Source organism: Dermacentor variabilis, chromosome 11, assembly GCF_050947875.1.
Source record: "Dermacentor variabilis isolate Ectoservices chromosome 11, ASM5094787v1, whole genome shotgun sequence".
In the NCBI taxonomy this organism is placed as follows: domain Eukaryota; kingdom Metazoa; phylum Arthropoda; class Arachnida; order Ixodida; family Ixodidae; genus Dermacentor; species Dermacentor variabilis.
In genome coordinates this window covers 6333332-6621689 of record NC_134578.1, presented here as the reverse complement: position 1 = coordinate 6621689, position 288358 = coordinate 6333332, and the positions used below count along the sequence as shown (strand labels likewise).

General features: G+C 44.9%; 7 protein-coding genes across 7 annotated transcripts; 5 read left to right on the top strand and 2 right to left on the bottom strand.

Annotated features, from left to right (window-relative positions):
* Window positions 1-50956: 50956 nt before the first annotated feature.
* On the top strand, window positions 50957-88267 carry BBS1 (Bardet-Biedl syndrome 1). The gene is made up of 13 exons (XM_075675447.1): window positions 50957-50982; window positions 53316-53554; window positions 54166-54314; window positions 54901-54947; window positions 56268-56309; window positions 56393-56471; window positions 68154-68285; window positions 70392-70616; window positions 73117-73348; window positions 76181-76351; window positions 79063-79337; window positions 81525-81634; window positions 88114-88267. The coding sequence occupies exons 1-13, from the start codon at window positions 50957-50959 to the stop codon at window positions 88232-88234; spliced, it is 1848 nt and encodes a 615-aa protein (XP_075531562.1). The 3' UTR covers window positions 88235-88267.
* Window positions 88268-90304: 2037 nt separating this feature from the next.
* LOC142563083 (putative N-acetylated-alpha-linked acidic dipeptidase) lies at window positions 90305-141345 on the bottom strand. Its single transcript, XM_075673602.1, has 13 exons — window positions 140715-141345; window positions 135755-136001; window positions 132475-132799; window positions 127496-127586; window positions 123052-123338; window positions 121957-122039; window positions 120956-121087; window positions 119482-119705; window positions 115818-115917; window positions 108384-108615; window positions 106406-106487; window positions 102122-102214; window positions 90305-100780 (listed from the first exon to the last, which is right to left on the bottom strand). The coding sequence occupies exons 1-13, from the start codon at window positions 141053-141055 to the stop codon at window positions 100573-100575; spliced, it is 2445 nt and encodes an 814-aa protein (XP_075529717.1). The 5' UTR covers window positions 141056-141345; the 3' UTR covers window positions 90305-100572.
* Window positions 141346-141650: 305 nt separating this feature from the next.
* Window positions 141651-145709, top strand: bai (Transmembrane emp24 domain-containing protein bai). Its single transcript, XM_075675086.1, has 3 exons — window positions 141651-141926; window positions 142813-143037; window positions 143784-145709. Exons 1-3 carry the CDS (start codon window positions 141747-141749, stop codon window positions 143997-143999), a joined length of 621 nt encoding a protein of 206 aa, XP_075531201.1. The 5' UTR covers window positions 141651-141746; the 3' UTR covers window positions 144000-145709.
* A 7775-nt stretch (window positions 145710-153484) lies between these two features.
* LOC142564335 (uncharacterized) lies at window positions 153485-217601 on the bottom strand. Its single transcript, XM_075675308.1, has 7 exons — window positions 217518-217601; window positions 156189-156425; window positions 155472-155765; window positions 154880-155002; window positions 154622-154770; window positions 154194-154350; window positions 153485-153977 (listed from the first exon to the last, which is right to left on the bottom strand). Exons 1-7 carry the CDS (start codon window positions 217567-217569, stop codon window positions 153577-153579), a joined length of 1413 nt encoding a protein of 470 aa, XP_075531423.1. The 5' UTR covers window positions 217570-217601; the 3' UTR covers window positions 153485-153576.
* LOC142564385 (uncharacterized) lies at window positions 169692-173415 on the top strand. Its single transcript, XM_075675374.1, has 8 exons — window positions 169692-169769; window positions 170506-170826; window positions 171231-171527; window positions 171845-171967; window positions 172064-172212; window positions 172377-172554; window positions 172699-172985; window positions 173143-173415. Exons 1-8 carry the CDS (start codon window positions 169718-169720, stop codon window positions 173308-173310), a joined length of 1575 nt encoding a protein of 524 aa, XP_075531489.1. The 5' UTR covers window positions 169692-169717; the 3' UTR covers window positions 173311-173415.
* LOC142564334 (protein arginine N-methyltransferase 3-like) lies at window positions 189536-226741 on the top strand. The gene is made up of 9 exons (XM_075675307.1): window positions 189536-189852; window positions 194075-194180; window positions 195830-195929; window positions 196571-196873; window positions 200366-200589; window positions 207256-207398; window positions 217544-217678; window positions 221732-221819; window positions 224918-226741. The coding sequence occupies exons 1-9, from the start codon at window positions 189619-189621 to the stop codon at window positions 225022-225024; spliced, it is 1440 nt and encodes a 479-aa protein (XP_075531422.1). The 5' UTR covers window positions 189536-189618; the 3' UTR covers window positions 225025-226741.
* Window positions 226742-244783: 18042 nt separating this feature from the next.
* Window positions 244784-287976, top strand: ple (tyrosine hydroxylase ple). Its single transcript, XM_075676077.1, has 13 exons — window positions 244784-244856; window positions 260552-260665; window positions 264313-264414; window positions 265596-265782; window positions 266633-266721; window positions 267462-267529; window positions 268631-268681; window positions 272260-272405; window positions 274265-274400; window positions 276476-276602; window positions 277914-278009; window positions 280375-280508; window positions 286446-287976. Exons 1-13 carry the CDS (start codon window positions 244791-244793, stop codon window positions 286606-286608), a joined length of 1479 nt encoding a protein of 492 aa, XP_075532192.1. The 5' UTR covers window positions 244784-244790; the 3' UTR covers window positions 286609-287976.
* The last annotated feature ends 382 nt before the right edge of the window (window positions 287977-288358 follow it).

The window sequence follows — 288358 nt, the reverse complement described above, 5'->3', positions numbered from 1 at the left end:
CCCGCCGCCTGTCTCCGGGACGGCTTACACACACACACACACACACACACACACACACACACACACACAAACACACACACACACACACACACACACGCACGCGCACACACACACACACACACACACACACACACACACACACACACACACACACACACACACACACACACACACACACACACACACACACACACACACACACACGCACACACACCCGCACGCACTCACGCGCACGCACACACGCACACGCACACACGCACACACACAGGTTCACGGTCCGGTCCGGAACCGACTTCACACGGATTTCGCTGCGTCTTGGTCGGCGCGTGGGAAGGGGTCCCCGACGATGTTCCCGCAGCAACTCCCCCGCTCGCGACCGACCCGGTTAGCGATGTCGGGTTGCGGCACAAAGCCGGCTTCGTCGAACTCATTCAGTCGCAACGGCGGCGAGGCTAGAGCGTAACGGTGGCGTTCCTTGAAAATTGACGCCACCGTCGTCGCAACTGGCTGGCAACACTTGCACCTCAGCTGGGCCGTTCTTAACAATGGGAATTGACCTGCACACGAGCCGCTACGGCTAACACCCGCTGGCAAACGATGGGTCATTACCGCGGTTCATCGTCTGACACGGTATGCTGCAACCACCGCTTTACATGCAGCCAGCGCCAGTGACGTCGCACCCTTTATGCTCCACGCTTCAATCTCCATCATGGCCCACCTCGGGAACTGCGAAACCCTGCTTGCTGAATGACGCGTTGTTCACCGAACCATCACAGCGTACCATGTTCAAAGTATATAATGGGCTTACAGAACGTTTTAAACGAACCCTTGGTGACAACATGCTCCTCATGTACATTTCATCGTATCATACGAATTGGGACATCATTCTCCCGTACGCGTATAATACGGCTACGCTAATGTTCCTCCTACTTTCTCCTTTACGATCGCAATCCTTTCGGTGCCATCGATGCTGTTTTACCTTATCCACCAGACTCGTCACAATGTGATCCCGGTTCGGCTGTAGCCAGATAAGCCGAGGAATACCATAATCTAGCGCGTAACTCCACCTCCGACAATCAACAACGGCAGAAATACATTTCTGATACCGACAATGTCATCCCGAACTTCGCTCCCGACACACTTGTCTGGTTGTCCGTGCCTATTTTTTATTATATGGTACTTAGGAGATGGCGCTTTTAGCTGGCGCCGGCTACTCCTTTTCACGTGGAGATTACAAAAAATAATAAAGTTAAACACATTATAACTAAAATTCAACTCCAAATTATAATAACACAAAGTCCAGTCACATAAGTACACTGATTTCACACTAAAACTGAAAGTCAACTCAGAAACACAGCAACGCGAAGTCCAGTCACATATAGGTGCACTAAAGTAAACACAAAGTCCGGTCACGTAACTTGACTAAAATCAGGGCACAGAAGAAACAAGGATTAGATTCAAATGAAGGTATATCAAGGCATTGAATTGACCGAAGTCGGGTGAGAAAAAAACCCATAGAATGAGATTATCCCATTTAAACACTCTACTCAATAGTTTTCGAGAACATTATAATTTATTCGCTTCAGAGATGTTTGAACGGGAAGTAACGCTTGTCTTTGCTACGAGTATGTTCGCCACGGACCTAAGACCTTCCTGAGGCTGAATGGCCTGCGGTCTAATGTCACTAAATCATGTGCTGAGCGTTGTCTTTGTGTGTCGTGTCGCGGACATTCTATCAGAATATGCTGCACATCCTCATCCGCGTGGCCACAAGTGCATTAAGGATTATTAGCTGAAATAATTGTACGTAACACGCCTGGACGTTCCACAAAACTTAATTCTCTAAAGGTATGACAGACCGTGCATACTGCATCATCGAACGCATATATATATATATATATATATATATATATATATATATATATATATATATATATATATATATATATATATATATATATCATCATCATCATCAGCCTAGTTACGCCCACTGCAGGGCAAAGGCCTCTCCCATACTTCTCCAACTACCCCGGTCATGTACTAATTGTGGCCATGTTGTCCCTGCAAACGTCTTAATGTCATCCGCCAACCTAACTTTCTGCCGCCCCCTGCTACGCATCCCTTCCCTTGGAATCCAGTCCGTAACCCTTAGTGACCATCGGTTATCTTCCCTCCTCATTACATGTCCGGCCCATGCCCATTTCTTTTTCTTGATTTCAACTAAGATGTCGTTTACCCGCGTTTGTTGCCTCACCCAATCTGCTCTTTTCTTATCCCTTAATGTCACACCCATCATTCTTCTTTCCATAGCTCGTTGCGTCGTCCTCAATTTCAGCAGAACCCTTTTCGTAAGTCTCCAGGTTTCTGCCCCATATGTGAGTACTGGTAACACACAGCTGTTATACACTTTCCTTTTGAGGGATAGTGGCATCCTGCTGTTCATGATTTGAGAATGCCTGCCAAACGCACCCCAGCCCATTCTTATTCTTCTGGTTATTTCAGTCTCATTATCCGGATCCGTGGCCACTACCTGCCCTAAGTAGATGTAGTCCCTTACCCCTTCCAGTGCTTCGCTACCTATCGTAAACTGCTGTTCTCTTCCGAGCCTGTTAAACATTACTTTAGTTTTCTGCAGATTAATTTTCAGACCCACCCTTCTGCTTTGCCTCTCCAAGTCAGTGAGCATGCATTGCAATTGGTCTCCTGAGTTACTAAGCAAGGCAATATCATCAGCGAATCGCAAGTTGCTAAGGTATTCTCCATCAACTTTTATCCCCAATTCTTCCCACTCCAGGCCTCTGAATACCTCCTGTAAACATGCTGTGAATAGCATTGGAGATATCGTATCTCCCTGTCTGACGCCTTTCTTTATAGGGATTTTGTTGCTTTCTTTGTGGAGGACTACGGTGGCTGTGGAGCCGCTATAGATATCTTCCAGTATCTTTACATATGGCTCATCTACACCCTGATTCCGTAATGCCTCCATGACTGCTGAGGTTTCGACTGAATCAAACGCTTTCTCGTAATCAATGAAAGCTATATATAACGGTTGGTTACATTCTGCACATTTCTCTATCACTTGATTGATAGTGTGAATATGGTCTATTGTTGAGTAGCCTTTACGGAATCCTGCCTGGTCCTTTGGTTGACAGAAGTCTAAGGTGTTCCTGATTCTATTTGCGATTACCTTAGTAAATACTTTGTAGGCAACGGACAGTAAGCTGATCAGTCTATAATTTTTCAAGTCTTTGGCGTCGCCTTTCTTATGGATTAGGATTATGTTAGCGTTCTTCCAAGATTCCGGTACGCTCGAAGTTATGAGGCATTGCGTATACAGGGTGGCCAGTTTCTCTAGAACAATCTGACCACCATCCTTCAACAAATCTGCTGTTACCTGATCCTCCCCAGCTGCCTTCCCCCTTTGCATAGCTCCTAAGGCTTTCTTTACTTCTTCTGGCGTTACCTGTGGGATGTCGAATTCCTCTAGGCTATTCTCTCTTCCACTATCGTCGTGGGTGCCACTGGTACTATATAAATCTCTATAGAACTCCTCAGCCACTTGAACTATCTCATCCATATTAGTAACGATATTGCCGGCTTTGTCTCTTAACGCACACATCTGATTCTTGCCTATTCCTAGTTTCTTCTTCACTGTTTTTAGGCTTCCTCCGTTCCTGAGAGCCTGTTCAATTCTATCCATATTATAGTTCCTGATGTCCGCTGTCTTACGCTTGTTGATTAACTTAGAAAGTTCTGCCAGTTCTATTCTAGCTGTAGGGTTAGAGGCTTTCATACATTGGCGTTTCTTGATCAGATCTTTCGTCTCCTGCGATAGCTTACTGGTTTCCTGTCTAACGGAGTTACCACCGACTTCTATTCATCATCATCATCATCATCAGCCTGGTTACGCCCACTGCAGGGCAAAGGCCTCTCCCATACTTCTCCAACAACCCCGGTCATGTACTAATTGTGGCCATGCCGTCCCTGCAAACTTCTTAATCTCATCCGCCCACCTGACTTTCTGTCGCCCCCTGCTACGCTTCCCTTCCCTTGGGATCCAGTCCGTAACCCTTAATGACCATCGGTTATCTTTCCTCCTCATTACATGTCCTGCCCATGCCCATTTCTTTTTCTTGATTTCAACTAAGATGTCATTAACTCCCGTTTGTTCCCTCACCCAATCTGCTCTTTTCTTATCCCTTAACGTTACACCTATCATTCTTCTTTCCATAGCTCGTTGTGTCGTCCTCAATTTGAGTAGAACCCTTTTCGTAAGCCTCCAGGTTTCTGCCCCGTAGGTGAGTACTGGTAAGACACAGCTATTATATACTTTTCTCTTGAGGGATAACGGCAACCTGCTGTTCATGATTTGGGAATGCCTGCCAAACGCACTCCAGCCCATTCTTATTCTTCTGATTATTTCCGTCTCATGATCCGGATCCGCCGTCACTACCTGCCCTAAGTAGATGTATTCCCTTACGACTTCCAGTGCCTCGCTGCCTATTGTTAATTGCTGTTCTCTCCCGAGACTGTTAAGCATTACTTTAGTTTTCTGCATATTAATTTTTAGACCCACTCTTCTGCTTTGCCTCTCCAGGTCAGTGAGCATGCATTGCAACTGGTCCCCTGAGTTACTAAGCAAGGCAATATCATCAGCGAATCGCAAGTTACTAAGGTATTCTCCATTAACTTTTATCCCCAATTCTTCCCAATCCAGGTCTCTGAATACCTCCTGTAAACACGCTGTGAATAGCATTGGAGATATCGTATCTCCCTGCCTGACGCCTTTCTTTATTGGGATTTTGTTGCTTGCTTTATGGAGGACTACGGTGGCTGTGGAGCCGCTATAGATATCTTCCAGTATTTTTACATATGGCTCATCTACACCCTGATTCCGTAATGCCTCCATGACTGCTGAGGTTTCGACTGAATCAAACGCTTTCTCGTAATCAATGAAAGCTATATATAAGGGTTGGTTATATTCTGCACATTTCTCTATCACTTGATTGATAGTGTGAATATGGTCTATTGTTGAGTAGCCTTTACGGAATCCTGCCTGGTCCTTTGGTTGACAGAAGTCTAAGGTGTTCCTGATTCTATTTGCAATTACCTTAGTAAATACTTTGTAGGCAACGGACAGTAAGCTGATCGGTCTATAATTTTTCAAGTCTTTGGCGTCCCCTTTCTTATGGATTCGACTTCTATTGCGCACTCCTTAATGGTTCCCATGAGATAGTCGTTCATTGCTTCAACACTAAGGTCCTCTTCCTGAGTTAAAGCCGAATACCTGTTCTGTAGCTTGATCCGGAATTCCTCTAGTTTCCCTCTTACCGCTAACTCATTGATTGGCTTCTTGTGTACCAGTTTCTTCCGTTCCCTCCTCAAGTCTAGGCTAATTCGAGTTCTTACCATCCTATGGTCACTGCAGCGTACCTTGCCGAGTACGTCTACATCTTGTATGATGCCAGGGTTCGCGCAGAGTATGAAGTCGATTTCATTTCTAGTCTCACCATTCGGGCTCCTCCACGTCCATTTTCGACTAACCCGCTTGCGGAAAAAGGTGTTCATTATCCGCATATTATTCTGTTCTGCAAACTCTACTAATAATTCTCCTCTGCTATTCCTAGAGCCTATGCCATATTCCCCCACTGACTTGTCTCCAGCCTGCTTCTTGCCTACCCTGGCATTGAAGTCGCCCATCAGTATAGTGTATTTTGTTTTGACTTTACCCATCGCCGATTCCACGTCTTCATAAAAGCTTTCGACTTCCTGGTCATCATGACTGCATGTAGGGGCATAGACTTGTACCACCTTCAATTTGTACCTCTTATTAAGTTTCACAACAAGACCTGCCACCCTCTCGTTAATGCTATAGAATTCCTGTATGTTCCCAGCTATTTCCTTATTAATCAGGAATCCGACTCCTAGTTCTCGTCTCTCCGCTAAGCCCCTGTAACACAGTACATGCCCGCTTTTTAGCACTGTATATGCTTCTTCTGTCCTCCTAACCTCACTGAGCCCTATTATATCCCATTTACTACCCTCTAATTCCTCCAATAACACTGCTAGACTCGCCTCACTAGATAGCGTTCTAACGTTAAACGTTGCCAGGTTCAGATTCCAATGGCGGCCTGTCCGGACAGGCCGCCATATATATATATATATATATATATATATATATATATATATATATATATATATATATATATATATATATATATATATATATATATATATATATATATATATATATATATATATATATATATATATATATATATATATATCATAGAGTTTCTCACTACATTACCTAGAGGGAAATCTGGCGCTGCTGCGCTGTGATATGCATGGGAATGCCGGTATATTGTGACTTCGGATTGGCATCGTTCTCGTAGAGGCAGGACACCTTGAAGACGCGCTTGGCAAGTACCGTTGCGTCTGTCACAATAATTTATTTTCTACTAAAACAGCGCGTAAAAAGCTGTTTTAGCTTTATTATTACCCGAAAACATGTTTTGTTTAACTATGAGAACTTGTTATTGTGTGTGCGACTACATGTTACGTAAAAAGTATCAGCGGGCCGCTAAAGTTGGAGGACAGACGACAAGGTTCGCGCTCGCTTTGAAACAGTTGGTCGTCTGGTCTTGCTTTTCTTCGCTTGGTCATGCATTGTGGGTGAGTAAAGATGTAATATGGGTGAATAGAAACATTTTATGAAGATTTTACTTTGAGAAAGCGTTATTTGCGTAGCCATATCCACGTTTTAGACGAAGCCTCTTACAACACCAGCCAACACGAGCCTCGCAGACACATATACCGTCATTCCCATGACGGCATGGTGCCCCCTTAAGAAACTCCCATGGACGGTGGCGCCAGATTACCCTCTAGGTGTTATAGTGAGAAACTCTCTCTCTCTCTCTCTCTCTCTCTCTCTCTCTCTCTCTCTCTCTATATATATATATATATATATATATATATATATATATATATATATATATATATATATATATATATATATATATATATATATATATATGTGTGTGTGTGTGTGTGTGTGTGTGTGTGTGTGTGTGTGTGTGTGTGTGTGTGTGTGTGTGTGTGTGTGTGTGTGTGTGTGTGTGTTGTACACGACCGCCGCCTGGAATGGTAATATTGACCCGCACGTCTCCACGTCATAAGTCATGATTATAATGAAGGAGATGAGCGCACAGACAAGGTCAACCAAAGTGTCGATTCGATGCCTGCACTGCAGCCACTGAGCCAGCCAATGCGTGGAGCGATTGTGAGCCGCTTGGGCTTCCAGCTGTTCTTGCTTTGCTTCGCTTGACAGTTTGCTTACTCTTCACGGTACACCTGCTGAACTGTTGAATGCGTCCCTTGACAAACGCTATATTTTGTTGAACTTTCGCACAGTCAAAAAAGCCGTTTGAAGCCCAGCGGGGTGAAGCTTAGGTAGATCCGGGTACTAACCATCGTTGCCACCATAGTTGCCGTTATGGTGGCGAGACAACATAGTTACCATGCTAGCTGAACCGCCATGCATGCTTGCGACGCCCATAGACACTAGCGCCAGAGTTTCTCCTGGTGATCATTGTAGGAAACTATTTTGCACTTCGTTGCACTATATATGTGTTTAGTCACCGTGCACTCTGCCCACAGTATGGCTTCCGGCTTATGGCTTACGCCGGAAGTCGGCAAAGTGCAAGATGGCTAAATGCTTATAGTGCAGCGCAGTGTAAAACAGCGTGTATGCGCACAGCTCAGTAACCGCGCGCATGTCAAGACTACAATGGCCGGTCTCCTCCACCGCCCCATGTGCGCCTGTCGATTATCCTCAAGGTCAAACCTGCCGAGCGGTGTCGAGTAACAGGGGCTGCCAGTCCCCGCTCGGATACCGCGCCCCCCTCTTCTCCCAACATTTCCTATGCTATATAATTTTACTGTCCCATATAAAAGCACCTATACGAGGACATCGAAATAACAACAAAGCTAAGCAAAGAGAACCGGTCAGGCAACAACGACCCCCTCTAACGTTATAAGGAAAGAGGGCCTCAAAAGTCACCTCCAACACGGGAGAGGGACGGTGCATGTTTTCTTTCTTCTCGTTGAGACCATTGCCCGAGCGCTACTTTCCAGGGGAAAGAAAGAAAGAAAGAAAGAAATCATGTTTAGTTTTTGTTCTGTAACTTTTTTTCTACATGCGTGTTTGGCAGGGCTTTGGGATTTCTTCCTTCGCAGGGTGTCGTCGGGGCTTCAGCGCTGACCCCGCGAGATATGCCATGTGCAGATCTGGGAGTCTGTGAGCGGAGGTACAGAGCCCATTTTTATACTTAGCTATTTACTTTTTTATTTCTTTACCTGCATGTAATGCTCCCTGCTTGCCGATGCGTTTAGAAAGACGTGTCAGCACCCTCCGCACAAGCGCTTTTAGCGTGGGGTAATGTCCCATTGGAACCACTGGCTGCAAACGAGAGTGTCTGATGCGTATATATTTAAAGTCATGGAAGCGTCACACGTTGGCTTGTCCACCAACAGTTCAGCTTTTCAATGCTGCACACTCGTTTCGTGCGGTTTGTCGCATCGCACCGCGAACCTTATAAGAGCTCTCTACCTCGATCTCTTGTATTTGCTTGCGCTACCACAGATAAATGAAACGTGAACGGTAAAATTCATTCACGCACAAGGAATCTACACAAGTCGATTAGATATCTGAACCAGAGTATATATGGAACATTGATGTTGCACCCGTCGAACTTTGGGGGAGTACCGGGGTAAGTTCGAGTGCACGCCATGAAAAAAAAAGCAAATATTCATCATCATTAACCAATTTTATGCATACACTGCAGGATGAAGACCTGTACCAGTGATCTCAAATTAAAAAGGCCCTGTGTATAACTTCATCCTGTGCCTGCAAATTTTCTCGCTTATATCCCACCCCCTAATTCTCTGCCGTCCACGACTGCGCTTCGCTTCTCTTGGCAGCCATTCTGTAACTCTATATAATGGACCTCCGGTTATCTGCCCTACGCATTACGTGGTCTGTCCATGGTTCCACTTTTCCCTCTTAAGGTTAACTATAGAATACCGACCATCCCCGTTAGCTCGCTAATCCACACGCCGTTTTCTAACTCTTGACGTCACGCCTACGGTTTTTTCATCCATCGCTATTCGCACGGGACTTTCGAACACACGCTTTCTGGCGGCCGCTTTCAGTCCTCTTAAGTTTCTTACGTAAATGTTATCACAGGTACACAGGGTGTTTTCACAGTGAATCTTTCTTTGCCTAATTTCCCGGGTTTGGTGTGGCTATATCTATATATATATATATATATATATATATATATATATATATATATATATATACTGTCCCGGCTAACTTGGACCAAGATATTGAAAAAACCTATGCGTTCTACAGAACAGAAATCGCGTGGATGTTGTTAGCGTTTATCTAAACTTACAGTACCATTTCATGGCTCGTCTTTCTTTTGAGTAATTAGCGGAGATGAAATAATTAACTTTTTTAAATATAGCTTGAAACGTTCAGGCGTCAATAGGAAAGTTGTGCAGCTCCACAAATATTGCCCAACTTTCAACGAGATAGACTTAGCGCAGCCGTTTTTATTCGGGAAAAACGAAAGCCGGCGGAGTTGAAAAAATACCACGTGATAGCACGCTGAACAGGGGGACGATAGCATGCACCGATAATAATTTGTAGGTACGAAGAACTGCACAATACGCATAATCAAGTGATGTCAACGATGGATCAATATAGGCTGTGATGGACAGCTATATATCAGGACACCTCCACCGCGTTTGCCTGCACGATCCTACCTAAAGCTGTCAAAATCACGGAATTAATTAAATACTGTGTTATCGACGGTTGAATGCAGCCATGTTTGTCTTGCTTGCGCCCGGAGGAACCAATGAGGCTACAAAGTGCATCGCGTTTGGGCAGCAAGCTTCTTATGCTAGTGTAAGCAAATGATACACACGGATGCTTCTTGGTTTTGCAGCAGCAAGTGATGGTATAACTATGTGAAGTTGATAAGGACCTACGTGAGCGTTATCGTACTTGTAAGTTCTGTTCTCCATTATTAGTTTATCGTATGGAAGTTTAAAAGATTTCTGTTGGGCCTTGCCGAACTCGATTTGTTGTTTACTGCATGCCGAGTGTTAGTTGAGTAGTCTTCTGATATGCTGTGGTTGGACCATCTTAGTTGTTTAGCATTTGAAAGAATATGTTGTTTCACCTTGAAATGTCCTAATCTGAAAATTATAGGTCTGCTCCCATTTGTGCACTGTTTGCCAATTCTATCAACGCCTTTAATATCTAAGGGGCCTAACTTGATGTTAAGTTTAGAATTATAAAGTGCCACAATTTTGTTTTCTGATTCATGCCACGTTTCCCGCTCAGTGTCGGCTATGACAAAAAAGACAAGACTATAACGGCGAGCTCTATCTTCTATATGTCAGAAATCGCTTTTGTGTTCTCATCAACAACCGTCTTGACGCAACTCACTTCGGTGTTCAGCGCAGTTGTGGAGGAAACGCCGTCTTCAATTTTTGTCAGTCGTCTCTTTACGTCGTCAGAAATTTTATCGTTCACGATAGTTTGGTTTGAATTGATTTCATCTCGTTTAGGAGAGACTCCTGACCTGATCTTATTTCCTCCAGGGCTGCAACTATGTCGCAGAATGTCTGAATTTAATTGGAACGGGTGTTGGGGTCGGGATTTGATTATACATCGCCATAGAATGCGAAAAGTTGCACGATGATCAACTTGCAGTCGCGACCAATGGTAACGCAGCAGCCGGGACTTGGAAGCGCTCTCAAAGCGTCACAGCGGGAATGACGCGCATAAATATATCGTAATGGGTTGTTACCTGCAAGGCTGAATGGCGTCAAAGAGTGCCGCCAAGCCCACTGATGGGAGCGAGGGGTTGACGTGGTCGTGCGTGAGGGCTTCCTTCCTCCACGCGTGAGGATCAATTGGTGTGTGTGCTGACGCGTCGGCTGGTGCAGGGAAGCAGCGAAACGATAAACTCGGTGGGTTCAAGAGCGGTGCGGCGCAGTAGCCATCGGCGCTTGTTTCAGTTTCGGGGCACTGGACGGTAGACGAGGTTGGCCCGCCTACTAGCGCGGTGAAAGTAGGGCCAGCCTATATCTCGAGCGTCTGTCCAGCTCCATTTTTGTTCTCTTCATGTCACTTAGAATATTGGCTGTCTCAGTTTGTTATCTCATCCACACCGCTCTCGTCCTGTCTCTTAACGTTACGCCTAATATTTTTCGTTCCATCGCTCTTTGCGCGGTCGTTAACTGGTTCTCGAGCTTATTTGTCCACCTCCATGTAATGCGTACGATGGATAAGCGGTGGACCATTAGAGTTACAGAATGGGTGCCAAGAGAAGGGCAGCGCAGTCGAGAACGGCAGGGAACTAGGTCGGGTGACGAAATTGGGAAATTTGCAGGCACAAGTTGGAATCAGTTGGCGCAGGAGAGGGGTAATTGGAGATCGCAGGGAGAAGCCTTTGTCCTGCAGTGGACATAAAAATAGGTTGCTGCTGCTGCTGATGAAACTTCGAGCGACGGCATACAGCAGGCTGCACGCGTGCGGGGATGGATAGCGTTGTATCAGGAATGGTATCTTTTGGCACACGATTCAGGAGACTCCGCCAGGCAGATGCATCCCGCAAGCCAACACATCGTAACGCGGGCATGCCTGCTGTGTTCATGGTAGGTCCGGTAGAACATCAGGATGGAACGGGATATTTTAAGTGCTTACATACTATACTACACTACGCTATACTATACTATACTACACTACGCTATACTATACTATACTATACTATACTATACTATACTATACTATACTATACTATACTATACTATAAGTACTTACATTATAACAATAAATATTGTACAATTGTACAACAATTACTTAGGCATGCGCAGCTCAGAACAAATACCTCAATATATAGTGCCGTTTGTACGAGGTCACTCGCACTTCTTTCGCAGGAACACAGGGGCTGCCTTTCAGCCGGCTCATCAAGTGCCGCCATTGCTGTGCACCTACATTCACCAGCATTCGTTCAAAGCTTGGCTCATGCCCTACAAAACAGTGTGTGGCCAGGTCACAAGCCGAGCCACATTCGCAACAGTTTGTTTCTGTTACGTGGCTGCGTTGTCCCACACCCCGCGTCGTGTCTATATCTGGCAAAGATCATCCGCGCAGAGCGTCTCTGTACACATACCGCCGCACAAGTGTCAAGGCGCGCAGCGCGGAACGTTGACGAAAGCCAAAAGAAGTCGTCGCCCTCCTGTCTGACTTCTTGGCGCCTTTGCCTGCATGCGGCGGCAAACTTTGCGCCCCGCCACCCACCCCTCTCCATCTGTGTCGTCTCCGTCTATATATATGTTCGGTAATAGACGCATGTGGCGCACTCCACAATATAACACGCACACACAACCAGTCATTCGTCAGCGATATGCGGTTACCAAATGAAAACACGCGGGCATTTCTCGAGGGCACCGCCTGCAACCTTCCTGTCGACCATCGAGGAGCGGCGCAAGGACGGCGGCGACTCAAGAATTGTGGCGCCATTGGGAGGAGCCTGTCGGGAGATATGTACAGCGTGGTCTGTTCCTCTATTGTGTCACTGTCCTCGATTTGGCATAGAACGACAATCAATGTCCAGTGCACTGAGGCGACTATAGACGATTGTACACTGATCGTGTACAGACGCTGGAGAGAGAGAGAGAGAGAGCTTCTTATTTAAAACCAGAGAGGCTTGCCGACGCAGAAGTATCCGCCTACATGCTACTCAGCAAGAAAGGTATATAGAGGGGAGAGAAAGGCTTAGAAGGAGGGCAGAACAAAGTGAAAAAATAAATAGGATAACACACTTGAAATCTTCATTTCGCTTTTGAGCGCTGTATACTTGTCCGAATATATGAGTCGTTCTGACTTTATTGCTGGTTTTTTGTGCGACGTATGCATAGTGCGAATAACAACTAGTGTTTTGAAAGGAAGCCAACTGATAGAACGTAATCAAACTAGAAGTCTAGTGCCTGGTGCTGCATTGATATGGAGAGTGCTATAGGGGCCTAGTATGCGCCTTAGTGTCAGAGGGCCTACACGGATTGTTGCCATATTTATCCTGTGTATGTCTCTGTTATCACTCTATGCTCTACAGTCTAATCAAATATGTGCGAACGATTCCACAGAACCACAGTTGTCGCAGGGGGGGGTTGTAGTCTGTCCACGGCGATAAAAGAGACTGTTTGTATGTATATATACGCCACGTTAAATTGTACGTGTACAGCCGATGGTACAGTGTGCCTAAGTGCCGTCTTGGAAGCCTCCATTGCTGTTCAGGGTCCATATAACACAACAATTGATAGTCTCCAGGGGAAGAAGACCAGGCTTTATTCCGCTCCTTAAGAATATACCGCTTTGCAATAGCCGATTTCTCGGTTACTGCGAAAAATACCTTCCCTGAATTATTGTGGTTATGGCCCTGATACGAGTCACCTCATGCACTTTTTCATTGCCTGATATGCCGCAGTGCGACGGAATTCCCTGGAAGGTTATGCGATGGCCGTGCTTAGTGGTGTTAGTACGTATTGTCGTTAACGGCCAGGAGATTGTTCGAGTTAGCTTGTGTGCAGACTTTGCTCAGGTACCTCCGAGTCCGTAAAGATGATCCAATGTCGCGGAAGCTAAATGCGGCAATACGTATACCAGATCACTTCTTTGATCGCACAAAACTTGGCTAATGTCGACGTTATTTCACGTCGATTAGGTACTATTTTTGTCTGTGTATGGTATACAAACAAACCGCAAGATGAGTTTTGAGTCACTCATGAGCCATCAGCGAAGGTATGTGTCGTGTTCGAGTATTCCTGCCTTACAACATAACCCAATGCTGCTTGTAGAATAGCTGCTCTGCTGGCCAAACTTTTTTGGGACCTATATAGATAAGCTGTCGTATATATATGCGTAGAGACGACATCGTCCATGGAATACATCCATCTTAGGCACATACTTCACGTAAAAGAAAGCACCGCCGCAACAATAAATTCAGGATTTGGTCATGGCGTTGGCAGCATTCAGCTCGCAATCCCCACGCAAACATGAGAAATAATACCCCCACCAGCGCTACTGGAACACCGCCCCGCGGATATTCGGCCCAGAAGGTAATTAATTGAGGCACTGTCGTGTTCTCTGAAAACGACTCCATGGCTGTTGTGCTGGCGCCTTTGACCGCGCGGTGCTGTTTGCGCGCGCGCGCATGTTTACACCTTTGAGGGTGCTTGCTTGCCGCCCCATGGGTAACACCCCTTCTGTTAGGGCCTTTAAAATTTATAGAGGACGACAATGGAGCTCTAGCTAGGCGTACGAAGATAAAAGACGCAGTTGAAAACGATGTAATCATTCTGGCATGCAGGCTTGGGCGCACAGACATATCCGACAGGAGAATTTGACAGCGATAGATTTGAAACTTTATTTAATGCACTTTTTATGTCGCCTGTCACAGCTGTCATCATTTTTACTACCAAGAAAAAGTCGGCAAACGGGATACCATCATTCGTTCCCTCCGACAATTTGATTTAACCCCTTAAACGTGAGGGTGTTAGCCATGGGATAACCGAACACTCTTTATACACTCGTAAAGGTGTAAAAATACTTAGAGTGTACACATCCACCGCCTTATTCTCTGTTTCACAGTATTTCTATTCGCCCTTCGATCCCCCAGCGTAGCGTAGCCGACTAGACACTTTTCTGGTCTCTCAATGCTGCCTCAAAGATGCGCCTGTCGTCTTTCTTGTGCCTGTCGTTTTGCGCTAAACAAAGTATTCATGGATGCGACCTCTCACTTTGCTGCAGCGCTCTAGCTGCAAGTGCAGACTTTGTCAGTGCGCTGCGTATAGGTGTACGGAAAGGTGGCACCGGCAAGTTGTGTGCACGATCACATGCGCGACACAGAGGCACAACCTCTTATCCGGTATGCTCACATTATATGTCAGGAGTGTTTGAAAGTGCTATTAATACTAGATGACAAAACTTTTTCAATAAATACACTATCCTAAATGGTGCCCAGTTTGGCTTTCAAAAGGGCAGAACCACCCAGCTTGCATTACTCGACATAAAATGAGATAGTAAATAATTTCGAGGGAAAATTATACACGCTCGGGCTGTTTGTAGATTTCTGTAAAGCATTCGACACCGTGTGTCATAGCGTTCTTCTAGAAAAACTTAGTAATTACGGCGTCCGCGTTACAGCCAATAAAGCTCGGTAAAGTGTAGTCTTCCTGTATTTTCATGTTATGTAAGTCTCTTTCTTGGTTGTTATGAATACATTACTAGATTTTTCATATCTCTTTTGTTCCCTGCACTGTGAATTCCTAGAACTAATCCTGTATTTTTTACTCTTGGAATGTATTATCGCACCTCCCCTCTGCGATGTACAACTACGCACCTTGAGGGTATCATAAATAAATAAATAAATAAATAAATAAATAAATAAATAAATAAATAAATAAATAAGTTGCTACAAAACTACTTGACAGACCGTTACCAACATGTATTTATTAATCAAGAGACATCCTCGCGTGCTAAGGTTAACAGAGGTGTCCATCAAGGATCTATACTTGGTCCATTGTTATTCATAATTTACGTAAATGATCTGTGCCACATTCCGGATTCTCCTAAATTAATTATGCATGCCGATGACACTAATATTTTTTTCGTTGGCGCGTTAATTTCTGACCTTGAAGGGAGTGTAAACATATATCTAAGTAAGCTGTCTTGTTGGCTTAAAATATACATGTTGCAGCTAAACGTGAGTAAAACTAAATACATAATGTTTGCACCTGTTGATAAGCCACGGAATGTAAGCTTAAAGGTTTCCTTCGAGGTCCTCACGTTGCAAAAAGTTAAGGTTCAGAAGTTCCTGGGCGTGTGGTTCCAGGAAGACCTGTCCTGGAATGAACATATAAATAAATAAGCTGTCGAATTAAGTAAATGTGCAGGATGTACGTACAGATTAAGTCCGTTAATTATTACCACTTTGGCTCAAGAAAGCGTTATATTATACACTATTCTACTCCCGGGTCAGTTACTGCGCGTTGATCTGGGGCACAACGACAGCACATAATTATACCACATTGCTCACTTCACAAAAAAGAAGGTACTGCGAATATTTCAAGGATATCATGGTCACCCACAAGATCTCAGTACACGACCGCTTCTTTCAAAAGATTTCATATTGCAAGCTAATCAAGTCTAATATCATAAATCGTTGTTGTATATCCGAAACGATAACCTATACCGCATGTACAGTTCTGCTCAATGTGTTCAATACTGCCTCCGTACACAAAGTATAAGAACACCCAAAATTAAAACTACCCATGGTCGGCAGCACATTCAACACCAAATCATAGCCTGCTCAATAAACTTCACTACATTTTAGACCTAAATAGGAAAAAATATTCTAAAAATAGGTTTAAACAAGTTCTTCTAGAAAACTGCATTGAATATGTTTAAAGTGCAGTTTCAGTGTCGATTAAAACCTCCATGTCTTTGAAAGTTTCATCTTGCTCAATATTCACAGTGCGCTTTATTTTATTTGTTTATTTTTGTTGCTGCTTGCGATGATATATGTAGTCGATTTGCTTCTCTTCTTCGCTCTGTGTTAATATTACTGTTAATATTGTTCTTTATATCTATAAAGACAATTTAAATTGTAAAATGATTACCTGATTTCAAACATTGTATATTGCTCCTGTGTTCCTATTTGCATTATATATCTGTGCCCCACTGTATCCCGGAGCAAAAGCCTCCGTCATGCTGTATAGCCTTTTGCTTTTGCTTCGATTTCTGACGATGTACAGAAAAAAAATCAAATCAAATAAAAATCAAATCAAATGTACTAATTGTATCAGCAGTACTTCCACGTGCATACAGATGGTTCATGTCAAAAATTCCTCGACTTCAGCACTCATCATTCCACATTTGGCGCTAGAGAAAACATTCAAATTATTCCGAGAGACATTTTTCACCATGGCAGAACCTTTTGCAATGCTGTGCGCTTCGCGTATATAAAATCAGTAAAAAAATTCGCAAGAATTGTTATTTTTAACGAGTCGCAAGCCTCTCTCGTGTTACTGAAAAGCAATCAGAAAAATTCAAAGCTTCGAACACTTTACTATTGTATGAGACGCTCGAATAACACACATGAATCACGTAATTGCATTTCAGTGGATACCCGGGATACCCGGGCACTGCAATATTCGTGGTAACACTGCAACGGACGCAGCTGCAAATCGCGTGCACAACATAGAGGCAATTAATCTCCCTCTTTTGCGTATTCAGATCAGTGTGTTCCTGAGACAGATACCCTGTCGTCTCAGCACCACTACCTGGCTTGATCAGCATTCTAAACACTCGGAGTTATACTTTATAGAGCCATGTATAAGTGGCTCTATAAAGCGGGCACGTCCTGTGCTACCGGGGCTTAGCGGAGAGACGAGAACTAGTAGTCGGATTCCTGATTAATAAGGATATAGCTGGTAACATACAGGAATTCTATAGCTTTAACGAGAGAGTGGCAGGTCTTGTTGTGAAACTTAATAAGAGGTACAAATTGAAGGTCGTACAGGTCTACGCCCCTACATCCAGTCATGATGACCAGGAAGTCGAAAGCTTCTATGAAGACGTGAAATCGGCGATGAGTAAAGTCAGAACAAGATACACTATACTGATGGGCGACTGCAATGCGAAGGTGGGCAAGAAGCAGGCTGGACAACGGTCAGTGGGGGAATATGGCATAGGCTGTAGAAATAGCAGGGTAGAATTATTAGTAGAGTTTGCAGAACAGAATAATATGCGCAAGCGGGATAGCCGAAAGTGGACGTGGAGGAGCCCGAATGGCGAGACTAGAGATGAAATAGACTATATACTCTGCATCCCTAGCATCATACAGCTCCCTGGCATCATGCAAGATGTGGATGTGGTCGACAAGGTCCACTGCAGTGACCATAGGATGGTAAGAACTCGAATTAGCCTAGACTTGAGGAGGGAACGAAAGAAATTGGTACACAAGAAGCCGATCAATGAGTTAGTGGTAAGAGGGAAACTAGAGGAATTCCGGATCAAGCTACAGAACAGGTATTCGGCCTTAACTCAGGAAGAGGACCTTAGTGTGGAAGATATGAACGACAATCTTATAGGCATCATTAAGGAATGTGCAATAGAAGTCGGTGGTAACTCCGTTAGACAGAATACCAGTAAGCTATCGCAGGAGACGAAAGATCTGATCAAGAAACGCCGTATGAAAGCCTCTAACCCTACAGCTATAACAGAACTGGCAGAACTTTCCAAGTTAATCAACAAGCGTAAGACAGCTGACATAAGGAAGTATAATATGGATAGAATTGAACATGCTCTCAGGAACGGAGGAAGCCTAAAAGCAGTGAAGAAAAAACTAGGAATAGGCAAGAATCAGATGTATGCGTTAAGAGACAAAGCCGGCAATATCATTATTAATATGGATGAGATTGTTCAAGTGGCTGAGGAGTTCTATAGAGATTTATACACTACAAGTGGCACTCACGACGATAATGGAAGAGAGAATAGTCTAGAGGAATTTGAAATCCCAAAAGTAACGCCGGAAGAAGTAAAGAAAGCCTTGGTAGTTATGCAAAGGGGGAAAGCAGCTGGGGACGATCAGGTAACAGCAGATTTGTTGAAGGATGGTGGGCAGATTGTTCTAGAGAAACTGGCCACCCTGTATACGCAATGCCTCATGACTTCGAGCGTACCGGAATCTTGGAAGAACGCTAACATAATCCTAATCCATAAGAAAGGGGACGCCAAAGACTTGAGAAATTATAGACCGATCAGCTTACTGTCCGTTGCCTACAAAGTATTTACTAAGGTAATCGCAAATAGAATCAAGAACACCTTAGACTTCCGCCAACCAAAAAACCAGGCAGGATTCCGTAAAGGCTACTCAACAATAGACCACATTCACACTATCAATCAGGGGATAGAGAAATGGGCGGAATATAATCAACCCTTATATATAGCTTTCGTTGATTACGAGAATGCGTTTGATTCAGTCGAAACGTCAGCAGTCATGGAGGCATTACGGAATCAGGGTGTAGACGAGCCGTATGTAAAAATACTGAAAGATATATATAGCGGCTCCACAGCCACCGTCGTCCTCCATAAAGAAAGCAACAAAATCCCAATAAAGAAAGGCGTCATGCAGGGAGATACGATCTCTCCAATGCTATTCACAGAGTGTTTACAGGAGGTATTCAGAGACCTGGATTGGGAAGAATTGGGGATAAGAGTTAATGGAGAATACCTTAGTAACTTGCGATTCCGTGGTGATATTGCCTTGCTTGGTAACTCAGGGGACCAATTGCAATGCATGCTCACTGACCTGGAGAGGCAAAGCAGAAGAGTGGGTCTAAAAATTAATATGCAGAAAACTAAAGTAATGCTTAACAGTCTCGGGAGAGAACAGCAATTTACAATAGGCAGCGAGGCACTGGAAGACGTAAGGGAATACATCTACTTAGGGCAGGTAGTGACGGCGGATCCGGATCATGAGACGGAAATAATCAGAAGAATAAGAATGGGCTGGAGTGCGTTTGGCAGGCATTCCCAAATCATGAACAGCAGGTTGCCGTTATCCCTCAAGAGAAAAGTATATAATAGCTGTGTCTTACCAGTACTCACCTACGGGGCAGAAACCTGGAGGCTTGCGAAAAGGGTCCTACTTAAATTGAGGACGACGCAACGAGCTATGGAAAGAAGAATGATGGGTGTAACGTTAAGGGATAAGAAAAGAACAGATTGGGTGAGGGAACAAACGCGAGTTAATGACACTTTAGTTGAAATCAAGAAAAGGAAATGGGGGGCATGTGTAGGACATGTAATGAGGAGGGAAGATAACCGATGGTCATTAAGGGTTACGGACTGGATTCCAAGGGAAGGGAAGCGTAGCACGGGGCGGCAGAAAGTTAGGTGGGCGGATGAGATTAAGAAGTTTGCAGGGACGATGATGATGATGATGATGATGATGATGATGATGTATAAGTCTCTCAATTCCGTCAAATATGAGAGAAAACAGAAAAGTCAAAACATTACTGCACCGCCTGCGTCTTGGTACTGCAGATTCGCGCCATATATAGAGGATATAACACGCTTCTGCTCCGCACTGTTCTTTTGGCCATTTAGAGGAATATGTGCATCATGTCCTCTTCGAGTGCACTATATATGATCCCGCACACGAAGGGCACTGCAAGTAGACTTGTTGCTTTTAAAGGAAGACAATTCACTCTAACATATATATATATATATATATATATATATATATATATATATATATATATATATATATATATATATATATATATATATATATATATATATATATATATATATATATATATATATATATATTAGAGGGAATGGTCTTCTTTTAAAAGCAACAAGTCTACTTGCAGTGCCCTTCGTGTGCGGGATCATATATAGTGCACTCGAAGAGGACATGATGCACATCTTCCTCTAAGCCCGCTGTCGGCCACGGACCAAATATATATATATATATATATATATATACTTGGTCCATGGCCAACAGCGGGCTTTCAGAAAAGAGCACTTGCTTTGAAAAAGTTTTTCGAAGACACAAAGATTTTGGGGAAATATTAAATTTCAGTCTATCCGAATAAGCTATATGAGTGTTATAAATGTGTTCAAAGTTGATTTATGTGATGTTCGTGTTTCTTGCGCTATGTGCAATTACATGTGTTCTGTGTTTTGGGCATTCAAAGCATTTGACTTTATATATGCGTATGTCTACTGAAATAATGTAAAAAGATGGGCGAGTTGGAAAGGATGCATACTTATTAAGCAGCGCCACCACGCGCTCATCCTATGTCGTTCTAACTGTGTATGTATTCCATTGTTTTCGCGCTGACTAATAAGTACGGGTACTGAGCTCACGCACGAAATTTTGTGATTCAAGTACTGTTGGACTGTATAGCTTTTATATACCTAGTGTTCTACTGAATGCCCTGTTTTGTGGCATTATTCACTCTTTTTGTGCATGTTTGCTTCCTTTGCTAAGTGACAAGGAGTAGCCGGCGCCGCCATAAAGGCGCCAACCTATCGTATCAATCATTTCATTAATAATAAACAAAGGAGGACAGCTTTTTACGGCTGCAAGGGAATTTGTGGCAGTAATACCTTTCCACGAGCAGGTATAGGCGCATTTCGGTGACACGCAAGCAGGACGGCAAACGTGGGACACACAAAGAACGAAAAACATACGACACCACAGACAAAGTGCTCGTTGACCTCTGCGTGGGCAATTATTGCAATTACAAATATTTGATGTGCGATTAACATTGAAAATTTGCGGTTAGAGTCGCAGCTAGCTACAGTCAGTATGCGCTTGATATTAGATATGCGCATCTTTGCCGCCGTGGCCAATGGGCGCAGGACTTGACCGACGTATTCACACTGTCCAATCGAGACTGTTGTCGAGCAAGGAAAGGACTTTGAGAGCCGACACATAGACATATAGCCAAAGGCCGTACCCATTTACGGTAGTCATTAGCCAAGGAGGCTATTATGGAGGAGTCACAAAAGTGATGAGTTGCAATATTTGGAAAGCGCTGCAGATAATGTGCATAGACTAAAACAGCACAATAAGTAATTGTCAAGTCTTAATAAACGTCCTCTGCTATAGAGGACTACCAGATAAGAAGCAGTTCGGAGTGGAATTCCTTATCCATAAGGGCATACTGGACAACATTGACGAATTCCACAGCATTAATGGGAAGGCAGCAGTAGTAGTAATAGAGCTGATCAGGAGGTATAGAGTAAAGCTAGTACAAACCTTCGCTCCAACCACCAGTCACGACGATGAAAAAATAGAACAGTTTTATGAAGACATGAAGAATGTTGAATTAGCGATACGAAATGGGCACGCTCACTATATTGTAGTCATGGGCGACTTCAATGCAAAAGAGGGGGAAAAGCAGGCTGGTGAACACGCGCATGCCAACTACGGCGTCGATTCTAGAAACACTCGAGGAGAGATGTTGGAATAATTCACGGAAATGAATAAGCTGCGAGTCAAGAACGCCTTCTTCAGGAACCGTAGGAGCAAAAAGTTGACCTGGAAAAGCCCTAATGGTGAAACAATAAATGAAATTGATTTCATACTTTCTGCCTATACAAGCATAATACAGGATGTAGAAGTGTTAGTTAGGGTAAGTTCAGTGACCATAGGTTTGTGAGGGCTAGGACTAACCTCAATTTGAAGGGAGAAAGATTAAACTTGATCAGGAAGGAATAGGCCAACCTAGACGCAGTAAGGGTAAAAGCAAACCAATTCAGGCTGGCACTTGCAAACAGATATGCAGCCTCGCAACAGAGAGATCAGGATGACATAGGGTCAATGAAGGACACTGCAACTAGGCTCGCTTGCAGAAGCAGCAATTGAAGTAGGAGGCAAGGCACCAAGGCCATCAGTAGGTAAGGAGAAGGATGAGAAAAAGACGGAAAGATAAGGAGGCTGGCTCAGACCGGCTGGCTACCCTGTGCTGGGGAAAGGAAGTAAAATAAAAGATAACAGAAAAGAGATATTACAGAAAAAGTAACAAAGGACCTAATAAAGAAACGACAAAGAATGAAAGAGTCCAACTCAAGAGATCAGATTTTAGTTCATTAGCTGGTCTACTCGAAGAGGCGGACATTACTTTCACAAAGAAATGAAATGCGTAATTGACTAATGAACAAAAAATTACTAAGTTTTAGCTAATCACTTTATATTATATATTGCAATTTACAAATTCAAGCGGGTGAGACTGCGAGGCATATCCATTTGAAAATAATTGTTGTGGATAACACCATTTAAGAGATATGCGCCGTCAAAATGGGTTAATCCCTTCGCATTCCGTTAGGATTTGCTGAGGGGTCTCCGGATTTTTGCTACAGCATACACATGCCTCATCTTGCTGCGAATATTTGCTCGAATATGTTTTTGTGCTCAGGCAACCGCAGCTCGAGCCTCAAGTAGCAAGGCACTGCCTTTTGTGTTACCGTATGCCGATTTTGCCTTCCAGGTTCTTTCCTCTCATCCTTGTAAATCTCCATGGTCCTTTTTGTTTCCATTCTTTGCATCCAATTAACTGTCCCTGTTTCTCTTACTTTCTCTCTGATGACTCCTGGTTGTATATTCACACTTTCAATTACCATGTACGTGCTTGCCAACTTTCTTGGCCTCTTCCCCAATTCTGTGCCCACGCTTTTCAGGTACAGATACTTGTGCACTTCAGCCACTCATTTATTTTGATTGGTGTTTCTGAGTCTTTCTTCAAAACTAATTTTGCGATGCGCTTCTCTGACTTAAGACGAGCGCCCCATCCGATGTCACCCTGCACTGCCACATTTGTGGTGATTCCAAAGCCATCCGGCCTACCCATCTTTGGCTAACTTCTGCCCCGACGAGAAATCCGATTTTGAACACAGAATGGGATTTGCGAAGGTTAGTGCTGGCACCATTACTCCTCTCTACACTCCATGCCCCACCTTATATTTACTGTGGCCGTAAAGAGCTATATATTTCATTATTGCTGCCTTCCACTTCCCCTTTGTATTCAGATTATCTTGGTGGGTGCTTGAGTAAGTTTTTCATTTGTCTACGTATACGCTGAGGTACTTATATTGTATGACTATGGGTATGACTTGCTGTTGAATTGACACCGCGTAATTACTCGTCTCTTCATTGAAGATCATAACTCCCGATTTCTCTGGGCTAAACTTAATGCCTAGATTTGTCGCTGCGCTGCCACACTTATTCACAAGTGTCTGTAAATCCCTTTTATTGTCCGCTGGTAGCAATATGTCGTCCGCATACATCACTCCAGTGAGCTTCTGTTGCATCATTTGTCTATTATACGCGTGTAGGATAAATCAAACCCTAATTCGCAGTTTTCCAGTCGTTTTTCTACGCCCTTAACATAAAGCGTGAACAACAATAAAGACAGAGAACATCCTTGCTTCCTCTGTGAAGCATCATCTGCATCCATCAGTCCTTTGTGAATTCCCACCACTTCATTACCATTTCGACTTTCTCGTACAACTTGTACTCGCTTGCCTCCATATATCTCCCGCAGCATCGCCACGAAATCGTCCTCTATGCCTTCGTACTTAAGAATATTCCGTAATAATTCCCTGTTTACGTTGTCATGGGCTCCTTTATTATCTAGAAATGCCATCGATAATGGTCTATTCTACTGGCTACTGAAATGTCTATGCACCGAGTTAGAACAAACATATCGCCCTCTAATCGTCTGCCTGACTCGAATCCATTCTGCAGTTGCACCAGTGCATAATTTTTCTCCACGGCGGGACAGGTGCAACGCGCACGACAGAGTATACCAGCAAGCCCAACGACAACGTTAGTTGCACAACCGGAGCTTGGTAGCACTTCACCCTTCAAGAGAGTTCAACGCCTGATTGGAGTACGCACGTTATTATCTCGGTTTTTGCCTGCGCGTAACTGGCGGCAGGGGGTGTCGAACCCACCACCTCCCGCAGCCCACGGGCGCGCGCTCAACTACGAGGCGTCGGACGCGTCGCGCTGTCGCCTAGAGGGCCGGCGGCGCAGACCTTGTAATACACCGACGAAGAGGATAAACATCGAAGGGTTCCTCTGCGACCTCGGCGCACACGGTGAGAGGGAGAGCTCCGCAGCACAAGCGGCGGAACAACGGATTCGCTCCAACGTCGGCTCCGAAAGTGCATCTCGCTCCGACCGCCGCCGAAGTCGCTCCGTGTCGAAACACGTCCTCGCCGCCGCCGCAGCAGCCCGGGCGGCGGCGCTTTCCCGCCGGCGGCTCAATTGGCGAACAAAGCGGGGCGGCCGGAATTAGCGATGTCGGCCGCTCTTTTCACGCGGGGCCGCCTTTGTGGCGCGCGTCGGGCCGCCGCCGTCGCCGCCATGTTGGGGGTCCGCTCTCGCTGCCGATGGGCTGACGCGTCGTTTGTCTCTTTCGCTCCGCGCGACACGGTAATTGGGCCGCGAGGGCGTGACTGGAGCCGTTAGAGATGGGCCCCCCACCCGCACGGGTACGGCGAGCTACGGCGAACCACCGCTGGCTCGCTGCAGCGCAGCGAAACCTTCACTGCTCACTCCACAGTGTGCTGCAGTTGTACGTCGCAGTAGTTGTCGTCATCCCTGGGGTCACGCGCGCGTGCCGGCAGGTATAGCGGCGATTGTTACGGTCCCAATCGACTCTGTGGGCGTGAAAGCCAGTACTACACACGTACCGCCTATTTACGCACGTTTCTTACTCAATTTAGAAAGATTAAAGAAAAAAAGAATTGATCGCATGTGACAGGAAGCGCTCCACCACTTTTTCCAGGCACGTTTCCGGAAGAGGTGGCAATCACATGCATAATAAATTTCAGCGTCCAGTGGGATATGTAAAAATATCCACTAATTGATTCGTTAATTATTCACATTAGGACACGTGTAGCAATTGCGAAATTGAGGCCGAGTCGTGTTCGCTTAGCACAAGTTGTAATACTAACACCACTTTCAAGATATTTTTTTTATTTAGGAAATACTGCGGTCATTAAAGACCAGGTAGGAGGGGAGGGGAAACAGGTAACCATTATGCACACATCAAAAGCTATAATTAAATATGCAAGAATGTACAATAAGCGATCAATACACAAAAGATGAAAGGGAATGGACAGTAAAATAACGAGTGTGCAATGAAGTACATTGGCTTTCCAGTTTCCCCAAAAGCACGCGTCAAGCCGTTCAGGACGATCATAACTGTAACGCCAATGCAGGCATGTTTTAGCACATTTTGGAGACAGATATTTTAGGACTGCTGCTAAAGAGGCGTTATTTCCTTACCGTTTGGCTTCAACTTCGCAATTGGAACGTAAAATGAATACAGCATAGACTACATACAAGAATGCAAGGTTGGGCTATAGTTGGTAGAGGCGCATTCTGAGAAAAACAGCGCAGCGTTTCTGTGGTCTGTTTTTTTTTTGTTTTCGAGAGAGTACGTCTTGCTAAGACGAACTTGTTCAAGTTGAATTTTTGATGTGAGGAAGTTCGATATAAATATTTAAAAACAAACGGTGTGTGGACATTTTGTTGGTTCCGAATAAGTCCAACTTAAGACGAGCCGGTAATTCAGTTAAGCCTTTCGCGGCTGCCGAAAACTTAGAGAGATCCGGATCGGTAGACTTGGAGGTGACTACATGAGACACTACAGCTACACGAAAAGCAAGTGGCATGGTTGAATCAAGGAAGTGTTTGCCTGTAATGTGGTAACACGTGGTATCCTTATTTTCATTCATTAAGCTCTTTCGATAAACTTATTTGTATTTTCTACTGTTCAGATTTTTTAATATATTTTTATTGATTTGATGTGCCAGACCTTGTTTATCTAATGTAAAATTTTAATGCAATAACCTACTTGCCTCATGAATGCAACATTTTCGTACATTGTCCTCTCCTTATGCAATACTCCACAAGGGGCCTTTAAGGGTATAATAAATTATTTTTATTATTATCCACTAGCCCTTTTGCCTGTACGAAATTGTAATCTATAGTGTGTGCCTTCCACAACTACAGTATGCCTCTGAAGTTTGGGGCGGAACGTGCAAATCTCATTTTCTCACCTCATTGAACGCGTGTAAAATAAATTGATATCTATTTTCAAGCACCGCTTTTGCCATTCTGGCGACCATTCTTGTTGCTCTATAAGGTGGTCCGTGGCGTTGTATATTGCCCAAAGCTTCTAAATCATGTGCAATTTTCCGCACCGCAAAGGTATATCAGGCAACATTCTGTATTTCCTGCTCAGCGTTGTTGCATTAAAGACTGTATTATGGCCCGACTTCAGAAAACATGCAATAAATATTCTGCCTGTTTGACATATCTTAGTTTATTTCCTTTGTTTTGTATAAATGTAAATAATCAGGTTGCATGATTAAATCGCTTTTACGGTCGCATCCTCCTTTTCTGTTTCCCTATTTATTTCTCCATGTCGAATTGTTCTGTCTACCATATATGTCTTCTTTGTACATTTTCTCTCTCGCATTACTTTTTAAGTGCATCAGTACGAAGGCTCCATAGTTGTTCCTGGGCACCATAATGAACTATAAATAAAATTATATACTAGAATAAACATTTGATCAACTTATTGATCAATACTCAATCAACCAACGAATCAATCACGTTTCTTTAACGTGTCAAGAACAAACCTTACACATTAAAACATTAAAATACAAAAGCATTAAATCCAAAACATTAAGATGTAAAAACAAAAGCACTGCAGGGGAATATAACTGAAAAAGTAATGAATAAATACAATAATTGTGGAAAGAGAGTAGATACAACAAAGCGCAATGTATGTGCAAAACGAAAAGGAGGAAAAGGGCAGTTTAACAATGCATGAAACTATGACAGAACAAGGCAAAGCTCGGAAAAGAACGATGACAACGAGTTATGAAAAATATCAAGATCAAGAAAATAAGCGTCATAAGGACACTGCATTCTGTGGGCGGTTTCCTGTTGTTGATGATAGGCAGGGGCATGAAAAGTTTCATGTTCTCTGGTGATCTTGCGCCGAATACGAAGCATGATACAACTGAGGAGTTCTGGACACATGAGGATGCCCTGAAGGAGTTTGAAGGAAGGGCAATAATAATAATAATAATAATAATAATAATAATAATAATAATAATAATAATAATAATAATAATAATAATAATAATAATAATAATAATAATAATAATAATAATAATATAATAATATTTATTGCCACTTTGTAGAGGATACAGAAAGGTTCAGGCCCGTCAAAGCCAACAGGAGGCTTGAAGGCTTATGAAAGCTTGGAGGCTTATTAGAATAATAATAATAATAATAATAAAATGTGTTTATTAAAGTGCCCAGGAATAACTTCAAGGATCTTGGTGCTGATGCACTCGGCAAAACAGTGCACAGCACAAATAATGCAAACTCACACACACATACACACGAGCGCACACATAAAAAATAATAATTTCGCGAATACAGATCTTAACAGAGCATAAAATGTGTACACGAAGAGAATGCAAAGCAAAAGTGGAGAAACAGAAAAAGGATTACAGAATGACAGAACACACGACAGATATGAGAGTTTTTGTTCAGTTATTGAAATTCCTCTGCAACCCCTTTCAGGAAAATATTAAATTTAGGCATGAAGATATCCAGGCAATCTGAATGGGCGTTATATGTCACCTGCACTCTAGATAGAGGGTCACAAAAATCGGAAGGCTGAAAGGCGCGCTGCTTCCTTATGCCTTTCTGCGGAATGTAAAAGAGTACATTAGAAAGCAAGATGGGGCAGAAGTTTTTTCCATGTATTAATTTGTGGAGAAAAAGAACATCCGATTTGTTGAATCTATACAGGTGAGGCTAGGTTACGCGAGCGTCTGTGTTAGCTCTATGGAGATGGAAGGCTTTTGACAGAATCGATGTTTAAATATACACGTCAACTTTTTTGCACATTTTCGAGAAATTCACAATTTGACCTACAAGTGCCACCCCAAACGACAGAGACATACTAAAGAACTGGAAGGCATACATACAAATGGCCCACGTTGTTTGACACCAGTTTTACCCTGCATGGGAGGAGGTTTAATTAGGAGCACCGATCACGTGGTAGCTTCTTATTAGCGCTGTGGCAGAGTGGTGCAGATCAAGCTGTGTCAACTTTTGAAGGAGTATTTTGTGGCATACAGCATGAAACGCCTTACTGGGGTCAAAATAAATGACATCCAGCTGTCGTTTCCTATACACTGCTTGAGAGGCATGCAACATGAAGCTAACGAGGTTGGTAGTAGTGAAGCGTCCCGATATAAATTCATGCTGCTGAGGAGTGATAGCATCTTTAATAAAGGATTAAATTATTGAGTGCAGATTTAACTCGAATAATTAGATGCTGCGCATAGGACAGAAATAGGCCTTCCGTTACTCGGAGCAGCTTTTACCCCTGACTTAAAGATGGGAACGACCTGCGCTGTTTTCCAAGCCTTCGGGAATGTGTTCCTCTTCAAAGCAGAATTAAAAATAACAGTAAGCACTGGAACAAGCAAGGACCCGTACGTCTTAATCAAAGCAGGTGGAATATCATCAGGACCACACGAAAAAGACAGTTTTGAGCGTTTGATGCTCTTAGAGACAACTTCCTCTTCTACACCGATAGACGTGCGACTGGTCGCTCGAGGTACTCTGCGTGTATCCGTGGGCTTTTTTTCATGCTCGCAAAAACGCTTTTATGTAACACGTATTGCGCAACAGAAAGCTGTATCAGGAGTTTTTCATGTCGCTCTACAATTTTATCAGTGACTCTTTTAAGCTAATTATAATATTTGAGAAGTTGATTGATTAATTAAGACTAATTATGCAATTAGGCGGAATGCAAGAAATAATCTAAGTATCTATAAGCGACGGCAAACAACATTACCTTGGTTCTGTCCAGCTACGTGTGATTTGGATATGCATATCTTCAAGTCTAGTGCACAATAATTGCGGCACCCTGTATATTTCAAGAAAACTATGCCCATGAGCAGCTATATTACAAACAGCATACATGATTATATCAGGGCTGAATACGTGAATATAACACATACCTTCCCTGATGGCTCCTCAGTAACTCAAAACTCATTTTGAGGCTTGTCTGTGCCCTCCAAAGGAAAAATATTATTTGCCTTGAAAGAACATATCTACGTTAGATGAGCTTTGTGCGAGCAAAGAAGCGATCATATACCTATTACCTCATCTTGCACAACATTGGAACGTCTCTACAGACTCTAAAGCAGCTCTGCAATGTCTTTACATGAGAAAATCCAATACGAACTGTCGCCTGGCCATCAGTTACATTACATACTTGCACCACTTGCATGTAACGCTGGTCATCTCGTAACCGCGGTTATCCCATCGCTCTGCGGCATATTGGTCAATGAAACATCAGATGACGCGGCTTGTAAGGGCCATAACCATAAAAACTTACGAAATATATATTTTCACGAAAACTGAGGCACCCGCATTGGCAAAGCAAATGTTCAAGAGAGCAAAAAAAAATATATAAATAAAATAAAGACTCCGGTTTTTTTCACTCGGGCACTACGCATTTCTATACTGTATTGACCCGGAATTTATACCAAGGCTTGCAAGACGACTACCCTGGGAACTATATAGACACTCTACCTATAACTAAACGTGGCGTACTGAAACAGCCTTCTCTATACCGCTTTGGTCAAACTATAAGCCCTGCTGCGACAAGTGTGGCTCTGTGGAAACAATCGGACATATTCTATTAGGCTGTAGAGTGTGCAGTGATGTAAGGGCATATACAGGATAAATATGGTAACAACCCATCAAGGCCCTATGGCACTCTACTTCTTATTTGATTACCTTCAATGAATCGGCGTTCTCTCAAAACTGAATAGCTGTTATTCGAACTATTAAATCGTATATAAAGCCAGCAGTGAAGTCAATACGACTCATACTCTGAGAAGCAGGAGCCAAAGCGAAATGAAGATATCCCCCCCCCCCCCGCCCTCCATTTTATTTCCTTCCTTCTCATACATGGCCTTTCTCTCCCTTATCCTCTTCCTTTGCAGAGTAGTATCTAAGCGAACATTTCTACGCCAGCAAACCTCTTTGCTCTCAAATAAAGAGCTATCTGTCTCTCTATCTATGCTCCAAGAGACAGCCTGTTTATTTAATTAACACTTTCGGAGGCGTATACCGGAGGCACACTTCGACATGGGTTTCAGATATATTCTTAAAAGTTTACAGCCTGTGGTTTTGGACAATTCTGAGTGCGGACTTAACGTTATACTTTCACTCTATAGGGTGAGCGGCATTCTGTGCGTGTCGGGTGAATAAGAACTTACGAAGCGGTGGCCATGAAGCGCGCAACGTGTGGTGCTTTAACGACTGCAGAAAGAAACTTGTCGGTCGCGGCAAGGAGATAATGAGCCTCTTTATTTCTGGACTCCACTGGACATTCGTGATTTTAGAAGATTGCGACGTTCTCGGGGATGTCACTTTTTTCTCGGCGCGAGCTCGCACGCAGTTGGAGAGGCGGCGGGTGCAGCCACGCGGTAGCGCGCGCACCAAGGATTCCTCGCTCAGCGAAGACAGGTGCCGACTCTCGGCAGCTCGTCCCCGACCCGCACGCGTCTTTCGCCAGCGCATTAGTGCCGTCGTCCCTGGCGCACGCACCCCCTCCAGCTCGACAGGCGTCTCCAGTCGTTCGCGCCGTCGCCAAAGCCTCGGGGACCCCGACACGAGAGCAGCAACAACAGCAGCAGGCGGCTGCCGCCGTGGCCGATTGATGGTCGCATTAGCCGCCATTACCGATGTGCCGGAGACCGACGGACCGGCGCGGGAGGCGACGCAATTACGTGGCCTCCCCGAGAAGAATCTCCGTGCGGTGTCATCGCGGGGCGTGATTAAAAGTTTCTCTCCGGAACACCCCGGGATAGAACAAAGATGCGCAGCACGGCGGCGCCGCTGTTGACGCTAACGAAGCGAGCGCCGCCGCCGGCGAGGAACACGACGCCGTGGTAGGGGGAGGAACGTGTTTCCCCGCTTATTGGCGCAATCCGCCGCCGCGCTATGACATTTGAGGTCCCCGTAACAAGGGCCGCGCCGCACGTCACGTACTGCCTGGCAGCCCCCCTCGCCACCCCACCGCCACTGCGCAGACGCTGGCCCCCGCGTTGTCGACGACGCCGTGATGGATGCGGCAGCGACAGCGATGGCAGGGGAGAGCAAGCGCCGCGTCGAGAACTGTATTCCGAAGCGCGACGGTATACCGTATACTACACATACGACGACGACGGGGTGGCGGGTGGGTCGCTTACATACATGTTCCCGTCCGACGGTACATACACGCGGCGCGTGCAACGGCGCAGGTATAACGACGCCAAATGGCAACCCTTGCGTCCCGCGCACTCCATCCATCAGGGTGGGCGCGCTATTTGCATGCGCGCGGGGTGGGCCCCGGGTCGGGCTGTCTCGCTGCAGAACAACCGCTGCCTCTCCCTCCGCTTCTTAACCCCGGGGCCCCGGGTTGTGATCGCGAGCGAGCGCTGCACTTTGGTGCGCCCATTAATGGCTTCCTTGTCTGACGCGTGATTAATGGCCGGGGCGGGGCGGGCGCGTCTTGAGGGCCCCGGAAAAGAGAGCGAGGCGCGGCGGTGCCCTGTGATTAGGCGCGCGCTTGGAGGCGGGACTGCAGCCTTGGCTCGGCTGCTGCCGGCTCGGCTTGGCCGCCGCCGCTGCTGCTCCCGGCGCGCACCAGCAGAGCAGGTGACGCGCTCCGTTTCGGCGCTGTCGCGAAGCGCATGGCCGCGACTCGCTTGCCCGGCGCGCTTCCTCATCGGCGGCTTTCCTCTCCCGGGCCAATTGGTCCGCTTCCGCTCGGCTGACGTCAGCCGGGCGCGAGTAGTGTGTGCGGCCCGCGAGGCAGACCGCCGAGTCTCACTCGTGATCATCCGCTCATTCTATCCCCTCCACTTCACCGCCGCCCCCGCAGCCGGCATTTGTGTGTGTGCGCGCGCGGGCCGATCGATGGGGGGATGCTTTCGGCGGCTCGCTCAACGCCCCGAAAACAGCGCTTCCTCTTCTTCGGGCCCGGAGAGACTCGCTGACGGACGCGAGGGGGCGAGCAGCCCGGCCTAGGCAGGAGATGCGTGCTGTTTAAGTCCACTCGACGACTCGAAGCAAACATCGTCAAAACGTGGAAAACGCCGCGGAGCAACCCCGTCACGGTGCCTCGCGCGCACCTCGTATGTCAAAAGCGAACGACGCATTCCCCTTTTGTTATGATAAATAAACGAACCTGGCGCAGTGGCAAAAGCGGCACCTACTACGCTGCTGTCGACCCAACAAGCGCGCAGAGGCAGCATGTTTCGGTACAACGCAAGAATAGCGCGGCCTCTCGTTCATAAACTATGCCGGCGCTACGAGCGCACAAGGGCCAGACGCGTGCTGCTGCTCGTTGCGGGAGGTTTTACGGGGACGACAAGAACGTCCGTGCGTTGTCCGACGGGCTGCCGTCTACGGGGGGGCCTTCACTTCTACAAAGGAGCATTTCCGTGTTTACTATGGAGTTTTCCAGTAGGTGGTACACATAACCTAATTAATTTTGAGCACGTACTGCAACCCGAGCTTGCGATGGTTCGGCTTCACATATGAGGAGTTTCAACGAGAACATAGCAACGCTGCAGATTTTAAAGTCTCGCAGGTCCACATCAACACTCCTAAACGTGCTATCCTACACGCATTCGATAGGGGATGCCTCAACCATACGAAAAGCACGAACATACACTTTACTGATACCTCATTATATAAATTACAAAATATAGGGCGTAGCATCCCGATCTTGTAAACAGTGTGGAGCCTACCCTTCGAATAAACACACCTTGTGGGAGTGCCCCGCCAACTTTACTGCCAAAATTTTAATACAGTTGACTCCCGTCAGTTGACCTCGGTTAACTCGACATTTCGCTTAATTCGAACGCTCTGAAAACTCCCGACGAAAAAGTATACATAACTATGAAATAAAAAGTTAATTTAGTTCGAACTCTAAAAGGGTCCGCTTCGGGTAATCCGATCCCCACCGACCCGTACCATCACCCCCTCACGCGCGCAGCGGTTACCATAAGATAGAAAACACCAGAAATTCAGCAGGCGATGCTACTGCTTCCGTAGGCGCAAAGCCTGTGTTATAGAAATTTGATTTTTTTTATCTCTTAGTTGCCGACGCCCCTTCCTCCCGTGAAGCAATTCGTTGCCGCTTATTTTAGTGTCGCGAGTCACGCCGAGCCGGTGTTTAAAAACGTATCAGCGCTCTTCGTCTCACACTGGTTGAGTCGCACTTCGAAGCAAGAAACAAAAAGTCATTGCAGATTACGTCAAGCGAAAAAAAGAGAGAGAGATTTGCATTCGTTCATTCTGCTGCCATTCGTTAATTCGATCTTTCGGATAATTCGACCAACTCTTGCGGTTTCGCAAGGGTCGAATTAATTTGAGTCGATTGTACTTGCCAAACGATCGTCCGGGCGGCGGGGTGTAGCGAACCCGTCTCCCACGAAAGATGGAAAAAAATATCGTGGCCGCTTTTGGAGCAGCGCATCAAAAATGCGCTGGGCCAGCGTTACTGAACCTATCAAAGATGCCCCGGCCAGGGCCCTTAGTTTCTACGGGGCAAATAAAAGTGAATTCCTCCTCCTTTGGAACGCTGGAGGAAACTGTTCGCTAGCACACAATTGCTGCATTGTAGCACACTTTAAGGCCTGATATCTCGAAAGTAGTGCTATATAATAAGGAGATAATAAGGCATCCACCAAATCGTATACCAATTGCTACAAACGAAACCCATACGGGTTTCTTGCAAGGAAACACGTTGTGGGGTTAGTTGGTGCATATCTTTCAAAATATCAAGCGCCAACAGTGGCAGCACACTAAGAAGGAACAAAGACAGGACAAGGCGGGTTTCTTACCGGACCACGATGAATTTTTCTTTAACTGCGAGGCCTTTCTTTCGAGGACCCGCGTGGTTTCCTTTGAAGCAATTGCTACGATTGGGTGGACGTCTAATTTTCCCTTTATTAATTACTTCTCTCCACCTTGCGGATTTTCACAGAACTATTACATCAAACCCAGTGGTGCTATATAGTCTTGGGATTTCTATTCTAAGCAGAGATGGCTTCACTGTACTGTTGGGCTTCAATACCCCAGCTGCAACATTTGCCCCAAGGGGAATTATTAAGTAGTTATTTAATAATCATCATCATCAGCCTAGTTACGCCCACTGCAGGACAAAGGCCTCTCCCATACTTCTCCAACTACCCCGGTCATGTACTAATTGTGGCCATGTTGTCCCTGCAAACGTCTTAATGTCATCCGCCCACCTAACTTTCTGCCGCCCCCTGCTACGCATCCCTTCCCTTGGAATCCAGTCCGTAACCCTTAGTGACCATCGGTTATCTTCCCTCCTCATTACATGTCCGGCCCATTCCCATTTCTTTTTCTTGATTTCAACTAAGATGTCGTTTACCCGCGTTTGTTGCCTCACCCAATCTGCTCTTTTCTTATCCCTTAATGTCACACCCATCATTCTTCTTTCCATAGCTCGTTGCGTCGTCCTCAATTTCAGCAGAACCCTTTTCGTAAGTCTCCAGGTTTCTGCCCCATATGTGAGTACTGGTAACACACAGCTGTTATACACTTTCTTTTTGAGGGATAGTGGCATCCTGCTGTTCATGATTTGAGAATGCCTGCCAAACGCACCCCAGCCCATTCTTATTCTTCTGGTTATTTCAGTCTCATGATCCGGATCCGTGGTCACTACCTGCCCTAAGTAGATGTAGTCCCTTACCCCTTCCAGTGCTTCGCTACCTATCGTAAACTGCTGTTCTCTTCCGAGCCTGTTAAACATTACTTTAGTTTTCTGCAGATTAATTTTCAGACCCACCCTTCTGCTTTGCCTCTCCAGGTCAGTGAGCATGCATTGCAATTGGTCTCCTGAGTTACTAAGCAAGGCAATATCATCAGCGAATCGCAAGTTGCTAAGGTATTCTCCATCAACTTTTATCCCCAATTCTTCCCACTCCAGGCCTCTGAATACCTCCTGTAAACATGCTGTGAATAGCATTGGAGATATCGTATCTCCCTGTCTGACGCCTTTCTTTATAGGGATTTTGTTGCTTTCTTTGTGGAGGACTACGGTGGCTGTGGAGCCGCTATAGATATCTTCCAGTATCTTTACATATGGCTCATCTACACCCTGATTCCGTAATGCCTCCATGACTGCTGAGGTTTCGACTGAATCAAACGCTTTCTCGTAATCAATGAAAGCTATATATAACGGTTGGTTATATTCTGCACATTTCTCTATCACTTGATTGATAGTGTGAATATGGTCTATTGTTGAGTAGCCTTTACGGAATCCTGCCTGGTCCTTTGGTTGACAGAAGCCTAAGGTGTTCCTGATTCTATTTGCGATTACCTTAGTAAATACTTTGTAGGCAACGGACAGTAAGCTGATCGGTCTATAATTTTTCAAGTCTTTTGCGTCCCCTTTCTTATGGATTAGGATTATGTTAGCGTTCTTCCAAGATTCCGGTACGCTCGAGGTTATGAGGCATTGCGTATACAGGGTGGCCAGTTTCTCTAGAACAATCTGACCACCATCCTTCAACAAATCTGCTGTTACCTGATCCTCCCCAGCTGCCTTCCCCCTTTGCATAGCTCCTAAGGCTTTCTTTACTTCTTCTGGCGTTACCTGTGGGATTTCGAATTCCTCTAGGCTATTCTCTCTTCCACTATCGTCGTGGGTGCCACTGGTACTGTATAAATCTCTATAGAACTCCTCAGCCACTTGAACTATCTCATCCATATTAGTAACGATATTGCCGGCTTTGTCTCTTAACGCACACATCTGATTCTTGCCTATTCCTAGTTTCTTCTTCACTGTTTTTAGGCTTCCTCCGTTCCTGAGAGCCTGTTCAATTCTATCCATATTATAGTTCCTGATGTCCGCTGTCTTACGCTTGTTGATTAACTTAGAAAGTTCTGCCAGTTCTATTCTAGCTGTAGGGCTAGAGGCTTTCATACATTGGCGTTTCTTGATCAGATCTTTCGTCTCCTGCGATAGCTTACTGGTTTCCTGTCTAACGGAGTTACCACCGACTTCTATTGCGCACTCCTTAATGGTTCCCATGAGATAGTCGTTCATTGCTTCAACACTAAGGTCCTCTTCCTGAGCTAAAGCCGAATACCTGTTCTGTAGCTTGATCCGGAATTCCTCTAGTTTCCCTCTTACCGCTAACTCATTGATTGGCTTCTTGTGTACCAGTTTCTTTCGTTCCCTCCTCAAGTCTAGGCTAATTCGAGTTCTTACCATCCTATGGTCACTGCAGCGTACCTTGCCGAGTACGTCTACATCTTGTATGATGCCAGGGTTCGCGCAGAGTATGAAGTCGATTTCATTTCTAGTCTCACCATTCGGGCTCCTCCACGTCCACTTTCGACTATCCCGCTTGCGGAAAAAGGTGTTCATTATCCGCATATTATTCTGTTCTGCAAACTCTACTAATAATTCTCCTCTGCTATTCCTAGAGCCTATGCCATATTCCCCCACTGACTTGTCTCCAGCCTGCTTCTTGCCTACCCTGGCATTGAAGTCGCCCATCAGTATAGTGTATTTTGTTTTGACTTTACCCATCGCCGATTCCACGTCTTCATAAAAGCTTTCGACTTCCTGGTCATCATGACTGCATGTAGGGGCATAGACTTGTACCACCTTCAATTTGTACCTCTTATTAAGTTTCACAACAAGACCTGCCACCCTCTCGTTAATGCTATAGAATTCCTGTATGTTACCAGCTATTTCCTTATTAATCAGGAATCCGACTCCTAGTCCTCGTCTCTCTGCTAAGCCCCGGTAACACAGTACATGCCCGCTTTTTAGCACTGTATATGCTTCTTTTGTCCTCCTAACCTCACTGAGCCCTATTATATCCCATTTACTACCCTCTAATTCCTCCAATAACACTGCTAGACTCGCCTCACTAGATAGCGTTCTAACGTTAAACGTTGCCAGGTTCAGATTCCAATGGCGGCCTGTCCGGAGCCAGGTATTCTTAGCACCCTCTGCAGCGTTACAGATCTGACCGCCGCCGTGGTCAGTTGCTTCGCGGCTGCTGGGGACTGAGGGCCGGGGTTTGATTGTTGTATTCATATAGGAGGTTGTGGCCAAGTACTGCACCAGGGTGGCCAATCCTGCTCTGGTGAGAGAGTGCGTTACCGTTCTTTAAATCGTTCTTTAAATCAGCTATGTGGACACTGTGCTTTCTCGTGCTGGCAGTTTTCCACTCCTCGACAAATCGACCTGAAAAGGCGGGACAGCGCTATCTGTGACTGGCTATATATGAGGTTCAAGGCAACCTCTCGTCTACTATAGAAAGTTTGTTTGTCCTAATGTCGTGATGAATACATTTGAATGCTTTCGAATAGTTAACGAATATTACCCAAGGTGAGTTGTTCTTGCTTCTATATTTCGCAGTATTAGTTCTTTTCGGTGAAGTATCACTGACTCTGTTGACTTGCCTAATATAAACCCATACTGCGAAGTTGTGATTACAGCATTGGTCTCGAGGAATAGGGGCATTCGTGTGGAAATGTACTTCCCAAGTGATTTGGAAAATATAGCTAAAATGTATGTGGGTGTTCAATTCCTAAGCTTGTTTCTGTCACTACTCTTGTACAAGCTAGGAAATATACCAGTAACCATAACAAGATTGTAAATGTGAGTTAGCGCCGATAGAATATGTCAATAACAGAGCCGATTGGTTTGATTTTTAATCAATCAATGTATTACGACTTGTTATTTTTTAGAGTCGCAAACACATTGAGCACCTCACATTTGTCTGACACACACTCTCCCATCTCATCTGACTCTATCTCACTATCAGCCACTTTTCCTCACATCAGCCTGTAATCTCTGTCCCGAACCTCGCGCTTCTGCTCTCCACCTCCTCTCTCATTGCCCGGCGGATCCTCCCCCGCGGGTCCTCGAGCGCCTGAAGACCTGGGAGGACTGGGAGACCCTGCTGCCCTCTGGAGACCCGGTCGTGCAGACCATGGCTACTGATCGGGCTGCCAGCGTTACGGAGTGAAGCAACATAAACGCTTGAGTGCCGTGGGGTCGTGCGGGGGCCCGGGAGCCTGCGTGCCCCAAACTCCTCAGTCTGACAATAAAGTTTTTATGATGATGATAATGATGTGGGATTAAGAAAAATAGTATGCTTTAAGGACTTTTGTAGATATTGCAGAGCTTTGACATACGCGCTCTCAAAAAGTGAAGTATTGAATAGCATTTTAAGCGGGCTCCTTTTCTTTATAAATTTGGGTCTCCTATCTTTATTTCATTAGTACTTGATGTACGTGAATTGGACGGTCAAAGTGAACGCAATTTTTGCCATATGTGCTTGGCATATGTAATTACCTTAAACAAATATACACAGTATAGTTCCGTTTTGCGTGTTTAAACTGCTTTATTTATTTATTTATTTATTTATTTATTTATTTATTTATTTATTTATTTATTTATTTATTTATTTATTTACAATACCCCTAAAGGTCCTCGAAGGAGGGTATTACATGGGGGGGGGGGGCGCTACGAGAAAAAACACAAGTGTACATTCAGGTACAGCATACATAAAAAGAAAAACATTTACAAGAGATTTCTTTTCCGCTCAACAAGGCAGTGTAGTTATCATATTGAACCAAGAAACCCCCCAAAAAAAGCAACGTACATAAAAACATCAGGAGCGAGCAACAACTCACAAAGCATCCAAAATATCAGGAAAACACACTTAATAAGAAAACACAACATTTTTAATAGCACGTCACAGTAGTGCAAATTGTTTCTTAAATTTGGCTATATATGTCAGTTTCCATGGCTATGTATGAGAGTAAATCGTTCCAATCGATGATAGTGCGTGGTACGAAGGATTGAGAGAAAGTTTGATGCTTATTCCAGATATTACGATATTTTTTTAAAGAGCTGAGTAGTTCTGTGTTCCGACTGCTTAAAAAATATCGACAGAGTGAATTCTTTTTGGCTCGACTACTTTGAGTAGCTTTTTGGTTATCCACGACGTTCGCACGCGTTTTAGTTTGTGTGCTCTCTTATATGGGAAGTGCTTTTGATACACTTCGCAAAATAAAGCCCATGTTCCAATGGGTGGGCAGCGCAACCCGGACGAAAGACAAGGGGAAGTACACGATACGAGCGTATCGTGTCGCTTGTAGCTCTCATCGTGTACTTCCTCTTGTCTTACGTCCGGGTTGCGCTGCCCACCCTCTGGAACATCTTCAATCACCAATTCGCCCATCTAGCCGTGTTAATTCAATGAAGCCCTCATATACCTTATTTGATGAAGAGAAAGACAAGAGGTAGAACCATTTTATGGTTGCAATTTCACTTCTAAACTGAGCTAGGTTTTGTGGTGTGATGTACTGAATAATAAAGATTTTCAGGCATTTCTTTCACAAGCTTAATATCATCTTCAATAATTAAAAATGTTGGAACGTGGTCACTAACCGCGGCACTTATTGCTCCATTCAATAAATACTCATACGGCAAATTTATTATGAACAGGCAGGCCAATAGCAGTTTTGCAATTTAAGTATTGCGCGTAGGAGTTTTAACGGCGTTGTAAATAAAATTAGACTTAACTAATATTAACAGATCGTTTTGCTTGGCAGGGTTAGACAGGGTATCAATATTTATATTGCCACCGAATACGACGTGCGGTATAAGTGTCCTGATTTGCAAAAAAAAAGTAGATGTAAAAAAAAGCCCCAGATGACCATCAGGGAGTGTGCAAAATATAAAAAGCAAAGTTCTTACACTTAATGCACATACCATGTCAAAATGCGGCGTAGGTAATGTCATAACTTCATAATCAATTTAACACTTCACGTATAAAGAAACGCCTCCTCCTCGTTCACATTCCATTTATTTATTTATTTATTTATTTTACAATACTGCCGCTCTCAGCCGAGAGCCTAGCAGACGGGCATGAACATTTCTTTTCCCGACATAAATACATGTGCGAGTTACACAAAGAATGAAAAAGTAACAATATTCAACAAAAATACAAAGGATAAGGTAGATAAGCTATACAACAGAACACTAAAAAGAGGAGAATAAAATGAACAACAACCGGGGCATATAGTCAAAGCAAAAACGTGAAGTATTTGGAAAAAAACAAGTGTATACATATTTTTTTTTTCTAAGCACTGTTAGTTGTTAGATGAGAAATCGTTAATAATCTCTTGTGATAAGCTCCAGTTGTGAAACGAACAGGGATAAAGAATTTGTCGCTGTTAATGACGAGTTAAGTTCATTCCATTCTCTGATTACTCGAGGAAAGAATGAGTACCTGAATGAGTCATTAGAAAAGGAATACTCGGTTAGCGTATGTTCGTGTTGATGCCGTGTTATCCTAGATTGCGAATATGAAATGTACCGGGTGATATCAATTTTATAGTGACGGTGCAGCATTTGAAACAGAAATTTTAGTCGACCTTGTTTCGCTCTCGTGGATAATGTGTTGAGGCCTGAGGAAGCTAAGAGACGTGAAGGTGAGTCAGTAGAACGATATTTGCTATGAATGAACCTTGCGGCTTTTCTTTGTACAGCTTCAAGTTTAGCTATGTTAGTTGCTGTGTAAGGAAACCAAATTGTGTTAGCGTATTCTAAAATAGGTCTCACAAATGTTTTGTAGGCCAGAAGCTTAATGTTCGTTGGAGCGATCTTTAGGCGTCTTTTTAGATAAAATAGCTTTCGTAGTGCAGTAGTTGTAATATTAGTAATGTGTGTTTCCCAATTGAGGTTTGATGTCAGCGTTATCCCTAAATATTTCTGTTGCTCAACCATGGAAAGAGGCGTGCCATTAACGATATAGGTGAAATGAGAGGGTTGCTTTTTTCTTGTTATTGTCATTGCCACTGATTTATTGACGTTAATAGACATTTGCCACTGGGAACACCACTCGGTCAGCGTGTTAAGGGAATCAGAAAGATCGAGATGGTCGTTATAGCTGTTAATTTCTTTGTATATTACGCAGTCATCCGCGAAGAGTTTGATTTTGCATCCTATATTATTGGTAATATCGTTAATAAAGATCAGAAATAACAGCGGCCCGAGTACCGAGCCTTGTGGTACTCCAGATGTGACAGGAACGACATTAGATGGCATGTGGTCAAACATAACAAATTGTGAGCGGTGTGTTAGAAAAGCTGCTATCCAAGCAGAAACCTCTCCTTTCCCGATGGCATGCTCCACTTTTGCAATTAGCTTAGTATGACTCACGCAATCAAAAGCTTTAGATAAGTCAAGTAAAATCATGTCAATTTGAGAACGATTATTAATACTAAGAGCAAGGTCATGAACTACCTCTGTTAGTTGAGTGATGGTTGATAAGCCAGATCGAAAACCATGCTGGTGAGGCGATAGGATGTTTTCACGTTCTAGAAATACTGTCATGTGTTTTAGAATGATGTGTTCTAGTATTTTGCATGAAGTGCTGGTGAGAGATATGGGTCTGAAATTGGCAACATTATTTTTGTCTCCTTTCTTGTGGATCGGTATTATTTTAGCCTTTTTCCAGTCATGTGGTAGATTAGAAGTTGCTAGTGATTTACGAAAAATGTGTCCCAGATATCTACTGCACCACTCAGCATATTTTTTTAGGAATTCGTTTGGAATTTCGTCAGGCCCGATTGATTTCTTAGGGTCAATGTTGAGGAGAAGATTGTGGATTCCGGCGTCCGTTATTATTAACCGATCAAGCACTGACGTACAGGATGGTGGAAGAGGGGGGAGTGTACCATTGTCTTCCGTGAAGACTGATTTGAAGAAATTGTTATATTTGTTTGCCGTTGCACTTTTTTCTTCTTCAGTTAGTTTGGTTGTTGTCTGCTCGGTACTGCGCAGATGTTTCCAGAATCTTTGTGGGTTATCTTTTAGGAAGTTAGCAAGAGTGACACTGTAGTAATATTGTTTCGAATCTTTTAGTTTCTGCTTGAGATGCATAACTGCAGATTTTAACTTCAAGGTTGTAGATGGTTTTGGGTTATCCTTGTTCGCCTTACGAAGCCGATTTGCGCGCCGTTTAGCATGGATGATTTCGCGTGTGATCCATGGATTCTTAAGGTGCTGTTTTTTCTTTTGCATAGGAATATAATTAGTTATACAGTGCAGGACAATGCTCTTAAAATGTAGCCACAATGCATCTACATCAGTAGATTCCCGAGATGCTTTTTCTGAAAAGGAATCGAATTCATGCGACAGATAAGTTAGTATGCTGGCGTCATCTGCTTTATGAAAGTTAAAAAAGCTTTTTAGTGTAGACTGGGTAGTAATACAATGATCAAGCTGGAATGTACACATAGGTATACTGTGATCAGATATTCCTTCAATAATGTCTATTTGTGCTTGACTTGTAGTAAAATGGTTGCTAAGAAATATGAGGTCGAGGATATTTTTCGTTGAGCCTTGAACGCGGGTAGGACGAGTGACAAGTTGATGTAGGTTAAAATTTAGCATTAAGTCTATTAGCACTTCGGAGGCTTCTGACGCATGATGCATTGTGGACCAGTCTATGTCAGCTAGGTTAAAGTCGCCCGCAAGAATAATCCTGGATTGATGGACATGACGCTGCATATATTTTTGTATTGCTGAAAGGCATGCACTGTCAGAGGAAGGGCTCCGATAAACGCAACCGGTTACGATTGACGTCCCGTCGCACAAAAGTTTGCAGAAAACGGCTTCAGCGTTGTTTACCTCGGGAAGAAGGACAAAGCGAAGACAGTTTTTTATCAGTAATGCCACTCCTCCACCTCGTGAAGGTCGGTCTTTTCGGATGATTGTGTAGTTTGGCGGGGCAATCTCGTGGTCGAATATAGCGGGTGATAGCCATGTTTCCGTGATGGCCACAATATCGGGCTCGTAATCGACTAGAATTCCATGCTTACATAGAAAGGTGTATAGCACGCAAATCGCATGCCATTGTCCCTGCTAGTGAACCACGTTTTTGGTGGGGGCGAAATGCAAGAATGTCCGTGTACCGCGTATTGGGGGCATGCTAAAGAACGCCAGACGGTCAATATTAACCCTGAGACTACCGGTATGGCGTGCCTCGTAATTATAACATGGTTCTGGCGCATAAAGCCCCAGAATTTAATTTTTATTAGTTTACCTTGTAATTAATTAAAATAAAATAGAACAGGAATTGTTCAATGATTGCAACAAAGTCCTCAGCTTCTTTTCCAAGCAGACTGCATGTTGAGGTGCAAGGTTGCGAGGGGTGATGCTAATCGGTCTTTAATAAGTGGATACAAATAACATGGTTTCAAACATTCATGATCCATTAATAAAGAATAATAATATGATAAAGCATATAATTCCTCGATTACATTGCGCTAGTATAGTGACAGTATAGGGGGTTCCAGCAAGTACAGACGTGAACACAAGAAACAAAAATGCACAGGACGATCCAGCGTTGTCCCGTGCATTTCTGTTGTGCTCGCGTCTGTAGTTGCTGGAACCCCCTATACTGTCATCATGCACCAAATGGCCCAGCAAACCAAACAACTAAACATTACGCTAGTTTTGCAAGATCCTCTACCGTGCTTAAAATGAATAATGAGTCATATGCCTTGGGGAGCAGGACTTCGCCATCCTTATATACCATGCATATTTAAACCCACTATACCAAGCCCATCGTTTAGCTGCGAACAACTCTATGTTTGTCTTAGTCAGATTTTTTGGAATAAACACAGAACTTCATTTCTTAGGAGCTTGCTCAGTGAAAGCCATTGGTCCCACTCTTTTTGGTGAGGGAAACGTACAATTATTCCAGGTTGCTTACCGCGGAGAGCCTATACATAACCGCCGACTGTACGATTGAGTACTCGATCAACGACTCTACAATCGAGAGTCGACTGTGAGATCGAATACTTTCATTCTGCGAGCGACCTCATTTACGGTAGCCAAAACGTTTCCATGGTCTCTTCTTGGGAGCCCATGAATTTCATAGTTGAGGCGTCTGCTTCGTCACTAGAGATCGTTTACAGCCAGTCTGATCTTTGCGACTTCCTCGTTGCCTTCATTCTTTTCAAGCATCCCAAAGCGTTCGTCCCGTCTTTTCACTGCCTCCAAGATTTCATCATGCTTTGACGACGTCCCAACCTATAGCAGACTCAGTCCCATCTACATTTCTTGATAAGGGGCCCAAGGATTTGAGCTTCGTATTGATGCTGGCCAGTGCTTCCAGGCATCAACATCTATAGACTATATAGGCTTCGTGGCTTTCGCTCCTTTGAGCTCCGCAGTTGAGCAAGTGGGACATTTACATGCGGTCTTCAGGAACTCTGTATTCGCCTTGAATGATGGTGCATTCACTTCTGAGCATTTACCTTCGCGTCATTCATTTTCGCATTCGACACATTTAAGGAAACTGGAGATAGGTGAAGATTCGAGACAAGCTAAGCACTTATATTGAGAACTTTCTACATGCGAGACACAAAGAATAATTCGGAGCCCTCAAATCAACAGAAATGGCATGCAGCGAGGCAGCGACGGACGCGTGCCCAACAAGGTGAATACCGAAAAAAAAAGCATTTAACATGCCAGGTTGCAGAAAATTGAGCTATTATCTGCAGGTCGTGGCCACCGCAGCTGCCAAAGTTTTTGAATGTTTCCACACTTGCTACTTTGGCCAGAATTATTAGTTTTACAAGCTACTGCAGTGGATAAGTGGAAATAGACGACGTCCTACTGCCGAGTGCCCGATGACGCGGGTTTGATATCTGGCCCTGGTGGCAACATTCCTGTGGGAGTGGAATGCAAAAACGTTTGCGTTACTTTGTATTTAGCTGCACGTTAAGGAGCCCCATCTTAATAAACGAATCCATGAGTCATGCTTGGGAACTCTCTTATACATAATGTTCTGCTTTCGGACATCGAGCACAATCAATCAATCAATCAATCAATCAATCAATCAATCAATCAATCAATCAATCAATCAATCAATCCTCCCATGACAATATGCACCTGTTCGTTTCTGATGGCAGCTTCTTCAGAACAGTGTATACCGCTTTATATACATACTACAGGAGATCTTTTTCTTTGTAATTTAAAGGCAAAATAAGGCTTATGGGTCTGGCCAGTCTAGCTCTTGCGTTTGGAGAGTGAGGTGTTAGAGGCTTGTTGGGTTTTGCGACGACGCTTCAAATTCGTTGCAATTTTGGTATGTCTGCCATTTATGAGAATTAGACTACCATTCACCATCGCTGTCTTAAAGACAATTATCTTTTATTGCGTATCTTACATCCCCTCAGACAAACCAAAACATTGTCCACGGTGTGAGTGATATTTCAAAAAAATTAATAGAAATCCGAGGGACCAATAGCAGCAAAACAGAACACATTCCGCAGAGTGTCCCACCGCGGCCGCCACCGGTTCTTTTGCGGACTTCATTGGCCTTGCGCTGAACCGCGCCACAAGCGACGCACTGGACCGAGGGCACGGCGCCTTCTTTGTTTAATTTTCGTAAAATAAAGTGATTTCTCTCCTTCTCTATTCTCGTGCGTTATACGATTGCTCATATTATAGCACGTTCTAGCACGCCATATAGCACGTTATAGCACGTTACAGCACGCGCGCCTCAACGGAGCAGGTACGGCGGCGCGACGGCGTGTGCGGCGTTAGCACCGCAGGCTGCTTGCTGCCTGGTGGCTCGGGCAGCACGTATACCGGTATGTGGCACACTACTCGCAGCGCAAAACTTGAACGACCGCTCAGCGGCCTTAGTGCTTTTGCATTCACAACTCACAAGAAGTGCTTAGGTGTCCTCGGTTTTTTTTTAACTATATTAACTATATTAACTATTTTAACTATATTAACTATTATTTAACTATATTATTAGGGAAGGGAAGCGTAGCAGGGGGCGGCAGAAAGTCAGGTGGGCGGATGAGATTAAGAAGTTTGCAGGGACGGCATGGCCACAATTAGTACATGACCGGGGTTGTTGGAGAAGTATGGGAGAGGCCTTTGCCCTGCAGTGGGCGTAACCAGGCTGATGATGATGATGATGATGATGATGATATTATTAAATATAAACAGAGCCCTCGCTTCTCGGGCTTTATATTTTTTGGAATGCCGGGGGTAAAATTCGGGTGTGATTTCTAAATAGGAAAACTGCGGGGAAATCGTTTTTTTTAATATCTCTGTTTATATTATTATGCCCACCGTTGACCCTCACCCCTGCTTAAGCCACAGCCATCCCATTCATTAAAGCCCATTCTCCTTTCTTGCCTGGTAGCATAAAGTTTGGCATTTTGTGATACGTTTCACAAACGATTAACACAGGCAATGATCTCTGTTTTAGACGTGAGCGTTTTAGAGACAAAGTGCACAGTCGGTAAATGAGGGACGTCGTATCGGAGGGCTCCGGAATAATCTAGGTTCCCTGACTTTTTTTAACGTGCATATAATATCTACAGTACTACGTAAGTGTTTCAAACTGTAGACTTGCCTGATAAAGGCCTTTCGAGTGGCTTCTTGGTCGATCGCTACTCTGGGATGCTCGGGCACACAAAGCACAGAATTTTGACCGACAAAGTATAATGCCAGAGAACGCCCCCATCTCTCTTCCACTTAATCTAATAAATCACGATATAAAACCTGCACATATAATGTCTCATAGGTGTATCTATGCGCGAAATCATCGGCTAATATATTATTCATTTCCAGGCAGAAACGGCTCCGGACGAGCACGAAGCGAGAGTGCATAGAAATATGACGCGCTGCGCTTACAAATGGTTCACTTTTGCGACAGACAAACATCTATGTACACTGTAATATAACACACCCTTAAGTGCGCAAAATTATGTAAATCCGTCTATTACCCACACGTTATCGACAGATTTACAAAATTTTTCGCTTTTAAGCGGTGTAAACTATTTTGCAGTGTACGCTAGGAAGATTCGTCAAAGGCAGGAAATGAGCATGCGAGTAGAAAGAAAAATCCCGAAAAGTAGTAATTAATTCTAAAGCGATACCGTACTCGCAATATCATGAATTTTTCTCACAGTTTTACGCGGATATGCCACAGTGTGAATGTTAGAGTTGTTCTCACGACGCCGAACAAGTTCTCGAGGCACGTAACAAATTTAACAACCTATCAACGCATGGATTCACATGCAGTAATAAACCAATCATAAACTTTGACTGGTTTGTCCATTTTGTCGGCAACATGGTTTATGCTATTCCTTTATCATGTGAAAATGTATACGTGGACCAAACGGAGAGGCTTCGCTAACGCCACCGGACAATGTGACAGGAGCACCGAATGTCTATCTCGGTTTTCAATGTAAGGAGGGCGGTTACCGGCCAATACTTGACAAGTGCGATGTGCTAGTGAAAACAGAATCCATGTGACCCGGGAAGTAATCGAAGTCTACCGTGTATCAAAACTAAAAGAAGAATGTTTCAATGCACCATTTGTTTTATTAAATGACAAGAGAGTGCCGTATACCTACATGTCTTTAAACCTGCCAACACGCGCACTTCCCACGCGCATCCGTCGTTGGGTCTGACATCCTCATGCCTGTGCTTTTATGTCATTAACGAAGCTTCTTAGCGTATATAAACGTTTGTTGCATTCATTCATTCACATTCATTCACAAAACTTTATTAGTGTCCTGAAGCCCGGTCTTTTCAGACCGAGGCGGGCCGCGTCCACGTCGGCACCGCCACGTTTGTTGCAAAGCTAAATAATTTTTCAGCCAGCGCAGCGTCCTAATTCTTAGTGATGTTCTTTTCTGAAAAGTATCTCTGAAGCATGCGCACCTCTTAATGGAATAGTGCATGTTATTCGACGGTATTGAGCTACTTGAATTTCGTATACCTGGGCTATATGAGCATTATTTTTGGCCCACTGGGTAAATGCGCTCCTCCTTGGCAATCCTCTAGAATGTGTATGCGTCACTGTCACACAAGATGTATAACACGGTCACCGTTAAACGTAACTGCAGCATATGTGCCGCGTACTTCTCCGTGCATACACCTGTCATCGCCATTCTTCTCTCGACAAGAAGCATCATTCATCGCTTTCGACCTCGTGACATCGCTGCGCTGACGTCTCACTCGGTACGTCCGCCGCACTTGATGTTTGCATTTCAGCATAGTCTGTTAGTAGCGTATTGCATAAACATAAATTCTGCATGAGTACAAAAGTTGGGACCTTTGCGGTGCATAAACATAAACGTTGCATAATATTACACGTTGCATATAATAAAACGAATACAATTGTTAGCATCGCTTGTAATTACATAGCATTTAATTACCCGCTTCGCTTCACATATACATTCCGTCATCTACGTTGGACTTCAATAGATGTTTTTTTTTTCGTTTTTCGTCTGAGCAAGAGCTATTGTACTTTGTAGTACTTATTGTTATTTTTTTTTCTAGTTTTGCTAAATCACCACTGGGAAAGCTCTTATATGATATCGCAGTATAAACAAACAAACAAACAAACAAACAAACAAACAAACAAACAAACAAATAAAGCGATTGTTTGTGGGCTTGACATGTTTGTCAATATGTTTTATCAACTCGGCGAAATGCCCGTCTTAATCTGAACTCTCTCGCGATTAGCTGCGTGTTCCCGCCGGCAAACTTACGGCGAAGTGCATTGGCATTCCAGAAGCCTTCCGTAACAGTCGTATACCTTAAGCGCTTCGGGACAAATCGTGAATTGGCATGCGTTTCATGGCGCCGCGTGGAGACGAAAATATATTGAAACTGGTGCTAGCTCCAGGATTTCTACGATATGCAGATGCGTGAACCCTAACCGACATTTACTCCACAATTGCAACACGCACTCTAAAGTGAATGTGGCAAGAGATAATCAGCGGGAATTTGTTAACACCTTTAGACCCGCAGGCAGTTCAGGGACATAAGCGCTATTGAAGTCGGTTGCTGTTACCGATTGGTATGTTACGAACATGAAAAACCATCTTGTTTAAAAATATCTATCTATCTATCTATCTATCTATCTATCTATCTATCTATCTATCTATCTATCTATCTATCTATCTATCTATCTATCTATCTATCTATCTATCTATCTATCTATCTATCTATCTATCTATCTATCTATCTATCTATCTATCTAGCCATGCATCCATCTATCTATCTATCCATCCATCCATCCATCCATCCTAAACACACATTTGAAAGTGTAACATAGCGTGGCAGATCGGCATGTTGATTAATTAATTAAGTTAATTAAATTCTGCGGGTTTTACGTGCCACAACCACGATCTAATAATGATGCCCGCCGTAGTGAGGGACTACGGATTAATTTTGGCCACCTGAGGTTCTTTAACGTGCACCCAATGCACGGTACATACGAGTGTTTTTGCATTTCGCCACCATGGAAGGGCGAAAACGTTCGTGTACCGTGCATTTGGTGCACGTTAAAGAATCGAAATGAGGCCGCCGTGGCCGGGATTTGATCCCGCGACCTCGTGCTTAGCAGCGCGACACCATAGCCACTAGGCCATTAGGGTGGGTATTTGGCATGTTGACGCTGCATCCTGAATTTTCATGTTGACTCGCAGCATTCGCATCGCCCTTCGCGAGTTATTTTCGCTGTCTTTGAGGACAAAACGGTATAAATCGAATTGGTGCCAGTTTTCACGAAACCTGACAGCAAGACTCATGCACGCGATTTCAAATATGGGATGAATACTTTCGTAGTCGCTTCCTACTTTATTTCGAAAAGTAGAATTTAATTAGCTTGTAGCGTTTAAGTTTCCGAAACTGCACAGTGGTTTAAATTTTGAGAAGGCCTGAAGGAAATATGCTGTATACTGTACAAGGGATCGCCCGAGCCTAATTGTCTAAATGAACATTGCAGTTCGTCATGTAAGCAATGTTCGCTGCCACGAGTAGGCCACTGTAAGAAGCGGAATGGTGTTACCGATACAGAAGACAAGCTCACATAAAAGGGGCGCCTCGTTATGCTACGTTTCGCTCGTGAAGCTCGCAAACAAAAGCGGTTTCAAAAATGATGCCTTCGCGCCTTTCTCGGGTCAGCGCTGCGTGTGCTGCGGAGGGGCCTCCGTAAGGCATCGATGCAGCTGCCGCCATCTTCCGGGGCACAAACGCGACGGCTGTTGCCACGGCGACGCGCGTGTATGTGTTTGCTCTCCGCCGCTCACTGCTTTCGAGGTAGCGGCGTCAGAAGTGGATGGACATGAGCAGCAACGCGTCAGCGTCGAGGTGAGAAGTCGACGAGGGTGCATTTCTTGATCGCTGCAGGTGACACGCGAAATACAACGTCGAAGGGAATGCGCAAGTGACAAATTCGCGCTGCGTTACGAGCGTGTGCCCATCATGCGCATTGCAGAGAGACTCTGCTTATCCAAAAAACGGTTTTCGAAAAAAGAAAAAAAAAATAGATATGTGACCTTCTTGCGGCGGAACCGAAGGTTGGACGAATTGGATTCCACTAGTCGCAGTTTACCTGCGCGACAGACGAAGGGCGCTCAACGTGATTTGTCCGACTGCCTTCGTATGTAGTCTGTCGCGCTGTCTAAGCACGATGACCTCGTTCCAACATTACCTCGAATACTTGAAATGTATTGCCATCGGTCCTCGCGGCGCCGTGCGTCAACCTTTATGCCGTACATAACGCTCGCACTTCACAAAGTGTTACTTAAAGAGAAATAAGAAAGAAAATCAGCGCGTGGCAGATTTGACACATGTTACGTGACACGATAGCTTCGAGGAGACGTATAAGAATACGTAAAGACGACGATTCCACAAAGCGCTACGTCTCTGTTTTATGCGAAACCAAAGAGCGAGGTTGAATTGAAAAGACGTAACATGTACAAAAAACTGAGGAATCAAATAAAAGAAGGGAAAAGCACCATTTTATCTCACAATAAAAAATAATATAAACAGAAATAAAGCGGTAAGAACTGAGTAGAAATGGCTAAGTACCTCGCAAGCACTGTTGTCGGTTAATGTCAAGGAAACTTCATTGGCCTTCGGCGAGTGTGTCCCTCCGAGTACTGCGGGGCGGAAACCTTATCGTATTCCCTGCTGTTAGGATACGGTAACACACTAGGGCTCTCTAACGTACTGGGCTTGATGGTAATGGTGAGTCCATTTGCTTTGATCGTATTGTGTGCTTGACGTGAGTGGTGGACTCCATTAGCGGCGACTCGAACAAAGAGTCGTTATGAAATAAAGTTTATCGTTCTCTCTCTCTATAACGTTCGGATAGCGCTGCGCACAATTCTGTGTAGCTAATTTCTCGAGCCACCGGTTATCTAATGATAACCAATGAAAGCTGTTCCAGGCATTATACCGAACTTACATCACGGTACCTGCGACTTGCGCTAAAAAGATTTGCCAATGTCCGTGGCTGCCCGGAATGCGTCCTTGAAAGCTGGCTTTTTCACAATAAAACATCTATTGTGGAGAAGCCCAGTTCTGTAAATATGAGTATGTTGCATAAAATTATTCGGTTGAGTGAGTGTAACTAATAGAACTAACAAAGTAACTGCAAACTTCGTTATAGACAAGCACCTAAATAAATACAACCACATCAATCAGTAGAACATGGGCCCTGTAAATCCAGAAACAACGCCATCAGGTCAGGGGGCACCCGATTCCATTGATTGAATTCATACGTATATGTAACACCAGCTAAACGAAGTTTTATTAAGCCTTCTGCGCCTTCTTATTCCCATGCTACTGACACGCAGATAAGGCTTCTTCTTTTTAGCTCTGAAACATTACTCACCGCGCTTACCCTGTTGGTCTGTGGTCGTGCTAGGACAAGGACACGCTGTCACAGCCCATTGCGACTTTCTGAATAGAGTGACCTTATGCAGGCTCCTTAAAACACAAACGATCGGTCTTAGGGCGCAGTCATGCAAACTTGTACCAATGTTTTCAGCGTTCTTTGGATATATGTGCTGTGAATGTCTTAGATGTAATATTTGTATTGACGTAGTTTAATCTTCGCTTGGTGCAATATATATATATATATATATATATATATATATATATTGTTACGGAGCATTTGGACAGGATATTTGCTTATCGTATAGTGAGTCTACAGATAGCGACTGTTACGGTAACACGTTTTGTGACTGGACGCTGTCGTGCTGCCGACAAATCACGCGCTGATATACGTAGCCTCCATGTAGTACAGCAGGCTGTGCCGGAGTTATGCGACGCTTTGTTCAACGGCTATTTTTCATTTCCGCCTTCGTTTCTTTCTGAAATTTCTTAGCGGCGAGAGTTTATTGTTGCGGTTAGGAACAGTCTGCTCTTCAGTGGCCTATGCGTCCAGAATTTCATGATATAGTAAACCACCACTGCATGACCGCGAGACACATACCAGGGGAAAGCGCGGAAACAACCGACGAAGAGCTTGCATGCAACGACGTGGGACTGACTTATGACTAACAATTTATCGTACCTCGTTCACTGTTTCGTGCTACCTTCCGTAAAACTGTCGGGTGTCAGCCATTGTACGCCTGTTGTTTGCGCTGTACCCATAAGTGTCTGAACACTAGCTCACCCTGGCGGGCTCGCAGTGGCGGCGGAAGCAACGGCGGCGCCTGGCTGCGCGCCCACCACGACCCGTACGCGTCGCTGTACGCCCTTCCGGGAGGCCTGTGCACGGCTGACGTGCTGGCCGACGGCGATCAGAGGCTTCTGGTGGCCGACCTGCGCAACGGAGGACGCCTGCGCCTTTTCCGTGGGGGACGCCAGCAGCAGCAAGGCGAGCAGGCCCTAGCCGCGCTGCCATGCGGACTGGCTGCCTTTCGAACGGGTGCGTCGACGTCTTGGACTGTCACAAACGGCACATATTGAGCCAAGTTGCCCTCCCACCACTGCTATGACAACCAGAATGTTACGAAGGGGTCGTGCAGGTGCGTTCCGTGAATTCGTGGTCAGGGGCATAGACGACTGAAGAACAAAGACAAACCATTTCTGTGTTGTCCAGTAGTCTCGCCAACCAACTCGCCCAGTTCGCCATTTTGTTGATTTGCCTTCCGTGAGAACATCATACTCATAACCGTTAATTATAGCAGTAATTGAGGTCCACGGCCTCAGGGTTAGATATCGAAACTACGAAGGTCACATTGAGATCGCTCATTTGTTACTACGCCAGACTCACCGCTGTACTCAACGGTGGTGACAACTTGCATCTTGATTCGATCGGTTTAGTACACTGCTTTCCCCACGGAAGGCAACACCGAGGATGAAAAGGACGAGCAGCTGTATATGAAGTGTCATTGAACTTGTGTCCCTATATATCGTGTCTCATCCTCTCTCACCCATCGTTGCGCCCCTTATAACGCGGCGCACACATATATAGTACACACATGACATACACCAAGTGGCCCAATCTCACTAGAGACTGGCCTGGACACCGTGCAGAGTCCGCCCCACCGGGGCAGCCTCCGTCCGTTGCCGTGGCAGCGGGCTCCTGCCTGTACGTGTACCGCAACCTGCGGCCCTTCTACAAGTTCAGCCTGCCCCACACGGCCGCGGACGAGGAAGAAAAGGAGGCCTGGTCCAAGCACCAGGTACACAACTAGACCAACATATACCTTGACCCCACGGCATTAAACTGGGATAGTCGGTGTTCCCTGGTACTACAAATCACAGCGTGCAACCGGACAAGAAAAAAGGAAGAGAAACGCTTGCCTTCGTGCCTCAATTCTTGTCCGGTTGCGCGCTGTTATTTGTAGCACCATGTACTGTCCGCTCATACTCGAGTACCAGTACATGCCCAGTGAATCAAGTTGGAATCAAAGATGTTCATTGAATATCAGCACCAATCGAGTGGAATATACCTAGTGCTCCAAGTCGGTGTGAAAGAGTTTCATTGAACAGCGGTACATACCCTATCCCGCCTCTACAGTGACCCATATCTGTGGGAAAGGAGTTCATTGAGGAGTGGCACATATATACACATCGCCACATACTCAGCCACCCAAGTTGGTCCGACTGTGTGTTTCGAACCCTGTTCCCTCGTCACATCAACCCCATGCGCTACCCATTTGACCACGGATGACCCAGTGACTGTTTTCTTCGCCATGCCGAATTCGGAAGCGCTCGATCTAAACCCACGCACCCTCGTTACTCAGTGACTTCCTCGCTGTCGCGCAGGATCCGGCCGATCCGGACGCCCTCAGGGACGCCCTCGAGGCTCTGCGGTGAGTGTCTGCGTCGTTGGCGACGAGTTCCTTCTTGTCCTCTTTGTGCGGCCGCAGTGAATTAACGCACCGAAGCTCGCCCAGTCTGCCGCTAGAGTAGCCGTCGCATCGCTTACGTGCTAAAACCTGCCCAATGCTTCGCTCAGCCATTCGGAGCGATGGCACTGACACACAACGTTTTACGCATGTGTCAGCCACGTAAGCAGACTTCGCTAGTGCAGCCCACTTTCTTTCCATAGACCATAGTATGCCAGCCTCGCAGGTTTCCTACAGCAAAGCTTTCTTTGCAAACTCTCCCGAATTTTCCTGACAGTGGCTGCTGGGTGCTGCTGTCTTGCAAAATAGCTCACACTTGAAAAAAAAAAAAAAAGAAAAGTTACGTGCCCGATGGTACCTCTGTCTTCCAGCACAGCAGCCCGATGCTCTGACCATTAGGCCGCCATTGCACAACTCTCGTGCCAAACCCGACTGGCCCTTTGAGGTTGCCGCCGCATGTGTCACACTGCGCATAGCACGGGTGCGCGAGAGCACATATGCGCTCCCCAGTTTCCTTTACGCCAAACAGGCAGGAATGAAATGGGCAGCTTCATAGCATTTCCTTAACCGCTTCATGCAAATTCAAAGATGTGCGTTGGATCTGAATAATTAGTTATTAACTGTATTTAAGTATATTTCGCTGCCTGTAGGTGGCGCCGGACACTCCTCTTCTCTGACATAAAGGTTGTGCTCGAAACAATGATAATAACAGAAGCAAACATCACAAAACAAAAGTAGTGACATCATTTATAAATTTCACCGACAAAACAAATGTTCCTGGGAGTTGACAAAATATAAGTTCTAGGATTGTGGCAAATGACTTCCCTCTTGCGTGCCGTATTCTAACACTTGCGATCGCAGATAGAAGAAGCATAGAAACACGAAGACTCCAGGGATCATGGAAACTCAATAAAGAATGAAAGAACCGCTCTGTCGAAAGAATTCTCGCAGTTCAGACTTTGATTTCGCACAGTGTATACCAACAGCTTCTTATATAAAATAAAAATAAATAAATCCGATCTTTCAAAGCTTGCACAGTGAAGATTTCATGAAATTCGATTTTTTTATAGGCTCGAGCTCAGGGAGAGACCCAAGTGAACGAACGCAAAAGAAAAATACAGGAAATGAGAAGCCACAACCCGTGGCCACTTTTTAATTTTTATTTTTATTTTTTATATTTTTTGCGTCTCACTTTTCATTAAATGGCTATGCAATTGTTAAAAGGCAAACTCCCGTCGAGAAGAAGGAGGAGCATTTTCTCAACGTCATCTATTAAATGTGCAGATCCCAAGGCGGGATGGGCAGATTGACGGCGCGTTCTCAGAGGTAAGTGCGCACGCTTCACCCGTACGCCTAAGTGCCATGCGGCAAACGCATGCTTACGGAGGTACGGCTGTATATGCTTTCAGGTTCCTGCTATTGGAGCCGGATGAGGCAAAGGCGTTCATCGAGGCCAACAGGGAATTCCCGCTCAAGCGACATACGCAGGTCAGGCCTATTTTCCTGCGCAGGCCCGATGCGTCGCTACATCAGTTGGATGGAAATGGGATAATTTTGCAAATTCTACGAAGCGCCGATCACGTGTAAGCAACGTAAGGCTTAGCACGGCTTTTCCCACACAATGACAGCTTCGGCAGCTTCAACATACGGGCCAATTTCCGTAAAGACGAGAAAACAGCAGGTACATTGTACCCATAAAACAAGTTCGTCGGGTTCTTGTGATTGACATAAGGCGCAACCTTAGTTATAAAGCGAATAGCTTTGTTCTGATATTTCGCACGTTTTCGTGGTCGGTGGCTGGCGGTCGGAATTTTGCCGCCAACACAAAAGGCGCGTTGGTAGCTATCACTAAAGATAAAAAAACAAAACACCTTCGATGCGAACGTGGTTCTCGCAATGTTGTGAGTTCTAAGATTAGTCAAATGATATTGCGCAACAAAAAACGACACGGACGTAACAGAGGACGACACACCAAGCGCAAACTTTCAACCAAGCTTATTGTACCACTGAAACCAATTTTATACATGTGAAGCAGTGTAGACCGCGCATCCGCTTAGATGAAAATGAACTGCGCATTCATGTAACATAGTTACGAGTCATGTGATGCCGCCTCCAAGAAACTTAGTTCTTTTTCTGTGAGAGCCAGAGAATGGAAGCTAACACACTTATCACGCAGTTTTGTGATAATCTGCGCTTAAGATTTTTCAGGGATCAGCTGCGTGCTGCCACGGGAAACAATCGTGCAGTGGGTCCTCAAGAGGTTTGCAGCTATGATCGCAACAATGAATCGCCAAGAAACCACCGGAGCCATTTTTTACATTGTTGCTGTGTTCGCGGAGCGGATCATTGAGGCAACGCCCAGTTTTTCCGATATATTGCTTCCCACATGAAAGCGGGAGGTTGTAAACCACCCGGTGGACACACCCGACGAACTTATCCGGTGGACACACCCGACGAACTTATTGCGGTGATGCTTTCTGCACTTATCGGAAGGGACGGCATTTGGATCTGTCAACCTGCAAAGCCTGCCGAGCTTGTTGGGAGCAGAAAAAAACAACTCTTACATTCGCACTTTGGGCCATCTTTTTCAAGTTATGGGATATCCCGTGCATGTAAGGTATAACACTTACTTTATGGCGTATGCCGGGAGGGGCATCGGCAACTGACTTCTGCGTGCTGGAACATGAATATGTTACATGAATGCGCAGTTCATTTTCATGTAAGCGCATGCGCGGTCTACACTGCTTCACATGTATAAAATCGGTTTCAGTGGTACAATAAATTTAGTTGAAAGTTTGCGCTTGGGTGTGTCGTCCTCTCTTACGTCCGTGTCGCTTTTGTTGCGCAATATCATTCGAGTAATGGATTACCAATTTGCCCGGAATGTTGATCTCATTAAGTTCTAAGATATGACATTTCAACGGTAAAATTACTTTTTTTTCAAATTTTATTGAACTTCCGGGGTTATTCAAGAGGCCACGAAAATTAAAAATGGGGGGCAATGGGAAGATAAGACTTCACTTTGTTGAAGACGTGCCTTCATAACATCGTCGTGCGTGTGAGTGAATAACCAGGCCCCTCGGCACATGCTCTCGAAGCTTCGGAGACGTCTGAAGGTTTAGCAGCTTTGGGAGAGCGTTCGGGAAGCATTACCTCCCTCTTCTCCTGCCACCCTCTCTCCCTGTGGCGACGGCAGGGAAGAGATCCAGCACTTCTCCAGAAGTACTGATTAACAACTCTGTTCTCTGCGGAATTACGCAATGAAACAACAAACGTTACCCAAATGTCCTTACTGCAACAAATATAGGCCTTGTTACATTGAAAATCATTGTCGATAGTCTCAGCTCAATTTCTTTCTTTTCAATAAATACTTGACGTTCGGCGACCTTTCATTGTCTGCATTTCAAACTTAGTTTTAGCCTATAATATCAACGGCGGCAGCTCTGGTGCTGTGATCGCTCAGTTACCACAAGAATTATGGGTGACACCTAACCTTCGTTCTTGTGATTTCAGACGTTCTTGTAGTGTTGTTTGCTGCGGTTGATTTTTAAAAATTTTCAAACACTCACATGTCTACTAACACGTGAAGCGAATAATTCCCTGTCCACAACTGCAATCAGTGCAAATTGTTGCCCCACTAACACGCAACCCTTCTTTAAAATAACTTTTCAAAGCCACCAAAGTAATTCGAAGCTTCAAAACTGGACGAAGTTAGGCAAATCCATGCATTACCGATAATTCCTGTGCTGGTTGAGCCATAGCTCCCGTAGACACTAGCGCCAGATTTCTCCTAGTAACTTTTGTAGGAAACTCTATGGCTTCAGAACCATAAACCATGGCAGAGCAAGAAAGCCCGGCAGAGCGTGGCAGGGTGTACAATAAAGCATTCCTGGTATCATGTGACATCTTGTGACTTTAAGTGCAGATATAAGTTGAAAAATAGTAATTTTCTTTTATAAAATATTTTCCCCAGACTTAGGTTGCAATAACATGCTTAAAAAATCTATCTTAATTTTCAAAAAGAAAAATCAAGGCTCAACACAAGAGGCTGTGAAAAACGATTGTAAATTAGGCATGGTATCTGTAGGGGCTTCAGTTTTCCAGTCATGCTAGACCGGCATCAAAACCGCGAGTTTTGACTAAATGGTGAGTTTTCCTGGTGTAAGTAAAAGCAAGCACTAGCAGCTAAGCCGGCACCAGCTCATTGTGTATTTTTCATCAGTGCTCAGGGATTGGCCGAGAACGCCTCGTGTGATGACTGTGGTAGCGAGGAGATACTTCAACACGTTCTCTGTGACTGTCCTCGCTACAATTTTAAAAGACGATCACTCGAAATCGCGATAGCGCGATTCGACCAAACACCTCTAACAGAGGAACTTATTTTAGAATGCCGAGATCACAAACCATCTCAGCGGAGGGCGACGAGGGCGCTGTTGCCCTTTTTAAGGGCAACAGTGCTCAGGCGAAGGCCATATGTTTTACCTATGAGAGGCTGACAGATGAAAAGCTAGTCTAGCTGAGCTCAAAGCAAAACCAAAAATGGATTTAAGTCTCCCAACAACAAGATTTGGTTGCTGTGCCCAAAACTAGATTTGCTCTTCCAACAGCATGATTTGGTTGCTGTGCCCAACAACAACATTTCCTCCCCCATAACAAGATTTGGTTGCTCTGCCCAAAAACATTTGCTCTCCGAACAGCATGATGTGGTTGTTGTGCCCAAAAACAGGATTTGCTCTCCCAACAGCATAATTTGGTTGCTGTGCCCAAAAACAAGATTTGCCCTCCCATAACAAGATTTCGTTGCTGTGCCCGAAAACAGGATTTGCTCTCCCAAAAGCATGATTTGGTTGCTGTGCCCAAAAACAAAATTTTCTCTCCCGTAACAAGACTTGGTCGCTGTGCCCAAACACAGGATTTGCTCTCACATAACAAGATTTGGTTCCTGTGCCCAAAAACTAGATTTGCTCTTCCAACAGCATGATTGGGTTGCTGTGCCCAAAAACAACATTTGCTCCCCCATAACAAGATTTGGTTGCTGTCCCCAAAAACAGGATTTGCTCTCCCAACAGCATGATTTGGTTGCTGTACCCAAAAACAAGGTTTGCTCCTCCAACAGCATGATTTAGTTGCTGTGCTCGAAAACAAGATTTGGTTGCTGTGCCCAAAGACAGGATTTGCTCTCCCAACAGCATGATATGGTTGCTGTGCCCAAAAACAGCATTTGCTCTCCCAACAGCATGATGTGGTTGCTGTGTCCGAAAACAAGATTTGCTCTCCCATAACAAGATTTGGTTGCTGTGCGCTAAAACAGCATTTGCTCTCCCAAAAGCATGATGTGGTTGCTCTGCCCAGAAAAATTTGCTCTCCCATAACAAGATTTGGTTGATGTGCCCAAAAACAAGATTTGCTCTCCCATAACAAGATTCGGTTGCTGTGCCCAAAAACAGGATTTGCTCTCCAAACAGCATGATGTGGTTGCTGTGCCCAAAAAGATTTTCTCTCCCGTAACAAGGTTTGGTTGCTGTGCCCAAACAGAAAATTTGGCCTTCCAACAGCATGATTTGGTTGCTCTGCCCAAAAACAACATTTGCTCTCCCAACAGCATGATGTGGTTGTTGTGCCCAAAAACAGGATTTGCTCTCCCAACAGCATGATTTGGTTGCTGTGCCCCAAAACAAGATTTGCTCTCCCGTAACAAGACTTGGTCGCTTTGCCCAAAACAGGATTTGCTCTCACATAACACGATTTGGTTGCTGTGCCCAAAACAAGTTTTGCTCTCACATAACAAGATTTGATTGCTGTACCCAAAAACAAGATTTACTGTCTGAACAGCATGATTTGGTTGCTGTGCCCAAAACAAGATTTGTACTCGCAGCGGCAAGATTTGGTTGCTGTGCCCAAAAACAAGATTTGCACTCCCAGCGATTCCCAACAGCAAAATTTGGTTGCTGTACCCAAAAGAAAGATTTGCTCTCCCAACAGAATGATTTGGTTGCTGCTCCCAAAAACATTTTCTCTCCCAGCAACAATATTTAGTTGCTGTGCGCCAAAACAGGATTTGTTTTCCATGCAGCAAGATGTGGTTGCTGTGCCTAAAACAAGATTTGCTCTCCGAGCAAGAAGATCTGATTGCTCTGCCCATATACTAGACTTGCTCTCCAACAGCATGATTTGGTTGCTGTCACCAAGAACGAGATTTGCTCTGCCAACAGCATGATTTGGTTGCTGTGACCAAAAACAAGATTTGCTCTCCTAACAGCAGGATTGGGTTGCGATGCAGCAAGATTTGGTTGCTATGCTCAAAACAAGGTTTGCTCTCCCGGTAGCAAGGTTTGGTTTCTGTGCCCCAAAAGAATATTTGCTCGCCCAACAGCAAGATTTGGTTGCTGTGCCTCCCCCCAAAAAAGTCGCAGTTTCGCCCAAAAGGCGAAACATCGATTGCGATAGCAAATTAGGGGACAGCTACATGAAGTAAGGATAATAGTTGTATTGTCCGTATAGACTTGTAAACATAGGCATACCAATTAAACTAACAAACATGGTGTGAATTAAGTACGAGAAAACATGAACAAATCTCATCAGGTGGCCGCGGAAACTCGCTATCAAAATGCTGGAGTGAGGAAGCGCGGCAGCAGCAGTGAGCGAATGGACCTTCATGCTGCGAGAACATAGCGCGCGGCGGATTTTGTCCCCGTCGCAGATAGCTTTCAAGTTACAGCGGCGCGGGCGGGCGCGTGCGGCTGCCCGGAATCGAACGCGGCCCCCTTCCTTTCTACCCTTCCCCCATGATTCGCGCGCAACGAAAAATGGCGCGCTGAACCTCCCCGCTTTCCTCTCTTGCGTGCGCGAGATTGAGCCGCGATCGCCGGCGCACTCTCGCACGCTTTCATCGCACATAGAGAATAAAGCTCGCGACGACGATTTCATCGTCCTTGGACTTTATACGGAACCTCAAGGCGACGGCGACGGAAGAGATGCGCCTGGTGTGTCCATATAATTGCTATCGCAATAAAACAAGACTTGCTCTCCCAACAGCAAGATTTCATGTTATGAAATAAACGCTACAGAAATTTAGGGAGTTGTCTCCTAATGTGCAGCATTCTTGGGCTCGGCTGTTACTTAGCTTTTACTTTTGTTTCCCGAATTTCAGTTGACCCACCCCGAAATATAAGTCGGCCCACCTCCAAATTTCAAGTTGACCCACCACCATATCACCCCAAATTCAGGTTAGCTCGACCCATAGCACCCCCAAATTTAGGATGGTCCACCCCCATATCACCCTGAAATTTACGTTGTCCCATTCCCAATCACCCCCAAACCTATGCTGGCCCACCCCATATCACCTCCAAATTTAGGTTGACCCACTCCCACATTCAAGTTGGCCCGCGCAAGCCTATGCATTTTCTGTGGAGCCCTATGTATTCCTATGGGAAAAGTGTCACGCTTTTGCTACCAAAGTTGACAGCCTATCGGTCAAATAATGCTCCGCATTAAAACAAGATTCCCAACAGCAATATTTTTTTTGCTGTGCTCAAGAACAATATTTGCATCACACACTGTTCTGGAGGTTTGGCCCTTTATAGAGCACTCCTGTGGTTCAACAAGGGCCCCAAAGTCTTCGACGAAGTACTACAGGAAGCTCGCGGGAGATCTGAGGTTATCACGCATGCAGAAGGAAAAGTGGGAAGCTTTTTTTTCCTGGGAAAGCTAGTCCACCTTCTGGGCAGATGCAAATTTATCATCTGCAATAGTAATAAAAATGCGTAGAATCTTTCAATTCTTTTTTTCTCTTTTTTTCAATGTTACACTGTTTTTGCTACTTGTGCACATTCTTAATGTAACTCAATCTCGGCCAAATCTTGATGAACAAGGACTTGCAGAATGCAATTACCAAGGTTTTTCTGTAATATGCAGCAATTTTTGTCACACGCAATCATCAATGTTTTCAATAACTATAATTAAGATTAAGAATTATTTTTGTGAAATATTAGCGCGAAAATAAAATAAATTTCGAGCTTACTTACACTGAATCGTTTATACCGTTTTCGTAGGCCTAAAGCTAAGCCCCAACCTTGCACCAGAGAACCTACTTTTCCCACTTCTTGGGGAAGCAGAAAAATACCCAGATAAAATATTGAGAAACTAAGAACATATTCGAAAATAGGAAATTAAGCTCTGTATTCTGCACACGTGTCTTTCAGTTAGCATTATTATTTACAAAAGTGGATCTTTGAGGCTCACTAAGGTGACTGTTTGGGCATGTTGGTAGGACATGAATGCAGCTTTTTGCGCACAAGACGAGGCCGAATTGGAGAGGCTGAGACGTACGAGCGCAGACTTACAACATTGTTTCTGCGGGCGGCGGTATTTTCTGCGGACGGCGCACGCGTGATGTGTCAGATTCCGCCATATGTGTGGATAAAACAATAGTGTAAGTCTGCGCTCGTGTGTCTCAGCCTCTTCTTCGTCCTCGTCTTCTTCTGCGCAAAAAGCTGCATTAACCTCTGAGGTGCATCTCACCTTAAGGTAACGCGGTGTTATAGGAACATAGAAGCTACAGGCACCTTGCACCGGCCAAATAGCAGTGCGAATCTCATTCATCACCGTCGCCGCTACAAAGCGTACAAAATAAGACGACATTCAAAACGACGACCCCTGCTTAATCCTTCGTCTGTGCCATTGCGTTTCCTGCTAAAATTACTGGCAGAAATTATGTTGCTACAATAATTCTGAGCTATCATGGGAATGATGGTTTCTTTTCCTTCTCCACTATTTTCATGTTTGTGCGCTCTTTTTCTTCTCTTTAATGATCTTTCCGTCTCCCCTTACCCTTTCCCCAGTGCAGGGTAGCAAACTAGACATTTATCTACCGGTTAACCTCTCTGCCTTTCTCATCTCTTTTATCTCTCTCTATCTCTACATGGATTTGTCTGATCTTCGTGCTTGTGGCTTCAGACGTTCTTGCATATTTATAAGCTTTTATTGGCTGAAGTTTCCAAGCAATCATATTTTTTCTAAACGTATGAAGGCAATAGTACTCTACCGTATGCGCATGCAACATGCTTCGATATCATCTATGGCGCCATATATATTTTTATGATAACTTTGGAAAGCGACAAAGTCGTTGGGACAAAATTTAGGCAAATCTATGCATCCATGATTCCCACGCTGACTGAATCGCCGGGCAGAACCGCCATACTTGTAGATACCGTAGACAATAGACAGATTTAGTTCAGCGTGTTTAGCGGGTTCGAAATGCGCATGCGCCAACTATTACTTCATTAAGTTTTGTATGGCCTGCATGTTACGCGAGGAGCTTGAGATTTGGGTGCACGTGTTACTTACGCACTCAAATTAGACAGTGGCGTCACGCAGAACCACGTGCATTTGGACACTTGCAGATATCGAGCATGCAGTCCGCGATAAGCAGTCACAGATGTCAGCACGAACATGCCTCATGTTCCTTTCATTCTGATTCCACCGCTCTGTGTAAGTCTGGCGCATCTGCCACCGTGTACACCGTAAGAGCCAAGTACATTTGGTCACAAAGGTTTGCGGGACACGGGATTTGTGAAAAAGCGGAATTGCCGCGAGGCATAGGCAAATGAATAACGTCGAATTGAAAGTTTCAACCTGCAGTAGTCTTTTTCCGGTATGCAAATTAATCGGACTAGAAGCGACACGCATTAGCACAGAATAAATTTACATATGTCTTGGAGCCCGCTTCCCGCAAAATTTTCCGGCTGACTGTAACTGTATAGCCCTCCTGGCAAGTTGCGTGTTGTTTGAGCGAAACTGTATCAGCTCCGAGACATAACTGCCGCTAAAAGAACGCGCTTAAATATACAAGACCCATAGGAAAACAATAACGACGGCACGGGTCGTCGTCATTGCTTTCCTTCTTGTTTTTGTGTTTTCGTCTGCGTCCTTTTAGCGGCGATTAGGTCTGAGAGCACGTGCCAACTGTGTCAAGAAGTTATTCTGAAGCGGCTACTTCTTGCGTAATCGCGGACTATACGTAGCACGTGTGTCGCTCAGGAAAGGTCAGGCTTATATCTAAAATTTGCTAGGTGTTTCTATTAGGAAGCTGTAGAAGAAAACATTTTGTCATGCCCAAACAACGCTAAAACTTTTTCCGCTCTATCGCTGGGCGTCGTAGAGGGGTTAGTTCTTTATGTTATTAGAATATGGTCAACATATCTAAATACTCTAAGCACCCTTGGATCGTACAAGGGCATCTCTTGCGTGTAAGTGCGGCGACACATGAACCGAGGCCGAAGACCCCAAGTTACACGTAAAATTGATCGTAGTATCATTGAGAAGAGATAAAATTCTAGCATGTCCATGAAATGATGAACTCAGCGCTCTATACAGACCTCCCGAAAGTGAGAACACCATTTTGCTCAATGGATGAACTAACAGTAGACAAGGGTTCCGACACACACACACACACACACACACACACACACACACACACACACACACACACACACACACACACACACACACACACACACACACACACACACACACACACACGCACACACACACACACGCACACACGCACACACGCACACACGCACACACGCGCACACACGCACACACACACACACACGCACACACACACACACGCACACACGCACACACACACACACGCACACACACACACACGCACACACACACACACACACACACACGCGCACACACACACACACACACACGCACACACACACACACACACACACACACACACACACACACACACACACACACACACACACACACACACACACACACACACACATAATATTCACCATTAGCTAAAGAAGCAGAACCAGCTGTGTGATAACTTTGCAGTAAATCGGTTGCAACTGTCGAGTTGCAACAAACGGAACGTCCAACACGAGTGCGTTATAATTGAGTCTTAGTAGAAAATGGATAACGTTCCGCAGGCAGGAATCCAGCTTACTTGTAATACATTTCAAAGGCGTATCTGTAGCTAATAGGTATTTTATCCGAAAAAGAAAAGCACCGACAGATAGGCATGCTCAGTGGCATTAACGACTTTGCGCAATTTTGCAAGTTCAAGTTCTACACACAGTGAGACTGCTTTGGCTTTTACCTTGTTCACGTAGGCCTTGACTGCATGGGAGGAAATTCTTGGCGATAACTCGCGCTTTTTTTTTCACCGAGCGCATGGGAGGCAACACAACAAAGCCAGCTGGCTGCAGCTTGGCTTCTATCTACGCATTTGAAAACTGCAAAAGCTGTTACTGGAAAAGAAAAAAACCGTACGAGGCCGTATGCTGCTCACACCGCTGTAACCGGGTTTATGGAATTCCACTCGTACGCGATCGTTTTTATATGACCTATACAGGTCGGTGCCTCGTGGCAGCTGGCGATTTAAGACGCTGTGTGATGTTGTACTACCTTCGGTATCGGCCCAGGCCGTAACAGGACCGGTGGTAACGTTTCTTTCTCGGAATACAATAAATCACTCGTCATGCCATCCCCTTCACCGGCTTTGTTGTCTTGCTGCTGTCATCAGACAAGCATGCGTCACACACACAATGGCTCGCTTGCACAAAATGATCCATCATGCTGGGAATTAACGCTTAGCAGGATCCCGAACGACGCTGGACAGCGTCGTCGTGCCTCATAGTTAGATCGTGTTTTCGGCACGTAAAACTCCAAAAATTATTTTCCATTAATTAATTGTGTTCCACACACGGAAGTCAAGCCTTTGTGAAATCCAAATACTTGATAAAGATAAATATACGTAGGCGCGTTAGTTGAGGCAGGTGGTGCTCTTTCTTGATTTCCGGGCCATTTTACGCCACTAAAAAGTACATTTTTACACCTTCTGGAACTTGTCCTGTCCCCCAACAATAATCGCCACCTTTCTGCGTACCCTTTCGTAATTTAACACTCTACACTGTCTACTTGCCCGTCAGGAGCGAGCCTCTTGTGTTATATCCGGAAAAGTAATCTCGGACACCTAATTTAACCTTACTTTACGCATCTTGCCTTTTACCTTTCGTCCATACGACTTCGGTCAAAGGTAAAGGTAAAGAGAAGGTAAAGATTTTGCCACCCCCACCGTCCGGAGCACCATGTCGCGCTGATACGCGCATGCCGTTCGTGACATGCATGGGGGAAAGAAAAAGATAGGAGGAAGCATACCACAACACGATTGAAGCCAAACCTGTCAGCCCAACATGTGATCGCACGTCAAAGTGCGCGGTGGTTTTGGTGTTCCCGTTCTGCAGGCAGAGCCACGGCAGGGCAGCCAAACGAGCGCGCACCGAATAAAATTGGCAAAATGGCTTAGCTCGGCTATGCCAGGATATACGCAGCGAAAGCTGAGGCATAGAATGGTTAGCCTTGGTTAATCTTGATTGCAAGTCCAGCTTACTCTGGTTGTCTAGCTATGTTGCGGCGTTTACCCAGTCGTTCGGCGCGCAGTTCGTCTGTTTCCTGGGCGATTCGTTTCGTTTTCATCTCGTTCCGATGTCGATTCCAGGCCTCCTCCTGCTTAATCAGAATTGTCGCCGCCCATACTGCCGCCTCAGCTGTGACTGCGGCGCATGCGAGCTCTCCTTTTCAGTCCTCCTATACATGTTATCAGGTATGCGACGCAGCTGGCGAAGCGAGCGGAGGCGAGCGCAACGACGAGGAACGCGGTATGACGTCATGTGCCACCTCGGAGCCCGGCCAAGGCGAAATCGCAAGTTCGCGGCCAGTAAAGCTTTCACTTTAAAAACTACTGGCATAGCTACTGGAAACCAAACGTCTCAGCAAATCTCGGTTCTTGCTCCGTGATCTCGACGCAAGAGGTCGCGTGCTGGGCCACCACTGTGGCTTCACGGAGCGCTCGCTTGCCAAAGCTGGCTGCGTGACGTAGTGCTCCCTCCTATATTTTTCCTTCCTCCATGGTGACATGGAATAACTGGTAGCTCAGCGTTAAAGTAAGGAAGTGCACGCAAGGTGCACGATTATTGTGGTCGTACAGAACAAGCCCCAGAGGGTGAATGCTTTTCTTGAGAGTGTACACGCACCAATGAGCTTATCAACAAACAGCAATAAGCTCTATGTGTCGAAGCGTTTCCGCGACGGAAAGTCACGTGCAGTTCGAGGTGCACAGTCAAGGCGCGGGATGACTTCTGGCAGGTGACCGCCCTGGGCGTGCTTAAGAAGAGCCTGGCGGACGAGGACGCCGCCAGCTGCCTGCTGCTCGCCACCGAGGACGGACGCCTGTTCGTGCTCGAGCCGGACGCATTCACGCTGCTCGCCGCCGTGCAGGCAAGCGCCGGCTCTATACAATCAATCAATCAATCAATCAATCAATCAATCAATCAATCAATCAATCAATCAATCAATCAATCAATCAATCAATCAATCAATCAATCAATTGTTTATTTAACGTGCCCAAGAACAGCTCTAATGTCTGCGTGCTGGCGCACAGGGAAAAATACAAATACAGGAAAAAGACATGAAACATCAAATAGCAAACGACAATTCTGAAAAGGAACAGTTTACAACCAACAAAAGACAACGTGAATTTACAACCGAAAGACGGATAATAAGAACAATAATAATCATTCATTTAATCATTCATTTACCACGCCCAGGGACAACCTTGCGGTATGAATTCTGGCGTAACATTAAAAAACAAAAGATAACAAAAAAATCTGCAGGGGAATATAAGTTTAAAAAGAACAGTGAATAAGAAGAACAATTTCGAAAAGAAGAGCGTATATACAACAAAGCGCAAAGTAAATATAAAAGAAAAAGGAGGAGAAGGGCAGTTTAACAATGTGTGAAACTACAACGCAACAATGCAACGCTCGGAAAAGAACAATGACAGTGAGTTATGAAAACATCGAGATCGCAAGGTAAATACTGCTGCTGCTACTACTACTACTACTACTACTACTACTACTACTACTACTACTACTACTAATAATAATAATAATAATAATAATAATAATAACAATAACGATAATAATAATAATGTAGTTTTTATCAGTAAATATTGATGGAGGGGTACGAACAAAAACCGTCAGTCCTCTTGAGTAGGTTCCTGCCTCGTCTACAAAACGCAGTAACAAGAGACGACAGACAAACGACAGCGAAATCAATGCATGGTTCCATAATGAGGCCATGTTTCTCACAAGGCATCAAGAAAGCAAATTCAGCATAAGTATTAAAGGAATAAAGACAGCGCACACTTTAAATTCATATTAGATGATGTTATCCTCAAATAATAAAGGAAGACTTCGCGACTGGGTTTATTAACTAACATTGGGAAGCCAAAGCCACAATCAATAATGTGTAAAGTTAATAAGGTGTTTTCGAACACCTGACAAAGTAATCTGAGGAATGCCGATGTCGGAAGCGATTAGTTTGTTTATTATATATGTGGTAACTGGTAACTAATAGGTAATTTTTGTGCACTTTTGATTAAAGCATGTCAATTGACCGCACGCCCAGTAGGAGCAGTGGGAGTCCATCGCGCATAGGAATCACCGGGCAGCGCCATCACGGCGCTCCCGGAGGCCGCGAGACAACGGCGATCGTCGCATATGCCGCGATCAACAAAGCACGCACAGTGACTCGACCTAACGGTGCCGGTGTGCGGGGCCGGGTGACATACCCGCTCGAAGACTTGTTCTCCTGTATACTGTGTCACTGCACTTTTACGCCCTCCCTCATGCACAGCTGAGCGCGGTTCGGGTGTCAGCAGAATGCACTAGACAGTTACTGCGGTCAGTAGCAATTTTCCTTCCTCTCCTTTGGCATTATTTATCTAGTTATTTAAAATGAACAACCAACTGCTGCTACGGGCAGTGGCGCGCGCCGCGTGTGCCGGGAGCATATGCTTCCGGCAAGAGCTGCTCGCCGCTCATAAATGGTTGCTGCAAGCGCAAGTTACCATAGCGTCGACCGCTGAAAAGAAGCGCTCCTTCGCGTGAGCTTACGATAAGGCAGTGGTCGAAAGCGTATCGCACGGTCACCGTGGATCTCTCTCTCTCTCTCTCTTTCTCTCTCTCACTCTCTCCTTTCGTGCTCTGGAGACGCGCTGAACGCACGCGGTGATGGAGTTGGGCCTCCGCTCGCGTGCTCCGTTTATTTTCTGGGGCAACTGTACATGTGCATGCTTACTGCTACAAAACGTCAGCAAGTATTTGTGTCAGGACGTCACGATGATATTGACGGCACCAGGACTGTCATTTAGAGACCAAATTTTGCATTAAATTAAAATAGTTATTCAACTGTTTCCCAAATTCGTGCCTGCCGAGTGTCATTCTTTTACGCGCGAAAACCAAATGGTAGAGTTTTTCGAATTTCGAAAACAGTCGTCAGCGTGCTCCCTCGCACACGCGTGCGTGGCTCTGCCCGCTGCAGGTTCCGGGCGCCGTGTGCTGCCTGGACGCGCAGGGCGCCTTCGACGTGGACTTCCACGTGGCGCTGGCCACTCGCGACGACCGGCTGCACCTCGTCAAGCGGGGCCACAAGGCGTCGCGCGTGCTCGCCCAGCCGGGGGCGCCCGCCGTGGGGCTCTGCCACCTGGAGCCCGGACAGCTGGTGGCCGCGTGCGCCGACCGGCGCCTGCGCGCTTACTCCGTCAAGGTATGCGGCCGCCCTTGTTCGCGGGCGTCGTTTATTGCACTTCGTCTCGTCGAATTTCCGAGAAACCACAGTTTTTCTAAACGCACGAAGGCAACGAGTTACCGCACACATGCATAATCACTGCGTCGTTGGATTTATAGCGCATTATTTTGTTAAATATACTCTACTGTGCTCTACCCATCATTCCCGTGCCCGTTGGACCGCCATAATTGTAGCGCCCGTAGATACTAGAGCGAAAGCGTTCTCTGGTAAGGGAGAGATTATATTGATACGAAAGACAGAGAGGTCAAACAATTACTTAGAAGACTATATGATCCGAAATAAAGTTATACGATCATCATCATCTAAAAAACTATATATGGGCTTCTATACGTGCCAAAACCACGATCTGATCAGGAGGCACGCCGTAGTGTGGGACTCCGGAATTTGACCACCTGAGGTTATTTAACGTGTACCTAAATCTAAGTACATTATTACATGACCGGGGTAGTTGGAGAAATATGGGAGAGGCCTTTGCCCTGCAGTGGGCGTAACCAGGCTGATGATGATGATGATGAAATCTAAGTACACGGGTGTTTTCGCATTTCGTCCCCATCGAAATGTGGCCGCCTTGGTCGGCATTCGATCCCGCGACCTCGTGACTAACAGCCCAACACCATAGCCTCTAAACAACCGCGGCAGGTATCATCATTTGCTTCTTCTTGCGTCATACTAGTTGCAAATATCACTATGTATGTCCCATGTTTCAAAACCCGGACACAGTGGTTGGCGAAGAGCGTGTGGGTCCATTGATTATTCTATAGACAACAAAATTTTCAGCACCAACGACAAAATAAGATCTAGGCGCGGACTGTAAGCAAAGCCAAATAAATACTATTTTCAATCAGCTCCATTTTTAAGCAACGTCAGCCACGGTTACACCTTCTTAGTGGGCTATGACTAACGACGAGTTTCATATTGTCGCCCACTAGTGGCGCGCCAATCAATTACCTCCCTCCCTCCTTCCGGTGCATTGCTTTCGAGGCACTATGTAAGGAACCCCTGAGCTGCCACAACGCGCACGGTCTGCCAGCTGACAACGCCGAGGTGCCATTATAACCCGACGGTCTCCCACTCGCACGCGGGAGGCGGCTCACAAAACACTGCCCGACTTTTTCACTGGCCTCGCCGCCCGGTTGCTCTACGTGACCTAATAGCGCCGGTGTGCGGGGCTAAGTGTCACTTAAACTCCCTCGATGGAGTCACTCGACAGGAGAACCGTGGATACCCTTTACCTATAGACGCTCTGCTGTACATGTGTCAATGGTTTTCTCCACTAGCTCAGGCCAACCTCATGGCCTTCCCTCCAGTAAATTATCCTCCTCTTTACTCTATACTTTCTCCCTGTCCTTTTACAACTTTAACGGCCCCCTTACTGCTGATTTCTGCTTGGGCGTGAGCAAACTGTGCTAGACAGTTACTCCGGTAAGCAGTAATTTTCTTTCCTTATATTTCCTTCATTCATTTATCTATTTATTTAAATACACAACCAGTTACTACTACCAGGGATAAATGATGCATATAGAGGCAGGGAGGTTAACCAGAGATAGTTCCGGTTGGCTACTACTACCAGGGTTCCTTCAATACTTTAGGACCCTATTACTACTATAGTAGCGGGCACCTCTAATGCTAGCTTCTTTGCAATAATAGTCTGTGTGCGGTGAAGCCCTATTTCGACCTTCCCGCGTAAGCTAGTACATTGGCAGTATCCACGCGCGCGTGTAAATCGGAACGTTTGAATTGTGACGGTAAATGCCGTTCGAAGTAAATAAATAAATGATTCATTGCAAGCAGAGCGTGAACTGACGAGGACGACTGAGAGAGAACAAGTACACGATCGACGAGCGGTGACGCGTTTTCTGCTTATGTCGCCCATTTGCGCGCTGTTTACAATGGGTAACTTGCAAGTTGCCTGCTTCGCCATCCTTTTAATGGCACATTCGACAGGTTACTAGTGTGATCCAACTCGCTTTGCTACGCGTAGGCCTTTCGAGATTGGAAAAAGAGAAAGCCTCTCCCAGCCTAACGTGCTAGCTCCTCCCAGAGCAACCGGAGTAGCGACGCGATCGAGTTTCTACACGCGAGTTACACTGTAATTTTCCTAACACTGCGCAAATTAGACAACTACATCGAGAAACCACGCTAGCAACGATACGAGCGCCGACTAACAGCGTGTCGTTCATTCAGGAAACAGCCATTATACGAGCACAAGCCTGCACTTTACGCACGCGCCAAGCACAGCATCTCATCGTGCATGACGTGCTCTTTAAGTGCTTTATTAGTTAGGGGAGATCTTTGGCGAACGTGCATATAAGCATCGCCGTCACCTAAGCTATCCTATCGGCTGGGAAGCCGCCATGCAAGAGTACTCAATAGTGCACTGAATCCTTTCTAAGATGTCCCTGTAAAAGCGTTGCGCGAGTTCTCGTGCAGCGGTGACGCGGAAGCGCATGCCGCGCAGGGCCAGTGCGTGTGGAACGTGCCGCTGGGGGCCCAGCCGCTGGCGGTGGCAGCGGTGTGCCGGCCGGGCGTGTGCCAGGCCGCGGCCGTGGCGCTCTCGGACCGCCGCGTGGTGCTGCACGGCGCGGCCGACGGGGCGCCGACGCACGTGCTCCACACGAGGGACGCCGTGTCCGCCGTCCACTTTGGCCGCCTCGGGAGGGAGGACAACGCCCTGGCCATGGTTGGCACCGGTCAGCAGTGGCCATGCCGCTCCCTTTTGCGAATTCTCGGCCCCGAAAAAAAGAACTGCATAAAATTGAGGGGACAGCCCGCACATCTACGCTGAAATTGCGGACGTAAAGCCAATTAAAAATCAATAATAATGGCATTTCAAGTCAACCTAAAGTGCCAATTTCGATAAAAAGCCAATTGGAAATTTGAAATTTTGGGCGCGGTTTGCTTTAGGCCTTGAGGCTCGGTCAGTGAAGGCAGAATGTCGATTAAGGTTTGCGTTGGAGCTAGTTAGAATATGAGACTTGTGTTCAAAAAGCAGCGCTGCAAAGTTGATTTGTTTGTTTTAAAAGTGTTCTGTTTTAATAAACAGCTGATAGATGCGCTTCGAATATGCAGTTCTCGTTTCAGTGGTTCAACCTTGCAGCGCTGCTTTTTAAACACACGCAGAATGTCCTCGCATAGACGTTTATTCAATTAATACACAGCGTTGATGTCTCGCTTCATCACGTTGTACATGATGTGCCTCCTATTTTGTTGATTCTTCGTGAGATTACTGAACAATGCTCCGCTTGCCTGAAGTGCTCTCACGTGTGCCTTGGGGAAGTGATACCAACCTTCAGAGAAGCTTTGCGTAGCCGAGCTGTATTAGCTTAAAAAGAGAGAAAAAGCTTATATAAAAGATCAATGATGAGTTGACTTTGTGCAATCTTACTTGTGTCGGTGATTGTGTCGCTGAAGCAATGAAGCACACAGACAGGGAAGACGGTGCTCTGTGGTTCGTATAAGGTTCAACAGCACGTGCAGGGACGGTGCAGCAATGGCTTTTACTACACTTGTTTAAGGGAATATACCTATATTTGCACAGCCTCGAAGACTTCACAGATATTTTTTTTTAAATACGGTAAAGCATGACCGTGACTTGTGGTAGATTTCATGCAATGATTGCATAATGTTATATGCAGGAGACGGCACCCCCCCCCCCCCCCCCATCTTCATAAGATCTCTATATGAAACTTTATGATTTGTTGTTCTCGGTTGCACGCTGAAAGGGAAGGCCGGCGAAAAAAGGAGACGTGGCGGATGATCATGCAAAGGAAGCGATATTATTTCACATCACCATTAGAGCGCGAATTAGGACTCCGGTTACTCAAGAAATAGAATTGAGTACACACAGTGCCCCTTTCGAAGTGGCACTGCAGTTGAGTGTCACCATAGTGGCGCATCTATAACGTCCTGGTCCTACCTAATCCTTTGATATTACGCGAGAAAGCCAAGTTAACACCCCAGCGCGCAAACGTTGGAGACAAATCTTACTGCAACAGTGCGTGTTTTTGGCGCTATTCCGTGCAGTCACGGACCGAAGCTAATAATGTTCATAGACTTGTGCTGTGTCGCTCCGTCAGCAGCTCCATCTCGAAATCGCCGAGCCTGGAGGAGGCTACGCGTGTTGAAGGCCACGCCGCGCATTACTAGAGTGTGCTAACCGCTCACTATTGGAGAATACCGAGGGGAAGCAAGGATTACATGAAAAAGTAGGAACAAGCTCTCAAAGCGACAGGGAAAATAAATGCAACCATGATGAGACATAGAGCGCTGTGGCACACGAAAAATATGAAAACGAGAAGAAAGGGGGTTAACCGAGGGGCCCGATGTTTATTAATCATATCATGAGAAGCCAAAAACAAGGACACCAAGGAAAACATAGACGAAAATTACTTGTACTTACTAATTGAATTAAAGAAATTATAAATTAATGGCAATGAAAGTGAATGAAAAAACAACTTGCTGCAGGTGGGGAACGATCCCACGTCTTCGCATTACGCGTGCGATGCTCTAACCAGCAGAAGTTAGATAAGCAGGAACAGCATAGTGGATTGGCGCGCGATGGAGCAGAAGTCAGCGATGGAAATTTATCAAACAGGGAAAAATCTAATCAATGCATAAAATTTTTACGATAATTCAAAGGGCGGCGCACTACTGTTCAAAGCGAAGTCGGGATGTTTGAGAAGAAAGTGTGACAGAAGAAGTAATGTCAATGAGGACAATACTGGCGTAGCTAGTGGGGGTATTGCGGAAACAATAAGGCACCTTTTATTTAGCGTGTCACAGTGTACATCCAGAGGTTAATGAGGACGCGGTGACCCTAGCTGCCCGAGGTAATGGGATTTAGGGATACTAAATGGCAGCTTAATGAGTCTGCGGTGAAGAATAGCAAAGGACGAGTAGAGTATTGGTGGCGCAAAGCAGGGAACCTAAGGAAAAATTTTAGGGCAATGAATTTCTTTCAGGATCAATGACTCGTTAACAAAAAGCATGGTTACTAAATACCGAAAATAGGTGGAGATGAAAGGCAAATGCGACGAGCGTAGTGGCGTACCTGCCACCAACCCATTTCAAAGGGAACGCTCTAATATTCATCCATCGGTAGCAGCCACGCGCTCCCGTGTTCACGGTCGTAAGGATTGTGACTGACATCGAGCGTATGACGGAAGCCCGCTGGTCGGTATGATACATAGTAAAAATGGAGGGGCCAGGGCACCGACCAAAAGGATTTAAAGGCGTTTTAACATTTCGGTTGTCTGCAGTAGCCTTGATCACAATCTTTTGTGAACAAGGCTCCCGTGAGGAGCCGACACGTTAAAATGCTTTTAAACTTTTTTGGTCGGTGTCCTGGCCCCTACATTTTTACAAAGATTGTTACTGTACGCCTTCCTTTGCGTTTTGCAAGCCGGCCACAAACGCTGCGCCTAGGCCACCAGGCCACTTCGTGCCCGAGCGTGGCAGTCCTATCTTCCTGCGATATCGCTCGTGGGCGCGACGCAAGCGCTACAAGTCCTTGTCGAACGCAGGAGGCAGCCTGACGGTGCTGATCCTGCGGCGCAACGCCCAGCTGCTGCAGTCGCCGTCCTCGACCCGCGAGGCGCCCGGAGGTGGCGCGGTGGGCGCTCCCCGCTGGAGCCTTCCCAAGAAGACCAAGCTGTTCGTCGACCAGACGATGCGCGAGAGGGAGCACTCCGTCGGTGCGTGGTCACGTGCGCGAGCGCTAGACTAGTCGCGTTCTTCCCGTTCCATCATTAAGTATTCACTGGGATGCTCAGGAGGCACAACGCAAAACGTCCCGACATCTCGCGAGCCAGGTTAGCGCGCTGGTCACTCGTCGCCGTGGTCAGCCACGCTGCAAGCGATCGTCACGCCGCCACAGCACCACGCTGCTCTTGTGAACCTAGCCTCTCCTGACAGCCACCGTTCGAATAGCGCGGCTTTCCCCAGGCTCAATAACGCCCGACAACCACTGGTCGCGCGTGTCGGGCGGAACAGAAATTAGCCTCTCGAGCTACGAAAGAGAAGAAACACGCTGGACCATGCAGTATACATATCTGTCCCGCAATGTTCGTGTTCATTGTATTGTAATAATAATAATAATAATAATAATAATAATAATAATAATAATAATAATAATAATAATAATAATAATAATAATAATAATAATAATAATAATAATAATAATAATAATAATAATAATAATAATAATAATAATAATAATAATAAATTATTCATTTCCCATCAGTCTGATGGAGGAGGCTGAGGATAAAAGCAGCTTGACTGAAGCTCACAACCCCCTACTGACTGCCCTTTACAAGGCAGTCAGCAAAATCAAACAAGCTGCTTTCTGTTGCCCTTTTAGCGCTAATGCTCCGGACAAGAACTCTTGTCCATTTATGGTGTCGTGTCTGTGGTCGCGCTTTGTTTATCTTAAGCATGTACATACCTGCTGTATGGTGGTCATCGCTTGAAACACGAAGGAAAACCAGAAGCGGGCTTTTTTGCATAAAGACGTATAAAGTGGCAAAGCCGCCTTTCAAGGCACCTGCCATAAGTGTTAAACATTTCAACATGTTATACATGGTGAAGGTGCGCTTTGCTAAAGGAACATTTTGTCCTCTCTGTTCCTTTCTTCTCCTTCATTATTAAGCGTATATTTCTCTGTTAGCACTAGTACGTATTCCCTAGCATTCAATCAGCACGCCTTAACCCGCCGTGGTGGCATACAGCGGATATGGCGCTGTGCTGCTAAGCGCGATGACGCAGGCTCGGCCGCGGCGACCGCCTTCCGTTGGGAGAGAAATGCAAAAACGCTCGTTTACCGTGAATTGGGTGCAAGGTAAAGATCACCAGGTGGTCAAAGTTTCCGGAGTCTCCGCCACTACGGCGTGTCTCATAATCAGATCGTGGTTTCGGCAAGTAAAACCCCAGAGTTTAATTTTTTTTTAGACCAACTCACCCAGCAACACAGCAACACACAGCAACAACACTGATACAGTTGAGCTGTATCAGTAAACCACTGTTTTGCAATACAATGTCACTCGTGAGAGGAGGCTTCATAAGCCAGAGAAGAGGCAACAGTGAAAGACGGGTGACGACGCGGCCTTGAAGTTCCCCCACCAGATAGCCGTGACGTCGTGAATTTTACGGCGTCTGCATCGGCCTAGTTATCATTTTGCCGGTAAATATGGACCGCATTATATTCTAAACAGTCAAAGACTGAACTTGGCAAGTTTCGAGAATTTTTACTGAGCCGCAATGCTGCAGCAGGGCTGGTCCGCGAGTTTGTTGCGCGTGATGCAACCCTTTCGATGTTTATAAACATAGGCACTGGACGGCTTCCAGTTTTGCCCACTGACGTAGCCTGCTAAATTTAGCGGGCAGAAAAGGTAATCGCAAGCAGCAGGTGTGCGTTACAACAGAAGCTCGGCGACTTTCAACTTTTTCCCTGCACATAACAATTTTACGAGTCAACCTTTCCGTAACTTATGCGAAAAATTATAAGTGCTAGTCTAGAGGCATTATGCGCCTTTATCTTACCCGAAAACGTAAAAAGAGACTTTTAGTACATTGAAAGAACTTAAAGACACGCATCTTGTTCCAGTGTAGTAGACTGATAAGGCACGTGACCGAAAGTATACTGGGACCGCATACTCACTGCCGTTACCGCGCGAGCGAAACAAATAAGCGGAGGGGCGACGTAGCAGGAGAGACAGCTGCTGTTGTGCACCAGGAGCAGCGCCCCAGCAGAATGTCACGGCCCTGGGCGCGATGTGAGGAACAGCGGCGTTACGGGAGTCGCGGCTCGATGGCACGCACGAGACGAGGTTGACGAAAGACTCGTCAGCAGCGCCACACGAAGATAGATTTAGCTTGCCCTTTACTGTCCGGTGTACGCGCCACGGTGTCTCTGAATAATAAATGCGCGCTCAGCTGATGCACTGATGATGAGGAGAGGATTAATTAATTAATTATGGGGTTTTACGTGCCAAAACCACTTTCTGATTGAGGCACGCCGTAGTGGAGGACTCCGGAAATTTCGACCACCTGGGGTTCTTTAACGTGCACCTAAATCTAAGCACACGGGTGCTGAGGAGAGGAGTGAGTGAAAGGAAGAAAACACAAAAACAGTCCACAATAGCACAGCTGGCACAGCGGGAACGCGAATGCGTGTTCGCACAACGCTAGGTTCGTAAACGCTAGCCTAGTTGCGCCAGAGCCGACTGAGCGGACTACGACGGTGCGTCCACTTAGCTTCGCCGCTTTTTGGCGCCGAACGCACACTGCGTGTCTTCGGACGCAACGCGACACTCGACGTGCCGTGCATGCGCCGTCGATACCGTGACATCACGACGGCGCGAACGTCCGCACAAGTGCACGACGGGAGCGCGCTCCGCCTGCCTCGCAGCCATGCACCGGGGCTTCCTGCGCGACCTGCAGCGCCTGCGGCTGACGGCAGCGCGCCACTACCACCGCGCCGTGCTGGGAGGGGCGGCGCCCGCACGAGCCGCCGACGGCACCGGAGAAACGGGCCCCGCGCTCGTCGAGCTGTCGGCGCAGGTGCAGGGTCTGGGGCCCCGACTTGCCGTCCACGTGCGTCTGCAGTCGTCGCGACCGCTCAGCCGGCTCACCATGGTCGTGCACGGAGACGACCAGTACCGACTGCGCAAGCCCGTCATGCAGGTAGGCGTCTTTGCCAACAAGTTTCGAAGCTTGACCTACAAGACCTGTTGTAGGGCCCCTACGCTCGCACAACTCGAAATTTCAAACGACGTTTATTACAATTGGCGGCGAGGAGTTACGGAGTCGCCATCTATCGGAAGCGCCTCGCTGGCGTATTATGAGGGATCACGTGACGCGCTCCTCATAGGTTTTGCTGTCAGCGCTCACTGAAAACACCACGCGCGAGCTCTCCCGGACATTTCTGTGAGTACTTTCGAAGCTAGAGAAGTTTCATACTTTCTAAACAATAATCTTGGGCAAACTGAAAGCACACAATCGTTTATAGACGCTATCTCTTTACCGTATACGTACAGTGAACGCCACTGCGCGCGGTCGCCGCGATGGAGTCTCCCGAACCGGCTTCTTGCGTGAAAGGTAGGTAAACGCTGAGAGCAAACTATCTGAAATATGTTTTTATAGTGTTTGTATCACTAAATGGATCGTAATAGAATGAAGCTTCAATGCAGCGATCGCGCAGATTCGCAGCGACCGACTGCGCGTCTGCATGCTTGTCCGCGCACTGTTTCGCTTTCTCCGCGCGCACGTTCTCGCACCGCGTCATGAACTTTAGGCCGCAGAATATGAGCATTTGACAGTATACAAGCAACCATTGTTGCGTGGGCGCTATCAGAGCTGTTCAAAAATAATTTCATTGTAGAGACTTCGACGCCTACGGGGACTGTGATGTGCCGTCGCGACGATTCAATCTTTTATTTCTTCTAAATTCTTTGACCTTTCAATACTATTTCTCGAGTTGCGTCGCACTGTATGTTTATCGGTGTTCTCAGCGTGCAATTCCCCGCTGCTCTTTTTTTGTAATCCAGTGTATTAATTCATAACACAAACATGACCATATGCCATGCTTTTTTTAAATGTGCTTCTTACCGCTGCCTTTCCACTCCACTGAACTTGCCAGTTTCTATAGCATCGACAAGTTCATAGACCAAACCGTCATGACATTAGTCGGGCAGCGGACTCGGGCGAGCGTCTCAGTGCACATTTTCAGAACATAGCAGACTGGGCGCCGTAGCAGAAATCTTCCTCGCGTCTGTGCTTGCTGCATACCCGAGTTGTAGCCGATGACTGTTTGCCGGTTTTATGTTTCGCGAGCCAAGCTTCACACAGCTTATTGTCCTGCGGCTACGTGTGAATAAGGCTGACACCGTGCTCCGTTGCGTGCGTCCGGCATTGTGGCACCGAGCAGTAGCCTACCATGTTGTGCGCCTTCGAAGGCAGCCACTACCTATTGTAGTGCTTTCAAGCGTTGTAAAGGAGACACTCGAAGCGGGAAAATCTCGCCACTAAATGAGGACCGCAGCGTACGAGGGAATTTAAACTCTCGTTTTCAGCTCGCTTCAGCGCGCCCGAAGCAGCCGACGCGGCCGCTATGTCCACGTGATCCCTCCTAGCACGTCACGCCGACGGTGGCGCCAGCTTTTCCAGTGGTGGAGCTCGAGGCCAATAGCAATTGTCCGGAAACCAGAGGCGCGTTCGTGCAGCCGCCATGCTGTCCCGGGTGAGACTGCGCATGCGCGGCCCGGCCGCACACCCTGTGCTGGAGGCACTCCGTGGCTGGAGGTTACGTTATCTGCTGCAGGTACCGAGACAGCCGGGGGCTTGAACTTCCCGTCACGTGCTTCCCGTGCGCCCAATTTCGGAGGTCCCGTGATATGCCAAGTTTCGGCGGCGCGGCACAGTTGGAGCGGCAACAGGGAGCGTTCGCTTTGGGAGAGGCACGCCCGGCCGCTCCCCGCCGCCGGTGTTTCTCATCACGGTTGGGTTTTGAGCGCGAATGTCCGCGGTCGTGATCGATTGCTCTTTGTACTAACCAAAAACCATGCGTCTTTTTTACTATTATATTTGCTTACTATCATAAGCACGCGTGACACCACGCATATTTAGGTTTGTAAGCGAATTTGTGCTGCAATTCAAACAGCTCGGCATAACACTATCAGCCTTACTTCGAGTAGTATATAGTCTCATACTTTGATATCGCTATCGATGCTTCACATTCCGGGAGAAACTGTGACTTTCTTCGTTTCTTCTTGAGGAGGTACGGGGGGGGGGGGGGCTTTGATAAATCACCTAATTAACCGTTTCACAAGCCTGCAGCTAGGCACTTTTTCCAACAGTCCTTTGGTCTCACAGCACGTGTGCTGTGTTCCACCACGCTGCAGGTGGCATACCTGGTTCCAGGCCTTGCTTACCGCTACACCGCAATGGTCACGGCGGATTCCGGCGTGCCCGGAGTACTCAAGGTAAAGTGTAGTCCCTCATTAAGCTAGAGCCGGTGTCTTTGCCGTTTTGCCCAGGCAGTCAGTTGATTACCTCGAATGGGCCTGCTTACTCCACAAATTCGGAACGTCATTTCATATCTAGGAAAATTAGAACTGGTGTTAAACAAGTTCTACTTGAGTAACTAAAAGGTTCAACTACATTCCTTAATTGATTATTGGTTTGCTGAAATATATCAACAACTGAAAACTCGCTGTAGTGTATCAAAAGCGCTACTATGAATTTTTCACTGTATCCCGTGCTTAAATCAGAATTTTGGGTATCACACTTGTCATAGCAAAAGTAAGTCTGACTTTCAAGTTCTATACATGCCGTTTCTTCAGCACAACCACTATATCTAGTGGTTTCGCGTTTCCTCCTGCTTCTGCAACCAAAAGCGCAGCACCGCATCAGTAATTCCGTGCAACTAAAGAAGAAAAAGAAAACACGGCCGGCCGCGTCAGCCAATCCGGAACAGGCATGCATATACAGGGGAAAGGAGGCTGTTTGACCAATATACATCGCTTTGAAACAGAGATCTAAGGCTCTCTCTTAATAAGCCACACGCAGAGGGATGTGCCACAAGCAATACTAGATCAGATGTACAAAGTAAAGCATCTCATCACGTTGCAGAAAAATTGTCTATGTATAGAACTCGCCCCAAAGCTTCTTTTACATCAGTACACCCAGTTCGTACGGCTTGAAGAAAAACCAACCTCCTTATAAACGTTACCTTCAGCACTATCGATGCTGTTATCAGCTTTTCTCAAAGTTTTCAACACTGGTGTGCGCAACTGGCCCAAAATAACGCGCCTTCATAGAATGCTGTGGCCCGTCCGCAGGAGCACAGGAGAAAAAGCGTGCCGTGCGCAGCACGAGCAGCCGGCGGGCGAGGAGAATCGAGGAGGAAAGCACCACGGGGAGGAGAGTGTCGTTACTTTCAAATTATCAAGGGGTTATAAGACCCGCTATTCGCCTAATGCATCCGCCTCGCAAGGCGGATGCATTACTCCTTCTCGCAAGGTCTGTTCTTCTGATTCCCTCGGCACTCGCCCTTTCCTTCTCGCAGTTTGCTATTTCGCTCCATGGCGCGCGTATTCCCTATTCGTGTTCGCATTCGCCAGCCGCAAGTACACGTGTCGGTTTAATTTGTACCACTAACACACTTTCCGCTTGCAGTTTTGTCGTGTATTCACCATTTATTTTGTGAATAGCTCCTGGCGCAGTATCTTAGGCCTTGTTAGGCGGGCGAGAAGTGCAAAAATTATTCGATTAGAACACTGAAGATTAAGGCAAATAAAGCATTGAATATCCTGAAAGTTTTATCTCATAAGCACTGGGGTTCCGACCGAATGCGTCTTTTACTTATTTACCGGTCTCTTGTTCGTAGCCTTTTAGACTACGGCTCCATTGTTTACGGCTCAGCCAGACAGTCCTACATCCAATGACTTGATCCAGTACATAACCTTGGACTGCAACTGGCAAGTGGTGCCTACAGAACTTCACCTATTCAAAGTTTATACGTCGAGTGTAATGAACCCTCTTTGCAGCAGCGCAGAGCATTACTTACTTTTTCCTACGTACTCAGAATTCAGTCATCACCGCGACACATATGCTACAACATCTTCACACGATGCAACTCACGCTTACACTATACAAATAAACCGAACCTGATTAGGCCACTTGTCCTGCGGTATGAGCAATACTGTCGGGATTATGACATTCACCACGAAGTCCCCCAGGTTGCCAAGAAACCACAACGGTCGGCCCCGTGGTACGATTTTGAACCGTTATGTGACTGGACATTGACACATTTAAAGAAGAAAGGCACCCGACGCGAACACATTATACAAGAATTCCATGCCCTTCAGGACAAATATCAAAATCACATGGAATTCTACACTGATGGCTCTAAAGCAAAAGAACACGTAGGTGTGGAGGTCGTAACGGAAAATTGGGAAAAAAAGTACAGTATTAGATTGCCACAACACGCCTCTGTTTTCACGGCCGAAGTTTTCGCTATATGGGTTGCTAAAAAGATTATCGCTGATAAATACAAAAATGCAGTCATATACACAGATTCTTTAAGCACACTGAAGGCTCTACATCTGAAATATGAGTGTGAACCCCTGATAGGAGGCATTTTAAACATGGTGGCGCTTAACAAATACGGGAGGTGTATTCGTTTCTGCTGGCTCTCAAGCCATGTTCGGATGCCGAGTAACGAAGCAGCTGATAGATATGCATCGATGGCAATGTACAAAGACATTACAAACACAACACTCCCATATAAAGATAGTATCTGTGCGATTAGAAAAGCCTTAACGGTAAAATGGCAATGCGAATAGGACCGTTGTGCCGACAACAAGCTACATCTCACGAAACCTATAGTTGGCGAGTGGAAGACATGTTATCATCAGGAATGGTTCTTCGAAGTAGTTTTATGCCGATTACGCATTGGGCACACACCACCTCAAACACAATTACTTACGAAAGAAGACACACCAACATGCGAGAAATGTCAACAGCCACTAACAGTTATGCACATATTACTCACATGTACGCAGACTGAAACACACAGACAAACACTTTAGCACAAATTATATCAACTACACATACCTTTACACCCTGCTCTAATTTTAGGTGATGATCCGCTAGTCCTATTATGTGACGTCCGTAAATTTCTAGACACTTGATTTTTACATAAGATATAGATTACTAACACAGCCTTTTCCTTCATAAACTGGATTTTAAAAGACCTCGTGTTAGGCACAGCACAGCCTTAGCTGCTTTTGCGCCATTAAACCCCTTTTAACTAACTATTCCATTTTTTCGGTAGTGTCAGAAATACGCTGTTGCATTGAAGCAGGCGAACAGAAAGCTCTAGTGTTTCCATCTAAAAAACATTTCGTGCTCACAGTATTCGTGACTATAACTACGCAGGCCCTACGTTATGCGGCGCTCACTCGCACCGGTCCTAAATGTAACACCATCATCATATGAATTGTTTGGGGCTCACTTGGTGGTTTCAAACCTTTATTACTTTGTGCTGTATTTCTACGCCAAGCAAGAACGAAGAACATCACAGAAAGGCTTGCTAGCGCACATGCTTGTAACCTGTGTATACTACGTGGCTCTCGTTTGGTGCTAAACGATAAAAATAGCGCTGCAATAAAAAAAAAAAAAAGAAACGCTTAAAAGAGAACGCTTCGATTGCAAGCGCACTCCTGCTTTTTTCATTAACTTGCTCGACAAAAATGCTGTTGTTTATTGTGTTCGTGCACTTTTCAGAACATGTTTTCGAATGGCAGAACAAATATAATGCTGCATACTTGAAGCGCAAAAAAAAGGAAAAAAAAAAAACCCGGGGCAGAGGAAGGGAAAACCAGACAGGACGAGCGCTCTCGTGTAACATAGCGCTCGTCCTCTCTGGTCTTACTTTCCTGTCCCCTTGTTCTTTGTGCAAACTCGTCCGAATCTCAGCTCTTATGATTATAATTTTGCTTATCAGTACTTTGCTGGGCTGCTTGGTTCATAGGCGAAAAAGGTGGGAAACCATATAGAAACCACCGTACAGAAGAGAACGTCATTCGCAACTAATTCAGAGAAGACAGGTATACTTCTTTAGGGAAGTGGCAGCGTGCCCAGACACACTTGCGTCGAAATCATACGAGATAACAATGGAAGCAACATTGACGACATACATGCTTATTCTAAAATATGTATGATCGAAGAACTGATATTCACTGCTGACTTGCAGACGTATCAATGACGTTCTTTCCTGTACGGTCGTTCCTTCATATAATTTCGCGTCATTATTTTTCGTCATATTAAATATGAAGCTCAAGGCCTTCACGACAGATGTGCGTGTGCGAAATAACACGCACCTTCAGCACGTAGCTCCATTTTCGTTGTGTCCACGAACATTATGCGTCATTTATTACAGCAGCTGCAAATAAATTCTATTGCAGATTAAGAACAATAATATCAGACATTGCTGATATTGGAGCGCGTTGGCAATGGAAATAAAGCAGATTGAACTTTCACAATGTACAAATAGGCGCTCGTCTGTGTGTACTGCGAAGCTTTTGTAGCTCACCCTATTCCACAGAATTTGAATCATGAAACATACTCCACAAAAAAGTGTTTTCGGTTTTTTTCAGCAACAATCACACAAAACAAAAATAATATGCACAAATTTGCCTACCGCAGTGCATGCACGCTTCTATTCACTGTAGACAAACTTGACCGCCCAAGGTCCTTCAGATTGCGCGGTGCAAAAGCCATTATAAGATGTAAGGAAACCCCATTCTTGCATCTATGCATTCCTCAGATTTCGTAACGGAGCACCACACAACGGAAACTTCGGCAACGGAACTTGTGCGAAAGGCGGCCAACACATTGCCGTCCGCCGTGCAGTATGAACACGTGTCCTGGCGTCGACGCAACTCAAGACAAGGAATATGGTGTGCTGGGATTCCAGTATACCATACAAGGAAAACAAAAGGCGCGACTGACCGCGTGCACACGCTCGCGCGCGTTCCCGTGGAGACCGCGCGAGCACAACCACGTGACTCTGCTACCTACCCTCCTCCTTTGTTTTCCTTCCTCGCTCGCTCACCCCGTCAGCGTACGGCGTCAAGAGGAATTATGTAGTCCCAGTTTTCTGTTTTAAGCGGAAGCGATGTCACTGCTACATAGAAAAGCGAGTGTGCAGCCAAGGATGTTATACACCTCCTTGTGGGCAACAAGCGAAAATTCAGGGACCAGAAATCCAGAAAGTGGGACAACCAAAAACGAAAACTCCGGAAGCGGAACTGGTGTGAATGAATCGGGGAGCAGCGGCGCACATCAAAGGTCGGCGCCACTTAGCAACAGCTGCAGTAGCACATAGATACAGAGGCTTTAGGAGGTGGGGACCTGCTTGCCAGCTTGGGCAGCAAGATAAATGAAGAAAAGTTTTATTCAGGGGGCTCACATACGCCAGGAAAGTTGGCGCAACGTTAACAGTTGTCGGTGTAAAAGCTTGTGCCATCGGACCCACTGGGTGGGACTAAAGCTTTACTGGCAGTCTTTGGCCAGTGAATGGTCCCAGCCATATTGCATCGAGATGTTCCTCAACATTGTCGTTTGACTTCTTAGCAGTCAAGCGCCACTACCTCCCTGCCAACACAGCTCTTTTTGCAATGTGGCCAGTCTGTCTTTACCTTAGAACCTCTTGCTGAATTCTTTGCGACTTCAGCTGTTCTGCACTGGATCTGAATTCCTTTGTCTTTGCTTGAGGGAGAAGAAAGGAAACCAAGGGTCTGATTTTTATTAGTCGTTTCATAAGCAGCCAACAAACAAAGACGCCAATGACAGCATAGGGGAAATTACACGTACTTATTAATGGAATTAAAGAAATGAGAAATGATACATTAATGGAAATGAAAGTGGATTAAAAAACAACGGGCCGCAGGTGTATTAGGTGCATCTTCGTATTAAACGCAAGATGCTTTTGCCAATTGAGCTACTGCAGCAGTTTTCCCATCCACTTTCTGGGGTATATACGTTTTAGCTACTAGAAATAAAGCTGGGAGTGTTAGCCAACGCCACACCTCACGGCCTTGACGGTGGATGTGGAACATCCTTTTTTGTTGCAGCCGTCACGTGCGCGTGATCTTTTTTGGGTAAAGCTAACAGGTTAATAAACCCACACATGCTACCTGAGGGCATCAATGCTGCCGGATTCGAGGTCTCACCATGTAATGAATGAGAAAGGAAACCAAGGGCCCGATTTCTATTAATCGTATCATAAGAAGCTAAAGAACAAAGACGTGAAGGACAGCATAAGGTAAATTACATGTACTTATTAATGGAATTACATAAATTCTAAATTAATGGAAATGAAAGTGGATGAAAAAGCAACTGGCCGTAGGTGGGACACAAACCCAAGTCTTCGCATTACACATGCGATGCTCTTACCAATTGAGCTACCACGGTGCAGTTTTACCATCCACTTTCTGGGGTATTTATGTTTTAGCTACTAGAACTAAACCTGGGAGTGTTAGCCAGCATTACAACTTGTGGCCTTGACGGTGGATGTGGAACATCTTTTTTTTTGGGGGGGGGGGGGCGGGGAGGGGGGGGCTGTCATTTCAAAGTGAACGAATAACAGCACCAACTGATAAAGATGAGCTGAGAAGTCGGCACACACATGCGCTGTCACACGAGTGTTGCTCTCTCTCGTCTCGTCCTTTTCAGTTTGCGCTGTTATTCGTTCACTCTAAATCGTAACCAACTAGCCCAACAAGCCTTAACAATATTGTCATTGCATGCATCTAGCAACAGAGGAACTACAGTCTTCAACCTCGCCTCACTATACCGTGCTGCCGCTGTCACATTTGGATTCCCCAACTGCTATATATTATTCAGTGGTGACTGCACGAAAGGGAGACCAACTACTGCCGCATATGCAATGCAGGTGGTCGTGGCTAGGCAGACGAAGGTCCTGGCGACAGCTCTGGTGCAGATGCCTGCTCTGGATATGCCTTAGCTGTGCTCACTGGATCGCAACGAGGAAGAGGACTGGACGCAGCTGTTAATAATATTTTTTCAAATACATGCAATTGTTCAGACTCTTGTTACTATCATAAAGTGCGAGGGAAAGTAAAAAACTAAAGGGACTTTTGAGAAAAGGTACATTTATTCTAATGCCAGAAAACTGAACCATACATTATTTTTCTACATAACCTCCCTGCACTACAGCACACTTTGCCCAATGTTTCACACGTTTTTTGATTCCGTCTGAAAAAAGTTTTTTGGTTGCACCTATAACCAATCTTGCACTGCAACAATGACTTCTGTATCTGTTGCAAATCTTCTCCTGAGCACTTACTTCAATGGTCCAAACATATGAAAATCGCTTGAGCCAGGTCTGGACTGTATGGCAGGTGTTCCAGCAATTCGAATCCCAACTCCTTTGTTTCAGCCGTCCTTTGGCAGAATGTGGCCGTGTGTTATCTTGCTGCACAGTGCCACCTTTTCGCAGTTTTCCCACAACGTTTGGGTCTGATTGCAGGTTTCAATTTAGTTCACTACCCATCACAATAGTTCCCACTGTTCACAGTTTTGCTTCTTAGGGTGAAATGAATGGCTACCACACCTTCCATGTCCCAGAATAGTGTCAGCATAATCTTACCAGCTGATGGTTGACGTTTAAATTTCTTAACTTATGGTGATGATGAGTGTGTCCAAACCATGCTTACAGCGTTACTTTCCGGTTCATGATGATGTACCCAAGTTTTATCTACATTAACACTTTGCTGTAAAAATCCATCTCCCTCCCGACGATAATGGGCCAAATGTTTACGAGAGATGTCCAACCTTTGTGCCTTATGCTGCGCTGACAATTCTTTTGGGACACACTTTGCACACACTTTCCGAAAATTTAGCCCATCGTGTAAGATGAAGTACGCTGAACCATGACTGATATGTAAAGTATTGGAAATTTCGTCCACTGCGATTCATCTGTTTTCCATCACCATACTCTCAACAACTTTCAAATTATCCTCAGTCGTTGACGTCGATGGCCTGCCTGATCTTTCCTCGTCACATAATGTTCTTCCCTGCTTGAAACTCTATCCATTTGTAGATCTTGTTTTGGGATAAACAATGATCACCATACTGCGCTTGCACTCGACGAATAATTTCTGCAGGTTTAATGCCTTCCGCAAACAAAAAGCGAATCACTGCCCTGATTTCCTTCTTGGTGCAGATCAACAATGGAGCTGTCATGTTTAACGGTCAGCTACACTCCAATGACTAATGCGGGAACAAGAGTGACACGTTCCCTAGAGATGTTGCAGATGACACTAATTCAGCGCTGGATACTACCAGTGTTACCAAACTTTAGTGCGAGAAATTGCAAAAGTCCCTTTACTTTTTGACTTCTGCTTGAACATACTAATAGCACAAACACACCTGCTAGCCTGTGAACTTCAAAATTTGCAAAATGTTTTAAATTCCAATTCACCATTTTTTAAGTTTGTCGTGAACACACAGGCTTTAAAGGTTGCCACCTGGTCCTCATCGGCACACCATTTGCCGATTCGCTTTAGATTAGGACATAACTTGAATCACAAACACTCTGTCTGGCATATCTGGGGAAGTTGTAAGGTATGCACATGTAGTCATCTCCATTTCCTGTCTAGAGGAATGAATCTGTGCACTGCAATGAAAAAAAAAAGCCATCTGCACATTGTTGGCCTCTTTGAGGGACAATGCTTATGAACAGTGGAAGCCACAAGAATGCACATGCCATATAGTATACAGACTGGTACCCAGCATATGCTGCGCTATTGCTCCTTGCTCTGCAGCAGTGTTCAAGTGTGGCTGTCTGTACCAGCTCAGAGCAAGAATTAGCATGTTCAATACAATGGGACAGTAGCAAATTAGTGAGCTTAGAAAAACTGCTGAAATGTCTACTGACAACGTTTACATTTTACATTTTGCTCAAGCAACAGAAAAGTGAATTAAAAAAGCGCCACAGCAAGAAGATAAAGAGAAAAGCACAGTGCCAATGGGTCCACTAAAAATCCCAGCTCGCAACACTTTTACCAAACACAGGTTGCTAAAACAGGAGAAGGAAAAACATAAGGAATAGACAGAGCAGGTGCTTTGGCGAACAGCCATTTAATGAGTAAAAAAACTACATACTTCACATTTCCAGCGCTCATATAAACACATGCCTAGAGGCGGACAGTATTTGCACAGTCACAAATTGCAGGCTGGTTGCGAAAGGCACAGCTGCTCTTCTTCCACTTGGAGCCAGGCTCCTAAAAACACAACCTCAGAAACTCTGATCCCTTTGAGGAATAATCAGCTTTTTGCACCGGCTGTTGGAATCACAAATAAGGACACGCACCCAAGCCGTGCATGGTGCAGTTGCTTCAGCTCCATCCACTTCAGTTCATCAGAAAATTCCTGCTAGTAATTTTATTTGGTGCAGAGTTTCTCAGAAAAAATTAAAGGAACCCTAAAGAAGTTGGGTTCAGTTGAGAAAAGATAGGCTTAGCCTTCAGAATACATATCCGCGTTGTTCTAGTAGTAAAAAGACTGACTATTAGCTAAGAAAGACAAAACTGCTTTTATTAAATTTTGCAATGACACTGCGATGGTGATGATGTCAAGTGCGATATCAAATGTTTTGTCGTACTTTGAGTGTATCGAATTCTTTTCAAAAAGGCAAATAACAATAGCTGCCAGGTTCAGATTGAGAGTCCTAGCTTTCTTCCAAGTGCAACGCAGTCCTTTGTCTACATAGCCCCACGCAGATACTACCAAAGTCTGCTAGATCGCAGGTGATTAGTACAGGAATTTCAGTGTGGCGTTGATATGTGCCTTTCATTTACACATTATCGCAGCTCTTATAATGTCTCCACTCGCATTAAAACTGATGTGTCTGCATTTCAAGCAACGCAGTCTATGAATCCAGGTGAAATTAACAAGTCACTTATGGGTCCCTTTAACTCATATTTATAATGAATCAAGTTTTGCACTTCGTTGACCTCATAAAAAAGTATTTTATTTCTGAATAGCAAGTCCAAGTTTGATTTATCCATCAGACATTCATGGAAGTGAATCAGCTGAACCATGTACAGCAAACATGAATAGCCCTACGCTATCAGCAGAGAACATATGCTAAAATATGAAGTACAATGAGAAAAACGCAAGCTGATATAAAAATGAAGGCGATAACAGACAAAAAATAGGAATAAGAGAATAAATATGACAACACAATATTAGTTGGCCCAGCTGCCTAAGAAATCTGCCAAGACCATGGCATAAGACACAGAAAAAACATATTACACCATCAGTAGGCTTCTGCGATGCTAAGAGGTCTGCAGCAGAAGGCCATTGAGAATTCAGGATGCAGAGCAAAGATGCAGTGCTGGCTGTTGAGATGAGATGCCCTCAAAACCACTGCCCTGTGCCATTGCATCATGTTGTTGCAACACAAGCCGTTCCTACTACAAATGCCAAAGCAATAGTTTACATATGCAAATGTGAACGTGCAAATAAGAGCACTAAGTGTAAGTGAACCTGTCATACTGCAACCTTGTTGACGCTCAAATTTGATACATAGGTGGAATTTTATGGTGCATGCAGTTTACTGCCATGTTTGGGTACAGTACATACCTGTTTTGTTCAATATAAGTAAGCAGCATGCAGTGACTGCAGTGATGCCAGACAAACGATGCAGGTTTCCAGAACAATAATAGCAACGCCATGCCTTACTGTGGCATTGGAAAAAATAGCGTGTACACTGCATTTAGTCCCAGTGATGACAGCTGGCGTAACTGTTCCGCTAAAATAAAATTTACATTTCCTGTCTGGCATCACTTCATATGCATACATCTGATTTGTGCTGAATGAAACAGGCCAGCACTGTGCCCAAAATTAGTACTGACCACTTCAATGTCACACAGTTATCTTGAATTCTGACCAACGATGGTCAAGTCCTTTACGAAAAACAATGAAGACAATATTTTATGCATTATGTAAAACACTCTACCATTTATTGCAAAAGTTTAGTTTAACAGCACTATACATCAAAATTAAAGAAAATAAAAAGCGATAAACTGAACTAATCCTTGGCTATTTTTAACAGAAACATGTGGATCGATTCATATTGTCAACGGCACGGAAGGAGTTAAACTGCATGCATCAAGAAATGTCACCTTTGCGTCAAATTTGCACGCAAACAAACCAACGGCTCAGCCAGAAGAGCCTTATATACCTGGCACTCTGGTTTATGCAATGTTTGGTACATAAAGCAGACGGCACAATTCTGCAGGATGCATGTGCAAACAGTAATCACATCATAACAGCGCAGTGCATCATGCCAGGAGACCCAAGGTTTGCAAGGCTGTACAGTTCCCACCCACTGGTCACTTCTGGTCATTTGTTCACACCTAATGTGGGCTTATCACAGCAATGAATCTGGCTAATGCTAACACGCATTAGAGCTCTGGCAAATACTGCCAATATGTGAACTGTGGTCGCAGCAGTTGTAGTTATGGTTCATCAACACACCACTATATACTGCGAAGTAACTGTAGCTGTCAGTTCTTTTTTATTATGAAGAAAAATGTTAGCTGCACTGTAGTTCTGAGACACCATATGGAAGAGGAAGCTTTGTTTTGTTATCAAGCCACAGAAAAATATGCATGGCTCTCGTGAGCAAAAAGGCTAAAAAATGGAATGTTCCGACCTCAGATTGTGCCTATGACGAAGCTTCTCATTGAAGGAATACATGATAGACAGCTTACACAATACTCTCCCATCAATAAAGCCCACACCGTGATAAGAGTCCTATCGCACCAGGCACATTGAATACAATGCAAACATACAAAATAAAAAGTTATAAAATCATCCAAACGTTGCCACACATGCCACAGAGGTGTCAACAAGCAGGCTCATGTTGAACATATACTAGTACAGCTCCCTCATTTATGCTTTGCAATTCTTTCTGTGCATGAACTTAGGCATATAAAAAGTCATATTGAATTATGCCATATGTTGTTCAATCTCATAAAATTGTGATGCTGAAATGTGTCAAAGGTGGGGAAAAAAAATGTTATTGAGCCCAAAGGTTAGGCATTTGTGAAGTGTGAAATTAGTTTTACGCATCCTAAACTTATGCCAAGGCCACATGGTTTGCCAAAGTAGCAAGCTCCATACTAATTTTGTCCACTAGGCAACCTAACATGCAGCAAACGTTTTCTTTATGCAGGCATTCCTGCCTTGTGCCCCCATCAATATAGGGCCACAGAAGCCAGGAATTTAACCCACAACCTTTATTTAAGCAGCTAAGTGCTGTGACTGCTGAGTTGCTGCAGAAGCTCTAATGGCTGTGCTTACCTTTTCATGCTTGACAGCAAGAAAAAGTTAGCAAGAGCCATGTGAGTATGAAAACAAAAGGAAAGCTTATGAGGAACACAAGAAAGACACAAAATGCAAAGCTGCTGACACAGCTGCACCAGCACACCAACACTTAAGGCTGAACCACACGCACTGAATATTCAAGCGACAGCCACGTATTTAGCAGTCGCGGAGGGCAATATGTTGCCATCGCATGTAGCATCGCTGGTGTTTGTTTACCTAGAAAAACTTGCTTGTCAATTAGAATTTCATGAGGCAGCTTTTGCTGGATATCGCGGTTGCATAACATGGCAGTGCCCAGGCCTACAGTTCCGATTCGATTTCGCTCTTGCCACTTACAATTTGTTGTGACAGCAGTAAATAAATGACGAAATGAGACTTTGCTTAGTCCTATCTCATGCTGAAGACTAAGAACTAACAATTTTCTGTTATTACTGAGATCAGCTGTTTCTTTTGATGCTTATAGACTTAAGATGCCATTGAGCCACAATAGTACTAATTCCTGCCTACAAGATGAGGCCATAGTATTTACTAATGCTGGCTATTCAGAAGGCTTTTTCACTGTGCTCAACCGCAGTACGCTAGATCTAGTATATTCTAATTAAAATGTTGATCTCACAAAATGTTTGCAGTTTTTTATGGATGTTTGAATGTATTTAATTGGACAACAATGTAACTTTGTGGCTACTTCATTTCCTAATGTAGAGTCTATGCAGTTGCCCCATACCATGGCTCAGCAGCCTGTTACATTGCTTGTCCCTGTCGCTTGAATATTGTAAGCATCTGGTTGCCTCTTTAAGCCTACACCGTTGAAAACAGGTGCGACAGGAAAGAAGCACGCAACAGAGCTGAGTATCCTTCTGCTCCTTGACCTGCGACTAGTGAGCCATAGGGCACACTGTATCTAACAGCCACACACATCTCGCTGTATGGCGGGTGAACATGCTACAATGGCACAGAAGTGCTCGACTAACAGGATCCCTGTCGCATGTGAGTATACATGAATGTCACTTGACCCAAAGAAGCTAAACTGGTGTCAAATGGGCAAGAAAAACTAAAATATTGTGGGGTTTAACACCCAGGAACACTACAGTGGGCTATGAAAAACACTGTTCTGTGTTGTGTGTGAAAGCTGTCCATGTGACGGGGATGCTAGACTATAGTTTGAGAGCAATGAAAGAATGCTCTAGGCAAATAGCAGCAACTTCAGGAGCTCTCCTTAAACTGCCCATGTGTTCTAGTGCCAGCTTCAGTAACCAATGTTTAAATCCTTCTCATTTACATAAAGCAATATTACCTAGGCTTGTATGATACGGGGAAAACTTTGGATATAAGCAACATGAAGTCATTGCCATGCCCTTCAAACATGTACATTTGTGGGGTTTAAAATTCAAATTATTTTGTTAAAATTATTCTGTTAGCAGTTATGGGCTGCATTTTCCGGCAGCGAAGAGTAATCCGCTATATGCAATTCCTAGATTACATGTCTACTAAAGGGGCCATGACACGGTCCTAAAAGTATTCTCAATTCATCACTATAAATGGGAGTAGAGGGGCCAATATGGTTATACATACCCACAAAAAACTTGACTCTCAGCACACATTACTTGGAAATTTCAATTTGAAATCACTGCCTTTAAGCCTCTGCCAGTGACAGTGATCACCATTTTGAGATGTGTTGCGTGATGCTGGGATTTGTGGGGCTACCACTGCGTCGAATGCTTCGAAACAGCCAGAAACCACATCGGACATCTTGCTCTGCATGCTCTGGCACCCTATGGTGCAGCAAGGGTATCACTATCAAATCGTGCCCGCAATTTTTTACTCAAGTGATAAAAGTAGTACAAACAAGAGAACACCTCCAGAGATTATCTTAGGCTGACCACCGTAACGTACATGTAAAAAGTCAGTGGTGATCTTGTGGTAAATGCGAGAGAAATGCGTCAGCACTACATCGCACCTCTTTAGCTTCGCAGATCATTTTATCTCACTCAACACACGTCTTGCCACTTCGCGGAGCGAAATGCACATGGCAGTGCTCCGGAGCAGACTGAGGTGTTTCAGTGCCGCCGCTCTTTCCCTTTCTCTTGAGTGCCAATTCGCCAGCTGTGCCTCTCTCTCTCCTTCCCAACTGCGACTGGCTTCTAGAAAGCCCACACTCTTCTAAGCTCTCCCACTGGTAAGCTCTTGTAAGCCCTCCCACCTCCTCTCTACCTCTAACACGTGACCAACATTACACACCTCAGATCAGCTTCACGCACTCCACATACATACATTTCTTTCCACTTTCACACTCCTAATGCTAACACATCAAAGACTAAGTACCACATGGTGACCATGATGTATTTTCAGCTCCTACAATTACATCCAGTGCTTGCGGTATACGAAAGCTTGGCCTCCAAGATTCACTTCCGTTACTCTGAGGGAGCTTTAGCTGGGGGTGCAAGTCATTTTGACATCAGTTAGTGTTGCCAGACTTCTATATGGTTCAAATGCGATATTAGAAAATTGAAATACAAATTTTCTACCCCATCGAATGTGCTAAAATTTAGCCAGCTTGCAGTGGGATACGTACCCTTTACCATGCAATGTATAATTGCGGCTTGCAAATTGGGTGTCATCGCCACTTAAATGCAATTTTGCAGATGGCACCAATGATAGGCACAACTTTTCAGTTAGAAGCCATTCCCATGGCAACCAGGCTTAACAGCATTGTGAAATTTCCCATAAGGTGCACAAGTCTTAAAGACCATCATGCTACAATATTAATTTAGGAAAGGTGAGTGTAAATGGGACCACAAACTCGCACTGGCTTGCACAGGTTGGCTGCAACCACCGTGGCAAGGAAGTGACTTTTGCCTCTCCAGCAAACTGAAAGTTCATTGACAGCAGTTTGCACAAGGTAGTTCCACAATTGTTTATGTGTGGCAGCGTGGCCAATACCGAATGTCAGCCAGAAAACAACCTGCAACGCTGGCTGCATCAAGGTCCTGAAGTAGCTGTATCAGCAGGCTGTCGCAATGCGCAGCTGGACGTCAGTGTTGGTAAAAGCGGCAAAGCATACAGCAATGTGCATCAGATATTACGAAGCAACTGCAGCAGATATTAGTAAAGCGTTTAATTAAAAATAAATTTTATGGGTTTACACGCCAAAACCACAACACGATTACGAGGCATGCAGTAGGGAGGGCCTCCAGGTTAATTTTGGCCACGCTTGCTTCTTAAACGTGCTCCTAAATCTATGTTCACGCGTGTTTTTTCATTCTGCCCCTTTCGAAATGCAGCCGCCGCAGCGATCTGCCTATGACCTCAAACACAGCAGCACAATGCCATGTGTACTAAGCTACTGTGACAGGTGTGAAGCGCTTGCCAAACCTTGGGTAGATTTTAGGCAGTGGCAAAACAGAGCATGGGATTTTTGTAGGGTTTGAGATGGGATTTCTCTAAGGTTTGAGAATTAGCTTATAAAGCTATGCCTTATTTGATGCACGAGTTGCTCATATTCACACACGTCTATAATATACCTCATTTGTACGATTCTAACGCGCCCCTGAATCTAATAGGCACCCAATTTTCACGGGTTCAAAGTAAGAAAATGAAAGTGCACCTGAATGTAACATGCACTTGAATGTGACATGCACCTGAATGTAATACGTGTCCAATTTATATTAAAAAAAAAAAAACAGTATGTCCCCACATTTGTGATCAGAAAAAATGAGACATGCAGAATTTTCACAGAAGGGCAAATTTTTTAAATGAGTTTTCATAATGAAAACGGCATGTTGCTATCGCCATTTGCGCTTCAATGGACACAGATACCAACAAACAAGGCGGTATTCTCAAGCAATCATTTTTGGAGATACTACCATCACTTTCACGAGATGTTATGCGACTCGTCATTGAGCTTGTCGAAATATATGGCCAAGGGTGTCCCTGGCATTCTGCACAGGCACTTGGCCCAGCATCAGGAACGCTGGTACCTGTATAGGCCAACACATCCAGTGTTGAGTCGCATGAAATCTCATGAAAAAGATATCTTGGAAAGTGATCATAGTCAAGCACAAAATGAACCCACAGCAACCTTGAAGAAAAATTAGCTTTGCCACCATCTCGTGATGGTGATGATCCTGTGTCTGACGGCTCTGATGGTAGGCTGTATTGCCAATGCCACGAACACGGATTTGGTTTCGTATCAGATTGTAATTCAAAAGCAATTTTCAAACCAATTTTTTTTTAAAGGGGCAAGCCAGATTTGTGTAAATATAGCATATTTACAACAGCAATAGCAACAGGTTGACTGAGTGTCTACCAAGATTCAACTTCTACATACAAAGCAACCTTTGCATACAAAACTGACCTAAGCCCAAGTGTACAAAAATAGCCCAACATACCCACAGTCTTTTAACAAGTCTAGCAGCACGGGATGGAAAAAGAATGAAGCCTAGTGCAATAATGCCAAAACAAGGACAGGACAGATGCACATTCTTGTTCAAATAATGGTTCCATTGAAAATGCTAAAATACACTGGCCCATGCTCACCACCTAACTGCGGTGGCTCAGCGGCTATGGTGTTGCGCTGCTTAAGCATGAGGTTGTGGGATCAAATCCCGGCTGCAGCGGCCGCATTTTGATGGGGGCGAAATACGAAAACACCCGTGTTCCATGTATAGGGGGAACGTTAAAGATCCCCTGGTGGTCAAAATTATTCTGAAGTCTCCCACTACGGCATGCTTCATAATCAAATCGTGGTTTTGGCACGTAAAACCCCAGAATTCAATTTTCACAGCCTAAACACACTTTCGCACTAAGTGACACTAACACACTTACATATTAAAGCAACGGAGCACAGTTGGCTGTTTCAGCAAACTTAAATTTAGCGATATTTTTTTTGTCTGAACAAAGAGACCATACGAGCTACTGAAATTTCGAAAGAAAAAGAAGGAAAAAAAAAATTGCCGTATGGTGTGACAAACAACTAAAAGGGTCACTCACACACTCTTGTTATTGAATTTGTAGTTGGTCACATCTGAAGGCACACTTGCAGCATTCACACGTCCAGTAGGAACCTAAGGTAACGGTGAAACCAACGTCTGGACGAAATAAACACCTGGATGGACAGTGTGTGGCACAACTGTAAGCATGAATGTGGCATCATGAAGGCACCATTGTAGTCTAACACACATGCGGTCAGAGGCGAATGCCGAAATGAGGTGGAAGGCGCATGTTGGTGGCATTGTAAGCACGAGCCACATTGTCAATGAATGGCAGTGCAGGCAAAAGCCTCTAGGAGCCACAAGCCGCATGTCTGCTACTGTAGCATTCTCTCTGCTCTGTTTCATACTTAGCAGGCAATGCTACGGAAGCTATGTGTGCTCACAGATGTCCCCCTCCAAATATTTTGCAGAGCAGTAATTTCTTGCCTAGAATGCTTTCTATAGAACTACTTCATATATTGTGGATACAACTTGCGGGATGCAAGACTATGTCAAATTACGTACTATTTGTGCACCTTTGTGTTCAATGCATTAGGTTCTGATAACTACTGCAGGTGGTGCACTGTGTCTGCTTGTCACAGAAATGTGCCACACTGCTTGTTCTGCAAGGAAAAGGATCAGGTATGCAACACCCTCTATATAGCAAGTCATATTTTGTGACATGATATTATGAGACTAGGTTATATCAAATTACATGGAGCACAGCTACATCTTTCATTTATATGTGACACACTACTTTTTGGTCAGAGCACAGCTACATCTTTCATTTATATGTGACACACTACTTTTTGGTCAGAGCATTAACAGAAGTCTAAGAGAGCCTTTGTAGCATTGCCTGCGGTGTATGAAAAAGATAATAGAAATGCTCTTCTGGTCAGCTCAGTGCGTAGTGTTTCACATTCTGTTCCAGGATAGCAACAAGTGCAATGTACTGTATCATTGTGTGCAACGAGAGAACTTTGCAGTTCGGCGGTCACATCTGTTCCTGCATTTCCCACTCTACCTTATACAATCAGTGATTTTCTTACAACTTGAGAGCCATGGCTTCTGAGCCTTTTGCAACAAGAGAGATGCTGACAGCTTCTACAAGTAACCTAACTCACACCTTGACGCTATGGTTTAGGCTATTTCCTCTTCTGAAAGTTAACATAAAACAACAATATGTGAGGGTTGCAGCATATGCTGATGAGCTAAAATATAGCGTGAATGGACATGACAAAAGATGCTGGCATTCCAGTTGATGGAATAAATCAGCAGAAATGTCATAACATCGGTAAGTGCCTGTTGCTACAGAGCGGCATTTTGCTGGTAGTTGCACATGTGAAACAGAAGGCATCGCCATGAATGATTTAACCACGTGGATTCTTCACAGATCGATTGTGACTACCTCAATCGCAGCAATGCGCTTGGCTTGCTTCAACAGAGTGCAGAAGCACGTGCATGGCAGCTTAACTTAAGTCCCTAGATCAGCTTTTTTAAAGCCTGAAGTTGAAAAGGAAAGCCTTTGCAGCAACACCCATGTTGTCATTTTTTGGCCCCAAATTCCTGGCTATGCACTGCCTTCTAAAACAATGATATTCCTAGCATGGTTTCACAGGAGGCCTGAAAGGAAAAAAAGCTATCCAGGGACTTCAGCTTCACTCAAAGGTTTTCGGACACATCTACAGCATCAGGTGAGAGTGTTGCCAGACGTAGAAACACACATGTTCCTTGCTTTGGCTGCCATCTAAAACACCATGAAATGGACCTGTTTCTTGTGATGGCTTAGTTGGTACATACTTGAAGTTATGAATATCTAAAACCAGACAGAGCACATCAATCACAAGGGCCAGGGGTACTACCTTCCAATTACACTAACATATTGTTTAAGCAACTCTGCTCAAATAAGATGGATGAAAGTGCAAGCCTCTGCCCCTTGTCTTTGGCATGTGCTCAGTTTGTTTTTGCATTATTCATAACTTCACTTGGGAAACGGAATGGATTTACACGTAGCGTTGCTAGGCTTAGGGTGGCACCACAGCAGCCAGTGTGTCGGCAGCCTGCTGGATGACCTGCACCAGCAAGGCGTAGTGCTGCCTCAGCACATCCAAGTGGGGGCCTGGATCGGTGGGAGAGCCCAGCTCATCTACGAGGCGCGTGAACTCGTCCATGATGCCTGGGAACATCTCGTCCATGTATGAGGGCAGCTCGGGTGGGGACAGCACCAAGTGCCTGCAAAGGAAGGCAGGCACTTATGTGCACATTGACTGGGAGCACAGAGTTTACTTCGGCATGCTGAAATATTTTTACCATAATTATTCTATCATACTAGTTCGAAAACTCTGCTTCGAATTTCAGGAAGAAGTTAAAAAAGTAAATCTACTAAAGAAAAAAAGAAGAAGGTATAATTAAAAAATGCTGTTTATTTGGTTTTGCTAACTGTGAATTTCTGAAACTGTTTCATCTGTGTTGTTGCATAGTGCAGATTTTTTTGAAACACACACAACTTTTTTGGGTACACATGCACTTCATTAACAATTCACATTTAGACCGAGCATACAAGCAGCAGCAACAGACTTGGAACAGCAGAGACTGACAGGCACCACATTGTATTTAGATCACACCGATTTTTTAGTGAATTTGCTAGCTATTACCAATTTTACCTGTCTCAGGAACTTGACTGTATGAGCAATTGCCAGAACTACTCTCTCTGGCGGCTTTTTACAATAAGAGTGCCCAATGATAGGTTCAAAAACTGACGAGAAGAAAATTTTTTTGTGAACAGAATATATTTGTGAACAGAATATATATTTTGTAAACCTTGGCACAACATTTACAATATCGATGAACAGGACCAAATTCACAAGGTTCACAAGAAACTTGGGAGAGTTGACAGGTATGGTAAACTGAATAGCTGCACTAAATTTACAATACTACATTGTCTCAAATGCAACATAACAGTATGTGGGAAAGTTACAGAATGGTGACATGTCAAGTAGAAATACAACACAGTCAGCCACGAAAGGTTACATGAGACACAGGTTTCTTTCACAGCAAATCTAAATTTCTGCTCTGTGACGGCATCATGCTTCTGAATGAATAGCAGTGTATGTCACAAAAGCTACTACGGATCAAAACTGAATTCGAAGCTATGCGCCCAGGCTTTGCAGGAGTTATGCTTTATTTCAATTACCGTGTTCTGAATACTATATAGAAAGATGTGGTTCCTCAGGCAGCAAGTTACACAAGGTAGATGGGTGTTAATTCATGCAAATATATACTGTTCAGGTTGTTGCTGCCACTGGTTTACATTTCACAACAGACTGTGGAATTTTTCCTATTTCAATCACCATGAGAAAACAGCTGTCAGGGCCATGAATTGAAGCCACGACCTCTTTGAAGCACTAGTTTCTGCAATAATGTATTCAGGTAAAAATAAACAGCATGTTATCCTGCCCTAACAATTCTATACCATGAGCACGGGTGACAACAGTGCCAATGCAGCAGGAAATTGCAAAGATTCGTTCACTGCCTTGACTCAATGCTGATAACAAGTGTTAGCAAGCAACTTACTTTTTGTAGGGGTTTCTTGGCAAACCCCTAGGGTCGAGGAACACGCGTTCCAGCAACAGCAACTGGTCATTCACCATCCGGATGGCCATTGGGCTGCACATCACACATGGCCCATCACCACCCATTGCATAAGCAACAAGCGAGTCCAAATTCATAATCACTTGATGCTTGAATTCGTTTACACGCAGAAAAAACATATCAGTTGCACTTCTTTGTGCTTGCATGGAAGCTTAGAATATTCCAAATTAGTTTCACATCATTTGATTGAATCGACCACCGCTATAAAGTTGGTCTCGAATCATGCCACAGTGACACTTTTTTGGAGTCCTGTTTCCTTCGGTCATCCACAGTATGGAACCATCTTCCTGGTGAAGTCATATCCATTTACGATTACCCAAGGTTTCAAGCAGCTTTAGCTAACACTGCGTAATCTAAGCATTTTTTTGCTTACTGCATGGATGTAACCTAAGTACATTTGTACTCACCTCTTTATTATCTTAGTTTGCTACCAATTTCATGACGTTATAAACCCTAGCTAAAACTGTATAACCAGAAGCCTTTGTACTTAAACATTCTAATTGCTTATATTTGTTTCTCTCATTTGCTGTAATCAACTCCCCTCTTTAATGCCTTTGGCCCTTAGGGTAATAAATAAATAAATAAATAAATAAATAAATAAATAAGTAAATAAATAAATAAATTAATTAATTAATTAATACGCCATGCTGAAATTTGTGGGCCTGTTGCAAAATACCGAAACACGTGTCTTGTGCAAAAGAATGCTTTCATATTGATGGTTTCTCAATATACTAGAAGGTGAACTGAGTCGCATCTCATATCCTGAATGTATGCGGCAATGAGAGCTTCTTGGTGTGTTCACCATCGTTGGAAACTTCGCATGCGATGCATTGTTTTACAAGTCGGAGATGATGACGTGCCAACATGCTTTTGGTGAACAACTATACACATAAGAACCCAGCTTATCCTGGCATAAAAACCCTGTTCTGATTTATAGAATCATGGGACTGGTATGTTGTGAAACCAAAACTATCTAGAAGGGTTAAATGTACTGCAAGGCTAATGAAAATGCAAAGCTAAATTATGTAACACAAGCAATAAATTGTGCCATGTGAAAACAACAATAAGGAGAAGAGCTCACAAGTGTCTTGTTGTTTCACTCATTTAGCCAGCAGGACAATTCCACCATGCTCATAGAGAGTATGCAAATTTCTGCTGGTGTCATGTTACTTGTAGTTCTCACCTCTTACCAGTCCACATTAATTCACGACAAGCTTGTGTGTGGTGCAGAGGCAAATATTGTAGTTCTCGCTAGCAAACTTCGATAATATTCTAGCACACCTGCCTGTGGGTGAGGTTTTGAGTTTTGGGAAATACATATGCATGTGAGAACACCATCAAGTCCATAGTGTAACAGAAAATTATTATGGCCCAGCTTACAGAGCAAGAGCAGCACCACTGTTTTCTGACCACCTAAATCCTATACTACCCCATTTATCCCTGCTTAGACACCCTCTACCCTTCTCTCATTTACAAGATTTTACAAGAAATGCATAAAAATAAGAAGAAAACGTCTACTGCTTGGAAGAAGACAGCTCTCCTTCAGGCTACAGCCTGCACTTCGAATATAGTCGACCATTCAAGTAAAGACTCCCAAGTACTCAAGTTTTGACAACACTTACAAGCATAGAGTTAATACAACTCGCTTTAAAGGAAAACCTGCTCAAATAAATGATGACAACAAAGGCGCTAGCATAATGCAATTTTCATTGTAGCAAGCACAATCAGGTAGTGAAGTTCCCACATTCTCTGGAACTATGCACCTCAGCTGCACCATCTCGTCAGCAGGTGCAAAGGTTCCCTGCACCATGCCACAATCAAAGGCCACAGTGCACTTTGCACCAGAGAACTGAGTGCTCTGGCGCACCACACTGTGAACTGGAGCGTGGTGTGCCATGAACCACACGCGAGTTGAAGAGACCTACACCCTGCCATTCAAGTAAGAGGAAAGCTATTATAAATGTGTAGTACAACTGCACTGCAGCAACTATTCATGGCATTTTGATGTGAAAGTATGAAATGGCCCAGTGAGCAATTACGCCAGCATCTGTAGTCTGTGGCAGCGAAACGGCACCTAAAGTCCCATTGGCTGCGACGCCACATCTGGGGCACACCTTGGCAGAACAGAATGGGCAAAAGGGAACACTTGCTGCCATGATAGTGCGCCAGGTATGGTATTAGGGGAGAGGCCATTGCCTTGACACCACGTCACCATCGCTCTAGCTCTTGGAAGCTGGCATGTGGTGCCCGAGCCACTACTGCAGGCTGCTGCTCGCTGGATTGGGCAGCACGTACTGCTATTACCTGCTGGCCTTGGTGGCTGCCGCTGCTTCCTCGGTTTCTCGTCGTGCAGGACGTTGGTGGCATGTGGCGTTGCCACCTGCTGCTGCTGCTTTTTGGCTCGGGCAGCACACAACGCTAGGGTATATTACTCGCAGCGCAAAACTCAAAGGACTGCTCAGTGCCGTTCAGTTGGACATTAATGCTTTTCACATTCACAACTCACAAGTGCTTAGGTGTCCTCGGACTTTCTCAATTTGAAAATCCAGAGAACTCAATTTTGTTGGTGTGGTCTAACCATGGTTTTGGGTATGAATAAGTGATAGTCACATTTAGAATTTTGATACTGAAGAAAAATATTAATTTCTTTTGCCAATTGTTGCAAAAGTGCACTGAGTATTACTGATTATCAGTCATCACAAAACTTGAATAACATGGCTATCTAACAACTGCAAAGCAATCAAAAGCAAACCTTGGTAAACTATCATAATGCTACTGATTCTACAAATAATTTTCTTTTGAAACTACTGCAATACTATAGATAGCTTCAAAATAACTATCTATACTAACAATAGTCAATTTACAAATATTTTTGCATCGCTGACATTTATACGAGTACACTCGGCCATTTGAGTACAGATTTGCACTCATGCACAGGCTGTCACCTGAGTACCAAGCCATCATTCATACACAGTTGAATCTCGATAATTCGAACTCGAAGGGGCCAGAAAGTTTGTTCTAATTAAAAGAAGTTCAAATTAAAGGCAGCTAATTGAATGGAGGACTTATCTGCAGTGGTGCATGTGCATTGAGCTAACACATGACTGGAAAGTTCCGGAAAATTTATTCACACATATTTACAAATTACAGTCAACATCCGATTTTTCGGACTCTGCAGGGGCTGCGAGAATGTCCGAAAATATGAATGCATGCCTTTTACAGCCCACAGCGGTCAAATTGCCACAGGCATGTTCGAAATAACTGTAAAGGGTTGCCAGTACACTTATTAGGCGTTTTAGTGTTCACACTGTGATAACAGACGGCGGGTGAACGCGTGTGTAAACATACCTTGTCCTGCGGCAATTGCCCCTTCTAACTTTTGGTATGCTTCACCGCATGCCACTTCAGTAATGGGGCGAGGCTGACTTTCAAGAACCGGCATTATGCAACGCATTATACTTTCCGCGCTCCCAAACCATTAGTGAGGATTACAAAGGCGGAGTCGACGCCATTGCTAACAGCAGTGAATTGTTTCAATGAAAAACACGGCACCGAACAGCAAGAAGCTTGGTAACGAACGTCGAAGTAGCTAGGCTTAGCGTTGCCGCGGTGTGGCTGCGGTTGCAAGCGGATCTGATGGTCGGAGAGCGCCGCAGCATGATTTGGCGCGCTGCTGAGAGTAATGTCCGAGCTCAGTGTGTTCGAATTAACCGTCGCAAATGCTTGCGCGTTCGAATTACCAGACGTTTTCGCCCATTGGGATACACATAACTTTGACGGGACTACAGCGTCAGTTCGAATAAACCGAAAGTTCGAATTAAGCTTGTGTGAATTAACGAGATTCGACTGTAGTACAATCAAGAAAAAACTCGTCATCCACTAGAGAGAACATGAAGCTATAGAGGAAACCTTCTAATGAAACTTTCTCCATTTCCACAGATTTCCACAGAACTCGTATTTGCCTCAGGCTATCATTCAACTATCGACGTCATTTGTAACAGCAATGACACCACAAAGCTTTTCACAAGGTCTGTAGATTCTTGTGTTGACAGTCATAGACCCAAAAACGGACTGATCGAGAATACAGACATGATGTGTCTCTACACATCTGCATCTGACACACTTGCCACCACAAGAGCTCTAGCTTTTGGCTAAATAACGCAAGAAACATTGCATGTGCGTATTACAGTGAACAGGTCAACTTACTCAGATGTGTCGAGGCCATTCTGGCGGGAGTGGAAGTCAAAGGCTGCTACTGAGAAGTTGTGAACAGCTGCATCTAGGGGACCTGGAAAGCAAATGTCTGCGTGTATTGCGTTCCCAGTGGAGCAAGCTAATCAAAGCATGTAAATTTTGTATGTGCACTGTTGTTCCCTGATGTTGTTTTAAGGCATAATTTATAGCCTGTAACATTACAAATGAAACGGTAATAAAATACATGAAAGCTGCAATGTTCTACTCAGTTGCATTCACAAAATGCGTTAACCAAGGCTACAGAAAACAACACACCTGTAAAAGTACCATTCTGTTTACTGTGCTGTACTGTTCTCACAAAGGATAAAATAAATAAAACAAATGCACATGTGCGCAATTTTGAACTGTAAAAGAAACAAGCATGAAAAGGATGACGACACAGGCAACAATAATCTGTCAGCATGCCGTCTTATATGGTCACCCGTAAGTATTGCAAGAATGCGGAGCAACACATGAACTCTGATTAGGTTGCTACAGTTACAGTAATCTGCTGGATGGGTTAGAAAAAAGAAAGTGCCCACCTGCCTTTTCAACTTCTGTGCTTTTCTTTATTTTCATTAAATTTATATATATATATATATATATATATATATATAATATATATATATATATATATATATATATAGTTACATTATATTTTAAATAATATGGCGTACCAACACTCAACACTTCTCCGAACTGCTTAATCATTTCAGTGTTTCAGACATACGGACAATGCTACTGATGGTTGTTTTGAATGAAAACATGTTCATTATAACTATGCATGCTTTTTTTAGCTTCCTATTTCAGACATGGAGTGCTTGCCCCGTCAGTTTCATATTATAAATGGACAGCATCATACTCTGGTAAAACAATTCCCAGAAAAATTTGAGCATAATGTGATCACTTCGCTTTGTAATCTGCCAGATGCCATCATGGTAGGTACAAGTGGATTCCAACCAAATGTCGTCATGGTAGGTACAATGCGTGGATTCCGAATGCTAAAGAAGACCTTGGCTATGTAACTATTGAGGTTCCAGCAACCATCTAAAACAATTTTGCTGTGAAAATGCTGCAAAATTGTAGCAAGCAGCATGGTACAAGTCCATGCTATCCCACTAATAATGCAAACCTAGTACCTTATTTACTTGGTTCCAACTTTGATAGTAACAAGCACTACGTTTTCATGGTCAAAACTGGAAAAACACAGTGCCATAGTTTGCTAACAGACAAGTTTTTCATTGTAAGAGAGAGAGAGCGATGCCAATTTATTGGAAAAAGAAAATACATCGCATCCAAACTACAGTGGACAGGGCGTCACCTATCGTCTGCATCAGAGATATCCCTTTCAACAACCCAAAGCCTATCAGCTTTGCAAGTCTACGACATTTTAGACACTGCATTTCTTATATGCCTTGCAGATAAGGGCAGCCTAACTATATTACGTAGCGGGCACAAAGCTTCTGCAGCTCCCATTGCTGCAGTGGTATATGGATTGGATTACAGAAGTTTTTAATGCCAGTGACAACAGCTTGTTACTATCGTAGTTTTGGTTTCTTACTCAAATATAATTTTTTTCGGAGGAAACTGCATGTTAGAACAGCTCTAGAAAGAGTGCTCTTTCCTGTCACTTCTACTTCCCACGTAGATCGTCATGCTGCTAACAAAAGATGCAATGTTACCAATGTGCCCATTCAGCTGCCCTTGCGAATTACATTTCTCTGTAAATTGCATTTCTGCTTTAGAATGTTTTAATACAGCCAATGAGCAATATAGTCAATACAGCCAATACAGTCAATGACCGTATGAAATAGATTGACATGTTTAGACAAAACTCCCCCCCCCCCCCCCCGCCCTCCAAAAATAAATAAATATTTTTTTATAGAAAATTAGATACACAGAAGGGGTTAACCAACATCTGAAAAAGCCTGAAATTGTGGCATTGTCTCACCCAAATCTAGGCCATGTGCATGCAGATGGAGGCTGAAGCAGAGGTCCTTCAACAACTGTGCATAATCAAACAGGTTGAAGGGAAGGAACAGGGAGTCTGCCAGGGTGCGCACCAACTCTCCTGCAACAGCTGCCACCGTCGCATGTGCCCGCAACTCCGGGTCCACGTGTTCCCGGAATAGCGAGAAGCGGTCGTACTGGGTGTGCTTGCGTGGGAATGCCACTCGGGACAACTGCATTCATGGCAAAAGTGGCAGGTTCACAAATTAGTTCATTCGTTTGACTCAGAGAAGAATAAATTCAGTGGTTGCTGGTGCTGGTACTTCAGAAAATTATTGAATGTGATATAGCTAATCCAATCATGAGGCTTATAGCACGTGAAAATACAAGAACGAAAGGAAGACATGACACACGCATGCGCTAACGGCCTATCGCACCGTTTAAAGAAAATAGCTCAACGTGCGAATGTTAGGGTTGTGTTTTCAGCTTCTACAAAATTGCAATGTCTGTGCAGACTAGCCAGACCAGGCCTGTCTGACAAGCACATGTGCAAAAAGAAACACCTGGAACCATTTGTTGAATGTGCGGGATCAGTTGTTTACAACTTTCCTTTAAAGTGTGGGAAAAACTAAGTGGGGCAAAGCGGGAGGTGCCTCAACGAATGTTTAAAGGCACATCGGTATAATCTAGCAGAAAAGCGGGGTGGGTTCCCTGACGCTCAGTGCAGGCATTGCAAGCGCACTGTTGCTGAAACGGATGATGGTGACCACTCGACGTGTGCTCCAGTGTCCAGAGAGACTGCTCCATTGCGGGAAGAGCCCTAGGAAGATTAACTCGCGAAATTATCAAAGCAGAAATAATTGATAGGCTAGAGGATAACTGTGTTTAAAAACCATCAATTGCCCTTTCCCGCAAAGAGTTAGCTTATCTGCGTAGTGGTGTGTAAGGTATTTTTTACAAACAGTGCATGTATGATAATGCATGCAAAAAAGTTGTATATATGTGTGGGTCCTTTGCTCGAAATACAGATTGTTGCAAGTTAGCGCCTGTGTGCGTGACATTTTCCTTTCGTCCTTGTCTTTTCACGCGCTATAAGCCTCACGATGTCATACTAGCAAGCCCAAATCACTGCATTACAGCTAATTCAATGTTGTTGGGTCACCCTTTACATAGATAGATATTCCACTACTCTAAAAAAACTGAAAACAAAGTCTGACACAGTACTGGCTGCTGGTGAATAAAGCAGAATCCAATAATTATCACCTTGAATGTTACTGAACTCACTTGCATTTCTGAATTTCTCTCATTTGTGCCACCATGAAATATCAAGAACAAATAGAATATGATGTCAGCAGTAGATAGCTTGCCACTTCATATTTATATTTCTCTATTGTGTATAGTTCATATTTTGCCTTGACCATGTATCAACCAGCCAGCACAGACTAAATTTCGAGCTCTAGCGATAAACCAGTGGAGATGACAACACTGTTGTAAAGTGTGGTCAGCCTTGTGAACATGGTCTCCAAGTTACTCGTGACACCTTTGGCTCCCAGAATGCTGCTCTGGTTGAATGTATGGGGGCTTACAATACATTTTGAAAAATTATTTATCCGTGCCATAGGCCATGAATGGCCCAAGCAGGAGTAGGTTACCATAGTTTGACAGATAATAGCAGTGCAATATTGTTACACATTGCTAGCTGTATATTAGCCCTTTCAGTTTCATCGATGTGCCGGCATTTTCCAAATTTTTGTACCGCCGTGTGACTGACCTACCCGCACATTCTCCACTCTCTCCAGTCAGATGTGCACAGTTACACAAAGTTGGTGAGCTCCAAGGTAGTCACACCACCTGTTGTATATTTCTAGAAACATATTTTCTAGGCTTGTGCGACTATTCAATATTTTCGAATATTCGCTCGAATATTATGCTACCGTATTTAGTTGCATAATGGCCACACTTTTTTGTCAAAAGAAATAATGCAGATTCAGGGGTGCGATCATTACGCGGGTTAAACTTCCCATGAAAACAAACATTTTATTTTTTCATCCCGCATTTGCTACGGGATGACAAGCAGGCGGCTGCCGCTGTCAATGCAGGACACTAAAACAAAAATGGCGGCCGGCGGAGCAAGCCGAATGCGCCGAACGCGATTATTTTTCTACTTGTGAGTACATTACGCGCATTGAAACAGTTTCTTCCGTATCAGTAATAAATAACATTGTTAATATCGGCAAGTTTGCGACAATAACGCAGCCATGCCTACTTTGAGGGGACAGAAACAGAGATGGGCGCGCTTAGCTGCCAGTGACATAAAAACACATGGCAGGCATGCTGCGGAAACTGCGGCATTTATCTTCACTGCTATCCTAATACGGCACGTTTCCGATAAGGGTGGGCGAATATCTTAGCTGCGTTACAAGCGTCAGCATATGAATAGGGTACACTTCTAATGTATCGGTGTAAATGTGGCCACTATCGTTGCCACTTGCAATTTTTTGCGTGCCCACGAGTGCAGACGAGAAGAATCGAAAGGCGCCCTTTATGTTGTTGTTGACCAAAACCATTATGAAGCCTACAAATAATAATGTCGAGGTAATTTTGGTTGTAGCTTTTTTTTCATGGAAGTGCGGAAAGTGACGAAAGGAATGAAATAGGGCGTCTGCTTAAGAATGTTGGGTGCGTGCAGACCGCTTGGTATGTCTTCAAGAGTCGTTCGTGTCGCATTCGACAGATGGTAAGCAGGATCATTAGCTATACTTGGGCACACAACATATTGCTGCGACAAGTTCAGGGTGCAATCATTACACGGGAAAGAAAAAAAATTGAATTTTGACGAAAAAATTCAGGGGTGCGATCATTATGCGAGTAAATACAGTATTTGATATTTGCCTTGGCCGGAATTTCAGTATTTGAAGTTTCCAAAGTATTCAACATCAATGAATATATGTATCCTTCTTTGTATGACCCACTTCAGCATATAAACATCACCCGCAATTACAGCACCCCAGAAAGAGCAAATCAATTAAAGTTTGCATGTCATCCGTGGAAACCACTACATACAATGGTCAAATCATTATTTAAAAAAAGCCTCCATTTACGGATATACAGATTGTTCATATCTTTGGCTGGCAGCTCTGTTCCCAAGCTCTTCGGAGACGGTGATGGCGGAGAACTTTGGCTTAAACATGTGGTTCTGCTGTGAAGTCACACTTAAGGACAACATTCGCAAATAACCTGCACCCCGATTTTACTGCTAAATCTTTAAAAATCTTTAATGCAGGTTATACAGTCAAACCTCGTTAATACATACCCATTTAATGTGTAATTGCAGTTTAAACATAGTCGCGAAGATTCCCCCACCTAGCCCCCATTTAACCCCATGTAACATGTAATGGCTGACCGCTTAAAGGGAAGCTGAAACGGTTTTCAATTTCCATGAATTGCTGGGGTTGGGAAGAACAGACCTATTAATTTACGGTTCTGAAATTCTTTTCTTTGTTTTGTTAATATAAGGGGCGGAAATCGCTTTCTAAATCCCCCCCCGCAGACACGCCCCCATTGCTTCCCGGAGCGCCGGATGAGGAGGCAGCTGGAGGAGAGAACCGCCGAGAGTGACGTCATTCCCGGGGACCGTGCTGCCGGACCGGCGTGCTGGCATGCTTCTTTCTGTCCTGCGCTTTGTTAAACGACGCTACGAGAGATCTGCCACTGCTGACGTTAGTTTTCTTTTGCGATTTTCGTGAACTGTGCTTCCTTTCTGTGCTGCATGAGCGCCTACAGCCAAGGGCGCCCAACATGCCCTCATTCTGTGCAGAATTCGGCTGTGCGAACACAGGCGGGCAAGACGATGTGCTGTTTCACATGTTCTCGAAGGACAAGAAGCTTGCAGGGCGGTGGGTCCGTGCGGTGAGGAGAGATAATTTCGTGCCGACGAAATCAACTGTGCTGTGCTCGGACCATTTCCATGACAGTGATTATCATCGGAGTTTGACAACGATGTGGGCAATCGGTATTCCAATTAAATCGGCGCGACTGAAGCCTGGCGTTGTTCCGTCTATATTCTCCCACAAGAGAAGCACCTCGCCACCTCGAAGAGCAGCCTTCGCCAAGAGGCGCTCAGTTCTGAATGAAAAAAAAAAGAGAGAGAGAATTTACCCATAGAAACAAACCGTGTACTTGTACGGCTGCTAAAACGTTGTTTTAAATCAATTTGCTTTTCGTTATTTTTTAATTGCAGCCCGTCGCGGCAGCTTCACGTGGATACTAGCGCGAGCAAATGCCACTGGCACGCTGCGAAGCATAGACGGAAACGCGAGGAGTAATAAATTTTGGTGACCGCACTTCTTGCGTAGCTTCCACAGCGTTGCACCTGAGGTATGAAATGGAGTATAGGCTTGCCTAGCAACATTCGATGCACGGTTGCAGTTACTGTAAGGTTACCATGGTTACACCATACGGCAGCGCTAGAACTGCATAATATTTGTGTCAACACTAGCATGCAGCATGCATACCGATTCTTGATCGAGCCACAATCGTAATGTCGTCGAACCATAGTATGAATATTGCACACATAATCCCCCTGGCCCTCTCTCTCTGGAAACACGGCACTTATGTTCGCGATCGTGTATCAACACGCAAAAAACCACGGAACTTTAGACAAGCAGCGGCAAGGTGCTTGACATCGCGGAATTGCACCCGTGTTTACAAAATGAGAAGTTAGTGCTCCAGCATTCTTCCAGCAGCAAGTTTCCAGTGACACGTTAGCGCGTCTTTTTTCCCGTCATTGGAATGTGCAACTACATGAAAAAAAAAATATGTACCAGCTAAGATTTCTAGCTAAGATTTCACGCGAGAAGGTGCACGTATCACTGTCGCGGTTGGCACACTCAACATCGTCGTTGCCACCGTTACCGCCATCGTTTTCTGTATCGGCTGTCGGTTTGAACACGTACAGCAAAAACACAAGCTGTCCGAGATAGCAAGAACGTCCCATAATGCTTAATAATAATAATATTTGGGGTTTTACGTGCCAAAACCACTTTCTGATTATGAGGCACGCCGTAGTGGAGGACTCCGGAAATTTGGACCACCTGGGGTTCTTTAACGTGCACCTAAATCTAAGCACACGGGTGTTTTCGCATTTCGCCCCCATCGAAATGCGGCCGCCGTGGCCGGGATTCGATCCCGCGACCTCGTGCTCAGCAGCCCAACACCATAGCCACTGAGCAACCACGGCGGGTGCCCCATAATGCTTACAACTCAGCTGTCTAGTCAGAACAGAACAGCGTGCTACGCTCTGAAACGGCGGCGCCGACCGGCGATCCCCGTGAATGATGTCACAGTGGTCCCGACCAATCATGGGCAACAGCGGCGTTCGCGCGATACCCTGAGGTGCTGGTGCGCGTTTTCTTGCAGAAAAACAGCCGCTCGCGTTTGTTTCTGCCCTTTTTAAACGAGATATTCGTGTTGAGTGGACTCAAAACTGTACAATGCCGCGGGGAACTCATTTTTTTCGAAAAGTGTTTCAGCTTCCCTTTAAGCCGTAGTCACTCAGTGCCCACGAAACACTGAGTGTGTACTATTTTCTTTCTTCTTCTACATACACAGGCACTAAATCGGCAAAATCTCATGCACACAGACGTTCCGATTCTCGAGTTGCGATACCCGAACAACAGCTGCCAGCGATAGTGACATTAAAACATGGCAACCGACGTCCTGCTCATACAGATGTTCGCGAATGCAGCGCACAAAAGCATGGCCTTTGATATTGGCTTCCTGTAATGCCCAGAAGCTGCTGGTAGGGGTGCGAATTCGCTGTCGCAGTCGAACCCAATCCAATCCAAGTAGTAACCGCGCAAAAGCACATTTCTTTTTTAGATGCATAGGCATTTCTATGCTTATCTAATGAGAAAAATGTCCCTCCAACCGTCCATCCCGTAAGACAACCGCTTTAAAGATGAAGCCTGCAGCAGCGAGCAACTTGTAACTTCACATTGCCTGTCACTTCAACGCTAACGAGGCGGCGAGAACACAGCGCTCATGAAGCTTTTGGCACAAGCAGCACCCTGCCCTTTTCGCAGATCACTTTCAAGATGTGGGCCCACGATTCTCTCTTCAGCGTGCAGAGCTATTAACAGTCGGCATTCTCTGCATCACAGATCGTTTTGAAGATACGGTCCGCGCCGCCATGCCATAGTGGAACCCCGTTCATACGTTTTTCACCGGACCGAGGAAAAAAACGTAACAGCCGGGAAAACGCAACAGTGAGGAAAGCTCCGAAAATGAATGAAAAAAGTGCAGCTTCAACTATAGACAATTTATTTCCACAGAGTGCGCTTAGAATTTCAAAAAGTCTAGGATGGTGGCTTGCCATTTCTTTCGCTTGCTAGAAATCACCACACGTTTCTCAATAGCCTGGAAGGCCGCATTGCTGTCAGCGTCGCTGTGAGGTGCGACGTACCTGCGGAGGTCCAGAGCCGTGATGGCTTCTCCAAAGTTAGGATTTGGCAACTCCCCGGCATCATGCGGCTCGTGCTCCTCGTCGTCACCGCGCCACGGCAATGGCAACGGACGAAGGAATATCTGGGAAATTTTTGCCCTCTTTGGCATAACCATGCTAACGTGCTAATGATTGTTTAGTATTTCTGCACAGCGCCCGCGTCCGAGCAGCCCGGTTGCGCGCAGCGCGGCGTGGTTTCGCGAGACATGTAAACAAGAGAGGAGAGCTGGCCCGATAGGCAGAGCTACGCCATGAGCAACGCCAACTTCCGGCTTCCCTTTAGCTATAGCTTCACAAAGAGTGACGTCAGGGCCTCTCCTGAGTTTCCTTCCTCCGTGAGTCGACCCGTCCAACAAACCATGCGGTGACCGTAATCACAGTGATGATAGTGAGAGCATTTTTCACGAATGGCCACCTAGTGGCGGCCTCTCGAACTGGCATGCGGCTTCTTGCAGCCAGTTCCATAGCCAAGCCCGGCCAAGCCCGGTCAAAACTCGTCAAAAGCCAAAATGGCGGTTGGAGCGCGTTGCCTACTTTAGCCCAGGCGGGTTCGGGTTGCGACGCATCATGCGGGAATGTTTTCACAGCTACTACGTAACAGCGGGGTTTCTTATACATTGGATCCTATGGAAGCTATGCCGGGACCGGATGAAAACGACGTAGCAGCCGGGAAAACGCAGCAGTGAGGAACGTAACAATGGGGTTCTACTGTACGCAGGCACCGCCGGTGTACGCTTGATCACGGGTCATAATGGTAAGAAATATTTTATTCTCCAGCAAGTATCTGGATGGTCACCTGGGCTAAAAGCTGTATGAACAGCTTGACGAAAGCTGTTCGTACTGAGCAATAATGGCTTATAATGAGTAATGAGTGCCATAAAGCTTGCCAAGATCAGGCAAGGCGGTGGTGCTTCCTCACCATCGGCCACTCACCTTCTGAAGGATGTCGTCTACGTAGCTCATCTGCACCACTGGAATGCCTGCCTGGGAGAAGAAGGCCGCATAGCTGCCTTCGACATCCATAGCCCGCACTCTGCAAAAGAGCATGTCGGTGGGTTATTGTGGTGTACTGCTGCGCTGTTTGGCAGCATTCCACACCAAAGAAAATACAGCAGGGATTAGCTTACTTGTAAATGGCATAAAAAAAAAAAAAAAAAAAACCCAGGACAATGAGATGGATGGGACACACAAATGTGTACTCCCAACTGAAAGTCATACACCCTCTTTGATACTTGCGGGCTGTGTGTGAACACCGCCTGCATAGGAATTAAACTTTGGCCATCCTGCTTATCGGTGTCATAGTCGCCTGGTCTAGCTAATTTTGACTAGTACTTTTGAACAATCAACTAGCCTTGAACTACGCGAAACTTAAGGTCAGACCTCAAACCCACTTGCCAGTACGCACTCCCTCCTGGCCACTCCTGGTTAGACGCCTTAGCAGACTTCGCTTTGTATTTATCTATTGATAGCGGTGTTTAGCTATTGACCTGTTGGTCAAGCTGGTTTGTGCACTCGAGCCCTGTAGCGCACGAAACAAATGCTGCACATACACACTACAGTTGCATGTAGCTCCGGCCTGCTGCCTAGCATAGATACCAGGGCTGCCGCAACAAGTCGGCTGACTAAAAGCACACATTGTTTTCAATATATGGTACATGCGGCTGTGCCATGTACGCAGGCACTGGCTCGTGTACGTTTGATCACAGCTCATAATGGTTAGATGCAGCTGGATAAGGCGCTAATGAGCGATAATGGCTTATAACGATCGGAACATCATCAGCACACTGGGTGCCGCCACCTGCGGTACTTTTCTTGCATTATCAATGCACCTTGCGCCGCCGCCCGCACCAGTTCGTGTCACCACAGCACTGTCGTTTGTTTGTGCTGGCCGGATCAAGTCTCATAACATTGACAATGACACCGGGCTGCATGGAGATGAGCAAGTGGCACAATGCTTATATATACTTAGACGACTCCCTGAGAAGTTCCTGTATGAATTCTTTTTCTTCAATCCACCAGTGTGTTTGCGGTTGTGGTGTTGTCGTGGGGTTCAAAGGTCTTTGCTGCGGCGTGTCGTGTTTATGTTACTGAAAAGTCGACGTTGTTACATCCTCGGAATTCTCGGATAGCGACAGTGTTGCTACCGTTGCACCTCGCCCATCTTCAAGCGAAAGTGATGACGACGACGATGTGGAAGTGGACGACGGCCCTTCATTATCTGATGCGGCACGTGCTTTGAGCGTCATGCAAGCTTTTGCAGAGAAGCGGGGCCTTGTGGACAAACTCGCTTGCGGTCTTACCAAGTTTGAAGGGGTCGCGGCAAGGACAACATGGCGACAAGTAAAGATCGCCGATTTTTTGCTGCCTACCTACAAACAAAGCCTGAGTGTGCGAGTTGGAGAGCATCGTGACGTAGTGATTTTCTGGCCGGTAAGTAGCTTCTAAAGTGGCACAGGCGGTTAATTCGTACATAGTTTAGTGCGTACCTAAACGTCGTTCCCGGCCGACTACGTATTCACGAGGTTAGACTCTCTCTGTGTGTGTGTGTGTGTGTGTGTGTGTGTGTGTGTGTGTGTGTGTGTGCGTGTGTGCACGTGTGTGTAAGTTTTCAGTGGCTTCCGTAGTATCGTGTTGCACTTGTGGTGTTTCTAATATGTTGGTTTCTTCTAGTGCAACTGCAGATAGAAACGTGCCAAGCATCTCAATGCGCTGGCTTGCCCTTGAGTAAGGGCGCTCTATGCCGCTTGTCAATGCATGTTTCTGTGGTGTAATCGTTTCAATATCAGGCTTGTGTGCTCCCAGTGTTCGAATCGTTCCATTAGACAATTTTATTCATGTTTATTTAATTATTTATAACACTGTACATTGTTGAAGATTACGAGTTTGCCAAGTCACAAGGCAGTTCAAAGCCAAAAGGATGAAGTGTAGGCAAATCGATGTACTAACCATCATGCCCATGCTGGCTCGATTACATTGCTTGCAACTTCCATTGACACTAGCACCACAGTTGCCTCTAGTAATTATTGTATGAAAGCACATGGAGGAAGGAAACAAAATAGGAGAGGCCATGAAGTCATGTCTTTGAAGCCAGAAGTGCAGCCATCCTGTGCTATCTTCCTTTGCACCTCCAATCAGCTCGCCAGAGCAGATAGGCGCGAGCTTTGAACTTGCATTGCTGTGAGCTACCTGAAGTGTGTGCTGCTGATGCACGTCAGAACAAAGCCTACAAAACTTCTGTAACAGATTTAGTGAAGCAGACGTGCTCCTGTGTTTTTCTATGGCACATTGAAGACGACAAAGACCAGTGCCGTAATTACGTGAGCGTGTCTGTTGCTGGCTGACACTCACATACTCAACACACAACTTTCAAGCTTACACACCACATTGCAAAGTCAGTTTGTCTCTCGAACAGAATGTGCTGCGAGAAAGACATGCGCCAAAAAATCTTATCTCACTTTTTCAGAGGCAGAGAGCAGCAGCGAGAGCTTAAGGAGTGCGGCTGCTATGGCAACGTTGATGTTTGGCACAACACCTTGAGTGTCCCTTTGCAAAAAACACCATGTTACTTCTACCACACACTCAACAGATCTGGGCTAGCCAGGGCCTCTCTTATGCCTTCTTTCCTCCGTGCTTGAAACAGTAAACTCACAAAATACTTCTTCGCTGCATAGCTCCTAGGTGGCGCCACCCTGCTAAGCACGTTTGGCATTAGAGGCCAACGAAAAAGTGCCTGGAACTCGGCAAGAAAGCTTCGCTTAAGAGCTGCGAAGGAGGTGTGCTGGGACTAACGTTGTAGCCGTTGTGGGGTTCTCCTCCCGTACTCTTGGGACAAAGTAACGACAGCACAGTAGTGCAAACAATCACGAGGGCATTTATTGCACCTTTCATAGATCAATGCCTGCTAGCCGAGTGGCTATCCACAAAACATGCCGATGGGCCGCGACAAATCTAGAAGTCCGACTCACCGCGACTGGATAGCTAGCGAATATGTTCGCCCCATGCTGGATCCCAACGCCTGGTCGTTCGCGCGTACTGTCACGCAAACGGTGGCGCATTCCAAGGCGGCCATGCGAGACGGTCTCGCAGAAGCATGGGTCGGCGCACGCGCGGCATGGCACGTCCGTACCGCTTGCGGTCCCAAATCCAAGAGAGAGCGCCTTCCGCTCCCACACCCAAGTAACCCCGCCAGTAGCAGCGCAACACTCACGCCATCTCTCGCGCTGCGCTTCAACCACATCGACCGCCGCGGGCGTCACACAGACCACGCAGCGAAGCGGGATTGCAGGAGATGGGGGAAAACAAGATATCTGGGGACGCGCGCGAGTCGCGCATCCCCACACTGTTAACCACCAGGTGCATGCATCGTCTGCTTAGGTACTGTTTAGAGGCTACTAATAAATTATGCAATTCGCAGTGCTGTGGCTCTGACAAGATTGCTTCAGTGGTATATGCTACTCATTTATAATGAATTTAGCCAAAGTAAAATTTCGGTGCAGTCGGCCTTTGATGGCCATACATGAGGGTTTCCTTTGTTACCCCTAGAGGCCTTGATGTTGCACAAGTTTTGCGAGCCCCTATGTAAGTGAGGTGCACTCACGCTGGTCGCACAGGAAGCATGGCGGCCTGTCTGTAGTTGGTCAGCAGGTCCAGGGGCTCCACACTGAAGGAGTCCCACTCCTCTCCTTCCTCAAGGTGCACAGGGGGTGCCGCAGAAGAGCCACTCGGAGGAGGGAACAGAAGTCGCGAAGCATTGCGGTGCTTGGGGAAGGTGGCCACCCACTGCTCGTATACGCTGCGTGAGCCGTCACCGCCAGCTGGCACCTGCACGCACCGTGCACAAGGAGAGTCACTGAGAATAACTCTTCTAGGTGCCAAGTACGAAGTCTCCAAACTCTCATTCTATGGTATACAGAAAAATAAGGTTGGTCTTATTAGATATATTAAAATCATGCAGAAGCCATTGATACCCTTTGGCAAAATCAGAGGAACTAAATCATTGCAAAGCTTTCCAGAAAGTGAGGTCAATAAAATTTGCATAACGTTTTAAAAATTGCGGGCTTTAATGCACAGATGCTGCACAGCGAGTTATAAAGGACACTGTAGTGGAGGATCCCAGGTTAATTTTTACCACCTGACTGTTCAATGTTCACTCAAAGCATGGTACACAAGCGCTTTTGACAAATGGCAAATCAAACCTGCAACCTCGTGGTCCTCAGCCCAATGCCATAGCGATTGAGCATCTGCACTAGGCGTGTAAAATAAGCAAATGAAATTTTAAGAAAATGGCCTAACTTTCGAAATAAGCAAGTAAGGTTGCATATATTTACGAGTTTATAGCATTATTCAATTCAAGGCAACACAACCTTGAATTTCCTGCACTTTGCTGCGAGGTTATGGATTTTGACGGCATCTGCTTGGGCCTGGTTCATTTTTGGTCAGTAAAGATGGACTACTTTGTTTTCTGAAGGAGCAAAGGACCAAACTTTTGCACATTTTAATATCTTTTACTGTGGCTCAATGCACAAAATTTGAGAAACTACTTGAAAATCTGATGTCACACTGAAATACTGGCACTGGTGTTTTGACGTGATATTCCCAAACTATAGGTTTTAACATTTTTTCTTGTAGTAAACAATCGCCTAGTGCAAATTTGATGAAAATAAAGTTTTTAAAGAATACTTCATCCCTCCTGTGCCTTGGAAGAGCTGGGTTCGTCCGTGGATTTTGGGTAAAATAAACAGCCAAAGATGAGTCAAGCAAGCAGTACTTGGCATTGTCTAGCAATGCCACGGATGAGCCTAGCCTTGTCTTGGGGCTTAGTTTGGATTTTCGTAGATGGCAGCCCATAATGTATCGAAAGAAAACTTATGCTTTCTGAGGAGGCAACACATGTCGGCAACTAGGGTTGCCACCATATAGTTTGCCAATTTTTGGTCAGAATTCAGGAAAATAGCACAAAGTGGAAAGAGTTGAACTGCTTTAGGGTTTCCCTTTTAGCGTCTTTCTACCACACTGCTCTTCCAGTAACCTCAGACCCCCTTTGCAGAAGAGTCAACCATGTGCCTCCTCACCTGCCGGGTGGCATTGAAGACTGCATGGTAGAGGAGAGGGGAGGCCGCCACACTTAGCGAAGTGGACCCAAGGACAGGTTGGCCAAGGTCAATGTAGGCCACTACACGGCCGTGGAGCAGCTTGAGGTTCTCCTGGAGACACAAGGCACGCCATCACACCTCACACTGCACAGGTGCTAACGACATTTCCTCAATAAACGAACCTGACATCTCTCTCTCCCCCCACAAGAGTACTACCTCCTGGCTGTGCTTCCTACCAGTGAACATAGGACTGCTTCACTTGGCAATATTTATTAGATTCTAATGAACCCCTTCTTTGCACATATCTTCTATGGGCTTGAAGCAGAAAACAATGTCCACCCATATCTAACACACACCGAATTTTATAAAAGGGACAATTTAGTGTGCCTCCAATTCTGGCAATTGGAAAAGAATGAAATCTGCAGCTTTACAGAGGGTAAATTTATTTACATTTAGTGTGCACTTTCATCATTCTCAGTCGGATCATTCGAGTTTGAATTATCCGGTGAGGGACAATTTCAGGATTGAGATAATGAAAGCCTTGCTCCCTCAAAATTTGGCCAGAAATTCATCTACAATGAATATCCAAGTATATAAATAGCATTCTTTTCAAGGAAAATGAATTTGAAGAAATTTTAAAGTATTCTTTACTTACTTATTTTTTTAAATAGAAGAGCACTGCAAATGAAGTTAGGCCAACATTTTTAGACTGCAATTTCCTTCAGAACCGGCCTACATTTTGCTACACCCAATTCAGGATCGACCAACAAAAAAGGTTTGACAGATAGCCGGAAAGAAAACTGGTCTGACAATGCCAAGAATGCTATTCACATTAAAATGAGCGGTCGCTGGCCGGGACCTGTTGGTACAAGCGAATTAGCCTAAGATTTGAATTAACAGGAGTCAAATTAATTGAATTATACTGTACTTGTGGCAATAACATTATCACAGAAAATGAATGATCCACCAGAATGTCCTACCTCAAGCCACTCGACGACACCCACGGACTGGAATTCTTCCGCAGCCCAGCTGCAGAAGATGACAGTGCGGCGAGGTCGCCAGCCTGCATTTTTCCACCATGGCATCAGTGAAGTATTCAATTTTAGTGCATATTCATAAGTGCATAAGTCCTTGTAAAGCTGCTTAACTGTTTAAATGAAATTTGCAGCATTTAATAGAGAAAGCTAAATTGTACTGGCTATTGAAAGCAGAATTTATATTTTTTTTACAGAAATTACGGAATATTTGCAAACTAAAAAAAAAAAAAGAAAGAAAGGAACTAATACCCAAAATATACAGTTTCGTTACATTGAACCAAGAATAAAGGTTACAATTCTGTAAGCTTTATCCACTGGGTCATCTAACGTGGACAAATGTCATGTCATAGTTAGCGACCCACATGCAATTGTCACATCATTTATGCAAGCTTTACAAAAGTATTAATCCTAAATAAGTCACGTCTTTGAGAGCAGTGCATAACAGACCAGTTTTGCTTGCACTGATGTAAAAATTAATGCAGTTTACAGAATTACGATATTCTTTTATCATTGCCAAGTTATAGAGATGTAAACTAGAGGCTTCCTTTCCTTTCCCACATATATTTGGCAATTATTGTATATAAAATTGGTGTTAATTAATTAATTTTATTAATTTGGTTTTTACGTGCCAAAACCACTTTCTGATTATGAGGCACGCCTTAGTGGGGGACACTGGAAATTTATACCACCTGGGGTTCTTTAACATGCACCTAAATCTAAGTACACGAGTGTTTTCGCATTTCGCCTCCATCAAAATGCGGCCGCCATGGCCTGGATTCAATCCCGCGACCTCGTGCTCAGCAGCACAACACTATAGCCACTGAGCAACCACGGTGGGTGTATATAAAATTGGTTGACTAAATTGGAATGTTTCATCCAACAGTCGGAAGATTCTCACTTCTTGGTAATGCAACAAACCTCCCCTAAATCATTTCAGTGGATGTCAGGTGACACAACTACTCCTTTCTCATGTATCAATTTAAGAGCTCCCAACATGAAGCTTCTGTCTAAAAACCACAATAGTTAGAGGGCATTTACCTTCCTGGAGGAGCTTTCCAAAGGCTGCACTCAGTTCGAGCAGCAGGGCCGTGCTGCCAATGTCCGAGTCACCCCATGCATCGCGGCCAGCACCCACCAGCACGTAGCGGTCGGGCTCGACGAGTCCACGCACATACCCAACCAGGTCAAACACAGAATGGTTTCGCAGCATGTTGTGCAACTGCAGCTCGACCTCAACAGGGCCTGGCCCAGCGCCAAGGGCGGCACCACCCTCACCAGCCAAGGAGCCCTGCATCTGCGCAGTGACCGGTGGTCCCCCCATGTGCCTGCAAAAAAACGAAAGTTTTGCATCGAACAGGAAGTGCTGTGTTCTTATCTGAGGAGTCTGATGACAACAATTCTGGGGATGGACCGGAGGACCTTGCGGATGCCCATGATTCTACCATACGAAGACGGCCTACTAACGGCCTGTGGAAAAGTAGCCACTATTCATGTGCATGCTTTTGCATGGTTTCGGTTTTTCTTTTTTCGTATTCTCTTTTTTCATAAAGTATCGAGCCCTACAAAATGCTTTTTGCAAGACGCTAGGGTCACACAGTGAAGCCTTCTTCAAACTGTCTTTTTAGGCAATTTGTGAAATGAAGGAACCTGATCGAATTGACATAATGGTGCTGTCTTATTCAGAAAAAAAACAAAAAAACTCTACAATCTGAGTGGAAAACAAATTCCAGTAAATATGGCAAAATTTTCTTTTTTTTTTTTTTGAGGCAGGGAAAGGGTTGATTTTGACCACCTAGGGCTCTTTAAAATGTACCTTAATCTAACGGGGAAGTAGCTAAAGAAAGTTATAGCTTTAAAATAAAAGTTCACTGATAGAATAAAGGAGTAAACTGCCATGAGCTTCTAATTTCTTTCTTTTCACTTTCTCTCTCTTTTTTTATTTCTCAGGAGCGAAGAAATTTAAGTAGATGTGGGCAAACATCACTTTTATTGAATACAAATTTAACACGAATAGTAGGTATCGAATATTAAATAGAGTATCGAATAGTGAAATGCAGACGCATATATTTAGAGCAGCAATATCTATATAAATAGGTAGCATGCTTGCACTGGATACCGAAAAAAAAAAAGGGAAAGAAAGACAGCTATCACAGAAAATTAGGTTCAATTTATGGGGATGCACTACTCTCACGCGACCCCTGATAAGTTGTTTTCCCCGCATGTCTCTCGTCTCTTGTTATCCGACTTCTCCGCATAGCTTAGTGCCAGCGGCAGTTGGTCTGTTTGCAGCGCATTACGAGAAATGGCACAAGTGTGGAGCTGCTAGCGCCATCTAATGGCAGCGTTGGTCGGGAGTGACAGGGAGTAAGCTTTTCCTCTTTGGCTCCGGGTCGGCAAGTGGAACAGACGTTCCGTGCGTGTGCCGATTCATGCTTCTGCGAGACCATTTCATGTGGCATACACCGGAATAGACAAACACAATTGTTTGAATGCGCCACTGTTTGCGTGACCATACACGCGAATGACCAGGTGTTGGTGTCAAGCATGGGACAAACCCATTCGCTCGCTATCCAGTTGCGGTGAGTTGGACTTCCTCGATTTGTTGTGTGCCCATCGGCATGTTTTGTGGATAGCAACTCGGCTAGCAGAGATTAGTCTATGAAAGGTGCAATAAATGCCCTTGTGACTGTTTGTACTACTGCGTTGTCGTTCCTTTGTCCCAAGAGCACGGGTGAGAACCCCACAAGTTTTAAACCCAGGATCACTTATCGTTATAAGTGAACAAATAAGCTCTTAACTTCAGACTAGCCTGGTTGCAAACAAGCTTTCTAAGAATGATAGGCTGCTGTAAAACTAGTTTTCCAAAACCACAAAGTAAATGGTTGCCAAAAACAGATCAGAAGTAGAGGAAAAGGAAAAGAGAGAGCTTCTGAAGAACTTGTGTATTGTAGACATATGTTAAAAGTCTCGTTGCAAGGATAGCACCATTGGTTGTAGTGTAAAAGACAAAACTGCTACACTACAGATAGACTGCCAAAAACATTAAATAAGAGGCTAAAAGCAAAAATTGCAGGTTGTCATGCAGGCTTCCACTGCGAAACCGAAAATAAACCTTGCACCCCCCCATTTTCTTTCTACAGTGCTTCCAATAAGTTTGTTGTTGTTTAAGTTATCATTGTTTACAGTACCTTGTCTACCATCCGGAGAACAGTAGCAAGGCTAAATTTAACAGTCAGTCAGTTGTTGCGAAATATTTGATTAGTTTCAATATTTGAAAATGCCGAATGAATCTTTTTCTAATACAAATTCGAATAGGTAGTGTCTAATATTTAATTCATATATAAAACTGAATATTCACCAGCCTCTAAATTTAAGACATTGGCAAAAGAAATGTTATACAACATGGTTTAACAGAGTTGGACAATATTTATAAAGACAGCACAGCATGGAAAGAAAATACAGTAGAACCTCGTTCATATGTTTTGGAAAAAAGTGTGAGCAAATACGTACTAACTGGGAAAATGTATGATTCAAGGTAACTCTAAAAATGAGAGACTTGACTATTGTTTGCATCTACGTAATGCAAAGCATTGCGCGGATCATTGCGACACGAGATGCTGACGCTCATCGAGCTAGTGGTGTTCCACAGCCCGAGACACGTTTTGTTGTTTTACTGTTGCTTGGTGTTTTAAGAGGGCAATAGGAAACCGAAAAGAAATCGAGCTGGTGGGAGAGGCCGGATGTCACCGAAGCGAAACATAATGCCAACATCACACCACCTGCAGCAGGGGACGGAGGCGCATTTGGATTATCACCTTCTAAAAGCGTGCAGTACGCTGCCAATTGCACTACGCACCATGCGCTGCAAAACAGATAGGTGAAGGTGCTTATCACAATAGGTTCTGCGGTGATAGATTGGCGATAGATTTGCTAATACCGGAATAAGAAACTGTGCGTGCCGTTTTTTTCACATGAGACAGGTGGCTATATATCGTTTTTGATTGCGCGCTTCACGCATTTTCTTGTTAACATGGCATCTAGCGGCCAGAAAACATATGATCGCATTCTGCAGCAGGGAACGGCGGCAAGTTTCAGTTGTCACCTATTAAAAGTATGTGCTATGCTACTTAAATTGCAAATGAAATTATGGGGTTTTACATGCCAAAACCACTTTCTGATTATGAGGCACACCGTAGTGGGGGACTCGGGAAATTTGGACCACCTGGGGTTCTTTAACGTGCACCTAGCTCTAAGCACACAGGTGTTTTCGCATTTCGCCCCCATCGAAATGCGGCCGCCGTGGCTGGGATTCGATCCCGCGACCTTGTGCTTAGCAGCCCAACACCATAGCCACTAAGCAACTACAGCGGGTGCGCTACGCTACTCACAGCACCACGCGCTGTTGAGCAGATAGGCGAAGATGCTTATCGCAATAGGATTGGCAGTGATAGCTGTGAATGCTGTGCCCGACAATCCCGGAGAAGATTTGCTGGTGCCAAAATGAGAAACTGTATGCATGCCAGCATTTTCATGCGAGACGGGCGAGCGAGTATTGTGGTGAAGCTGTTGCGGCGGGCACCTATATATTATTCTCGTTTGCGCACGCCTCGCACATTTCCTTGTTTACATGGCATCCAGCAGCCGCAAAATGTATCATACAATTGCAGTTTGGCGATGTACTGAACATTGAGGCCGAAAAATTGTGTTTTCTGGGAACGTATGATCCAGTAAACAATGAGCGTAACTTACTGGGCCATTTCTTATGTTGGGGACTGCGAGCGTTGGCACCGGGAAGACGTACATAAGGGGAACGTATCAACGAAGTTCTACTGTACTTTTTTCAGCAACGCATTTGTGGCTGCAGCTGTCAGAAACATTGCGGCATGCACTTGTTAGGTAAATAACCAAAATTTAGCGATTATACTAGTGGGGATTTCGAAACCATTCATGTTAGATATTGTTTTATGAAACTTTGCTTAGTGAAATTCAGTAATAGAAGAAAAGCAAGGTTAATCAGAACAACAACAAAAAGAAAGAGGATGTGGTGATGACTGTTTTGTCTTCTATCATATGAGGACGATGACACTGATGGCAATGAACACAGTAAGGAGGATCATGCAGAAAAACAAGCAAAGAAATGTCAAGGGCATTATTCCTACCAGCTACTAGAAATCAAATCCATATAGGATATATGACGTAGTAGGAGTAATTTCATTCTCACCTCTACTCTGGGTTTGTACTATGGCGTCCATTCTGTCAACATCTTTCTATCAGGATATTAAAAATTAAGAATGGTGCAAGAGACATTGAACTTTCCTACAGTGCTATCTTTTTTAAACAACACTATCTTTTAGAGGGTCAGCATTTAGAGCAGATGGCATTTTATACACTTAGATGCATTCACTGCACATGACAGATGCCTTTGCCTAGTAAAAGGGTCCTCAAAAAGAGTCAAACAGTTGAGTCAAATCATCCCACTTACCGCAGCAAAATTTCAGCCACATTGGCACTGATGGTCTGCGCTGGCACTGTAGGCAGGTACAACTGCTCCCGAGGCAGCCGGTGTGCAGACACTGCAAGGAAGTCAAACTGTTTTGGGCATGGCTGTGCCTTGCCTCATGAGCAATCGAACTTGACGGAGAAATAGAAGCAAACACCCTAAATCAGGAGCTAATTAGCAGTGCTTGTGATTGTCGGCTCCAGCGTACATGTCAAGCTCACGCTGCTTGCCACTATGAACTTGCACCAACTGGCCTGATTGCAGTGTTAGGTGTTAGAATGAGGAATGCCTCAGGCTGGAGCCAAAACGTAAACGGTACCACAGTGTAAAAAACTGTTTTTGAAGTATGCATGCGGGCAAATTGTGTTGATTAAGCAATCACACGTCTGACCGTACAAACGTTCAAACAAGATGTTTCGATGTCACTAGAATTATTCCAGCGATTGGCAGTGCCATCCATCAGTCCACATTAACACCTATCCACCATCTGCCCCTTGTGCATGCACAAAGCTGATGCAAGATGTGGCAATGGTGCAGTAACCATGTGAGCATAGGATGCATCACACATGGCATGCCCTCACACACACGCCCTCTTTCTTTCCCTCTTCTTCCCCCAGCGCAGAGCGGCTGGCTAGAGGAATGTTCCTCAGGCTGATCTCTCTGCATTTTGTATCATTAAACTTTTCTTTTGCGCCTGCACACAACGTGCATGAATCAGTACATACAGGTAGGAGCACAATGAATGCAGCACTTGCAAACTCACTGCTGGCCACAGTTAAATAAGGTTGATGCCAAGATGGAAACAAGGCACAGAGATGCTACAGCTGAGAATCTTGTCTATGCCACAGTTATCCTCTGATCCCTTGCTGGACTACCCTGGACTGTACAGAGAGACTGCAGTTCGCCATGAACAATCTTTAATGCATTACATGTGTGAACCAAGGTCTCCACATAACAAGCAAAGAGAAGAAAAATATACCACTAGTAAAAAAAAGCTGAGACATAAACTTCAGCAAATTTCCACATACAAAATGTTGCCAGCAAACGAATGTCACGTGAAATGTGCCACTGTGTGATTCACCCTGTCTGTACAAATTCAGCACACACAAAAATCCTAGAGGTAGTGTTCCATGGGTCAACGTTACTAGAACCAACTCAGTTTCACAGCTCTGCACATTGACCAGTGCAAGCATGTGGCCCACATGGTGGTTGCAAGAACTAACGGTGCTGCAGTCACTCCCAGCTACAGGTTGGCCGCATAAGCTGCTGCTGCAGCAGAACGACAGCTTAGTGTTGCACACCCGTTCATTTGTCTGAGCCGATTTATTACTCCAGTGAAAGGCTATACTGCCATTGTAATTTGAGTTCATGGTTTTCACTATGAGTGACAGCTTCGCAAGCACAGCACGAATCCTAAGAGCGACATCTATGCTTCGCTTTCAACGGCTGTGCTATAGTGCGAAGCTAGTCTAACATCAATTGTGACTAGATACGTTTGCCAGATAAGGCAGTTCACAATCGATTACTTGGGGGGGGGGGGGGGCAAAGTAGGATAGCTAATTAGTGAAGAAGCAAGAAAATAACTACCCGATAGTGTAAAATATCTTAAAAATTATTGTTTATCTCGCCACCTGCAAATGGAGAGCTTCTTTACATCTTATATAAACTATGCATTTCCCTGCAGAAAGTCAGTCATATTGTGCACTGGTCCACCCCCATATCTATGTTGGCCGGGCAATGCCCCTGTGCATAGAATACCTCTATGGGTATTCTCTATGATAAATTTTTTTTACATCGTTTCTTATCGCTTATAAAGCTACGAATCATCTACATTTACATTATTATAACGACTAAATGTCTTAACTTAGCAAATTATGCATTTTTGCACAAATACAAGATATCACATTTTTCATGTGACGGACCTGTGATACTTGCCAAAGAATGCTTAAATTATAGGGTTTTACGTGCCAAAACCACTTTCTGATTATGAGGCACGCTGTAGTGGAGGACTCCAGAAATTTGGACCACCTGGGGTTTTTTAATGTGCACCTAAATCTAAGTACACAGGTGTTTTCGCATTTCGTCCCCATCGAAATGCGGCCGCAGTGGCCGGGATTCGATCCCGCGACCTCATGCTCAGCAGGCTAACACCATAGCCACTGAGCAACCATGGCGGGTGCCAAAGAATGCTTATGCATTAAAAATGGCACTTAGCTGACGACTTGTAGCAGCTTTTACAACCCAGAGCAAAACACGTTGGCATATTACATGCTTGATGTAAGCAAAGCTTTACACCTCTGCAAACCAGTGCGAGCTCCATATACTCAAACCTCTGAACCAACTTATGCACGATGCAACAAAAGCGCAGCAACAAAACACCACTTGGGACACAGCCGCAGCGGAAAAGGCACGCAACCGGAAATGCTGCCGGTAGCGTGACTTTATTGCAGTGCCACTAGTTCTCGTGACCGCCATGGTGCCCATGTTTTGAGTGGAGCTGTGAAACTGAGGTGGCTCTAGTAACGTTGGCATGGATACCTTGAAGCGCAACAATAAATATTTTAACGCGACAGCATTAAGGAGCTCGTGTCGCAGAAAAGCCGGTGTTGTCGGCGTCGGTGTCGGCAGCATTGGCCGTGAGCGAAAAATCACAGAAGGCAATTCATAAATAAAAACAACTTGCAAGATGAGCTGGGTGGGAATCGAACCAGGGTCTCCGGAGTGTGAGATGGAGGCGCTACCACTCAGCCATGAGTTCGATGGTTCAAAGCAGGACAAAAGCGCCTCTAGTGAATGCGATGTTGAAAATTATACTGCGGTGCATATCGGTAATTATGAGCATGTAAATCACAGAAGTCGCAGTTAAACGAGTAGCGAAGTACGTATCCGCTACATTTCTTCTGCACTTGGTGCACATGCAGAGCCATCTTGTGGCATCTTGAGCCATCTTGAAGGCGAAGCTTAAGCATCCTCCAATTTTTTCCTTGCATTCTTTCTTACTGCAGGTAACACAAAGGAAGCTCTGCTTCCACTTCCGACAATGACAAGAGCCCTTTCTTTAAATCTTTAAGTGTCCTCCCCCATTTTACTCATGTGCCTTGCCTTGTTGGCACCTTGTTTGCGCTGCAGGAAACTGTGAATAAATAAAAAAAATATGCACACCCCTGGCCCCGCCTGAGCAGGTGAGAGGTTTTTTAAGGTGAGAAACCTGTGCACTAGCAGTGCCATCTATGTCAAAGCTTGTTACACCAAAATTTTATGATAGGTTTTGTCTTTACATGACAGATGGTGCGCGACAAACCTCACAGCCTGTTGCTGTTGCTTGCATCTTTCATTTCCCAACTATGGCGGACTAGCCCGTAAAGACCACGCCTAGCCTACTGAATTAACCATAGCACGCTGTTCAAATTTTATTTTGAATGTTCACGTAGATGCCAGTACTTCCAATTTTGGCGCCTATGACGCGGCAAATGTGGTTGTCCTCAGCGAGCCGCAGTGTGCTCAGTCTGTCAGTGACCGCAGTATTTACGCTAGACCGCAGCTACATGCAACTTTAATGCATATGCCCAGTGTTTGCTTTGTGCACAACAGGGCTTGAGGGTGCGCTCACGCTGAAATGCTCTAGTCTGGCCATGCTACGTGGTGCAGACAGGCTTTGTCCTGCACCAGCTTGACCTACGGATAGTAGCCACATACAACTTGCACATTTTGAAGCGCTTTCAATAGCTCATTACGAAGCGAAGTCTGCCGAGGAGTCTAACCAGGGGCAGCCAGGAGTTGGCACGTGCTGGCAATCTCTGTGAGTGTTCAAAGCTAGTCGAAATTAGCGAGACCCAACGGCTATCACACCGATAAGCAGGGTGGCTAAAGTATAATTCCTACGTGTGCGGCCAGAGCAGAGCGTGAGCAGACGATAGTTCGCTTCATACAGAAGTATGTAGTTATTATATAAACATGAAAGCAGATTTTTCCCTTATTTCTGCACTTGGCACCACATGCATCGGCACATATGGCTGTTGGCGTTCTTGAAAGTGTGCCAAGCTCGCTATCTGCGCAGAGTGCCAGGAGCGCTGTCGGCCACATACTTCTGTGGCCAACAAGTCCGATGCAGTCTCGTGAAAGTAATAGCATCTCTAAATGTGATTGCTTGAGAATACCGTCCCTGTCTGCTTGGCATCTGTGGCCAATGAAGTGCAAATGGCGAAGACGATGTGCCGCTATAATAACATGAAAGCTCATTAAAAAACACTGCTCCTGTGAAGGTAAACTCTGCATGTCTTGTTATTTCTAATAGTGAATGTGAGGGGGGGAAGATTTGTGCTATATTTTTCTTATCTAAAGCTAGGGCGTGCCCTCGATGGGCGTGCCCATAATACATTTAGGTGCACTTTTATTTTATTTTTTTAACCCACAAAAAATGGGTGTGCATTAGATGCATGGGTGCATCAGAATCAGATAAATATGGCAGTATACTACTTTCATACAATACCAAAAAAAGAAGAGCTCCTGTTACCGAGACAGGGTTCTTGGTAAGCAAGAAAAATTGCAAGAATGAGAAACAGGCTGCAAGGCCGCCTTGAATTTTTTATACCGGGTTGCCGTGACATTATGGATTTCGATGAGACCTGCTCGGGCCCAGTTATCTTTTTTTTTTTTGTCTGTGAATATGGACTACATTGTATCCTAAAAGAGCTGTAGATTGAGCAAGTTTCAAAACCTTTACTTACCCATACTTTGAAATCTGTGATGTCACACTGAAATGCCAGTACTGGGGTTTCGGCTTGATCTTTAAGAATTGGAACTTTAACCGTCATTTTTTCTATGAACCTATTCTCACCAAATTAGGAACAACGATGCTTTGAAGTAATACCTGTCAGTCTTAACTGATTTATTGTTTCTCTTTAGTGTCCCTTCAAATAAATTATTATGATGATGATGATGATGACAGACTTCCAACTGACCTACGGCAGGGTATCCGGGGGTCTGCGGGTCCCCCAGGAGTGGACCCAGGGGACTGGCACTGTGGCTTCCGTCAGGCGGCAGCCACCACCAGGCAGCACTGCCATCCTGCTCCGTGGGGTAGCTTGGAGGCAGTGGTCGAAATTCGCGAGGGTCTGGGTACAACAGGACAGCACGTGCCTCCACCCGTTGTGCCATGGCAAGCTGCCGGCCCAAAGGCTCTGTGCCAAGCCGCACGAGCAAGACACTGCCATCAAGCGTCACGTTAGAGCCATGCAGCCAGTCTATGTCGGATGCCTGCAGACGGCCTGCGTACACCAGGGGGCCCTGCACAAGAGGTTGACAGAGAGGCTGAGATAATCTCACGGGTGGCGGTAATGGAAAAGAAACCTGCCATGAGTAACTACTTAAGAGGAAAAGCGAAATTGGGAAAGAAACAATATATGATAACTCAAAGGGAAGCTCATTACTTTTCGAAGCGAGATCAGTATGCCTTAGAACATGCACTTATAAAGTGAGATATAAGAAGGGAGAAGAAGCATGTGCATGCTTGCTGCAGCAAAGCTATAGGGATATTATGCAGAATATTCTAATAGGATGTGAAAATGCCTGCCCAGCAGTCAATTTAGGCGTCTCTGGCCTCGCTGAAGCCTTTGGGTTCAGCAAGAGCAGAGGGAAAGTAAACATGTCCGCAGTAGAGATTAGTAAGTGGGGATTGGAAGTAGGGAAACAACAAACAACGGAGGTGTGCAAAAACAAAGTACACAATAGGGGTTCAGAAAGTTGGGTTATGGAAATTCATCACGCTTTTTTCTTTCCTTTTCTTTTTTTTTCCTCTTTAAAATAGGTAGAACATTACTTGGTGGGGCAACTCACTGCCCCATTCCAAAGATGATGCTCATAGCATCCATCCAACCAGCATTAGTGCACTTCAATAACCATGGTCCCTAGCACTAAACTCTATTACCTATGTTCCAACAAAATAGTGCTATGTTCCCCTTCAACAAACATTTTTCCTTGTAGGTTACACATGCATGTAAAATGTACCCACTGTAATATTTACTACGATGTTTGACAATGTGGAAGATTCTTGTTCTAAAGTGAAGCTTTTTTTGCGCATCCCCTGCGCCTCTCTTGCTGACTGTGGCTGCCGCCTTCTGCTGCTGCTGCTCATGTGTTCTCACCGAAGAGCTCACACTCTGCTGTGGGAGAGCAGTGCCATCTAGGAGTGATGGCTCACACTACTTTGCCTACAGCAGAGGAAAGTAGAGAGGGAAGCCGACCTGTGCATGCGGGTCGTTGGCCGCTGGTAGAAAGCATGAAGGGAACGCAATGCGGAAACTGCAATGAGATGTGAGAGAGAGCACCAGGGGAGATGGCCTCATGTTGTGCATACATTACACTGCCTGGCAACCACATGGACGGTTGCATCTGAGCCTCCCAGGGAAGGTCGGGTACCCCAAACAAATGGCGCAGATGGCCAGCTTGCCTCTTTAAAACTCTATAACACTGGTTGCGTTCAAAGGTGCATTGTATTTTTCACCAACAAGAATAAAGCATTCGCTTTCACTTTGCACTCACACTAAATAAACACAAACATGTGTTTCAGCACTCCTTATGGATCTATAGAAAGCTTCGCTCTGCATAGATTTCAACAGTGCATATTGAATATGCTGCATTTTTTTACGACCACTGCTGTTGCAAAACAATGCCTTGTGCAACGAGGCGAAAGCCCTGGTCAAGCCTTAATGGCTTTGGTTTCACTCCGCAGCACAACTATAGTGACTAATTGATTGAGTGTACAGAATAGTGAGATGCCTAGCAACACCACCATGGCCAGCAATGTCACCATGTTCGGTCAAAGCATCTGACCCCACTCACCCCTTTACCCCACATGCCTACATCACGTCCCTCCCCCTTTCCCTTTACCTTTATTCAAAACTATTCAAAGCTTTCCGCCTGTTTTATACATAAATCTGCTCTCGTGCTACCACCAAATCAGCTGTAAATGTTACTGGTACCTTCTACACAGAATTTGCAAGGAAGAGTTTCTTGCAAAGCATGTTTCAGAAAACACACTTTATTAGGCCTAAACTGATATGCACTACATACGTCCGCGTGCTGTCCCTATCATTCGTCTGTGTAACAATAAGTGCAATATAATCATGAATATCCAACATGTTCATACTGCCCCCTTATACCTAATCCTACATAGGCCATCAGGTATGGGACGCTTGGCTTGCTAAAAATGTTGCTTGACTTAAAGCTCAGCCAAGGTTGTACTAATCAGCTCTCTTGGAATTAGATTTTCACAAAAGTGTTAGTTCTCCTTTAATATGTATTACATTTATGCTTCCTCATACATTAATATAAAAATAAACAAAGAGAGAAAAAAATGCGACAAACTGGGGCACAATTGAGGTCAGGCCTTCCCGTCTTCCTACCAAAATTAGACAGCAAGCCAGTGGTGTACCGTTCATGCAACCATATGAGGCATGGCAAGAATTCGTTTTAATAAAGAATCTTGTCACATACACAAAAAACAGCATTTTACAGGGTGTTATAATACTGAATAAAACTAAATGTGGCAGGCTATTTGACAGATGCACCTTTAAATGGACAATAAAGACAAGAAATAATTTGAGCCATTTTGCAAATTACCATTCGATAATACAAAGAAAAAAAGAAAAAGAAAACTCCGTAAAAAGAGGCTCGGTAAGCTAAAAAATATGCAAATACAAAAGATGGATGGCAATTTCCCCTTAATGTTCCTACACCAGCTCGCCATCCTAATGATTTTTCATGACATCTGCTCACGCCTAGACAATTTTTTATCGGTAAAGATGCACCACACCGTATTCTAAAAGAGCCAAACAATGAACTTGGCCAGTATTGAGAACTTTTAACAAGTCACCGTAGTCTGTATACAACAGAATACCTTGAAATCCGTAATGTCACACTGACGTAGTTGGTACTAGGGTTTCAGCACAAAATTTAAAGAAATGAAATTTGACCTTCACTTTCTCTATAGTAGTAGACTTCTTACCACAACAGTCTTACCACAAGAGTACTTTGGCAGCGCAAACCGATTTGGTGTTTTCCTTTTGTGTCCCATTAAGCTGTCCTGGATCTCCGAGAAAGACACCATTCAAAAGCCACTACCACCAAGAATTTCTATCCGTACAGCACAACAGCGATGCAGCAAACTATCTAAAAAACCATATGCTGAACCATACAGGAAACTTTATGGCCCAGACTCCTGAGCAAGAGTGATTCACTCACTCTGATGGGACCATTGGGTGTGCAGTAGGCAACATAGGGACGGTGCTCCTCTGAGAACAGGTCCACAGTGGCGCCTGCTGCATCAGACGCATTCTCAAAGTGACGCAGCCGGTTCGGGCGTGATGAATCTGGGAATGACAGCAGCACCTCGTACGTGTGCTGCTGCACAGCCTCGAGGCCCTGCTCTTTCCAACGCTGCTGCAGGAGGTCCACAATCTCGGAGTCTGTACGCACCTCAAGCAGCTGCCTGCAGTGACATAACGAGTCATTTGACCAGTGTCCCTGACACAATCATAAATGCTGTCCATTCTAATGGTGTACGAAGGAGATTATTAATTTAGGCCATAAATCTATTTAGAAAAAAAAATATACATAAAATATTCATATTCTGGGGTTCTATGTTGCAAAATCACGATTTGATCATGAACACACTGTAGTGGGGAACTCGGGCTTAATTTTCACCACCGGGTTTTTTTTAATGTGGACCTACGTCTTAAGTACATAAGCATGTTTACATTTCAGAGACATTTAATGTTGTCGCTGGGGCCTGAATTTATAAAAATTGTTGAACATCGCAATATATATATATATATAAGAGACATTCTTCAGGCTATCTTTCAAATGTAATGAACTTGAGCAATGCTACAAGGTAAACAGAACAAATGTTTAAAGGGGCCTTGAATCACTTTATTATCAATGTGGAGGAAGGCACTTGAAGTGAAAGCCGGCTATTTCAGAAATACTTAGGCGCGAAAAGTACTTTAATGCGTCCAGCAGAAGCGGAGCTATTGGCAATCAAACACAGCATCTGCTATGCTCCTGTTCCTTCTTCAATGCCTTGCAATGCGAAGGCTTCGGTGCAATGGGACGTGCCCATAACGCCTTCTAAATGTCACCGTGGCGCACAGTTCAAATTTCGTTTTGGACGTTAACGTAGACGCCATGACTTCCTTCCGCCTTTGGTGCCTACAACATGCTAAACATGAGCCAAATGCAGTTGTCCTTAGCGAGCCGCAGTGCGCTTAGCCAGTGGACTCGTGGAGACACCCCGCAGCGCCCGCGGTATCTATGCCCTGTAGCCGACCGCAGCTTGATGTCAGCTATCGGCCAACAGCAGCCGTCTAAGGGAATGACGAAATGGTGCATCCAATGGCGAAATAGTATGTCTAGAAGAGAGTGAGGACAGGCCTTCTGTTGAAAAGAGAATTGAAGGAAAGGTGACTTCACGATCTGCTTGCAAGCACCACGCACCGCGTACAACAGTAAAACTTGGCTGAGATGTTCCCAGCAGCATATGCAGCTGCGGACTGTTATTTCACCAAGCCCAAGGGGTGGTTTAGGGCCTTTTTAATGTACCGGATGCTTCAGTGAACACTTTAAAAAAAATTTTCGAGCTTGCCTGCACCAGATAGCACAGTTCTAGTCTATGGGCAGGTCTACACAAAGAGGCGGACATTACTTGCACAAAAAATTGAAATGCATAATCTAAGAATTACTGAAAATTCATTAACTAAGTTTTAACTAATTACATTATGACGCATATTGATGTTTTCAAATTCTAGTCTGAAAGTTCAGAAGGCAGACTGGCTTGGAACGAATTCTGAGGATGACGTCAGCTTCAAGATATTAATTCCCGAACTTTGCAGAGAAATGCATTGGTGTTCCATTTACTTTCGTGCCTCAATGCATAAAATGGTGTTTTGTTAAGAAATTAGGTGGAATGACAGCGAATTTTTATTGCAAGTTTGGCAGCGCAAATCTCATAAATGGCATCACTGACACAATTCTTTTCAAGTAGTGATAGGCTTTGCAGATTTACGCAAGGCTATGAAGTTTTTCAACTTCACAAGACAACTGCTGCCATGAATGAAACTTGGATTGGTGCTATAGGAACCTTGGAGAAAGCAAAATTTCCTCACAGTTTGTGTGTGCATCCTTGAATTCGGTTGTGCAATGCACTGCTAAAATTGAGCTATTCAATCGTAAGGTTTACAAACGAAATAAAAATGAAAAAAGAAGATCCTAGTACCAGTGGTACTTCTACCAGAGTATTCTTGATGGTACATTTTTACCATGCAGAAGTTGTGTTGAGCATCTCCTGTGAACAAAAGTGGTGTAACATCAGCATAAGAAAGTTGTTTCTGTAAAGTTTTTGACAAAATAGTTTTTCAGCTTAAGGAGCTGAAAAACAAATAATGCAGTGCATTCAGCGTACACTTTTCTATATAGAATATGTAAACAAAATACAAGACTTTTAGCTTCTGCTTTGAACAGGCTGTCTTCACAAATGGAAAGTATGGAAACCACATTCTGTACCCAGTTGTGAGGTGGTCTCAACGTTAGTGAAAATGGTTCAGAGGGAATGTCTGCATAGTGAAATTTCCTAATCAAATGTGAAAGTTTGAGAAAAACGACTTCCAAATATCGAATTGAATATAGAATATTTTATCAATTCTAAAAAAATTAAATAAAAAATTTGCACACAGCCAGTTTAGTGAAAAATAAGGCATTTACAAATTTATTGGACGTGAATATATTCAATAGTTTGCAATTACATGCCTGGACTATTGAGCTGCTTGTAAGTTAGTAGCAACTCCTCCAGTTATCTCGGGCGTCACAAGAATGGCAGTAATGAAAGAAGGGAACAGCTTAGCACCAGAAGCACGTACAGTGTTGTGTTTGCTGAAGGTGACAAATGTGATACTACAGCATAGCACCACACATCAATAAATCTAAAGATGGCGAGACTGGCCAAAGAGTGAATCGGAACATCAAATATGTACATGGGCTTGCTAAACATGAGAGTTTTATTGAATGACTGGACGTTATGAAGGAGGGTTGCTGCACAGGAACTGACATCTCTCTGCAGCAACCAAGGCTTTCCCATAAAGCGGAAACACTCGAAACTGCCTTTGCCTCCATCGTTCTCTGTATCTTGCAGCTCCAATATTTGAAAGGAATTAATATTCAACAATTTCAAATAGTGAATTCTCAAATAAAATATGAATTGAATAGCAGAGACTGGTATTCCAAATTTTGACCATTTCCACACCCCTTTTATATAGTGAACAATGAAAGAAGACTTTAAAATGTGAACACTGCATGTTGCAGAAGTTAATAGACGAGCACATACTGCCTGCTTGGAATAAGCACAGCACATTTAACTTACAGGTAGCCCTTAGTCTAGTTTGACCATTATGTGAATGAAGCTGCTACTAAAGGTGTACACACATTGGACACTGCAGAAAGTTTATCATACACTTCTCGCACGTAAAAGTATGACACTTATCAAGTATGAAGGTTGGGGAACAGATCTAGAACATTTTACTTTGACACTAAAGCTGGTCTCGGTATGCTGCACATGACACTGTCACCATAATCATGATAAGACACTGAGCGAAATTTGCTGTCACTGTAGCAATAAAGCTAGAATGACAGATACTTGAGCTAATTGGTAGGGATTCATGTTAAAGAAAGTTAGGAGGGCAGACAACGACACAAAAGAAAAACGGACAACAAAAATGCCATTTGTGTAGATCTATTTTCATTTTGTGTCTGTGTCTGCAAGCCTTACTTTTTTGTTTGCGTGAAAAAGGTTAGGTTTAATCATGTTCATAAAAAATATACAGTGCTGCCTTGCTTTCTTCTGGTTGTGCTTGCCTGTGGCAGCAGCAGCAGCAATTGCAGGAAGGGAGCAAGAGCATGTTGCATGACAGATCCACATTCTGGGTACACAATCAAATATTACAGCCAATTATTTAGCTCACTCCAATAGTTGCAAATTTTTTTCAAGGGTTTCAATGGCCTGGTCCTTTGCTTAACACAAAAAATTTACAATTTGAAAATGTTACGACAGTACCCCTTTAACTTACTGCACTACTGCTGGAGCAGCCACACGATTCCATGCAGAATCAGGTAGAAGCCCCTAATGGCCTGAGCTCAATAAGAATTATACAGTTGCCATGGGCCAAACAACCCATGCCCGATGTTGCCAAGGGTTTGAGCAGGTGCAGTTGCACAGGTAATGGGACCCACAGGTATACCACATCAATTTCAGAATAAACGACCCAGCCGAGCTTAATCTAGGGCAGGTCATTACTTATTTTTTATTTTCGTTTGCTTTTAAAATTTTCTAAGAGTGCACTGCAAGTAACAGATATGACCTAATCAGTCCTCACTGTGACTTGCTCAAACTTCTCTGTTTATCCAGAAGAACAAAGAGGCTGGACATTCTAGAATTCAAAATCATTTAGTGGCATCTCGTATTTACAACTTTATTGACTCGAACTGGCAACGTTGCAGCAACTAAGTTTGCTGTCTTTCTGGGGCTTAGCATTGTTTTGCATTTACTTCAGAAAAGCACTGAATTGCAGCAGATATAGAAAAAAATTATCAAAGGAGCAAGAAGCGTCGTGGTGGTGGGGCCAGAATTCTAAATACGGAGACCACAACCGCTATGATTCACGCGGGGTGCTGGCAGCGCACAGTAAAGGTTTCTCGAATTGCAGAGGTTTCTCGGCACGTGCAGCTAGTAGGTTGATCGGTATGCATCGCTGTTTGGGTTTTCGCCAAGACAATAAAGGACGTCGTGCTCTGCAAGAAGCTTTAATAGTTGCGACACGATTCTTCTACCGTTTTGCCACAGGTTCTCTGCCAAATCCGGCGATATCAGGCGGCAAATTTAGAACTAGCAGGGGCATGCAACAACGCATTTGACAGCTCATTATGATTTGCCCTCGGCAGGTAACGCGGCAATTCACTGACTGGCCGCACTATCCTACTCCCTTCAAACATTATTCGGCACATTATTGTGCCGGAAGTATTAATGAGATTAAAGCGGCGAAGCCGGCGGAGGTGCCGCTGGAGGCGTCCAAGAATGACGCACGCCCGTCTCGCTTGAGCAGGGCGCGTGCGAAGGTGGTGTGAAGAAAAAAAAAAAAGGAAAATAAAGGGCGCTGACCCTGCGGTTCGGTTGATGCCGTCAGCGCTGACGAGGGCCAAGAGCCGCGCCCTGATACTGGGGTCGGCGTCGTACACTGCGTGGATGGCGACCGACTTGCCCCGCACGCAGCCACTGTGCTCCGTGTGCGCGAAGTAGCCGACCAGCAGCCCCGCGAGCACCCCCAGCAGCGCGATGCCCAGGCCGCCGATGACCAGGTTGCGGTGCGACACGACTCGAATGTCTTCGGTCGTCTTCTCGTAGATTTGAACCGCGCCCGTGGGCTCATGGTCGGGCCATGTCATCGGCTCGCTATCGCCGCCGTTGTCCTCGTCACGGTACGGCCGGTACTGGGCACTCATGATGCTGGTTGCGGCGGCGGACACCTGTTGCTCGTCGTTGGCCGCTGCTGCTCGGGACGACGCACTACAGGGCGCATGACACGTGCGACGGCACGCGCGCGCGGTTTTCGGTCAAGTTCCGACCGCGGCGGATTTTGCGATGTGAAGCGGACGCAAGCGTCATCCACCCGTTTCCGCCAGGTACAGTAGTGTCGCTAGTTGCCTCTCGCAGGTAGAGTGGACTACGGGACTACGACAACATACCAGACCCGCGCCCCACGCCTACGGCAACCTGTGAAAGCTCTCAGTGATAGCAGTCGCGTTAGTTCAAAATGTATGGCATCGATGGCGTTGATTCACACAACGAGCGCTGCGGTTTTTACCCACTTTTGGATCATGATGATAATAAAGCAAAACCGGCGTCGTCTCATTCTGCTTTACACAATGTGCAACATTACCAGCATGCCCGTTCAACCACCCTTGCGAATTACTTATTACTATACTTACACATTACACAAGCCTATTTTTTTGTGGCATCGTGATTTTGCTCACCCCATTGCCGATCAACCTTCCTCAGCAAACGACTCATAAAAGTCGGGACAATCCAGGGACATCCAATCCGCAACAGAGTCGTCGACTTATCCGCTTTCGGCCTTCTTCCACGTCAGTGTTCAACCGCCTCGATAAACATACTTTGCGACTGTTAAGTACGATGGTGTCTTGTGCCACCTTAATATCGGTTTTGACCTTATATCTAGGCGTAGTACACGCGATACGGTTTCATATAAAGCCAAACACCAAGCGCTGCCTCAAGGATGAGGTGCTCAAAGACGTCCTCGTTTCTGGCGAGTACCACGTCTCCGAGACGCCGGGTCACAAGACAGATCTGACAGTGAGTACTGCAAGCATTATGAGCTCAGCTGTTCTAACGGCGTTGATGTGCACACTCATTGGCGTGAAGCTCCTACCAGGCCAGACACAGGCCATTGATCTCGTGCGCAACTCGGGAGCTAGCTGCAAAACATAGCCTCGTGCGTCGCAACTCGCTACCCGAGCCTGCGCGTGCACGGATGGCGGATGCATGTGGCGCTCTAACGCCTGGCAAAGATGTGCAGGTACCTGCGCCTAAAGAAATGACAGCGACACGCCGATATATCTTGGTACTGGTCCGCTACCAGCATTCTGCTGCGCCGCTGTTTTGACAACGTAGACAACTTGCGTGAAGGCGCGCGGCGATTTTATTTGTCCAGCGTTCGCTTACAGTCATGATGATTACGGGAGGACAGCTCTACTGATGCGCTAGCATGCTGGTTCTGGCAGCTTGCGTGGTACCTGACAGCATAAATTCTATGACTGGTCGCTAATAACCAGCATAATGGTACATGAATTCATGGTGCAGACCGCGCTCTAGGTAGTACAAAATCACAGCATGTTGAAGAGGTGTTGTTAGGCATAGTGCCGGGAGAACGGGAAAAAGAAAGAGAAGGAAAAGAAAATGGACAAGGCAGCACCTTTTAAACCATTTGTGAAGTCTAGTGGATAATCGCAACAAATATACTTCAAAAACTCCTGCAGTGCTTTAGTGGTTATTTATGCATCATCCCTAATTTTTGCGATAGAATGTCGGCACATGTTAGCTCAGTGTATGACTCTCAAGTTCCGCTGATACGTGTTCACAGGTCTTCTCATTGCCCATGCATCATGTTTCACCATCAGTTCTGACATCTGGCTGCTTGCAAAAGCATTCCTGCTACAGGATGTCTGCCTAACACTTGCAGGTCAAGGACAGCAATGGACACATACTTTACAACAAGGATGACATCAAAGAAGGCAAGTTCGCCTTCACCACAGATGCGTATGATGTGTACGAGGTGTGCTTCACCACCAAGATGCCCAGTGAGGTGAAAGGTGGGGACCGGGAAGTCCAGCTCCAGCTCAAGCATGGTGCAGAGGCCAAGAACTACCAAGGCCTGGCCGAAGTAGGCAAGCTGAAGCCTCTAGAGGTGAGGGAAGCCAATACAGTTTCAGGCTTGCATGCTCATTAGGGCGCCCCTGTTTCCATTATTCTGAAATGGAAAGAAAAAAGCTTTGCCACGGTTTGTAAAGCCACTGCACAATACAACCATAGATCAGGGTCAAGTTGCACCTTGGTACTGTTGTATGGAGTGTCACATAAGTAGAAATGCCATGTATACATAACTCTTCTACCTAGAATGCTCGGTAAATCTCAAATCAGATTTGCTTAGAGCTACTATGTTGTGATGGGTTCAGCTTACCATGTCTGCGAGCATTACTTGCCCGTTTTGTTCACAACGAAGAGTCATCTGTGGTGACGCCTGCATGGCCTCCTGCATGGCCATGGTGTCTGAGCTCTTGCTTTTCCTGAGGCTCAAATATTCGTGGTATGTGCATTTGTACTCGGGCCAGTGTCTCAATTTGCAGTGACATTCTGCTGCTAAGCACGAAGTCGCAGGTTCAATTTCCATGTCTGCATTTTGATGGGTAGAAAAATACAAAAAATAAATGCTCTTGTAGTACTTAGATTTAGGTACATGTTGCAGAACCCTGGGTGTTCGAAATTAATATGCAGCGTTTCACTACAGTGTTCCTCGTAGTCATTGCATTGCGTTAGGACATTTAATTTGATGTGCACCTCATAAGCACACACTGCAATAAGCAGGAGCTTTGCACTATGGAACACTTGGCTTTGTTTGTGATAATCACTTATTTCTGTGCAATGTTTCACTAGATGAAGCTCCAACAGCTGGAGGACCTGTCGGAGGCTGTGGTGAAGGACTTTGCATACATGCGCCAACGGGAAGAAGAGATGCGCGACACCAATGAGTCAACCAACTCACGCGTGCTGTACTTCTCCATTTTCTCCATGTGCTGCCTGCTTGGACTGGCCACCTGGCAAGTTCTCTACCTGAGGCGGTTCTTCAAGGCAAAGAAACTCATTGAGTGAACAAACAGTTGGGTCTGTGAGTGTTTGTGGAGGGGGGTGCACGTACAGGAGGGGCAATAAAAACACACTTCGTACACTTAGTATGTGGAGGTCCACAGAAAACGTTTTTTTTTTTAATCTACAAGAAGAAATTGCCTTTATTTATACGAATTTTGAAATTGTAATAAGAGCCCCTGGGGGGAACTTGTCCAGCTCAGACTATTCTTGAGAACTGTTGCCAGCTTACAGAGTGGTGCCAGAGAAGCATTGCCACACAGCACTCTATATCTCCAGTAGTGTGCAGCATTATGCAACTAGAGAGTTTGCAAATGTCCATTTGTTCCCATGTGTGGTACTTACATTTGCACTTGCAAGTTCTGTGGTGGTAGCCTCTCTTTGTCAGAGTGATTGTCATTTAGTTTGCGTGATCTCACAAGGAGTGGGTCAAGCCGCCTCTACAACTAAAACTTGCCTAAATGCGAAGTGAACTTTTTGTCAACGGGGCACAATAAAGCAACCTGTGTGCAAGTCAATGGGCCCACTTGTCTATACTTGTGGACAACTTGCCGTGTTTATTGCATGGAATGACAGCTGTGGGGACAGAGCATCGGCACATGTATGATATCGTGAAGTTCTAGTGAAAATTACTTTCACACCATTTTTGAGTTTTCACATCCTAGTGCACTACCATGACTGAAAAGCAAACCTCTTTGCAACTCTATGTTTACTTTTTGGGTATTGTAATGAGTAAAATAAAGGAACAAACGCTGAGAAACAATTTATTACAGAGTTTTCTTGTCCTGGTGGATACATTGAGATAAAAATTGTGCATGTCAGAACATGTTGCTTTTTTCTACACATTTTTTATATTGCAGCGTTTGTCCCTTCCCTGCTTGAACGCGGTGAACATTTCAACACAGGCATAAGAATAGACTCTTCATTGCTCAGATATTGTAACCGATAGAAACTGCATCAATAGTCTGTTCAGAGCATTACTCGCAGCATAGAAATAAGGGCAAGGTAATTTTTTTAGTGAATGTGCCAGGTGGCCCTATGTTTGCTGCTGCTATTAGTTCTGCATGTGCATAGATGTGTTGTATCTGCAAACGCAGTGGTTAAACCATGTGAAATGAAATTTTGTGCACATTAACAATCAAATTTGCAACAATAGGCAGGTGGGTCCTCACGCATGTGTGCATTGGTTCTGTAGCTTTGGCTTGCATGGCCACAGAAGGTTGTTCATGAGTATTGCAGTGGCTGGTTCTTTGCAGTTGAGTACCACCTTAATGAGCAGGCTTGGCCTGTGGCCTGATCTTGTTTAGTTAGTGCACAAAGCCACTGCTGGATGCATGGTGCCTTTCTCTGCCTAGTGAGCCATGGCTGCAGTTTACACAGTGCATTATAATCATTTAAGGTCAGACATAATCAGTGCTAACCATCCAGTTGCAATTCTTTGCATACTTATGGCTGTGTCTTTTGGATATTATGCTGCTCTCCTCATGTCATCTATTTGTTTAGCAGCACTTATTTATTTAATGTACTGTGAATCACATGAATAAATTTTTACACAAGCCCTGCAAATTGAAGATTGCAAACTTCACAGAAGTACACATGGCAGCGGTCTGAAGCATATTGACTCTCAGATCTGAGACAAGATAAACAGGTTTCAATCAACATTGTGTTGCTGTTAACATACATCTTGCAAACTCAATAAAATTTTCATTATATGGATGTGTTATTGTGGAAGTATGAGTAATGCTTTTTCTTTTATAAAACAAAGCATGCAGGACTTGTAAGTGATGCAAGCAAATTGAGCCCAGAGACACTCTTGCATCATTTTTTTTGTGGTTGAAGTAAATACTAAATGTTTATAGTATCGCGAAAATAGTAATACAGTAATATAGGAAGAAGAAATGTTTGAGGTGCAACTTTAATAGCTAAAGCAGGCAGTTTCTTGTTAAAGGGACCCTGGAACAATTTTGTGCAAGCATACTGAGTTGGAGTAGCTCGTTCTGATCATTAAGTGACACATTTAAGCGCTCCGTGCAAAGCGTGTAACTTGTAAGATTTTAAATATGTGCATCACCACCGATCGCAGCAGCGCCGCTCCTTGAGCTTTCAGTCGCCAACTTGTTCCGCCCAACTGACGTCAGTTGGGTGAGCTATTCGACTGGATACCCAGGTTGTGTCATCAATAATTTTTCAAACCTTATGGTAAACAAATGTTCACAATAGTTGGAACTCGGAATGTTGGTTAACTTGTTTCTGTAAGAAAAAGTAACAGAAGGAGAAAACACAACGGCAGTTAATCACTACACTAGAGCCCTTCTGGCGCACAGCATGTCATCTGCTTGTGTTACAACATGCTCCATGTTGGGGTGAGTTCTGCAGCCAGTGTTGATTTCGCGCTTTCTTTTCGCAAGCCCCATAGTTCACGCTTGTTGCGTTGTGGGCTGTAAACGCGGCGATCGGCAAGGTCAAGCTGCAACATTGTGCCTCTGCAATGCAGCAGACGAACGGAGTAGCTGCAGTGCATTGGACTGTCTGTATCCGATTAGTACCAGGACCTACGCGTTTGCAGCCGTCACTTCATGCCAGGGGTATACTATCATAATAGATTGTTTTTTCGTGCCCAGTATTCAGGGAAACGCAAGCGCAAGGGGACTGCATGGTTTACCGGATGAGCGGAGGTGCAAACGTGAACGGCCTGCACTCTGTGCCTGGTGGCACAGAACACAACCATACAAACACAGAGGTAATATAGCAGTAACCAAGTCTATTCTGCTGTGCTGCTAGTGCATATTTTCGGCATTAGCGCAATCGTGAACATGTCTTTTTAAATGTTTGAAATGCTTTACACTTGGTTAGAACCATAGTAGATGTGTGTTTGGCTTGTTATAAATTCTGTGCCACAGGGTGGCCACACCTTGCAGGCCGCTCACGTTTAAGCTAAAGCCCCTTGATAACGGCGGTAGTAGTATGGAGAGGCTTTAGTTTATGACTTCGTCTATATGCTGAAACATCCAGCTTGCCTGCAGTTACGGTAATACTGGACACGCTTGGCGCTGTGACTGAAAGCTCGTAACGCATGCTGCTTGGGTTGATCTCGTGGTGGATCAACGACCAAGCGGATAGCAGAGAAGTTTGAGAGTCTTTGCGCGCTGGCTCCAAGGCAACCGAAAGTAGACGCCACAACGCCACATCATGACTCAGACCCAATGAAGGACACTAAAGGCAAATACTAAGTTGGCAAAGACTGTTTAATTCCAGAAACCTCGCAATGCTTGCTTCGTACAAAGACTTAGTTTACGAGAAAATTGCATCAGAAGGGTCCGAATGCTTTTATCGCAATTCAAATCTCCCGCCACCCAACCGGGGAGTGGTGACGTTGTACACACCAACACCGCCATTTGCTACCGTCGGTGAGTAAAATGGCACCTAACAGACGGCGGTACGGTTGTTTACACAAAACGCACAGCCATGGAGAAATCGAGCCAAGGCAAAGCGGTGGAGCGGCGTGGACCGTCCAGGCATCGCGCGATATCACATAGAAGTGTAATTATCTGACCGTTGCAGTTTGTGCGAGTTTCGCGAGCCAGCAAAACCAGCGCAGCACTACGCGATAACGAAACTATTGAAACGCGAAAGCGCGGGCGGCGCAGAGTCGAGCGAAAACGAAACCTTTCGACCGCCTGCCTCGTTGTCAAGAGTAATGTTTTTTTTAATGTAATAGAACTGGACAAATAGCATTTTCTTTCGTCTTATAATGCAGTAAAATGGTTTTTATATGATAAGTGGTTGAATACTAGCGACAGAACTTAAATGACGAGTGCCTTCGTCATCGGGCATGTACTTGAATCCCCTGGGGAATATGTCTGTAATTGCGTCCTGAATTTACCTCATGTTCTCGATGACTATATGTGGTGTTTTATGGCGCAATTACTAAGGCTCTGTTCGCAATAATATTGACGCGTTGGAGATTTTCTAGCACTAAACTATTACTTTAGCTTGATTTAATATTTGCCTTTAGTGTCCCTTTGACCCCAATGACTGGGTGAGCGAGTTGAGGAGCAGCAGCGTGGTTAAAAAGTAGGGTAACCTGTAATCGTTTGCAGCTCTCTTAATATGAGAAGCTTCGAATAAATCGTGTTTTGCTGTAGCTGTACCCATATAGATGTCTGCAAAATCTTTCCAACGGTGTCAGGAACACTTTAATGAAAGGTAAGCAAAATGTGTTCATAGGTCTACATCACATGTTCAACATTAGCACGCTCCTTTGTATTGGGGCAAGTCTGTTCCGTCCGATTACTGCACCATAAATGGGTTTTGTAATACGTGGGTTATAAGCCTAATTGATCTGAAGATATAGTTGATCTGAAGAGCTTTAACAGCACTTTGCACGAAGTTATAACGGAGTAATAACGAAAAACTTGAGATATAATAAAGTAATCAAAAACAGTTCACAGACAAAACTACGCACACTATTAGTCGCGTCGGCAGCGGTAGTGTGTAGCATATTATCGTCGCTCATTTGGCATTGGGCCGGTTGGCGCATTGCCAGGCAGCAGACAGCTCGCGGGAGTTTTCAAATTCTGCAATACACTATATTTACTAGCAGAGTCGCACGCCAGTAAATGTCGGGTTAATCGACGCAAGCTCATCGGTAAGTCTTCATTATGAACTATAAAGGGAAAAAGTTGAGCACCTCAAACAACAATCAGTGCCGAGAAAATTCCATTGCTATTACCGATAGTTGTTATGAGTTGTTTGGAAAAAAGAAAAAAAAAGAACAGAGGGAACCGACAGCAAGCATCTTAATTAGAAAAAAAACAGTTGAACCGACTTACAAGTGCTGCAGCACCGTGAACTTTTGTGTGTGTTCCATTGTACAATAAACCGCTTACTATAATGTTACCATAAATCTGGCTGCTGGGCGTCGCCCCTCCTTCCCTCGACACTTGTTTCGGAGGCGTGGAAGGGAGAGTGCACGCCATGCGGCGGCTCGTGCTTTTTTTTTTCTTTTTTCCCAAGTACATAGCCAGACTTAATTGTTATAGCTAACTACGTGGCACGGAAATTATTTTAGCACATAACGCGCACTAAAACTTCGCGGTGCCATAGCTGCTCATTGTTATGCCAGATATATTGTTAAATCGGGTTAAAAAATTAAATTATGGGGTTTTACGTGCCAAAATCACTTTCTGATTAAGAGGCACGCCATAGTGGAGGACTCCGGAAATTTCGATTACCTGGGTTTCTTTAACGTGCACCTAAAGCTAGGTACACTGGTGTTTTCGCCCCCATCGAAATGCGGCCGCCGTGGCCGGGTTTGATCCCGCGACCTCGTGCTCAGCAGCCCAACACCATAGCTACTGAGCAACCACGGCGGGTTTAAATGCGGTATTGTTATTCGTGACAGTGCTCTTAAGGCATGCGCCACGGATGAGGACGAAAGCTACACAAACGACAGGATGGGCGCCCGTTCTGTGGTCCATAGCGCTGTTTTAAGGACATTGTCGATCGAGATGAACCAACTCGGCCGAATAAAGGTGTTGGTGCTGCAAATTTCTTCCACACAGTGGGTTCTATACTCTTGTCAGCGGCTAAGATCGACCCTGCCATCACTTGCATCGACTTGAAGAATCGGTGCCCATCCTGTCGTTTTTGCACTTTCCGTCCTCGTCCGTAGCGCTGTTTTAAGAGCACTGTCAAGACGGACCAACGATCACTTGGTTATTTTCATTCGTTCGTTATAACGGGGTCTAACTGTATGACTTCTTGGGAAAGTGTTGGAAATTACCAGCATTTCTGCATCAATTTAGCAAGCTATAGGACTCCAAATCAAGTATATGACAGACGCATGGATGGATGGATGTTATGAGTGTCCCCTTTGGAACGGGAAGGTGGGTTGCGCCACCAAGCTCTTGCTATTATACTGCCTAATGTCCTACCTAGGTAAAAAAGAAAAAGAAAACGCAAGATGAATTTCCATAACTAAATTTTCTGGCCCCCTATTGTGAACTTTCTTTTTGTATGTATCCGCTTTTTATCGTTTCCGCTTAGAAGCTCGCTATATTCCCACCCCTTACTTGGCAATTTGCAAAGTTGTTCCTCGACTCGTGTGACTATTTGTTATTTGTTCAGCGTTCATATTTGGACTGGCCATTTTGCTCTCCTTGCCCTCTTTCCCAACTACATATTCCATATTCAAAATGATGCGTTTATGGTGATTCCCTATTATGCTATACCCATCCTCGTCAATGACCATTTCCCTCAACTTATCATGAATTGCTTCTGTCACCAGACAGTAATCAATGGTCGATTGCCGGTATTCCACTTCCCTCGTGATCTGCCCTTCACACTTAGGCCCTGAAATCACGATAACGAGGTTATGTTGCTCGCAACAATCTAGCACTGACTTCCCGTTGTTGTTGCTATAGCCATCATCCTGTATGTGGGCATTCATGTCACCTAATAGGATAATTTCGCCATCATTCCCGAAACCCTTAATATGAGCACTTCTTCTATGTCCTGTATGAGCACTTATTCTTCTCTGTCCAATTATTTCCTGTCCACAAATACATTACGCCCAGACAAGTTTCTTTTTTTCATTCATTGTACCTGATAACCAAAGATGCCCTTTACATTTTGAATTTACTCTTTTCTTAAATGATATTGCGCGACATAAAAAACGACACGGACGTGAAAGAAGACGACACACCAAGCGCAAACTTCTTCTTTCACGTCTTTCACGTCGTCTTCTTTCACGTCCGTGTCGTTTTTTATGTCGCGCAATATCATTTAAGCAATGGATTACCAACTTGCCCGGAATGCTGCTCTCATTACTCTTTTCTATTTGGCTCCCTGATGGATGAGCATTACGACTCCCCCTCCCTTTCTTTCCGACTTAGTTCTGTCACACCCTTCCCAAACATAATTCTCAATCGCTGGCGGCTCTTCCGAGTCTCTAAGGTGCGCTTCTGTCACCGCATACACCCCTATTTGTTCTCTATTTAACTGCGCCTCAATCTCTGCCCACTTTTCCTTTCTTCTGCCGCCCTGCATGTTGATTGCACCGGATGGATGGATTAATGGATGTTATGGGCGTCCCCTTTGGAACGGGGTGGTGGGCCGCCCATCAAGATCTTGCTGCCAAGTGTCCTACCTAGGGTTAAAAAAACACGATAAACTCCCACAACCAAATTTTATGACCCCCTATAGTGAACTTTGCTTTTGTACGTCTCCGTTTTTCTTTTTCGTTTCCATATTTTTCTTCCACCAATCTTCCAATCGCCTAGTACTAATCTCTATTGCGGACATGTTAACTTTTCCCCTGCTCTCGCTGAACCCAAGGGCTTCAAGGCCTAAATCCCAGATGCCTAAATCGACCGCTGGGCAGATGTCTTCACGTTCTAATAAATCATGCTCCATCGTGTCCCTATAGCTTTACCGCCGCGAGCACATGCTTCTTCTTCCTTCTTATATCTCACTTTATAGGCGCATATTCTAAGGCATCCTGATCTTGCTTCGAAATGTAATGAGCGTCCTTCTCAGTTATCATGAACTGTTTCTTTCCGGATTTCGTTTTTTCCTCTTAAGTAGTTACTCATGGCCGGTTTCTTTTCCATTGCCGCCACCCATGAGATTATTTCAGCCTCTCCGACTTTCCGCTTGACGTTCTTTGTAGCTGTGTTGCCCACCCTACAGGCCGCATACTTACTGGTAAGCTTCCTAGCTATTTTCCTCCACTGTGAATGTTTTTCCTGTACATGCACATCGGCCTTGCCTGCGCCACAATGGTAAAATCACTATACCAGCAACGCAATCGAAGCTGTCACTATGACAACCTGCCGCCAATAAATCTTTGTTCATGACATGAAAAAGCAGCGCAATGCACGGAAGGGCGTTTACTGTTGGGCTAGTTGGCACGTGGTCATTTAGAAAGCAGTGCACACTAACGGAACAAAAAACAAGAGGAAGCAGACACCACGTGGTTCATTGAAGACTATCCATTGAAGTTTTGTTCCCAGAACGCAAACTACCTACACAGACTACAAGACAAACTGTATTGATGTCCTGGATTAGAAAATATCCGTGCACTTCAAGTGGCGTTTTTTTTTCTTTTGTCAGCGCACCATTTCAAAACAAACGACGATAAGCTATATGTAGCTGTACATCCCCACGTATAGCGCAGTTTGGTGGCCATACTATGGCTTCCAATTGCGGCTCTTCCTAGGCACGATTGCTGCTCACGACCGTCTGCTCATTCAGCCAGTCTTGATTCCCTCAAATAACAGTGCCCCGGCCAACACAGTGCCAGAAATTCTTTTGCACCTTAGCTCCAATCGCAGACATGATTTATTGTGCTGGCTAAGATTGGCCGGTATAATAAAGCATGCGCTTTACTACACCGCAGCCTGTACATGAATCTCATTGCTTTATTTTGCACTTAGAAAAAAAATACACGTTTTTCATATAACAGATTACTGATGACGCTAGATAATCCTGCCGAATTTTGAGTCAAATCAAATATTTATTTTTCTCATTCTCGCACGAAAACTAGTTTTTTGACGTTGTGTGATTTTTCAATATTTGCAGCCTAAATACAAGATAACGGTATGTAAGAGAGACGCGGAGTGTGCAGCAAGGTATAGCTGCACACTCCGCGTGTAGGTCTGTACAAAAGAATGTCCTTGTTTTATTAACTAAATTAACCAAATTGTGTCAAGTAGGTACAAAAGGTGCGAACAGAAAATTATATAACTTTTTAGAATCTAAAATTAGGAACATCGTGCAATTTTTTCAGGCTCATACAAAAGCGTGCGCTAAAGCTTGGCGCCGATGCGATTTTGATAAGTCATATAAACATTTCGTTGAAATAAAAATGTAGCCAGGATCCCCTCTTACCTATCCTAAACCCACTTCACGCCAGAAATTAAGAAACGCGGTCTTTCACAATTAAAAAAACTGTCTCGAGTTGCAAGCTTCGCGAAATGGGACTGCACGGGAGGCCACGGGAGGTCAAGCCACCTCGAGAAGGTTAGCGCTGTGGCAGAAGCACTGTCGCATCGTGGCAGAAGTATTCAACTTAAATTGGATTATGGGGCTTTAAGTGCCTAAACCAGAATTGGATTATGAGGCAAGCCGTAGTGACGGACGCCGGATTAATTTAGAGAACGTATTCTTTAATGTGTTCAGCACTGCCATAGCCTACTAGAGTCGCCTAGACCTCACGTTTCTATAAACATGCATGCGTTTATTTTTCAGAAACGCAGTTTCTCGCGTTTTCCCATCACGCTCTGAACCAGCCCCGACACGGTAGCTGGGAAAGGCAAAGAAGCTTCGCTTTAAAATGTGCCTTATACGCATAAGCTCGTGTCGACGCCTGCTATTGCGATAAAACCGACAACGTACACGACGGCATAGCGCGAACACTTTAGCGACTGCGTATGGCCGCTACATTCACGCGTATATCTGTACGCTGCATTGATCCATGCTACAGCAGCGCCGTGAATATACAATACTTTATTGCAGTATTTACAGTATTTACAGAACTGTACAGTTGACTAGAACGGGGAGGTAGACACGGTAGGTACACTCAGCAACCGTGAGGTAGCTGAGCGTAGCGCAGACTGAAGCCGCCAGCGCGGCACACCAGGGCGTCGGCGAACTGCCTTCCCTGCGTCTGGTTTGACGGAGGGAAGCCCAGTCCTCCGGGTTGCTGGGATCCGATAGGAGTCTCGGGAACTGACGGCCGGACAGTCGCGGTAGGTGGGTTGGGACGAGGGGGTCCAACAGGAAGTGGCGGCAGTGTGGGCTGACGTGGTGGCAGAGTGGGCTGGCGTGGTGGCAGGGTGGGCTGGCGTGGTGGCAAATTGGGGCGCTCGGGCGTGTTGGGGCGCGATGTAGGTGCACTCGGGCGGCGTCCCGGGCAAGGGCAGTCCGTGTAGCCAATACGAGGCCCAGTCACGAACGATACACGGAAGGGTGCGAGGTTGGCTGCGGAAAGCATATGCAACGTTAGTACGACCAGGCAAACCACAGAAAATTGCTTACAGAAAGTAAGAAAAAGTGCGCGAAGGCGCCACTTGCACCAGCTAGGAGGCGCACAAAGCCTGCGATGCATGGACGTGCTCTCCAGAGATCATGTCCATTTGCACACTTCTTGCTCATAGCAAGAAGTGTGCAATTAAAGCAACGTACAGGAAAACTTACAAGCAACAGGTGTAAAAGTGGTGCCGCAGATGCGGTCACCCAGGTTGCCCTCGGTGACAGTGCCAGTTGAGCCGGTAGGAATGAGTACGTAAGCGTCGCGGCAACGCTGGTTTACCAGGGGGCTGAGGCGGAAGCCGTTGGCACCATTCTCCTCGAACTGCAAAAGGAAATGCACGAAACATATATGACCCGCTCCTTCCATACAACACTCGCGGAATGCGAAACGTCTCGTGTGTAGATAGCGACCTCAGCATTTCTTGCCGCATAACAAAGCATGTGCTTTGTATACCAGAATAGCTTATTCTGGCGCTACTTCTCCGCAATGCACTCGCACAATGGCGTAAGTGTGGTTACTGCGTGCAATACATATCGGCGCACTGCACCTTAAGAATGCAACCGAACTGATGCGTAGACAAATTATAACTCACCAGGATGGAGCAAAAGCCGAGCTGACGTCGGATGCAAATGGAGTAATGCATGTTGGCAAAATAATGGAAACCGGTGGGGTTGCGGGCGAAGTTGAAGCTGGTGATGGTATCTGCTGCTTTGGTGTGGTACTGCAGACAGCCCTCAGGAGCTGCAATAACGTAGGCGCAGTATTACCACACCGCTAGCATTCATGTGTGTTCTAACCACGACAAATAGTCTTGAATGGAAGCACACTGTACAGGAGGAGGAGGACTCACCCATATTGGGACTCCAGCAGGCCACCTGCGTGATGCGAATGCTCCACCGGCGCTCCATTTCTGTGCGGGCACTCAGACGAACAGAAAGGACGGCCTGCTTGGTCTGGCTCACGTCAACGTACACTGGTGAGAAAGGAAGAAAAAATGCGCGCATTATTTGGGAGGCCGTATTTGTAGACCGATTAGGCATATAAAAGTAGAACATTGTCGCATACTATAATTAAGCGCAATATTCAACGTTCGTCTTGCATCTCAATTACGAAAAGTTTGATGAGTGCACTCCGGACGAGCCGAGTTGAGCAGGGCTGTACTCAGGGGCGGCTTGCACGAACTTTTAATAACGAATTTGCACATGCGGATTAGGCGTTGTTTAAGAACGCGTTCTTAAATTCGGTATTTTTTCGTTATTAAATGGGCGTACCCCATGTTCACTTGTAGTTAAAATGCTTACATGCCGACATACCTATAATGACATATGTAAGCTGTGCTAAACAGTGTCACCACAGTGATCGGGGTGACATAACCCCTAACCCTCGCTCTGACCCTGACATAGCATGCTGGCTGTGACGCGGATAAATGCAGATGTTCGTACTGTGCTGGCCGCTGTTGAAACCGCAGAGGACGGGGTAGTTGGCGGACTCGAGGCCTGCGGACACGCTGAACGCGTCGTCCAGGCAGTGGCCGGCCCGTGGTCCGCAAGTCTCCGGCGGCGAGAGCGAAAACTCGGAGAAGTCCAGCCGCAGCTGGCAGACCTCCTCTCGGGCGTGCACCGTGACCTGGCACTGTCCGAAGACGGCTTGCTGGTGCGGGTACTCGGGACTGCGGAACACCACCTCGTCGTCGGTCACCACGCTGCCGCACCTGACCGACGTCTCCTGTTCGGGACCTGCATTTTAAACGAGGGGCAAGTGTGCGTAAAAAAGCGGGTGCACTGCTCTAGAAAACTGCAAAGCTAATAATAATGTTAAGGTTTGAGCCCGGGCTATTTCGTGTTTTATGTTCCACAGCGCACACCGGGACAACGACAGAAAACGAAACAAAGAAACCCGAATAGCGCTGTAGCTATTTGTAGCCACAGTAGACAACCCCCCTTCCCTCCAAAAGAAGAAAAAGAAAGCTGCTTGCAAATATTGCGTGGTTGCGGTCTAGCTGGTCTGGAGTTTCCGTATTTCTTTTGGGATGCCGTTATGTACAAAAATACATGTGAATGCGATACGTACAATTTTATTTTCTCATTTCCATTCTACGCAAAATGTTGTCTCACTCAGTACTAAACCAAAACAACAACTGAAACGTTGTTCCCACTTACGGTGGCAGCAGATCGTTTTCCCGTCGGAGCACCGTCCCAGCGAGACGCCTCCGTCCTTGAGACACTGTTTGGCGAGCACGCAGACGCCCTCCTGGCCAGAGTCGGCAACACACTGCGGCGGCGTAGCGGTCACGCGATCCATCGTCTGAACCAGGAAGCCGGGCAAGCCCATGCTCTGGCCCAGCGATGCCGCATTGCTGGGAAGGCCCAGACTCTGGGCCATTGACGACACGCCAACTGAAAGAGGCAGGAGCACACGTTAAGATGAATTTGTCACACGACACAAAAAAGACCGATCGATTGTTTGCTGTCCACAGTTCTACCTGAGCGAGCGATGACAAGCAAACCCAGAGGGCAAAGGCTGGCGAGGTCGTAAGGCTAGATTTACGTTCAGCAATACGAATTTGAAAACGTTCTGCTACATCAGGCGATGCCCTGCCTCAACAAAGAACGGTCACTCAGGGCCGGAACTATGACGGTCCGATTAGAAGGAAGAGTTGTACAGAGCGAACACACTCAGGTGAACCTCACGCGCGATCCGATGGCAGTCGGATATGCCTTAAATTTACCTAAATTAGACCTTTGCTACATGAAAGGCTGCCCTATACTTAATACCTCGGATTCACCAAAGTACAAGTGGCACCGCGTTGGTCCTGGTACAAACGAAGACATCAAATTCGCGCGTTGCCGCGCAGATTAAGAAAGCACGCAATTGCACTCACATCCGGTCTTATCGTTGCTGCGCTCAACATCGTAGTCGGCCAATGTCGCCGTGACGCACAGGAAGACGACCAAAATCCTCATCGTCATTCTTGCGAGTGATGGTGCTTCTACCGAAGTCGTCTCCACTGCTTCTCCGTCCATGGCTGAGTGAGGAGCGAGTGCTGGTTCCTCCAGGACCATCGCTTTGAATAAATATCATGCAGGGCCAGTGATGTCACTAGTTGCGTACACCGGGCCAGCCAATGGGAGGCGTAGAAACCCTCTGTGCTCCTCAGGCTCCGCCTCCCTTGGTGAAGGCGTGCCATGCACACCCTTTCCCCTCAGGCTTTTTTTCTTGCCTCTACGTCCTCTTTCGCCTTTCCACTCCTGCCAACGTGACTGTGCTGCCATCTGCCAGATTCTCTTCTCGTACTCCTCCTCACTCTATTCTCTTTCCCCATTGCGATCCTCTCTCTGGCTTTCTCCTTAGCCCTCTCACAGGGGAAAGATAGGCGCCATGATTAGGCCTAGGGCGTGAGAGGGGCGCACACGTGGTCTCCACGTGTATAAGAGAAAAGTCCGCATATGTGAAACTTTCGAATTAATGAATCAAAATTAGATTCCCTTCTCTAATGTAATAGACGCTATTCACATATTCGAACATTTTCCAATAACATTCACATCGCCGACTGTGCGTGCTCAAACAAAACTGAAGTGAGAATGCAACAACTTTCATACCCGTCATCGTGAAACCATGAGAAGTTATACAGAACATGGCGTGATTTTTGAGCGCGAAGCAGTGAAATGCGGAAATTCAGCGCTAAAAAGAACATAATGAACAACGGTTGAACAAGGGATGTCTCTCAACAATGGTTGAAGAAGGGATGTTTGATGTGATATACAGTCGTTCATCATATCAACTCCTGTGAACCTCTTGGATACCAGGCATTTTTCGGCTAAATCGCAATTATTCGCACTCAAATTTATTGCAGACATGGTGTTCCGGCAGTGGGGATTATTTGGTCATGTTTATGGATGGAAGTGCATAGATAAAATATACATGCGTTCCGTTGCAACGTAATTTGGTAATGCTGCTACCGCTATCGTTCCGACTAAAGGAAAAACTTGCCTTTATTGCTCTGACACTCGCAGACAATGCACGTCTTCGATTTTGTCTTGACCCCGCACGCATGTGCTAGCTGGTCCACAACGCCTGCTTTTGTAAACTTTATTCTAATAATTCTTAAGTTATACAGTCAACTTTGCAGTAATAAACGCTTTCTTCGTTCATTGTGATAAGCCACGACCACGTATGTTACGAAGTGCCGTCACAAAACGAATAAAGTGCTTAATTGTTCTGATCCATACACATATATATAAACGCTCCCAAGGAAATAACGAAGACAAGTCCTCTGGTCGAAACGTTGGCTAAACGGAAGCCTCAGGCTTCCGCTGCTCGCGCCGCTGTTTAATTTCAGACACTTACTGACGTTTCGAATACTGGTTGTGAAGAATGTTTATATTCATTTGCTTCCGGCACTATTGGATATACATAAAGTGTATGCAGGGCAAGTACTCTTTGAAAGACACCACGTTACAACGTTAGTACCCGCGATGCATGGGATAGATGGCTGGTATTATCAATGCTACACGCGCATGTTGAGTGCCATTAAGCTTTAGAAATGAGCATACGTTCGATCTATGCAACGAGTTTTTGAATGACAATATACAAAATTAAATGCGTTGAGTAAACGTGCAAACCTGTGTCGCTTGAAAGCATAACAAGTACGTTTTAGATCGTCTGCTTTCTCGAAAGCATATTTATTTTGTCTGGAGGAATACTTGTGACCTGCTGTCGTTGAAGCAGAGTGGTCCTTGTACATTTGGTAACATCCGATGAGAAATTAAGACAAGCTTGATTATTTCTAGCTGATGAGAAAGTGCTGATTTCAATCAATCATCATGAAGGGCGAGGCCTTAGTCCACTGCAGGACGATGACCTCGCCCAGCGATCTCTAACTACCCCTTTCCTGTGCCACCTGATTCCAACTCGCACCTGCAAATTTCCTAATTTCACCATGCCACCTTTCCTTCTCTTGGCACCCATTCTGTAAACCTAATGGTCCACCGGTTATCTACCCTGCGCATTAAATGGCCTGCCCAGCTCCATTTGTTTTTCTCTTAATGCTATCCTCGTTGGTTCTCCGATCCACACCACCAACTTCCTGTATCTTAACGTTACGCTTAACATTTTTCGTTCTATCGCTTTTGGCGTGGTCCTGAACTTGTTCTCGAGCTTCTTTGTTAACCTCCAAGTTTCTGCCCCATATGTTAGCATCGGTAGAATGAAATGAGCGTACACTTTTCTCTTTTCGGCGATAGCTTCTAGTCCTAATTTGCTAATACTTGCTTATGCACTCCAATCCATTTTTATTCTGCTGTAAATTTCATTCTCATCGTCAGGGTACCCTTTGAGTAATTGACATAGATAAAGGTGCTCCTGTACAGACTCTGGAGACCGACTGGCGATCCTGAATTTTAGTTCCCTTACCAGGCTCTTGAACATCTTTGTCTTCTGCATATTAATCGTCGATGCCCCTCTTACACTTTCTCGGTTAAGGCCCTCAATTATTTGTTGTAATTCGGCCCCAGTGTTGCTGAACAAGACAATGTAATTTGCAAACCGACGTTCGCTGAGATATTCGTCGTCGATCCTCACTCCTAAGCCTTTCCAGTTTAATTCCTTGAATACTTTTTCCAAGCATGCAGTGAATAACATTGCAGAAATTGTGACTCGTTGCCTGACCCTTTTCTTGATAAGCAATTTTCTACTTTTCATGCTGCGAAACAAAATAGCTTTGTAATCTTTGTAGATATTTCCCAAGTTATTCACGTATGCTTCCTGCACTCCTCGATTACAGAATGTTTTCATGACTGCTAGTATTTCTACTGAACCAAACATCTTTTCATGATCTATGAAAGCCAGATATAGAACGATTTCGACCAATAGAAGTACACAAATCTTTGAGACATCTAAACATGTTGCAAATCACCAACATCGGCAATAAGTGTGCTTCCGACGATCTTTAATGCAATTAAATTAACACTGTGATCATTTTCGGGGCTTATGAAAGCCACATATACAATGATTTCAACCAATAGAAGTACGCAAATGTTTGAAGCATCTAAACATGCTGTAAAAGACCAACATCGGCAATGAGTATGTGTCCGCCGCTCTTTAGTGCAATTAAATTATCACTGTGGTCATTTTCGGGACTTATGAAAGCCACATATAGAATGATTTCAACCAATAGAAGTACGCAAATGCTTGAAGCATCTAAACATGCTGTAAAAGACCAACATCGGCAATGAGTATGTGTCCGCCGCTCCTTAGTGCAATTAAATTATCACTGTGATCATTTTCGGGACTTATGAAAGCCACATATAGAATGATTTCAACCAATAGAAGTACGCAAATGTTTGAAGCATCTAAACATGCTGTAAAAGACCAACATCGGCAATGAGTATGTGTCCGCCGCTCTTTAGTGCAATTAAATTATCACTGTGATCATTTTCGGGACTTATGAAAGCCACATATAGAATGATTTCAACCAATAGAAGTACGCAAATGTTTGAAGCATCTAAACATGCTGTAAAAGACCAACATGAGTATGTGTCCGCCGCTCTTTAGTGCAATTAAATTATCACTGTGATCACAGTAGCTCGGGATGAACGAGTTTTCGTTAAATCTGAAAATGAAACGCTAATAAAACAAATAACATGCTTATTTTTTCCGCACGTTTAATGGCAGAGTACAGGGCAGAGTATCTAAGACAGACATAATGAATTTTTTAGCAGAAAGTGAGAGGTGCCATTTCTAGTAGCCAACAGATAACGAAATTGGGCAAACAAGAAAAAAAGTATTTATTACTTTGTGAACAATTACTGGTGTGTATAAAACTCACGATAAATTTTATATTACCAATACAGAAATTGAAAATTTAGATGTAAGGAAGTAAACATTTCGCCTAAACCATAGCTCTGCATGCGACTTGCCACAAAAAAAAAAAAAAACAAAAGAAAAATGAACGATTTTTTTTTCGGCGTACGGTGGCTTGCGCTAGTAGGCCGCCAATGCTGTCACGAGTGCAAGGAAGGACATGTAATTCAGTTTATTATATTCCATAACGATGTAAAACTCACAAAACGGTGACTTTCCTGCTGACAGCCTTAAAAAATAGTATATTTCAACTTGTGTACGTGGCCTCTATCACATTGCAGTTGATCGAAATAATAATATTTGCGGTTTTACGTGCCAAAACCACTTTCTGATTATGAGGCACGCCGTAGTGGAGGACTCCGGAAATTTTGACCACCTGGGGTTCTTTAACGTGCACCTAAATCTAAGCACACGGGTGTTTTCGCATTTCGCCCTCATCGAAATGCGGCCGCCGTGGCCGGGATTCGATCCCGCGACCTCGTGCTCAGCAGCCCAACACCATAGCCACTGAGCAACCACGGCGGGTGTTGATCGAAATAGTCACCCGATGGTAGTGTAGTGCATTAGCGTATAAAATGGTCCCGCAATAATTTCTTTCTTCCTTTTGTTTTTTGTCCCTCTTGCAACAATTTATGTTTTAAGGGCGTCCGCACCTGGACTAATTATACGATTTGTTCCACGACCGCATTTTTCTTGCAATATTTTTTTCTCGACTCTGGCAGTGGCCGCATTCGTTAGCCCCGAATATCCCCGCAGCGTCGAGATCGTCATTCAGAACGGCAGAAGCTCACGTGCATAAACGCACACGTACTGCCTTCAACGTGTGGATACACGTATACAACGAAATCAAGGCATTCGATCTCGCATTAAGCTTGAAGCGGAACTCTTATTGCGGCTTAGCTGAGAGTTGGGCGAGTACGGCAGTACAGAAATTACACCAGCCTGTTCTGCTTTAGTGTTAAGGTCTATCATGGTGTAGTGACTAACTCTAGCAACCTGACGGCCTTCTGTTTCTCATATATAGAACGCTGATTATAAGTGAGTCGTGTCAGTAATAGTAATACATATTTATTTTTGCCTTCTTCCTTTCTTTAGGTCCCATAGTAAGGTGTTTGTACAGCTTTCTAGTAAATGACGACTATGCATTACTCGTTCGTCTGCGCGAGCGAAGGAACTAAATTTCTCACTTCCAAATATGCGAAGACAAAAATCGAGGAAATTATATTTGTGGTACGAGAAACTACAAAAAGTTATATGTGAACATAAAAAGAAATCTTGGCCACTAGTCTCGTCTTCTGAGCGATATTACCTAATACAACTCACATTCACTCCATGCGCTGCGCGTTTAATGAAGTGTTAATAGTTTGTAACGAATGGGCATTTAACGAGCACCTGCGGGGGAACACATGATCATGAAAAATATGTTTTTAATGTTGTGTATATGCAGCAGATGGAAAATTATGAGGCGAAAAATGCGGTAAACACTTTGGAAAGATTATACGCCAAAATACCTATTCTTCACGAGCACGTGTATCGAACACGTGTTTTCGAGCACGCGCGCAATGTGCCCACGCATGATGACGATCAGGTTGAGGTGACGGGAAGACGCGCTTCTTGGAAGGAAAGAAAAGCGCGCCCCATCCAAGCAAGCGCTTGCAGGTGGCACGCCTAGACACGCACCAACACTTTCGCAAGCAGCAGCAACACCTCCTCAGGAAACATTAACTTTGAAGAAATGTCAGCAATGCAACAAAATCCTTTCATTTGTTCTTCAAAGACGACATCAGAATTGATGACGCAGATAACTGCGCCTACTGTTCGGCTCGAAATGAAAATGAAAAAAAAATTATGCAGATTCCACGCACTGCGCGAATCGATGTAAGCGAAGCTTTTCTGCTGGATGCTTTGATTGACGATAGTTGGCGGCGAATGTTTAATTTCTTCAACGCTTAGTTTAACTCTAGAGCGGTGAGTAGATGGTAAACATTTCCTTGTATGCAACACTGCTATTTGTCTGCTTAGTACACTGAACACGCAGGGAGAGGTGCTTGCTTGAGGCGTTATTGTCCGCCATATTTTATAACCTCTGAGAGGGTTGAGCGTTGTCATTATCCTCACATGGCACATGGCATTGTGGCCGAACTATTAAACTTTAATTGGATTGTGGGGCTGTACGTGCCAAAACCACTCGGATTATCAGGCACGCCGTAGTGGCGGACTTTGGATTAATTTTGACACCATGGTGTTCTTTAACGTGTCACAAATCGAAGTGCACGTGCGTTTTCAATTTCGCCCCCGTCGAAGTGCGGCTGCCGTGATTGGCATCAAATCCACGAACTCTAGCAATGCCGTTCTAGAAATTAACGCGGCTCTGCGCGCCCTGCCTAGTTTGTCCGCTTGACATATTTGCATGGGGTTTATTTTTCAGAAATAGCAGTAACCTACTCTACGGTTCCTTGAATTTAAGCGTATCCAGTAGGGTTTCCCTGCCCTCTCAAGTCACCCCTCCCCACCTTTGTTCGCGAACTGCCTTTTCACCTCCCTCTACAATTCTATCTACGTTCGCTCTGGACTCGCAGGTTAGTACAAAGGGAAGCACTGCAGTTTCTGCAGTGCTTCTGAGAGGCGTCACGGATAACTACAGCTGTCAAGAGCGTAATGTGGAGACGCTCAGGGAGCTCCAGAGGGCATTCTGCACATTCGACGAGGTGTGGTGAAAAAAATTTTCGCGTCGCCTTTCCTCTGTGACTCACTCCTTTCATGTATAAACATGCTCTGAACAACCCCCCGCGCAAATATTTCTGTAATAGTAAAGTTTCACCACCACCGACGCGGTGTGCCGGACAGCAGCAGCAGAGGGAAAGTCGAAGGAAGAGGCACGGAAAGCTTCGTTTAAGGAAAAAAGAAGGTTAGGCCCAAAATGAAATTGAATGTAAATCTCTGGTGGTAAAGAACGCAGCAGACAATCTATGGTTGCTTCTAAATGCACCCAGAGGCCCGACTCCCCTCATTCTCTTATCCATCCATTAATCTTGTATAGCTCAATCTCCCGAGGTATGCTTGTATACGTATTTGCGAACCGAGTGCTGGGCCACTATCTCCATTTCCAAGAACAAGTCAAAGCTGGGTGCTGCTGTGTTCAGGAATTTACTTCGTCATCGTCAAATTGAGCAGTGAGTCATCCATTGCAAATGGGACTCCGGACCTTGACGGCCACTTAAAGATATCGGTGGTGTAGGGTGGGGGGTATTCGAAAAGGAAAAGCTGGCTCTAAATGCAGAAAGAATCCATTTGCTGGGAGGGAGAAGTGGTTTGATGTGAAAGGAAAGGCGGGCGTTTAACCGGGCACCCAGTGGCATGGTGGCAATGACTTCTGGGCAGTCATGCTGCGATAGGGGAAAACCTGCCTGGTTTTATTTTCCACTCCTGTGTGTGACGAACTAACTTCCACTAACTTTACCCTTTATCACTCTGAACCCCCCTCCCATCGGCCCCACCGCGCTACTCTGCGAGGTTTCCGAGCAGGTACCATTCTACTGAATGGAAAGACATTCCATCTGGGGACCAGTCATGAACTTCTTCGAATGTCTGTGCGTTCACCTATCCTTATTTGGGGGACCGCAACGTAGTGAGCGGACAGCCGTGCAAGGCAGCCGACAAGTTTCCGACAAGTTTCAAAATCTTGTCGGCGGACTTCTTGTAGCCCGTGCGTGAAATCCGCGTCCGGGATTTGTCCGGGTACGGACCGCTGTTCCAAATCGAGCTTCCCTCCTAACCACGTGGCCTCGATGGGAAGGGCTCCGCGAGCTGACGAACAATGAAGGGATAATATGCTTTAGCTGGGTGTGGATGACGCCTAACCTGACATGAAACGCGTGCGGGAATATTATTGTACATGGAAAATTAATAAGTGCAATAGGCCTTTCCAGATTCCTGTAAGTTAGCTGCCCCGCACAACTCACGTCCACATACTACATTCGTCGTTGAAGCGCCGAGCTTAGTCGCAGTCACTTTATTTAAATACCCAGCATAAAAAGTAAGGATGCCAAAAGCCATAGATGGATAGATCTACATTGCGTTATAGAACGCAAAGGTAGAAGGATGCAGAAAGCAATAGCTTGTGTTACAATCTATTCAATAAACAAAGATACAGTAGGGGATATTACAAGCTCAAATTTAAAGTACCATAAAAATATGTTACTAAAAAGTGCAACAAAGCGCTCATCAACAATATCCTGAAGCTAACCAACCACGTGAAGAATGTTTTTTTGAGAAATCACAGTGTTTGGTTTGAAAATGAAATTTGCCAGTTACCTTTGGAGCGCTCGGTATGAAACCGTATCGTTGAACTACATACCTCGTGTACGGATTCCACAGGTATGCACCGCCGAATTAAACAAAGAAGGAAAAGCTTGCCTCTCGTGCCGTCTAGTGATAACGTAAATCTAAACAAAAGAATTTAAATTCTGGGGTTTTACTTGCCAATGTAATATCATAAGCGCCAGCACTTAGTACCCCATTAAATCATGTTATGTCGCTACGGATCTGCTGCGGATGATGTTGTTCAATGTGTAAATGGCTTCAATAGCTTTGACTAATAATATCCGTCAATACACTATTTCACGAGCTTGCAAAGGAATTCAAAAATGATCGTGACGAAGAAAATTGCGGATTACACCACGGGGTAGCGCCAGAAAGCACGAGACACAAAAGATCCTCTGATTTTGCACCGCGCAACATGTTACAATGCTTCAGTTGCGCCAGTGGTCGTGGTCTCGAGGTTATTTGCAACTTCTTGATTGGATTAAAAGAAAATTATTGCGAAAAAAGAATCGGCCATCTGCCTTGGCTCCAACGCTTAATTATGTCATAGCGCATTGACAAGGATATTAATCGCAATTTATAGCGTCAAACTTACAGCAATAACTTAAATGTCATTAGAGGTCAGCTTCATCGTCGATAATTAAGAATTAAGAGTATGCGTGACTTGCCACGTGGTATGCGTGACGAAAAGCTTGCCTCTCATGCCGTCTAGTGATAACGTAAATCCAAACAAAAGAATTTAAATTCTGGGGTTTTACTTGCCAATGTGATATCGTAAGCGCCAGCACTTAGTACCCCATTAAATCATGTTATGTCGCTACGGATCTGCTGCGGATGATGTTGTTTAATGTGTAAATGGCTTCAATAGCGTTGACTAATAATATCTGTCAATACACTATTTGACGAGCTTGTAAAGGGATTCAAAAATGATCGTGACGAAGAAAATTGCACCACGGTGTAGCGCCAGAAAGCACGAGACCTACCACGTGACTTGCCACGTGGCATGATTACTTTTACTCTTTATTACTCTTTATTTCATTCTCCCTTTAACTATTGTAGCCTTATCTGGTAAAGTACAACACAGGAAAATCTGAACTAATTAGCTGCATTTCATAAAGAAAACAATGCGGATTGTCAAGAAATTACCAAGGTTACATCACACAAGAAAAATATATTTAGAATACAAAATTATTCCAGTAACAAAAAATCTATGACCATCGCCTCAGTCAAACACTTGAAACAGGAATATCTAAATAAAACATGTTTTATTCAAAACCTTTCAGGCCTGAAAAGGCGAAACAAGAAAACAGGAAAACAAGAGTGGGAAATTAAGACATTCCGGACAACATATGGTCTACAAACGTTAGAACACTGGCTTTCAAGAGTTCGTGATGACTTATTGAGACAGGATATAACACCCCAATGTGTCACATTGCAGAAACTCTTAGCTTTCTTTCTGAGACTTTTCTTGGTTATTTCTTTATGGGACGAAAGCCCAATCGCTGTGCAGAATTATGGTGTTACTCGACATTATTGCTGTTTTCTGTCAAAGCGTCTTTGACATCTCATTGCATTGTGTAAATTGTTAGAATACATTATTTCCTTTGAAATGTGTGTATGGTTTTATTCTTTTTAGAACATGTGCCAGATGCAGCCTTTATATAGCAGGTTTATATTTTCTGTAGTGCAGTGCAGGGCCACGAGTAGTGCTTCTTTTCTGGGTATTTTCTTTTTACCTCACTTTTTTACCTCAAAATAGTGTAAACCTTTCCCTTCAAGAACCACTTTTCTCTCACTTTGTACGCTGCTACCAAAGGGGGGGGGGCGTTGCTCTGTCAAGCTGCTGAAAGCCAACTTTTACTTCGGTCCCCCTGCATCATCAAGTATGACGTGGTAGTCAAATAAACATTATTATTATTATTATTATTATTATTATTATTATTATTATTATTATTATTATTATTATTATTGCATTTATCAACACATGCATTTACCCAGATAGCAACCAACCCCGGAGCTGACAGCAACTCCGAGAAATCCTGGGGCCAAAGAATGCTTAAGAAATGTAAAACTCCTGATCCGCTACGAGATTGCCTACTACCTCGTTGAAAAAATGAAAAGAAATAGACGTGGTTGAAAACATGCTTATTTAATAAACACATGATATGGCACCAGTTTACTCTTCTACGTGGTTTTATCTTCCACCAGTCTCAAAGCAACAAAAAACTGACTTTCGTCGGGTTCATTTTTAACGGAGTGATCATTAATTTCGTCCACAAGGGTCCTACATAAGGGCGTCGTTGTATCCACAGAGTTGCTGTTTTTTAGCAAAAGAGCGTCGAGGCCCGCAGTTTGATTCGCTCAAATTCTGGATGATGGACGCATAAGGTTGGCACAAAGCGTCCTGTCATATCATTGACAAAAGTTTAATGTTGGGAAAACCCACGAAAGACGTCGAAAGCATGTTTCCTTAAATGCGGCGAAAAATGAGCGTCGTCATTTTTATTCTATGAAACATTAACTTCGGAGCTTTTACGTACAAAACAAGGACATGATTATGAAACGCGCCGTAGTGGGGGGATTACGGATTGATTTTGACCACTTGGGGTTGTTTAACGTGCAGGTGCTTGAGCGTTTTTGTATTTCGCCCCAATAGAAATGCTGCTGCCACGGCCGGGATTTGAGCCCGCGCCTATTTTATTTTATTATTTTATTTAAAGCTGTGGTATCTGTCAGTTCACCACCACTGCGCTCTCAAGCGTCTAGCTGCCGGGCGCTAAACCCTTAGGCCTTGGCTTGCGGGCATGCAGCGCCGACAGAGACGACCCAGCAAAGAAGGTACGACAGGAGCAGTATGGAAATTGGATTTGATGCTGGAAACGAGCAAAACCCAATAATGCAGCAAGAATCGCAGTTTACTTGTACGGCACGCATATTCTTTTTCATGCGTTTACATTTTTACAGGTGCATTTTACTTGTGAGTAAAAAATGAAAATTCACTCGTGAGACAGCGCTGAAGCCATTTTTTGTTTCTTCTGAAATTATTTCCCCACTTCATATATATGAAATATTTTACTGTAATATCACAGAAAGGATATAAAGTGGCATCTGAACTGGTAGATTATAATCCAGTAAAAAATACACCTAAAGAAATAATACGTGAGATAAAGAGTGTGCGAAAGTACATCCTTTGAGAAACGCCCAAAGATACAGAAGTGAGAAAAAAAAAATATGCGGATCCGACGCACTATGGGAATCGATGTAAGCAAAGCTTTCTTTTCTGTTGCCTTGATTGACGGTAATTAGCGGATTATGAGGCACGCCGTAGTGGCGCACTCCGCATTAATTTTGACGCCCGGTGTTTTTCTGAGTGTACTAGTGTTTTTTGTATTTCCTTTCTGTCGAAACATGGATGCCGCAGTCAGGATTGAACCCGCGACCTACAGCAATGCCATAGATGCAAAGTTACCGCGGCGGGAACAGAAATGATGATTTTTTTACGACCTTCACTTCGCTTTATTTTGAACATGCCGTTGACGTAGTGGAGAAGGTAGGCATTTTAATGCGGCCCTGCTTCCGCACAACCTGCCTAAGTTGTTCGCTCGACAAATTTACCTGGTACTTATTTTTCAGAAATACCACGCACGTACAAGCATGTCCCGCACCGTACTTTGAAATTAAGAGTGTCCCATTTGTACACGAGCGCTGCCATGTCTATGGTAGCAGGGTTTCCTGGCCCTTGCACGCTGGTTTATTGTTAGGGGCTGCAATTTTTCCAGTGCTTTGGGATGTGTCATGGATAATTACAGAATGTCGACGGGCAGGGAGCTCCAGAGGGCATTGTGCACATTCGACGCGGTACAAAGGTCCAAATGAGCTTATCGCGTTGCGTTCCTCTCTCTCTCTCGCTTCAGTCATGTAATATTCCGGTCTCGCTCTGTCTGACCCCCGACGGGGTGTGCCAGACAGCATCAGAAGCAGCAGGGAAAGTCGAAGGAAAAGGCAAAGAAAACTTCGCTTTAAAAGTGCTATGGAAAGCAAACCAGTGATGAATCCTTTCGTTCCAGATAGCAGGGGGTGATAGAAAAAAAATGCGAGGAGGGGTATAGGTTGTGATGAGGAGGTACTCGCCTCGTCTCCCCCCAAAAATAGAGAGAGGGGAGGTTATCGGGGAGGCGGAGACATGAAGGGAGGGCTGGCGCTCCTTTCGTCCCCTCGCCAAATACGTACCTCGGGTCCTAGCCAATGAAAAGGCACGTTTCAGCGCTCCAGACCTCCTTTCTCACTAGAGAAAGAAAAAAAACTCGCGCGGAGGATCACGGGAATGATCACCACGTGACAGCGGGAAGGTCTTCAAACAGCGGAGCGCATCCGACTCAGTCTGCAGGCAGCTTTCATCGAGATCGCGCACTCTCTAGTAAGCACGAACTTTATACTTGTGTTAGTTGCTGCTTGGTTCCGGGTTGAAATTTGTTGTAGATCGATATTCCTTTTTTTGCAGGTCATGCAGCCGGTCCTAGTCACATTCCATGCCATCTTGGTGGCCTTCGCTCTGGGTAAGTTAAGCTGTGGTGTTTTCGCTACAAGTTATTCTCACTTACGTGGAGAAATGTGTGCAAGGAGAGGCTCGGTCTGGCGTTCTTTCTGCTACCACGTAGCCAATGAATGTTCATAGCCACTGTCTATCCTGCCAACTGTGCTGTACGAGCCGAGCAAGTAACGCACACCTCGTATACAGCATTCCGTGATGCCACCGACACATTGTCTACGCGATCGAAAATCAGCAAAAAAAGATAAGACGGTAGTTCATGCAACAGGAATCGTAAACAAACTCGTCGGCTATATCGAAGAGCGCCGACGTTTGCAGAACTAGGTGTTCCGGGAATCTGCACCACTCTGGTGTTCGTCTGCATAACGAAATTACTTCAGCATAGACCCCACGCTAAAGATGACTTGAACCATTTGCAAAATGCTGCGCATGCGCGAGATGTTTTATCTTCCAACTAGAAACTGCAGACAGTTCAGCTTCGGTATGAACCAATTACTCTGGGAGAGCCCGCAAATGCTCGTCGCTGTCCTTGTCAGTTTTCCTTAGTCCATTGTTTTTCAGTTGAGCAGTTCAAAACTATAGCCTATAGCCGCTATAGCCTCGCGAAAGCATTCCACCTCGGGAGAAATGTAGTCGTGTGGGTAAAGAATAGAAGTAGCCTTTCTATTGCAAATCGCCATTGTTTGCTTCAAGGGAAGTGTAGACCCTCCGCGTAGCTTAGTCTTTCACTTCTATTTCCGCAGGAGCGATGGCCAGCAACGTGCCGCCCAAGGCGCAGCAGGTGCTGGCTTCCATGATGCCGATGGCGCCGCACAAGCATGATGGGGGACCCAAGCCGCAGCAGGTTGCCACGAGCGCCCTTGGCGGTGGCTTGATGCCCGACTGGGCGCGCCCGTCGGCGCTCTTGCAGACCATCGTGGACCGCGTCCGGGGCAACAGCAAACCCTGCGTAGGCGCTGGAGGAATGGAGACGGGCACGTGCATGCTGCACTTCAACTGCATCAACGGCGGTGGCGTTGTTGTCACGTCCGGCGACTGCTTCCAGGCGACCGTCTGTTGCAAGGGTGAGCACTAAGCCCAGCTCATCGATAATCAAACATGGCGGACCTTATGATTGGGGCGAACTCCTGGTATCTTCCCTCTGAGATGTGAGAGCACGATCCGCCATTTTGCACTTAGTGATGCTTTTAAAGGAGTTGAGCGGATTTTCGCTTGAGATGCTGTTAGCACACACGTTTACAGATATTGTGATAATGTGGCATGGCGTTGCTAAGTTCTGGGCACAATTCGGTGATGATCAATTGATTCAGTTAATTGTAAATTTGGTCTGCTGGTGCACGAGTCACAATTCCATAGGTGCGTGTCTTAGCACACGCGGATCCATAAGACTGCCCCGAATCATTACCGCAACTAAACGTTGCGGTATAGCTACTGTCACAGCACGCACTAAACCGTGTTTCTCTTGCAGTTCCCGAGCAGGTGAACAGCGCTGTGTCGTGTGGCGGCTCTATCACGAACAACATGACGTCGTTCCGAAACCCGGACTTCCCGGCTGACTTCCGGCGTGGAGGCATGTGCAGCGCCGAGGTCACCTTCGGCCGCGAGGTGTGCCAGTTGCGGCTGGACTTCGTGCAGTTCTCTCTGGCGCCGCCCCGCGCCAACGGAGCTCGGGCTGGCCTCTGCGACGACGACGTGTTCACTGTCGCCACGGGCCTGGGAAGCACCACGTACCCAGCCCTCTGCGGACAGAACGCCGGACAGCACAGTAAGCAAGCCCGTCAATATTTCCTGACAATGGCAGTACACTGCTTTAGACACCAAAATAGCGGGATTGCACATGCGCAGTATGTATGCGGGCAGGCCGTGTGCACGCATAATGTATGATAGGTATGAGCAATAAGTTCTCGGGAATGAGGCGTTTAGATATTTCTTTCCGAAAGTTATGGCGCCTGATGTATAGTGCAGACAAAGCAGTAGTAGTAAGTTGTAACATCGAATCGAAAGCGGGGAGCATTGCTACCAATAGTGACGCTGTGTATTACTTTTGAATGTGTTCAACGACATGCTCTCTTCTCTGCGTAGTGTACGTCGACGTGTCCGAGGCAACGCGCGCTGTCCTGAGCTTCAGCATTGGCAGTGACGTGCCGGTGGGACGCAAGTGGCACATCCGAGTCTCCTTTGTTCACTGCCTCTCACCAGTCAAGGGTAAGTTGGAAGTGCACGCTTATATTGGCACCGGAGCACGATCTGCATTTCTCCGTGCGGTTCTGATGACGTTAACCTGCCTACTTGAATTCCCAGCGCCCGACTCGTGCCTGCAATACTTCACGGCCCCCTCGGGAGAGTTCAGCAGCTTCAACTTCCAGCCGAGTGCCCTAAAGCAGCAGCTGATCGCTGACCACAAGTACACCGTCTGCTTCAGAAAACAGCTAGGCTTCTGTCAAATCACTGTAAGACGTGCTTACATTTTGATGCATGCAGTATGTGTTAGATCATCACATATCGGCGTACAATTGTGCTGTTCCACGTCTTTGCGCTCTCCGTACTAATCATTTAGCCCTACTCAGTCTTTATAAAGTAAGTGCTTCATCGTCTGTCGTCTTGTGTGGTGCAGTACAGCCCGAGCGAGCCGACTTCCTTCCAAATGGGCGCCGGCACTGAGCCTCTGACCGGAGCTAGGAGTTGTGAGGACGCATACATCTTTGTGCCCAGCGGCGCAAACAGGGCCTTCCTGGAAGACGTGACCTCTGACCGATTCTGCGGACAGGGATTCCCGGGAGGAACCATCAGCTGTGAGTATACATGTCCGCACTGAATGTACGCAAGACTTGCAGCTGAATGGTGTCCTTCGGAGGTCACCGTTCTGTACCGGTTTTTGTTCATTGCCTCTGATGTATACTAGTTTCAATATGCACATGACTGTTCTCCTTTTACAGCCGAGGTCCTGCCGTTTACGGTTTCCGTGGTGACGTCGCGTCCCCGTGGCACCACCAGCGGCGTCGGCGCCGGCTTTGCCACTCGCGCTTTCGACGGTGGCGTGAGTGTCAGCCACGACGGCCGCCATGGAGTGCCGCCCCACCACCAGATGATGGTGTCCCACCCTGCGCTGACCATGCACCAGCAGATGCAACACCATTTGGCAGCCCTCAAGCCCGCCGGAGCTCAAGTCGGCTTCGTCAAGGACTCCTTCTCGGTCATCAAACACGTGCCGCACAACCTACAGGTACGCTGAAGCATCTTCTATTTTAGCCCGTTTTTGGCATTGAGTAGCGTGGCCGTCAGTACACTTGAATTAGCTGAAGATTTCTGCAAATATCTGCATTATTTGCGCATGTTCGGTGCACTTGCTCGACTGCAACCATGACTTTGTTTGCTTCCAGAACAAGCCTCTCCATCCACACATGTCTCTCATCACGGTCGTCGAAAGGCCCGACCTGGCCTCCGGTCCCGGAGTGAAGGAACCGCCGCAGCCAGTAGAAGCACTCGAAGACTCGAACCCTCACGTGGGTGGCTTCCGTCTTCGTTACCTCATGAACCACTGCAACTGAACTACCTCGTCGTATCGGCCTCACTGGTGATGGCTCAGCCAGGACCTTGTGCAATAACAACTTTCGGACAAGCGCCCCGTGTGTAAATACGTTCTGTAAATAAACTTGTACATACTGTATCTTTGTGAATGGACTTTGTCGCGATCTGCTAGGAGCCTGAATATGCTCAACAACAGGCGACCGCTGGGGTTGAGTACCTCAAGATTGCCGAGACCTTGACACTGAGCAATAATAGACGCATAGCGACGCATAGTGTAGACGCATAGCGAGAAAAGGGCCTTATATAGATAACACGCCAAGAGTAAAATGTAACATTCGCTGAGTCAATGACTCTGATTCGAAGTGAATCAATTGCATATAAGTCGTACATGGCTTATCATGGTGGTTAGCCGCATTTGAACACGTCTAACCCATCGCGCTTACAGTAAGAGACCGTTCGAACACATAACGGCACGTGGCATAACACAGCCACGTAGTAAGGTCGCGTGGAACGGCAAGTGTAGAAATAATGCCAGGCTCCCGACCCACACCAGCAATCTGCACAATTATTTTTATTGACCAGATACAATTTTGACGGACTACCAATTTCATGCTCAAAATTCTAGTGTGGTATAGCCTAGAGTTACTGTATATGCTGTGCTACCAGGTAGCACAGTTGCGCGTAGGTCCGCCATCTTGCCTGGGAAGCAATCAAATCTATGCGGCAAAGCGGCACTCTGTTTTTGCAGGCGACATGCCTACCGTATCGTCGATCGACCATGGACGCTTTTGCATCGCTTGTGGACTGCTTTTCCGCCTAATGGCAAACAAAGCGAATCGAAACAGCTGACTGAATAAGATCGTCAAGAAAAAGGCGCCGAGGTCGATCCCCACCGAAGCTTAGGCCAAGCGTATCCGCCGAGTCCGTCTGCACGCTCTTGGCGCGTCTAGGCTCAGAAATCAAGAAGTCTAACAAGGATAAATCACCATATTTCAGCTTTCGCATCAGTGTTCTTAAATAAACCATTTTTTTATTTTTACAGTGCCAGCACAAGTAGCGATGAGCGCCGATGTGACGCGTCATAAACACAGGTAAATATGTGCTGTCGCCGAAGGCTCAACTAAGAAAACGTTGCATATACTTCGCGTGAAGAACAAGAAACGACTATCCAAATCAGTAGTAACAGCGTATACAGCGTCCTGGGTCGGCGGTTCATTTAGGACTTTCTTCGAAGTTAAAATGCCAATCGCAAGTGAAGATGGGTGTTGTGGCACTTCGGAGCATGCTACTGAGTATGCACAGCAAAATTTTCCTTGTGGTATAGACGTGAGGTTTAGTTGCTGGAGATAGTGCATCTACCATGACTGAGCGAGACTTCTCTGTGAAACTAAAACTGCTTCTCGGTCCTTGACGTGGAAAATTATGCGCCGTCGTTCGGCTCCTGGCGTGGCGTAGTGGGTAAGTACTGGGCTTGGGATTTATAGGTCCGTCGATCGAGTCCTCGTCGGAGCTTGTCTATGTTTACGTTTCTTTTTCTTTTTTTTACTGCGCCAAAACGCTCTCTCTTGCTTTCTGCACTCACAATATATATATATATATATATATATATATATATATATATATATATATATATATATATATATATATATATACGGTGGCCAGGCACCGCCTATTTAACGCACTAGTGCTGTTTTTCGCACCAGTACGTCACGCCTGCCCAGCGCGCGGCACTGGGCCCATAATCCGGTGCTACTGGGTACTGGGTTTTGCAATAGGCATACCTGCTTATGCGCCAAAGCTCTCAACGTGTTGGCAGTCTTAAATATTACTGGTGAATCAATGACCAACCATTAGTGCTTCGGCTCTGGTACCCCGTTAAATTTGCTGTAGAAACGTACCCACCTACTAGCAGGCACTGGATATCAGCCACACCTGCAAGCGCCACTTCATTATGTGCCTTTTCACTGCAGGGACTCCAAAAGTAACCTTCTGTGGGAGTGTAGTGAAAGTTTTTCTTTCACAGGATTGACATAGCTACATTATGGGTAATAATGCAAAACACAGGCCCTTGCCGTATGGTAAATAACGACATTAATTCCTCTTGCATCCTGCTTCACATGAGCAGTACTAGATGAAATATCTTTACTTAGTAGTGTAATTTCTTTTATGTTCAGAAACAACAACCCAAGCAGTGCATTATCATGAAAATGTGAGCTGGCTTTTTTATGACAGTTTTATGAAAGCAGTATGGTGCATGGGTTTGAATGGGATCGAATAAAAAGCTTTTCCGCTTTCAGAGCGATTCGTGCAGTCGGGAGCAGAGCACCCAGTCATTATATCATTCCGATGGGATTGCGAAGACACTGTGATGAACCAACTGTGAGAGGCGCTGCGCACGTTGTGTTGTTGCTCCGCAGCTAGCGCGCACGCGAACAGCGAACGCCAAGATTGGCCGGATTCGCTTTGAATTTGACTGGCGATAAGTTGTGTCAATCCAGTTCGCTGCAGTGGCGGCGTTGGGGAATACAAAAATTGGCCCGGGCATCTGCTTCCCCGCAATGCACGGTTGCTTGACTACCACGTGATGACGTTCTGCCAATAGAGGCGCTAGCGGCGTGATAAAACAGACGCGCAGCTCTGCTACCATTGGTAGCATATACAGTAACTCTAGTATAGCCTAGAGCCGATGGCTTTCTCGATAAACTTTGGCCGACATTTGGAACGGACATTCTACACTTCCATCTAGTCGCTACAATGGGGTAAAGTGAAGAAGCTTGGCCATGTTGAAAAGTAGGGTTGTTCGAACGTACACAGAAAGCTCTGGCAGGCCCAATCCACGGGGGAAGTATCAAGACGTAGAGAAGGACAAAACATTTCGAGCGGAGTGAAGAGAGAGATAGCAAAGAGAGAAAAAGCAGGTAGGTCAACCAGACGAGCGTCCGGTTTGCTACCCTACACTGGGGGTGAGGGAAGGGGGAATAGAAAGAAGAGGAAGGAAGTGATGACTGTGCAGAGAAGCACCATGACATTAAAGTAGAGTTCCATAGGCGGTGATCTGCGTTGTTCACATCTGGGACCACCAAAGAGCCAGTGGTCGACGCGCGAATAGGAGGCTGCGGGTGGGAGAGTTGCAAGCACTGGATTAAGAGCATCCAGTACTTGCACTTCGCGCTGACGCAGTATGCAACTTGCTGAAAAGTACACGAAGGGTATTTATGAGGGGCCAAAGCGGGCCAAAGCCCGCCAAAGCATCACAACCACTTACTGGTCTTGTCCGGACAATTTATCGGGAATCAGCGCTGTGGACTCTACCGCGGTGCGTTGTATTCTTTGTGACTGTGGCTCCGGCTGTGGCATCGGTATACGGAGTAGATTCTTATTCCAGGTATATCCACCTGAGGTAGGAAGCTGGACAGGGGGTACCCCACTGCTGAAGATAGCCTCGGAGTATTAAAAAAAGCGATAAAAGTCGCAAAGGTGGTGGTAGTAAACATTCATTACTTGTAAGGAGGCTCAGGAGCGCGTGGGATGGCCGGGAGTTTGTGGCCCTCGGCAACCCTCAGAGCCCAGTTCACCATGTTTGGTCGGTGGGTTGGAGCTAGACACCGTGGTCTTCCATCCATGGACGTCGGTGAGCTGCCACTCAGAGGACTTTCCCACCCCCGCACCCGGGGCTGAGCCGAGCGGAGGCGGTGCTGTTCAGACAATTGCAAACTGGTTCTTTACCTACCCCAGTGCTAATGACTCATCTATACCCTAAATTATATGTGAGTGATGTATGCCGCGTGTGCCAGCGGGAGAGGGCCACCCTGACGCACATCCTATGGGATTGCACCAAGTTCCCCAATGAGGCTTCGACAAGTACAACGATTCCGCCGCGACTCGCGGCTGCGGCGGAATGCTACGACCACGAAAGTCAAACCTGGGCCGTCCAGCAGGTCTCGGCGGCTCTTGAAAGACAAAGGCCGAGCGAAACCGATGGAACGTTGCCCCTCAGGGCGACCGACCGCGGGTGTAACACGCGCTGGAGTTGAGTAGAGACCACCCGCTGAGAAGACGTCAGGGCCCGCGTCACGACGCCATTTAGTCATGGTATCGTTCTGCAGGCGACTACATGAAGTTGTCTCTCTCTCTCTCTCTCAGAGGGTGGCTGGAGCCCAGTGCATATGAACATTATGTGATGGAAGTTGGCGCTAGGCGCGCCGCAGAGCGTACATTCCTGTCGATATAGGCCTGGATGAACAAGGGCGAGAAAAGCTGGAGAGAGGAAGGTTTGTGCCTGTAGCTGGCGCCAAGTAGTTTGCTGCAATTTCGTTAAGGATTTATGTGGGGGAGGATATCTCAACCGCATCTCGCGGTAGTGGAGGGTGATCTCATTCTACCAATCGGTCTCTGGTGTTATCCAGGTCATCGGACGGATGGCTCGGTTGATGGCTACTCAAGCAATAGAATGGGCCATCTCGTTGCCTGGATGGCCCGCGTGCGCGGGCACGCAGATGAGCTTAATTGGCCTGAGGGGGGTCTGACGATTGAGAATTTTCCGTGCCCGTTCAGGAACTCGGCGTTTGGAGTCGCTAAGGATAACCTCGGCAGCAGTGGTTGAGATGGCCAGGGCTATGGCAGCCTCCTCCGCGCTATGGACGTGCGCGCCTGTATTGTGGCAGCTGTTCCGATAACCCGCTTTTCCGCTAGTGCGTATGCACCTTTACTTCACTTTTAAAACAAGGAGCACCAAAGAGCTCCCCAGAATCGACGGTGACTCAAAAGGTAACCCTATATCGTTGAATAATAGTGATGACGGGCCTGTTTATTCTGCTCTATTTAATGAAATGTTCGTTAGGCCATTTTTTGGAAGTGTGTCTTGCGGATTTTTCAGAATTTAGTTCGCCTATTTAACCGCCTATAGACCAAGTGTCAATTGACTCGCTTGCTGCGTTGCACTTAATTAAGAACTTGGGGGCTTCATCGTTATGTGGACCTGGATAATATCAATTTAAAATTATTAAAAAACACTGAAATGTCCTGTTCCATCATATACACTTCTTTCGCAATCTCTAGCCTGTGGCCACTTACCCAGCGATTGGATGGTGGGTAAGGTTGCGTCATTGTTTAATTCTAAATTTCGCTCAATTATAGACCTTTCACTAACTAGTATTCGGTAAGCTATTAGAATGCATCATCTATAAAACATGATTATTTTTTCTAAGCCAACTCATTTTTCACGCCAGGTCGGCATGGTTTCCAAATATAATTTTCTTGTGAAGTGCATTTGAATTGCTTCCTAATGATATTTACACCGCTCTTGACAATGTATACCTTATAGAGTGCATATTTCTTGATTTTTCCAAAGCGCTTGACCTTGTCTATCACACTCTTCTTTGTTTTAAACTAATTAATTAAGTTAAACGTCAACACTAGCATATTAGATTAGACTGAAGATTTATTGCTAACACAGCACAATACGTGACCCCTAACTGTGATAATTCTCCTAGTTCATTTAACTCCGACGTTCCACAGGATTCGTTCTCGGGCTCCTTCCTTTTTTTAATGTATATGAGCGATTTGCGCAATGTTCAGTCATCCATTAGGTTATATACCGGTGATTGTGTAATTTAGCGCGTAATAACGCAGAAATGTTTTTTCTGAGATAACCCCTACACCAATTTTCATGAAATTTGTTCTGCTTGAGAGAGAAAGTTAAGTTCTAGTGAGTGTTGGAAGCAGAATTTTAATTTAAAGCCTGGAGTGCGTTTCAAAACTGGTAAGTTAAATAAAAATACAGAAGTGCGATGTTAAGAAATCTGTAACTGTGCACAAAAACAGATTTCGCAGTTATGCAAAGTGCATCCGTTAGAGCATCGAAAGCGGAAAAGTTTGGTATATTAATTTACAGCTTACGTGAATCTGTTTCAGCTTTTACAAGGGCTTTTCAAAAGTTTTACTCACATATTACTTATAAACTTCGGGGCTGTGCATAATGCATGGAGTTTGCACGCTGTGGATGTATTATTAAGTTTAGTTAACAAAATTGTGATACTATTTTTTATCTCTGTAGCCGAGCTACAGAGTTCTAAACTTGAAATTCTGGTTTCTTGAAAGCTTGCAATCTTCAACAATTCTTGTAAAAAGATTTGCAGTCGAAACACACATCTTATTCCTACAGTCACTATATTTTAACTTCTAGCTTTAGAGGCTACAAACCTCTTCAAATTCGGTGCATTGCTTTCCGAGAACTATTTTTCCGTTCCCATGTGTTTAGATAGGAGCCACCAAGCTAAATCTTCCTTTCAATAAAAAAAAAAACGTAAGACAATGAGAATTCCTCCGAAAGACCCTACTTTTTATAACATTTGTGGTTCTGTGCTAGATGAAGTAACTTCATACATGTATGTACAAGTACACATAACCGTTAAAAATCTTTTCTGGCGAAATAACAATAATTATGTAATAAATAAAGCTAACAGAATATTATGTGACTGACATCACAACTTTTAAAGAGCACCATCATCACTAAAACTAACACTGTATAAAACATTTGTATGCTCTAAGTTGGAATATGCATGTGCGGTGTGGAATACAAGTCACGAGTACCTTATTATCGAAATTGAATATGTGCAGAACATATGCACTTTATTTTATGTCCTTATTTTCGTCTTTGAAGTTGTTATCTATGAAAGCATTCTTACAACTTCCTAACCGTGTCTTGCGCAGGAAGATGTCCCGTTTATCGTTATTTTACTAAATCTTCCATAATGAGGACTGAGTGGTGAACTACTGCTGCCAAGTGAGCCATCGTTTCGTCGCGTGTAGACCACAGCCAGAAAGTAGCGTTCCTTTTCGTAAAATTAACTTCTTTGTTCTTTCTTTTTCACTCTTCATCCCGAAGACAGCGACTGATTGGAACCACCTCCAGCTTCAACGCCATTAATATTTCTGTTTGCAATACTGTTGATGACTATTGTACGCTGTAACTTCATCATGTAACTATGTACTTCAGATCTTTCTTCACCACTCCCTTCTGGAACGCCTTCGGGCATTCCAGAAGGGAGAGGTATTGAAATATATAAATAAATTGAAGATAATAAAATAGCACGAAGTTTGTACAAGAAGACATGGTGCTGCAGAAGTCTGCAAGCACTGCATAACAAGAATGTTGCGAGGTACTGATAAGATCTTGACAGGGTGAGGTAGGGCTTCACCGCAACGATCAGGACACGAAGGCGGGAATCGTGATGATGACAAGTAGACAGAATGTATTCGCTTAAGTACTACATGGTTGTGAAAATCGGTGAAGAGGGCCCCAAAAGAAAGAGTCATTCACTTCTCGTGGTCTTGTGGTAGTCGAAGTCTCCTTGGGGTTGCGCCCATGGAGGTGTCAGTGCCTGCGCGTTGAGCGCAGTCTTGTGTCACCTTGTGAAGTTGGGATGTCGACGGCCTCCTCCTATTCGTGTCCTGCTGATCGCCCTGAGCTACCCGTGTCAGCTCAGGGCGTGGCAGGATCCATAGTGGTGACGCTTTCTCGGGGATGAGGGCAATTATCTCGATCCGGAAAATCGAGCTGAAACGTTTCCTACACTTTTCCAATTCCAGGCCGATCATAACAATATATAGAAAATTAAGGAGCTATTCCATTCTGTGAAGATGGATGGCCGGCAGCCAGCGTCCGAGCGCAAATAAACTCGACCCCACTCCGCAATGCCGGCACGCCTAGGGACAAACGCCTACAACACGCGCTAGGTGGTGGTGGTAACAACGTTATTTCGTCAACAGAAAGGATTTGTTTGACTTTAATGGGCTTCCAGGGTGCGTGAGGTGGCCGTCCGATCAGTTCCTCTAGTGCCACCTGTTATGGTCGTGAGGCCCTGTCTGTCGGCGACTTCCAAAGCCCAGATGACGGCCTGCAGTTGAACCGCCGGGTCCGAGCTGGACACCGCATCCTCCCACTCTTGCTCGTTCGAGAGTTGCCATTCTCTTTTCGATTTTAGATTGTCGCAGTCGAATAAAATGTGTTTTAAATCTGCCTTTGTGACCCCACAGAGCTTGCATTCGGGGGTGTAGACTCCTGGGTAGGCCTTGGAGTATATATAGGGGTCGGGGAAGGTGTTAGTTTGTAGCTTCCGCCAGGCCACTTGTTGACGTTTATTAAAGCTTTTGTCCGGCGGCGGGAGCGTCCTTCTGTTGTTTCTGTAATATACAACACGCGCCAAGAAACCTCCTCCGTAGTTCCTCGGCAGAGTCATATATTAGAGGAGCAAAAGACCCCACATCGAACCTGCGCACAAACGTCTGGCGACTCCTCAAATGAACGCGCTCCTATATACTCTATGTAAATTGTAAATGGGTGCTCCTATGTCAATTCATGTAGAAAATTAATTCATTTTTCTCGGCACCCACTGCACCAAATTTGAGTAGGTTTGTTGCATTAAACAAGAAAAACTTGAATTCTACTGATTTCTGGTTTCGAAGTTTTCATTTAGGTTGTCAATTCTTTTGCCAATTAAAAATTGGCAAAAATCGCAAACTTCCAGGAAACGAAACTATCACGTTTAATACTCTGTAACTCAACAATGAAAAATATTATCACAATTCTGTGAATCACATCTAATAGTACATCTACAGCAGACAAAACTGATATGTCACACATGAATCTAAAATATTTGTGTATTATGGAAATACTGCTTTTGCAGAACCCTTGTACACTACGTAACCAAATTACGTAAGATACAAATTGACATACCAAATTTGTCCGGTTTGACTCTTACAATAGATTCCGTTTACAGAACCGCCATATCTGTTCTTGATGCAGAGCTATTAGTTTGTAAACGTCGTGCTTCTAGTTTTTTCGCACTTTCGAATTTTTCGAAATATTTAAAACAATATTCCCGCCCTAAATCAAAAATCCGCTTCCAACAGATACTAGAGTTTAACTTTCGCTCTCAAATGCAACAAATTTTATTAAAAGTGGTCTAGGGAATATCTCAGAAAAGCATTTCTGCGTTTTACATGTATTTGAATAGGCCGCGTTGGAGTTGGACCCGAGCCAGAGCTTCTTCTTAAACAATTTGTCGAGAGATCACATACATGAATAATAACTGCATTGCCATTGCCAAAGATGCCAGAAACGAATTTTTGAACGCTATATACGTACTGTTAAAACAAGTAAAATATGTTTTTCATTAGAAGATATACTCGTATGTGTCAAAAATTGTGCCCAATATAACTGATATCAATGCTTCCGTGTTTTTGTCTATTTAATAAGTAAAGAAAATTAAAGAAATTAAGTAAAGAAAAGTAAGGAAAGTAAAGAAAATAAACTTTAGAACTATATCAGTTCGAAATCAGCAAATCAGTGCATGTCACTGATATGAAAATAGTAAAGGTCATGAAGTGAACATGTTGAGGACAAATATGTTAATGAAACTTTGTCAATCAAGAACCTTGTTTAAATTTTTATACATATGCAACAGCCAGTGAAAAACCTCAATGACGCTGCCATTTATTCCAATGTATTATGTAGGAGCAGCTGTCACCGGTCGTGTACCGTGAGTAATTGCCCAAGATTATTGTCCCAACAGAGAGCACGTATACAAAGCCGTTCTGCAAAATATACGAGGGCAGGTGAAGTGAAAGTGAGCCAATGTGCTTATATGACAAACAGGGTACTTTATTTAAAAGTAACCTCCATGAGCATTTAGACATTTCTCCCATTGACTAACAAGTCGCGTAATTCCCGTCTCATAAAACTCCTTGGGTTGCTTCTTCAAAAAGCCTGCAACTGACTCTTTCACGTAATCATCCGACACGAATCTGTTTCCCTTGAGCTGTTTTTTTTCATTTGTCCCAAAATGTGGAAGTCGCCTTGCGACAGGTCTCAGCTGTATAGCGGATGTTGCAGCGTTTCCCATTTGAACTTTGCCAGTTTTGTATTAACCACATCAGCGACGTGGGGACGGGCATTGTCGTGGCACAATTAAAATATAAATTATGGGGTTTTACATGCCAAAATCACTTCCTGATTATGAGGCATGCCGTAGTGGAGGACTCCGGAAATTTCGACCACCTGTGGTTCTTTAACGTGCACCTAAATCTAAGTACACGGGTGTTTTCGCATTTCGCCCCCATCGAAATGCGGCCGCCGTGACCGGGATTCGATCCCGCGACCTCGTGCGCAGCAGCCCAACATAGCCAGGTCGTGGAACAAGATGACCCCATTCGTCGATTTTCCACGTCGTTTGTTCTTGGTTGCGACACGCAGCCGATCCGGCGTTTCACAATATCGGAAACGATCGATAGTCTCTCCGGATTTAGCAAATTCTATCAGTAATGACCCCTGACGATTCAGAAAAAAAAAGCAAAAAACACCTTTCCGCCGGAAACGACGGCCTTTACTTTCTTTGCGGGAGGTGAACTTGAATGTTTCCACTGTAAGCTTTGCCGTCGTGTTTCGTGGTCGTAGTAGTGGTACCATGGTACGTCACCGATCACAGTTGCAGACAAGAAGTCGTCACCTTCATTGTGATACCGGATGAGATGAGTCAAGACAGCGCAGAACTGCTCCGTCTTCTGGCGGTGGTTAAAAATCTTATCCATCCATTGCGCACACAAGAGCCGATAACCGAGATGTTCATGAACTATGGTGTGCACCGAACCGTGACTGATGTTCATATGCCCTGCCAGTTCATCGATGCTTATCCTCCGTTGTTGTCTCATCAGCTCATCAACCTTTGCAATTTTGTTGGGGGTGATTGCATGATGGCTTTGGTCCGGTCTTGGATCCTCTTTGCAACTTTCACGTCCTTCTTTCAACCATTCACTCCAACGCGTCACAGCGGCCAATGAAATGCAATGTTCAACGTACATGGCAGCCATACGGCGACTAATTTCTTTTTGGGAGACCACCTTCAGCTGTCAAAAATCTCACGGCACCACGCTGCTCAACTTCTGAAGAGTCCATTACGTCACGCAGCCATGTTCAGCCTGGTGTATTAGAGCATTAGAGAACATTTACCCTCACTCCTGCGTGTCACTTTTGTAAACGAGAGATGCCTGTGTGCTACGCGTATGCCTCGTATATAATGAACCAAACCATTATTGCGCCAGATGGGTAGGCTCACTTTCACTTGACTCGCGCTCGTTCATTAGAAATGCGAAGATACAATGGAATATACAAATGCTTGATAGAGGGCAAAAAAATGTCACTGGAAAGAAAGTTCACTGCACGTATACAGAAAACCTCGCAACAAGATATTTAAGTATACATGTAAGTGTCCAATAAATCTACGTATCTAAGAATAAGTCACCGTACATAATGCATCAAACAAGGCAAATAAACATGTTGCGCAATCACGAATTCACAGAATCCTAGATCCCACCCCTATTCCATCGACACCCCCCCCCCCCCCCGCGATGTATCGCGCGCGACGGAAGGCGGCGCGCTTGCTCCCCGCTTTTCTCCTTTGCGCACGCAAGACTGAGCCACCATCGTGGGCTCAACCATTCCCCTCCTCCCCTATGCTTTTACTCGCACATACAGCATGCGATCACGAAGTTATCACCTTTGAACTTCATACGAAACATGAGAGTGACTGCGACAGCAGGAATGCGCCTGAAGTGTCCATATAATTACCATCACAATAATATAATAAGAGTATCCGGCAAATGAAGTGTCCCGTGGCCAATTACTTTCCGCAAGAGAAGTAACAAAATCGAACTTTCAACATGCGACAATTTGCTCCTCCGCAACATTGTATTCTTTTTCCTTTTGTGGGGCGGGGGCACCGAAATGAAAAAAAAAAGAATCCGAAGGAGAGTAAGCTGGCCAATATCCAATGCCTACTTTGGGCATCTAATGTGGCTACCGAATGAATATAGAAGAAAACGTGAGAGGCTTGGTCCACCGAGAACCATACGTATAGTGCTCGGTATCCTACAACGGCGTGACAAGACTTTCCGGAGAGGTTGCGCTCAAGCGAACGCGGTGCAAAGGCATGCCGGGCGTTGCTATCAGGACATGGCATCCCGAGAGCGGCGCACCAAATTCTCAAACAGATCCCGCAACATACACCAACCACACCACACCTCCCCGCATCCACTTACTCTAGACCCCTGGTCATACCTCGCTGCCGGGTAACGAACGCGCACATGCGGTTGCCCGAGAAATTTCCCTCCGGGCGACTCGGCATGGTCAGGCGACTAGTTCAGAGTTGGGGGAACCCTTGCTCCGTTATAAAGACATACTCCGTCATTATAGACGCATTCGTCCCAACCACACCACACCTCCCCGCATCCACTTACTCTAGACCCCTGGTCATACCTCGCTGCCGGGTAACGAACGCGCACATGCGGTTGCCCGAGAAATTTCCCTCCGGGCGACTCGGCATGGTCAGGCGACTAGTTCAGAGTTGGGGGAACCCTTGCTCCGTTATAAAGACATACTCCGTCATTATACACGCATTCGTCCCAACCACACCACACCTCCCCGCATCCACTTACTCTAGACCCCTGGTCATACCTCGCTGCCGGGTAACGAACGCGCACATGCGGTTGCTCGAGAAATTTCCCTCCGGGCGACTCGGCATGGTCAGGCGACTAGTTCAGAGTTGGGGGAACCCTTGCTCCGTTATAAAGACATACTCCGTCATTATACACGCATTCGTCGCACCCACGCCGCACCACCGCCGTCCTTCTCGCGGGAGGAAGCAGTGGCATTACGCCAGTTACAAACCGCAACTTTTCCTAATCTTGTCTCTCTCAATAAATTCTACCCACACTGTTATGCAGATCGCTGCCCTGACTGTGGCAGCTCGCCCACAATCTTCCACGTCATGATTGAGTGCACTAGCTGCAAACCTCTTTCCTCCCTTGCCATCTCTCATTTACCCCCTACGCAACAAATAGCTGTGGGACGATGCCCTCCGCGACGGACCTCCCGAGGTCCTCCGAGCAGTGATACAACGGGCTCGAGACATCGCCGGAATCATCTTAGGGACCCTGGACTGAGGGTTCCTCCCACACTGCTCTCGCTATTCAAATATTATTAATAAAGATGTTTTACACTCTATCCGTCGAGTCCTCACAGTGATGGCGCTGAGCGACCATTGTTTCTTTTTCTCGTCTGCTAGCCAGAAGGTGTCCAAAACTCTGCCAGGCGAAAATCCACTCAGCCAGAGAAAACAAAACGCGCACCACAGTGCCCCGCGTGGTGGTCGGGGCAACACGAGAAAAACGCATGCGCTCCGGCTAGCTCTGGCAGCCCGCGGGTATAGTGTAGCGAGAATGAAAAAATTAAAGAGGCTCAATGTCTCCTCGCCAATAAAAGTCAAAGTAGAAAAGAAATTGATAAGACCGTAGTTACCCTGGCTGCCTTCAGTGTCTTGACATGGATGCTTTGCCATAGCTGAAAAAAAAAGTTGATATTTTTTATGCGACATGATGGCACAAATGAGCCACCACAACGCTTCGTCTCATCGGACCTCGCTGCGTGCTTTGTCAACTTGTCTGATAGTGTGTTGATTTGGCTTGTCTCGTTGTATGTTCCGATCTAAGACTTTAGAAAAGTCAATGCGCAGTTGGTGTCAGATGTTTATAACAACCTCAAACCCACAAACCTCCGCAATTGAATATCTAAAGCACAACTTTGGAAATGTCAATGCACCTCTCACTTCAAAAGTTTATGAGAACTTTATACCCAATAAGTTTCGGAATTTGCATCCACGCGCTTCGTAAATTCCGCGGTCTCCGCGCGATTCCGCGCCGAGCCCGTTCGCCATCAAAACGCCCTTGAACCTTTGTGCTCGTATGGGATCGCTTGCGTTATGTGACTCCCGGTGCATGGGCCTTGCCGCGAAATCCAGCCCGAGTTCACAATGTTCGCGATGAAATGTCTTTTTGAGCATGAAAAAGACCTTCTCGACAGAATTCAGAATGATTTCTGGCGCCGGGGGTTGCTTCGGTCGACGGTACATGGACAGCACGAAAAAATTTCGGGGGGGGGGGGGACTGAAGCCCCATAAGCCCCCCCCCCTGGCTACGCCCCTGGTGGCTTTGGCACGTAAAACTATGCACATAACTTGATTTTTTCTACAGCGAAGCTGTTAAGGGCTACTTTCCCCACTATTGTGTCTGCCTGTACAAAAACATCACGAAGGCAGTGCAATGCCGGGCCGACCCACGGCGGAGGTGCAGTTCGCTTTTAAGGGGCCCACATACACAGGTTCGGTAGTCATATCCTTCTTCACACGGTGGAAGCTTGGGCACCGAATTTGTTATTTAGCTTGCATGTATAGCGTAATGCCGGTGTTTGTAATGGGAAAAACAGTGAGACGCGTGCATAAGAAGGACGGGAGCTCGAGTTATGAAAAAAATAGGGAGAGAGAGGGTAATTATAAGTGCTGCGCTCATTCAGCCAGAACTATCAGGTAAATAAACTGAATTGAAATCCAGTCCACTTCTTCCCTTCGTCCCCGTGTGCATGTCTCACTGGCTTCCTGCTAGTTCAGAACTACGTACCAACTCGTTCAGAAAATATTCTGTTGTGTTACTGCTTGAACACAAGAGCGCTTGACCGCTTGTGCTCAATTCCAATGAATTTCAGAATGCTGTATAATGTTTGGAATACACATCCCTCAGAAACCTAACCGACTGTTTTTTTAGGAGCAGGAGCAGTGCGTTCCAGACAAGCATTATTTAAAAGATCAATGGACACAGAACGCACAATTAAGTTCTAAGCTGAGCTTTTAATGAACCAATATACAGTTTGAAATGTTCACTGAAAAATGTTTTATGCTCTTCCTATGCTTTTGTAGCATTGCTGATTGATATGTTTATGTTGTCTGAATATTTCCAATTGGGCCAGTTCAATGCCTATGTTAAGAAATTGATGAGAGCCATCAATTTCTTTCGGTGCATATAAGTTATGAGAGAACATCCACAGTGAAGTTCGATGACGTAACATAGATCTGGATTCACTATATAAATATCAAGCGTTTCCGGATGCTGAATGTATGATTTGCAGATTTCTCGAGAAAACCAGCTTGGGAATTTTGTATCAAAATGGAAGAGCTCTTAATAAAGTATTGCGAATAAAATAAGGTCTCCAATGGCGTGAGTGCCTTTTTGAATCTACTTGGAGCAGATGTAAAATGTGAACTGCAGTTCCTAACCATGTTCACAGCCATGCGCTAGCCGCCCCCCCCCCCCCCTCTTCACGAGTGATAGACCAGTAAATGAAGGCGGTGGTCGCGCCTTAGTCACAAGTTGCTGGTAGAAGGTATTAGGTCTTCGCAAAAGGTGGATGGAAAGTCTTGCTCAGCAAGCAGCCGATAATTAGTGGTGAATATAACGCGGTCACATCACATGAGAGAACATTCATAATTTACGCAGCAAGGAAGCCCGATTGGCATAGCGTCCCGACAGTTGATTTTCTCGAAGCCTGTGTGAAGAAATGGATTGCAGAAATTTTTCTTCGCCAACAACAAACATTTGTGAACTAACATACATCTTAAAGAAGTTTATATTTTTGTATAAGTAATTAATATTATTGATAATAAAACGAGTATGGTCTCTCATCTCGGGTTGATTATTCTTGTTGATATTCGTTGTTATTCTGCTTCTTCACACGCTTTCAATTATTTCTCATGTTTTTCAATAATTCGCATTACCAATAACTTATGTATCCAATTTCCTGTAATAGATAACCAACTTGCCTAATTAATATTCTTATTGTTCACATGACCGCACTTCCTTGCTGTTTTTGTACAATAACCCTACTTATGTAATCATAGGAGGTCCCCCAATCAGTTTTTTCAAAACTCTGGGTCCTTCTGCTGTAATACTACTACCATGTAACTCCAACATGACTGTTGCAATAAACTTGACTTGACTTGATCAAATTTCTACCGTGAAATTACAAATAAGAATAATGTCGCGCGTATTCCGCGGCCGCCTATGCTGGGAAGGCAGCTCTTTTGCCTCTAGCAATATGGCCGCTGCGGCTTTGCTTGCTTATGGATAACTTGCTCTTGTAGGCAGCCGCAGGCTTAGAGTTGCACGCAAACGCTATTATTTCTTGTTTTCGCATATTATTTTGAAGATTTGTTCATATGATCTACCATACAGAAAGAGCCGCCGCTAGAATGCAGGTTTGGACACTACTTATTCAAACATATTGTGATTTAGTGACGTCCAAGGAGGATATATCCTCCTTGGTGACGTCAATAGTGGCCGGCTTCAGGCTGTCTTTGGCTTGGCTGTGAGAGTCTGTTTACAGTTATCGCGAATGAGCGGTGAGCGGTCTGCTGGCGCACGTGGGTTTACTTGTACACTCGATCATGTGTAGTACGATGTCTGATGACGAAAATGATGCGGCGTGGGACAGCGCGGAGGAATTGGAGACTGAGCGCGAAGACAGCGCGTGTCTGTTTTGCGGCGAAGTGCGCGCTTCACCAGAGCTCGTGTACGAGCACTGCGCGCATGACCACGCGTTCTCCATCAAGCATGTGGTTGAACGCTTGCAGCTGGACTGCTTCGGGTACATCAAGATGGTCAACTACGTCCGTAAACACGTGCGTAAACTTGGGCCTCAACGCGGTGCACGGATCACGGGCCTGCACCTATCGCGGCTGTTGAAGCTTGCAATTCTGAAAAATCGCTCAGCGCGAAATTCTTTTCTGGTCAGTTTATCGTAACATCGCAGTGCTGTGTTCTGTTAATCAGGAAACTAGCGAAGCAGCGATGAGCGATGCAGGACGACAAAGAAAAAGACGTGCAGACACACTCAAGCTTCAACATTAAGCTATTTTTTATGCGCATGGCATAACGCACGCACGGACAGAATGCAGCAGATAAGTGAACAGGCTATAATGCATAAAGAAAAAAAAAAACACCGACGCATTACTTATCAGAGTGCACGATTGCAAATGCTACCACTGTGGCTCCGGTGTTTTGCTGCTGAACACGAGGTCTGGGTTCGATTCCCGGACCTCCACAACGGCTTTTCCCGCAACCCCTTGAATGAATGGGTAACTTCTAACCTAGTCAATCAAACGTCTGCGCTGTAGTGTCTGTTTCTCTGGTAACTCGTGTTCATCTCACTACCTACATGTGTTTATGACTCAGTGTACATTAGCTTCTGCCATATGAGAGCATCATGTTCTATACCATTGAAGCACTGAAGGATCACTTCATCAAATGAGCACTGCAGCTTCTGTGCTGTTTAATGCAGATCTATAATTACAGCCATACATATATGACAATCTCCAAGTAAGAAACAAGGAGCTCCCAAACCACAGCCTCTTTTAATACTTACCACTTTAAGCCAACAGACAATGAAGCCAAGGAAAGCATCAGGGAAATTAGCTCCTTCTACCCCACTTGCAGTGCTGAATTCCACAAGCGCACACTTCAAGCAAATTGGCCGATCTTCCAACAAAAAATCACTGACCTTGCTACTAACCACATTCCAGTTATTTCAGTACCGACTAAGAGCAATAAACCTTGGTTGACAAAAAAATGATCAACTTTAGAAAACAGGAAAAAACTATTCTTTCGGTCGTTAAAGCAAACCGATTGTACTGTGGCCTGGGACAAATATTACAAGGCAGAGAAAGTTTATCTCTCAGCTATACGCTGTGAAAAACATTCCTTTTTTCATGACACGTTGCCTTGTGTACTAAGCACTAACGTCCAGAAATTCTGGCAATTTCTAAACTTAAGCCACCAGATGCTACCACTATTGCCGACCATAACGATATAGTAATCCCCGAAGAAGAGTGTGCTGATGCATTTAACCGCATGTTTTCATCAGCATTCACCACTGAACCTGATGCTCAGTTACCTATACCACCTTCATTTGTGCAACCTGTTATGTCACCCATCAAATTCACTGAACATGGCATAACGGCAATAATTGAAAAGCTAAAATTCTCATTGTCATCAGGGGCAGATGGTATCAACTCTAAACTGTTAAAAAATACTAAACTCATCTGCGCATCATACTTTAGATTAATCTTCTCGCAGTCTTTATCCTCCTGTAGCATCCCCATCACCTGGAAGAAAGGGCAGGTCGTTCCAATCTACAAATCAGGTAATAAAAATTCACCTCTTAACTGCAAACCGATTTCCCTAACCAGCGTACCCTGCAAGATAATGGAGCACTTCATTTTCACCCAAATTATGCACTTCCTTGACACTAACAACTTCTTTCACCCATCCCAACATGGTTTCCGTAAGGTTCTCTCGTGCGAAACGTAACTTGCTATGTTTGTCCATGGCTTACACGTTAATCTCGATGCTAACACGCATATCGATGCCATTTTTCTGGATTATGCTGAAGCATTTGATAAATTACCTCACCAACGCCTAATACTCAAGCTTTCCCAACTGAACCTGCACCTTGACTTCTTAAATTGGGTTATTGAATTTCTCACTAACCGATCACAGTCAGTGCATGTCAATAATCACACCTCCGCGCCCCTCCCTGTAACATCTAGTGTCCTACAAGGTAGCGTTCTAGGCCCCCTACTTATTCTTATTTATATTAATGACTTTCCTCGTAATGTTTCCTCTCAAATCCATATGTTCGCTGATGATTGTGTCATCTACCGCATAATTCTCTGACCACAGTGTTTTACAACATGACCTAAACAAGGTGCAAGACTGGTGCAACGACTGGTTAATAACCCTTAACCCCAATAAATATAAAGTAATGTGCTTCACTCACCGCCATCAGCCCTTATACTCACCATATAATATTACTAATACTACCTTAGAAAAAGTGGACACATTTAAATACCTCGGCGTCACCTTTTCATATGACTTAGACTGGTCTGCTCATGTAACGCGCATTACTGCCTCCGCTAACCAAACACTGGGATTCCTAAAATGCCATCTGCTTCATGCACCGCAACATGTCAAACTACTAGCATTCAAGACGCTCGTACGTCCGAAAATTGAATACGCATCCCCCATCTGGTCACCACATCAAACTTACCTTATCAATGCACTTGAAAGAATTCAGAATCGTGCGGCAAGATTAATTCATTCTTCGTATTCTTACAACGCTAGCGTGACACTACCAAAAGCACAGTCCGCCTTAAACACGCTATCATCCCGGCGTTGCATTGATTCATTAATCCTCTTTTATAAGTTTTATTGCAGTTTGCTCCATCATGCACCATATGTGTTGGCCCCACCCCTCGCCATTCCCTGCGTACAGGGCATTCCTCGCAAGTAACCCGTCCACGCAGCCGTACTACAACCTTCTCTGCATCCTTCTTTTGCCGATCATCAACCGACTGGAACGGCCTGCCCCGTCACATACCCAAAATCACCTGCTCATCAACGTTTGCTGATAAGCTTAATACTAATATTCTTCATTGAACTCATGTGGCTACTAATTAGAATAAACATTTGTAAACCCCACCCCTTATGTAATACCCCCATTGAGGGGTCTTTACGAAAATAAAAGTGAAAAAAAAAAATATAGCTGTAGTTGAAATTGAAATGTAGAAAATAATGAAAAAAAGGGAAGTGTAAGTGGATGAAAAAATAACTTGTCGTTCTTGACGCCATCGTGCAAAAAAGGATGTTCTACATCAGCCCAGCGTGGTTCTCAGTAGTGCTGGCTAACGCTCAAGGCTAGATATAGTAAACATAAATACCCAAGTTAGTGGATGGATTAATAGCCATAGCCGCAACACAATCGGTAGTGCAACGCCATGGAGGAAGGAAAAATGAGGAGAGAGCACACTGTAATGCAATTGAAACCGAAATCTGCTGGGCCAGTAGTGGCGTCGCATGTGATCGCCCGTCAAAGTGCGCCGTTGGTTTTAGTGTTCTCTGCAGGCAGAGTCGGGGCAGGGGGTAGCTGAACAAGCACGCACCGAACAAAAACTACTGGCAACCAAACGTCCCAGCAAATTTCGATTCTTGCAACGTGATCTCGACGCAAGAGGTCACATGTTGGGCCACCACTGTGGCTTCTCAGAGCTTTTGCTTGCCAAAGCTGGCTGTGTAACGTAGTGCTCCCTCCTATATTTTTCCTTCCTCCATGTGCAACACACGTAATGCGGAAGTTGTGGGTTTGGCTCCCACCAGCGACAAGTTATCTTTTCGTCCACTTTCAGTTCCCTTTTCTGCATTACTTTCTACATTTGCATTTCAACTACAGCCAATTTCCCCAATTCTTTCCTTGGCTTCATTGACTGTTGACTTTATGTGGTCATGATTAAAAATATCGAGCCCCTCGGTTCCCTTTCTTCTCCGCTTTAATACTGTGATATAGCAGCGTCAAAAAGTGACGTAAACCAGGACCCAGGAACAACTACAGCACTTTATGCTCAGATCTTTTTTTTTTTTGCACTGGTGTATCACGAACACATTCCAACTCACCCAGTTTTCAATCCCTCTGAAACTCGTACATTGGTTCTATTTGCTTTCACAACAATGCACTTTGTGCGTATTGTTGCTTTTGTAGCACACAACATTTTTTCTCATCAACTTAGAGTCACTTTGTGTAATGCAAGCTGTATAAATCATATATATTTTACGATACTGAAAACTATGGCAGTGTTTCATTCATGTTTCTGAAAGTGTGCATTTTTAAGAGAAACAACACAAACTGCAGATGCATATGTCAATGCACATAACAGGATTACTGCACCTGTCAATGAAGGACTCATACACTTTATACTGTGACTAGAAATAGAGCAGTTTTAGCTAACTAAGTGCAGCAGACTGCAGCTTATGTTTTTTCATATACCACGTGGTGCTGCTGACTTGTTCCAGAAAACAAGCCCGGAGGCCCTACAGACTGCTGATCCACAGTGCCTTCCCTGGGAGGATGACCAATACCTTGTGCCGGTTGTGCAAGATGACTTGCTCTTAACCTACGGTGGGCAAATTTCCACTGAATGATAGATTTGAGTGAAACTCAAAGTGAAAATTCACTGAAGTCAGCACCTTTTTTTTTGGCAACAGTCATTAGATTAATAATGTTTACAGTGCAGCAAACACATAAAATAAACATTGACTGGCAATAAAGTATTGTTATTATTATACAAGAAAACTATGCATCATGCCAAGAAAATGGAACAATATAGACTAAAGACAACGTATTGAAAGCATGAAAATGCAACCTGCAGAAGTGTCTTACCGCAAATGTCGCTTTTTGCGCGATATGAGTTCACACTGATTACTTAACAAGGACAGCAAGGCCACGCTGATGCACTTGTCACCCCCATTTGACCGGACCCTCACAGTCATTTATTCCTGGTGTCTGTGTTCGAAGCACTGCAAAGCTTTAGTAATGCAACACCAACTAGCCCAGTAATTTACTTTGGTGAATCCTGAGATGCTTAGTTCAGGCATTCAGCAAGTGCTTGCATGGTTCCCCTGAGAATTTTTTCTTCTAATTAAGCATATATTTTCATTGAGGGGTACTGGAGACAGGAAGGCTAGCAACATTACTCATAGCTATAATCTTTTTAGGAGAGGAGCTCAAAATAACACATACAGACAGGAAGGATGCAGGATGAGTGCTCGTCCTGTCTCCTTCCTTTGCGTATGTATCGATTTCGCTCCTCTTCCAATAGCTATGCATCACAAACTAGCCTAAGAACTGCTGCTGTCATCTTGCCACGCTGAGCTTAGTTAGAGCACATAGAAGTGGGATTGCAACTACCATGTTTTACTTAGTAGCTGGTGTAAAGGAGTCTGCAGAAGTCAATAATATGTAGTGGCTTTTTCTGTCATTTCTTGTTTGGTGAGAACACATTTATGCAACACAAAAATATTTGTCATTCGTTGTGGTTCGACAAAGTTTCACAATATGGCTATACCAGTGCTACTGTCTGAGACCTGTGTCGCACATGTTCTGGTATTTTAAGAATGATAGCACTGTACATGCATACTGAAGCCCTTGAATGTCATCTGTGTACTATTTTCGCTGTGCATATGTGATGTATAATGTTAATGCACTTCATATGTGACAAAATTATAAGACTTTGTAAGAAGCCTGGTTTCCTGTAGCATAGATATAGAACAGCCATCGTACAAAATTTTACATTTGAAAATTGATTGGATGCATCACGAAGAGTTTGAAAAAAATTTTTGATTTTAATACTGAGAAAAAAAAAATGCCACCATTGCCACTTTCTAAAAGTGACATAGATCTTAGAATGTTGAGGATCGCTGCAGCCCTTTGATTGGGCGTGATACTGTGAAAAATCTCGGAGGTGACGTGCTGACATTTGCATCATACCACTAATCGCCACGTGCACATGTTTACTGCTTAGGTGCTATTTAAAGACTATTAGTGAGTAAATTAGAGAGTTACTCGTCATGCATCTCTGCCAAAATCATTGCAGTAGCTTGTACATAACTAATTTAGCCACAGTAAAATTATGTTGCAGTATGCCTTTATGTGCACATTGTAAGCCATTCAGATACCATGTGGTGTTATATCGATCAGTAAAGTGAACCCCTTCTGATTTGCAAGCACTAAACTAGTTATGTGCTTATGTTGCAAATTTGCTGGTGCAGATGTGGAAGAGCTCTTGAATGCCAGTGCAAAACCTGAGGATGTGTGTCGCCAACTGCGTGACCGGCTTTCTCAGGCTGAGCAAGCCATCGAGCGCATGAGGTATGTGGACTTGCAGTTAGCCACAGAGCAGAAGAATGAAAAAGAGTTGACGTAGCTGGCAAGGAAGCCAACCTTCAACGGTGAAGCCTCTCTGAGGGGCCTCCAGGGGTCTCCTTTGTGGCATTGTTTAATTCAGGTTGATGCCAACTTTGTCTTTCATAAACCTACCTAGATGTCATGAATTTATACAGAACTCCTGGTTAATGCTGACTAGCATGAGAAAGATTGCCAGGATTGTTTACATTTTCTTCACAAGCTGATAAGGGAGCTATGGAAGTGTATTTTGAATAGGGGGGTTTTATCAGGAGGTGAGGCTTATTTTGCCTACACAAATATGTTATTGTGGAACAGAGGCCTAATTTACTGTATATTAGAATACTAGAGGGGAGGTGCGTGTATCCCTCTTCTATAAAATGGGGGAAAGGAGATGAACTTAGCCTAAGTGCCTTGAGTAAATTTACCCAAGTAAATTTACTGTTTTTTATATCCCTGAAGAAGTTACTAAAATGTTCCTAAGACAACAAAAAGGCAAAGTTATTGCTAAGGCGACTAAAGGCTTGTTAAATTTAGCAACTTTCTCACTGTTTTACCGACAGTGGGTCACAGCCACATGTAGAAATAATGTTTTCCTTTTCTTTCAGGGAAGTGGCAGAAAGCTGGCTGCAGTCGAACGAGCAAGCACAGCCCGTTGAACATGACGAGCCTTACTTTGAGTCATATGGTCACCATGGCATCCACCTTGAGATGCTGTCTGACAGGCCACGGATGGATTCATACCGCAAGGCCATCGAGCTAAATGCTGACACCTGCATTCGAAATTGCACTGTGCTTGACGTTGGGTGTGGCACCGGCATCCTCTCCATGTTGTGTGCACGGTCTGGTGCACGCAGTGTAGTGGGAATCGACCAATCGGGTGTTGTCTACAATGCAATGGACATTGTCAGGTGAGGTTTACAGCTGTACTGACTAGGGTTGCCAATGGTCCTGAATTTGGCGGGTCAGTCCTGACTTTGGAGTAAAAGCCCAGAGTCCTGACTTCACCCAGTCAGGCTGGCCAAACGTCATAAGTTTTGCTTTTTTCTACCTAATAACATTTAACAAACCATATTTACATTTTATAATTATGGACAGCTAAGTTGTGCATTCCTCTCTTTTGTCTTCTGTTGCATTGTCATAAACATAAAAGCAGATTTGTTTTTGTCATAGGTAGTAGGCCTTAACTGTTCACAGTACCTCTTTCTGTATTGGTAGCTGTTTTAGCCAGGCAACTATACAGCAGCTTTCTTGTACTAAATTGCAACACGGTCTGACTAAAAATATTTGTGCAACTTTGTTGCATCTACACCATACATACTGGTGGTTTCCGGTACTGACAGGGTGGGTGCCCGGAGCCCCCCTGTCTGGTACCAATACAACAGGACTTGTGATTTTATTGAACTGCATAATACTCATTTCTATGAACCAGTTTCAGTTTTGATTTCGACATGTCATGACATCATGACTGGCTTGCTCTGTTCCTGCGATCACTGTGGCTGCCAGCACAACCAGAAGAAATGTGCACAGCACTCTTGTCAACTTTTCTTTATTGGCAATGTCATTGTATAGCTTTTCTTATTGCTACATGGAGTTTTCACTGTGCCATGATGTCGCAACAATGTTGATGATGCCACGTGCGGCATTATGAGATCGCTGTAGTATCAAACTAAAATGGCTTATGTCTTCCAACCTCCGTATTGCTAAATGTGATCCTCTTACATGTGATATGGGTGCGATAGAGTTTCACCAACTTTGAAAATATTTGTGAGTCCTCCTTTAGTGCAGCTTATGTTCCTTGTCTAGTTTGGCCAAGGGCAGCAAATATGTTTTACCAGAAAAAATGACCTTTCTAGATCAAGGTGGGCTTTGGATTACCTGGCTACCAAATATTTTCATTTGCATCTTGGTCTTAACTTGACAAAGGGGCTGCAGGAAGGTGGAGACAGATTGATTAACGTTGGTCAAACAAGAGAAGTGTCAATCAAGAGCAGGGTGTCTACCAACCGGGAAAACCGGGATTTCTCAGGGATGTTGAATAGTCTGGAAATACTCAGGGAAAACTCGGGGAATTGGTGCTTCTATCAGGGAAATTAGCTGTAATTTTATTGAACGGGAACGAAAATCGCACTAATGCTGACTCGAGTAACAGAGAGGAATCGTAACGAATCGTCTTTGACGCCGTGTCGTCGGCTGGAGGAGTTGCCAGCGTACAGTCAACGACTGATTTTCCGGACGCCCGATTTCTGGGACATGCTCGATAATTCGGACGGCTTCGCGGCACCACCACGACATACCCTATGGGGTATGTTAGTGTATAAGAACGTCTGAAATTTCGGACGCAAAAACCCTTTGCCATCCGATTTTCCGGACTTTTTGCCGTGACCGCAGGTCTGAAATGGCACCAGCCATAACCACCACCACAGCCGCCATTTTGGTTATCTCGCCGACTCGAACCGGCGCTCTAGCACGCAGATCTGCGGGCAGCCGTAGCCACCACGGCGGCACTAAGCCAAGCTGCTTAGACGCTTCTTGCTGTTCGGTGCTGTGTTTTTTCATTGAAAAAATTTGACGCTGTCACTAGCGGCACCAACTCCCTTTGTAATCTTAGTGATGTTACGCGGTGACTAATACGCGAAGTATTGCAGTGAAGCTTGACAAGCGTGGGAAGGCGGAATTGTCACGGGACAGTGTGTATTCCTTAATTATACACGCGTGCACCCGCCGTCTCCTGTTACAGTACGAGCACCGATATGCCTAATAAGTGTGCTGGCAGGCCTTCAGAGCTTTTTCGGACGTGCTTGTTGCGATTTGAGCCGTTAAGGGCAGTAAAAGACACGTATTCATTTTTTCGGACTGCCCGATTTTTCGGGCATTTTCGCGGCCCCTGGGGAGCATGAGAAATCGGACGTTGACTGCACAACTGACCAAGAGAATGCTTCAAATGGTCCGTGGGGCGAACGGGCGGCGGAAGGAGGACGAGAACAAAAATCCGATGCAGTGAGGAGTGAACAGAAAAGGAAGCGCCGCCGCTTCTTTGAAGGAGCTTCAACTCAAGAAGCAAAGTGTTTGCTGACGCAGAGATGCAGGTGTCCCTCATCCAAACCAAAATAAACTCTTTAAAGCAGGGAGACGCAACACTGCAGCGTTGTGTGCGGGCTGATAGTATGTCAGGACAGTGGAGGTTGACTTTCCACCTGCTGAGAGAGAATTTCACTTGTGCCAAAGTTCGGGCCTCACACCAATGAGCTTGCTATCACTTGATATAAATAGCTCATATTCGAAAATATTTGCTTCTGTATGCATCTCTTTTTATTCGTATTTGAAAATGTGCGACTCGATTTGCAATGGGCTTTGCTATTTTTTTCGAAGATAATTTATTCACTGTGCGTTTTACTAACCCCTCCCTTCTGTTTTCTTTTTGAATAAGGTAAACACTACACCTTACTATTCAAAACGGATTAAGTCGTTTTTTTTATTTTTTAACATGCTTACTAGAGAGCGACAGCATCAGGTGACATGGTGTCAGCCCTCCTTGACATAAAGCAAAGTTGTGTGTCACTCAGGGAATTTTGCAAAGGCACTCGGGGAAAACCTGGAAAACTCAGGGAATTTGAAAATGTCAACTTGGTAAACACCCTGAAGAGTCGCTATTGAAACTGCACTAAACAGATATATATATACTAAATCAGTTTATATAGATAAAGTTTTCTTTCAGCACTCAATTTTTCCTGATTTTGCAGCAATAGGTTGGTTATTGGAAATGAAAATGAGGGTCAAAGTCTCATTTTTTAAAATTTCGTGCTAGTACTAGTGCTTGTAACTCAGTGTGGCATCATGAATTTTAAAGTATATTCTTGAATTTAGGCTGCTGTGTCTCAGTAACAGTATGAAACTTGTTAAGTTGCGTCTTTTACAATTTTAGAATACAATGTAGTCAATCTTTGCTGATAAATAATTAACCAGGCCCAAGCAGTCACTATGAAAATTGATGTCGCTGTGAGCTTGTATGGGAACTTCGAGGCGGCATCACCACCTTACTTTCGTTTTTGAGCCTTTTATGCCTTGCCAAGCAGCTTCTCATGGTGATAGTGACCTTTCTTTTTTCTTTTGGTGTTGTAGAAGGGTAATCTATTAATACAGTTCTAAATAGTTTTCGCTATAATGTCCCTTTAACGTGAACCTTTCTTTGTGCTCCTTTGTTTGAACTGTTGTGCTGTTTGTAAGTTCATTTACTATTAGGCCCTTTTAAAAAAGTTTCTTTGGGGATATATTATTCATTGAGAGGCACTGCACTCCAATGTGTTGTCACTTTTTAAGAAATGTTGTTGCAAGGCCTTTTTAAGCCTATACATTCAGTTGAGTTGGGTCAGTCAGTGAATAAGGCATCTATGGTAATGCAGGGAGAATGGTCTGTCAGAGCAAGTGACCCTGGTGCATGGCCGCGTGGAGGAATTGGAGCTCCCCGAGCGTGTGGATGTGCTGGTGTCCGAGTGGATGGGCTACTTCCTCCTCTTCGAAGGCATGCTTGGCAGTGTGCTTCAGGCCAGGGACCGGCTACTGCGGCCGGGAGGGTTGATGCTACCCAGCCGCTGCCAGCTCTTCCTGGTGGCTCTCAGTGACACTAGTGAGCACAGCATTATGCACATGTCATAGCAAAGTACACAAGCAGCACTTCTTTCTTATCTCATCGCAGCTATCTCTCTCGCTGCAGTACGTAGCTGGCGAAGCTAGGCGCACCGTCCGAGATCGCCATAGCAAAGGCCGCACCTAGCTGCATCGCATCTCATATTGATGATGTTTGCATGAGGCGTACTAAAAACCTGTGCCTCCACTTCTCTTTCACTGCTCTCTCTCATTTAGTTTTCTTATCCTCATATCACAAACTTTGAAAACCATGAAAATTGCCGGATAATATAGACTGTAAGAGCCTTTTCATGCAAGGAAAACTAGGTTATTTGTGTTCTTTTCAATTGTGCTGTATTTGAATCTCAAAGTTAATGCAGAGTTTATGGTATCGTCACCTGTCATTAAAAGATATTAGGGAAAAAGTACCAACATGGGTTTAGAAAAGATTATTGTCCTTCCACTCATTTATTTGGAACTGTTCATGGTTCTGGAGTAGAAATTACTAATAGTAACCAAACTGGCACAGTTCTTTATAGATTTCAGCAAACCATTGGACATTGTTTCTCACAATATACTACCTTATAAATAAATGAAGTCCTCAAAAATACACAATTGACAACTTGGTTGCCAGTCTAGCTAAGAAATCGGCAGCAATATGTTGTTTACAAGGGCCACTCATCAGAAAGGCTTTCAGTACACTCTGGCATACCATAGGGATCCATGCTTGGGTCTCTCCTATTTCTAATATTCAGTAATTACAAATTAATATATATTTAAATTAAAATTAAATTGTCAGCTAATGATTGTGTTACATACTCGGACATAAAAAGTGCTTCTGACCAACACAAGCTGAATAAGGACTTTCAGAAGGTTATTGAATTGTGTCAATTTCGGCAAATGAAAATCAATTTCGGAAATACTTTTATGGCTATTATACTCTGAAACAAAAACCTTTGAAATTTAGCTATTGTGAAAGTAATCTGCTTCTTGCTGAAAAAACTCACTTTAAATACCTATGGAATCGGATCAATAACATGCTTCAGTGATCAAAGCACATTGACCACGTTACAACTAATCCAAGCCAGAAACTTCTTTCCCACAAGAGCTTAAAAAGTATCAACCCCAGGCTCTTTGGTTGCTAGCCTATGAAACTGTTGTCTTACCACAAGTAGACTATGTTTCTATAATGTGGGACCCTTTTACTGAAACTGACATTGACAAAAATAGAGAAAATACAAAAGAGGCTGTCTCCTTTGCATATAACAATTTTGGATGCTCTTCAATAACACCTATTTTGGCCAAGGCTAATTTACCTGCCTTGTCCCAGAGTAACTGCTGCTCGTCTTAATTTATTTTACCAGTTAATTAATGGGCACTAAAACACTGATGCATCAATAGTGATCTCTTTGTCATCAGATATGCCACCAGGCAAAGGCAGAATTTAGCAGCAACTTCATTTCGCACATGCGGTTATTTGCTTCAAGTACTCCTTCTTTCCCAGAGTTGTTAACGATTGGAACAGTCTAATGATGAAGTTCCTTAACCATGTGTTGACTCTTTTGTCTCAAAACTAGTGTCATGAAATCATTATTTCTTTTGTGTGCTGTCATTTGTTTCTCTATTTCATATCTTCCAATTTTTACAATTTTATCGTAAAATGCTTCATTCCTAGAGCTTGTTTATGATTGTCGTATTGACGGCAATAATATTAAGACTTTTATTTTAGTTTGAGTCCTGTTTAGGGCGGAATTGATGTCAACAGAATGCAAATACATACTTGTCGAGTGATATTTTTCAGAGCTTTAATTTTTGGACCAGCCGGCAGCAGCACCCCCACTAATACAACAGGGGAAATTTCGGTTGCTATTAAATGGATATTTCAGCCTAAACATAATGAGCATCTCCATTGCTCTGTGATTCAAATAATTTGATGCAAATGTAGAGAAGCGTCCCTACAAAATAAAATCAGGTAATTTAATTTAATAAACTGTGTGTGCCTTGGCTGATCAAACAACTTGTAATAATTTTAATGAAAGTTTTGTATTTCTTTGCTTCGGCAGCAGCATTCTTTACCTTGGTTGGTAGGTCAGGTATTTAAGTTATTGAAAATCTTTTTATCAGTTTTGTTCTATTATAATGCACACTGCAAGAATCACCAGTGGGAATTGCAGTATCAATAAATAAATAAATAAGTAAATAAATAAATAAATAAATAGATAAAGGCCCTCTACACACAATTGGTAAATTCACAAATTCGAAATGTCTGGGTAAATTATTGGCTTCACATTAACTTGTATTGTAGTCTTCCAAAATGCCTAAGTTATTTAAAATCTACTTGACAGTGTTAATTGTCAGTGGGAATTTTGCTGACTTTTTGTCTAATTTCAGTGACACATTTCAAAAGCTTTTGGCAATAGTTGATTGTAATGGCTCATTATATGTGATTGATAGTCAGGTCTGTTGATGACAAAGGTCACTCTGACTGATGCATCTTCAGTCTGTAATAGTACAGTAATAATCTGCAAACTGGCCTTTGTTCGAAATGTCGTCAATATATATATACATGTAATGATAGAAAGGGAGGGAAAGGGGGAGGCTTGTGCTCCTTCACTCGAAAAATAGTTGGCACACCACTAAGTGCCCCAGCTGCCTAAGTAGTTGACGGACCTTGCTGTCTGCCACATGCTGCTTGAACACAACAGACTTCGTTCACATTACAGCATGCTAGCCATTCCCTTCGTCTGCGTTGCTGTCTTGCCAGTTTCACGACAATAATCAGCGGGCCAAGTGGAACACGGAATTGAAAGATCGTCGCATTGGAACATAAGGACGCTATCATAATGACTGTTGCGTTTCACTGTTTTACTTTTGTTTTATTGAATTTTCATTGAATACGCAGCCACGTAGCTGTTTGGCAGGCTGTGGAGCCATAGTCTTCTTTGCATGTTCAAAGTTGTGCATACCACTGGGCATATACTGCAGTAAAGGGCAATAGTCGGTATAACAAAGTAATGGAAATAACAAAATAATTTTGGGTTTCCCTTCAACTTCGTCATAATGAGGTTCAAATCGTTGAACATTGTTATAACGAAATCACATATGACACGAAAATACTTTCACTATATGCAATACGCACTATGAGTGTATATTCATTTTGATGATACTGACGAGGAACATTTCAAATTTACTTCATTATATCTGATAATTAGTTTAATTTGGGTTTGTTATATTGAGGTTTGACTGTATGTTATTTATGTGAAATGTTTACTTCTGATATGTGGGGTGTTTTTTTTTACTATACAGAATTTTTAAAACTTGACTGTGGCATATTGCAAAATTGTAATCCTTGAGCTAGGTTACTCGAAATGGTGGACATTAATTACATGAGAAATTGACATCTGTAATCGACTAATAAAAAGAGAACACTAATTAAGCTTGTAACTAATTACAGCATATATTACAATTTATGAATTTTAGTGTGAGTTTGCAAGTCATATACATTTGGAAGGAATTCTGAAAATGGCATAGGTTTCAAGATGTGCGCCATCATAGTTGTGGTAAAAATGGGCTGTTGTTCACTTCCTTTTTGAACAAAATGCTGTTTCATGCATTGAAGCACGAAAGTTACTGGGACGCCCATGTTTTTTGTCACACGGGCATTCATATTTCATCCATGTATTGTGTCAAAATTTGTGTCAAGTGGATATGCCCTGTGAACTCACCAGCTACAATTAGTAAACTGCAATATATGCTATAATGTAACTAATTAGAAAGTTAATTAGCTAATTTTTGTTAACTGGTAGATTATGTATTTCGATTTATTGTGTGAGTAATGTCTGCCTTTATGAGGAATCCAGCTCACATACTCATTTAAACTATTTACCACTATAGGATTTAAACAAATTCTATGTAGTCTAAAAAAAAAACTCGGTGTGCATTGATATGCTCAAACCATGTTGTGTATAGCTAGTACCAATGTTTGCCTAATTCTTATTGTTCCATTGAATCTGCAGCTATATTCTTTGTCTGCTGGTGCAAAGAGTTTTGGAAACTGTTTGTTTTGTCTGTAAAATAAATTTAAACTGGACTGTTGCCATGAGTGGTACATGCACGTAAGGTCGACACAATTTGGCAATGAATGTGACATGCTTGTCCACTGCCAATGGTACTCTCCAATTCTTTGCCCAATGATAGGAGTCTCATGCACTGACTGGAAATTATTCTTTTACAAACTAGATAGGTGCAAATATAATTGCACACTGGCCACTCCAAAAATTCGTTGTAGCACACACCTGTCTATTGTATGTTCCTGTGTTATGATAGTTAACGATAAATATGTACTGCAAACAAAACACTAACACCCACAAAAAGCAGAGCACTGCTTCATTTCACTTTTTCTTTCTAGTAATTTTACTTTTACATCACCCCTTGCATCCTTTTTATTTAAATAAAACCATGGTTGGAATGCCACCTGCATGTTCTGTGTCTACTGCTGTAGTAGTGAAGAAGCTGTAACTGCCGAAGTGTGAGTTAATCCTCTGAGGGTCGCCAAAAGTGACCCGCTAAAGTAATTTCATTATTGTAGATTTGAAATCTTCAGAGTGACATATTCAGAAAATATTTACCTCAGTTTTTTTTTTGTGTGACCATAAAGTGACACAAGATATTTTCTGCAGATAAGCTTGCATTGGTTTATTCATGAATACAGGTGGGCTTGCACAAATACGTATAATGAGAGTAAAAAAGTGGATACACCGGAATGGATATACTATTCTGATACGGCACTTTAGCAGTAGGCCACATCAAAGAAATCGGCGCTTGACTCTGTTGCCGAAGAGCAACCGATGCATATGTTTAGAGTGTAGTCAAACCACATATGTGAGTACACGAAAAAGAAACTCGGTGGTTGTGCGCCTGTCAGAAAAACCACACGAGTCAGAAATTTGCGGTAATTGGTCTCATTGCCATCGAGCTTTCGTGAGTCTCAAGAAAAAAAACCCAGGCATGGAAGCATTGTTCATATATGACGGCATCATTTTTAATACCGGCGGCTGCATGTGAACAGATGTAATCGCACCACTGTGACAATAAACGAGTGGACATCTAGCAGTGACCTTCTGAGAGTTTAGAAACCAGATAGACATTAGTTCTTGCGAGCACAACAAACGAAAACAGCCTGCGAGACGAAGCCTAAACTAACCACTGCACGCCCGTGCACGTGCAGATGTGCAAGGGGTTCTCGATGTGCCAGCATTAACAAGCTGTGGAATCAAGACTAAGAGACTACAGAGTGGAACAAGAAATTTCCTTTGTCCACACAGGCTAGCAGCACTTGCTGGGCAACAGAGAATTGAAAAATTGGCGTGCTTTCCAAACATACAGACAGCGTTGTAAATATATGGCATCGACCATTTAGGACTTGTTTGCAGTGCTGTATATTTACGATTTTGACCCTCAGAGGGTTATGAATGTCGCTCTTTATGGGCAAACTTGTGCCCAGGAAAGCAAGCAACACTTGAGTCAATGATACCAGTGAACACGGTCGTCAAATCTAAACTCACAAGTTCAGTTTCTTCTTACTTATACGTGTCTCATTTTACATTGCAGAGAATTGCTAGTGCTCACGTACGTTCCCGATCTGTCACATGTGCAGTGTGATTAGGCAAGCCTTTTTTGCTACAGAATTCTTAACTGTGTTCAAGAAATTTAAAATTCAGTAGGTGCGTCTTGTGCCAAACAATAACTTGATAACAGTGATAACGTGGTGAAAAAAGGCAGAAAGTAACGCTGTGTGTAACGGACGGTATTGTACACTTGTTATTGCCTGTTGTTTTTAGCATGCCTTGTGTTATTTCCTACCTTCTCCACATATGCGTGTCTTATATAATGTCTTCAAGTGTTTTATGCTGAAAGAAATGTTCATTAAGAAAACGAGCATGAAACTACCGCAGAGACTACTCATCCAGTTGCTTTACTTACCGTTATTTTCAATTTGTGCTCATTTTCTCAGATGTGATCATATGTGCCAACTACGATGCCCATACGATAATCCCCATACGATGCCTAATTTTTAGAGCTTGTGTACAATTGTTGCATTGACATGGACAAATCACAGTTTTTTATTTGCACCCAGTTTAAGTCAAAACCAATTTTGAAAGAATACAAAAGCGATAGATTTCTCAGTCTTTTTTTACCTGCTTGATTATTTGTGCTTACCTGCAGCAGCATAACCCAACCTATAGTAACAGTAAGTGAAATTCTGACTGCTGTTTCGTGAATACTTCTTAAATAATCTTTGTAATTAGTATTTCCACTTGTGGCTACTAAAGAGCAGGGTGCCTGTTCACGACGTCGTTATGGAATAGTCTACAATATCTTTAGAATGATCAGTCAACATCTTGATTAATAAAACAATTTTTAGTATTTTTCACTAAATTTTAGTATGTTTTGGCTTTGACCTTAGTACTTTTCAAATTTTAAGGTTGGCACTTTAATGTAATTATGCATGTGTTATCTGTGTTCCACATGTTATTATTCATGCTGTCAAGCTAGAGGATGTACAAAATAGAGACCCATACCTATGCTGATGAGCTGCAGCTAGTCTGGCAGTCTGCAATTACTAGCAAGCGCCCCTTTCTCTCTCTCTTTCTTTTTCTTTCTCCAGACATTCATCGACGAATGGTGAGCTTCTGGGATGATGTAGAAGGCTTCAAGATGACCTGCATGCGGAAGGAAGTGCTTGGCGAGGCCCATGTGATGGACGCCCCAGCTTCAAGTGTCTGCTCCGAGCGACCAGCCCTTCTGTTGGTACGTGTGGGTGGGTGGTTTGTAGCTTCTAAACGTGTGCTAACTGCACATTTACACATATCTAACTGCTGTGCAATATAAGAAATTAAGCTTTTGCCGTCAACATCACTGCTAATTATTGTCAATAACAACAACCAACTCAGTAAGCTTCGTTTATGTCGATTCTCACAGTGCGTGGGATCTGCATAATTTCTTTTATGCCTTGGTTTGCAGTCGCCATTTTCCAGTTTGCTGTAAGTGTGGCCTTTCTAATGCATGAGATGGAACTGAAAATGACTTTCTCTGGTCGGCAGACAGCGAAAAGGAGGTGTCGTCGGACTATGATGGCAACTAGCGGCTAAGATTCAGCTGTGTGTGCATCTGTATGCTTTTGTGTGTTCTATAACCTTGTTTCAGCACACGGTACACGTTGACTCACGTTTCGTTACTTGACGTGCGCAGTAGAATTGGCACCAAGTTATATTTCTTTATACTTGATTGGTACTATACTGCCAATTACAATCGGGGGCGCGGTAGAATCGTGCAAATACGGTGCTATCGTGGAAAGCGCATACGAGCATAGAGGCAACAGATGGCGCCACCATTCCACCACAGAAAAATAAATATTTTTTTAGTGATGTCACCACAGACTACGCATGTTTTGGCTTTACTGTGAACGAAATGCACAAATAAGATTAGCAAATGTGGGATTATACTGAACCCATTGCAATTTGCTACCTCTGTGCAAAGTTTGTGTGCAAATCAGCCAGTGCTTTAGCTGAAAGAGTCATGCAAACCTGGTGCTCCTACTTATGCAACACTCAATGTATAATTTAGTTGCATGTCAAGACATTGTTAAAGGGACATTAAAGGCAAATATGTCAATGTGGACTGTCAAAATACGATTCTAAAAAGCACACATTGCATGTTTCATGCCAAGAAAACAGTTCAAGCAAAAACAGCATCTAAAGGGTCCACATTCCTCTAGTGCAATTCAAATTGTCCGTTCAGAAGCAAGGAGTTGTGGCGTTGCATATACCATTGCTGCCCTTTACTGCTGTTGGTGAGTAAGATAATGCCAGACGGCCAACGCTATGTTTTGACGCGACAGCGTTAAGGAGCTCGTATCGCAGAAAATCCAGTGTCATTGGTGTCGGTGGCATTAGCCATGAGCAAAAAATCCCGGAAAGCAATTCATAAATAAAAAACAACTTGCAAGATGGGCTGGGTGGGAATCGAACCAGGGTCTCCGGAGTGTGAAACGGACACGCTACCACTCAGCCACGAATTCGATAGTTCGAAGCGGGACAAAGCGCCTCTAGTGAATGCGGTGTTGCCTTAGAAACGTGCCGTAGAAAGTTATACTGCAGTGTATGTCGGTAATTATGAGCATGTAAATTACAGAATTCGCAGTTACACGAGTAGTGAAGTATGTTTCCGCCACATTTCTTCTGCACTCTGCGCACACGCAGAGCCATCTTGCGGCAAACACAGAAGGCCCCCTCCTCACAATGTACGGTGCTGCCCCGACACGTGGCGCGCCACTCGCTCCATGATCGCAACCGCCTTCATAGCGCTTCGCGACCCGGCTGTTCGTGCCGATCAGGACGTTTGGCTCGCGTAGATCGTTTTAAGTGGGCATTGCGAACGGGGTGCAATAAAGCTATTGCGTTCCACTCTTGAAGGCGAAGCTTAAGCGTCCTCCAATTTTTTTTTCTTACTTAAAAGCAAAAGCACAGCCAGAAACTGAGCGAAGACACAGCTGACAGCATCCCAAAATATCTAGTGGACATGGAGTTTTCTGCTGTTCAAGGAAATTTTGTTCGTCACTCAGAAGTCCACATGGTAGCCCATTCATTGTCGTATGATTGTGTAACAACAGCAACCAGTGCGCCCGCCTCAATCCAAGTTTGCACTTCGTACTTGCTCTCCACTGTGACAGCAAGAAATAAATGGTAAAATGAGCCTTCGCTTTGTCTCATCTCATGCTAAGTACAAAGCATCTGAGATCACGCGCGCCATAATCTCAGAAGCCATGGAGTGCTGAAAGTGTTTTTATTTCGAGCTGTCAGATCATTTACTGCTGTCAACATAAAATGCATTTTTACTGGCAATGACGCCATGTATAAACTAGATCTAGTATCATTGGTTAAAACATTGGCCTTGTGGCCAGTTTGTGATTTCTTTTACGGGTGTATGATTGTAGTTTGTCACTGCATTTACTTTCTCGATGCCGCGCCCATGTATATACCTAGTCCCACAGCGAGATGTGACAGTAAAACAGGGTCCATCTATTGTGTCACTTAAATATCACATGCATGTGGTTGCCTCTTTAAAATGAGCTTTGCGAGCCAGGGAAACAAGTGCAACTGTACACAATACAGAAACTACCAAAACTTGAGAGCATGGGCGGTGCAGATTCAAGCGAAAACAACCTTTTGACCACCTGCCGCATCATTGTCAAGGGTAACATCAATGAGTTCTTTTTTGTAAGAAGCAAATAAAAGTAGACAAGTAGCATTTTATTCCATATTATAATACAACATAATTACATTTTTGCTATCAATGGTTGAGTACAAGTGACAGAATTATAATGAATAGTTGCTATGTCATTGGGTTAATACTATTATGTCCCGGTGGAGTCTCTATTCGTATTCCCCATTTACATCAAGTTGTCAATTACTAAAGCTCTGTTCTGGATAATATTGGCACCTTAGACATTCTTGAGCATTAGTGTATCACTTTAGCTTGTCTTAACATTTACTTTTAGTGTCCTTAAAGAGAAGCTTTAGCTTGGGAGCTCCTATCTAAAGACATTGGAAAAGAAATAGCTTTTCTCAGCAACCACTGCGCTGATTGTGATGAGGTTTGTTGCATTTAAAAGAAAAATTTAGAATCTAGTGGCTGTAGGAAGTAGAGGTTTTATTCAGGTCGTCAATCTTTTAATAAAGATTGTTGAAAATTGCAAAATTGCAAGAACAAAACTATCAAGTTTACAACTCTGTAACTCGGCAATTAAAAATGATATCACAATTTTATAAACTGCACATACCTAATAACACATCTAAAACAGACAAAATTGATATATTATATACCACTGAAATATACCAGAAGAAAGGGGGTTAACTGAGGGGCCCAATTTTATTATATCATAAGAAGCGTTTGTTGGCTTCTTATGATCTGAAATATACCAGTGATATGTAAGTATGACTTTTGCAAAACCCTTGTAAACATTGTAACAGATTCACGTAAGCCGTAAATTGATATATCAAATTTGTCCGCTTTAGATGCTCTAAAGAATGGAGTTTATAGAATTGAAATCCCTGTTTTTGGTGCAGAGTTACTAATTTGTAGGCTTCATGCTTCTATATTTTATAACTTACCGATTTTTGGCCATCTTTTAACAAAATTATAGGCTAAAATCAGAATTCTGCTTCCATAGTCAACAGAATTTAACTTTCTTTCTCAAGTGCAACATATTTCATTTGGCCCAGGGGTTGTCTCACTGAGAGTATTCTTGTATTTTACATATATGTGTGCGAATAGGCGACATCGGATTCGCCCCTAGTTATAGCTTCCCCTTAACTTTTTCGTTACCACGCCTATTCAGATCGATCATCGGTGAACGATGCTTTAGATAGCCTATTTCGACTTATTGGAGTCGTTTCTTATCCATATAAGGCCATCTAGTAGCTAGTACAGGCACTGCACTTTCAGAATCAGCCGAAATTTGTACACTCGGGCGATGTCGTGATTTATGACGGATCTTTTTTGCAAGCTAATGTGCGCATGTTGTAGCGAAAAGAGGCGTGGCTTACACCTTCTGCCACGCTCGAGAAGAAAGCATGCCACTCACGATTAAGCCGCAGAAGCATCAAAATTTTGTAACCAAATGACTGCCAGTGCATAACGAATTTAATTATATTGTTACGGGGATGTTAGGAGTATATAAAGACTGTATTTACAATATACATGTATATACAAGATGAGTCAGAGTAGTTAAGATGGCTGACTACCAACAACACGCAGCAGCCAGCATCTCGCGATTTTTTCTTCCTCTCTCTCTTCTTTCATCCTTCCTTAACAGGACCCCCGGGTGGTGAAGCACCGTCTTGGCGCATGGTAGGCGACAAACTGCGAGCGAAGTATGGCTTCAGCCACGAAAAGTGCACGACTTCAACAGGCGGCGGACTTGAGGATGGATGGAACTGTAACGGCGCGATCTCGTAATTGACATCGTTAACTTGACGTAGGACTTCATAAAGCCCTGTTTAGCGAGAGAGAAGCTTCTGGGAGAGGTCGACCCGACGACTGGTGACCAAAGCAGCACCCAAGCACCTGGGGCGAACTGAACATCGTGATGGCACTGGTCGTAACGCTCTTTTTGCAGATGCTAAGAGGCTAATAAGTGAGATTGGGCGACTTGACACGCCATGTGAGCACGATGGATGACTTCATGAGTGTACTCAGTGGCAACATATGGCACAGAAGGGAGGATGGTGTCAAACGGCAGTGTGGGGTCGCGACCATACAAGAGATAAAAGGGTGAATATCCTCCGGTGTCATGTTGGGACGAGTTATATGCGAACTTCACGTAAGCCAGCGTGGCGTCCCAGTCGCAGTGATCGTTCGAGACGTACATTGACAGCATCTCTGGGACTGTTCAGTTGAGACGTTCCGTAAGACCGTTCATTTGTGGGTGGTAGGCGGTGGACAGCTTGTGCTCAGTGGCACAAGAGCGGAGGAGGTCGTCCACAACTCAAGACAAGAACGAGTGGCCGCGGTCTGTAAGTAACTGTCAAGGCGCATCGTGCTGGAGAATGGCGTCGTGGAGTAGAAAATCGGCAACGTCAGTTGCACAACTAGTCGGCAATGCCTTTGTTATCACGCAGTGTGTCGTGTAATCAGTAGTGACAGCGATCCACTTATTCCCTTTAGTCGTCGGCGGAAAAGGACCAAGCAGGTCAAGGCCTACATGAAAGAATGGTTCAGAGGGAACTTCAATTAGATGGAGTCGGTCAACAGGTGGCAGGGGAGGTTTCTTCCGGCACTGACACAATTCACAAATTGCGACATAGCGATGCACAGAGCGATAAAGACCTGGCCAGAAGAATCAGCGTCGTACGCGGTCGTATGTACGCAAAACTCCAAGGTGTCGTGCCGTCGGTGCATTGTGAAGTTGTTCGACAACGACAGATCGCAGATGACGACGAAGGACAAGGAGTAACTCAGGGCCTTTGGGGTTGATATTGCAGTGGTAGAGGATACCGTCATGCAGCACGAACATGCGGCACGTGCCGGCGGTGCTGCCAGATTGCACTCCGGCGATGATGGACTGTAAGGATGCGTCGCATTGTTGTTCAGCACGCATGTCGGTCATGTCAGTCAAAGCCATCATGCAGGTTACCGGATCGTGCGCAGCAGGATCGGGAGGATCCATGGGGTGATGCGAGAGGCAGTCAGTGTCCTTGTGCAGACATCCAGACTTACAGTTGACAACAAATGAAAATTCCTGGAGCCGCAAAGCCCAGCGACCAAGCTATCCTGTCGGGTCCCAGAGGGAAGATAGCCAACAGAGTGCGTGGTGGTCTGTAACGACCGAAAACGTGCGGCTGTACAAATACGGCCGGAACTTGGTGACAGCCCAAACTAAAGCCAAGCACTCCCGCTCGGTGATCGAGTAATTTCTCTCAGCAGGTGACAGCAGGCAGCTGGTGTAAGATGTCACGCTGATGCCATGCCAGCTTGCGTCAGTGTGGACTTCGGTCGGTGCAGATGTATCAAAGTGGGCAAGTATGGGAGGGGTGGTCAGAAACTATAAAAGCGGCGAACGCATGAGCTTGCTCAGAGCCCCATGAGAACAGCGTGTTCTTCTTTAGAAGATCTGTCAAAGGCCGAGCCCAATGTCGGCAAAGTTTTTTACAAAACGGCGAAAGTAAGAACACAAGCAGTGCATGTCCGAAGCAGAACGTGGCACAGGGAAACTGCGTACGGTGCGAACTTTTTCCGGATCTGGTTGGACACCGGATGCGTCAACGAGGTGTCCCAACACGGTAATCTGATGGCGCCTGAATTGACCCTACGGGGAGTTCAGTTGGAGGCCGGCTTTTCGGAAAACTGCAAGAATGGCAGCGAGTTGGGTAAGGTGGCTGCCGAACGTGGGAGAAAAAACAACATTGTCAAGGTAACAGAGACAGGTGGTCCATTTGTAGCCTCGCAGAAGAGAGTCCATCATATGTTCAAATGTCGCAGGAGCATTGCATAGGCCAAACGGCATGACTTCGAACTGATATAAGCCATTCAGCGTGATGAAGACCGTCTTCTCCCGGTCCATTTCATCAATGGAAATCTGCCAGTAGCTGGATCAAAGACCGATGGGCGAGAAATATTTAGCTCCGTGCAAGCAGTCTAAGGCGTCATCGATGCATGGTAGTGGGTAGACGTCTTTTCGCATGATCTTGTTTAAGTGGTGATGGTCGACGCAAAAACGCCAGGTACCATCTTTCTTTTTCACGAGGACGACAGGCGAAGCCCAAGGGCTACCTGATGGCTCGATGAACTTATTGTGGAGCATTTTGCCCACTTCTGATTGGATGACTCGACGTTCAGCATGCAATACACGATAGGGACGCCGACGAATAGGATTTGTGTCTCCAGTGTTTATACAGTGGTGAACAATAGATGTTTCATTTAAAGGCCTGTCGTCGAAATCAAAGATATCACTGTACGATTCAAGCAGGAGACGTATGTCCATGGCCTGTGCAGAGGTGAGGTCAGGTGCAATCATTTTCGCGAGGTCATCTGTTGAGGAACCAGAGCTGTGAGCTGCAATTGGCGCTAATAAACCACTCTCGGCATTCAGACTCTCATTGTCAAATTCGGAACCACTAGAAATGCTGGCCAAGAATATGCCGGCCGGAATCACTTGAGGGCACAGGCTGAAATCCAGAAGCGGTAGAACGACATCGTTATTAGTAAGTGTGACCAGCGTATGCGGAACAACAACGTTCCGGTTCAAAAGCACTTCGATGATGGGGCAAAGCACATATTCACCGTAGGGAACCTGTGGCTGAGTGGTCAAAGTGACATAAGTAACTGCCTCAGGTGACAGATGCACATTGTGAAGCGAGCAGAAGTGCAGTGGGGCAGTGCTCGGAGCATCGGCGAGTTGAGGCAGTTCTTACTGAAGAACGCCAGTCGCGCAGTCGATGAGAGCAGAATGAGTGGATAAAAAGTCCAATCCAAGGATAATGTTGTGAGGTCAGCTGTCGATCACAGCAAAGAGAACAGAAGTAGGGCGGCCAGCTATACTTAAACGTGCAGTACACATTCCAAGGACAACCAGCACGCCGCCGTCAGCCACACGAAGCACTCGGGCAGCTGCTGGGGTGAGAACCTTTAAACGTCTATGTAAGCTAGCATTCATCACAGAAATGTGGGCTCCAGTGTCGACGAGTGCTTGCACAGGTACGCCGTCTATTTTAACGTCAATTACGCTTCTTTTTGTGGCCACAGACAGAGGATTTGCTGCTGTAGTAGGCATTGCAGCACCACCTCCGAGGGCTGCATTTCTTAGTTTTCCGAAAGGTGGCGGCCAAAAGCCACAGAAGAGGAAAGGCGACATGGCTGCGGCGAACGGGAAGATGGGCGACATGTTTGCGGTGAGCGAGACTGGTGTCTGCGCGGCGATGGTGAGCGTCTGTACCACGTGTTCCTAGCAGAGTTGTCGGCGCTGTTGGACTCGACGATGGGTGAAACATTGCGGGCATTTCCATTAGAATGGCTCAGGTTGGTCGGTGTGCGAGGTGTTGAGGGCCAGGAGTTGCGACGGTATCAGGCGACATGACCAATGCGGCAACAGGTGAAACATATTGTCTGGTCGTGCGCAGTTCTCCACTCAGTCAGGTTGCGATAACGCGGAGAGAAGCGTCAGGGTGGAGCGAAAATAGTAGAAGGGCGTTCTGTTAGCTCTGGGATTGGCGACAGCACAGACAGATTGTAATCCAATGTTTTCAAGTTGCTGGCGAACGATGGCTTGTACGAGGGGAACTGAAAAACTAGTAGCATCAGGGCTACACAAACAGGAAGCTGCGCGTACCATCGCATCCAGTTCACATCTAACGATTCGTGCCAAGTCCTCTGAGGGCGACACATGCTGCTGTGCAGATTGATCTTCACACGTCGATGTTGCGGCAGTATTGGGCAGTCTGGCGAATGGTTGCAAGACACATCGGCTTTTTGCCTCCTCAAATTGTCGGCACTCTAATGATGGCATCAACCAGAGAACAGCTTTTACACATGAGCGGATTAAAGGCGTCGTCAGCAATGCCCTTAAGCATGTCCTCGACCCGAACGTGTGTTACAACGACCACAAAGTTGAACAAAAATCGTACGTTTTGTGGGAAAAATGTGGAGTGCACTTATGCTTCACAAAATCCAGGAACTGCTTCGCCGCATGGCATAAGCAATGAACTGGTCTTAGTTTCTTTTTTGTATCCGAAGAACGGCGGTGTACTGTGCATTTATTTTTTTCGGACGTTCCTGGATTATTCATCTTTGAAATGTATATTCTGAATTTTCTTCGATATTAATATTTTTGTAGATATGATGTTTTTTATTGTTGTTTTTATGAACTGGCAGCAAAAATGGTGCTTTCTAGAATTTTTATGTTTTACCTAATACATTTTTTTGTTTGGCAACTTATGTTTCTGGAAAGAGCATGTCATTATGCACGATATGCTATGCTGTAATGTGTGCTGGAACAGTATCTGTAGTTGGAAATAACTTTTTCCGAGACCTATAAAGAACAACCATTGTCTCGCAGTAACGAAAGAGTTATGTGTCTTAACTGGTTGAACAAAGATTTGTCTCCAAAGGTAGACTAACTCTTATCATCTCTATTTTAATATATGCGGAAGACAACTTCCCTGTTTAAGAAACCACCAAACCTTTTTAACTGAATAATGTTGCATTTAATAAGAGAATACTATTTCTAAAGACTGGTGGAAGAAGACGGTTTATTTAGGCCCTTCAATCTTATATAGAAACTGACAAAAAAAAATTGCTGCGTGATGTTTACACAAAGCTGGCACTGTGCAAGAAAAAGAGATACCACAATTCCATAAAAGGATCCAGATAGCTCATTTAAGTTTACCATATTGACTTACAGTTCATGTACAACGCAAAAATTTCTTGAGTTTCACAATAGTCTTCATTCACAAAGTTGTGGCACTGTCTAGAATCACTGCAACATAGAAATTTATTCTGCTTTAAATGCTCTGTTGCCGAGTTAGAGTTCTGATATAGATATTTTGACTTTTCTGACATTTTCTTATTTTTGCCAATTTTTCTGGCAAGTATTAGAGCTTAATGGAAAGCTCAGTTTGTTATAGACTTTGTCTGTTTCTCTTAAATGCAACCACTCTCATTGAGATTGGTTCATGTAATGTCTAAGAAGAGTATTTCTGTATTTCATATGTGCAGCATTCAAATAGGGAGAATAAGAGCGAAAGCTTCACAGCTTAAAAGTCAAACTGCGATGACATTTTGGACTACCTGACAAACCTAGCGTCACATGGTGCAGACGTTGAGCAGCCACCATGCAAAATTTTCTGCCCCTACTAGTACAAGTGGGTGTGTTTTAAGAAACTAGCAAAAATAAATGCTTTTTTTGCTGAAACTTTAAAGAATACTACCATCACTACTTGCTGGTAATGACGCAGCCCTTGGAACATTGAGAATCAGCCCTGTGCATAGCCATGACGCCCGAGATTGGGAAGCGCCTGCAGTACACTGTAAAAATCTTGGGGGCCATGTTACAAGATCTGCAATGCACTAGAGGTACTCATTGTTTGCTAAGATGCTATTTAAAAGTCCTTAAAACAATTGGAGAATTACCAGCCCAACAGCATTGCCAAAGCTGCCTTAATAGCATATACTACTAATTTATAACCAATTTAGCCTAAGGTAAATTTAAGGGCAGTTGGCCTTGCTACAGTCATTGTATTACAGCTCGCCATCCTTGCCTACTAGTCTTTCAAGTGCTTTGCCTTTGTCTCATTAAAGTTCTCCGTCTCTCTTCTATGCTGTGCATTTATTCGGACAATCTCTTGCCTGGTTTTCCATGCTGATCATGCTTACCTGGTTTGCGTGGGTCATTCATGCAGAGCCTTGACTTGAACACGTGCCGCATGGAGGACAGTGACTTTGCGAGCGACTTTGAACTGGATCTCCAGCCAGGCACACAACAGGTCACTGCATTGGCCGGTTACTTTGACTGCACCTTTGAGCTACCAGTGCCTGTAAGCAGCAAAAACATTTCTTGTTTCAATTTGAAAAATATCTGGTTCTGTGTCTCTGTACTTCGTGCCCCCCTGCCCCTTTTTTTTTTTTTGCTGTTTTTCTTTTCTCAGTGCTAGGGATTCAATTCATCTGAGCTGTCGTTGCAGTTTTGCATGTCTACCTTGTTTGCAGCACTGTGTTTCCTGCAGATCATCCTTGGCTTTTATGGAGCATTAGCACACACAATGATTTTCCAGCACTCCCTGTAGGCTTGTTTCGCTTTGGTCTTATATTTTGCAATTTCTCAGTCTCGCTTTCCTGTGCTTCTCTTATTCTTTCCCCTTTGTGGTGGCAAGTCATTGCGCTCTTTTCATAAACGGTAGCAAGCCTGTCCCCAGCTCTTTATGTTTTACTGCGCAAAGCAGTAATGTCCTAAGGAACCAAGTTTGAGCACCTGCAATGTCACATCATAGTGTAACACTCGGAGTGCACACTTTACATTGCTCTTGTAGGCAGGTCAAGAGTGACATGAGCATAATATTGGGTGTAGAAAGAGAGTCGAAAAAGTGATAGACACCTGCAGTATGTTTATGGCGTAATTGGCATGGTCATGATTATTACCAAAGAGGCTTAGTGAAGCATGGTCATATGCAGCAAGACTTCCAGCACAGAAGTCACTGTCAGTGTTCCTCATCTGAGGACGGTTATTTGTAGTCTTGATGTCAGTTGATAAAGTCTTCTCATTCTCATTCTGTTTTTGTCATTCAGCCCAACTTTTTTGTCATCCACAGTTGCCATTGTTGGTGTGCTATCATTGTCATTGTGCTGCTTTGTGCAATAAATTACTTAAAGGGACCCTGAAACGATTTTGTACATACTTACCGAGTCGTTAAAGTAGGTCCTTCTGATCATTAACCCTTTGAGGGTCGATTTTTTTAACCATATGCAACCGCCCAGGGTCGATTTTTTTATTGCAGATTCCAATTCTTCTGAGGGACCTACTTCAAAAAAAAATTTAATGTAATTTTTCTAGGGTGACCGTAAAGTGAAAAAAATATATTTTCCATTGCTATATATGTACTATTTATTCATGAATAACAAAAATAAGAAAAGACAGTAAACTTACAAGAATTAAAAATTTGATGCATTGTTTGCAGATAAGGTTTAGAAAATGTATACACGAGAATATTTCGCAAGTGTCAAATGTTCCTGTTCTTACACTAATAGACAGTCCTAGTATAGCGTATGCTATACCATTGCGTACGCTAAAAAATAGCGGGTCGTCACTGCGCATGTGCTGAACGCTAAACGAAACAGCGGGTATAGCAGGCGTACGCAACGCAAACGAGTTAGCGTTAGCGTTTTTGCGTAATTTGCGGAGTTTGCGTGAAACATGGCGGCGGTCCTGGCTGCCCGCTTCGAATTGAATTTGGCATTGCTTTTGTAAAATGCACTTCGTTCGTCGCAAATGATTGTGTAAACGGCTTTTGCTTAATCTCGGGCCACTTTGACAACGGAGTATTATAGATAACCTCGTGGTGTTTTCGAGATCGCTTCTTGTTTCAAACGAGTCGAAGCCTAACGAAAGAAACATTCGAGATGTCAGTGCCACCTATTGCTGCAGGCGGGAAATAGCCGCAACGATAGCACATGGCCTCTGAGATCCGAAGATTATCGCCGGCCAACCAAAATTGTAGAAAATGTGCGCTGCTTAGCGTACGCTACGCTATAGCGTATAGCATACTCTAAACTAAACCTGTCTAATATTTACGTCCATAGCGTAATCGAACTGCATAGGTGAGCGCACTCAAGAAAACTGTGGTTGCGTGCCCGTCAAAAAAGCAAAACGTGTGACAGACTACCGCTAATCTTCATCTTATCGCCAACCAGAGGCAATTAATTTTCATGAGTCTCCAAAAAAAGAAAACAAAAGGAAATGCATGCACAGCGGCATCTTTCCTCTGCACACCCCTGCGAGCACTAAACAAGTGAGAAACAGGCGGTTGCCCTTTGAGCGATTAGTAACGAGATAGCCATTGTGAGCAGTTTTGTGAGCGCAACAAGCCGAAATTGCCCACAGAACAAAATCCAAACCGCCGCCCGCCCGCATGCCAATGCCTGAGTGGTAGTATGTAGACACGCCGGAGAAAACTAGCTCTAAAAGAAACCATGCAACGAAAACCAAGAAATGGAGGCGTGAGAAAAAAATGCCCTGTATTCCCACATAGTGGCAGCACATGCCGGAAAAGAAAAAGTTAGGAAATTGGCACGCATTTTAGACGTACGGACGGTGCCGTAAGTATACTGCATTGACCATTTTGGACTTCTTCGCGGCGCCTTATATTTACGTCATTGACCCTCAAAGGGTTAATTGATGAATCTAAGTGCTCCGCATAAAGCATGTAATTTCTTATAAGGTTTTAAAAAATGTACATCGCTGCCTATTGCAGCGCATCGCTCGGCTGAATTTTAAGACGCCCCTACCCATTTGACGTCATTTGCCTCAATGGCGTTAGTAAGGTGAACTATCCGAATGGCTGCCCAGGGCATGTCATGAATAATTCTTTAAACTTTATGGTGAACAAATGTTGTTCGGAATAGTTGGAATGTTAGTTAATTTGTGTCTATAAAAAGAAAGTAACAGAAAGTGAATGCACAAGAACAATTTCTCACTACACTTAAGCACTTCCGGCACACAGCAAGTGTCATCTCCTTTGTTAAAACGTGCTCCATTTTGACGAGAGCTCCGCAATCAGAGTCGGTCTCAGTCTTTTCGCGAGCACTATGATTTGACTTTGTTGCATTGTGGGGTGCAAACGTAGCGACTGGCAATATGTTAAGCTGCGACACCGTGTCCCTCTGCAAGGCAGCAGACGAGCGGACTGGCTGCAGCGCATCGGACTGCCGCTATCCGATCGGTGCCAGGATTTGTGCATTTGCGGCCATCAATATAAACCGGAGGATTACTACCAACGCAAGTACCCGGGAACAGGGCCTGGCCATTTGACCACGCCGTTTTACGGGATGAGCAGAAGCGCAAACATGATTGGTCTGCATGGTGCACCCACCTAGTGGCACAGAGCTCACCAATGCACAGTAGCAGTAACAAGTTGTATTCTTCTTTGCTACTGCTGTACATTTTTCGCAGGAGTGTAATCGTCAACACATTGTGTTTGTAAATGTTTAAAATGTTTTACACTTGGTTAGAGCAATATTAGCACTTTATGTGGCTGTTTAAGCTCTGCGCCGACAGGTGGCTGGACCATGCAGGCTGATCAGGCTGCTCACGTACATATACACTAATGTTTCTTCATCAGCTTGAGTTTATGCCTCCAGCCATCCGTTGAAACGCCCAGCTCGCGTGTGGTTACAGGAATACCATACACGTTCGGTGCTGCAACAGAATGCTCGCAACGCACACTGCTTCGATAGCTCTTGCTTGGGGTCGACTGCCAAGCAGCTGGCGGAGAGTTTGGAGAGGCTTCGTGCGCTCGCTCCTAGAGAACCGAAAGCCGACGACACGACATGCCAGTGAAGGCGGAGCTTAGCCCCGATCACTCGGGGAACGAATTGAGGAGAAAATGCATGACTATGGAGGAGGGTAACTTGAAATCATCCGTAGCTCTCTTAATACGAGATGCTTCTCACAGATTATGGTGCAGATGATTAACTTTAGCTGTACCCATGCGTCTGCAAGATTTGTCCGAACCGTTCCAGGGGCCCTTTAAAGGTGCTCACTTTGTCTTTTCTCAATTCAGATAATAGTAATAAAATTCTGGTTGAAATGAAAAAATATGATTGTCACATTCAGCTATAGCTTTCCAGTTACCCCGCTGCGTTTCTCATGCGGAGAGGGTACAACCTGGTGCTTGCCCTCATCACCTCTCTCCTCTGCATGCATTTTCCTCTCCACTCTTTACTCTCTTCACTCTTGTTACCCTCTATTTTGTTAGATAGCCGTCTGCCAACCACAAAATCAGGGGAAGTAGCTAATGCAAGCTATCACTTTTGTAATAATAAGTTGGTAGCCCAGACATAAGAATGATGTGCAAACCCATGCTTTTGTATGGCAGGTTGTCCTTAGCACAGCAATGGAGGCAGAGTCCACACACTGGAAACAGACAGTATTCTTGCTGGAAGAGCCACTCTTATTAGCTGAAGGTAAGTGCTTTTGTGTTTTTTGAGGTGGTTACATTCTCTCAATGTGAGGATGAAGGTGGTAGTCTATCCTCGCTATAACTAATTGGCATCTGGCATGAGAATACTTTTGTTGTAATTTTATATTTGTTACAAGGATATATTCGCCACATGCTGGTGAAAGAAATTTAATATTTACTTAGTTTGTTATGTTAAAGTTTGACTTAGTAACAGGACAATTAATGGTGTGCCAATGAGCAATGTACAACATTGCTTGTTAAAGCATCAGCCTGAATGAATACAAGACCCACTGAAGCGGCTTAGCAGCTGCAGCCAGTGAGTCACATGTTTTGATCTGAAAGTATCAAATGGCCCATTGAGTGAAAAAGCTGGCACTGTCTGTAGCAGTGAAATGCCACCTAAATTCTCATTGACTGAGATTCCATGTCACTAGCACGCCTCGATGGAGCAGGGCGAGCAAAACAGAACGCCTGCTGCTGCGTTAGCGTGCCACGTGTTGCCCGAGGTGAGAGGGCATCGCCGTGATGCTGCGTCACCAGCATGCCTAAATGGCACAGTTACAGCAACGTGGTGCCTGCTGGCTTTGAGGGGCCACTGCTGCTTCCTTGAATTTTCGTCACCAAGGATGTCGGTGGCATGCGGTGTTGGAAGAGTAGGCTGCTGCTGAAGCACCTACTGCATTGGCACATTACTCGCAGCGCAAAACTCAGAGGACCGCTCAGCGGCGTTCAATCAGACATTTATGCTTTCGCATTCATTACTCATAAGAAGTGCTTAGGTGTCCTTGGATTTTTTGTTAGAACACATTTTTGGAGATCGGTGCTCTATTAGGGTAACACAGTTGTTATGAATGATAAAGAAATTGCCACAAGAAGAACAGGCACCACAAACACTCACGGTGTCTGCATCATCTTTCTGTGTCCAATTTAATTTTGCACTGGTAACATGAATCAAGAATCCAGCTACCGATAGCCTGTCTAAGAGCATCACTTACAGGTAGGTTATGCAATAAGATCAAGAGATTTACAGGCATAGGATGTAGTTGGCCGATGCAAGATGGGTGTTGGAGAACATATGGAGTGGCTCTTGTTCTGCAGTATACATGAAATGTGCTGCCACTATTTCTTGCAAGTCTAGGTAGGAGCAAGTGCACAGCTGTCCACTTTCACGGCGGTACACAAAATTGGCTTCAAGGAGGCCACTTTCCTAAGAGTAACGTTTGCACTTCTCATCTTGTGTGCAGCTCACTCCTCTCATGACCTTTCACATCATGTGTGAAGCTGCATAAATACCTCACTTCATTCACATGGTTGCCAATCATCCATTGTTCACAACTGCTGCAGCACGTGGGTCCTCTTGGCACCCTCAACAGTCTGACTGCTGGTATCGGCTGCAAAATTTCTATGGGAATGTAATGCAAAGGCATCTGTTCGCTGAGATTTGGAATACGTTAAAGAACCTCCATGCAGCCAAAATTAATCCAGAAGTCATTGCTGCTATGCTTCCCGTAGGCTAGGTGTAGCCACTGGATTAAAAAATCCAATCAATTACTGCTGCAGCTGTTATGGCATGTTGCATGGAGGCGTAATTTTCTGTTGTTAACAGAATTAAAGTTCTATGCAGTTGTAATGGTATATGGTTGAACTTTGATATTACAAAGCAGTATCTGACATAAAATTATGTTTGTTATTTCAACATAAATCCCAACTGTATATTTGTTGCATGCTAATATTGGTGAGACACTGCTTATATTTACTTCGTTATATCTGATAATTTGTTATATCTGTGTTTCTTTATATAAAGGTTCTGTTGTGTTGCTTAGCTGTGTTCAATAGTGTTGAATGTTGCCTTTTCTCGGTGAGCATGATTATCCCTGTAAGGCGGCAATGTGCTGTATTCTGCATTGCTTTAAAGGAGTACTGCCACATATTTCCAAAGTTTTGAAAACTCTGCCACTTCACTTCTTGTGCATAAAAGAATAAGTATTAATGTTTGGAAATGTAAGATATTTTTATTTGATGCTAAAGTTGAAATGCCAGATCTGTCAAACATTATCATAAAATCATGACAGCAAAATTTGCTGATGTTATGCTGCAAGAGGTTAGGTATGATGGTAACGCTTATAAAGGAGTAAACAATTGTGCTTTCCTGGCTGTGTCTGCATGTGGCACACACAACGGTCACAGGAATGGAGAAATTCAGTGTTTCATGACATCATGCTTCATCCACCTATGTACTGAAGCTGGTTCATAGGAGCAAGTACTATACTGCATTATATTATTTAGGGTGTTCTGACTCTTGCCAGTATATCTTATAGGGTCTAGAAAATTCAGACCTTCAATTAATGCAAAAAATATGACAAGTCGAAACTGTCACGTCAGTACTCCTTAAATTTATGGCCACAGATAAAGGACAAAACAGTGCATGCTCAATATTGTGAGTGCTTGAAACTTTTGTTGAAGGCATATGCTTAAAGGCCAAATTCAATGAAGTCTTGGACTTCACAAAAAGCCTAGCTTCAGATACCGTAGATACTATAGGGCAGCCTATGTGCAAAACTTAACGTTTGAAGTATACGTGGATGTGTCACGAAAAGCTAGCAGGAATAGGTGTTTTTGATGCTGAAATTGAGTTTAAAAATAACACCATTCTCGCTCACCGAAAGTGATGCATCACCGAGAACGCACAGCTCCTCAGCATGACCTCCGAGATCAGGCGGTGCCCGCGGCTGCCTGTGGCGTGTTGAGAAATCTCTGAGGCGACACGCTGGGACTGGTGTCATATCCGTTAACCACCAGGTGTATGCATTGTCTTCTTAGGTGCTGTTTAAAGGCTGCTATTTAGAAAACTAGACAACCACCAGACCTTTGGCTTTCCCAAGAGTGCTTCAGTAGTATGTGCTACACATTTATAACAAATTTAGCAGAAGTGAAATTTCACTGCAGTTGGCACCTTATTTCTGTGCTGAAGCAGCTAGCGGCTGCAGGACACTATTGGTGGAGATATGCGCAAGTTCACAGGCTGTTTCGTGCCGTCTCATAAATAGGAGGCGAAGTGTGTGGAGTTCATAAGTGTTAGCTAATGCACGCTTATGCACGCAGGTGAGAAAACGGTACGAGGGCGATTGGCATGTCGACGGCAAGGCCGCAGAGAGCTCCTGGTCACCATAACACTAGGGTCAACACAACGGCAGTACATGCTGCACTGAAAAGTTGCTGCAACTGCAGTTGATGCTTTCTTGAAAAGGTGCCATGTTCATGGCAGTATGGTGGTTTGTGCTGTGTTGGAACAGAAGGGCAAACATGGCCATAGCTGCCAGATGAACACAAGTGTTCCTCTTTGTTGCGAACATTTGAGCCCGTGTTGTTGTTCACATTGAACATGCGATTTGTACAGATCCGCAAACAGTGTTTGGGCATTCTGTTGCAAAGAAAAAGAGAGACCCATAACACATGAGTTGCTATACTTTATCGGTAGTTCCTTGCAGCACTGTGGAAGCCGCAGGATTTCTTAGGCGTTAAGAAGGCTAACTGCCCCTCAAGATGTGTTCTTCTGCGCTGCGTCATCTTCTGTTTGTCCTGTTGATACATGCTTCCAGGCATGAGTGTTGATGCAACAAATGTTTTGGTGCTATGACCATAAGCCATGTTTACATGAATGTGACTGTGGGGATTTGCTTCATATATGCATACTCTTTCTCAACAGTTTCTTGCAGCCTCCTTAGCCAACACTAAGGGTGAACACCCCTCTTAATGTATTCACTCGTGCTGTATCGTCTGCCCTGCCTCTAGTTGGTGTTTGCTCAATGCTGTCACCATGTACCGCACTGGAGTGTAGTAGTAAATTAATGCAGCGAACAGTTCGCCTTTCAGATGATTTCGCATTGTCAGTGTATCACCAGTGCTAATGCTGTTAAGTGGAAACCACCTGCAAAGTGGAGATCGCACCTCTTTTACAGCTTGGTGTCTCCTCTGTAGGCATAGCAGCGTCAGACAAACAGCTGATCAAAGTAATATAACAACGCAACATACCTCATACTTCGCGCTCAGTGTGAAGTGAGACTATTTCTTGCTGTCAATGGAAAGCAAGTAACAAACTTGAATTTGGGTTGAAGCGAGCGATGTGGATTGTGTGGGCATTGCCATGTTACTATGTGGTCCTGGTTACTGGTGGTAACAGCCAGAATAATTCACGGTATACGACGTGCATGTACAGAGGGTCTTACATATCGCGTATTGCTGTAACACTTCCCCCAAAAGCTCTAACCTCACCAACAGTTAAGATAGTTACACCCAGAACTATATTCTGTTAAACAAGGATAATGTCTCATACCTTTGGCAGGGCTGCAAGTTACTTGTGAGATAGAGTATAGGTTCAAAGCCCTGGGCTGAATACTACTTTATGGCTCAAGTGTCCTTGTGTCTTCCTCTGTTTGTAAGCGTTGTCCCTCGAACCGGCCAGTAATGCACACATATTGATTTCTTTGGCACTGCTGTGTGTTGGGCCTGCTGGTATGTGAACTTGGATAACATTTTAGCCCCAGCAGACAAAGACATAAGGGACACGTAAACACCACAATAACTCATTGTGGTGTGTATGTCTCCCTTTTATTCCAGCATTAAAATGTTATCCATGATTTCCTTTCATTGCAACACACTGATGCAGTGCTTCAGACAGAAGCATGGATGAATATACGTGAACAAGTGCTTATGTACAGATTTTTGTGTCCAGTGACTGGTAAAAAGTTAAAGAAAAGGCAATGCCTTTAAGTGGGACCACAAATACTGCAATGGAGGTGTTGTGAATATTTGCTGACACTGAGAAAATCCTGAATGCACATCAAGAAACAAGCGCGAAAAAGCCACTGTGTTTTCATATTTGTTTGAGCATCTCATCTTTCAGAAATAAAGAACGATATAGTAGTACCATGCCTCATTTCTGTAAGCTTCATCAAGTGGTATGTCTAAACCAGACGAAATTGATATTGATACTCTTCATTCAGAAATACCTACATTATATCCTATGTTTGTTGCAAGCGCAGATTTGTTACATGCTAGCGTTGGCAAGAAATCTTTTAGACTTCCTTCAATAATATCTGGTAATCAGTTATATCTGTCTTTGTTATATCAAACTAGTTGTGAATAGGACTTTTGCAAGGCTTGATAGGCAATGCGACAATTTTAAGTAAGCTATACCACATTTATATCTGCATTATAGAAACTACAATATGCTGGTTTCATAACTATGAGATCTGTTTTTGAGGCAGAATTACAGAGCGCTAAACTTTGTGCTTCAAGTTCAATAAGTTTACTAATTTTTGCACATTGTAATAAATCTAAAGGAATTATATAAAATTTCTTATACAATGACTCAAATATACTTTCTTAAATGCAGCAATTTGAATTCATATCAGTTAAGCGATTATGCGAGAGCATTTTGGCATTTGGCATCTGTATTTGTATGGGGAAATCACAGCTGGCCCCAAGTTAATGCTTCCTCCTGATATTCTTTATGTTCACTGCCATTTAATCTAGCTATTACTGTTCATTTAATTTTTTAAATCTGAAATTGAAAATGTTCTGCACACAGCAGCTGTGTGTATCACAATTCAAATGTAAAAGGTTCGCTGTGTTGCTGCCAAGTAAATCTTATATTTCAATAAAAGTGGCCATTACTGAAGAGCACTTGTATTTCCTTTCTAGTGTTTTGCTTGGACACCATAACCTTTAAACTGAAAATTTTTGAAACCATCTGTCACCTTTTGGACAGGTGTCATAAGAACTAACCAGAACATGCGCTTTCATTCGTCCAAGAGCTTGCATAGTTTTGAAATCATGAGATTAGGCACAAGGTTGACAGTGATGCAAGTTGAGAGCTACATATTAAATTAAACAAAGATAAATAGCAAAAGTAAAGCCGTGTGCTTAGACATCTTTCTTCAAAGTGCAGGCCCACTTTGTGCACCAATCTTTCTAGATTTCTCTCAGTTGTGCAAGAGCTGCACATAATGTGAAGTGCTATTTCACACACTTGTCATATTCTGCCATAGGGTTGATTAATTTTGATGGTATTCACAGCGCACACAGATTTAAGGAACCGAGTAAGGGTCAGGTATGGAGTGAAAGAACACTGAGCAGCATCGAAATGAACCACTGCCAAACTTCCCAAGCCTCCACACTTGCATACTGTCGAACTCGCTATTCTGTCAGATCTTATTGGCTCACAGGGCTGTTACAGTCTCTCAGATTGGCTCAAAATGCCAACATTGCGGAATTCCAGAACTCTACCCCTGTTTTCATTGCCTTTACAATAGAGTGGCATTTCCAGTACTCTCTGTTCTCCCTCCTTGCTAGATTGAAGGCTAGCTAGATTTGTGTATCGGAATATGGAGTGAGGTTGTATGTGACATGGTATCTAAGATAGCATGCAGTTAAGAAACAATGTACTTCTCCCAAAGCATATACAGAATCAGTGTAGCTGGCTACGTGCAACTGTTTTGCATTTGCCAAAATGTGGAAGAGTAAAGCAAAAAAAAAATCAAATGTAAAATTAAGTGGTTGTGGTTTATGTCTTACTTTATTTAATGCAAGCGCTGCAGTGAGTAAGATGGTAATGTTTTCTGTTCCCCACCGTAGTGAGTGCGAATTGAGTTGTGCAACTGTCTTCAGGAGTGCTGTTAGATGTGCACTTCAGCTCTGTAGCTTTATTATCTTAGAAAGTTGTTTGCAAGTGTATTATTTTCTTGTTTTTTTTTGTTTATGAAATGCTGCTGGCCTTGGAAAGCCTGAGCAGGAGGGAAAGCACATGTACAAAAAGCAGAAGATGTTGAATATAGTACAACACAAATATGTTGCGACAAGCACGTTAGAAGAGGAAAGTAAAATGTTACATTATACAAACAATACAACAAAATAATTTTATGCAACACAGCTTCAGTAGTGCAAAAGTACAAATCATTAATAAACTAGAAAAACAACAGAAACAATAACAGGTTCATTAGGCAGCAGGATCAACAGATTAAACATGAAAAATTCAGCCAATTTGATTAGATATATGTTCAGTTGAGTCAATGCTGGTCATTCGTTCAATGGGCAGATTGTTCCACTCCGTTATTGTGCGAGGAAAGAAAGAATATCTGAAAACGTTAGTTCTGGCACTGTAAGGTGTTAGTGACACAGAGTGATGATGTCTTGTTCTGCAGGTCTTAAGTGGATGGATGTAAGTCTGGGGAGAGAGAGACAATTTTTCTTTATTAAGTAAAAAACGAAATTTAAGTGTGGATATCCCTTCTTAATTTCAACGTCTGAATAATACGTTCAATCATTAGCTGGCTTGGGCAGTCAGTTAAGTGATATTTCAAAAAGGTAAACCTTACTGCTTTCCGCTGAATCATTTCTAGGGCATCAATGTTAGCTTTCATATAAGGATCCCATATCGTAGCTGCATATTCCAGTTTAGGACGGACAAGGGACATGTAAGCAATTAGACAAGTTTCAGCGGGAGCATGTTTTCATTTGTGTTTGAGCAGGCAAAGTTTCCGAAAAGCAGAGTCACATAATTAAAAAATGTGGGAGTTCCAGCTAAGGTTATTGGTTAATGTAACGCCTAGGTATTTGTACTGGCTAACCTCGATAAATGGCTGAGATGCAAGTTGTAGGCAAATGATAGCTTATTAATTTTTGTTGTAGTTTTCATGAAGACTGTTTTGCTTGTTATAAGTTCCATATTCCAATGAGCGCACCAAGACTGAATGTCTTGAAGGCACGAATTTAATGTGATTTGGTCTTGAGGGCAGATCATTTTGGTAAAGAGCTAACAGTAATTGACAAATAATTTAATTTTTATAGGCGGAGTAACAGTGTCAACGATGTGATTAGTATATATGAGAAGTAACAATGGCCCTAAAGCACTACCCTGAGGAACACCAGAAGTAGCGGGAAGTCCACTAGAAGAGTAAGTATCAGCAATGATGAATTGCCTGTAATTAGTAAGGTAAGTCCAATTTATAATATACGTGGGTAAATTGAGCAGCTTGCAAGTTTTTTATTAGCTTTGAGTGTGTAACAAGCTCAAATGCTTTTTTGAAATCCAAAAATATGACGTCAATTTGTTCAGATTTGTCCAGTATGCTAGCGAAATCATGAATAACAGTAGTTAGTTGGGTTTTAGTAGAAAAGCCCTTTCAGAAACCGTGCTGCAGGGGTGACAAAGTGTTTCTGTCTCCCAAAAAAAGTTTACAAGAGCGGGTAAGTGATATGAGACGATAGTTTGATATTAGTATCGAATCCTTTTTTAGTACTGGGATAACACGGGCAGTGAGCTAGTCTCTAGGAAGCACAGCTGAATACAAAGATGCTCGAAATGTTATAACTAAAAACTGGGATAACACTTCTCAATACAAGTGTTGTAATGCCAGCTAGTATGTGGTGTCAAACACAAACTACAAAAAATATGGTGTGAGAATGTGTCGTATTGCTATAATGCTCATTTTCTGCAATATCAACACATATTTATAATGTTGAGTGGCATCAGGCTCCCTCTGCTTCATCCGTGCCTCTCGGGCTCATGACGTGGGATGTGATGAATGCAAAAAAAAAGGGAAATTACATTACACAGGGAAAGAACTTATGCAAATCATAATGTGTAAGCGCAAGCGTTGTAAAAGAGTAGCACAGGAATATGTGACAAATTCAAAGTAAGGCACATGCAGTGCTGTGTATGTCTTTTGCCTTAAGCAGTGACGTGGGCACTAACTATGAGTAATGACACAAACAATAATAAAGTGTATATGATTCCCCACTTTCAGTTAAGCTTAACAACAACAAAACTTGCATCAATGTTGCATAGCATAAAGTGTCCTACTAGGTAACTCTATAATCTGTTGAGTTGATCGAACTGCATACACTTTCATCAAGTGCCAGCTTGGCCACAAAACTGCTATGTGTCATGAGCTGCACACCAATGACCTTATTCGCTTGGTTGATCGAAGCTCGTTGCACTCATGTCACCAATTAGCAACTGTGACCAACCTTACTTAGCGACACTGCGGCCTCCTGGATCCTTCCGTCGTTTTGCATGCGCCGACAAAGTACAAATGCAGCTTTCCTGAAGTCGTAACTCTTGTGCGGTCACCATGAAGTGACCGCACACTACCTGAGCCATGTGCCACAACTCTTCTCACACTTCTTTGTCAACCTTTTAATGCAAATTATTATTTGCCTCAATCCTGGCACTTATTGTGCATAGGTAAATATATGGCCTCTTTGATTTGGCTGCACATTCTGCACTAGTTCATTGTCTTCGATTTTACAGTGCAGCGCCATCTTCAATTTTACTTCGTGCAAGGCAAGTTCTGCATAAGTCACAGTTCGCTTGCGCTCACCACTTTGGAAGTGCGGGCATTGTGCAAGTCCTTGGTAGCAGGCGACACGGTGTAGCGCTAGTTTAATATTGGTGCGCTGGTGTAAATATCTCCCACTTTGGTTACAACAGTTCCTATGGCTGACACAAGAATGTGAGGGACCAACTCGACGACTGAATGTGTTGTGAGGCCAGCTTAGTAAAGTTATGCAAGGTGTTAATGCTTTCGATCGTTGAATTGCTTGGAACGCGTTCTGTGACAAAAAAAAATAAGAAAAAAAATCAGCATCCATGTCCACCACTTCGTTATCACGACGTAGCAGTACTACCACGATAACGGCTTTTGTGATAACGAAAATACTTTCCCTTTTGCTACATTGAAATTTGTCGAAATGGTTCACGACAGACCTGCACTAAGTTGATGGGAAGTGCCGTCAGATTGCAGAAGCGTGTCCGCAGAGGAGCCAAACTTTGAGCACTGCGTAGTTGAAAGCAAATCATCTCGAACCACGAGGAGCCGCACCAAATCAAAAAATTACCGACGATTACGTTACTTCCTAATGCGAAATGTGAGCGCAGCAAATAAGCTGTTTCACCTTTTGGATAGATTGAGGCAAAGAAATCGAGCAACACATGTATGCGCTATCACATAATTTTTTTTTATTTTTCACACGTATTCGTTTAACAAAGACTCCACTAACAGTTCTTGACAGTCATGAAGGAAGCTTTGTGGTCGGAGAAATAGACTGATATATGTTCGACTTGGTACACCAATGCTTGATTCTCAAAGACGAGATCTATACAAGTGCCTCGCGAGGTTGTCACAGCCGTGGGGGAAGCAGAGGCTAAGCGCCGCCGCCGAGAAGACCCTGCCGTTCGCGCCGCCGAAGCGGAGGCTCATCGCCGCCGTCGAGAGCAACCAGCAGTAAGCGAGGCTGAAGCAGAAGCTCATCGCCGCCGCCGAGAAGACCCTGCAGTTCGCGCCGCCGAAGCGGAGGCTCATCGCCGCCGTCGAGAGCAACCAGCAGTAAGTGGAAGCGGAGGGGGGCGGCGTGTACACCCAGCGGCAAACGATGGGGGCAGAAGCGCGCGCAGCAAGCGGACAACACGATAAAGGGAGGAGGGAAGAGATAGCAGCGACTGACTGATGCTGCTGACGGCGATAGTGAGTCAACCCCAGCTATCCGCCACACAAGAACAGGGGGGGGGGGGACCCTTTCCTCCTCTTTCTGCATGGCGGCGACGGTGTTCTATGCAGTCACGTTATCTTGACTCTCTAGCGGCGTCAGCGGCATCCAGCGGTATCAGTCGGTCGCTGCTAGCGCTGGGGGGATGAAAGGGGGGCGGAGCTGGTTACGAGGCCGACGACGACGCCGACGACGACGCGAAACCCAGGAACGGACGCCAAAGAGCTGCGCTCTAAAAAGCGCCCGTAGAACAATATTGTGGCGACAACAGCAGATGCTACGACACGCCCCGCATCACGCTGTTTCGCGCCACAGGAGCATGAATGTAGGACACTAGAAAGGTGAAATGAGCCAGACGCACAAAATTCACCGAGCAGACAACGTTTGCGCTTTTCATTTTTCAAAATAAACGTGCAGCGTTAGTGCAAGCAATGCAATTGAACTTTCTTAACTGGCACTACACCCAACTGCACCCGCACTGTGCTGCAACGGAACTAGTGCCGAAAGTGCAGCCAAATCGAAGTTACCCATAGATTCGCTCTCCCGCATCATTTTGGGCCTCTTCTATAAAAGAAAGTAGTAAATCAATTCCGAAAGCATGGCCTCGCTGGAAAAAGAAAAAAAGAAACTGCCCGGTGCTTGGATCGAGTCCCGGACTCCCAGCGCAACAGCCCGATGACCTAACAATTGTACCACACTGGCAAGCATATGTTTAGTGTTGAGAGGATCGGCACGTGCGTAACGTTGCATAGCTCGAGCAAGAGCACGTGCACAGGAGAGCGCGGCGCCAGCTTTCTTCAGGCCACAAACGCAGGATTGGAAATTGTATTCCAATGACGTCACGTGCGCCATCTTGTAGTCCAATTAACAACTCTACAAAAAGTTTACACCCTTTGGAGTGTATATTTGCCACACAACGATAATCGTCATCTGCCTTGCTTGCGTTTCCTTTCTTGAAAACGCCGCGCCTACTACTTTCTTGTCGGGAATGCTATGTCATGCTGATAACGCGCATGCCGTTCGTTACTCGAAAGTACCGGGCTCGCCGCGTTAAAGAAAGAAAATGCGGACAAGACAGATGACGATTATCGTTGTGTGGCAATTTTACACCCCAAAAGGTGCAACTGTTTTAGAGTGCACTCTAAAACAGTGGCACTTTTTGGGGTGTAAAATTGCCACACAACAATAATTGCACTCTAAGGAAACGCGGGCCAGACAGATGGCGATTATTGTTGTGGGACAAGATACGCCCCAAAGGATGTAAACTTTTCTAAGAGTGCAACAATAATCGTTATCTGCCTTGCTTGCGTTTCCTTTCTTGAAAACGCCGCGCCCGCTGCTTTTCTGTCTGGAATGCTATGTCATGCTGATAACGTGCATACATGTCGTTCGCGCCCGCTGCTTTTCTGTCTGGAATGCTATGTCATGCTGATAACGTGCATACATGTCGTTCGTTACTGGGAAGTACCGGTCTCACAGCGTTAAAGAAAGGAAATGCGGACAAGACAGATGACGTTTATTGTTGTGTGGCAACAATAAACATATAAACAATAAACAGCGCAGGCGAGCGAACGCTTCGTGCTGCCTCGCTTCAACGCGTTTCTGAAACTTAAGATTACGCGACCTCGAACACTATGTGCGCGGGAATACAGCGCACATGAAGCCACCAGCCATCTCAGCTCAACAAAGCTTTGCACCCGCCCCAGATTACCTCCAAGATAGCGCGCGCGGGCTGCGTATGCACTCACCGCGCGGACTGTCACGCGCAGTCACGGTAGGCTAGAGGAGACGCTTGTTCAACGCCGCCCCCCCCCCCCCCGACCCATAGCGCGCGCTTGATCACGTAAGCTCCAGCATAGCGGCGAGCGTCAAGCCACCATCGTTCTCGGCTCACCCTCGCACCCACTGCATACAGCGTGCGATATCGCACTTTCACTTTACGGAAAATCACGACAACGCCGAAGGCGAAAAGTCGCCTGGAAGGTCCCTATCGAAATAAAATTTGCTACCATGTCATCGCCTTTACCGCCTTACTAACGCCGTAGTGACACACACAGACACGTTTGTCCATTTGGTAACGTTTCGGAGACGAAAAACGCGCTGGATGGCCAATTATTCCGTAAGATGTGGAGCATAATGTCAGTTCCCACAGCGAATAGATTTCTTTGGCTCTTTTCACCGTGTTCGTGGTGGTCGGTGGTTCTCGGACTTTCACCAACGATACAACAGCGCCGACGCAAAGGGCAAGTGCTCTCGGTCATGCAAAATAGTTGTGGGGCGCGTAAATGTCACACGAAAGCTTCGGGCCGTATGAAGGTCCACATGAACAGCTCGGGAATGACACCCCTCCTCCTTTCTGCCTTTTCGCCACCTTCCACCTCGCGGCGGCTGAGGGAGAGGGCACTGGCTTCGGGAGGGGAGGCTAGCAGTCGCTTTCCACGCCAGCGCCGCTGGAAACAACACACATATGACAAATTGTATTGTATATACATACAAGGAAAGTAGCGAGCGCGGAGTTTTAAAGAAAGGAAACGCAAGCAAGGCAGATAATGATTATTGTTGCGGGACAATTAAGGTACGCCCCCAAAGAGTGCAAACTTTTTTTAAGAGTGTAGGCTCATAGGTGCTGTGGCTGTGGCGTTGCGCTGCCAAGCACGAGGTCGCGGATCCGGCCGCTGCGGCCGCATTTCCATGGGGGCGAAATGCGAAAAAACCCTTGTGCTTTGATTTAGGTGCACGTTGAAGAAACCCTGGTGGTCCAAAATTTTCCGGAGTTCCCCACTACGGCGTGCCTCATGATCAGGTCGTGGTTTTGGCACGCATAGAACCCCATAATTTAATTAACCAATCTCAAGAACACCTCCGAGATAACGCTCGCACTTCGCTGCCGAGGCAAGATAAAGCGTACAGCGAAAGTCTGCACACATTAATTTCCCGTGAAGTGAGAAAACGGGTTGACCCGCCGTATAGCGGCCGGCTATGGTGTTGCCAAGCACGAGGTCGCGATATCGAATCCCGGCCGTGGCGGCCGCCTTTCGATGGAGGCGAAATGCAAAAACGCCCGTGAGTAGTGTATTGCGGTCCCCCATTACGTTGTGCTTCACAATGAGATCGTGGTTCTGGCATGTAAAAACCCAGAATTTGAATTAAACGGGTTATAAACGGCTACTCGATTGGACTGGATCGAGCAGGCCAGGTTACGCCAGATCATGCGACGAAGTAGTTTTCTTTGTATCCTTGCTACGGAGAAGTCTGCGGGAAACCTATAGAGAAAGAAAAATCGTTTCTCCGTTAAAACAATTTCACCGTTTTCGGATTGATAGCTTCCCACTCAGTACTGTTCCCTTTCATTCCTTCCCATCTCCGATTCCTTCTATCCATGCCGAAAGCACAGTGGTTTCCTCAGCATAGGCTTACGTAATGCAATTCCACCCGAGTTAAATATACTACTTCAACTTACTTCAACGTACTTTGCGGGCACCTTCAGCGTGACGTCGGCAGGTCTACATCACGGCGCGCTATACGTATACAGTCGAAGTGCATTCATCGCAATTTCAGCTTGAAGCAGTGACTAACATGCCGCATGTTTCAGCTGTACGGAGACCGCTGGCGAGAAGACAGAGAAAAGCTTAAGTATAACAGAGGCAGAATGGTCGGCCTGATGAACTTTCTTCCTTTATCAGATGCGCGGCGGGAAAAGGGAAAGAAGGAAGATGGGTGGCGGTGAAGACAATGGGAAGAGGCAAGGCACATAACGGGCAGATATAAACTCAGCCTAGAATCCTGACCTATAATTAAAAAAAGAAGGTGTGTGCAAATCCGGTGCACATGTCCGAATCTACGGAAAGCGGTCAACTAAATGCTGTACAACTTTATGCAATGTGTACGATTATTATCATTAATTTGATGCAACGCGTGCTATTCTCTTGCGATGTGTACGTTTCTGCTGTGCACAGGTCTCAACTTCAATGACACGCAAAGTTTATTCACTACACCGACCACAAGCTACGCTGCTATGCACCAAATCAGGCGGATGCACAATGTGAGACGTCCATGCAGCGTTGTCACGTGGGCGAAGGCGATGTATGGTGCTTATCGTAGGAAGAGCGGCGATGGCCAGGTTTACGCACAGCGACGTGCAGTCTAGCCGCATTTCACGATTCTATAGAGGGCGCCCCTACTGACTTTAGCAAAGGTTTAAAAACGCGCCGATGAACTAGGAGGCGCGTTTGCGACCAAACGTACGTTGTTGGCTATTGTTTGGAGCAAGTCACCCTATTTTTTATAATCCGCTTAATTGCATAATTAGTCAAGAATAATTAACCAACTTCGCAAGTATTAAGTTTAGGGCAGAACTTTCATTTAGAAAGTTGTACAACATTCTAAAGGAAAAATCTAATTCAGCAGTTTCTAACATCCCACTTGTTGGTAATGCGTCCCACAGAAAGCACGCGAAATATGAAGACAAACAAGAAAATACGTGATTACAGACAGCGCGAACGAAAACAGAAAGAAATCACACAGGACGAACGTTGACTCCAACTACATTTATTCACGGAAAAACGGAAAATGCTTTTTTTAAATACAAAAATAAGCGCACTTTAATGTAAGCGGGCTTATTCAAGTCCATTTACTGGAGCTTGCATCTGGCGCACATAAAGAGTATATAGCTTGAGTATACGCCTCTACAATCTGGTCACCACATCAAGAATACCTTACTGAAGCGTTAGATAGAATTCAAAATTTGCCAAGTCGTGTAATTACAGTGCTCAGTCAAGCACAAGTTGTGCTTGACTTAGCACTGTAACGATAGTTCAAATTTGACTTGAGTTGTGCTGCGCAACTCAAGTCAAACTTGAACTATCGTTACAGTCCTTTAACACTCTTCGTCATATTACCTTGCTATTATTATTACATAAAACGATTCACTCTGACGGTTCATTCCCACCCACCAGCATATGCTTGCATGACCACGTCTTCACATCGCGCAGATTGCACAACTTCAGCTATGACCGCATATATGGGGCGACTCAGGCATTGAACTTTTCACCACTGCCATGCCACGTGATATCCGCGTCTGTAACAGTCTCCCACTTAAGAGGAAGCTTTAGCTCGGGCCCAACTCCGACGCGGCCTATTCAAATACATGTAAAACGCAAAAACGTTTTTATGAGATAACCCCTGGACCTATTTTGATGAAATTTGTTGTATTTGAAAGAGAAAGTTAAATTCTAGTGACTGTTGGAAGCGGAATTTCGATTTAGGGCTTGAATTTTCTTAAAACGATTTTCAAATATTTGACCGTTTGAAAAAAATAGAAGAATGAAGTTTATAAATTTATATCTCTGCATCAAGAACCGATATCGCGGTTCTGTAAACGGCATCCATTAGATCATTCAAAGCGGACAAATTCAATATGTCATTTTACATCTTACGTGAATTTGTTACGTTGGTTACAACGGTTTTGCAAAAGTTGTATTTCTCTATTATTAAATTTTTTTATATTCATGTGTAACATATAAATTTTGTCCGCTTTAGATGTACTATTAGATGCAATTCACAGAATTGTATCATCATTTTTAGTGGTTAAGTTACAGAGTTGTAAACTTGATAGTTTCGTTTTTTGAAAATTTTCGATTTTTGTCAATTTTTAATAAAAAATTGACAATCTAACTCAAAAATTCGAAACCAACAGTCACTAGATTTTAAGTTTGTCCTTTAAATGCAACAAACCTCGTCAAATTTGGTGCAGTGGTTGTCGAGAAAAACGAATTCTCCTTTTACATGTATTTAGATAGGAGCACTCGAGCTAAAGCTTCCTCTTAAGAGGAAGCTTTAGCTCAAGTGCTCCTATCTAAATACATGTAAAAGGAGAATTCGTTTTTCTCGGCAACCACTGCACCAAATTTGACGAGGTTTGTTGCATTTAAAAGACAAACTTAAAATCTAGTGACTGTGGGTTTCGAATTTTTGAGTTAGATTGTCAATTTTTTGTTAAAAATTGGCAAAAATCGAAAATTTTCAAAAAACGAAACTATCAAGTTTACAACTCTGTAACTTAACCACTAAAAATGATGATACAATTCTGTGAATTGCATCTAATAGTACATCTAAAGCGGACAAAATTTATATGTTACACATGAATATAAAAAAATTTAATAATAGAGAAATACAACTTTTGCAAAACCGTTGTAACCAACGTAACAAATTCACGTAAGATGTAAAATGACATATTGAATTTGTCCGCTTTGAATGATCTAATGGATGCCGTTTACAGAACCGCGATATCGGTTCTTGATGCAGAGATATAAATTTATAAACTTCATTCTTCTATTTTTTTCAAACGGTCAAATATTTGAAAATCGTTTTAAGAAAATTCAAGCCCTAAATCGAAATTCCGCTTCCAGCAGTCACTAGAATTTAACTTTCTCTTTCAAATGCGACAAATTTCATCAAAATCGGTCCAGGGGTTATCTCATAAAAACGTTTTTGCGTTTTACATGTATTTGAATAGGCCGCGTCGGAGTTGGGCCCGAGCTAAAGCTTCCTCTTAACAATGCTTCACTTACGAAACATGTAGCCTTCCGCAATAACACACACACACACACACACACACACACACACACACACACACACACACACACACACACACACACACACACACACACACACACAATAATATATATATATATATATATATATATATATATATATATATATATATATATATATATATATATATATATAGATATATAGGGGTTTTCTTCAACGTTAAGCACGCAGGACCCGATGTAACATACGCAGGAAAGAGACGACGAACTTTTTGGAAGACTTCTTTTACCTAACGTTTTCGGCTGGTGCCTTCGTCAGAGTACAGTAACGCATGTACAACACATACACATCTTTAAAGGCACCGTATCACGAGCTGAGAGCGCGCTATCTACACTGACTAGACCATACACTGCGCATCATAAATCATTATCATTGCACATTATAAATGATTATCAATGACACGCATTTTGGAATATACAAAAAATGAAATGCAGATGTGTTTACGATACAATACATGCAAACATAACTCTCAAGTAAGTGCCAGCGGTTACCATGATTATGTGTAGTGAAAACAAAATGATTTACACATGCAGATACAAAGGCGTGATGTTTAGCACATGGAATCTCTAAGTGCAAACTCGAATTACCTAAAAATTGAGATGTTAAGCGTACAACTTCGAGCCAGAGCAGCATACGTCAAAAAAGCCACATGTAAAAAAAGACAGAAAAAAGCGACGAAATCATGTGTGTACACTGTGTGGGAAGTGTATATTTGTGCTCAATCTAAAGTTAGACAGGTTAGTTTTCCTTTGTTTTCATTTATTCCGGACGAGACAGTGTTAAATTTGTGAATCAGGTATATATACAAGATTCGCGAAGCTCGCGGTCATGGTTGGTGCGGAATCCAGATTAGAGTATTTTTACTTTGAGATTATTAAATGAGTGACCCGGCATGTTAACATGTTTCGAGAGTGGTAGATTTGGTTGGGATTTGGCATGCGACCTGTGGTTGTTAAAACGGATCCTGAAAGGTGTTTCGGTCTGGCTTATGTATTGCATGTGGCAAGTGCCGCACTCGAGCAAGTACACTACGTTATATGAATCACAGTTGAAACTGCCTTTAATAGTGAACATGAATTGGCTGGCTGTGCTGGTGGCAGTCAGTTTAGGCGTTATATGAGCGCAGACTTTGCAACGTGGTTTATTGCAGTGGCTGCAACCGGTCGGATTAGAAGTGGCGATTTTTGAAAACGTTAGTATGTCACCTATGTTTTTCGAACGTCTATACACGACACGAGGTGGCTCAGGAAAAATGGCTTTTAACATGTCGCTTTGGGTGAGAATGTTATAGTGTTTGCGGAGTATGCCTGAGACCTTAGGGTTAGATGCGGAATGTGTGAGTGTCAAATTAGCCGACTGCGAGCCCCTGGGCTTGTTTCTGCTTTTAAGAAAGTCCATCCGGTCATATCCTTCCACTCGGTGTATCGCGTCATCGATCATCTTCTCCGGATATTTACGGTTGAGAAGTTTCTTTTTGAGTTCCTAGCAACAAGAATTAAAATCGTCCTCTTCGCAACATATGCGCTTAAAGCGCTGTGCCTGGCTATATGGAATCGCAGTCTTGCAATGACGCACGTGGCTGCTTTCAAAATGAAGAAATTGATGATTATTAGTTGGCTTTTTGTAGAGTTTTGTGATTAGGCGTCCATCGGCAATGGTAACCGCGACGTCAAGGAAGTCTACAGATGACGATGAGTAATGATGTGTGAATTCGATAGCGGGGTGCGCCTGGTTGAATGCCGCAATGAAGTTTAGGAGTTCTGTTTCGCTATGCGTCCAAATACAAAATATACCGTCGATGTAGCGTTTAAAGTAGATAGGTTTTAGTCGTACACTATTAAGGAACGCGTCTTCGAGCACTCCCATGAAGACGTTTGCATAGTTAGGGCCTATTTTAGTTGCCATAGGTGTTCCACTAATTTGTACATAATGAGAATTATTAAATTCGAAGTTGTTAAACTCGAGAACTAACTTAAGCAGAACCTCGAGGGTTGCGCTATCAATCAGGCTATTACACTAGAGGTGTTCATAGGATTTGAAGACAGCCTGAATGCCATCCCTATGGGGAATATTCGTGTAGAGGGAAGTGACATCCATCGTCACCAGAAGCGAGCCTTCGGGAACGGTTAGATCTAGTATGCCATTAAGAAAAGCATTAGTATCCTTAATGAAAAAAGAAAATGTGGCTGGAATAAGTTTGATTAGACTGTCGACGTAACGAGAGATGTATTCTGTGACTGTTCTGATGCCGGATACAATGGGACGGCCTGGATTACCTGGTTTATGCATCTTGGGCAGCAGGTAAAAGCGTCCGGCTATTGGACTAAGTGGGATCAAGGAGCGTGCTGTTTTATCGTCGATCTTCTGCTTCTTCACCAATACTTTTATGGTCTCCTTAATGATGGAAAGGAATTCGTCGGTAGGATCACAGGGAAGTTCTTTATGAAATGTGCCGTCGGATAACTGTCTTACGACTTCTTATATATATATATAGAGTCAAACATATTTTTGCTCACAAACTAATAATTTCTTTTCTTTCTTTCTTTTTCGACCAGCTGTGCGCATTTATACAAACTCGTAATTCCAATGGACGGACATTTTTGCCTTTTCCGGGGTTTCTAGTTGATATCTTTTTATCATTATTAATTTTTGTGAAGACTGTGCGAACACCTTGTTCACGCCGGTAATGTGTCATTGCCCTATTTCAATTGTCGTCTTTGTGTTCGTTGTTTCCATTACTTTATTTTACGAAAATACAAGCTTGCGTACTTGAATACAGGCACACAGTACAGTGCACTAATGCCGGCAGCGATAAGCTCCTCTTCTCTAGTGATCTTTGTTTGTGCTTTGCAGTTTTGCTTGTTTTTCCCTAGTTTGTCATGCCATTTCTTTAGATTGCGTGATTGTTTCCTTGCCGATGTTTTATAGCGAAATTATCTTCAAATGTACGTGCTCCCATCACTTAATGGCTCACTATACGCGTAGTGCGCGCCGATGGGCGCGCCACTGGTGGCAGCCTTGCGCAGAACATCAGGGAAAGGAGCCAGCCGCGCGCCGTAGTTTGCTGTGTCGTTGATCGTGCTTCTCTGTCTTATTCACGTTTTCAGAGCAAAATAGGCAACACCCTTCGCATCAGTGGGGTGGCCAAAGCTCCGAGGAATGTCGAAGAAAAATTGTTGCACGGTGGGGGGGGCTCACATACCGGCAGAAACGTGCCGGCGATACGGTTCTAATCATTGCCCGCAAAGCTTCAACAGCGGGAGAAACGGTAGCAATGGGTCGCCGCCGTTCAGCGGGAAATTCCTTATTCTCATCGTTTCCTTTGTTGTGTCGGTGTCTTTTCTGTTCGCTCATATTTAGACGGGTAAGTGACGAAGTCCTTCTGCAGTGCAGCATGCGGTTCAAAGGCACTGCGCTAAAGTTCTGAATTCCGTTTGGCGCTTCTTTATCGCGTTGCGCTAGCTAGGCACCATGACTGCACGAGCGCATTGTGTTCTGTTAAAGTTACTGAAGCTTGCAAGAACTGAAATTGTTGGTTTTATGCGGCCTGGAAAATCTTCGCACCAGCTGTCGCGCATTTCATGTTTTTGCTTCTATGTTATGCGCGGGTTCGCGCATGCACAACTGTTGATTTTTTCGAGGTGCGAGGTTTTCACCCTGCCTCGGTTGTAAAGGGTCTAAATCACGCTTTGTCTTATCGGAATGATACCATGGCAAGTTCTTCTTTAACAGTCAGCTTTATTCTTTTTGCCCGACGACATCTTAGATATTGCGTTCTTTTGGGGGGAAATGTGTTTAGAAAATAGGTAGTTCAAGGCGAGGAATTGCTAATAGTTGCTGCATATGATATTGTTGTTCCATTTTCGCTGAAAAGATGGCGCCACGTTTGGGAAGTCATCACACTCGATGCTGTCTGAGCAGGCTTACCACACCGACTGATTTCTTTGGTTCACAACGTAGTCCCTTTTTGCATGTGAAATTCGTGCTCAACTGAATTTTTTCTGATTATGCTTACGCCGCAGAGGACTAAACCTGGCATTGCCGCCAGCGCCCATCTACACTGGCTGGCGCTGCTCTGACTTGAAATATATCATGTGGCATCTCTCTCTAGAAACATTAAAAAAAAGGACTGAAAAGTTGGTCAGACTTTAGCTTTGTACGTTTCCAAGCACGTCCCTTAGGGAACTTAAATTGCAAGAACTGCAGCGGGAACGGCAATTTATCGGCGTATGCAGCAAATTGCATCGGCGGTACAGCGCTAACACACGTTTTTATTAACCCATGCGTTTGCTGAATGCGTTGAATAGTGTACGCGTTTCCATCAATAAATTCGCAATTACTCTTATTGAGGCGGCTTTGACTGCACTTATACGGCGATGTGACATGTATTCATCGGTAGAAAAATTACAACATGTGCAGACATCGCACCGTGCGAATTTGTTTGAGATATAAGTCTGCACTAACGACGGGTGCTTATTATTGTGGTACAGAAGCAGCATTACGGCAAGGGTAAATTTAAAAATAGAACGATCGAGACATCGCATTGCTCAACAAAATTTGGCGGCTAATTAACATGAGCTCCATTTCGTGTAAATGGGGTTCATGGCGTTTGTCTGCGGCATGCACCTGTCATGTATGTGGACCGGGTTGTACCAAACACCGGTAACATCGTGCTCACGCCCGCTCCCACAGAGGCCAGCCTCTTCCAGCTGTCAACGCAGAAGAAGCAGTTTGGCACCCGATCAAAGGAGAAATCGCAGCCGCGAACTTCAGCCATCCCTGCTGCAAAGGGTTGTCGTCTGCTACTGCTCCCGTGTGTACTGTTGGAAGCGCCCGCTAGGTGGCGATCAATGGCGCTCCTATAGGCGCTGCACTACGCGTATAGACCAGTGATCATATTATATATATATATATATATATATATATATATATATATATATATATATATATATATATATATATATATATATATATATATATATATATATATATATATATTCCAGTCACCACACTACCACAGGCGGAGAGTACCACACAACTCTTACGAAATAGAAGTGAGCGACATCACCCGCCGTGGTGGCATAGCGGCTGTGGTGGTGCTTTGTTAAGTACGAGGTCGCGGGATCGAATCCCGGCCACGGCGACCGCATTTCGATGGGGGCGAAATGCAAAACCTTCCGTCTCCTTTGTATTGGGGGCACGTTTAAGATCACCAGGTGGTCAAATTTAACCTGGAGTCCCCCTCTACGGCGTGCTTCATAATCACATCGTGGTTTGGGCACGTAATACCACAGAATTCGAAGTCAGCGACATCAAAACTTACGCATAAACTTAATAAATGGAAAGCATAACTTTACCTTTGGGGTACTAGACAAGAAAAAAAAAAAAGTACCGCCACGAACACAAGAAACAACAAGGCTTCACGTTTAGGTCGCGTTGTCTTAGCGAACATTTATGTACGTAGGAAACTTGAATCCTTCAGTTCTCTCTAGTTTTGGCGACTTGACAACACCGCTCTGACATATTACAAAACCGTGACACGTATGTATCGGGAATTTTTGCACGGCTAACGTTGCACAGCGTGCACAGAAGAGCGCACCGCACCGACACGTGATGAGGTCGCTTCGGGCGTGTCGCCTCGGAAGAGAAACTGTCCCCTGCGTCGGACAGTCGGGAAACGCGGTGATGCGCGGGCCCCCGTGATTGGCTGCGCGGCGCGCGCGACGTAACGATCGCCGTCCGGCGTGACCCGCCCTCGGCCCCATAAAAGAGACCCCCCCGCGACGACCACCACCACCACCACCTGTTGCGCGCGATGGCTGTGCCGACGTTCGCCTCCGCTGGCCGGGCCCGGTTCGCCATCAAGAGCTACAGCGTAGAGGTACCGTTCCTCCCGACTTCTTACCAAGCGCCCGTTCGTTTGCGTCCGTAAACTTCAACAAACAAAAAAGATAACACGTGCGACGAGGTTGGGCTTGTTGGTTAGCCGTACTGGATTGGGATATAGTCTAGCTTAACACCGGGACGTCACGGACGCATGAAGGAATAGACCACTTGCATTTACCCAATTTCAACATGACTGAGTAAAAAGACCATATAGCCACCCGCGAAATGCTCCGTCTTTATTTTTTTTTCTTGCGCAAATGTTGTCCCGGTGTTGCGCGACACTTAATCCTAATTCAATAAGACGTTTCGTTCTTAATCAGATCCCCTTCGGTCTCGATGTAGGTATATGTGTACGCGAATTATTTTTGCCATTTCTATCCGATGGTGGCAAGTGAAATATCACGTACGTAATGCGCTGCTGGTAAATTGAGCACTCTCTTTAGACAGTGTGGCTTCATTTCATTTAAGTGTTTCGCAAAGTACTGCTACTACTACCATGTTTGATACAATGCTTGAAGTGCCTCCTTCCGTCAGTAATTATGAAAAAAAATTTTTTTCCCTTCCTCGTAACGCCTGCGGCTAATAATTAACGTGTGCGTGTGCTTTCAGCCGGTGATTCAATTCTGTTTGCGAGAGATAAAAGTGGGTCTGACTGTAGATTAAATATAGACTTATGACTTCGTAATTGTGAAGGCTGAATAGAAACTGCTCGAAGGACCATCCTGCCACCTTGAATTTTTTTCAGGGGAGTGTCAGAGTCTGGAGCGCCTTCGAACAAATTTATGCAACTTTGGTGCTTTCATTCACAGTCCATCATAATACGTGACTCAAAAGATATAAATACGTATATAAATTCAGTATAACTTTATATTGGTAGATGAAACGGCGTTTCGTAACCAGGATGGTAGAAAGACATTCTTTGACTTCTAAACCTCAATCGCTGACCGTTTGTAGTTGTCAACGTAAGTGGTGGTCAAAGATAAATTTAAGCTACTTCACTGATCTATTTAAGCATTTGGACATTTCTCCAGTTTTCGCTCCACTGGAGAAGAAGGCAAAGGAGTTTTAGTTTGACAGCCGAAATGTAGCTTATTGCGTCTTGTAGATACATTTCTTGTATGAAAATCAATCAGCCTGTCCGCACAAGCATTAATCAATCTATTATTGTTTTCGGCAAACCAGTTACATGGACGACGCAGTATCAGCGCTGGCGACAACACGTGCTGCTGTGTTTTACGTGCTGCTATGTTCTTGTTGAAAGGAAAAAAGAAAGACGCAGGTAATATGAACGTTCACATCGTACTGCTGGCGAGGCCTTTACGGCATCAGCTAAGTAGAACGTATTCGTAGGTTACAGTAATAAGTACGTACACTGGTTGACATGAGCTGTCTGGCATTCTGTAAACTGTAATGCATACATCGACAGGCAAAAACTTAAACGAGCAATGTTCCGCAGCCTCCTGTTCGTATTAGCGCACGAACTGGTAACCAGGATACCCAAAGGCTTCCGATATCGCAGATTCTAGTCCATGTGAAAATAATCGTTCACGTTTCAACGACTTCAATATTTAATAGTGAACTAGAGGATATAATATTTTGTACTCGCAGATCGCTATTTTGTCCCCGTTATTATATGCATGTGAAATTCATATTAGCAGGAAAAATGTACCAGAACATCGCCAGATGCCCGCGGAAGAATGGTGTGTGTCTTTAAAAAAAAAAGAACACGTGATTTGTTAGACGTAATATTCTTAGACGAAGAAGCACATATGTAACGTGCACTGTTGTTCACAATTATTAACTAAACTGTTCTAAAAATAAATTCGGCGCATGGTCAATTACGAATGCGGCCGTACCGTTCTTTTTTTTTTTTGCAGTGTTATACAGACTCGTTGCGCCTCGGGAGTACAATCTACGTGGTCATTCGTAAACGTTTTCAGTAGGCTTTCCTTAGGTGTGCTGTTTGAAGTAGCCTTTGCCCCAATACCCCAGCATTTCATTTAATGAAGGTGGGCTGCGAGAGCACGTAACGGAATATTGTATTCAAGAATGCGCGTAACATTCAGTGGCACTCAGAAGCGTAAACACGTAGGCAAGAAAGCGGTCACAGCTTAAAATCTGCATCTAAGGTTACTTCTGCTAGCGCGGGGGTATCTAAACGTCGAATGGGGGAGGGGGGAATATAAGCTGCCGGCGCACTAGCGAATGAAAGATGGCGGCCTGCTAGATCAGGTGATTAAAATGTGGATCAAAATGTGGTTTCGTATTCCCTTCTATCACGCGTTATGATCGACTGTCGATAAATGTAAGACATTTACATAATTTTGTGCCAAACTGCTACACACTTCACTGAAAGTAAGTAAAGATGGTAGAATGGGGGGGGGGGACTCTTTGTGCATTTTATAATGACTCATCATAATTGCAGAATAATTGAATATCTGTTTATTGAACAATCAGTCATGCTACGTTTTTCCATAAAATACATTTATTAAACCGCTCGAATTACATGCACACTTTATTGGCTGCAAGCATTACTAGAAACAGAAACAAATTATTTCACAATTTCTACCGAGCTGCCCCACTCGGAAATAAAATGGAGGTACTTTAGGTAAGCAGAATGTTCAGGTGACGATAAGCCTAATGCTCGTGGTGCATCCCTTGCCGCCGGTATTGCACAGAAATTGCTGAAGTCGCGTACACAAATGTGTATGCCGTGACTGAAGGGGGTCTAACAAGATTTAGAGTGGGACGCTTGCGAGAAGTAAGAATTCTTAGAATGTGAAGGGGCAGCAGATGCAAAATATGGCGTAGTTTTTTCTCGTAATACTATCTAAACAAATGTGTAATGTCGGCATTCTTCCAGTTCTCTGGGACCCTTCAAGTCGATAGACAGTTCGTAGGGACGGCCGCCAGTTTTTCAAGCATTATGTCTCCTCCATCTTTTCCAAAACGGGCTCGTCGAACTGAGAACTTTGTAAAACCGGGCTTAAGGTGTAGTTATAGTAGTGCAAAATAATAGTGCATGTAGTCAAAGTGAAACAAACTCGGGAAAAAATAGTGCTAGTAGGACCATTTATCACTTTGTTTCATTTGTCGACACGGCTCTTGTCTGTTGCGAGTTTTGTGATGTGGTATGGAACGGCAGCTTTTTCGCTGGGCTGTTTTAATCTTCAATTCTCTCTACATATTTTCAGCTTCTATGGGCTTGGTATATTTTTTATTTAGTACGCATGCATGTTGAGAGATTTAACTGGTTTAAAATAACAAAATTCACCAACGATTACGATACTCCATAATGCGAAATTTGAGCGCAGCTGTATACGTGTTTTCACTTCGATAGACTGGCTGGCGCGGACAATCTGTCTCGTGCGGAAGGTTGCAAACGGAGCAAAGTGTGGCGCGACTGCCTCTTTAACCGGAAGATCGCGAAAGGCAGCGCGTGAGTGACGCGTGGGCGCAATTCACAGCAGCCGCCGCAGACAGACCTCCGCTCATGCAGCGCTTTGTTTCCATATATGGTATCGGTGGCGACATCGGTGAACAGAAGACGCGCTACTCTGGCGCCATCTCGTAGCCATCGTCCCCGCAGCGCCCGTCTTACGCTGCACTACGCTCTTCTTACGCTTTCGTCATACCCTCGTCCTCCGATTTCCTCCTCGTGCTCTCTTCGCTATCGTCGTCTTTCACTCCCCCCCCCCCCCTGCGCTCCGCGTTCGCTCTTTCATCCTTCGCTGTGCTCGTTCGCTCGGTTACGAGAGGGACGCCGAAACTCGCCGCAGGAACGGGCTCCTAAGAGCTGCGCTCTAATATTTGAATGGGCGCTTGACCACGCTATGAAACCTTGAAACAGTAGAAACCTTTTGCAAAACAAACGCTGAGAAATGGATGTCTGCGAGAGTGATAGCAACGACAATAAAATGATAAACAGCTGCCGCTTCTGCGATATCCTACGTCTTACTTCTCACTATGCAAATAATTTAGGGAAGCTCAGCGATATCGCCTTATAGGTATTCGGATGATGTGTAGTTAGTGCGACATTAGCATAAAAATCAATACCTTGTCAATACTACTCAAAATATATCTGAACTTGATTGTAACGCGGACGTTGTATCATCACCAAGGTCGCCCGATAAGCTACTGCTCGATACTTTTAAGTAGCTGGTCTGCTAATTTGCGGAAACGCTTCAAGCACAATGCCCCTTTTAGTTCGGTATATCTGCTCGGAAGTGTTGCATTATTTAATTGCTATGGCTTGCGACGGAACAGAAGTATTTTCACAGTGTGACTTTTCTCGTAGTTATAGTCGTTGGTGAGGTAGGTGATGCGGTGAGAAATTAACATACGTTTGTTCAAGCTAAATGCGTTAAATCTAAGTCTTTCTATTGCTAGCTCATTCACACTGGCGATTCGCAAAGGTCGTGCGCCCAAGTCGCTCGCAAACGCTCTGAAAGCTACCGCTTTGGGTCAATCGCTTGCTGCTTGGTTCAGTAGGGCTACCGCAGCCTTTACCGCAAACCTATACCAAATCAATCAGTGGTGCAGGAGTAGTAATACACTGACGGTTTATATGACGCTGCAGGATTGTTGCGCGAGAAGGCGTGAACAGCTCCAGTCGCAAGACATTCCGGTGCAGTGACGGCAGTTCGCGCTCGCCAGTACGAACTTCAATCACCCTGAGTCGCTCCTTGGTCGTCAGAAGCGTTCGGTTGTGCGGCCCCTGTCAGTCGCTGGTGTGAGTGCACTCTAAGGATTGAGGGATGATCGAAAACGTGTGTGGGGTCAAGCACCTTTTTTTTTATAAAGCATGGTCGCGCACAACAGTGAGAAAACGTCAGCGGACTCTAAAAACTAACATTATGTCAGTTTATACTCGTGACTTCAAAAACTCAGTTTGCACTAATTTGACAGAACTTTTTTTTACTACCGTAGAAAAAGGAAGGCAGGACATATGACTGATTGAATGGCGCGTGTGCAGGAAGCCTAGAGCGCAGTCGTTGTTGTTGCATGGCACAATTACCGCAGCAATTACAAGCACTACAAGTAGTCGTCGTCCTATTTTATGTCTGCTGTAGGAGACAAAGGCCTCTTCCAGCGACCTCCAAGCTGTGCCTTTTGAAGTAGCCAGCTCGTTTACCTAGGCCTACAAATTTAACAAAATCAGAGCGCCTCATATTATGCCGTCCTTCATTACGTTTTTCTTTACGCGGCGCACATTCTGTTACACTCTCATAGAAAAGCTTGGCCGATAATATAGTTGAGGGCCAGAGGAAGAAATCGAGTTGGGAAGGTAGTATCCAACGCATGCATAACCGAAGGCTACAATTCAATTCGATTCTATTCAACACTGACGCGCATAATGTTAGAGGCAAAGGCAAAAACTAAAGAAAAGAGAGAGAAAAAAAGAAACGTGTTCATCAGCTCAGTGAGGTCAGCTCCCGCCATTTAAGCGGCTATTTTGTCAATTACGCTTCCGCTGTTTCGACCAATGCGTGTATTTTTCATTTGAAATCGTGCTGCATCGAAGAGCACAACCACAACACGAAGAGTGGTGACAACAACACGGGTACACAAGGGCAAAACGAATTTTTCGGTGCGTTCTTCGTGTTTCCACTGAAGCTTTTGGCAACGAATCGAAGGTTGTCACGAAGTGCCAACATTTCAAAATGTTGCAGGCAGCATTTGGTTCTTCTGACTCATTAATTCGCAAACATAATGGTGTAAAATATGGTTACATCTTCTTTGAAGACCATTTTTGAGCTCCAAAGACAGGTTATACGCATTAGGCGGCTGGTTCCAAATTTACAGCACACATGCCTAACCTCAGCGTGATGCGACGCACGGACATCTGTAAAATATCAGAGTGAGAACCACATTTACCTTCGGTACAGAGTCGACAAGTCGTGCGATTGGCATTGCTGCCAGTAACATTTCCGAGAAGAATTTTTTCCTTTCTTTATTATCGATGTTGGATGTTTTCTCCAGAAAATTACGATTCCCTTAGGAATTATGTGACAAGAGAGTGTTGAGAAATAACACGAACCAACTAGCACCATTTAGTACATTGTTGACATTAACAAATAAATTACGGGGTTTTACGTGCCAGAACCACGATCCGATTGAAGCACGCCGTAGCGGGGTACTCCGGAATAATTTCGACCACCTGGGTTCCTTTAACGTGCGCCTAAATCCAAGTACATGGGCGCTTTGGTATTTTCGCCCCCATTTAAGTACGGCCGCCGTGGCCGGGATTTGATGCCACGACCTCGTGCTTACGGTCCAACACGATAGCCACTAAGCAACCACAGCAGGTCCGTTTTGACATAATGCATGTACTCTGGTTGCATTCGCATGCACGTATTCTTTCCTCGCGGTCACTGTTTTAACATAGCCGCTGGTGAAGTAGGTGTTGCAGCGAAAAATTCGCATGCGCTTGTTCAGGGTAAGCGATCGTAGCCGGTCGTTCTTTACGCCGGCAACGCGACACTCCTTGCTTTCTTATTTCTTGAATGTTAAATATGGGAAGTTAGGGCAAAGCAACAGCGATTTGTTCGCACGGTTGTTTCTATCTCTGGCTTCACGTTCCGGCTCAGAGGGCCAGTAGTGCCAGGACAATGCAGCGAGGAGATAATGAAGCTTGGAAAGGAGCAGCGGGTACAAGGAAGACCAAATAAAGGCCAAATAAAGTTTCGCTTAAGAATAAATGAAAGATATGTAGTTATCGGTGCTATGGAATGACGGATTTCTCTAGTCCATTTCCTCTTTGCATCTTTTCCAGGCTTCGCGTTTTATTTTTTCGGCCTCTTAAAACTTCACGAACCGCTTTCACCACTGTCCTTGCGCGCAGAGCCACATTGGCAATCCTGCCCGCCACCATGCAGACGCCGGCTTCGACGGAAAGGATTAGGCAAGCAGGCCACGGTCGCGCCACCGTTCCGCAGCCGCCTGTTGCGCGGGTCATTCCCGAGCGCTGCTGGCGATGATGGAGCAGCAGCAGAAAATGGCACTTTCCTGCCGTATTCGCCGCGGCGATGACGTCCGGCCCTAAAAGCTACGCGCACATAGATACAAACATACGCACTAGTTGGAGTTGCAGTGGGCGAGGTAGGAAGCAAAAGAAGATTCGGACAAGAAAGAAAGAAAGAGCGGGGACCAGGATCGGAGGGTGTGCAACCGAGCGTAACCGGAAGGAGCGGCTCGCTTCCGAGTAAGATGGACGGCACCGGAGGCCAGCTGCTGTCGCAGGCAGCGGCCATTTCCACCCCCCTGACTCCGCCGACGCACTCGGTCGATCTCGGCCGAGGCAAGGCCGGCCGTGGTCGCCGGCCAGTTCGTGGGACGTGGCCGCGAGTGCGTCCTTTCCGTCGACGTGTTGGCAACTCCTTCGCGCGGAAGTATTTTGCTTGCGTCATATTTCACTGTGGAGATGCTTCAGTGCTCCCCGATCGAGAGTAAGTTTCTCCTGTTCGCGCTCAATTAATGTGGACCTATTTCGTAGGAGGGAAGGCAGAGGGAGAGACAAAGAAGTGGAGACGCTAGTGGTACTGCAACCCTCGAAAATTGGGTCAGATATGGAGCGACCAGACATTTCCACATGAAGGAGCTGTTATTGTTATTCAGGGAACGTGTAAGTTCAAATATAGTAAGACCCGGAAGATGGGAGGCTCACTGCATTGCATGCCGAGCCAGTCAACTGTACCTTGGTGCGCAAACAACCCTAAATGTTGCATCCTACTTTCTATCCGCTTATAACCGCGCTCGCCGCTTTGCTTGGTGTTAGGCAGCTAAGACAAGCCGCAGAAAAGCATTGCATCTGTTGGACTATCACTCTTTCGCTGGACGGTTGAAGCGCGACGGAGTATTTAATACTTGCGTAAAGATTGCTTCAAAATGTACGCATGTTGCACTGTCCAGTTTCACAAACGCTTTCTCTAATATTATTGCGTGATTAATCGTTCACCCTTTCCACAATGTATTGACTGAATCGGCTCTTGAAATAAATAAATAAATAGATAAATAAATAAATAAATAAATAAATAAATAAATAAATAACAATGTTGCTGACAAAGATGTGCAATTATGTGGAGGCAACGTCTATATAAATTTCGTTAGTGGGAACACTGGCGTGGCGCCATATTTGACGCCAAGAGGCAGCTGATATCCTGGCAGGGCGGGGAACTAAGGTCGCCTCGCGTAGCAGCTGAAACAATGTCATTTATGAGAACTTGTACGAGTTTCAAAAGCTAATGCAATGCCTATAAAGAAAGCCAGAGAATGAGAATAGGTTGACCGTCAGCTAAACTTGATTACATTCTCGAGGGTGAAAGCTTTAATGCAAACCTCACGGAATAGAAATTTTGCAAATTCGAAGCGCCGTATCTAGCCGGATACTTGAGTGCGGCTGCGAACATTGTTGTTGCTACTGTGCCGTTTTAAGCACTTCGAGCGTGTTCAACTTCCTGTAAAGCGTGCTTTGCCTCAGCTGAACGGCACGCGCGGAGAAGAAAACTTAATGAAGATGGTGTGTGAAAACATTTTCCCGGTATAATTATACCGCCACCGAGCTTCTTAAGAAGCACAATAGCAACTTAATCCGGTGTGTTTACTATCAGATATTTGTTATTACCGCATATATTAAACAAAACATTTCGTAATTATAACGGTGGCATGATCAAATGCTAAAGAAATTGATGTATGGCAGGACCAAACTTGCACAGTGTACAGTTCTTTTTAATGACCACATTTGGTCCTCACTTCGGTGAAAACTGACTACATAGCATTCTGAATAAACCAATGAATGACGTTGGAGCTCTAATAGATACATAAACGGCGCGGAACAAGGACAAGGACGGAGTAAAGGCTCATATGAAACACACACATGCACACGTGTGCCAGGGCAGGGAACCAACAAGCCCAGAGTAAATATTTCCTCAATCCTTAAGAGTTTTGAGGAGTTTCATTGGGCCACAACGGCCCGAATACGAGAATATACTTGGAAATCCATGACGTCACAATGGCGTACCGGCGCTAGTGCTTCGTCGCGAAATTCAATGAATTGAAGTTTTGGTCTTCGGTTTCTGTTCCAGTAATCAATCTCTCACAACAAAATGAACAGAAGTAGTATCTTTAACCAGTGTCAGTATAAAGCGGTTTAGTGTTTCTCCTGAGTGACCTTCTGACTGAAGAAACGACAAGTCGAATATATTGCGTCCGCACTCTTTTAATGCACATTTCTAATGTAAAATTTGTGTTTTCGCTTATACCCACGTGCAATCTCTTTCTTTTTTTATTTGTTGTCCCCGACGGTGATACGCGTGTTAGAGGCTTATCCTAACGCCGACGGTGGGTGCCTCCGGCTTTTTTCCTATCCACGCCGCGCGTGAATTTTTGCAAGTAGGCTGCGACGAGCGCAGTGTGCTGACCCACGGTGGCAGGAAGGCGTGAAATCTGGTCCAGGAGGACGATGAAGGAAATGGAAAAGCGCGCTTTTCTCAGCAGCGCGGGCCTCACAATTGAGCCCCCCTTCCGACACCGAGAACAAAGGCGTCCCGCCCACCCGCAGAGACGAGCCCCCTTTGTGCTCGCTTCCGGAGACTCGAATTAGGCGCTGCTCCGATGAACCCGCCGCCTTTCCCGAAAAGAGCGGCAGCAGCTCAACGGCTTTGCCTCTGCCCAAGGTCGCCACTTGTTGGCACTGGCTTCGGGGTATTGCCACTTCCACAGACATTTCTGAACATCTTTTTGCTTCTTTTGTACTGTGTTTACCTCCTTCACCTGCGCACAGAGGAGCTTCGCTATACACATGTTCCTATGGGTGGGCAGCGTAACCCGGACGAAAGACGAGAGGAAGAACACAACACGAGCGCAGACTAACAACTGGTTTATTTTTTGCAAACGAAGGACTATAATATGCAGAAAATGTAAACACGTGTAAAGTGACGTTTACAAGGGTGTTAGCCTATCTTGCCATTCAAAAAATCTGTTTCTTTATCCTGAAGAGTGATAGAAGCCTGGCTGGCGCATGCGCCCGAGTTTACATGCATGAAGTAGGCATCCACAATCTCGCGGTTGATTTGATTCATATTTTTATATAATATTTCCGTTTGTTCAACCATAGGTTTGCATAAGCAAACTCTACAATGCGCGTCCAGATTAGAAGTTGTTTCATTCCTGAACGCACCTTGGTGCTCCCTAAGGCGGATGTTAAGGCAGCATCCCGTCTGCCCAAAGTACATTTTGCCGCACGAAAGTGGAATGACGTAGACCACTCCCACCGAGCATGCCACAAGCTGCCCAGAGTGTTTGACGCGGCACATAGCCTTTGGACGCCTCTTCAGCTCTATTGACAAGATTGCAAATCTTGTTTAAAGAGTTCTTTGCTGAAAAGACTACTTGAACACCATATTTCATGGCTGTCTTTTTTAACCCATGCCCCATCTGATGTACATAAGAGATGACTGCGTACTTTTTAACTTTTTCGATCTGTGTCTGGGGTGCTTCAACTTTCTTTTTTTTCACTAGCCCTTCACATATTGACACGATAATAGATTTTGGAAAACCGGCCTTCTCTAGACGATTGAGTTGTTGCGAAAAGCTCAGATTGGCGAGGTGGTGGCATGACTTTCTAAGTGCGGAACCTAAACACGTCATAGCAATTCCTCTTTTCACTAGTTTTGAGTGTGCCGAGGCGTAGTTTAGAATTGATTTGCTTGTCCTGGGGTTATATTGCCAACAAATATGTTGCGCTGTTAACCTTAACTGCAAATCCAAAAATGAATTTTGTTATTGCTCGGCAGTTCATGAGCAAATCTGAGACCCATCCCTTCTTTATCAAAGGCTGCGAAAATAACTCCAATATATTTGGGACTGGTTTGAGAGCGGATAGCTACCAAGTAGTCGTCAACAAACCTGAAGCACTTGATCAATGCCCCTGCCAAGACGCTCTCGAGCGCCCGGTCAACAGTGCCGAGGAAGATCTCGCTAAGAATTGGTGCGACCTGAGAGCCAATGCAGACCCCCTGCTTCTGAATCAAAATGTCATTATCCCAGATAATGAACGTGGAATTTAAATAAAAAAACCAAGAGTTCAAGAAAAGACTGAACCGGGACGCCACTCCCATTCATAAACCCGTCGTTTTCCATAATGCAATCTTTGATTGTCTTGATCAGCTGATTTCTAGGAAGGGAATGACATAAATATGTGACGTCGATGCTGAACGCGGTGCATGCTGGATACAACCCTTCTTGTAAAAACCTAGCGACTTCTTCCGAGTTTTTTACATTGAATGGGTCTTCTACCTGGAGCCCTGTTAAGTTCTTCTGAAGATAACCAGAAACTACGTGTTGCCATATATTTCTCTCAGACACAATTGTGCGTAAAGATTGCTCAGGTTTATGCGTTTCTAATGTAAAGAAAACCTCAAGGTTCAACCCCTGACTCTCGTTCACTGTACCAGATAGACGCTCAAGGTTCAATTCCAGCAACAATTTCTTTGCTTGATCTTTGACTTTCTTAGGTTGAACGTGTACCTTTTTGAAGTTTTTTGTTAAAGCGGCTGAGGCTTTCTCAGAAAACTGCCCTTTCGTTAGCAGGGCTAAGTACCCTTCTTTATCAGGTTCCGCACTTAGAAAGTCATGCCACCACCTCGCCAATCTGAGCTTTTCGCAACAACTCAATCGTCTAGAGAAGGCCGGTTTTCCAAAATCTATTATCGTGTCAATATGTGAAGGGCTAGTGAAAAAAAAAGAAAGGGGAAGCACCCCAGACACAGATCGAAAAAGTTAAAAAGTACGCAGTCATCTCTTATGTACATCAGATGGGGCATGGGCTAAAAAAGACAGCCATGAAATATGGTGTTCAAGTAGTCTTTTCAGCAAAGAACGCGTTAAAAAAGATTTGCAATCTTTTCAATAGACCTGAACAGGCGTCCAAAGGCTATGTGCCGCGTCAAACACTCGGGACAGCTTGTGGCATGCTCGGTTGGAGTGGTCTACGTCATTCCACTTTCGTGCGGCAAAATGTACTTTGGGCAGACGGGATGCTGCCTTAACATCCGCCTTAGGGAGCACCAAGGTGCGTTCAGGAATGAAACAACTTCTAATCTGGACGCGCATTGTAGAGTTTGCTTATGCAAACCTATGTTTGAACAAACGGAAATATTATATAAAAATATGAATCAAATCAACCGCGAGATTGTGGATGCCTACTTCATGCATGTAAACTCGGGCGCATGCGCCAACCAGGCTTCTATCACTCTTCAGGATAAAGAAACAGATTTTTTGAATGGCAAGATAGGCTAACACCCTTGTAAACGTCACTTTACACGTGTTTACATTTTCTGCATATTATAGTCCTTCGTTTGCAAAAAATAAACCAGTTGTTAGTCTGCGCTCGTGTTGTGTTCTTCCTCTCGTCTTTCGTCCGGGTTACGCTGCCCACCCATAGGAACATGTTAAATCACCAACTCGCCCAGCTTGCCGTGTTAATTCGCTGTGCACCATGTGTTTCATACCCGCCACAGTGGCTTAGGGGCTATGGCGTTCTGTTGGTCGCGTGTTTGACTCCCGGCCACGGTAGCCGCATTTCGATGGGGGCGAAGTAAAAAAAAATATCGTGCAATTAGATTTAGGTGCACGCTACAGAATTCTTGATGGTCAAAATGAACCTCGGAGTTCTACAATACGGCAATCGTCACAGCCCCAGCGTTTCTTTGGGACCTTAAACCCCAAGAATCAATCAATCAATCAATCAATCAATCAATCAATCAATCAATCAATCAATCAATCAATCAATCAATCAATCAATCAATCAATCAATCAATCAATCAATCAATCAATCAATCAATCAATCAATCAATCGCGTGTTTTAGAGACGACGAAGAAACATTAAAAAAAGTGTTGAGCAAATATGAAAGGTGACGCTTTCGGTAGCACCGCTGATTTTCGGTCGCGGCGGTCGCATTCGGTTGAGAGCGGAACACAAAAGCTCTCGCGTACGGCCTCTGTCAGAATTGACCCAAACAAGCTCCTTATTCTTGCTTCTGCAGAGGGTTCTGGGGGTAGTGAGCTACCTTAATGCGACTTCCTTCAAATGCATTGGATGTATGCGCCTTTTAGCCAGCTTGTTCTAATTTTAAGCCGCTAAATAGGTCTCTTCATCGTGTGGGTCATGTCTGACGGCGGATGTATACTTAGATTTAGATGATGCCAGGGTGTCATTTTGAGACCTTGAGGATATATTGTTTTGTAACTTTCTTACTTGCGAAGTCTCACTTTTTTACATGCGGGACGAGCGTGTTAGAGTTTGTACAACTTCGGATCCTTTAAAAAACTGGAAGAAATTAGTATAGATTATAGAGGAGACGCGGGTAGCTGATACAGTTAACTTTTAGCCGGTGGCCTACTAGAGTTACGGAATTGGTGCCAAGGGAAAGAGAAGTGTTCTCGAGGACACAAGATGATGGGCTGGTGTATATGAGATTAGGAAATTTGCCGCCATAGCAAGGAATCAACTGACGCTACACAGGGGTGGTTGGAGATGCTGAAAGGGGCCTCTGCCCTGCGGGTGTCACCAAATTGGCCAATGACTCTTGTACGTGAGTGTTGGAACCGGTGTGTTTATATTTTTACCAGAAATAACTATAACTGGTGCATATGAACCTTCCAGCTTTCTCTTCCATAAAGTGATATGTCAATAAAAATGTTTATAGTCTATATTTTCCTAATTTTACTTCCAAACTTTGTGGCTTTTCCTTGAGATACGGAAATCAAAAATATAGAGCGGTAGAAAATGTGTTCGTGTTATATGTTATCGTGCAAGTAGGAAATTGAAGGTAAGCGCAGTAATACAGAGTTAGGAGGGCGCGCGTGGAACGCGAAAAGCATACTGGAAGTTTCTCCACTGGTGCACATCAGCCACGTTTTTACATATGCCACAGGGGGCGCCACCACTGTCGTAATCGAAAGCGCTAACAGGGCGGAATATTGCTTTCGCTCTTGAAGGTTATGATTTCTTACTATTCATACACCAGTTCTCTTGTGCATGGGAAAGTACCTAAATTGAAACGTGAAGGCGGCGACGCGCTCTGCATAACAAGATAAAAGAGCGTAACAAAAATTATTAAAATCTACAACGCGACATGGTCATCGCAAAAGCAGTTGGGCTTTGTTAAAAATTTTAAGACCACTTGATTCATTTTAGGCAGCACGCAAGCTTATCCACTTCACCATCCTGTTCCAGTTGATTCTTCGCATGAATTTTTGACGGCTGAGAACACGCGGTAGCCTCTTTTTCAGCGCCAGACAGTCCAACGGAAGTCTGTCCGCAAGAGCGAGGCATATTCCGCGGTGGCGTCGTGAAATCAGCGTGCGTTCTTGTGTTCGTGTGTATGTGTATGATGACAGTAGGGTGGTGGTAAGCATAGAGTTCTCGACAAAAATTACTAGAGGGCGCTCTGGCGCTAGTAGCTCTAGGCCCTATACTATGCAGTCCACGGGATATGCAAATAAGACGGTTCAGTCAGCGTGTTAGTTATGGGTAGGGCTACATGAATTTGACTAAACCTCGACCTTCTGGCTTCAAAGGGCTTCGTGCGGCTTTGCACACTAATCAATTTTTAACAAAGCATTGAGATATAAATGTAGTCGTTTGCTATGATTATGCATGTGCGCAGAAACATGTTGCCTTCGTGCGTTTAGAAAAACATGATTTCTAGGAAATTACAGAAAAACAAAGCTTAACAAATACCGACGCATGAACGCCTGCAGGCGCAAGCGCGAAGATTAGACAAATTCATGTTGATTACCATCGTTCCCATACTCGCTTCAGACGATGAGATGGACTGCAAAGCGGACAACGGCCGTCTTGATTCTCGCATAGGAGATCACGGTCAAGCGTGCACAAACAAGGACGAAGTGAGGAGTAGACAACACAAGCGCTTGTGTTGTCGACTCCTAATTTTGTCCTTGCTTGTGCGCACTTGACAGTGATCTGCTATGCGTAACAAACTGGCCCAAACGTCGGGGCTCTTAGTCTTAAGTCTCGTTCCAATTCTGTCGAAGCCAGGACGTTATCTGGAATTTGTGGAATTCCGCCATATTGTCACATTGTGTAATGACAGCATGCTGAGCCAAGCAGGGAGGTCGTATCAGCCCTCTGGACTAATCGGAGCTGACAAGATGGCTAATACGGCAACATGGCGTAATTTGGCAATGTCCATAATAGCACCTCCGGGAAAGGCAGGCAGCTTAGTGAAAACCATGCGGGCTACTTTTGTGCTCAAATAAGATGGCAGCTGAGCAGAATGCTTTGAAACTCGGCGTAAAGACTGTCTGCGCACAGGAAAACGTAGTATTGCTTTATTATGTGCTTAATGTAAGCTTCGTTGTCTTTTTCATAGCATTGCACACGCGAAGTGTTGAAGTAGAGCAATAATAGGTGCTTTTCGTGGTTTTTCTTCTTGTCGACAAGGGGTGGCGTCAACTGGCAGAGACGTCTTCCAAATTCTTTGGGTTCGAAGGTGTCATCTGAGCAGTCAGTAGACTGTCTTCAATGCCAACGCACCCACGTTGTCTGTACGATCGCAGCGCCAGAATTTCCCCTAGTAATTTCCGTAGCAAACTCCTTGGTGGTGAGATTGTGATGTCGCTGTGCGTGTGCTTCGTGCTCGTTGAGTCCTTGCTGTGTCGTCGCAGCATGGCTACCCATCGCGGCGTCGTTCGCTGCTGGACGACGCCAAGTTCGAGACGCAGAAGCGCCGAGAGGCCCAGAAGTTGCGGTCCCAGGACGAAGAAGCCCTGCTGGAGGACGTGAGTACGCACTCCGCGAGGGTCCGCGCTCGCTGCCCTCTGTACGTGCTTCCCAGCAGGACAGGAAAATGGCTAGCCGGAAGAAGGGGCGGAGCAGACGGAGCTGGCTACACAAACACAAAGCCTTGCTGGTGGCTTAGTCATGCCGTGTGGCTCATTCTTTAACAGGACGTTTCAATAGTATTCAAATCAACATAATTTAAACGTACTATCAACTTCATTGCAGAAAAAAGTACTCGATGTGATCCGGTAAGTGGACCTTACTAAGAAGTCCCGACGGCGCTGCCACTTTCCTTAGAAAGAGGTCGCTCGCTAAGGACTGACAACAGTTTTCACAACCTTTATTGATAAAATGTTATTTCCGTGATGCCTTCGTGTCAAAACTGAACTGTAATTATTCATTACATACCATGTTTAGTGCTCCGCTTAACTGTTTACTGGTCTAACTGCACATAAATAACATTTCAGAACGCCTGTACCGCCGGAAGTATGACGTGAGAACGCTCTGTCGCCGGTTCTTAAGCGTGGAACAGTTCCAAGTGCACGTTTCGAAATCTGAATTGGGTAACGCTTACAGATGAAATCGAAACGCAAAACGCATTCGAGTTGTTTCCGATTTGTTCGGTTTTGAACTTATTCCGCTACCATATAATTTGCGCTTTTTTCTATTTCTTTTGCAAAACGGAAATACAGACACACGGGACAAACATTTCGTAATCTACTCGTCACGGGCAGTGGACAGCAGCCAATAACGCGGAACCCGTGTCGTCTCGTTGCTGGCTTACGAGCGTTTCGATGGGGTTCGAGACGGGGACGGCAAGCGCAGGTACTTTGAGCCAAGTTCAATCAAGATGGCTGTGAAAGAAAATAAACTGACGACTTATTTACAGCGTCCAGGGCACCATGGAATCATTTCCAATATGGTATGGCCTCTGAGACAGCAGCCATCTCGAAGATCGCAACAATAAAGGAAGACAAAGAAAATACTGAGGAAAGGCCTAGTAATATTATAGTAACTACTCTCAATAATCATCTTATAATGTATACAATAAATAAATCGTGAACTCGAACTTTAGAAGATTAGTGAACAGAAGCCGTCAGAGAAAATTTATTTTGTCAGTATGATACCGAGAAATAACGCATAAAATTCCATTCGAAATTATGAACTTATGAAGTTGTTGGAATACCGGTAAATATATGAAAGTTTGATGACCACCCAAATTTAAATTTATTTCAATGTGCGGGCAACGTAGCACTTTATGAGAAAGCGGCGCTTAGTACCTAAGGCGATGCTTTAGTCAGGTAAATACAAGCTTTACATGGTGGCAGACCTCTCGAAAACGAGCCCTTGTAAAGAGGGCGTTCTGTTTTACCTTGGTGCGGGAGACTACACGAAGGAAACACTTTGCAAAATAGTTATTTTCATTAGTGCTGCATTTAGTACTGTCATAATTAGTGCAGAAGCAACCACTGCAGCTACAAGTGCAACAACTACAATTATCACTACGACTGGCTATAATAATTCTTCTGATAATATAATCTAGTCTATTATACATTGTTCAACCATTTGCTGGGCCAATATACGAATTTATTCTGCGTGAATCCATGTTTCATTACCATGTCTGCAAAATATCGTGTTACGTTCTGTGCGGTCGTTCTTCTAGACGACGGACAGCTTGGGAATGCGGAGCCAACGGCGATTCGCTAGTGAGTGCTGTTACGTCGCTGCGCGAATATGTGACTGCGATGTCGTGCCACTGTGTGGTGACGTGCGTGGCAGAATCGTAAATAATAATTTGGTTGCTGCATTGTTTCGTACCCGCGCTTTTGTAACACGTGCCCCGCTATGATGTACAGCTTTGCCGCGGCCCGCTTCCTTTGTTATTGCGGACACAAAGCTGCCACCAAGAAATTCCAGTGGTCACGAACGCCTTGCGCTTGCACTCAAACCCTTCACGGAATGCCGATTTACGAGAGACGTGGACGGCAATAGCGACGTTGGTGGCGCCATCTTGTGACCCAAGAGTTTAACAAGAGGACACAGAGCTGTTATTGCACTCACAAACCATATTCTAGGAACTGCTGCTTTAACCGCTCATAGCCTTAATTATCTTGCCAGAAGAAAAATATTCGAATTGCAATGAGAAAGCCGTGAATGCTAGATAAGAACGCCCAGAATTACTCTCACACCACTTGCTACCCCGGGTGAGATTTGTAGACTTGTTTAAAGAAAACTGAAACGGGCATCTAGCACAAAACAATGGCTTTCTAGTGTTCGCACATGTTTTTGCACTAAAGAAACATGCACATGACAGGTGAACCGTCTGGCATCTTATGTCAGTCTATAACACGGTCCGTATTGCAGAGATAGCGACTTCATTTTGTGCAGCTGAATGGATGCAGCTTCATGAATTTCCTGGAGTGTCCCCTCACGTTGGAAGCACCTTGGGGAACGTGTTGTTTTCTGAGTCAGAGATGGGTACACACTGACCTTTGTTTGCTGGATAACCCCACATAACATCAAAAGCACAATTTCTTTCGCTTAATCTCCCTGTTCGAATTTATGAGCTCAGATTCGGTACTTGGCGAAATCGAGACAAGAGACTAGAAGAGGTAAAGGGACGGCAGTGATATGATCATTAACATTTACTTAAAGATTTTTTTTTGTGTGTGACAAGAACATTCATGCAGCACAAAAACGCGTTTGACGCGTAGTGGTTGGGCAAAACATCACAAGACGTCGCTGCCAGCATTGCTGCAGCCGTCCATGTCTAGGGTAGCCCGGCATTCTGTAAACGGTATACGTAACACGCTTATGGGCAAGATAAAACTCTCTATTGACCTTATCGTAACGGCGCACGGCCTCATCAGGCTGTCAGAAAAGAATAATCCCGTACTACAGTGGCGGAGTCAATGCACTTAAGTGCCTTAAAAGGCTTTAAGTTTTGACGACACTCGCTCGGTGCCAGACACGAAATTTCTCTGGCATGAATCAATTCAATACCTACCCAAAGAGTTCCAGAAGCTTATTCGCCTCAAACAGTGCTGGTCTTTAACGTGTAGCCTACGGACATCGTAGCCATCAGCGGAAGTCAAACACAACTTTAAGGCAAAACTCGAGCTGTGTTTCATTTTTTGTTCACCCTTATATCGCGAGAACTATTTCACGCCCACGAACGCAGTTTCTGTGCTCACTTAAATGCAAAGAAATATGAATCGATGAGATTACACATTATATCCCTGAAATATTTTACGCAGTCATTTATAACGCAATATACTAGTTTTGCATACCGGCCGGCCCAAATTCTATTGGACTTTCAGCAACCACTGCCGTCTTCATGTCATCTGATGACGCCAAGTCTGCACGCATGGCACCACTGACGCAATTTGTCGCTCCAGGGATCCTAAGTTACGGTGTCAGAAGTTCTATCCGCACGGCGCACAGGCGTCAAGCCAAACGTGAGCGTGCATTCGACATACGGTGCCTCAGTCTGTGAATGGCAGGAAGCGCGCTCATTGTGAACCTTGCCTTTTTGAAAGGTCCTAAGCCTTTCGCGTAAGTACCGCGACTCGAAGTGCACCGCGACGATGTGCGCCACAGTGGCTCACGAGCCCCGTCCCACGCTGGGCGGAGTGCGCACGCGCAGATCCTCTCCGTGGGAGGAGTGGCCGAGGATGCGACCATAAGCGTGGTGTTCGGCCTCAAGAAGGGCGTCCAGGACTTGGCAACCATCCTCAAGGAGGTCGAGGTACGTTATTACGCGCCACTACATGTTCCCTTTCAGGGACAATTCACTTCAGTTCACTGCCATTGTTACTTAGCGTATAGTTTCACCACGGCATCAGTGAGATGTCGCAAAATCTGTGAAGTTGGTTTTGATGAGATACTTTATTGTACCACATTTATTAATAATTTTCTGCTGCATCAGCATGGTTACGATAAGTTTTACAAACTGTACGCGCCTGCACACGTCAACTTCCCATTTTGCGCACGTAAGGCGAAATGCCCTGTTAGAGTGTCATCACTGTGGAAACTTTTTCTCTATGCTTACGCGACGTACTATTTCACCCTACGTGAGCCACGAACTTCAAAGTGAGTTTAACCTGTAAGGATTGGCATTAAACAGTTTCTTGCGACTGCCGTTATTCATAAAATCGGGAACATTGATCATTTATTTACACATTTATTCCTCACTCATTTGAATATCTCCCTTTCGAAATCATCTTTTTCAAAATCGTGCCTTTCAAAATATCGCTGGACAACGTCCTGCTGTCGTTTCTTCGTTACTGCCTTATACGAGAGAAAGATCGTGGCTCTGATACGAGATGAAGATAAACATCGTTTCTTACTACACAGCCATCCTTACTCATGAGTTGACTGGAGTCATGCATGCCACACGGCTTCTGACAAAGAAGTATTCTCAGTAATATGTGTTGGTAGGGGGTGCTGTTCGGGTCACCTTCTTTTTTTTCCCAATTACCCATTACAACGTGCCTACTCAGCAAGTCGTAATGCCAAGATGTGCAGGCAGCTATGACTGTAAGGAACGTCCTCCTTGCTGAAGCGCTGGGGTTCAAAAGTGATGAGAGCGTTAACTGGTCAGCGGTCCAGATAGGCTAGGAGACGTTTAGAGTATTGGTGAAAAAGAAAAGCAGGGAAGAGATCAATATAGATTGGGTCATTACAGGCTTATGTAACTGTCGAATACAGAGAGGTTTTAATGAGAAGCGAGAAGATCAAGCAGATATAGGCAATATGCTAGACTGCATAAGATATGCAACAAAACCCTATTAGCTCGAGCAGCCTAGGTGACTGTTGCCTCCCCTGTTTCAAAGGGGATATAAATCCCTGTCATGGTTTTGTCTTTTGCGCTCTCGTCCCACACGTGGGAACGTGGAGTGCCGCATCATCGAGGTGGCGCTCGCACAGGCCTGCGGCGGACGCGTGTCGCACCTCGAGACCCGCACGGGCCGCACGGCCGACGCACCGCTCGAGGCGTTCGCATCGCTCCGCGGCATGGTGCGGGACGGCCTGCTGCGGCTGGGGAAGAACCTGGCCCTCGGGGGCCTCGGAGACATGCGCGTCGTTAAGGACGTGGGGTCCGCGCTCGCTGGAGGTAGGTCGCTCGGTTCACGCCGTTGTGCGGTCCCAGTTATCTTGAAGTAAAAACCAAGCGTTGGTTCGGCAGTATAACAGCGCAATGCAAACGGGGCGTCTCTTCCTCCTGCGTACTGTTTATTTTATGCGTTGGGCGATTTTGATCCCTACTGTCCTTCTTGCAGGTGCTGCACGAAGTGGCAGGACGGTGTATTCGCGATTTAAATGCGCAGTATTTACCTAAGTTATTGCCACAATAAACTCGCATCAGGTGCCAAAAAGACAGCGACGAGGCTAGCCATATTGATCGGCGAACAATCGGATGCTTACAGTTGCTTCCGGCTGCGGGAGAGGCTGCCACACTTTCTTTAGACTAGACTTCATGCAGGAATACTTATCAGTGTGGATTCAATTAAGTCATTTCGGTGCGCGAAAATATTATGCATAAGTAAGTGCGATAGTGCGATAATAAGTGCGATAGTAAGTGCGATAGTAAAGGGTAATTGCTCATTGTTCTGCGGCCTGACACACTAACCAACGACAATTTCAGACTAGTTGCAGGTTAGTCCAGCATTTGTATTCTCCCGAAGAAGAGGATGTTTCGCTCACTCTTTGCTACGCAGTGTCTGCTGCTGTCGACAACTTGTTCACCCTAAAAGCCACGCAATTAGCGCGTGAGTCCACGCAATGGTCTATGCTCTCGTTCAATCACTCACTAATCAGTTAATTCTCCGGTTTAGTTATCCGCCAGTTCCCTCACTTGCCCAGCTGCCCAAAGTTCGCTGTCTAGCCCACTCAGTCGCTCGCCCTATTTCACTGAACCCTCAGTCAAAGGCGCCTGGCTAATAGTGACTTCGCATGTGACGCAGACATCTGGTTCCCGTTGCACATCACCGACCTGGACTTCTGCACACACGTGCTAACCAAGTTTGAGCCGGACCTGGACAGTGATCACCCGGTGAGCCCCGGTCACCCGGTCGTTGCTCGCTATAACAGCATTAAAGTCAACACACAGATGCTTATGGTATCACAGTTTGTTGTGCGAGATGATTTCGCACGCGCACAGTTAAAGAAAGTACCCTTAAACTCCTCAGCAGAGTCGTATTACTGACCTTTGCAACAACATATGCTCATGCTCATTAGAAAGGGGAAAAAAAAACAGAAGGCACCGTTTTTGAGCGTCACTGACGCGTTGGTAGAGTGCTACACCTGTGCTACCAGAACTATACTATTAAAACCTGATTAACTTGTCAGCTGACGTTCCTGTATACGTAATTTAGCATCGGGTTTTTGGGAGAAGTGTACTGTGCTCAACGACTAAAATGCGAACAGCGGAGCGTGTGCATTTTGCGCGTCCTAACGAAAAGCTGAGGTGTGATATGTTCCACGAGCAACGCGCTCCGTTGCTCGCATTTCAATCGTTTAGCATAGCGCAGCAGCGTGCACCCAATAACTCAGATGCCGCGTGAGACGACGTTCACGTTTCTGTTCATGTAAACTTGGGGCCTCATGACTTGTGCAAAACTAAGCATACCATAGCATTCTTCTATGCGCTCGAATCATGTTGGGCAGGTGTGTGTTACATCCACTTGGAAATATTGGCAACGGACTATGTCGCCTGCAAAAGAACTGTCACCGTTCGCGGAGCATATCCGAGACCCAGAGGTGGTTGAACCTGTAACGCGCGCTCTTTCGCAGGGTTTCTCGGACCCGACGTACCGGCAGCGCCGCAAGGAGATCGCCCAGATTGCCTTCGACTACAAGCAGTAAGTGCTGCACAATGTACATCGTGAAAACCCAAAGATCGAGTTGTTAAGGCTGAGAAATGGAAAACACGCTGTGGGGAAAAGAGTGCACATCCGTAAAGTGATCGAGATAAGATAGTGATAATTTCAATGTGAGGTCCTATTCTTGGTAATCCTATAGCTTGTCATATTCTTGGCGTGTTAGTCTTATGCTAGTGTTAAACACGGTGGAGTGACGTGGTGGTAATGTGGCAATGTGCTGCTGCTCGTGACCACCGCCACATCACTTTACCATGTCGGCGTCACTATCGAATTAATACTTCAAGCATGACAAAACCATGATAAAGACGACTTAAAAAAATAGCTTCCCTTGTAGATAGGGTGGCCAGGCTGTATGAGGCACTCTACCGTGGCTCAGCCTATTGGCCAGAATTAGCAGCTTGACTATATGAAGTTGACAAGGCTTCATAGGCAAAATTAAAATCGTAACTGACATCTATATTCTAGTGCTACTGGAAACTAGGTTAACGCACGCGAAAGCTCCCCCACACAAGTGCGCGCAGGTTCTTTATAGAGCATGTTTAGCTCAAGGTACCTTTAAAATAATTAGTCGGTTAGAAAATTTTATAAGCCTATCTTGTGTTTGTTGAAGGACAAACGACCCCCCCCCTCCTCCCCTCCAGCGCGCTTTCCCATTACCCCTCGTCAAATTCGTGAAGGCGGAAGCAAGCAATTTTGGTTCCACTGTGTGGCCAGTTCCTGTTGTGCAAGCGAGTGCCTTTTTGTCGCTCAGTAAGCCTTTCTGACGAGGATGCACATGGATCAGTTCCATAGGCACATGGCCCTGGACAGTTTCTGGCGCCGCTCGCTAACTTGGACGTGAATTTAAACCGAAGATTTTGAGCACAGGAACCCGATGATGAAAATCACCAGATCAACAGGTGTTAATAAAGCAGTAATATTTAACAGCAAGCTTTACCGATCAATCATCCATGCTTAGTCGCAAGAGATGGCAGGATTTCAGGGCGCAGTATCACGACTGTGATACGCATGGCCCACTGCCGTGTACCGGGGTCTGTTTTACCTCATACAGTGTGCACCGGCTTCCGTTGCCCACTGCAGGGGACAGCCCATACCGAGGGTCGAGTACACGCCGGAGGAAGTGCGCACCTGGTGAGTGAACGAGCATATCAGCGTTCTACAGCGACGCTCTTAGTGCAACTATAAGCGTTCGAAGAAATTGTATTCGGGTTATCATGGTGTCCAGGAAGAACTAGGTCACTGACCGAGTTTATATTTAGAGAACGTGAAGCGAATAATACGGGTGATGATGTGCAGGCACCTTTAGAAGCGCGTGGATTAATTTGGCGCGAAAAGAATTTAGCCTGCTCGCACAACGGGTCAAATAATAAGACTTTCATCCACGAAGCCAAGGGATCAAGATTTTAGAAGAAGCGGGGATTTAACCCAGACATGAACCGGCGTCCAAAGTTAGCTTTTTGACCCGGGAAACCAGAACTCGCATCATGGTTGACCCCGTTCCGCGAAACATCCACCCAGTGCATAACGAGGGTAGGGGATTCGCGAGAGCCAAGTCCATCCTTAAAGAGATAAATCAGCAGAAACTAGGTGCCCTCTTAGTCGATGCTGCCAGATATGACAGTGGGGATAAGTTCGCTGTCTCGGTGGTAGAGGCGGCAGGCAACCTGGTCAATGCAGCCTCTGTTTATACGAAGTTTGCCCATGTTGCGGATGAAGCGGCGATCGCTCTGGCTTTTCACAGCTCAAAAGTTGCCGCTATCGTCTTCTCAGACTCGCGCACGGCGGTTAGCTCCTTCTCGTCCGCTCTCGTATCTGAACAGGCGAACAGTATTTTGATTAAAGCACTTCAAAGGACTAGGGAGAGCAGCGAGGGAGGATACCACATCTCGTGGTTCCCAGCCCATCTAGATAGCTCAATTAACCCACTTGGATGTAATCCCAACGAGCAGGCCCACTGGAGAGCGCGCAGTTTCACGTACCGCACTGTCGCGTGTAGCCAGGCTTGTAAGGAGGTCAACATCCACAAAGATCCATTATGTACTTTCCACGAAATCGTTTCCCTTTATCGACTGGGCAGGAGGACATTTTTACCCCCTCACCCTAAATTGAACAAACCTTAGGCTAGCACACTCAGACTTCTGCAAACCCGTTCGTATCCCACTCCTCGGTCTCTTAACAGGATAGATCCTGCCCACTCACAGTCGTGCCCCAAATGTGGTCATGACTCATGCTCTTTTGAACACATGCTCTGGCTGTGCCCAGCCCTTAACGCCTCTCCACCCACCACGAAAGAACAATTGCAGGAATCTCTCAAGAGCAGCAATCTACACATTCAGCTCCAGGCTGTCCAGAGGGCCCACGACATTGCGGCGGAACTTCATCTCCCGGTTCCATTGTAGGCGGCGCCACCGACTTGATCTTCGGGAGCCTTCGGTTTTAGCTCCCCCAGATCTCAGTCCATCAGGACTCAAATAAAGTTCTTGTCATGTCATGTCATGCTGCTTTGGAAGAACTATAACCGCCGCCGGCATCAAAGTTTGTGAAAATGAGGGGAATATCATGGCCGATGAGCGCGCAAAGTTAATTCTGTTTGGACGAAATAAAGCCTTTGCGGAAAGTGTTTAAGGAAGTGCTTTAAAGGCGTTTTGAGCAGGCAACTCTGTAAACGGGCGGGTCAACGGGTGAGTCACAAGCAGGAAACTTTTTAAGCGTGCGGTTTAATTACAGGAAACTGAAATTCTCAGTGCAACTGGTCGAAAAACACAGCTTCATTGAAAATTGAATTGTGATTCTGCCAGGTTGCGCAAGTCTGCTGTCCTCTCCTCCCCTCTTTTTTTTTTTGCTGAATTAATAGTGTGAATTTTGACAAAAAATTATATTTGAGTGATCGCTGCGATTTTTATTGTTCGTACGCCTTTTCTCGCGCATTGCGAGCGCCACAATGTTTTTGTAAGTCTTGTGGTATTGGGGCCTGCGTGTATGTATATAAGCATTTACCGCCGTGTGCCAGGCTACTGAGGCGCGGGTTTAACCAAAATTTTTCAAGCTCCTTGTGCGCACTTAAAAAATTTGCTGGCTGTTGAACAATGTTGAACATTGAAGTTGAAAGCAAATATATACTTTTTTGCCGAGGAAAATGTTGTAAATTTCTGCGTAGACAACGGCGGCCGCATTGCTGAGGGGCGGGATGAGACACGGTGACTATTGAGGTTTTGGTCAATGTTCAAAAACACTATTAAGGCTGTAAGCAATAATTCAGAGTGCTTCTCTACGGCGCCCTTTATTGTAAGAAAGGTGCGTTGTCAATTAATCAATCAATCAATTAATCAATCAATCAACACAAGTTTCGATGCAGAGGCGAAAAGAGAGCTGGGGATTTCAACGAGATGGTAATCTAGAGTGCGCTTCTCTGCATTGCAAAATATGCCAACTCATGGCAGCGGTAGTGATGGTTCAAATGAAGACAAAGTGCTAGCCGCACATGCTGCGGCTCGTTTCTTGCGCGTGGCTTCACGTCGAGAGCTGCTGCTACGTCTTCTATGCTATTAGACAAGCTAACTGTGCTCGCACCCGCTATGACAGCAAACATGACGGCGCCACCAATAGCTTGGCAAACCGAGGAAGCCAGCTTAACAGCTATGAAAAAAGTCAATCGGTGAAACTGATTACTGATGATTGCTTCTGAAGAGGCCACACGACAGTGCGTGGCAGCGTTTCTGCCAGTGTGTCACTTTGACAACGCTATGTTCAGCCAGCCCACGCGCGCACGCGTATGAGGGCGTCGACTGTGCCAAACGTACGACTTCCTGATCTCATTTAATTTTGGGAATTTCCACCTGGTTTTCCGCCATCACCGTCTGCGTTTCCCTTGCCTGTAGTCATTCATGCACTGCTAGCTTGCCTCACACATTCCAAGGGTAAGGAACGTGAGCTCTCCGCGCTAAACGTTATTAAAAATGAAGAACAAAGTCATTGTAAAGATTGCAAAAACTAAAGAGGCAAGCACACGAAAATGCGAGCTGAGCTGGAAAACGAAGAGCACACTGCAGCACGTTCAGCGTGAGCACGGGTCAGTACTTCTTCGAAACCGCGCGAGACGCGACTAAAAGTGTGGTTGCGTATAATTCGGAATTGAACTCGCCACGTCTTGCCTAAAACTCCGTAACCGCTCCAACGTTTCCCAGAAAAATTACCGGAGAAAACTCTAGCGCTGCGGTCATTAAGCTACCATAGTACACAGATTTCCCAAACTTCGTGCTTTTGGCTTCAGACATTCTCGCGAATGTTTTTTTTATTACGCTCTCTTCGTAATTTCCAACCGGTTATATTTCACGAAACCCTTGAAAATCGTGTCTGCGTACGTACATGCATAATTTTTGCGAATTCTCGCTTTTTTATAACGCAATGTTTTGTTGAGCAAATGATTAGATTGCACAGTAACAAAGTCGCTTGAAGTCATAAGCAGCAAGTTTAAGCAAATACAGCATGCCCATCGTTCCCACGCTACAACCACTCTGGTCCATCCGCCACGCCTGCAGCTTCCGTAGACACTGGCACCAAATTTCCTCCTGGTGATTTCTGTAGGAAACTATGATGACCGCCCAGCAGCCAGAGCGCGCGTCGTGAGACGTCCGCCGAAGTGCACCGTGTGCGCTTTCGAGAAAGTCCGGTTGGAGGCGCGCATTGCTTCGGTGTCGTGCGCGTCGCAGGGGCGTCGTGTACCGGGCCATGCGCGAGCTGGTGCCGACGCACGCCTGCCAGGAGTTCGCCGACGCCCTGGCGAGGCTGGAGAGGGAGCTCCAGTACGGGCCGGACGCCATCCCGCAGCTGGACGACGTGTCGAACTTCCTCAAACGCAAGTAGAACGCCAACGTCCGCGCTATGCGCGCATGCGACGGTGCTAATTCGTGTAAGACTGTGGCAAGGCGATGGCGCGTACAGGTGACACACTGGTCTCAGGAGGTGAATTAAGCTACCACAGGATCCACGGGAGGCGCAGATAGGGATGTTGCATATACGCACGTATAAATGAAATGACGTTTGTGGACACCCCCTTCGCCTTTCTGTGTAATGGGTCACGGTCCCAGGAAGTGGATCGTGCATCCGGTACTGGTGCCCGTAGACACGACATTTGTGTGCTTGCATAGTGCCCGTTGATAGTTTCTTCTTGCTTCCGTTTCCCTTTTTATTCTCGCTCGAGTAATTAATGCATGGGAGATTTTGAGATGGCTGGCTCTAAACAAGCTTACCATCTCCCTTTTCTACATAGTAAACAAACACGTGAGCAAATAAATGATACTGGACTTAGTTTGATTTTAGAAACACCACCATGTTACGTACTTGTTCAGATTCAGGATGACGTGGCAGAAAATGACAAACAACATACCGCCGCTGTGGACATATCGAGCCCACAACCATCGAGTCTCGTGCGCTGTGCTGCACAGACTAGGTTTAGGTTAACCAAGCGGTTCAGCGGAACACCGAAAGGTGGAGCACGTTTGAGACGAAAGGGAGCAGGTGTCGTCATGGCTGCAGCGGAATGTTACCAGCGGGAGTCAGCTGGTCTCCAAGAAAACCAAGGTTCGGCGTGGGAAAATGACGATGATTCGAGCTCGCTGGGACGAAGCCCTCGAACAACATCTTCAACTTCGCTTCAGAGGCTTATTTCGCCACCCGATATTTTTTTCTTAGCGGAGAAGCGTTTCCTCTCATAATTGCAAAGCCTTTAGCGCAATTCAAAAAAGACAGGGACGCGACAGAGACAAAGGACATCTAAAGGCTTTGGCATTATGAGTAAACCGTACCAACTAGCCCAACAATCAGCATTGTTGAAGCGTTTCTTGACGGAAAATAAATTCTAGATTTTTTTTTAAAATGGCGTTGATATATTGCAGGTTATCAGCGCAAACAATCCGTACAACCGTCTGAACAGAGACTGCTGCTGCGACAGTATTGTATAGTACAGCACGTGCCTCCAGGCACTTGCGTTCAAGGCCAGTGGCGAGGCAGTAGTTCTCCTTGATAGCTGTAGTAAATGCAACATTCTTAATTTGTCATTACTTCGTAGCACATACAGTAAGCCCTCATTATAACAATATCGCTTTATTCGAAGTTCTGTGAGGTTTTAGTTTATATGCATGTGTTAACTGGAATATTCGAAGTGCAGTAGGCGGAAAGTTGCTGCATGGCATCGCTCGGTGAAGCATTCCCGATGACAAACCTGTCGTCGTATCAACCTGCCTAGGCAATAAGCGCTGCGAAAGTCACCCCGCCATGTGGTGGTACTACCAGAGTCCTTGAAGGACTCTGGTAAACTGACAGACAAGGCAGCTGTTCACAGGTGCCAGGAACATTTAGACTCTGTCATATGTCACCAGTGTCGAGCGCAGCGTTGTTTCAATATACGTTTTTTGATCTCCTGCGCTGCTGGAGGGTTACCAGGACTCATCTTGCGCTAGCAAGCATTTGTAGTTGCTCCGCTTCTAACAAAATATCGATTAAAACGAAGTCAGCTTCCTGTCTGGATAACCTCGTTATAACGAGGGTTTATGGTATTTTATGTGTCCAGCTCCATATTGCTACAGTCAATTTCACAGTTTTATTACATATGCAAGTTACGCACTCGTTCAGCGGTCGTTCTCAGACCTCTTGAGAGCCGCGCCGTACATAATACATCTTCGCGTGCGATCGCCTTCGCTCTCTCTGAACGCGCAGGTCGCAGTGGCTTCACCTTGCGACCGGCCTCGGGTCTGCTGACGGCGCGCGACTTCCTGGCATCGCTGGCATTCCGCGTGTTCCAGTGCACGCAATACATGCGCCACGGGTCCGCACCCCACCACTCGCCCGAGCCGTAAGTGACAGCCGCAAACGCGGCAAGTGGTTCATCGCCCTTAAAAGAAGCATGCATGCAATGTTTTTCTTCCATAGAAGAAGGAGGAGGGGGGTTGTTGCTGTATCTGCAGGTAAATGTAGGCTTATTTCGTGTCGCTTCCAACGGCTCTCCGTGGCTGTGTTACCCCTCAGTATCTTACTAGATGTTCTTCGAAAGACTGGAGGTTGAGCAAGTTTGTTCTTCTCTTTCTCATGTGAAGCATTCTTTGCCGCACTATTGGCACTTTGCGGTAGATAGGCAGGTAGGTTCCTGTCTCGCCTCACTTTAAGAAAGATAAAACAATGTGTAATCGATGCGGGAATCGAACATCTGCCGTCGAGCACCGCAGCCGGCTATTTAACCGTTGCGCCGCGATAGCTTTTTTTCGCATGCATGCTTTTCGCGTTCCAAAGCTCGCTGAAACACTCGGTGGTGTGCGCATCCCGTGCCACTTTCTCGTTTGCTCGCGCTTTGAGGAGCCGCCTGAGACTGTGGCCCCTTTGCCCAGTGCTTTCCTCGTAGCAGCTGACGTTAGGTAGAAACTATGCGACGTTGTGCAGCCTTCATGATAGCAAAGTTTACCAAATTTTTAACATTTCTTCGCCCAAGTACAAATGCCATCGGCGTTTTGACATGCACGACACGAAACGCACGATTGTATAATACGTAGTCGCTGATGACGTCATGATCCGTGTTTGTCTAGCTTAAGCTCGCCCACTACCTGTGTAGAAACCAGCAATAGCCATTTGGTCGGCTGGTGTCGAACGGCGTAGAAATTAGGCCATTGCCATCATACGATCGTCTACAACGTGGTCGCTACACTGCTGTCGTCGCACGCGCGCACGCTCGTGACCCGCGCACACAACTGTTCGATTTACGCGTTGGTCCACCTGGAATCGTTTTGCGGAACCCCCAATAATGCTCCCTGCCTTTCCTGTTTTATATATTTCTCTGTCTGCCTAAGAATGCTTGCCGAGGTACCTGCCAAATGCTTCGCGTAACTTAGATGCCCACAGCGCGTGGGATATGCGCAGTTTTTCTCTGGTGCCGCTCTTATGAGAAAATTGCCAGCCAACCTTTATTTCTTTTCGTGGTGTTTGTTTAGGTTTACAAGATTAATAAGAATAATGACGGGGTTGCGTCGTACGAAAGACAGGCGTTCCATTGCGGTCACAAGTACTAGAACCAAAAGGACAACACAAGCGCCGACTGAGAGGTCAGACCGCGGCTGAAAAGAAGGACGACGCGAAACTCATCTGCGCATGCTCGACGGAAGGCAGCGCCAACTCGCCAACTCGTGCGGAAGCTCGTGAAAGATATCTGTTTAGGCATGACAACTCCATTGCAAGATTAAGCGCACTGCTACCGATATTGATGATATACCACAGCCCGACCATATGAGGCGCACTTGTTCGTTTTCATAAGATTTACGAGCGAACGCGCGCTTTTCCATAGCTGACAATGAAAATATAATTTTTACTCCTAGAGGAGTCGCTAATGCAACGGAGTTGTGGTTCACTGGAAGCCAGATATGCCGAACTACAGCGTCAGCGGGACAAAACTGACCGATGCTGGGAGGATGCGTTGAGTGCAACTTTCTTTGTGGCGTCCGAAGGTGCACACGCTGTTGTCTAGCTTTGATGGCGCTGTGGTAGTCCGTGGGTGTAATAATGCCATTAGCATCCTTAGCATACTTTCCCCGCTACGGATTGCAAATAAAAGTGTTTTCAGCAATACAACGTGTCGCTGCATTGCTTGGACGCTAATCACATTAACGTCGACAGTGGTCGTCAGATGGGTACTGCCGTTTCTTTTTTTTAATGTCAGCACAGAACTATACAGACTGCTAATTTTAAAGTATTTAGAGTATTGAGGGCATTTTGCTAGGCTTAGTTGTGCCCGTGTTTTCACGCCTACCTTTCGTACCATATGTTCTTTCCGTTCTTTCCCCTCCTTCTCCCGGTATTATATATGCGACACAATGCGGGACGATTTCAAACCTTTCTTATTCGAGTTCTTCTTACTCCTTGACCCGTCTTCTCGCGCATGCGCAGGGACTGCGTCCACGAGCTGATTGGTCACGTGCCCATGTTCGCCGACCCAGGGTTCGCCCAGTTCTCGCAGGACATCGGCCTCGCCTCGCTCGGCATCGCCGACGAGGACATCGAGAAACTGGCCACGGTATGCGCACTTATCCTTTGGCTACACTCGAAATCCTCCTCGCTTCCGGCTACAAATTGAACATTTTGGCAAATATTTTTCATTTACATAAATGTAACTGCCTTCCATACGTTTGAACTTCTTACTTTTCATCTGCACATAAAGTAAGTACTTGGAGCTATGTGGTAGTGAAGTATCCGCTGTTATCTGGAACAGTATTCCAAACGCCTGGTACCTAGAACTGAGGTTAAACAGCGCGAAAAAGAAGAGGACACAAGGAAACAAATACCACAGACAAGCGCCTGGTACCTATTACCTGGAACAGTTATCTACGCATCTGTAACAGGAACAATGCCTAAGTGTGTGAAACCTCGTCTCACATGCTTTTTCTTTAGTGTCCTTTGTTAAAGCAGCACTAAATAGAAACAATAATTCAGTTTGGACTGATAATATGTTCTTTAAGAACTCGTTATTCGTTATATTCGTTAATTTTTATTAAAAGACTGATTATTGGGATAGAAAATGAAAGCAAAATTTATTTATTTTTGAAATTCCGCTTTTAAATCCCAGCGCTGATAGGTTGAACATGACGCCGTGAATTTCAAACTATTTTTTTAATCCATTTGGGCCGCTTTGACGCAGTAAATGTTGCGTTTTGTTGTGGGGCTTTAGGTGCCGAAACCACGAACTGATACAGCTGCACGCCGTAGTGGAGGACATCGGATGAATTTTTACCACCTGGGCTTCCCTAACGCGCACCTAAATCTAAGTTTACGAGCGTTTTCGCTGTTCCCGCCCATTGCGATGCAGCCATCGCGACCGGGATCGAACCCATGACCTGGAACTCGGCAGCACAACGCGATTATTCTGCCACGGTGGGTCGCTGTAAATGTTCTCGAAACTCGCTAAGTTCAGTGTCTGGCTTTTTTTCGGAATACAGGGTATATTCAAACATTACATCTAAAAAAAATATAGACCAGAACATAAGCCGCCAGAATTCATGACGTCACGGCAAGCTGGTGCGGGACTGTTCGGGGCGGCCCCGTCTTTCGTGTTTGCGTCTTTTCTGGCTCACCGAGCCTTCTCTCGCGACAATAGGGTGACGTTTTTGGTACTGCACACAAGCAGTTTAATAATACAGCTAAGCAACTTTCGCTTTAGTCTTCCTTAAATAAAATATAAGCAGTAATATTATCTACAGCCCTCCACTATGGTGTGTCTCATAACCGACTCTGCAGCTGCGAGGGGTGGAACTCCATTACCTATCAGACTGTTTTCCAAGGGAGGCCGCCATCGATGCATCACTGAGCTCTGTTCTGTTGTGGCGCGCAGCTCTACTGGTTCACGGTGGAGTTCGGGCTCTGCAAGCAGGCGGGCGAGATACGGGCCTACGGCGCCGGCTTGCTCTCCTCTGTCGGGGAACTGCAGGTGGGTGGAAGACGTCGCCCGGTGCTAACCGCACGTCTGTGGATCTCAAACAACTGGTGGCCGTCACTTACCCCATGAATTCTTTGCGCGTCATTCAGAGGCCACTGTGAATGCGAGTATTTTAAGAAAACTGACTTCAGATGAAGGCCGCGAAAGCTAAGAGAGACTGAAAAGAACGTGTTGCTGGGCTAGTTGGTTTATATCTGCAGGTTCTGGAAGGAAGGGGAGACGGGCCCGAAAGCACATTTTAACAGGAAAAAGCAAAGTTGCAATGATGGTGCGCAAACCGCACCGCACATAAGCTAAAAGTACGCTTGGGCGAAAATTAATGGAAATAGTTTATATAAGAAATTAACCAACGATTACGATACCCACTAATGCGAACTTTGAGCGCGGCGGTACAGGTGTTTTGAATACACGATATATTATGGCAAAGCATATGATTCTGAACGACAGGGTCCTCTCGGTAGCGGAGGAAGCACTTCCACCGGTTGCGTCGCTAATTGTTCAAAAAGAGCTGGCCGACGCTATATTGTATTATGATTATATATTTACGTGGTAGTGACAGCGAAGAACGACTCAGTGTCGAAAATGTGAGTTACAAATTTAAATTTTTATTGGGCGAGAATTGCATCCAGCAAAGCTCAAGGACAGCGATAGCGCCATGTATAGGAGAGTCGGCGATCGTCGGAAATCTGATGTGCGGGTGAAGGGCGTCGGCTTTCATGCATGACTCGTCGAAGGTTGCCGTGTGATCGCTGGTGCCCGCGTGGCTACCGGAAAGCGCTACACAATTCGCGTCCCGCATACTATCAGAATACAAAAATCACAAACCATCACACTCGAAACAAGCGCGAACGATACCAAGCAAACCAAACAAGCATGAACGAGCACTGACGCGAGCAGACGATAGTACGAAACGAGCGGTTTTGTTTGTTCGTTGGTTGTTTTCTTGTGTCTACACTTACTGGCATTCTTCGCGTGAATACGCAAGTGTCCCTTTCTTCCAACAAACCTTAGTTAGAGAACATTGCTTCGTCTGTGTCTTACATTAGCCTTGTGACCTGTCTTTCGTGCATCGCATTAAGTCACAGCACGCCGACAGTGAAGGAGCAAACCCCTTTCAATATTTATTATTGGAGGTTATATCTGGGGAAGAAACAACACTATCGGTGACTCGCGATGACTTTGGACGAGTGAGCTGTCTTTGCTGGCCGATTGCGCAATCTTGCGACTGTGCTTGTGACGGTAGCTTCTCTATCGTTCACAGAGTCTAAGCTCGAAGCCGGAAGAAAGCGTTGCTGCGCGCTGTGATCGCACTGCTCGGCCACGAAGGCCTTGGCTTCAAAGGTGCGCCTGCGAAATGCATTCTCCCGTCGGACCGATCGAAAGGCCTCCGGACAATCTGGTGATGCGCGTCTTGAGAATTGCAAGGGCAAACAGTCAAGCGCGCGCTCTTGTTGAGTGGGCGCGCGGTGAAGGCGCCCCCGTGCCGCTACTTTTGCTTCATTTTGTTTCTCTTGAAAGACGATGCGGATGTTACGGACCGGTGATTGAGGTGGATGTGCTGATCAAACAAAGAATAGTAAACTGCACGCGCAGTACGTGGGTCGAGCGAAGAACCAAAAGACATACCGTATGTGTGGTGTATTCGGTCACAAACGTCCAGGTGTGTCGAGTATGGCAAATCTGAATATCTGATCTGTTAAGGCGTGACGCTTCTAATCGCCGTTCGCGTGGGAAAAACTGCTTAAAACTTGTACACTGAGTTTAGAATGGCATAAAAAATGCACCCTAACCTAAGCTTTTCAGACGAAAACAGAGCCGGTAACATTGAATGGAATAGAGTGAGCAAGAGTGAACAAACAGTAAAACTTACACCCAAAGTTGTGTCCTTTGGTTGTACTGTTTTCATTTGGTGCTTTCACGACGCTGATGTTAAACATTCTGGAATTCTTGTGTCACCAGAACAGGGTTAGACGGGCAATGCACGTATCTTCAAGAACCCCGGCGACTTGAGGTCACACCAGCGTGACTGGAACAGCTGACAAACTAAAACGCAGATAAGCGCTGAATGCGTTCAAACATCGTGAGCATTATACGCAGCACTGTTAATTTTTTATGATCTTTTCTGACAGTGTTCCTGTAAAAAGCTTCAATAATTAAACTAAATTCTGAGGTTTTACATGGCAAAACCACGACGTTACTGTGAGGCACGTCTGGTACATAGATGTTTTTCCATTCCGCCCCAATCGAAATGCGGCTACTGCGGCTTTAAGTCTCAAAGGTGAAAATTGTTCTTCCGGCACAAATAGCGACCGCCAGAGTAAGCGCGTCCAGTGATCAATCTCGCATCGTCTCGCAGCACGCGTTGTCGGGAAAGCCGGCTGTCCTTCCTTTCGTACCGGAAAGGACGGCGGTGCAGAAGTACCAGGACCTCGAGTACCAGGACACTTACTTCCTGGCAGAGAGCTTCCTCGACGCCAGAGAGAAACTGCGGTTTGTATTGGTCACCATACTTCGAAGGGCGACCGTCTCTCTGGCCATGCTCGTTCTCTTTCTTTCTTTTTTGCTTTAACCAGTTCCTGTTAGAGGTGCACGCGAACCCAGCCACTTGTTTCATTTTTCAGGTTTCCTTTCTTAAGCATTTCTTTCTCTTTGCACCAAAAAATCTACTCCATAACTTAACGCGGCTAACACCATAGAGTTTCTGACTATATTGCCTAGAGGGAAATCCGGCGGTACTGCGCTGTGGTATGCATGAGAATGCCGATATATTGTGACTTCGGATTGGCATTGTTCTCAGACAGCCAGGCAAACACCATTCCGTCTTTCACAATGATTCATTTTCTACTAAAACAGCACGTAAATAGCTGTTTTAGCTTTATTATTACACAAAAACATGTTTTGTTTAACTATGAGAACGTTTTATTGCATGTACAATTATATAATGATACGTAAAAAGTATCAGCGGGCCGCTAAAGTTGGAGGACAGGCGACAAGATTCGCGCTCGCTTTGAAACAGTTTGTCATCTGTTCTTGCTTTTCTTCGCTTGGTCACGCTTTGTAGGTGAGTAAAGATGTAATATGCGTGAATGGAAACAGTTTGTGAAGATATTACTTTAAAAAAACACGCTATTTGTGTAGCCATATCCACGTTTTAGACGAAGCCTCTTACAACACCAGCCAACACAAGCCTCGCAGACATATATATATACCGTCATTCCCATGACGGCACAGCGCCCCTCAAGAAACTCCCATAGACGGTGGCGCCTGATTTTCCTCTAGGTGTTATAGTGAGAAACTCTATGGCTAACACTCTATTACCCCTGTCACACGGGAAAACTTAAATGCACTTTGAGCCAGAGCACATCTCCGCTAGTGTTATTCGCAGGCTGCCACACGGGAATGCTCAATGACACTCACTGCAGAGCGCACTCGTCGGCAAGTGTGCTTGGCGAGCACACATCGGGGCGACAGTGTGAAGACTTGTTAGCAATTAGTAAAAAAATAAGTAAAGTATTACTGAAAGCAGAGTCAGGAGTAATCTTTAATACCATATTTTTAAATAGATAAAGTTACAAGGTAATAAAATGTGCCACGCTGCAAACAAGGAGAAAAAAAGCAGCAGCATTCGCACTGTCGAGCTGCTCATGGCCACGCCAGGTCATGGCTGCAGTTTTGTTTGGCGAAACATGTCGCTTGGGCAACTTTGTGGTTTGGACTAGTACTGGTCAAGTTTCGTTGTCTTGTCTTGGCTCGTGATGATCATTCTTGTTACTGAGGTTGCAATGAATTACTTCACTTGCAGTTAAGTTTATTGTAAATGCTGTTTCTAACAATAACAAACTGTTTTTGTGCGCGCATTTTTAACTTTAGAAATAAACGCTTTGCCTTCTGACTGCCTATCGTCATCGCCACTAATATGAAAGAACACTTTTCTTCCTCGTGTAGCAGCACGCCGCCAAAATGACACCCAGTGCGTGCCGAAGTGCGCTCGCTCAGAGTGCATTTTAGTTTGGCCGTGTGACAGAGGTATAAGTATGCTGTCGCATACTTACATTGTGATGATTGTGACGTTTCGACAGCTGCGCGCGCGTTCTTCAGGGGCCACCTTGCACACTGTCATTTATCAAAGTGACGTTTCCATTACCTGGCATTCTTTAGAAACTTTATTTCGTGCGCGCTGTGACGCAGTACTCACGTACGCTCAACACACCTCGAGACTTCTTTTTTAAGGTAACTCCGAAGTCGGGTTCAATGCTGTGAAGGAACGTGTGACTGACGTTGGGAACAGCAGCCGAAAATGTCTTAAAATCGTTAGGCCACGATAGCACGCGTGGTACTCTCGTGCCAAAGTCGCTCTCTGAAACACAGGAGCACCAATTTTTGAGCCAGTTCGCTGCAGTAATTGAGGTCATTGCACTGAATTGACAGACACGGACACAAAAGACGGCAGCACGTGCGAGGCGCACGTCGTGTCGATTTTCTTGTCCGTTTCCATTGGGCGCTGTGGCCTCAGTTACGCTCCACGAAACGTCGGGCGCCTGCGTCACGTGCTAGTTTCGAGCATTCTTGCTTCGTGACCGCAAGCGCTTTGAGAAGCTATGTTAGACTGCACAGCCTTCGGAATCGGTCCGCATTTTCTGTTAAGTGCTGGATACCTGCTAAGTGGGTCACGTTCACCAATACTGTGGACAAGGAGAAAAAGCTGCTGTAACGGTAGCTTGGCGATGCTCCTGGCCGTGTCTTAGCACGGAGGACCACGAACAAAGCATGGTTCCTTTGCATAACAACTGTTGTAAAGAAACAATTTTATACATTTCTAGATGTGATAACTAAACGTGAAAGCACACGAACGTATAAGTAAAGTGAACTAAAAAGATAAATTTGTCGTTACAGTTATAGGATAATGCAAAGAAAAAAATATTCACCGACGATTACGATACTCCCTGATGTGAATTTTGAGCGCAGGTGTTTACGTGTTTTGAATTCGCGATACCTTGTGGCAAAGAATTTGATTCTGAACGACAGGGTCCTCTCGGTGGCGGAACTGAAACTCTGCTCGGTCAGCTTGCTCGTTTAGCAGAAACGGAAGACGACGCATTTCTACCGGTTGCGTCGCTCATTGTTCAGGAAGAAAGCGTAAGGCGGAAGGCGTAAAGCGCCGCCGCCTTCCCTAGCGGCGGCGGTGGCGGCGCAGGCGAAGTAGCGCATGCGCACTGAGTCCAAAGTCCACTCCAGCGCTTTGTTTCCATATATGGTATCGGTGGACGCGCTCGCCGCCGTGAAGCACGTCTCGTGCGGCACTCCGCTTTTCTTCTCACCGTTTCGCCATGCTCTCCTCGTCCGCTTTCCCCCTCGCGCTCACTTCGCTCTCGCCGTCTTTCATCTCCCACTGCACTGCACGTTCACTGTTTCATCCTTCGCGGTGCTCGTTCGCTCGGTTACGCCGAGGGACGCTGACGACGCCGACGCTCAACACAGGAACGGGCGCCTGAGAGCTGCGCTCAAAAAATGTTGAGGTGTCTAGCGTTGATTGAGAGTTCTTGCTATTATAATACAGATGTAGTGAACACAATTTAAGGACAAACAAATCTGAAAGTGCACTTGTACTCAAGAACAGACGTGCATACGCAATACCTTATGAAAAGATTTCTTGAACATAGAACGAAATCAAGCATATACAGCAGGACGTTATACGTATCAAAACATTAACTTGACAAGTGGTACTGTACAACAACTTCACATAACGTTTCACCTGATCAGTGTACGTAATAAATTAATGTTTAGGACGTGGTAGCTTTATACTCTTTTCATACTGTCCTGTTTTGTAGCACATTTAAATGCACATGTGCACAAGTGTGTGAATGAAGACGGAAGCCATCATTTGCAAGTTTTACTCAGCGAGTCAGCACAGAAAATTAGGATGCTGGCGAGAAATAAAATAAAATTGGAAGTCTTGCTGCACTTGAAGATATGTCTGCGCCCAGCGCCCGCCAAACATCGCATCCACGCATACACAGCAGAGAGTTCCTCGCAGAGCTATGGATGGATGGAAACAACTTTATTTTGAATCCGGCAAATTTGACGACCCGGGCTCAGGTCTCCCATGAGGGGACTTCGAGGACTTGCCTCGTCGCCGCCTCTCGGGCTTGCTGGACAGCCCACTCTTGTGTCTTGAGGTTGGAGCTGCGCAGAGCGGCGGCCCACTTCGACGCAAGAGCCTCCGCAGCTACTGCCATCGTAGCTGATGTAACACGACACTCCCACAACATGTGTGACAGCGTCGCTCTAGTTTGCAAAGAGCAGTCGGGTATAATTTGCAAAAACATAATTTGCAAAGAGCAGTCGGGTATAGCGCGGGGAAAATGTGCTGCAATAGCACCGGACTGGGGAAGGTTTGTGTTTGCAATTGTCGCCAGACGACTGCCTGGCGACGTTTCAGCATGGGTGAGGTGGGGGCAGCAACCGCCTGCCTAGCTGGTAGTGCTTGGTGATGTCATTGTACCTGACCAAGCGTTCTCGCGTGTTCTGAACCAGGAGTTCCGAACTCGAAGCGGCGGTCTCCGATTCTGCGCGGTGGTCCGCACGGTCACAAAATAGCTCTCAGAGCCATCGCTAGCTGTACAATGTCGTTGCATACGTGCGCCTGCACTTAAAAAATAAAACAAGAAAGAGCGTTTTAAAAGCTGGCTTCTCCTCAGTAAGAGTGTTTGCAAGAAAAAGCCCGCTTTACTGGGTGAGCGGGTGAGTGACTGCTAATGCGTGTCGGTGCGTAACCGAGAGCCATGGTAATGGTAAGCGTAAGCAAGCAAATATTCAACGAACTAAGGCGCATAAATATGGATAGAACGTGAAACGCGTCGTGGTTACGTGATGGCACGACAGGCAAGCACGTCGAATACTACACAATACTAGGGCCACCGCGACGCCGCATGTTGATTATCACAGCTTCCAGAAGAGGGCGCATCATAGACATCCGGCCTGAGGCATCCAGGGGCGTGGCCAGGGAGAGGGGAAGGGGGCACAACTCGGCTTTCCTGGTCAAGTGCAAGCAACCCCCGCCTCACCCCTCTCCTCCCCCCCCCCCCCAAAAAAAAGAAGAAGAAAAATTCTTGACTTCGCCACTTCCGCAGCAATTGTGAAAGAGAAAAGGCGAGAACACCGAAGACTGTCGTCTGTAACGCTTTAGTAACATAATACGGCTACTTATTCCAGAATTCTTTGAATCGGATGCGCAGTTATGTGGGAAACAAAAGCGGTAAGAGCGTGCTCCGGCACCCAGCCAGAGCGAAAGGGCAGATGGCGTAAGTGAGAGACCTGACCGTGCGGATATTTCCTTTCGCGCGGCACAGTTTTGCAGTTAATCTGCTCCTGGAGTGTAAACTAAGAAACATGCTTAGGCTTTCGAGATTCCGGTGACTACGGTCGACAAGGCGTACGACGCTGTGACGAGGAAGGAAGTTCGACGTAGGCACATGTGTAGTCGCGCGATCGTGCTCCCGATTGGCTGAGTACGCCAGCTGTAGCATCCGCTCCAGCGCTACGTAATTGTGAAATTGCCTAGAGGGGCTGTGCTTTTTGTAAAATAAAACTAGTGCTTTCTTTTGTAACCTCATACTACATGGCATAACTATTGCCACGTGTCGTTGTTTTACCTTTTGTCAATGTTCGTTCTCACCGAATTATCACTGTTATCAAGTTGTCGAGGGTAGCAATGTGGGCTTGTTGGTAACGCATCCCGAATGGTTTTACGGTAGCGTGATTAAAGGCCGTGTATGTCCTTGTGTGTCTTTTTTGTCCTGTCTCTTAATCGCGCTACCGTAAACCTATTCACTATGAAGTTGTCTCCCCGCGCAAGATGCGAACACTAGTGCAGATAATTTCTTGAAAGTCTTCGCTGATTCATCATCAAAACAGGCGCGTTATCAGATTTCCACGCGTCGCGCATAGTTTTGTAAATTCTAGAATATTCGTGAGCACCAACGATGAATCTACAATGCATACAGTCAACCACAGAAGCTTACGGACTGCGTTATCTGAAAAAGAAAAGCTGCATACTTCTGCAGCTACAAAGCCTGGTATTCGGAGATCCACCCTGTACTATAGTACGTGTGAACAGCATAGCGTTGCACAGTCTTACTGGCTACGCGGGCACGAACCGGTCGGCAATTCAACGTTTTCTCAGATCTCTTGGTCCCTACACTTTTTGCTGTTGACTGTACGGTGAGCCGTGTGTAAGTAGCGGACGCACTTATTGACCCATTGGATCAGGTTCGGTGAGAGACCACTGTGCTCGCCACTATCGTTGTCATTTCAGTGTTGCTTGTCTTTTCTATGCACAAGTTCCAGCCTCGCACTTTCGGCAGTGTTTTTCGTTCTTCACCCCTGTCCCTGCAACGGTGACACTATTGTACCGCGTGTGCCCTGCAGGCAGTACGTGGCCAACGCCAACTTCCGGCCCTTCGAGGTGAGCTACGATCCGCACCGGCAGTGCGTGCTGGTGCTCGACACACCCAAGAAGCTGCTCGGCGTGGTCGACACGCTGCGCGGCGAGATACAGGCCCTCACCAGCGCCCTCGGGAAGATGAAGTAGTCAGCGACACGCAGCAAGCCCGCCCTGCAATAGATTCATGTGTCAGCTACGCCTGCGGTGTCTCGCTCTAGATCCTGGGTACGCACCACTTCTAGGGCCGATCGCAGCGGTGGTGTCAACCCTGCTTCAGGGATGTATTCCGCCTTCTGGAGCTCTGCTTCTCTCCTGCCCTTCGTTTTACTTTTGGTTCCGCAATGTTTTTCGCCAACTCCCGAAGTATTCAATCCCTCCGGATTCTAGTCTACTTCGACACCCGGGATGCCGTTCGCTCTTTCGCTTTAGTACGAGAGAAAATTGAGCAACTTGATAATTTGATTCGTGGTTTCGAAAAGCAGGTGTAAACAAGAATTCAATAGCATATAAACCGACACTACGAGTTGACTGACGCTCTAAGTACCTCACGTTCTACCAAGAAAGAAACATTCAAGCCCATTTATTTCCACGCTGCGCTAAGACCGCTCAGCCACAGCTGGCGTCAGAAACTCGCGAGTCTAATCGCCAAGACGGTTCGCATGCATACGAAAGCTTTTAGAGCGACAGTTCGAGAGTGCGAGACATAGGCGCTCTGTTGCGGTTGCCGAAGGGTGTTGCTCAAAAGTAAGACAGGACGGAAACATTGCGCGGGCGTCTGTCAAATACGCTCGTGTGGTTGTTCAATCACCGTGCGAATGATTAATAATACGTGGATCTCAATAGATATGGCTTCGAACGTCGTGGAGTGGTTACTCACTTCAGGGTTATATGCCATCAAAAAATGTGCACACAGTTATAGCTCATTCAACATATCGGTTTGCTTGTTTCTATCAGCAAAGAAAAAGAGCTAATAGCAAAAAATGTCTGGCAAGAACATCGTAGTGTTTGTTATATGAAAACAGTAACCAACTTAGCAGCACAATTGCACTATGCATTGTTTACTGATGACATTGAAAGTACTGACAAATTTCGCTATTACTGCAGGTTACGTACTTAGTTCCTACAAAAGAAAGACATTTTCTTTTCGAAAAGATAACATAATTTACCTTACACACTATAATTCACAAGTACATTGTCAGCAAAATTAACGGCCGAGTAAAGTATGATCGACGTAGTGTACGTCATTGCCAGGGTGAACCAACAGTGGCAGCTTCATAACGGACTGCACAGTAATGTTTAAGCGAAAGTGCGTGCTGCTTTTTTTTTTTTTTTTTTTTTGCTGACCGTGCTGCCACAGCACGACATATCCATGTGACGTGCCTACTTGGCGGCGTGTTGTCTTACACCCTCTGAGCCAAACTGTGCGCTGTGGGAAGTGGCGAAATTACTGTAGTCCTCGTGAACTGTTTATGTGTCGTAATAAATAAACTTGTTCCGTGTATAATAAACGTTAAACGTTAAATATATGCAGTCTGTCTTTATGAAACTCGGTTTCAAGAATGCTGACGGTTTTGCGTTAATCTCAAGCGTCCAGACAAACGCTTAGGTAGGTAGGTAGCATCACTGACTACTGTCGTTACTAACTGTTTTAATGTAGCACGTAAACAGCCTCACTGGAAGTTATTCACTATAGAGTAAGCTCAGCCTATTCAGGATCACCAATATTGAGAGCGCAAAACGAGAGACGTAACACAAAAGCTCTGTGTATGTCTCGTCTATGTTACGTACATCGCTTTATGAGCTATTGGATGATCATGAAAGCTCTTTACAATGGGCTGTGGAAAAGTTACTTTTCTGTTAAAGTGGCACTCTTGTGCACACAGGAATGAAATAACTA

Excerpts from the sequence above, each read along its gene's own strand:
- BBS1 (XM_075675447.1), top strand. The coding sequence starts at position 50,957 with ATGAGCAGCAACGCGTCAGCGTCGAG. Across the intron at positions 56,310-56,392 it reads TTGACGGCGCGTTCTCAGAG|GTTCCTGCTATTGGAGCCGG; the intron begins GTAAGTGCGCAC and ends ATATGCTTTCAG. Across the intron at positions 79,338-81,524 it reads TGCGCAAGCCCGTCATGCAG|CACGTGTGCTGTGTTCCACC; the intron begins GTAGGCGTCTTT and ends TTGGTCTCACAG.
- LOC142563083 (XM_075673602.1), bottom strand. The coding sequence starts at position 141,055 with ATGAGTGCCCAGTACCGGCCGTACCGTGACGAGGACAACGGCGGCGAT. Across the intron at positions 136,002-140,714 it reads GGCATCAACCGAACCGCAGG|GCAGCTGCTTGAGGTGCGTA; the intron begins GTCAGCGCCCTT and ends ATGTCACTGCAG. Across the intron at positions 127,587-132,474 it reads CCCCGGATACCCTGCCGTAG|TGTCTGCACACCGGCTGCCT; the intron begins GTCAGTTGGAAG and ends ACTTCCTTGCAG.
- bai (XM_075675086.1), top strand. The coding sequence starts at position 141,747 with ATGGTGTCTTGTGCCACCTTAATATCGGTTTTGACCTTATATCTAGGC. Across the intron at positions 141,927-142,812 it reads GTCACAAGACAGATCTGACA|GTCAAGGACAGCAATGGACA; the intron begins GTGAGTACTGCA and ends TAACACTTGCAG. Across the intron at positions 143,038-143,783 it reads GCAAGCTGAAGCCTCTAGAG|ATGAAGCTCCAACAGCTGGA; the intron begins GTGAGGGAAGCC and ends ATGTTTCACTAG.
- LOC142564385 (XM_075675374.1), top strand. The coding sequence starts at position 169,718 with ATGCAGCCGGTCCTAGTCACATTCCATGCCATCTTGGTGGCCTTCGCT. Across the intron at positions 171,968-172,063 it reads CTGCCTCTCACCAGTCAAGG|CGCCCGACTCGTGCCTGCAA; the intron begins GTAAGTTGGAAG and ends TTGAATTCCCAG. Across the intron at positions 172,213-172,376 it reads TAGGCTTCTGTCAAATCACT|TACAGCCCGAGCGAGCCGAC; the intron begins GTAAGACGTGCT and ends TGTGTGGTGCAG.
- LOC142564334 (XM_075675307.1), top strand. The coding sequence starts at position 189,619 with ATGTGTAGTACGATGTCTGATGACGAAAATGATGCGGCGTGGGACAGC. Across the intron at positions 217,679-221,731 it reads CCTTTGAGCTACCAGTGCCT|GTTGTCCTTAGCACAGCAAT; the intron begins GTAAGCAGCAAA and ends TTTGTATGGCAG. Across the intron at positions 221,820-224,917 it reads GCCACTCTTATTAGCTGAAG|GTGAGAAAACGGTACGAGGG; the intron begins GTAAGTGCTTTT and ends TTATGCACGCAG.
- LOC142564335 (XM_075675308.1), bottom strand. The coding sequence starts at position 217,569 with ATGCGGCACGTGTTCAAGTCAAGGCTCTGCATGAATGACCCACGCAAA. Across the intron at positions 155,003-155,471 it reads TTTCAACAGCGGCCAGCACA|TGTACGTTGACGTGAGCCAG; the intron begins GTACGAACATCT and ends CTTTCTCACCAG. Across the intron at positions 153,978-154,193 it reads CACTTTTACACCTGTTGCTT|CCAACCTCGCACCCTTCCGT; the intron begins GTAAGTTTTCCT and ends TGCTTTCCGCAG.
- ple (XM_075676077.1), top strand. The coding sequence starts at position 244,791 with ATGGCTGTGCCGACGTTCGCCTCCGCTGGCCGGGCCCGGTTCGCCATC. Across the intron at positions 244,857-260,551 it reads TCAAGAGCTACAGCGTAGAG|CATGGCTACCCATCGCGGCG; the intron begins GTACCGTTCCTC and ends GTGTCGTCGCAG. Across the intron at positions 272,406-274,264 it reads CGTGTCGAACTTCCTCAAAC|GTCGCAGTGGCTTCACCTTG; the intron begins GCAAGTAGAACG and ends CTGAACGCGCAG.